The 222,432-nt window shown below is 43.2% G+C and overlaps 5 protein-coding genes and 1 non-coding gene across 9 annotated transcripts; 3 read left to right on the forward strand and 3 right to left on the reverse strand.

The window, feature by feature from the left end:
- The first annotated feature begins 1,242 nt into the window (after nt 1–1,242).
- rnf122 (ring finger protein 122) lies at nt 1,243–32,187 on the forward strand. 3 transcript variants are annotated; one of them, XM_072266380.1, is made up of 6 exons: nt 1,243–1,536; nt 5,257–5,413; nt 13,157–13,202; nt 16,284–16,325; nt 17,116–17,198; nt 30,838–32,187. In XM_072266380.1, the coding sequence occupies exons 1-6, from the start codon at nt 1,512–1,514 to the stop codon at nt 30,950–30,952; spliced, it is 468 nt and encodes a 155-aa protein (XP_072122481.1). In that variant the 5' UTR covers nt 1,243–1,511; the 3' UTR covers nt 30,953–32,187. The 3 variants fall into 3 exon arrangements, with proteins under 3 accessions (XP_072122481.1, XP_072122480.1, XP_072122482.1); XM_072266379.1 differs by lacking the exon at nt 1,243–1,536 and adding an exon at nt 1,632–1,820; XM_072266381.1 differs by lacking the exons at nt 1,243–1,536; nt 13,157–13,202; nt 16,284–16,325 and adding an exon at nt 1,632–1,820 and having other exon boundaries at nt 30,838–30,931.
- Nucleotides 32,188–40,001: 7,814 nt separating this feature from the next.
- Nucleotides 40,002–40,103, forward strand: LOC140202391 (small nucleolar RNA U13). The gene has a single exon (XR_011887106.1). It is a non-coding gene; the product is annotated as a small nucleolar RNA U13 (small nucleolar RNA).
- A 7,754-nt stretch (nt 40,104–47,857) lies between these two features.
- On the forward strand, nt 47,858–63,890 carry mak16 (MAK16 homolog (S. cerevisiae)). Its single transcript, XM_072266385.1, has 10 exons — nt 47,858–47,965; nt 52,751–52,800; nt 55,851–55,960; nt 56,394–56,458; nt 58,491–58,642; nt 59,126–59,180; nt 60,416–60,490; nt 61,624–61,722; nt 62,783–62,848; nt 63,447–63,890. The coding sequence occupies exons 1-10, from the start codon at nt 47,951–47,953 to the stop codon at nt 63,639–63,641; spliced, it is 882 nt and encodes a 293-aa protein (XP_072122486.1). The 5' UTR covers nt 47,858–47,950; the 3' UTR covers nt 63,642–63,890.
- A 4,028-nt stretch (nt 63,891–67,918) lies between these two features.
- Nucleotides 67,919–80,649, reverse strand: tti2 (TELO2 interacting protein 2). 2 transcript variants are annotated; one of them, XM_072266383.1, is made up of 8 exons: nt 80,547–80,649; nt 74,742–75,468; nt 74,250–74,436; nt 73,547–73,639; nt 71,495–71,676; nt 69,105–69,248; nt 68,849–69,011; nt 67,919–68,051 (listed from the first exon to the last, which is right to left on the reverse strand). In XM_072266383.1, the coding sequence occupies exons 2-8, from the start codon at nt 75,425–75,427 to the stop codon at nt 67,971–67,973; spliced, it is 1,536 nt and encodes a 511-aa protein (XP_072122484.1). In that variant the 5' UTR covers nt 75,428–75,468; nt 80,547–80,649; the 3' UTR covers nt 67,919–67,970. The 2 variants fall into 2 exon arrangements, with proteins under 2 accessions (XP_072122484.1, XP_072122483.1); XM_072266382.1 differs by lacking the exon at nt 80,547–80,649 and adding an exon at nt 79,536–80,495.
- A 17,837-nt stretch (nt 80,650–98,486) lies between these two features.
- LOC140202065 (synaptic vesicular amine transporter-like) lies at nt 98,487–151,404 on the reverse strand. Its single transcript, XM_072266924.1, has 16 exons — nt 151,278–151,404; nt 149,028–149,146; nt 148,801–148,958; nt 141,917–141,975; nt 141,342–141,425; nt 138,927–139,019; nt 137,536–137,625; nt 135,305–135,348; nt 124,094–124,154; nt 122,243–122,338; nt 122,042–122,120; nt 120,277–120,328; nt 120,109–120,172; nt 119,464–119,583; nt 118,443–118,576; nt 98,487–98,639 (listed from the first exon to the last, which is right to left on the reverse strand). Exons 1-16 carry the CDS (start codon nt 151,402–151,404, stop codon nt 98,487–98,489), a joined length of 1,533 nt encoding a protein of 510 aa, XP_072123025.1.
- Nucleotides 151,405–151,436: 32 nt separating this feature from the next.
- On the reverse strand, nt 151,437–196,818 carry LOC140202066 (synaptic vesicular amine transporter-like). Its single transcript, XM_072266925.1, has 14 exons — nt 196,758–196,818; nt 194,285–194,630; nt 187,197–187,255; nt 186,622–186,705; nt 184,211–184,303; nt 182,824–182,913; nt 180,588–180,631; nt 168,527–168,587; nt 166,673–166,768; nt 166,472–166,550; nt 164,686–164,758; nt 158,450–158,520; nt 158,278–158,362; nt 151,437–151,499 (listed from the first exon to the last, which is right to left on the reverse strand). The coding sequence occupies exons 1-14, from the start codon at nt 196,816–196,818 to the stop codon at nt 151,437–151,439; spliced, it is 1,305 nt and encodes a 434-aa protein (XP_072123026.1).
- Between the last annotated feature and the right edge of the window lie 25,614 nt (nt 196,819–222,432).

A 222,432-nucleotide genomic window follows, 5' to 3' on the forward strand; every position in this document is an offset into this window, starting at 1 on the left:
ACAGGCCCTTCGGCCCACAATGTTATGCCGACCATGTAACCTACTCTAGAAACTGCCCAGAATTTCCCTACTGCAGAGCCCCGTATTTTTCTAAGCTCCATGTACCAGTCTGTCTCTCAAAGACCCTATTGTATCCGTCTCTACCATCTTCACGGGCAGTGCATTCCACACATCTACCACTCTCTGTGTGAAAATCCTACCCCAGACGTCTCCTCTGTACCTACTTCCAAGCACCTTAAAACTATGCCCTGTCGTGTTAGCCATTTCAGCTCTGGGAAAAAGCCTCTGACTATCCACACGATCAATGCCTCTCATCATCTTATACACCTCTATCAGGTCACCTCTCATCCTCCGTCACTCCAAGGAGAAAAGGCCGAGTTCACTCAACCTATTCTCATAAGGTACACCGTCCAATCCAGGCAACATCCTTGTAAATCTCCATCCTGGTAAAGCTGCAACTTTGAACTTAATGCTTTGCTTAATGCAGGCAAGTAAGCCACGTGCCTTCTTTACCACTCTGTCAAACATTTTTCTTCACTCCTTTACCTTCCCCACCCACCCAGCTTCACCCGCCTAGTCCTCCTTCCCCCCCTCCCCTCCCCCGCCTTTTTATTCTGGCGCCTTCCCCCTTCCTCTCCAGTCCCGATGAAGGGGCTCGGTCCAAAAACGTCGACCGTTGATCGATTTTTATAGATGCCGCCTGGTCCTCCAGCACTCTATGCGGGTTTGATCTGTTGGAAGATTCTCCGCAGCAGCAGCCCCGGATGAAGGATCTCGACCCGAATCGTCGACTGCCCGACCCGCCGGGTACCTCCCGCAGACATGAGGAGATCTGCAGATGCCGGATCACCCCTCGCTCCAGATTGCAGATCCCGCGCCGCCCACTTCGCTGGACCGGCTGGAGCTTTCCAGCCCGTTTCTTTCGCCGCTCGAGCCGAAATTAGGTGCGGATCCCGAAGCGACGGGACGGGGCTAGGAACTGCGGACACGCTACCCGTGTGCGCGTACCTGAGACTGGATGAAGCACGGGCGGCGCCGAACATGCAAGCCCGCGGAGTGAAAGCTTTCAGCTCGCCTTCTGCCACAAACTGTTCCCCATAAACAAACACGAGCTTTCTTGTGCGGCCTGACAGCGTCTTACATTCATTTTTTTCGCTAATCCACCCGTTTACAACCGCCTCGGCTGTTTGCAAACACCCTCCGGGGGGCCGTGCTGACAGCCAGGGGGTGGAAGGGGGCGTGGAGGGCGAGAACGGACGGCGCCTCCTGCTCAGCTCTGCGGCACACAGGCACACTTGGCCTTGGGTTGAAGAGGAAGAGGAAGAGGGTTCAGCTCCTCGAGCTTTTATTTTGAGCGGCTGTTCGGGATAGACGGCGGGATTCCCTGGGGCTTTATCCCTGTCGGTGTAACGCAGGAGTCCTGGCGCTGTTCTCGGGAGGGACGGACCCCGGAGCGTGCACAGTTCCCCTATCACCAGTCCCGTGGGTGAGCTCAGTACCCAGCACTATTGATGCACCCGTTCCAGTGGTGTAACGGTGAGGCCAGTTAATTCTCCCTATTGTCTCGCTGGTCTGGGCGGCTCGTTTCGTTGCATCTTTGTGTGTGTGTGTGTGTGTGTGTGAGAGGGAGGGATGAAGGCCAGATCTGCGAACAATGGGGACTGATGTCCCTCGCATGGCTCGGTGGCGAGCCGGCTGGCTTTGTCCCCGCCGCCGCACCGCAGGCTGGATGCGCCCCCCCCCCCCCGCCTCACATAGTCAGCGGCCGCGGCGTCGCAGGGAGTGCCGTCGACCCGGTTCTGGAGCGGGAGAGCACCGAGGTTTGAAGCCTTGCGATAACGAGAAGGGTCGGGCAGTGCCGGGGGTGGTGGTGGGGGAGGGGGGGTTCAGTGCGGGGAAGTAGGAGGGGTCGGGGTGTAGGGGGTTGCGTGGAGGCGGCTGGAAGGTGGCGGAGCAGAGGGGGGTCAGTGCTCTAAGACAGCAGAGCGGCAGAGATTAGTCGACAATACTTGTAAGGAGTGGTGCGTTCTGCCCTTGCTTAATGATAAACTATCTGTGTAAACATACATTATAGCTAGTGTGTGAGCGGCCTATCAACAGGAAAGGTGCAGTACAGCCCAGAAGTAAATTCAGACTCCAGCTGAGCACCGGTCTAAGTCCCATTGTACTGACAATATCACTCCTTTTGCAATGAAGAAATAGATGCGCATAGATTCATCCTGATAGATAAGGGGTTTCTGGCCCAACAAGTCGCAGTGCTTAGACCCGATGCAGTTCTTCTACCCCTTTCAGTCTGTCTTTATCAAATCCCTTTCCCTCACAAAAATATCAAGGCTCCCAGTAAACGTCTCTGCACGATCTTCTCGAGCCACTCCATTTAACGGGGAGGTCCACACCGCCATCACTGGGTAGCGAGATCCGCCCTGAAATGTTGGTTTGTCCTGTTGTAAGTGACCACTTTACCTCGATGCCCCTTTGTTTCGGAGACGGCTCTTCACAATTGGTTTCTACCGCGATTGAAGCAAATTCCTTGGATTTCCAGCGGCTGCACATTTGTATGTCTACGGCGATTGAAGTACCTCTCGAGAGATTGGTCACATTTTCTTGCTGAGACCCCCCTCCTCCCCGGTAGCTGCACTCACTTAAATCCAGTAACGCAGTAAACTTGGAAATCTTCTCTCCGTGATCGATTTGTGGCAAGGGCGCCACAACAAATAAGGTAGCGCGGTGTGATAGAATCGGGGAAATCAGCCGGACAGAATCAATCTGGCCATCGAGCCGTGCCCACGTTGGTCACATTCCTGCTCCGTGCCTATAGATTACAGTATATCGAATGCTGACCCTAGCGGATCAGATGCGACAAAGAGTCTGCCCGCACCAATCTTGCTGGCAGACTTGCAGGTCCCAAACGCTTCGGCTGAAAGTATTTTTCTTCATCTCTCCTTCAAGCCTTACCTTGGTCTTGACCAACACACTCAGGAAGAACCCAGCAGTTCAGGAAGTATCTACGGCAGGAAATGGACAGTAGGTCTTTCTCCTTGGGTTATGACTTCCTCTTCTGCTCATTAAAGCCCCAGAATTCTATCAACCTTGATTACACCTCCTCTTAGATTCTTTTGAACTATCTCCAGCCTTGCCATACCTGAGCTCTGGTAATATACTTGTTCTCCTAATCCATCTCCAGCTTTAAAATTGTACCAGTTGTGGCCTAATGAGTGGTTTTTTACATTTTCTGCATGAACTTCCGTCTTTTACTTTTTGCACTTTCTTTCCCACCTCGTCTACCTGCCCTGCTACAAATAGGGATTACATTCATCATGGTACTCCAGCCAAATATCACTGCAGAGTTTAATACCTTTAGGTTAAGATCATCTGTTCCTCTAGAAAATCCTTATTCTGTATATACTTTGTGATTTTGTTAATATTTCAGTATTTACAAATTTCTCTGTTCACCTACAGAGTTTTTGCCTTCCACTTTTTTTACTATATTGATATACAGTATATGCATCTGTTTAAAATATGATTATATAATAAAATCTTTTAAGCATCTGTTTGGCAACTCAGGTTATGTTTCAAAGAATTGTGGAACAATTGTCCGATTTATAAGCTACGATGAGTTTTATTTGTCACACGTGCATCAAAAGATACAGTGAAATACTTTATTCTCGCCAAACAATTGATACTAGAGCGTACAATCGCCACTGTGAAATTTGATTCTGCGCTTTGCGCTCCCTGGGGTACAAATCGATAGTAAATAGTAAAAATTTAAATTATAAATCATAAATAAAAAACAGAGAAGGGAAAGTAAGGTAGTGCAAAAAAACCGAGATGCAGGTCTGGATATTTGGAAGGTACGGCCCAGATCCGGGTCAGGATCCGTTCAGCAGTCTTATCACAGTTGGAAAGAAGCTGTTCCCAAATCTGGCCGTTCGAATCTTCAATCTCCTGAGCCTTCTCCCGGAGGGAAATACCTCATTTGTGTCAACGGCCAACACAGGGGGTGTGCTGAGGGCAGCCCGCAAGAGTCATACATATATATATATATAAAATACGTAGTGCAAAAGTGGGAAGAGAAAAAAAGTGAGGTTGTTTTCTTGGGGTCAATGTCCATTCAGGAATCGGATGGCAGAGCGGAAGAAGCTGTTCCTGAATCACTGAGTGTGTGTCTTCAGGCTTCTGTACCTCCTTCCTCACAGTAACAATGAGAAGAGAGCATGACCTGGGTGATGGGGATCCTTAATGATGGATGCCACCTTTCTGAGGCATCACTACTTGAAGATGTCTTGGATACTACGGTGGCTAGTGCCCTTGATGGCATGATGGAGATGACTAAGTTTACAACTCTCTGCAGCTTATTTTGATCTTGTGCAGTAGCCCCCTCTCCCCCGAATACCAGACGGTGATGAACCTGTTAAAATGCTCTCCAAGGTACATCTCCAGAAATTTGCGAGGGTCTTTAGTGACATACCATGTCTCCTCAAACTCCTAATAGAGCCACTGTCTTGCCTTGTTTGAAGCTGCATTGATATACTGGGCCCAGGATAGATCCACAGAGATATTAACACCCAGGAACTTGAAATTGCTCACTCCCTCCACTTCTGATCCCTCTCTGAAGACTGGTGTGTGTTCCCTCACTTTACCCTTTCTGAAATCCACAACTTACTGACGTTGAGTGCAGGGTTGTTGTTGTTGCTGCAACATCACTCAACTAGCTGATATATCGCTCTCTCGTCACCATCTGAGATTCTACCAACAATAATGTGATCACTTGGCCAATTCCCAATGACATTGGATGTTCTGATCAAAGAGCTGATGATCAATAAATGATTATCAGCTCTTCCTCTTTTAAAGTTCCTGGATAACTACAACGAAGGCCTAAGCTCATACTGTCATGAATCGGTTCTACTCTCCAACCTTGTACAAGCTGTAATGAGGCTGTGGGTCATTCATATTGCTATGTTGTTATGAAATCGCCACATTTCTGGCATGGTCTCTTTTGCAAGAGTGGAATAAGAACCGTTATTCTGTATTGAAAAACAAAATTGGTGAAGGCACCTGGCCATGATTCTTCCTGTAGTGGAATAGCTTTTAACTAAATACTCCTAGGCACAGGCATGAGTGATGCTTTTGGGATCAGCATAGTGGCAGAGTAAATTTGCAATGGGATATCAGTTAGAAATAGGAGAGGGCAGTGAAAGCCTTCTTACACTTGTGCTGTGTTAGCCATTAACGTCTTTGCTTTCTCCCACTTTCTAGGATGTTTCTGTGGTTTGAGGTTGATCTACTCGAATAAGTCGTGCACAATGCCTCCGATAACCTTCCAGGATCTTCCGTTAAATATCTACATGGTGATATTTGGCACCGGGATCTTTGTCTTTGTGCTGAGCCTGATATTCTGCTGTTATTTTATCAGGTAATCCGTAGTCAGCTTGTCAGTGGGTGTTTGCCCGATCTTCCTGTATCATGTGTTTCTGTGCTAATGATTAGATTAGATTAGATTAGATTCAACTGTAATGTCATTGTGCCGATTACAGATACAAAGCCAATGAAATGCGGTTAACATCTGACCAGAGATGCAAAGAATAGTGTTATTTACAAAATAACTGCGTATAAAAAGTAAGTGCTAAAGCACACAAATATAGAAGTACTGAGACAGTACAATATGGATGCAATATTGCTTAGCGCTGTGATATGAGGTTCAGCAGGGTCACAGCCTCAGGGAAGAAGCTCTTCCTGTGCCTGCTGGATGGGAGGAGAGTAAAAAGTCCATGGTTAGGGTGAGATGCATCCTTGATAATGCTTTTCACCCTGCCCAGGCAGCATTCACGGTAGATGATGAAAGCGTGCTGTGTTTGTGCTGTCACCATTACACTGTACCATAGTTACACTCAGTAGTGTACCATAGACTGGTCTCTGACTAGCACCGGTGTCTGTTAGCCACCGGTCAGGAAGGCCAAATTGGAAAGTGCTATAAGATGCGTCGTGCACACTGTTCACACTATCTTGCAGGAATCACCGCTGGCTGGTTTAGAACCCAGGTTCCCGTGGTGAGAAGCCAGTGTCCTGCCGCTAGCTTGCACGTTGCTTCCATTTGCTCGCTCTGCAGGAGTCCACGGTGTCCCTGAGCACCGTCCGTGGGAGCCCGTCATGGCTCCGACTGCGTCTGCAAGAGTCGCTCCGACCCCATGAGGTTCCTTGATAGGCAGACAAGGCAGAAATACTCAGCACTTGGATGCTTCAAAGGGCTGTATTGACAGTGCTGCTGACCTGCTGGATGTTGTGAGGAACTTGGAGGAGACGTTACACTCAAGCCATGATTCAAATTGCTTCCCTTTCAAGGCCTTTCCTTGCTCCTCTCTCTGGTATTATCTGTGCATGCTCCTAAAGGCAGGCTACTCTCACTGTTTCACAAAGTGGCATTTCCGACTCCATGTAGTCAAACAACAATGCAGGTGATATTTATATCCAGCAGGCAGCTAAAGCAGAAATGCTGAGCAGGATGGACAGGAAACCAGCATTGTGTTTATAAGAGTTGTGCTGACAAGCTGCTGTTCACTGGCTTAAGGCTGTGTGAAACCTGGAGGAGGTGGCATGCCCGTGGAAATGATGGGGGCGGGTGGAAGCGTCACCTTTGAACTTGAACTTTGTATCACTCCTGTTCGTGACTTCAGTGATCCGAAAGCATAGTGCTTGTCCTGGGACTGAGTGGCATTGCTAAAGGATTAAATAGTTTCTTCCGTCGGTTAAATCGGGGAAGACAGGATGATAATGCTTCAGAAGTGGAAAGAGGTTGCATTCTAGCTTCTGTAGTGGGACTTAAATCCCGGCAGTCACAGGCCAAAGGGTCTGTTCCCGTGCTGTACTGTTCTATGTTACAGTCGCAAAAAAAGGTAATTTCACTAAATTATAATATATTACCCATGGCCAGGAGCCAGCAATCTTGCCCCCCAACTCCCGTCAGAACTTGTGGATTCAAGATTCATTCCAGAGATCCAATCCTAAATTTAAGAACAGCACAGGCGCTTTGGACAATGATGTGCCAACTTTTTAATCTACTCTAAGTTCAATCTAACCCCTCTCTCCTTCATAGCCCTCCATATTTCTCTATCGTCCATGTGTCTGTCTAAGAGTCCCTTAAGTGCCCCTGGTGTGTCCGCCTTTACCACTGCCCCTGGCAGGGCGTTCCATGCACTCTTTGTGTAAAGAACGTACCTCTGACATCCCCCCCTACACTTTCGACCAATCACCTCAAAATTATGCCCCCTGGTATTAGCCATTTCCACCCTGGGAAAAAGTCTCTGGCTCTTGCCCTTTGTACTCCTCTATCAAGTCTCCTCTCATCCTCCTTTGCTCCAAAGAGAAAAGGCCCAGCTCAATTTTGACCTATAAGATAAGCCCCGTAGCCAGGCAGTATCCTGGTAAATCTCCTCCTCACTCTCTATAAAACTCCTACATTCTTCCTATAATGAGATCACCAGAACTGAATGCAATATTCCAAGTGTTAAGCCAATACTCCAATGCAGTACCGGCATAAGGATTGGAACGACTTCAAAGAAATATCCTGGGTGTTTGGGCTAATAATTATCCCTCAACAGACAAAATTATCATCAACTTCTGGGCCGCTCATCTGATTGTCTTCCTGGGCAGTTTGCTGTAGTGCACATTAACTGCTGTGTTTCCAATGTTACAACAGTGATTATGCTTCAAAGAAGTGCTCAATCGACTGTTCATTTTGGAGAGTCACATGTTTCTGGACATTGCCATAACTTGTTTACTTTTATCCAGAGTTAGAATTTTATGGGACTTAATTTGCTTTGAAAAAAAACAGATAGAAAAATCACACACTTGCCCCGTGATATCTTGCTATGCAGAAACTTCCCCTTTTAATGTGCAGGTTTTACTCTCGAAGTTTCCATAGTTGTAGGGTACCAAGCCTTTAGCACTGGTTACTGCAGAAAACCAGGCATGTAGAGGAAATAACCATAACCATATAACTATAATCTGATGTGTTTTCATAAAGAAGTGATTTCCTGTCGTACTTTTAGTTCCTCAAAGAGGACCACAAACTTATTGTTGGGTTTGGAGGCTTGCGTGCCTCAATGACCCGGAGAACAGTGTTGGATGGAGTCAGGGCCTTGTGCTTTGGCTCTTGGTAGGGTCACCCATGCCAAACAGGTCAAAATGTAGAGGCCAGACTAAGAGTGGTCCACTGGTTCTCCAGGTTTGGGGGTTTGGCTCAGGGTGAACAACCCTGACTGGTCAAAAAAAAATTGTTAGGGAAACATCTGAGTGTGATGGTTGTCCTGAGTCTCCACACGGGACTTGTGTGTCTGACAGTAGTGAAAAACGAGAGGCAGCTACTGACACGATGAAGGAAGCCCTGAACACAGCCAAAGATGGAGGACCTTCATTGTTGCCCTAAACGCCAGCGGCTTAACAGGCCGGAAGTAAGTAAGTGGGTGTTTAGTTAGTAATCACAGACTGGTAGCCACCAAAAGAACGAAGAACATTTTTATTTGTATGGTTGATAAAGATGGAATTCCCATCAGGTAATGTGTTGGAAATAGTCCAAAGTAGTGTTTAGAAATGTGGATAACTGAAGAGAGAAAATGGAAGAAGGTGGGGAGTTTATTCGAGAGAGGTGATTTGAATAGTCTCCATCCACAGGGCACTGAATACTGAGTAGAACTGCTCACATCAGCATAGTGCCTTTAATTTAGTGACATTTCTTGGCTGCTACACAGAACGCATGCAAAATTTGATACAAATCCAGATCAGGAAATATTGGGCAGATAGTCAGAGTCCCGGGCAAACAGCAGCAGCAAACTCTTCAGCAGGGAATTGTGTAGAGCTTGGGCAGCTGATGGCTCAGTAGCCAGCAACTGAGTGATCAAGCTGGTGATGTTTTAAGAGGCTAGAGTTGGGGGAACAAAAATCCTCCGAGGCTTGTAGAGATGAAGGAAGTTACAGAAAGGGAGAGGTTTGACTTGATTTTTTTTCTGACTTTTCTGAAGGTTGAGATTTGGTCCTGGCATCCATGTCAAATTAGTTAGACCCTGTGTGTATGTGTGTGTGTGTGTGTGTGTGTGTGTGTGTGTTTGTGTGTGTAAGATCGGAACAGAAGAGGGCACAGGCACTGATCAGTGAGTGTGTTCCGGGTCGGACATCAGGGTCAACAAGGATTCGTAGAATCTCACAAGTTGCACTGTGCTGCCATTTCTGCTACAGCTTGGGTACACATGGCTAAGTGCCTGAGAACACGGGGAAATCAGAGCAAGAGTAGACCGCCAGACCCATGAAATCCCATCAATATAATCATGGTCAGTCTTCCCTTCTGTGCCAGTTCCCTGTAACCCACAATTCCTAGATCTTCTAAATATTTATCTATCTCCACCGTAGTCACCCGGCCTCCGTCAGTCTTGGGGGCAGAGAATTCCAGAGACACAGAAGGTAGGAGAAATACCTACGCATCTCTTTTTGAAGCCAGCCCCTTATTTTTAGCGATAAAGCTGCCATTACCTGACTCTTGCATAAACAGTCGTTTCCAATCTCTTCTCTACCCAGATCATTGTGTTTCCGGTGTCTCGCCTGGGAACATGATGTGCAGGCTTGTCAAGGAAGTCAACTTCCTGACACAAACAATTGGACCAGAGGCAGCAGACTGCTATCAAATATTCAAGGCTATTTTTGGCTCCCTTTGGCAGGAGGCTGTAAAGGGTTTATTTAGCACTTGAACAAAAGTAAATTGAAGCCTGCAAAATAAATAGAAATAGTGTTTGTAAGTGCATGGATAAAACAACAACATCTTTACACACTCGTGGACCAAGTGTAAGTTGGTAACAGTGGAGAGCGGAGATGCTGGTGATGGGGGTTGTCTGGATTTTTCATTTGATAGTGGTAGAGTGGCGATGTGCAGTTTGCCTCCAAAATCTAAGAAGCATTGCCTGTGCCACAGTCTAACGTTTATAGCGACTGCGAGGATTGCAGGATTTCGGGTCAAATTACTCACAAGGGTGGGGGTAGCTAGAGGATGGAGACCGCCTTCCAGAAGGTGGTTGAAGTGTAACAACAGGCAAAGCAGTAAGTGCAAAGGGAAGTCGTTGGGGCTAGGAGGCAAAAGCGGAGGCACGGAACTAATTTGAAACTCCTTTAGATCAAATAGCTTTTATGCGTACTTTATGATTCAGTGGGGTTGGCAAGCACACGGAGCATGGTGGGGAGAGTGCGCCAATACATTTGACCAGCCAGCGCCGAAGTGTGTTCCATAGGCTCACTGTTGTGGAGGGTCCCACAAGCTCTTTGACCCACTCCCGTCAGGAAGGAGGTACAGGAGTTTCAACACAGCCAGACTGGGTAACAACTTCTTACCGGAGACGAATGTATACCTTGCCACCACTGAGGTCTCGTCACCGTAGTAGCGAGCTGTCTACTGTGTATCTGCGCTGTGTGCTGTTTGCATTTTGAATGATATTTTATTAACTTACTTGTGGTAATGGTAATGTTTCGTTTTATGTGCTGTGTGTGATGTGTTTTGTGGACGCACTGTGGTGTAGAGGGACGTTGTTTCATTTGGCTGTATATAAGATGACAATAAACTTGACCTTTATGTGCTGCACCCTGTCACGTCGACTCCATCAGTCAGTGTTTAAATTGTGTGTCAGCACGAATGAAAAACAGAACGCTGCCAACGAGGGTGTTTCCTCTTACTGCTCCCTGCCTAGTGCACTCAGACATGTCTCCCCAAGAGCGGCTACTCTTCTTCCTGAAAGTAACAGACACAAGATGCTGGAGGAACCCAGCAGGCCAGGCAGCGTCTGTGGAAAAGAGTAAACAGCAAACGCTTCGGTCTGAGACCCTTCATCGGTCCTGGAGAAAGGATGAGAAGTTAAGGCAAGAAGGTGGTGGGGGGAGGGCAGGAAGACGTACAAGGTGGTAGGTGATAGGTGCAGCAGGGAAGGGGAGGGTGCTAAAGAGCTGGGAAGCTGATAGGTGAAAGAGATAGAGGGCTGGAGGTGGGGTTGGAATCTGATTGGAGAGGGTAGAAGAACACGGGCGAAAGAGGGGGGGGAACACCAGATGGGGATGATGGGCAGGTAAAGAGGTGAGGGAGAGAAACGGGAATGGGAATGGAGAAAGGGGGAGGGTGGAATCACCGGAAGTTCGAGAAATCAATGTTCATGCCATCAGGTTGGAGGCTACCCAGACGGAAGATAAGCTGCTCCTCCAACCCAAGAGTGGCCTCATCGCGGCAGTGGAGGAGGCCGTGGACTGAATCTCGTCCTTCTTTCTGAAAGAGTTTGGAGCCTCTGTTCTCGTTCTATCAAAGTGACTTCAAGCTCGCAGTTTGCCACATTGAGTGCTTTCTGTTTTTATGCCGAACCCCTCATTGTTGGTGCTTTTGTAAAACACCAGTTATATTCTAATTTGCACTTGGCACTTCTGACCACCAAAATTCTTCTCCCAGTTTCCCAAGTCCTGCTCGCCCATCCTCACTAACCTCATAGGCTCCCCAGTACCAGAACCACCTTTTTCAAAACATCGATGGTTCTGTTCCTCCCAGTCTGTGACTTTCACCCACACTCTCACCTCAGATAGTCCATTTAACTAACTGGCTTCTTGTCCATCACCCTCACCGTCCACACTTTCAGCAGTCTGGTTACACATCGTGCAGTTCAATTCTTCGTTCTGTCTGCCTCTTTACGTTTTAAACTCACCTACCTGATCAAGCCTTTGCTCCTTCCACACCATTTAACGTTTCCTGTATGTTAAAGACATTCTGTAAATGCTTCTGCTTGTTTTCACTCCTGCAGGCTGTCGGACCTGCTTTCATTTCTGGGGAGGATCAAAATGTGAGGATTAGTGTTGGGCACCACGGAGCTCAGTAACTGTGTCGGCCAATTGTAACGCTGAGTGAGAAATGACTGCACAAGGAATTAGATTCTCTGTGAGGTTTTCAAAATATAAATGGAAAGGAACATTTCTCGATGAAGGGAGCTGCACACTGAATTCTGGAGAAACTCAGTGCGTCAGGCAGCATCTGTGGAAGGAAATGAACAGTTGACGTTTCAGCTCGTCCCACCATGTCATCTGTCCATTTTGTCTCCACAGATGCTGCCTAACCTGCTGGCTTCCTCCAGCATTTTGTGTGCTGCTTCACATTTCCAGCCTCTGCAGTTTCTCTTGTGTCTCTGGATGAAGTGATTGTGTTATCTTCTGGGTTGAGGTAATGAGTCATTGAAGTACTTCATCGCAGTGTGAGAAAGAGGCCAATCTGAAACATAATACACCCTTGAGTGCCTGAATCCCCACAGCTATCCTGCCCTGGTAAAGTCATTAACCCTTTAGCTGCTTACACAGAATGCTGGAGGACCTCGGCAGGCCAGGCAGCATCTATGGGAAAGAGTAAAACAGTCGACGTTTTGGGCCGAGACTCTTCATCAGGACTGGAAAAAACAAAGATGAGAAGTCTGAGCAAGAAGGTGGGGGGAGGGGAGGAAGAAGTACAAGGCGGTAGGTGATGGGTGGAACTGGGGGAGGGAGGGGGTAAAGTAAAGAGCTGGGAAGTTGAAAGAGTTAAAGGGATGGGGAAGGAGTGTTCTGATAGAAGAGGATAGAAGGCCATGGAAGAAGGGGAAGGGGGAGGAGCACCAGAGGGAGGTGATGGGCAAGTTAGGAGATGAGCTGAGAGAAGGAAACGGGAATGGGAACGGTGAAAGAGGGAATTACCGGAAGTTTTATTTATGCAGTGCTTTGGCACAACTTTCTTGACTACATCCTACAATGATCCCTGACTGGTATCCTTTCACACTCACTCTTTCCCTACCCCAGACAGTGCATACCTATCCCTGGCCTCCCACGGCACTACCTACACATCAGGATTTGTAGCTCTGCCAAACAGAAGTTGCTTTTTCAAGCTGCTGTGCGTCTCTTTAAGGTGCAACTTTCCACCCTGACCAAGTGGGTGTATTTCTGATGGTTGAAAATTTGGAATGCACCGTGCAGGACACAGAATTCTGTGGTTCTACCCTAGAGCTGTACCTGCTTTTGAATGTCGCTTGCACACAGAAATGCCTTCACTCAAACTGTACAACTGGATTGGTTTAAAATGGGTGATTCCAGCTTTTTGTCACCTAACCATCTGCCTGTTCCCTTTCAGTAAACTCCGTCATCAGGCGCAGAATGAGAGATATGGATACAAAGAGGTAAAGTGAATAGGTGCAGACTCCAGTCTGTAACCAAATTTACTGATCACACTGCTGTTTTACTATGCCAAGCCTTGGGTCCAGTTGGGATGCTCAGTGTACAGCACTACCTGAAGGATGTCTACCCTGGAGTGAAGATTCAAGGAAATGTGGATAATGCTCTCCCACAGAATCCATTCCCTTAAAACGACCCTCTTCTGTTTTCCCATCACTGGCAAATGGTGAAACCTAACCCCTCCCCCCCAACCTTTGTAAACATTCTCCAGGGAAGGCCAGAGAGAAAGACTGATTGGCAAGAGCCAATTAGAACAAAACTGTACCAATGGCGTTTGTTTTTGGTCACAGGGAGTAGTTACAGTGTCTGGCACACTAGGTGAGTGGTAGCTTGTAGATGCAGAGTGAACACACAGCAGTACATCACTGGGACAGCCTCTTTGGCCCACAATGTTGTGCTGAACCAAATAAAATAATCATCAAATGCCCAACTAAACTAATCCTTTATGCCTACACAATGTCCGCATCCTTCCAATGTCCTCCTATTCATGTGCCTATCTGACTGTCTCTTCAAAGTCCCAAATGTATCTGCCTCTACCACCACCCCAGGCAGCACAATCCAGATACCCACCACTCCCTTGAGTGTAAAAAAAAATCAACCTGCCTCTCTCATCTCCTTTGAGGCTACCCCATCTCGCCTTAAACGCATGCCCTCTGGTATTAGATATTCTAACCCTGGAAAAAAAAGATACTCTCTGTCTACTCTGTCTGTGCCTCTCATAACCTTGTAAACCTGTATCAGATCTCCCCTTAGCCTCAACCACTCCAGAGAAAATAACCCAAGTTTGTCCAACTTCTCCTTATAGCGCATGCTCTCTAATCCTGGCAGCATCCTGGTAACCTCTTCTGCACGCTCTCCAAAGCCTCAATATATTCCTATGATGGTTGGCTCGAACAGTTCACAATACTCCAGTTGCGGCCTAACTAGAGTTTTGTAAAGCTGCAGTATAATTTCTTAAGTTTTGAATTCAGTGCCTCAACTAGCAAAGGCAAGTATGCAATATGCCTTCAACCACCCTATCAACCTGTGTAGACACTTTCAATGAGCTATGAACTTGAACCCCAAGATCCCTTTGCTCATCAACACTTTTAAGGGTCTTGCCCATAACAGTGCACTGTCTCTTTACATTTGCCCTACCAAGGTGCAAAACTTCACATTTGGCTGAGTTAAACTCCATCTGCCATTTCTCTGTCCATATCAATATCCCATTGTATTCCTGTTCATCCATCTGTGCTATCCACAACACCACCAATCTTCACATCATATGCAAACTTACCCACCTATCTACGTTTTCATTCAGGTCTTTTACATACATCACAAACCGCAGGAGTCCTATACAGATCCCTGTGGAACAGCAGTAATCACAGACATCCACCTAGAGTAAGTCCTTTCGATCACTACCCTCTTGTCTTCCATGGGTAAGACAAGTTTGAAACCAAGTGGCCAATTCACTATTGATCCCATGCACCCTAATCTGGATGAGCCTCCCATGAGGGACTTTGTCAGATGCTTTACTAAAATCTATGTAGACAACATTCACAGCTCTACCTTCATCACCCGCATCACTTTGTCAAAAAAAAAACTCAGTTAACAAGGTGTGACTTGCCCTACACAAAGCCATGCTGGCTCTCCATAATCTACAGTGCTACACTAGGTGATTGGCAGATTGAAGTTACAGAATCTGTTGTAATGCTTTTCTCTAGTCCACTTCTATACTCTACCTTGATTTCCTTTATCAATTCCTTACTCTTCCTTTCCTTAGTTACAAAATGCTCTCAGTCCTTAGGCCCGCTGATGTTTCTGGCATGTTATAAACCTGTTCCTTAGATTTCATTCTTTCTTTTTAAATCTTTTTATTAATTTTTCAAAATTATAAACTTAATAACAAAGTTGGTACAAAGAGTTTGGAAAAATGTTCATCAGCATGTATAAAATGAATTTTAAGTAACATAGAAATAAAAGACTTCCAAACTCATAATGAGATTAAACATTAACAAAGAAATAAAAAGAAGAAAAAAAATATATAAACAAAAAAAACCCCAAAAGAAAAAGAGAAAAAACCCCCCCAAAAAAAGGCAAAACAGGGCTAGACCAACAACTTGTATCAGACATGATCCATAATGTCGCTAACTCCGCTCCTCGCATCATATAATTTTAGAAAAAAGATTCGGAAAGGTCAGATTACATCATATGAAAATGTTGCATAAAAGGTTTCCAGGTATCTTCAAATTTAACCGAAGGGTCAAAAATATCACTTCTAATTTTTTCTAAATTTAAACTTAATATGGTTTGAGAAAACCATTGGAATGTGGTTGGAGGATTATTTTCCTTCCAGTTCAACAAAATAGATCTTCTCGCCATTAAAGTAACAAAAGCTATCATTCGAGAGGCTGAAAGAAGATAAAGATCTATGTTCTACCATTGGCAATCCAAAGATTGCCGTAATAGGATGGGGTTTTAAATCAAAACATGGAACTGTTGAAATAATATCAAAAATGTCTTTCCAATATTTTTCCAAAAGAGGACAGGACCAAAACATATGAGTTAAAGGACCCACCTCAGAGTGACATGAATCACATGTAGGGTTTATATGGGAATAAAAACGAGCTAGTTTATCTTTGGACATATGAGCTCTGTGTACTACTTTAAATTATATTAAGGTATGTTTAGCACATATAGAAGAAGTACTAACTAATTGAAAAATTTTATCCCATTTCTCTGTAGGTAGAGATTTCATTCTATCTTTAATTTCTTTTTCAACCACAGATGAGATACTTTTTTTTCCCCCTGCCTTAATTTATAACCTTGTGGCTGGGAATGTGGGGAGTCCTACAGACTTGTACTTGGGAAGATTCATGTATCCATATACTGCAACAGTATCGATACCTGTGGTGTGATGACACTGCCCATACATCTACAGCTTGTCACCAGATAACTAAATGTCTGCATACTGGTATCATGGGATGTGTGTGGATATCTATTACCTGCTCTCTGAGATGCCATTCTGACTTACTTTCTCTCTCCAGGTTATAACAAGGGGAGATGCAAAAAAGCTAAATTTACATGGGGTAAGTCATTATCAATGTTATTGTAAGGCGAGGAAATTTGGGTCAACTTTCTGCAATAGAATCACAAAAGAGAACGCTGGTGGTCTCAGTATTTATTTACTTATTTACCATAAGATATAGGAGTATTTACCATAAGATATAGGAGCAGAATTAGGCCATTTGGCCCATCGAGTGTGCAATCATTTCAGCATGACTGTCCCGTTTTTCCTTTCAGCCCCCATCTCCTGCCTTCTCCCTGTATCCCTTCAGGAATCTATCATCCTGTGCCTTAAATATACCTAATGACTTGGCCTCCACAGCCTCCTGTAGCAACAAGTTCCACAGGTTCACCAGTCAAGAAATTCCTCCTCATCTCTGTTTTAAAAGGACGCCCCTCTATTCTGAGGCTGTGCCCTCTGGTCTTTAACTTCCCCACCATAGGAAACATCCTCTCCACATCCACTCTACCGGGGCCTTTCACCATTTGATAGGTTTCAATGGGATCGCCCCTCATTCTTCAGAATTTATATGTTTTTTATTTACCCGGTTTGTCTTCTTTTGCACATTGGTTCATTGTCAGTCAGTATGTGTAGTTTTTCATTGATTCTGTATAATTTCTCTGTTCTACTTTGAGTTCCTGCAAGAAAATGAATTTCAAGATAGTATACTGTCTGGTAACATACATGTATTTCAAAAATAAATTTACTTTGAACTTTGATGTTAGGTGGAACCTCACTGAAGAATTGAGTTCGAGTTTGCACAAGGAGGAATGAATGTTGCATAAGAATTTCTGTTTTTGTTTCTTCCGCAGCACACATGTGCCGTTTGCTTGGAGGATTTCAAGATTAAAGAAGAACTGGGGGTGTTACCATGTCAACATGCTTTCCACAGGAAGTGAGTCATCATTACATCAAACTGCTATACTATGCCCCAGAGCTGGCTTGTGGTCAGCTTCGAAGCCTTGTGTCTGCACCGAGTCTGCTACTACCGAAAACAGCTATTCTCCTACTTGCAAGAATGCGAAAGTGTGACATTGGTTTTCTGCGAGTCAGTGTCTCCATTAGCAGTTACCATGATTAAGAGTTAGCCAGTCCAGTAAGCAGAAGTTTGTACAGACAGCTGATTGGTGAGGTATGGAAATACCTTGGTCAGGAAGGGCTAGATTGTAGTTATGGCATCTGGCACACTAGGTATGGGGGAGGGTGGGAGTGTAGGACCAGAGAGGACAGCCTCAGAACAGGGGAACGTATCTTTAGAACAGAGAGGAAGAATTACTGTGCCACGAACAAGACCTTGTATTCCGTCTGGGTGGCCTCCAATCTGATGGTATGAACAGTGATTCCTCAGACTTCTAGTAATGCCCCCCACTTCTCTATTCCCCACCCCTTTTCCCTCTCTCACCTTATCTCCTTGCCTGCCCATCGCCTCCCTCTGGTGCTTCTCCCGTCTTTTCTTTCTTCCATGGCCTTCTGTCCTCTCCTTTCAGATTCCCCCTTCTCCAGCCCTGTATCTCTTTCACCAATCAGCTTCCCCCTTCTCCAGCCCCATATCTCTTTCACCAATCAACTTCCTCCTTCTCCATCCCTGTATCTCTTTCACCAATCAGCTTCCCCCTTCTCCATCCCTGTATCTCTTTCACCAATCAGCTTCCCCCTTCTCCAGCCCTGTATCTCTTTCACCAATCAACTTCCTCCTTCTCCATCCCTGTATCTCTTTCACCAATCAACTTCCCCCTTCTCCGGCCCTGTATCTCTTTCACCAATCAACTTCCCCCTTCTCCATCCCTGTATCTCTTTCACCAATCAACTTCCCCCTTCTCCATTCCCATATCTCTTTCACCAATCAACTTCCCAGCTCTTTACTTCACTCCTCCCCCCACCCAGTTTCACCTATCATCTTGTGTTTCTCCCTCCCCTTCTCCCCTGCCCTCTAACTCTGACTCATCTTCTTTCCCCCAGTCCTGCCGAAGGGTCTCAGCCTACGACGTCGACTGTACTTTTTTCCACAGATGCTGCCTGGCCTGCTGAGTTCTCCCAGCATTTTGTGTGTGTTACACGAATTACAGCATCTTTAGTCAGAGGGTGCTGGATCTGTGGAGTTCATTAGGGTTTTTATTTCTGCAGTCTCCCCATTCTGTCCTCAATGACGTGCTGTGTATTGCCTCCATGTATGTTGCTGTGTTCTGAACATACAACATACAACAGTAGAGCACAGAAATGGGGCCTTTGGCCCACAGTCTTGTGCTGAACTGATTAAACTGGTGATTGTGTGCCTAACCAAACTAGTCCCTTCTGCCTGCACAGCGTTCCCCCACAGCCCTCCATCATCTGCACATCCAAATGGTGCCGCTTATTATTGGAGAATTGCACACGGTATACAACCTGAGATACTTGTCTTTGCAGACACCCATGAAAAACTGAAGAACCCCAAAAGAACGATTGGCAGAAAAACATTAGAACCCCCAAAGTCCCCTTCCCCCCGCCTGCCCGTTTCAACAAAAGAGTGTCAGGACCCAGTGCCTATCTAAGAGGCTTCTACAAAGACCTCCATTGTAATTGCCTCCAGTACCACCCCTGATAGCACAGTCCAGGCACCCACCACTCTGTGAATAAAATCTTGCCCTGTGCATCTCTGTCAAACTTAAATGAATTAGACATTTTGACTCGTAAGAAAAAGATGCTGGCTCTCTACTTATGCACCTCTTATAATCTTATAAACTTTCCTCAAGCTCTGCTCATCAAGAGAAGACAATCCAAGTTTGCCTTAACTTTCCTCGTTGCACATGCCCTGCAATCCAACAGCATCCTGGTAAATCTCGACACGCGCTGCAAAGTCTTTGCATTCTCCCTGACTGCAATACTCCACAACTAGAGTCTGAGAAACCTGCAACTTGACTCTTGAACTCAGTTCCATGCCTAATGAAGGCAAACATGCCATTTGCTCTCTTTACCACCCCATCAACTTGTACAGCCACTTTCAGGAAGCTGTGGAGTTCGAGTACTCTTCCGTTATATTTGATCTCCCAAAGCAATACTTCACTTTTGGCCAAATTAAACTTCCTTGGGCATTTCTCCACCCATATCTACCACTGATCTATATCCTGCTGTATCCCTTCTACACCATCCACAACACGACCAATCAGTACATCATCTACTAACTTACTAACCCATTGGAATTTTGTCTTGGTCAAACATATATATTTATATACAGCAGAGGGCCCAGAATAGATCCCTGTGGAATACCACTTGTCACAGACCTTCAACTGGAATATGTCCCATCGACCTAAACAACTTTGAGGCATGCCACACAACGCTGACCATGAAATCTACCCCCTCCCGGGTGAGCAGAAGTATTCTGCAGAAAGTCGAGCTCTGTAAGGCAGCTGGGCTGGACAGCGACTGGGGCCAAGTACTCGGGGGGTGTGCGTACCAGCTCACTAACAACTTCAGCACTTCACTCATCCAGGCTGCTGTCCCCACATGTTTCAAATCAGCCACCAACGTCCCTGCTCCAAAGAACTCTACTTGTTCGGAACTAAGTGACCACCACCCAGTAGCGTTGACACCAATCATCATGAAGTGCTTTGAATGGCTCAAATCAAAATCTCTATTCCTGCCACACTGAACGCTCACCAATAAGCTTACCGATAGAATCGTTCTGCGACAGATGTCATGCACCTGGCCCTGACACACCCAAAAAACAAGAACACACGTCAGAATGCTGCTTCTGGGTTTCGGTTTGGCATTCAACACCATTGTCTGACAGTCCTTGGTGAACAAGCTCCTACGCCTCGGTCTAAGTACACTGTCGTGCAACTGGGTGTTTGACTTCCTAACCAACAGAATGCACAATCACTCTTCCCTCCCCAATGTCCTCAATACGGGTGCCCTGCCCCCAAGGGCTGTGGGCTGAGCCTATTGCTGCACACTCTGCTCACATATGACCACATGAGTAACTGCATTGTCAAGTTCGCTGATGACATGACAGTGGTGGGGCTCATCACCAACAACAACGAGACAGCCTACGGAGAGGAGGTGGAAGAGCCTGAGGTCAGATGCCAGGCAAATAACTTCTTCCTTAATGTCAGCTAGATAAAGGAGATAGTTATGGACTTCAGGAGAATTTGCATCACTCACTCTCCTCTCTACGTTAGTGCCACAGCAGTGGCAAATGCAAACAGTTTCAATCTCCTGGGGTTGCAGATCACATGCAATCTCCCTTTGGTCCTAGAGTACATCTTGCCCAGAAAGCTCACCAACACTTCTACTTTCAGAGGAGGGTGAAGAGAGCTGGACTTTGCACATCCATACTCACATCATTCTACAGATGTGCAGTAGAGAGCATCCAAACAAGCTGCATCACTGTGTGGTACGGAAACTGCACTGTGTCATACAAGAAGGCTCTACAACAGGTAGTCAAAACTGCCCAAAACATCACTTGCACTAGCCTACCCATCATCAAAGACATACAAACAAAAAGGTGCCGGAAAAGGGCCAGTAACATCATGAAGGATCCCACACACCCTGCTCATGGACTGTTTGTCCCACTCCCATCAGGGAAGAGGCTATGTGGCAAACCATCAAACTCAAAAACAGTTACTTTCCCCAAGCAGTAAGTCTGATCAACAATGTTCCCTCTAATTTGTAATGGCCAGTGTGCGCAAAAATCTTGTACTGTACAATTTTTTGCCCAGTGACAACAACATGTGTGCACTGAATTTTATATATAGAGGTACTCATTATAACAGCTCGCAAAACACTGCCAATAAGAACTTCGATCTCCTCTGGGTTTGATTGTTTTCGCTCTCATTCATCTGCACTCTTGGATAATGAAGGATTTTCTTGTTGGGGTTTTTGCTCACCGTCCATATGTGATTTGCTTGCTAAATGACGCTTTAAGAAGTTAAGTTTCCAAATACCCCTCCACCTCTTCCCACTTGCAAGTTCTCTAGCAACTTTTGCATCGTGACAATACACGCTGGTAACACCAGTTTCTGTATTGTACAGAAATAGTTCTTATAGCTGCACATTCTTGGCCTCATGAACTTTTGGTGTAGCAGTTTCTACTGTTTCATTAAGCCATTCTGCTTTAAATGAACTAGCAGCTCCTTTGCACTTCATGCCCTGTGCTTCTTTGGAATTTGACATAGTGAATCAATAAAAACTATTAAAAAAAACCAGTTCTAAAATCTGCGGGCAAATCATCACAAACTCCACATTGTCAACACTGTCTGCATCAGAAACCAGAAAAGGAAATGTGATTGTGTATAATTGTGAAATATACTTTACATGCCCATTAACAGTTGTTCCCAATTAACTCATTCTGGTCCCTGCCCAATACTCTCATAATTTGCCCTACTTCAATCTGATACTCTCCTCCAATGTCTATAGCTAATGTAAATCATAAGGAGTTCTGACCACGCTTCCCCACTGAAAGGTCAGTTGCCTGGCTGGGCTTGTTATGCAGCAGCGTATCCAGTACAGCCCCTCCTCTTGTTGGACTATCTACACATTGTTTTGAGAAACCTTACCGGATGCAGCTAACAAATTCTGCCCCATCTAAACCTCTTGTACTAGGAGGTCCCAGTCTATATCAGGCAAGTTGAAGTCACCCACAACAACAACCTTGATTGCTTTACACTTTTCCCCAATCTACCTGCATATCTGTTCCTCAGCGTCCTGGTGGCTATTGGGAGGTCTCTGGTACAATGCCATCAGAGTGATTACACCCTTCTTATTTTTGAGTTCTACCATGCACACTCAGTGGACAAGTCCTCCATTATGTCCCCTCTGTGTACAGCTGTGATATTCTCCCTGGTCAATAGTACAACTTCTTGCTCTCCAGTTTACCTCCCTCTACATCCTTTCTAAAACATTGAAAACCTGAAACATTAAAGCGTCCAATCCTAAACACAAGAGATTCTGCAGATCCTGGAATTCCTGAGCAATACACGCAAAGTGCTGGAGGAGCTCAGCAGGTCAGGCAGCACCTGTGGAAATGAATAAACAGTCAACCTTTCAGCCCAACCACCTTCTGAAAAGGGAGAGGCCAGAATAAGTAGGTGGAGGGAGGGGAAGGAGGACAAGCTGGAGGGTGATGGGTGAAGCCAGGTGGGTGGGGGAGGGGAGATTTAAGTGAGAAGCCGGACCTACGCTCTGTCCGCCAGAAAAAACAGGATCTCCCAGTGGCCACCCATTTTAATTCCACTTCCCGTTCCGACATGTCAGTCCATGGCCTCCTCTACTGTTTGATGAGGCCACACTCAGGTTGCAGGAGTAACACCTTATATTCCATCTGGGTAGCCTCCAACCTGATGGCATGAACATCGACTTCTCAAACTTCTGTTAATGCCTCCCTTTCCCCTCTCTCACCTTATCTCCTTCCCTGCCCATGACCTCCCTCTGGTGCTCCTCCCTTTTTCTTTCATCCATGGCCTTCTGTCCTCTCCTATCAGAATCTCCCTTCTCCCGCCCTGTATCTCTTCCACCAATCGGCTTCCCAGCTCTTTACTTCACCCCTCCCTCTCTCAGTGTTTCACCTTTCACCTTGTGTTTCTTCCTCCCCCCCCCCACCTTCTAACTCAGACTCCTCATCTTTTCCCTCCAGTCCTGATGGAGGGTCTTGGCCCGAAACGTCCATAGACGCTGCCTGGCCTGCTGAGTTCCTCCAGCATTTTGTGTGTGTTGCTCGGATTTCCAGCGTCTGCAGATTTTCTCTTGCTTGTGAGAAGCTGGCAGGTGATAAGTGGAAAAGGGAAAAGGTAAAGGCCTGCAGGGGAACAAGTCTAGGAGAGGAGAGTAGGCCACGGGAGAAAGGGAAGGAGGAGGGGCACCAGGGGGGAGGTGATAGGCAGCCGAGGAGAAAAGAAGTGGTAAGAGAGGGGAACTGAAGAAGAGGGGAAGAGAAGGGATAAAATTATCCCGTTTCTCTCAATCATGTCTTTGCAGTGGCCACATTATAGATCCAGTACTGATCCACGCTCTTAACTTCATCACCCTTACCTGTTACACTTGTAGCTTTAAAAAAAATACTTCAACCCACCTGTATCATTTTAGTGCTTTATTCCTACCTGTTCCTCCTTACAGACCTTCTTGTCATGACATCTACCTTCCTTTCCATCCCATTGTTTTCTGTCCCGGCACTGAGGTTCCCATCCACCTGTAAACTAGTTTGCCAAGATCACGAGTGGACCCCCTGCTCCTCCTCCAGTTAAGGTGCAATCTGTCCCCCTTGTGCACGTTATCCCTGCCCCAGGAGAGTTTGCAACGATCCAAGAATCTGAAGCCCTGTCTTCTGCGGTAATTCCTTAGCCATGCAGTCATCTGTTCTGTCTTTTTATTCCTGCCCTGACTAGTACTGGGAGAAATCTATCCTCACCCCCTATACATACTGTACAGGGTCCCTTACCTGTTTCAACTGATGTGGTTGGTGCCCCACGGTCTCACTCTCCCCTTTGTGAATGTTCTGTGACCAGTCCAAAGCATCCTCAACCCAGGAGGCAACAGACCACTGTTTTACAGCCATATGATCTCGTGTCTGTCCCCATAACAATCGAGTGTCCTGTCACTCCTGGTGTGCCTGGCGTTAACCTTCCCTGCTGAGCCCCGGAGCCAATCAGAATTTCCACTGACCTGGCTGCTGCTACTTTAACCCCTTCCAGGAGTATCCAAAAGGGTACACTTGTTGCTGAGGAGTACGGCTGTAGGAGAATCTTGCAGTGTCTGCCCGTTCACGCCACCTTTCCTGGTGGTCGCCAACTCTCTGCTGCCTGCGCCTTAGCTCCTCGCTGAGGTACATCCACGATGCTCTCGGCATTCCAGATGATCCTAAGAACACCCAGCTCTGGCTCCGGTTCCCTCACACGGCCGGATGGGACCTGCAGCTGGGTGCACCTCCTGCAGGTGAGGTCACCAGGGACGCTGGCTGTCTCCCTGATCTCCCGCGTCCTGCAGAAGGAGACCGCCTCTTCTCCAGCTGCTATCCCAGCCACTCCAGTAGGGAGAGTGCTTCCAACGTCACCTGTACTTGCTGTTCAGCCTCCCCTCACCGAAGCCTCAGCACTTGTACTCAGTTGCGGCGCTTACATCTCAAACACAACCGTTCTCCAAAATGGCCGCTCTACCAGAGCTTGCTTCTCTTTTATAACCTTTAAAACGCTCATGGTTTCTCTCCTCTGCTGCTCAGGCTGCTGGGACTGGGACTCAAGTCCTTTTACCTAAAGACCAGCATTCATAAGACCACAAGTCATGGAGGAAAATTAGGGCATTCAGCCCATCAAGTCCGGTCCATCATTCGATCGTGACTAATTTATTTTCTCTCTCACCTTCATTCTCCTGCCTTCTCCCCATAACCTTTGACACCCTCACTAATCGAGAACTTGTCAATCTCCGCTTTAAATGGACTCAACTGACTTAGTCTCCACAGCCGTTGTGGCAATGAATTCCATAGAATCATCACCCTCTGGCTAAAGAAATTCCTCCTCATTTCCATTCTAAATGGACATCCCTCTATTCTGAGGCTGTGCCTTCTGGTCCTAGACTCCCCCACTTTAGGAGACATCCTCCCCACATCCTCTCTACCTAGGCCTTCCAATATTCGATAGGTTTCAATGAGATCTCCCTTCATTCTTTAAACTCCAGAGACTGCAGCCATCAAGTGCACCTCATAAGTTAAACTTGTCATTCTCGTAAACATCCTGTAGATCCTCTCCAACACCAGCGCATTCTTTCTTAGATGAAACTGCTCACAGTACTTATAAAGCTTCAGCATTAAATCCTTACTTTTACACTCTTGTCCTTGAAATAAATGCTCAAATTCCATTTGCCTTCCATACCACTGACTCAGCATGCAAGTTAGCCTTTAGGGAATTCTGCGCAGAATCTCCCAAGCCCCTTTGTAAATCTGATTTTTGAACTTTCTCCATTTAGAAAATAGTCGACGCCTTTATTCCTTCTATCAAAGTGCATAACCGTACATCCCATTCCATCTGTTACTTCTTTGCCCACTTTCCCAGTATGTCCTTCCATAGACTCCCTGCCCTTCCATCTATCGTTGTATCATACATGAGTTTGGCCAGAAAGCCATCAATTCCACCATCCAAATCATTCACGTCTAACGTGAAAACACACGGTCCCAACACCGAGCCCTGCAGAAAACCACCAGTCACTGGCAAACAACCAGAAAAGGACTCCTTTATTCCTACAACACACGCACACACACACAAAATGCTGGAGGAACTCTGTAGGCCAGGCAGCATCTATGGAAAAGAGTAAACAGTCAAGGTTTCTGGCTGAGACCCTTCATCAGGAATGTTAACCCTTTATTCCTACGCATTGGCTCCTGCTAATCAGCCAATTTTCTATCCATGTTTGTATATTTACTGTAACACCCTGGGCTTTAATTTTGTTTAGCAGCCACATGTGCGGCACCTTGGCAAAGGCCTTCTGAAAATACAAGTAAATATCATTCACTAACTCTCCTTTGTCTATCCTGCCTGTTATTTTCTCAAAGAATTGCAACAGATCTGTCAGGCAAGATTTTCCTTAAGGAAACTATGCTGACTTTGGCCTGCTTTATTTATCATGTGCCTCCAAGTACCCCGAAACCTCATACATAATAATGGTCTCCAACATCTTCCCAGCCTCTGAAGTTAAGCTAACTAACCTATGATTTCCTTTCTTCTGCCTCCCTCCCTTTTCAAAGAGTGGAATGACATTTGGGATTTTCCAGTCCCCCGGAATCATTCCAGAATCTAGTAATTCTTGAAAGGTAACTACCAATAGCAGGCTGCAGTCCTTGCAACAGGTCATTCGCTGGTGAGGCAGTGTGAGGTTTAAAAAGAGATTGGGGCCTTTTGAAACTTATTGGTGGGGTTCAGGTCATCCATTGGTAAGGCAGTATGAGGTTTAAAAGCATCTCAGGACCTATCAGAATTTTTCAGCAGGCTGAAGCCATCGCGATCTTTTAGGCATCCACCAAGGTCAATAAAAAGAAGTGAGGTATAACCAGAGCGGACATTGTTGGAGTGGGTAGTGTTAGAGTGGCCAGGCTTTGTCTCAACAGGCTTGGGTGAGAACAGGCACAGGCTTGAACTTAAGCTTGAGAAGTTAGAAGTATAACAAGTGTAGGCAGGGTATTTCTGGCGGTGGGATGCTCTTCCTGTGAGATGTGGGATTTCAGGATGCCTAACGGTCTCCCTGGTGAGTACACCCAACTTCAGCTCCTGATTGACAAGGTGAAGGAGCTGGAGCTGGATGTGCCCAGGTCCATCCAAGTGGTTAAAAACCTCAGACTTTTATTAAGGGGGTCACACTTAGAGTGCAGGCTTCAGACAATAGATGGGTGACCACCAGGAGAAGTAAAGGGAGTAAGTTGTCAGTGCAGGGTTCCCCTGTGTCCTTTCCTCTCAGCAACAAGTATACACCTTTAGATACTGCTGGGGATGATGACCTGTCAGGGCACAGGGGCAGAGCCAGGCCAGTGGAGTTGTGGCTGGCTCCGAGGCTCAGCAGGGAAGGGTAAAGGCAGATAGAATGATAGCGATACGAGACTTGATAATTTGGGGGAAGGACAGCATATTCTGTGGTCGCAGAAGAGAAGCTAGGATGGTGTATTACCTCTCGGGTGCTAGAGTCCAGGATGTCTCAGAGTAGCTGCTGAAGGTTTTCAAGAAGCAGGGTGAGCACATAGAGTGCAAACAAGGGTCTCGGCCCAAAATGTCAACTACCTCTTCCTAGAGATGCTGCCTGGCCTGCTGCATTCACCAGCAACTTTGATGTGTGTTGCTTAAGCACATAGAAGTTGTGGTGCACATAGGTCGAAAGCGGGAGGAGGTCCTGCGCAGTGAGTATAGGGAGTTAGGGAAGAGGCTGAAGAGCAGAATGTCTAAGGTAGTCATCTCTGGGTTACTCCCAGTACCACATGCTAGTCAGGACAGGAATAGGATGATAGTACAGATGAACAAGTGGCTGAGGAAGTAGTGCAAGGTATCAGATTTCTGGATCATTGAGATCTCTTCTGGGGAAGGTATGACAGGTTCAAATAGGACAGTTTATTCCTGAAACTGACAGGGACCAACATCCTTATGGGTAGGTTTGCTAGAGCTTTGGGTTGGGTTTAAACTAATTTGGTGGGATGGGGAAGTGGGAACCAGAGTGAAAGGGCTGAGGATGGGGCAGTTGGTGAACAAGTCAATGCATTGTGTAGTGAGACTGTGAGGAAGGACAGGTAGATGATAGGGCAACATTGCAGTCAGTGGGATGAGTTGAAGTGTAACGGGGGGAAAGATCAAAAAGGTTGATGAATACAGGAGTGAAGGTGTTGTGTTTGAATGCACACAGTACATGGAATAAGGAACTGATCTTGTTGCCCAGGTAGAGATTGTCAGCTACGATGCTGTGAGCCTCACTGAGTTGTGGCTGCAAGAAGATCATATTGGGAGCTAAACATCCAAGGATACACCTTGTATCAAAAGGACGGGCGGGTAGGCAGAGGGGGTAGGGTGGCTCAGTTGATTAAAAAATGAAATCAAGTCCTTGGAAAGAGGAAGGTGTAGCTGTGTTGTGGGTAGAGCTAAGAAACTACAACTGCAAAAAGACCCTGATGGGAGTTATATACAGGCCTCCAAATAGTAGCCAGCATGTGGGATACAAATTACAATGGGACATAGAAAAGGCATGTAAAATGGCAATGTTATATTGGTCATGGGGGATTTCAATGTGCAGATAGATAGGGAAAATCAGGTTGGTGCTGGATTCCAAGAGAGGGAATTTGTAGAATGCCTATGAGAACAGTTCGTGGTTGAGCTCGCTAAGGGAGAGGCAATTCTGGATTGTGTGTTGTAGAACCAGATTTGATTAGGGATCTTAAGGTAAAGGAACCCTTAGGAGGCAGTGATCATAATATGATAGATTTCACCCTGCAGCTTGAAAGGGAGGAGATAAAGTCAGATGCATCAGGCATGAGGTTGCTCCAGGAAGACAAGATGAGGGAGAATCCTAAGGGCTTCTGGAGATATAGTAAAAGCAAAAAAAAAAACAAGGGACAAAATTTGTCCTCTGAAAGAGCACAGTGGCCATCTATGCGTGGAGCCAAGAGGGATGGAGAAGATTTTAAATGGATTTTTTGTATCTGTGTTTACTTGGGAGATGGACACAGGGTCAATTGAAGTGAGGCAAAGCAGCAGCAAGTTTATGGACCATTTATGGATTACAGAGGAGGAAGGGTGGAAGACTATCATGGCTTGCAGAGGGATCTGGACCTGCCGGAAAAGTGGGCTGAAAAATGTCAGATGGAATTTAATGCAGACAAATGTGAGAGTTGCACTTTGAGAGGACAAACGGGGATAGGACTTACTCAGTGCAGTAGAACAGAGGGATCTGGGAATAGAAGTCCATGGTTCTTTGAAAGTGGTGTCACAGGTAGATGGAGTCCTAAAGAGAGCTTTTGGCACATTGGCCTTCATCAATCAATATATTGAGTTCAGGAATTGGGATGTTATGTTAAAATTGTATAAAATGTTGTTAGAGTATTGTGTCAACACACACAAAATGTTGGAGGAACTCAACAGGCCTGGAAGCATCTATGGGAAAGAGTACATTCAACGTTTCAGGCTGAGATCCTTCATAAACCGAGGTTGGATGATATTAGAACTAAAGGTCATGGATTAAGGGTGAAAGGTGAATGTCTAATGGGGACATGTGGAGAAACCTCTTCATTCAGAGGATGGTGAAGGTGTGGAAAGAGCTGCCAGTGGAAGAGGTGCATGAAGGTTTGATTTCAACACTTAAGAGAAATTTGGATAAGTACATGGATGAAGGGCTATGATCTGGGTGTGCAGGTTGATGGGCTAGGCAGATTAATAGTTGGGCACAGACTAGATGGGCTGAAGGGCCTGTTTCTGTGCTGTAGGGCTGTATGACAGTATGACTCTATAACCATGGGGTCTGACATACTGCTGGTGTCTTCCACAGTGAAGACTGATGCAAAATACTCATTAAGTTTGTCAGCACTGGAAGTCAGGGTTGAACCTGGTCACAAGAGCTGTGAGGTAGTCGTCTATTGTGGTGTTCCGCAGGGACCTCTCCTCCTTGTGATTTTTATAAATGACCTGGATGAAGAAATAGAAGGGTTGGTTAGTAAGTTTGCTAATGACACAAATGTTGGGGGTGTAGTGGATAGTCTGGAGGGGTGTCAGAGGTTACAGCGGGACATCGACAGGGTGCAGAACTGGGCTGAGAAGTGGCAGATGGAGTTCAACCCAGATAAGTGTGAAGTGGTTCATTTCAGTAGGTCAAATTTGAAGGCAGAATATAATATTAATGGTATTGACACTGTGGAGGATCTGAGAGATCTTGGGGTCCATGTCCATATGACACTCAAAGTTGCTGCACAGGTTGACAGTGTTGCTAAGAAGACATATGATGTGTTGGCATTCATCCACTGTGGGATTGAGTTCAAGAGCTGTGAGGTAATGTTACAGCTATATAAAACCTTAGTTAGATCCCACTTGGAGTACTGTGTTCAGTTCTGGTCACCTCACTACAGGAAGGATGTGGATTCTATAAAGAGAATGCGGAGGAGATTTACAAGGATGTTGCCTGGATTGGAGGGCATGCCTTATGAGAATAGATTGAGTGAGCTTGGAGCGACGGAGGATAAGAGGTGACCTGATAGAGGTGTATAAGATGATGAGAGGTATTGATCGTGTGGATAGTCAGAGGCTTTTCCCCAGGGCTGAAATGGCTAACATGATGGGGCATAGTTTTAAGGTGCTTGGAAGTAGGTACAGAGGAGATATCAGGGGTAAGATTTTCTCGCAGAGAGTGGTGGGTGCGGAGAATGGGCAGCCAGCGACGGTGATGGAGGCAGATACAATAGGGACTTTTAAGAGACTCTTAAACAGAGGGCTATGCTGTAGGGAAATTCTAGGCAGTTTCTAGAGTAGGTTATATGATTGGCACAACATTGTGGGCCAAAGGGCCTGTAATGTGCTGTAGATTTCTGTGTTCTATGTTGTGCCATCCTCGGGCTTTAGACTTGAAATCTTAATTCTGCTTGTCTCTGTATGACTACAACCTGATTTTCAGAGCATGCCTAGATTTTAACAAAAATTTTCAGCATCTGCATGGTATTTTGTTTATGCTCTGCCCGCATACGACTGCACGGGGATCCCGGCTTAACTCCGCCACAGTCTGTAGGGAGTTTGTACACCTCCCCTACTGGAACGTTTCCTCCCACATTCCAAAGTCGTATGGGTTAGAGTTATTAACTTGTGGGCTTGCTGCCGAACGCGTGGCGACACTTGCGTGCTGTCTCCAGCACATCCCTGGACTGTGTTGGCCGTTGACACAAGTGGCGCTTTCCATGGTTTTGATATATACGTGTGAGAGATAAAGCCAAATTTTATCTTTACTTCATAGTATACAACAGCACGGTATTAAATCATGGTGTTCACACGGTTATACGCGACTGAACTTGGTTTGCAATATACGCTGCTTGTTCTTGGTTTCTGATGACCTGTGACCTTCTGCAGGTGCTTGGTGAAGTGGCTGGAGATCCGGTGCGTCTGTCCAATGTGCAACAAACCAATTTCCGGGGCGCCGGAGCAGCAGCAAGCGATCGGCACTCTCCTGGACGAGCTTGTGTGATCGAGTGCTCCAACTGGAATGGACACTGGAACATTCGGGAATCGAGAGAGCTTTCTGATTCTTTTTTGTTACTTGACTTTTGGTTGGAGCGTTGGGAGTGCGGAAGGATCTAACCCACAGTGTGTACCACAGTACTTGGGATAGAATGATGCCAAGCAACAGAGTAATTGGGAAATCTCCAAAAAAAAACACAAAACTTCTGCTGAGGAACCAAACTCATTCAGCCGGTCAGTTTCTGACCAAGCTGCTTAATTATGACCACCAGGGAACCTCGTGGTGAGTTACTGATCTACACGTGCCAAAGGGCCTCAGCTCAGATTCCTGCACCGCGCCGGCTCTGTTGATCGCAGCTGATGCAGTAGTCAGAGGAGCTGTGACCAGGCGACTAACAACACCCTAGGCAGAGAGAGAAACCCCAGCCCCATTCTGATCACTGCTCACGTTGCTCCCAGAGGTGTGTGTGTGTGTGTGTGTCTGCATTCATACAGACAGATTGGCCTACTGGGCAAGACACATGTGGGAACAAACTGACTGAGATCAAAGTGGTGCTCCATAGGCGAGGAACAGGGTTGTACCTCATGTCCATGACCTCTGCCCTACGCCCAGCGCGGAGATCTGATGGTGCTTCCTGCATGTTGCTGTACGCGCTGTCGAGCATCTCATGCCCATACATTCATGTCACAGGGAGCAGAGATCACACTGTTAACCCCGTCCACCTTCGCTTCGACCCATGCAAGTGGAACGAGCGGCAGTGTGTACAGCTATTGGCCATAACAGACGAGAGTGAAATGAGTTCACTGTCATTTATCCAAGATTTTCGTTCTTTCATCATCGGCACCGTTGATGAGTTGGAATGTTAATTGTAGAAATGCATGTGTAAACATTACTAAACAATTAGCCATCCGCCACCTGAAGGAGGCTTCTCTCCCGAGCAGGTTCAAATATCTCTTTCGGGCACAAAGTGAAAGGTGTGAATCAGAGCGATTGTGGAATCAGTTTCAGGTTGTCACACAGAGCTCAGTAGTGAGGGTCATTGATAGACTAGAGCGGAGCTCGCCCTGCGGTTATCTGCCGTGCGGGCTCTCCCGTAACTGTGCTGGACATTACGTGTCTTTTTGTAACTTACTGGCACGACTGTTTTGTACATATTTTAAATAAGTGCTTACAATCTTTTCCTTTTATGAAGGATTTTCTTTCATTGTAAAATAATTTAATAAATACTTGCTTCCAGTGTACCTTAATGCTGTGAGTGTATTTGGAAATGGGGTTACAAAGTGCGTCCTTACTTGTGTGCAGTGCCCACATCACGTGTAAAGATATTTATATCCAAAAGTGCTTTGGAGTATTCCGAAAGCAAAGTGAAAGAGACTGTGTCTTTCATTAATATCAAAGCTACTAGAATACCAAGTATAGCTTGAACATTGTAATAGGACATAGGACCAGAAGTAGACCATTCGGCCCATTGAGCCTGCTCTATCATTCCATCACAGCTGCAGTACGCAGAACAATCTGCTACGGAGGGGGAGAATGTTGCCCAGATTTTCTGTGTTTTGGATGTGGACTTGGACTGTGGATTTTTTTTTCAGTCTTATGTTTTTTCTGTATTCTGTGTTGTTTGTCCGATCTTCCTAGTTTTTTTTGTGTGTTGGGTGGAGGCATTTAGGGGTTGATGGTCATGCTGCCTTTCTTTTCTTTCCTGGTTTCATGGCTGTCTGGAGAAGAAGAATTTCAGAGTTGTATACTTTGATAATAAATTAACCTCTGAACCTTTGAACAAGATTATGGTGAGGCAATTTTATTCTTTTGTTTTCAGGATCTGGGTGTCAACAGCTTGGCCAGTGTTTACTCTGTGACCCCGTCCCCTCCTCCCATTGACACTATGGTGGTCACGAGCCATAGCTTTGAACCACTGCTGAATGCCAAGTGCAAAGATACAACCACAGTGCTGTTGGGTGGGAGCGGGTGAGCATTTACACCCAAAAACAATAAAAAACCAGTGATTACGTTGCCAAGTCAGTCGGGATGGTGTGCAGCTTGGAGAGAAACTGCAAGAGTTGGTGTCCCTGCATTTCTACTGCCTTTGTTCTTGCTGGTAGAGGTGGTGGGTTTAGGGGCAACTATTGGAGTAGCCTAGACAAGCAACTGGTGCATTCTGTAAATGGTACAGGTTGTGTCGGTAGCACACAGCTTCTGCAGGGAATGTTGCCAGCAATGGATGCGGTAGTCATTAAATGAGCTGCTCCAGGGTAATGTCAAGCTTCTCAAAAGTTGGAGGAGTTGGTGAGTAGGGAGTAATACTGACTTGTGCCTTGGAGACTTGTGGCTGTCAGAAGATGGTGGAAAGGCTTGGGCCTCTGAAGGCGTGTCGCTCACCTCAAGATTCTCTGCTTCTGATCTGCTCTGGTGTTGGGTTAGGCTTGTCCTGTGGAATTTCTTATCAGGTGACCAGCTGACACTGCCCACCACCCAGGATGTTGATAGTGAGGGATTTAATGTCGGTAAAGGCACTGGGTGTCAAGGATAAGTGGTCAGACTGTCTCTCTTTAGAGATGGAGAGTGTCTGGCACAAATACCTAGATCTTGCTGCATGCAGCTGGTGTGCAGAGTTGGGACTGGAATCGAACAGGGTGCAGTCATGAGCTAACAGCCCCATTTCTGAACTTACAGCAGAAAGGTCTTTATGAAGCAGGTGAAAACTAGTTGGGCTGAGGATCTTTCCTGGAGGACTTATGCCGCAATGTCCTGAAAGAGGGATAACTGACCTCCAGCAGCCATAACCATTCTTTATGTGAGATATAACTCCACCATTTGGGGTGTTTTTCCTTTGACGCCCATTGACTTCCAATTTTACCAACAGTCCTTCCATAATTTCAATGGACCACTCTGCAGTTCAGTTCTTTGGTCTATATTTCAAAGTTCAACATTCAAAGTAAATTCAGTATCAAAGTATGTATTTCACCATATGCAACCTTGAGACTTGTTTTCTTGCAGGCATTTGCAGGAAAAAAATGAATACAATAGATTTTCATGAAAAACTATACATGCACCGATTAAAAATGACCAAACAACCAATGTGCAAAAGGAAAACTGAAAATTAAAAAAAAAATACTGAAAGTTTTAAAGAGTCCATGAAAGTGAGTCTGTAGGTCATGGGATCAGCTCAGAGTAGTGGTGATAGAAGTTATCCACTCTGGTTCGGGAGCCTGATGGTTGCAGGGTAATTGTTCCTGAACCTATGTGACCCGAGGTTCCTCTGTCCTCTACGTCGTTCCCTTTGATAGCAGTGAGAAGAGAGCACTGCCTGGATGGCAAGGGTCTTTAATGGTGGATGCTACTTTCTTGTGGCAGAGCTCCATGTAAGTTACTCAATGGTGGGCAAGTTTTTTGTCTGTGATGAATGTACTGTACCTACCACTTTCTGTAGTCTTTTTTCCATTCCTGGGCATTGACATTTCCATACCAGGCTATGATGCAACCAGTTAGGATACTCTCCACAGTGCAGTTATAGAAGTTCCTCTAAGTTTTTGGTGACATGCCAAATCTTTGCAAATTTCTAACAAATTAGTGGTGACGCTTAAATGCTGGTCCCAGGACAGGTGCTCTGGTATGTTATCATCAAGGAATTTAAAGCTACAAAGACTGTAATAAGATCTGGAGCTTCGTGCTCCTGGCAAAACCCAAACTGGCCATGGGTAAGAGATTATTGGAGAATATTTGATAGCACTGTTGAAGGCATTTAGATTTGTTTTACTGATGTTTGCGAACCTTCTGACTGGGTGGTAATTAGCCATATTGGCCGTGTCCTTCTCTATGTAATAGGCCATATCTGGGCAATTTTCCATATTGTGTAGATGCCAGTGTTGTAACTACTAGAGCTGCCTGACCAGATGTGCAGCTAGTTCTGGAGCCCAGGTCTTTTGAGCTACAGCTGAGATGCCACCAGGTCCTGCAGCCTTTGTGTATCCAGTGCCCTCAGCCAATTCTGGAAACCATGTGGAGTGAATCAAGTTCGCTAAAGACTGGCTTCAGAGGTGATGAAGATCTCAGGAGGAAGCCAAGGTGGGTCACCCATTTGTCAGAACACGACAGGAGGTGCTTTAGGGCCGACTTTACAATTCCTGTGCTGGGCTCCTACTCTTGTAGGTTGAATGATTGTCTACCTCCTTCTGTTCCTAGAAGCAATACAAATGTAGAGTCTTGATATGATCTGTTGGTTTTGAGATATTTAACACTGTTGATTGCACATTTTTTATCTGGTTTTTAGCTTGCATGGAGCCCCGTGTTGCAGCTCTGCTTGGCCCGCATCTCATTGTTTTTCACATGTGTCTATTTCTGGTCTTGCCATGACCTTCTGTAACCCTCAATGAACCAAGGTTGGTTGTTTGGGAGAGTGAGGTTGCAGAGTACAGTAGTACACATTTCCACTCTTTCTGCTGGTCCACAGCACCTTGCAGGTGCCTAGTTTTGAGCTGATCACACATAGCCGTGCACCGCTTCGGAGGGTGTGAAGATGGAGCTTCATCTGCATGGGAACTACTTCTACCAATGTTATCTTTGACAAATAGAACATAGAACGGTAGAGAACGGGAACAGTTTAAATACTAATTTAAACTGGACAGCTGCCTGCACATGGTCTACATCCCTCCATTCCCTGCATGTCTGTTTGACAGCTTCTAAAATGTACCTGATGTCACCATTTCACCTAGTAGTGTGTCCTGGGCACTTAAATCTTGATGTGCACATCTCCTTTAAACTTGCCCCCCTCTCATCATAAAGTGATCCCTCCTAGTTTTTGACAAATCCACCCTGGGAAAAAGACTCCGTCTATTTCTCTAATAGAGTCATAGAGAAGTAAAACACAGAAACAGGCCCTTCAGCCCATCCAGTTCATTTTGGATCATTTAAACTGTACACTCCCCTCGACCTGCACTGGGACCATAGCCCTCCACACCCTTACCACCCATGTACCTATCCAAACTTATCTTACAATTTGAAATCAAACTGGCATGCACCACTTGTGCTGGCAGCTCGTTCCACACTCTCATGACCCTCTGAGTGAAGAAGTTTCCCTCATGTTCCCCTTAAACTTTTCATCTTTCACCCTTAACCCATGACTTCTGGTTGTAGTCCCACCCAACCTCAGTGGAAAAAAGCCTGCTTGCATTTACCCTATCTATACCCCTCATAATTTTGTACACCTCCATCAAGTCTCCTCTCAATCTTCTACATTCCAAGGAATAAAGTCCTAACCTATTCAATCTTTCCTTATAGCTCAGGTCCTCTACATCCAGACCCAGCAATATCCTTGTAAGTTTTCTTTGTACTCTTTCAACCTTGTTTACATATATGTCTTTGAGATATAAGACCATAAGATTTAGCAGCAGAATTGGGCCATTTGGCCCATTGAGTCTGCTCTGCCATTTCATTATGGCCTACCATTTTCCCTCTCAGTCCCAACCTCTTGCCTTCTCCCCGTATCTCTTCATGCTCTGACCATTAGAAGGTAAGAGATCAAGAATCTACCAACCTCTGCCTTAAATATACCCAATGACTTGGCCTCCACAGCAATGAATTCCACAGATTCACCACTCTCTGGCTAAAGAAGTTCCTTATCTCCTTTCTAAAAGAATACCCCTCAATTCCTCTGGTCTTAGACTCTCCCACCTTAGGAAACATCATCTCTACATCTTCTCTATCAACATTTCATAGGTTTCAATGAGGTCACCCTCATTCTCCTGAATTCCAGTGAGTACGGGCCCAGAGCCATCAAGTGCTCTTCATATGACAAGCCTTTCAATCCCAGAATTATTTTTGTGAAATTGCTTTGAACTCTTTCCAATGTCAGCACATTCTTTTTTAGATAAGGGGCCCAAAACTGCTCACAGTGCTGCAAGTGAGGTCTCACCAGTGCTTTATAAAGTTTCAACATTACATCCTTGCTTTTATATTCTAGTCCTCTTGAAATGAATGCTAACATTGCATTTGCCTTCCTCACCACCGACTCAACCTGAAAATTAACATTTAGGGAATCCTGTACAAGGACTCCCAAGTCCCTTTTTGCTCCTCAGATTTTTGAATTTTCTCTCCACTTAGAAAACAGTCAACCTTTTTATTTCTTCTACCAAAGTGCATGACCATACACTTCCCGACACCTGCCACTTCTTTGCCCATTTTTCTAATTTGTCTAAGTCCTTTTGTAGCCTCTCTGCTTCCTTAAAACTACCTGCCCCTCCACCTATCTTTGTATCGTCCACAAACTTGGCCACAAAGCCATCAATTCCTTCATCCAAGGCATTGACATATAAGGTAAAAAGAAGCAGTCCCAACACAGACCCCTGCGGAACACCACTAGTCACCGGCAGCCAATCAGGAAAGGCTCCTTTTATTCCCATTCTTTGCCTCCTGCCAATCAGCCACTACTTTACCATGCTAGTATCTTTCCTGTAATACCATGGGCTTTTAACTTGTTAAGCGGCCTCATGTGTGGCACATTGTCAAAGGCCTTCTGAAAATCCAAGCACAAAACTTCCACCGATTTTCCTTTGTCTCTCCTGCTGGTTAAGGTGACTTATCTACCTTCAGACCTTTCAGTTTCCCAAGAACCTTCTCTCTAGTAATGTTAACTTCACACACTTCATGACCTCTGACACCTGGAACTTCCACCATGCTGCTAGTGTTTTCCACAGTAAAGACTGATGCAAATACTTATTTGTTTGTCTGCCATTTCCTTGCCCCCATTACTACCTGTCCAGCATAATTTTCTAGTGGTCCGATATCCACTCTTGCCTCTCTTTTACACTTTATTAATCTGAAGAAACTTTTGGTATCTTCTTTAATATAATTGGCTAACTTACCTTCATATTCCACCTTTTCCTTCTTTATGACTTTTTTGTTGCCTTCTGTTGTTTTTTAAAAGCTTCCCACTAATCTTTGCTCTATTATATGCTCTCTCTTTAGCTTTTATGTTGGCTTTGACTTCTCTTTTTAGTCATGGTTGTGTCATCTTTCCTTTAGAATACTTCTTCCTCTTTGTGATGTATATATCCTGTGCCTTCTGAGTTGCTTCTTGAAATACCCGTCATTGTTGCTCTGCCAGTGTTCTTTTCCGATCAATTTTGGCCATCTCCTCTCTCATACCTCTGTAATTCCCTTTACTCCACTGTAATACTGATAAATCTGACTTTAACTTCTCCCTCTCAAATTGTAGGGTGAGTTCTATTATATTATGATCACCTGTCCCTAAGAGTTCCTTGACCTTAAGCTCGCTAATCAATTCCGATTCATTGCACAACACCCAATCCAGAATAGCTGATCCCTTAGTGGGTTCAACCGTGAACTTTCCTAAAAAGCCATCTCACAGGCTCTCTAGAAATTCCCCACTCTTGGGATCCAGGACCAACCGGATTGTCCCAATGTACCTGCGTATTCAGATATGGGATGAACCCAGACCACCAGAGGGGAACCACATTGTCACAGGGGACTGTTCAAACTCCACTCTGCTGCTGAGTGATTTCAGCATCTCCTCTTCTTAACTTCCAGAATACCACTAGCTGAAAGCCAATATTCTCACCTACTCATGCCCATTCCCTCCACAGTCTGTCAAACATCCACCTCTTCAAACCCAGGGCTGGTGTAATGCTTCCAATCTGTTCAAATTTGGCGGCCAAAGGGCTCTAATCCCCTTATTTAAGATGATCTTTTAAAAATATATGTTGTCTCCCCTCTTCTCCCTTCTAATATTAACACTGTCTTCTTCTTTAGGCTTTTAATGGCAGTTGGTGCATTACTGTCACCATCTGGACTGGAGTGTGGTGTGGAGAATTGAGAAATAAAACCCCGACTACATCCTTTCCAAATGAAAGCTAAATTACCCCAATGTCCTATAACTTGTAAATACTGAAAGATAATACCAGGAATTAAATTTAAGTCATTCCCATAACTTAATAAAGATTTTAAATGAAAACTATCAACCCCCAAAATTGTAATGAGATTATATATGCTTCACACTGTAATAATATATGTTCATCCATTTCACACAACCTACCTGACATGACCCAGAACATTTTCCAACAAGATACAAGGAATAATTAAGCATAGTATGCCCAATTCTAAGTCGTGTCAATATAATTCCTTGCCTTCTTGTTTTACCCCCTTCTTTTATAAACCCAACATGTTTATGTATTCAGTAAAGGTGTCTCCCCTTATGCCCACAAATCTTGCCATAACCTCCAAGTTCTTAAGCCTACTAACCGCTTAGCTTCTGATTTGCGAAGTGCAAGGTCTATGTTCACTGTTGAACTTTGAACAGCTTTTTTTTTAAAGCTAAACAATCATTCCGCTCACTCTCCGCAACACCTCTGTGTGCAGGAACCCGCAAGAAGAGACACGTAACCCAATACTTTGAATGTGAAATAATGTCTGATGAGCTTCCAGCAGTAAATCTGACCGACCGCTAGCATGACCTGGTTTAAGACAAATCAAAACTGAAAAGGAATCTGAACAAATTACAACTTTGCAAGGATAAATTTTCCTCGACCCACTGTAAGCCGAAACGATGCAACCAATTCTGAAAAATGGTTAGCGAAACGTTTCTTTTATTGTTAACCAGTAGTTCAGGCACAAAAACAGCCACGCCAACGTTCCCACTACACCCATCTGTAAAAATGGTTAACATGTCATAATAAAATTTCTTTAATATACCGATGGATCAACAGAGGCTAATTAACTTTGTCTGATTACAGGCGCTATGTAAACGCCACTGCTATGTTTTGAATTGCCTGGCATCTGTTGCGTAGTGTTCGTACTCCTCCGTAAGACGCTTGTCATTGGACCACTCGATATAGCGCAAGCTTATATTTGCATACTTAACAACTGACTTTCCTTCACTCGAGCTACAAAGAATAGAAGCAGCCAGAACAGCGCCCGCATTGCCTATGGAAATTAATAATTTACGAAAATACACGTCCTCACGGTTGAAACTGTTCGTGTCCCCCTAATCGTAAACGGGTTCGTGTCCGAGCACGTTCCATCTCCGCAGGCGTTGTCGCTGATCCTTCTGGTTCAGAAAAATGATGAATGGGATCTTCATGCGCATGCGTGAGCTGTGCCGCCCAAAATACTTGTTACGCGTTGGCACATTACCCTTCTGACTTCAAACTGCTCCAGAGGGACTCGCATTGGAAATTTAATTAGTTATTTCCGAGCGCTGTCCAGCGGTCTCGGTTTATGTTTATCTTTTGTTACTGTTCTCAGAAATTGAGGAAAATTCCAGCTCAATACAATCTTCGGCGCACGATGCTGTGCCGAACATGTACTTTAGAAATTAACTCGGCTTACCCATAAGCCCTCTTATTTTTCTATTTTTATTTCTACATATCCTGCTACAGTTTTAGCCTTAAGTTTCGCATTAAGCGGTTGTGTATCGTACTGAACTTTGGTAGTTGCTACTGCTTGCTGTAGATGGCTCTCGTTTTATTGCAAGGAGGATACGTACCTAAGTTTTAAGGTCAGATTCAGTTTTTGATATTCAGTAACACACAAAAAAAAAATGCTGGAGACCAGACAGCTTCTCTGGAAATGAATAACAACACACATAAAAGTTGCTGGTGAACGCAGCAGGCCAGGCAGCATCTATAGGAAGAGGTACAGTCGACGTTTCGGGCCGAGACCCTTTGTGACCCTGCCTGGCCTGCTGCGTTCACCAGCAACTATTTTTATGTGTGTTGCTTGAAATTCCAACATCTGCAGATTTCCTCGTGTATGGAAATGAATAGACAGTTTCCGGCCCTTCGAGACCCTACTTCAGGATTTAGAAGGAAGCTGAAAGATGCCAGAATAAAGAGGTGGGGAAGGGGCGGGGGAGAAAGAGGCTAGTTGGAAGGTGATATGTGAAGCCAGGTGGGTGGGAAGGGCCGGGGAGGAAGGAATCTAATAGGGGAGGAGAGTGGACCGCGGGAGAAAGGGAGAGAGGAGGGAACCCAGGGGGTGATGATGGGCAGGTTTGAAAAGGTAAGAGTACAAAGTGGGGAAGAGAAGAAGGGAATGTTTGACTGGAAATAGAAATCGGTATTCATGCCATCAGGTTGGAGGCTACCCAGATGGAATATATGATCTTGATCCTCCGCCCTAAGGGTAGCTTCACCGTGGCGCAAAACATAGAAAATAGATGCAGGAGTAGGCCATTCGGCCCTTCGAGCCTGCACCACCATTCAGTACGATCATGGCTGATCATCCAACTCAGAACCCTGCACCTGCCTTCTCTCCATACCCTCTGATCCCTTTAGCCACAAGGGCCATATCTAACTCCCTCTTAAATATAGCTAATGAACTGGCCTCAACTGTTTCCTGTGGCAGAGAATTCCACAGATTCACCACTCTCTGTGTGAAGAAGTTTTTCCTAATCTCGGTCCTAAAAGGCTTTCCCTTTATCCTTAAACTGTGACCCCTCGTTTTGGACTTCCCCAACATCGGGAACAATCTTCCTGCATTTAGCCTGTCCAATCCCTTTAGAACTTTATATGTTTCAATAAGATCCCCCCTTCAATCTTCTAAATTGCAGCGATTACAAGCCTAGTCGATCCAGTCTTTCATCATATGACAGTCCTGCCATCCCAGGAATCAATCTGGTGAACCTTCCTTGTAACCCCTCTATGGCAAGAATGTCTTTCCTCGGATTAGGGGACCAAAACTGCAAAAGGAGGTCATGGACTGGCATGTCAGAGCGGGAACGGGAATCGGAATTCAAATGGTTGAACATCGGAAAATTCTTCTCTTGCCGATGGCGCAGAGGAGCTCAACAAAGCGATCCCCCCGCCCCCCGATTTACGACGGGTCTCACCACTGTAGAAGAGACCGCATTGAGAACACTGGATACAATAGACAGCTCAAGCAGATTTGCGGGTGAAGTGTTGCCTCATGGCGGATAGACTGATCGGGGCCCCCAGTGGAGGTGAGGGAGGAGCTGAACAGGCAGGGGTAGCACTTTGGCTGCTCGCAGGCATGCGTGCCAAGAGGGAGATTAGTGAGGGGGACAAATGGGCAAGGAATTCACGGAGGGGCGATCCCTGCAGGACGCAGGGGTAAAGATGTGTCTGGGTGTAGGATCCCTGAGGCCACAGCAGAAGATGCAAAGGATCATGTGTTGGATGCAGAGGCTCATGGGGTGGTAGGTGAGGACAAAAGGAACTCTATCCCTGCTCAGGCGGTGAGAGCAGATGTCCAGGAAAAGGAGGAGATGCGTGTGAGGGCAGCATCAATGGTGGAGGAAGGGTAGCTCCATTCTTTCTTTTCTCTGATGCCCTGGACGAGAAAGCCTCATCCTGGGAACTAATGTGGTGAAGACGAAGGAGCTGAGAAAACGGAATAGCATTTTTACAGGAGTCGGAGTGGAAAGAGGTATCGTCAAGACAACTGTGGGAATTGATAGAGACGTCAGTAGACAGTTTGTCTCCGGAGATGGAGACAGAGAGATCGAGAAAGGGGAAGGAGATGTCAGAAACGAATCAAGTGAATTTAAGGGCAGGGTGGAAGTTGGAGGAAAATGAAACAGCAACAATGCAGTCAACAATGTAGCGCAGGAAAAGTTGGACAGCGTTACTGGGGAAGGCTTGGAACATAGACCGTTCTACATAGCCAACAAAAAGGCAGGCGTAGCTGGGGCCATAGGTTAGGATGAAGAAATCTGTCCCTTTCAAGACGGTGAGAAGATGGTCTAGGAAATGGAGGAGTTGCGGGTGAGGGCAGCATCCTTGCGTCTGGAGAAAGTGGGCGGAGCCCAAGAAGAAATTGTTGAGGGTGAGGACCAGTTCTGCCAGACGGAGGAGGGTGGTAGTGGAGGGGGAACTGGTTGGTTCCTTTGGTTGAGAAAGAAGCGGGGAGCTTTAAGGGGGATAGAAGTGTACAGGAATTGGACATCCATAGTGAAGATGAAGCGGTCAGGGCCAGGGAATTGAAAGTTACTGAGGAGACTGAGAGCTTGAGAACTGTCGTGGATGTAGGTGGGAAGGGGGATAGAATGGAGTCGAGGAATGGAGACCCCAGTTCTGTGGGGCAGGAGAAGGCAGAGACAAGTCAGGTTTGTGGATCTTGGGTAGGAGGTAGAAGCGAGCATTGCGGGGTAAGGGTGCTATGAGTTTGGTGGCAGTGGATGGGATTTCACCAGATCTTTATATCCCTTTCCTCAGTCAATTACCATGCCCACCAAATCCCCCAAACTCACTGAAAGGAAAAGTGATCTTTATCGGTGTCCTGGAGTTGTCATCAGTGGTCAGGGTTAACTCCACAAAGAGAGAGGCCGCGCTCTTTGAGAACTAGCCCGACCGATCGAGTGACACCCCCCACCCTCACCGCCAGATCTGATCACCTAAAGGTGCTGAGGAGTTGAGGTTGTTTTGGTCCCTCTCTGCGCCTGTGGTCCGTTGGGTGGCACCTTGGCGTTCCTTTAGCATTTATTAAATGGCAAGGTGCCGTTTCTTTTCGTGAGCCCGAGTGGCTAGCTTGACGCTCGACGCCCAATTCAGCATGGATGGGAAGCGTGCAATGAGCCGGCCAGCCGTGCGGGGGGCATCCGCACTGGACTTCGAGGAAGGGCTGAGGTGGGCAACAAGAATGAGCTGAAATGGACCGGAAAGGCAAAATGGAATTTGGGACTGTGGGGAGGGCTCTCCTTCTCAGTGATTGGGGAAGAAGCTGGCCATTAGGTGTGAGGTGCTCTCGGGGCTCCTGCTCGTCTGGGGATCCAAGATGAAGTGAGTCATGGTGCATGCTTCCTTGGACAACAGCGGCAGAAATGAACCTAGTGTGGCCCTCACCCTGATGATCACCCTTGCTACATCAGGTTGTGTGTGGACCCACCATGTGTCAAAGTTCAACCCATCCCTGGTGTTGCGAAGGATGGGTCTGGTCTCGTTGTTGCACAGCATCCCAGTCAGCTGGACATTACTACATTCCTGTCCTTCGTGATCACGTACTTCCAGCCCAGCCCTTTTGACCACAAATCCTGCAGACAGCGCGACAGACGGACTTGACAGATGCCGGAGGGTGATTCCCTGAGTGGACTGTCTGACCGGGCCCTCCCGGTGCGATCCTTCCTGCTTGTCCAGACCAACAGCCCCAGCTTGTGCTGCCCGTGCAATGGCTGTAGTAAGTACGACACGGCTGCCCACTTCTTTGCGGATGGCGGGTTTGCAAAGTAGGTGTGGGGAATGGTGCGAGGTCCTATGTCATGGCACATCATCAGCTCGGTGAAAGATGGCTTGAGTCCGCCTGAAAATTCTGGGAGTCCTGCCGCGGTGGAAGAACGCTACATACTGGCACATTCCAGGCTGTCGGAGGACGTGCTGAGGGATGCACTGAAGCTCGGGGCAGCCTCCGCAAGGGCTCGGTGGGGAAGGACCCTGGTACGGGGTTCTTCCACTACCGGACTAGGAGGGGCCAGGTTGGTGAGGAGGCCCCTCCATTATCGTAGGAGAGTACCACCTCGGGGGGGGGGGGAGTGGGGCACTTGAGTGGCGGCAGTGTGACTGGTTAACAACAGTGTAAGTGAACATTAACGGGGGATATTCCGCCGATGCTGGAAATTCGAGCAACGCACACGAAGTGCTGGAGGAGCTCAGCCGGCCAGGCAGCATCCGGGGAAATGGAGAACAGTCGATGCTTCAGCGGGACTGGAGTGAAAAAGGTGAGGAGTCAGAGTACGAAGGTGGGGAGAGGGGAGGAAGATGTACGAGGTGGTAGGTGATGGGTGAAGTAAAGAGCTGGGAGGTTGATTTGTGAAAGAGAGAGAGGGGGAAATCTGATAGGAGAGGACAGAAGGCCATGGAAGAAAGAAAAAGGGGAGGAGCACCAGAGGGAGGTGATGGGCAGGTACGGAGATAAGGTGAGAGAGGGAAAAGGGGATGGGGAATGGAGAAGGGGGGGCACAACCGGAAGTTCATGACATCAGGTTGGAGGCTACCCGGATGGAAAAATGTGTTGCTCCTCCAACCTGTCTGTGGCCTCATTGCGCAGTAGAGGAGGCCATGGATGGACATGTCGGAATGGGAATGGGAATGGGAAGTGGAATTAAAATGGGTGGCCACTGGGAGATCCCGCTTGTTCTGGTGGGTGCCCAGCGAAGCGGTCTCCCAATCTACAGGTCTCACCGATATACAGGAGGCCGCACCAGGTGCAAATGTTGACCCCAACAGACTCATAGGTGAAGGTTCACCTCACCTCCAGCATTTTGCGTGTGTTAATTCAACATTAAACACATTGCCTACAAATGTAAGAATGAAAGGGTGTGGCAGTTTATTCTTGTATTTTTAAAATTACAAATAAAGTTTAATTTGAATTAAAAAAAAGCTTCCCAAACATTGACAACTCGTAGGCCCAAGTTTCACTTGGTTAGCTACACTGGGCAGGCCTCAGTGCTCATACACAGAACAGACTCCCAAAGCAAACGCTCTGTTCCTAACTCTGTCATGGGAACAGACACAAAGTGCTGGAGGAACTCAGCAGGTCAGGCAGCATCTATGGAGAGGATTGAACAGACGATGTTTTGGGCTGAGGCCCTTCATCAAGGAAGGGGTCAGAAGCCAGAATAAGAAGGTGTGGGGGGGGGGGGGTTTGCTGGGAGTGGGAGGAGCACATGCTGACAGGTGAAAGGTGAAAGGGCAAGGGCACCCATTTCAATTGGGCTTCTGATTTCCACACCGGCGTGGTCTCACCTGCTGCCCCAATGGGACCAAACTCAGGTTGGAGGAGTAACACCTCATATTCTGCCTGAACATTGACTTTTCAAATATCTGTAATCATTTCCTTCTGTCTTTCCCCCTCCCCCCCCCACCCTTCTTTTCTTTTTCCATTCTCTGTTCAGGTTACCTTCTCATCCCTCCTCTTTTCCTCCCCTGCCCATCGCCTCCTTCCCTTTAATCCCTTCCACTGTCCTCTCCTATCAGATTCCTCCTTCTTCAGTCCTTTACCTCTTGCACCTATCACATCCCAGCTTCTTACATCATCCCGTCCCTTCCCAACTTCCCCCTCACCTGTCACCTGCCAGCTTGTACTCCTCCCACCTCCCTGATCGTGTGGATGGCCAGAGGCTTTTCCCCAGGTCTGAAATGGCCAACACGCGGAGACACAGTTTTGAGGTGCTTGCAAATAGGTACAAGGGGGATGTCAGAGGTAAGTTTTTCCACACAGAGAGTGGTGGGTGCGTGGAATGCTCTGCTGGTGACAGTGGTGGAGGTGGATACAATAGGGTCTTTTAAGACCCTCATAGATAGGTACCTGGAGCTTAGAAAAATAGAGGGCTACGCGCTAGGGAAATTCTAGGCAGTCTCTAGAGTAGGTTACACAGTTGGCACAACATTGTGGGCCGAAGGGCCAGTAATGTGCTGTAAATTTCTATGTTCTCCCCATATCGTCTTATTCTGGCTTCTGCTCTCTTCCTTTCTACTTCTGATGAAGGGTCTCAGCTCAGTTTAGCAACTCCATAGTTGCTGCCTGACCTATTGAGTTCCTATCAGCATCTTCTGCAGCCTCTCACATGCTTCTGTCATGGGAACACCACACACACACACACACACACACACACAGAGAAAAAATCAAGGATGTGCTCAAAGGCTTCTTAGAGAAATGCAGCATTTCCATTGGCTCCTTGGATCCTTCAGTACAGGAGGAGTCACAGTGGAGAACGTTTGCAATGTGATTGCAGCCTTGAAGCTCACTGGATCTCATTGCAGTTCATTGAATTGTAGGTGTGAGACAAATGCTGGTGTCTGCAGACAATGTGATTTCCTTCTGCATGCTCTTGCTGCCCTTTGCATGTTAAATTGTAAAACGTATTCTTGCCAAAGTATCCGGTTACAACAGCAGAACTTGTGGCACAGGAAATTTGCAAAGCAAAGAGTGAAAATAAAGGGATTCTGAAAGAGTTGAGATGGCGGTGTTTATTACAGTTAAATTCATACTACACATCCCTATGTCACTCAAGCTTGTGGTTACGTTAACGCAAGTCAATAAAACTGAAAATACTAAGCAAGTCAGCCAGCATCTGAATAGTCAAAGTCGATTTTATTGTCATCAGCACAAGTACATGTATATTCAGGTGTAATGAAAAAGTTATTGAAGCAGCAACATAGGCTGCTTTTCAGATAAGCAGCATTTAATGAGGTTTAGCAGCCCTACTATTTCCATAGTTGGCCAGTGTTGAATTTTCTAGCATTTCCAACACCCACAGAACTGAGTTATAAAACTGCTGTGCGTGACCAAAACTACTTTTAACACACATATAAATGCGCAACTATTAAATAATTAGACATTAATCACAAAAAACAAATATAAATTGATAGGAACGGTGGGGAGACCAGCCAGAGCTACTTACAATCTAATGGGCTTTTTGGGGTAATTTAGCTTTCATTTGAGAAAAGAAGTTGTAGTGGATATTCCCCCAATTCTCTGCACCACACCCACACCCCAATGCAGTTGATGGTGGTAATGTATTGGGTGTCGGACTGCCTACTGCCATTAAAAGTTAAAAGAAAAAGAAAAGACCAGACAGAAACAACAGGAATTCTGCAGATGCTGGAAATTCAAGCAACACACATCAAAGTTGCTGGTGAACACAGCAGGCCAGGCAGCATCTCTAGGAAGAGGTACAGTCGACGTTTCAGGCCGAGACCCTTCGTCAGGACTAACGGAAGGAAGAGTGAGTAAGGGATTTGAAAGTTGGAGGGGGAGATCCAAAAGACCAGACAGAGTTTGTGGAAAGAGGCACTAGAATGTTAAATCCATGAGCCTCCTGATTTGGTTTCAGGTTTCCGACATCTTCAGGAAAGTTTCAGCCCCCCTCCCCCCGCCACCGTGCCGACTGCAGCGCCACCCAGCGGCCAGCGGTCTGGATTACGCACGTGTGACGCACTGGCGGCGCCTGGCTCTCGCGAGGGTCTGAGCGTGCGGAAGATGGCGGCCGTCTGAGACAACGTGTGTGAGCGCCCCCGGGCCCGGTGACGAGAAACGATGCAGCACGACGATGTGAGTGACCGGCGGGTGGGAGGAAAGGAGCTCGGCAAGCCGGGGTCAGGACAGTATGTGGTCGGGGAGTGGGGGAGAGAGGGTTGGGTGAGAGTGAAGGGGTGTAGACGGAGGGACCCGGGATCTCGGATGCCCAGCCCCGGCCATCGTTGGATTGTAATAAAACCAGCAGCTGGGAGGATCTCAGCAGGTTCTGTGTAGTGGGGAAGAAACAGACTGTGTTTCATGTCGTAACCGTTCATTAGATCGAGTAGAGCCACAGCCTCTCACCACCAGAGACCCAGGTTCCTCGGGTGCTGGCTGTGTGGATTGGCACGTTTTCCCTGTGAGTGACCTTGAGGGTTACAGCACAGAAGAACATCTAATAAGTTAGGGGTGTTTACAGTGGAGATGCTGGCAGTGTTGGTTGCGTTGCAATGGGTGCAGAAAGCCAGACAAGCCAAAGCATTGATATGTTCAGATTCATCCTCAGTTCTAGCAAGTTTAAGGTCTTTTCACACGAACAGTCGGCAAGATGTACTTTATGAAGTCCTTCAGTTAGTTACTAGAATTGCAAATCAGGGAGGTCAGGTAAAATTTCTATGGGTTCCAGCACATGTAGGGGTGAAGGGGAATGAGAGGGTGGATGAGTTGGCAAAGCGGGTGTTAAAGAAAGAAAATGTGGAAATGCACATTAGTATCAGTAAAGCAGAGGTTAAGTGTGTAATCTGGGAAAAAGTCAACCGAATGTGCCAAGAAAGATGGGACAGGGAGGGGAAAGGGAGGCATTTATATCAAATACAAAAGAGTGTTGCAGTTAGTAGGGTAGGTAATGGAAACAGAAGAGAGGAAATTGTGTGGACTAGGTTAAGGCTGGGGCATTAAACAAAACATTGAAAATGATAGGGAAACACCAGACAGGATTGTGTGAGGAATGTCAGGAAGAGAAGTCAGTAGAACATGTAATTCTGAGTTGCAGGAAGTATGGGATACAGAGAGAGATGATGATAAATAAATTAAGGGAGTTGGGGATGCGGGAATTCACATTAAAAGGGTTGCTGGGCATGGGTGAGAGAGCACAAGTCCGGGTATTTTTAGCGTTTTTAAGGGGTACAGGGGTTTTTTATAGAATATGACGAATAAACAGGAATAGGATACTAGGATGGTCAAAGATGGGAGGGTGAAGTGTAGGTTTGTATATATATGTGTGTGATTGGGTGAAGGGATTTAGAATGTATGTCTAGTGCACATTCTGGAGCAGAGGGTGGCGGTAATGCACCATTAAGCTGGATGCCAACCGCCGTAAAACAAGATACAGACAGACAGGAACATGCCCTTCGGCCCACGTTGCCAATTTGATCTGCACAAGGTTTATATCCCTCCATCTCTGCCTGTTCAACATTGGTTTCGTGTCTGTTTCCACCAGCTCCCTTAGTAGCACGTTCCAGGCACCCTCAGACCTTAAAGCTAATCCCTTTAGTGTTTAACATTTCCATTCTAGGAGAACGATTTATCTACCCTCTCTGTGCCTTTAATATAATACTAAGTTGTCCCAGTCTCTGGCACTCCAGACAAACCATCTAAGGCCAACCACCACTTAATCATTTTTATTACTCTTCAGAGAAGCAGCGTGGAATAGCCCCCTTCGAGCCGCACAGCCCAGCAAACCCGGACCAACCCGATCTTAACCCTACCTAATCACGGAACAATTTACAATGACAACTTAGCCTACCCGGTCCATCTTTGGACTCGGAGAAAACCCACGCATTCCACGGGGTATTGAACTCCGACGCCCCCCCCCCGCCCGCTGTAATAGCATCGCGCTAACCGCTTTACTACAGTGACGTCCTTACAAATAATCCTCTCCATTTCAGCCCACCTCTTCTACAGCACCCTACGCCCCCAGCCTTTCCACATACGCTGCCTGACCTGTTGAGTAATTACTGTACTGTTTCTCTCTCCACAAACGCTGCCTGACCTGTTGAGTATTTACTGTGCTGTGTTTCTCTCTCCACAAACGTTGCCTGACCTGTTGAGTATATACTGTACTGGTGGGTTTTTAAATAAAATTCAGAGTTTCGGCTGTAGTTTTTTTTTCCTATTCTTTTCGATCATTAAGAGAGAGTATATGTACACTGGACACAGGGCAAGATCATGAGTACTGTGATGAAATGCATGGCCATTCGCTTTGTCTATTGTCCATAAGTCCATGTGTACTTTACGTGGACAATGCTTGTGTTTGCACACATTCAGAGAGCTAGTTCCATTATCATTCACCTCTTAATACAGGGGTTAATGGTAGGGGTTGGGTCCATGGCACAAAAAAGGTTGGAAATTCTTGTGTTCAGGGAAGCTCATAGGTCTGACACTCAGCATCTGAAAAGCGAGGATCCCATTGTACGCTGCTGTCCTCCAATAGTAAAGGTTCACAGAGAAACACTGGGTCTCTTTGCAAACCTTGTGGTCCTCTCACGGAATGTGAATCTCCACTTGCACAGCTTTTGGCCGTTGAGTATGAATGCCTCAGACTGATCATACACCCTGCAGCAGTGATCCTTGCTTCTGGGTCTTGAAGACCCTCCAGCAGATAGCTCAAAGCACTGGAGAGGTACCACCAACAATGTTTTTGCAAAATCCGTTAGAAGGATAACGGGACCATTGTCAAATGTCCTCTCTTAAAGCATTGTACCCAGGACTGAGTTTCCAGTTCGTGGGCTAAATTGGTCCCATGCTTAATGAGGGATTTTAGAAACAGCTATTCTTTTCCAAACTCTGCCACAGGGAGAGATTAGTCAGTCGACAGAAACATTTACGAGAATTTTCTCAAGATCTTGGAAAAATTGTAAAATCCCACTGACCAACAGGGATGGAAAAAGAGCATTTAGGGTGGCTCTAAGAACCTTTGGGTACACGGAAATCCAGTATTAAACTTAGAAGAAGCAGAGCACTGCCTGACAAACTGCTCGTCCACCTGTCTTAGCAAGCACCCGTTTGCCCCATCTGTGCTACAAGTCCCACATTGGCCTCGTTGGTCTGCACAGAACGGGAGTGGAAACAAATTATGCTCGATCCTGAGGGACTGTCTGAGAAGAAGACAACAATCTTGTACCCCTTATGTTGTGGCTGCACATGGTGTCAAACCGTATGAGGCCATGTATCATGCTGCACAAGTTCTGACAGAGCTGGATCACCTAGTTAATGTACACTCCACCCCACCGATCACTACCAATGTATTTTAACCCTCTATGATGGCATGCCGAGGCCGTGATAGATCAGCACAAACATTTGAATCCAACTAAAATGTTAATGCGTATGTTAACTGTTTAACCAATAGGATTTCAAACATTTTTTTTTTAATTTTATTTTTATTTGGATAAGGAATTCACAAGTATCATGTACTTTTTTCACATGTATAACCTTTTCCATTTTTTTATATGTATAAAACTATAATTATTTATACATTCTTAAGTACACTTTGAGATGATATAAAAAGAAATTAGACACTTAAATAGATAATTATGTACAGTGGAAATTCTAATCTATTAGGCTAAGTAATGGCATTAATTGTTAAGAAAAATAGTAATAAAGTGGATTAGTAGTAGTTTCCACATAGCTCTTCTGGATCATTTCTTCTGGTCCAAAATGTTGTATGTAAGCCTATGTAACAACCATTGTAGGTGTTTATATCCTAACTTGTTCATACTTGCTCCTGCCCCCAAACATAATTATCCAATCCCTATGTACTCATTTACTTAATTTTATCATTTTTTATCCCTTACCCAAATCTTTTCCTTTACTTGTATTAATTCTCTATTTTCCAAAAAAAAAACAAAAACAGTAAACATTTAGACTAGGGGTGCTTACGTTAGCAATATTACTGTGTTGATGTGAAGAACAGTATAAATCATTAGGAGAGTCATCTAAAGTCTGCTCGCATTGGGGTTATATATTCAATCCATTTATTCCAGATTTGATAAAATTTTTCTTTTTGAATTCTCAGGGAGTAAGTCAACTTTTCCATTTTAAATATTTCCAAGATAATTTCGTGCCAATCTTCTAATGTCGGTGGTATTGGATTTAGCCACTTTCTAGTGATTGATTTCTTACTTGCCGCTAAAAGGGCCTGCAGCAACTTTATATCTTCCTTCTGTTCAAGAAACAATACATGCCCCAAATAGAGCGTCTCAAAGTTCAGAGGTATCTTGGTCCTAAATACCTTAACTAATGTTCTATGAATACCTTCCCAATATAAACTTTTTAGGGCAATCCCAGAAAATATGGAAGTGATTTGCCTCCTTGGAGCCGCACCTTCTCCAACACGTCACGTTTGTATCTTTATATTTTTCCTGATATGGGGTCTTGAAGTATCTTATATTTTTCCAACAATGTTTCAAACACAGTCTTAAAGTAATAATGCCCCCCAGATCATCTCAATCCTACATTCAAGAAGGCACAAATATTCAGGATATCACCTGATATAACTACAGTAATTTATCCACTGAGTTTTTGTTTTAATGAACACACACGAAGTGCTGGAGGAACTCAGCAGACCAGACAGCATCTAGGAAAAGCCCGAAATGTCGACTGTACTCTTTTCCTAGAAGCTGCCAGGCCTGCTGAGTTCCTCCAGCATTTTGCGTGCGTTGCTTGGATTTCCAGCATCTGCAGATTTTCCCTTGTTTGTGTTTTAAGTGATGGTTGCTGTTTGGTATTTTATGTTTATTTTATATTTATTTCTATGTTTATTTTGTTTGTGAGAGCTGAAGATGAAGTGAAATGGGTTATAAACAGGTCTCTCTTTTCCAGGTGATTTGGGATGTTATTGGAAACAGACAGTTTTGTTCCTACAAAGTCAGGTAAGTAGGGAAATCCAGAAAAAAATGAACAATTGTGGCATAAAAGTGACGGTAGTGTCAATTCCCAGCCGCTGAGCAGGAATTGGCCACCGTTCTTTGATAGATGGAATTAATATTGATTTAGCAGTAGTCCTGCATCTTTACTGTGCCCACAGTCCAAGCATTTTGGTCAGGGAATAAAGGCAAAATAGAGGACAGGTGCTATAAGGAGAGTTTGGGCCAACGTGTTGTTTTCTGTGGAGCAGCAGATGCTGAGGGGAGACCTGATGGAAGTTTATAAGATGATGAGAGACAAAGGAGAGCCACCTAAGATCTTTTTCCCAGGATTGAAATGTCTTAATACTAGAGAGCATGTATTTAAAGCACTGGGTGTCAGTTGAAAGGAGATGCATGGGCCACATTTCTTTTACACAAGGAGTGGTGGCCACCTGGGGAATGTGCTGCTCGGAGTTGTAATGGAGGCAGATATAAAAGTGCAGAGAATGAAGTGGCTTGGACATTGTGTGGACAGAAGAGATTAGTTTAGTTAGGCATTTAATCACTAGTTTAATTAGTTTGACACAGCGTTGTGAGCCAAAGGGCCTTTTGTTGTACTGCACAGTTCTGTGTTTTAACAGTAGCTTATCTCTACTAACTTTTGTTCATTATACTGTAGATAGATACTTAGTGATCCCAGAGGAAATTACAGTGTCACAGTAGCATTACAAGTGCACAGATATACAAATATTAGAAGTAAGAAAAAATAAAAAGTAAGTTACCTCAAATAGTCTAACAGGAGGAGTCATCACTTCCCCGGCTATAGATGACTCATAGAGCCTAATGGCCGAGGGTAAGAATGACCTCATATAGTGCTCTTTGGAGTCGAGCACTCTGTCTATTACTAAAAGTGCTCCTCTGTTCAGCCAGAGTGACAGGCAGAGGGTGAGAAACGTTGTCTAGAATTGTGAGGATCTTCCGGGGGTCCTTTGTTCTATCACAGCCTCCAGTGTCTCCAGTTATAACAGAGCCAGCCTTTCTAATCAGTTTATTGAGCCTGTTGACACATAGTTTCAAGCCCCTCATCTACTCTTAATCTCTTAATTGATGTAATTGTTGATCAGATCAGTTATTGTGGGGAAGTACTCAGTAAACCATGGCATGTCCTCAATAAAACAAAGCCAGGTGGAATTAGATCTGGTAGAAGGGATAATTTCAGTTTGATGTGTCCAAAGTGATTGTAGGAGGAAGCAGTCAGATTTAGTCCCAAATCGTAGCTTTTTCGTCTCTAATGCTGTGCATTCTTTGTCCTCAATTACCTGTTCAGATCACATCCCACCACATTTTTAGGTTCTAGATTCAGATAACTGAGTGAAAAGATTTCTTCTTGTCTTTCCAAGTCGTATCCCATTGAATCTGTAATCACTATTATATCAGTTTCCCAGCAGTAAAACCTTTATTAGAACTCCATATCTTAAAACTTCTATGAAGTATCAATAATAGGAGCAGGAATAGTCCGGTCAGCACCATTAAGTAAGGTTATGGCCAGTCAAATCTTGGTCTCAACATCACTTTCCTGCCAGTCCTGATGAAGGGTCTTGGCCTGACATGTTAGCTGTTTACTCTTTTTCCATAGATGCTGCCCGGCCTTCTAAGTTCCTTCAGCATTTAGTGCGTGTTGCTCTGATTTCCAGCACCTGCAGATTTTCTCTTGTTTGTGATTTGACCATTTTCCTGCTCTCCTTTGTTTAAATGCCTGTGACTCTTTGCTTTGAATTGATCCAATGACTCAACCTCCACAGCTTTCAGAAAAGAAAAAATTCCAAAAATTCATGATGGACAAGCCCTTGATCTGAAGGTATTGATAACCCCACTGGTGAAAGCGCTTTCTCAGCGTCCACCCAGTCACTCCTTTTCATGGTCTTGTTCCCAAAAGGCTACCCTTCTTTCTTCTGCAGTCCATTATGTGTAGACTCAAACTGCTCTACTGTGCACCATCTCCAATGTTATTCCGTCAATATGGAGATGATAATTGCCCACAGTACTTCAGTTGCGACCTCACTGGTGTTTTGTAAAGTTTCATGAAAGACTCTCCATCTTTGTACTCCTTGCAATAAAGGAGTGCTCCGTTAACTTATCATTTGCTGTAATAAGTTAATGGAATATTTTTGTGTTTCAGGCTCCTGGACTTTCAAACTTATTTTGTATCACAGTGCTATTTAAATAAAAGTTGCTTTCATTCTTCCTTTCTATATTAACCTCATATTATATTCCATCCAACAATGTCTTAACCTGCTTACATCTCCCTGTGTCGTCACAACTTGCCAACCCTCTCATCTTTGTGTCATTGGCAAATTTGACTGCAGCAGATCTATATCCGTTAGGTGTTGTAACTAGGTCAAGCCTTAGGACCGATCCCTATGGCATTCCATGTAAATGATCACTGAGCTGTAAAGGTCCCGGTTAACTCACCATTTTCTGTTAGGCAGTTTCAAATTTCCATGCTCCAGGAGTAGTCCAAACTTTTTCAACATCTGCTCATGTTTACAGCGTCTTTCTCAATTTCCTGAACAGTGAGCAGAGTTGTGAACAGTTACTGCAGCTCTGTCTTAACAAGTGAATCACTGTGTTTTACCACATGTTCATGCTTTCATGTTCTTTGTCACATAAAATAACATTTCTGTGTATCTATTCTATCATTTGAATTTGCCTGTATATAAAGTGAGATGTCTCCTTTTAAGTACGTTGTGAAAGTTATTTATTAACTCTGACTCCTCATTTCTTTTTCTCCGGTCCTGCTGAAGGGTCTCGCCCCAAAACATTGATTGTACTCTTTTCCATGGATGTGGCTTGGCCTACTGAGTTCATTCAGCATCTTGTGTGTGTTGCTTGGATTTCCAGCATCTGCAGATGTCCTCTTGTTTGTTATTTATTATGTACTCCCTTTCCATAGTCCAGAGTGCCTCACTTCCTGTTTATCTACATTGAACTCAATTGCCACGTTTTGCCTCATTCATAAAAGCAAAAGTTAAGCACTTTGTAGTTCCTTCTAACTTTACTTACTTTGTTTGCAGAGCCAAAACTCAGAGTTTCTGTCGCAATGAGTACAATATCACGGGTCTGTGTAATCGTGCATCCTGCCCACTGGCCAATAGTCAGTATGCAACTATCAAGGAAGAGAAAGGTAAGACACCTGACCCCTTGACCAAACTTCTCTTTTCTGTAGTGCAAATCCTCAGCTTCATTTCCGTCACTGTACTTCAGATGTGAACACTTGCATTGATATGATTGATAAGGGATAAAGAGCTCAAAACTATTGATGAACAGCAGCATGAGCTAGTAATGTAATTATCGATAAATCTAGTCAAATTGTAACTTGAACAATTTTGTGTAATGGCACAACGTAAAGAAGCTGCTGTATCCTATACCAAGAGAAACTTGGTGCAGTTGGTATTTCTGTGTGGGTTTACCTATCGTCTTGTCCATTTCTGAATTCCGATTGTGAATTTTTCCTCCTGCTGGGGTTGTGGTCCATCTCCTTTCGTCGGGATTAATGTGAGGTGTGAATGTGTCTGCACTTTGGTCACAGGTTAAACCTGATGTTTTCTGTCCTTTAGGTCAATGTTTCCTGTACATGAAGACAATAGAGCGAGCAGCCTTTCCAGCTCGGATGTGGGAGCGGGTGAGAATCGATTGCAAGATAATCTTCTTCACCTTTGAATATTTAGTGCTGGTTCCTTCTATCCCATTAGGTTATCTGTGTGTGAAATGCATTGTGATGTAAAATTAATCCTGGCTTGTTTCATCTGGTCAGAACACTTGTTGCTCACTGTCCTGACCCTGACAAATCCTTAACACCCTGATGCTTGTGTTATAAAGAGCATAGATGGGGGTGGCGTGGTTAGTAAATACCTCTGGTGGATGAGGTACACACACATGGAGAATATTACATGTATGACGTGAAAACCAGCAACTTAACTGTAAGTAAGGCACTCTGCACATGGTGCAGTTACTGCTGGAGGCTAGAAAATTGGTATAATTAGAATTGGTTTATTCTTGTCATGTGTATCAAAGTACAATGAAAAGCCTTTCTTGCAAACTGTTCATAGAAATTAAATCATTACACAATGCATTGAGATAGTACAAAGTGAAAACAATAACAAGGCAGAGCGAAGTGTAACAGAGAAAGTGCAGTGCAGAGGGGCAGAGGTTAGCAGGTTATTATCCAGGATCGCTCGTATTTAGCGGCATTCATCTTCCCGTCAATCTTGACCAGTTATCCAGTCCCTGTTGCTGAAAAGCCTCACTATATCATGCTACTTCCACGATACTTTACAGTAGGGATGATGTTACTTGACTGATGCGCAGTCTTAGATTTACGCCGCTCATGCTGCTTAGTGTCGAGGCCAAAAAGTTCCTCTTTAGTTTCATCCGACCACAAGACTTTCTTCCACATCTTTACACTCTCTTCTAAGTGACACTTTGCAAAGTCCAGGTACGGGAGGCAGCCATTCTTCTCCATCTCTGTCGTAGGTTAAATGTTTGGATGTATGCCGTTGAGATGGTTATGGAACTGTGGGAGTGCCTGGAGTCCATGAGGCCACACTGCGAAGTGCCATCGACGTACCTGAAGAAGCATTTGGGGCGTAAGGGTGATGAACTCAGAGCCCTCTCCCCAAAGTCCTCCATGTGAAAATTAGCAATAGCCGACGACAAGGGCAACCCTATGGCCACTTGGTCTGTTTGTTCATAGTAGTTCCCCTTACAGAGGAAGGGTGTGTTCAAAAAGGTCAATGGTACTCTTATTAAACCTTGACTGCAGGAGGACCAAGCTGTCCTAGTGGGAACTCTCATGAACAGGGACAGTACATCTCAACTGACTATCATGTCCTCTGGTTACTGTTTTTTTACAAAGTCGGTCGAGTTCATGTTGTGATGCTCACGCCCCTGACAAAAGGAGACAGCATGGTCATTAAATGCTTAGCGAGCTAATAAGTCAGAGAATCCATTGCACTGACCTCAGGGAGAAACATCCTTGTCTATCTTAGGAAACCCGTTAAGTTTTGCTGGTATTAGCACCATATGCAAGTGTCTTGAATATCGCTGCCGGCAGTCCAGATTTCGATACCTGCACCTGGCTGCAAGCCCAAGAAGAGTTTATTCTCAGAAATGTTGACATCCAGGAACTTAAAAACTGCTCACCCTTTCCACTTCTGATCCCTCGATGAGGACTGGTGTGTGTTCCCTCGACTTCCCCTTCCTGAAGTCCTCAATCAATTCCCTGTTCTTACTGACAATGAGTGCAGGGTTGTTGTTGCGACACCACTCAACCAGATGATCTGCCTGACTGCTGTACACCACCTTGTCACCAACAATAGTTGTGTCATTGGCGAATTTATAGATGGCATCTGAGCTGTGCCTGGCCACACAATTGTGGTTGTGTAGAGGTTGGAGCAGTGGGCTAGGCACACATCCTCGAGGTGCGGCAGTGTTGATTGTCTGCAAAGAGGAGAGGAGATGCCATTTCTGATCCGCATAGACTGTGTTCTCCTGGTGAGGAAGTCAAGAATCCGGTTACAGAGAGAGAGACGGAAGCTGGAGGCTGTTGATTAGAACTGAGGGATGATTCTGTTGGAAGCTGAGCTGTAGTCAATAAACAGCAGCCCTTTGTCTTACGGACAAGATTAACCGGTTCCTTGCTGAATATTTTGTAGGTGAAGCTGAGTAAAAATTATGAGAAGGCCCTGGAGCAGATCGATGAGCACCTCATCTACTGGCCCCGCTTCATCAGGCACAAGTGCAAGCAGCGTTTCACCAAGATCACCCAATACTTGATCCGCATCCGCAAGCTGACTCTCAAGAGGCAGTAAGTAACTTTTTAATCAAGTCTGGTGTCTGGTTCATCAGAATTCGAGCTGTGGTTCTGGGTGTGGGTCGAATGTGGGCAGGGGTGAAAGAATCATCAATGGAGTCCATTGAAGATCAGAGATGGGAACTTGGATCTACAATGTCAGGCTGTTTGAGCTTGCTGCCACATTTTGTCACCTTGTGAAGAACTTGACGTTGTAACTATTTAGCCCACGTTGGATTCTGCTTACTAGAGCTAATTCTAATCTAAGTACAACCAAACTGTTTGTGCAGCTGATGTCTAAAGGTTAAGATACCTCCAGTGATGTAAACCCAGAATACTTTCAAAATTACTGCAGAAGTGCTACTGTTTGAGTGACCCTGGAGGGGTTCACACTGTGGTGAGTGGCTGGTGTTGCACTATGCAGTTCACTGAAGGATGGGGTAGGATCTGTTAATAGGAAGCTTCTCTTCACCTAACTGTAGACTTTTGTTTCTTAAGGAGGAAGTTGGTACCTTTAAGCAAGAAAGTTGAACGCCGAGAGAAGCGAAGAGAGGTAATAATACTTGTGTACTGGATGAATATAGTGTCGTATCTTTGTCTGTTAATGCCTGACAGCTTGGTCTTCAATCTCCGTCTAATGTAAAACTAATGCCGCTGGTATGGCACAGCAAGAGAAGGATTTGTTGGTCGGGTTGACTATCGATGTTGCATCCCAGCTGTCTACATGATATCAAGCCAGGGCAGTAAGATACGGAGAACAAGCTGTTGCCCATCTAGCAGGCTCCCCCTCTCCACGCAGCTGATGTATCCGAAGGAACAGCAAGGACCGATATAGTTTGGCACCATCAACGTTGCAGGAGTTACCAGTCAGTGTTGAACTCAACGTAGGACTGCATTAGGGACTTTTCCCTAGGGGTCTACTCCCAAAGCCTTTCCCGTGAACAGGTATAGCTGCAAGACGGAGGTTTGAGATCTGAGTTTTCTAACTCGATGAGCTGCTAATTACGACTGATGAGCCCCATCTGCCCAGAACAGCTGGCTTTAAGGTGCCAGTAACCCACCTTTGCCCCTTCTCCTGTCAGTAGAAACGGTTCCATCGGGTTTAGTATCTAAGCTACATTGTGAAGGTCAGGAGCTGGGCTTGGTTGCCAGAGGCTATTTGAGACTCCCATTGGGAGTATTTAATAGGTCGTGGGAACTTGTCCCCACTATCATCCCCGACGGCAACAACCTTAAGGAGCCAAAGTATGTTTGTTGTTATATTGCGGGCACAGCATGATGTAGAATTTTACATCAAATCAACCACGTCATCAAATTAATCGCATGCCCTTTCCCCTTGATTATTCTTCATAGCCTTGATTTAAAAAAAGTTAAAGTTTCCAGTTCTTTACCAAACTTTTTTTTCTGACTGTTTCTACCAACTTAAGGCACCCAAATCATAACACAGATTATCTTCTGCACTCAACCCTATAAACTCTGGTCTTAAACCTGTGTCCTGATCATTTCTGTACCTGCCACTGCAATTGGGCTCTCCTAATTTACTCTTGTGAAAATCATTCATTGCATTTCCCCTTAGATTTCTATCCTTTAAGGAGAACAGTCTCCAGATCCTCTGTCCTGTGATGTCCTGTTTTCTTCTGTGGCTTCGCCAATGCCTCGACATCCACCCGTGGTTTGGATTGAGTCAGGGTGCTTGGCTTTCTCAGTTATCATTGCACATTGTTGATTGTGGTGGCTGGTTGCTTTGCTAGAGGTTGAAGTGTAATAAGTCTGATTGGTTTCTTGCAGGAAAAAGCTCTGATTGCAGCTCAACTAGACAATGCCATTGAGAAGGAACTACTAGAGCGACTGAAGCAGGGGACGGTGAGTGGCTCCTCTTAAGCTCTTGGTTTTTAAATTCCAACGAGATAATTGTCCTTTTACCTAGAGTAGGAACATGATAGGATGCTTATACCTTGTGATGGAATATTAGGGAAATGTATTGATTGATCTGCTGGTTTCTTTCTCATTCCCTCAGTGTACCACAATTTGTATAGTCATAGTCATGGTTTATAGATCCCGAGGGAAATTGGTTTGCGTTACAGTTGCACCATAAATAATTAAATAGTAATATGTAAGTTATGCCAGGAAGTAAGTCCAGGACCAGCCTATTGGCTCAGGGTGTCTGACCCTCCAAGGGAGGAGTTGTAAAGTTTGATGGCCACAGGCAGGAATGACTTCCTATGACGCTCAGTGTTGCATCTCAGTGGAATGAGTCTCTGGCTGAATGTACTCCTGTGCCCAACCAATCCATTGTGTAGTGGGTGGGAGACATTGTCCAAGATGGCATGCAACTTGGACAGCATCCTCTTTTCAGACACCACCGTCAAATAGTCCAGTTTCATCCCCACAACATCACTGGCCTTATGAATGAGTTTGTTGTTTCTGTTGGTGTCTGCTACCCTCAGCCTTCTACCCCAGCACACAACAACAAACATGATCGCTCTGGCCACCACAGACTTGTAGAACATCCTCAGCATCGTCCGGCAGATGTTAAAGGACCTCAGTCTCCTCAGGAAATAGAGGCCGCTCTGACCCTTCTTGTAGACAGCCTCAGTGTTCTTTGACCAGTCCAGTTTATTGTCAATTCGTATCCCCAGATATTTGTAATCCTCCACCATGTCCACACTGATCCCCTGGATGGAATCAGGGGTCACCGGTGCCTTAGCCCTCCTCAGGTCTACTACCAGCTCCTTAGTCTTTTTCACATTAAGCTGCAGATAATTCTGCTCACACCATGTGACAAAGTTTCCTACCATAGCCCTGTACTCAGCCTCATCTCCCTTGCTGAGGAGGGGTAGGAGGGGAGAGTCGAATATGTGTTGGTTGGGGGCCGACAACAGATGAATCATGTGGGGGATGGGCAGGGGCCATGAGGGAAAAGAAATTCTGGGGATCCACATGTGAAGTTTTCTCTCCCCATTTGATAAGTTGCTAATGCTTTTTTCTCTCATTAGTATGAAGACATCTACAATTTTCCTGTTCATGCTTTTGATAAAGCATTGGAGAAACAAGATGCAGAAAGTGAGACTGATTCTTCGGAGGAAGATGATGAAGTAAGTATGGAGTTAGTTGACTAGAGTACAACCTCCTCCATTCTAGTGTCTAATCCTGTCGACTTGGATAGAGTTGCTCTGATGATATCTGTTATAGTACAGGGTTAATGCCAGGATTCTTGGTATTGTGGAGAAACAGAGGGACCTTGGGGTGCAAGTCCACAGGTCCCTCAAAGTTACTGTGCAAGTTATTAGGGTGCTTAAAAAGGCGTATGGGGTGTTGGCCTTTGTAAGTCGGAGCATTGAGCTGAAAAGCTGTGAGGCAAAACTCTTGTTAAACCTCATGATTGAAAGGACGTGGAAACTTTAAGGAGGGTACAGAGGAGACTTACCAGGATGCTTCCTGGATTAGAGTACAGGTCTTATGAGGAAAGCTTGAGCGAGCTAGGGCTTTTCTCTTTGGAGCTAAGAAGGATGAGAGGCGACTTGATAGAGGCGTGTAAGATTATGAGAGGCATACAGTAGGTAGAGTGGACAGCTAGTGTTTCTTTTTCCCAGTGCTTTAACTCTTTAACTTTTTCTTTTCTGCTAAAGTATTGTCTGGGTAAGTAAGTACCCTACTCTTGGATGCATCAGCGGCATCTTAAGTATAGGTCCATTATCAACTTTGATTCAAGAGAAACCAGTGAAAGTCTTCGGTGAACAACTCTAACAGGGAACATCGGGGCAAAGGGTATCAATGTAGAGAGTGGGTAAGAGATGCGGCACACATCTGGAGGGAGGTTGGCAGGCCGAGTCTGCAGGGAGAACTGAGGGAACTGCTCTTGCTGGTGTCAGTATCTGAACAGTCACCTTCATGAAGTCTGAACATAAACTGTACTTCGCACAGAAAAATTTATATCAGCATTTGGTAAGGGGGGCTGCAACATTTTGCACTTAATGGTAGTTGATGTGAATTAGATACACGTAGGATGTAGATTTACCTGCATTTTGCAGCTGTTACTTCCTGTGGCTGGAGGATGTATCCAGAGCTTTAAAAAGTCACTCGTCCAGATCAGGAATTGGAGGGTTTTGTGGAACTACTGACAATATTCAGCCTTCTTTTCTCTCTCCTGTGCAGGACGTTGGCCGGGTGGAATATGTGGAGGATGACCAACTGGACGAGAGTGACCTGAGTGACTTTGAGGTAATGATCTAGTGGTGATCTTGGGTGGAACTGAATTTTGTGGTGTGGGTACGAATGGAATGCCCATTCTTTCTGAATTAATTCCCCGGTATCCCAAATGAGATGCAGTTGTCTAGTTTAATTTACCACTAAGTGCAACATAACAATTTCTACCCCTCAGTGTTTTATTGATCAGATTTATTTTGACATAAAATATATTGGCAGGAAGTAATAAAGTGCAGGATGCACTCTGCACCATTCCAGAGCAGTTCATAATTAGCTAAGTTGTTCTCCCTTCAACGTTAACTAAATATTTAACTTTGCCTGCATCCTACATATGATTCCCACCTGATGGGTCCTATTGACAAGTGGATGAATCGGCAGGATGATCCACTGTTATATGCTTCAGTAGCCTTGTGTTTTGTTGATACGTATGAAGGAGCTGGAGAGATCTGCTTATGAAAGTGTATCCCAACATGAGGCAGCACCTTTGAAATAAAAGTAAAACAGTTAAGGTCTGGACCACTTCGGGTCTGGGGCTTGGTTGAGTATTGAGTGCAGAACATGGTAGTGCTGCTAATGGCTGGTGTAACTGAAGCTGGTCTTTCGTGCATTACAGGCCATGGACAAACTAGAGGACAGCGAAGATGAGGAGAGATCGGAGCAATCCAGTGATGAGCAGGAAATGGAGGTAGAAACCTCCAAATCGAAGGGCAAGACACCGGTGAAAGGTCCTGTCCGAAAAAAGCGGCCATTTGTAGAAATTGAATACGAGCAGGAGACAGAACCAGCAGTCAAAGACAGGAGTACGTGACAACCTCATCAGAAGCACTGGTCTTGCTTCTAGTGAAATGTGGACGCTAAGTACAATGTACAGATATTTTAAAGCAAAGTATACTGGATGGCCTCCTCATTACTGCAACGTTATTGCTGCTTCAACAGGCCTTGGCTAAGGAAAGCTGGAACTATTTTAAGTCTCCTTGCAATGTGACTCGGATTGGTTTTTGTTTTGTCATTTGTATAAAATTATGAATAAAATGTGAGTGAACTACGTAACTAGAAAGATTTGTGTCGGTCTTCACGGTGGAGGACACGTCTAATATGCCAAAGAAGGATGTTATGGACGAAATGGGAGGTGAGGACCTCAATAAAATCACTTTCACTAAGAGATAGTGATGTGCAAACTAGAGGGCCTGAGGGTAGATAAGTCCCCTGGTCCTGATAGAATGCATCCCAAGGTGCTGAGGGAATAATTGGAGGTTATAGCAGACGTGTTGGTAATCATTTATCAAAACTCTCTAGACTCTGGGCAGGACCCAGTGGATTGGAAGACAGCAAATGTCATGCCAATTTTTAAAAAAGGATGTAGGCAAAAGACTGGCAACTATAGGCCAGTTAACTTAACATCTGTAGTCAGGAAAATGCCTGAAGCTGTCATTAAGGAAGAAATAGCCAAACGTTTAGAAAGGAGTGGTTCCATTAGACATGCAGCATGAATTTAGAAAAGGGCAGGTCCTGTTTGACAAACTTACTGGAGTTCTTTGAGGACATAATGAGTGCAGTGGATAGAGGGGAACAGGTAGATGTCGTATACTTGGATTTCCAGAAGGCGTTTGATAAGGTCACACAAGAGACTTATAAATAAGATACGGATGCATGGAGTCGGAGGAAGTGTATTGGCATGGATAATGGATTGGTTAACCAATAGAAGGTGGAGAGTTGGTATAAATGGGTGTTTTTCTGCTTGGCAGTCAGTGGTGAGTGGGGTGCTGCAGAGGTTGGTGCTGAGCCCGCAGTTGTTTACCATTTACATTGATGATTTGGAACAGGGGATTGAGTGTAGCGTTGCAAAATCTGCTGATGACATTAAATCGAGTGGAAAAGCAAATTGTGCAGAGGATGTGGAGAGTCTGCGGAGGGATATAGATAGGTCAAGTGAGTGGGCCAAGGTCTGACACATGGAATACAATGTTGGTAAATGCCAGATGATGTACTTTGGAAGGAATAATAGAAGAGCAGATTATTATTTAAATGGTGAAAGATTGCAGCATGCTGTTGTGCAGAGGGACTTGGGAGTGCTTGTTCATGAATCGCAAAAAGTTGGCTTGCAGGTACAACAGGTTATTAAGAAGGCAAACGGAATGTTAGCCTTCATTGTTAGAGGGATTGAATTCAAGAGCAGGGAGGTCATGCTGCAACTAAACGGGGTACTGGTGAGGCCGCACCTGGAGTACTGTGTGTAGTTCTGGTCTCCATACTTGAGGAAGGATATACTGGCTTTGGAGGCAGTGCAGAGGAGGTTCACCAGGTTGATTCCTGGGATGAAGGGGTTAACCTATGAGGAGAGATTGAGTCGCCTTGGACAACAGTCTCTGGAGTTCAGAAGATTGAGAGGGGATCTTATAGAAACATACAAAATTTTGAAAAAGATAGATAAGATAGAAGTAGGAAAGTTGTTTCCATTGGTAGGTGAGACTAGAACTAGGGGACATTGCCTCAAGATTCAGGGGAGAAGATTTAGGATGGAGGTGAGGAGAAACTGTTTTTCCCAGAGAGTGGTGAATCTGTGGAATTCTCTGCCCAGGGAAGCAGTTGAGGCTTCTTCACTAAATATATTTAAGAAACAGTTAGATAGGTTTTTACATAGTAGGGGAATTAAGGGTTATGGGGAAAAGGCAGGTAGATGGAGCTGAGTTTACAGACAGATCAGCAAGGATCTTGCCGAATGGCCAGGCAGGCTTGATGGACCAGATGGCCTACTCCTGCTCCTATTTCTTATGTTCTTATTTTCCACTAATTGTAATACAGTTTCCAGACTACAATTATCAGTAATTGACAGTATTTATCACACACTTATCTTGGTGTACTCAACTGATAGCTAGTGTCAGCAGCTACGATGACAGGTAGGTTTGGCTGGTATTTAACTGCATAGTTAAGTGGATGTTTAGAGAGTTCCTTCAGTCCTTGTTGACCTTTAGAAAAAAGATTCCCCACTGTCGCACAGCCTCAAGTTGATTCCCTTCTGTGTGTTTATCTTAGGAACTTTTCTTTCTTAGTTTTCAGAATCTGGGTATCTGGGTACAGAGAAGATTTACTAGAATGTTGCCTGGGTTTCATCACTTAAGTTACAGAGAAAGGTTGAACAAGTTGGGTCTTTATTTTTTGGAGCGTAGAAGGTTGAGGGGGTACTTGACAGAGGTATTTAAAATTATGAGGGGGATAGATAGAGTTGACATGGATAGGCTTTTTCCATTGAGAGTGGGGGAGATTCAAACAAGAGGACATGAGTTGAGTTAAAGGGCAAAAGTTTAGGGGTAACATGAGAGGGAACTTCTTTACTCAGAGTGGTAGCTGTGTGGAACGAGCTTCCAGCAGAAGTGGTTGAGGCAGGTTTTATGTCATTTAAAGTTAAATTGGATAGCTATATAGACAGGAAAGGAATGGAAGGTTGTGGGCTGAGTGCAGGTCGGTGGGACGAGATAAGAGTAAGAGTTCAGCACAGACTAGAATGGCCGAGATGGCCTGTTTCCGTCCTGTAATTGTTATATGGTTGTTAGCAAGATCAGTATTTATTGTGCAACCCTGTTTGCCTGGGCGAAGGCTGTGGTGAAGCCTGAGACTGCTGCAGTGCTGTTAGTAAGGGAGTTGGAACTGCATTCATCACAGCGAGTATTCCGTCACATTCCTCACTCATAGTTAATGGCAAGGTGTTCAGATGGTAGAGATAGCTGAGTTACCTGCTGCAGTAAACTGACCAGTCGAGCTTTTGCACCAGATGTTGATGATATGGACCATGGCAATTAAATTGATGTTTAAGAAGTTTGGATAGTTACCACATTTGCATGTGCACAGTAAGTGTTGTGTTGGAACATTCCCTCTGACTATCCTGCCAATGCTCTCAGAATAGCATTCATATCTACATATAGACTTGGATATTGGAAACTGTGAGGCTGTTTCCCCCAGAGTTACCATGCTCAGGAGTGCTTGTGCATGAATTGCAAAAGTTTGGTTTGCAGGTGCAGCAGGCTATCAAGAAGGCAAATGGAACATTGGCTTTCATTGATAGAGGGATTGAACTTAAGAGCAGGGAGGTTATGCTGCAACTGTACAGGGCACTGGTGAGGCTGCATCTGGGGTACTGTGTACAGTTCTGGTCTCCTTACTTGAGGAAGGATATATTGACTTTGGAGGTGCACTAGGTTGATTCCAGAGATGTGGGGGTTAGACGGAGGAGAGATTTGAGGCGTCTGGAACTGTATTTGCTAGAATTCAGAAGGATGAAGAGATCTTATAGAAACATATAAAATTATGAAAGGATTAGATAAGATAGAGGCAGGAAAGTTGTTTCCACATGTAGGTTAGACTAAAAATGGGGGACATAGCCTGAAGCTTTTGGGGGGGGGGGGGTGGGGAGAAGTAAATTTAGGATGGAGATGAGGAAGAACTGCTTTTCCCAAAGAGTGGTGCATCTGTGGAATTTTTTGCCCAATGAAGCAGTGGAGTCTACCTTAAGTCAATATATTTCGGGCAAGGTGGGATAGATTTTTGAATAGTAGGGGAATTAAGGGTTATGAGTAGGTGGAAACGAGTCCATGGTCAGATTAAGCATGATCTTATTGAATGGTGGAGATGGCCTACTCCCACTGCTATTTCTTAAGCTCTTATGTAGTGCAATTACATCGGGAGGTAGGAAACTTTTTCAGTATTCAGCATCCATGTTAAGTTCCATGAATTAACAATGCTTTCCAAGCACAGGGCCTAAAGAGACTGTCTTATGGTTCCACCAATATTCACACTGGAGTTTCTCAGCAGTCTGGCTTGTTTTGTCTGCCTGAAAGCCACAGCCCTCAGAATGCCGAGATCACGGCACTCCTGTTCTGTTTGCTCTACCCTTTTGTTGGTTATGCCCAATTAAGTTCTGGAATGACTTGCCAAAGCTTTTACCTGTTTGACCAAGCCCAGTATTCACCTGTTTTAGTATCCGAGTGTGGAAGTTTTTGTACGCTAGCCTGTTATGTCATTTGAGAATGAGTGCCGACACTGAGGCAGAAGTGAGTATTTCCAGTATTTAAATGAGTTGGACAATGACCACAAAGTTTTGCCTGTTTATTACAGTCCTGTACAGATACATTTGCAACAATTGTTACATGTCTTGCTGAACCCGCTGCAGACACTCCAGCACGGTCACATTTTCACAATTCTGCCGCACTCCTTCCAGGAGAACCTGAAGAGCACAAACGAGAGAAAGGACCATTATCCCTGCGGCACTGGCTCAGGTACAGGTTGCCTGGTAAAATCAAGTAGCATCTTAGCTATCCTTTGGAGTGTAAGAACTCTGATCTAAGCTTTCTTGAAACCTGCTTTGAATATGGTGGGGGAACTGACAGCTCTAGCACAGTTTCCATTGGCCTCTGGAAACTAAGGAATGCAGAGTTTTGTTAGTAATTGTTATAAAGACACGTCAGCAAACTAGATCCCTGGCTCTGAAACCAATGCAGTTATTTCAATTTTAAAGTATTTTGCTAAGAATGCAGTAATTATCTTTGAATAAAAATATATTTGGTAAAAAAATTTCATTTATGAGAAGTGGTTTTATTAGTGTTGTAATTAAAAAAAAACTGCATTTGTGATGTCATGAACTTCTTTTACATTCACTTGAGGGGGCTGATGGACATTATTTAAAGATTTCTGAACACCACCTCATTATTCCTTTTTCTTGTACTATTTTGTAATTTGCCTTTGTACGGTACTGCTACAAAATACACTTCACCAAGTTCTGATTCTGAAAGACAGCACTAGCCCCGGGTATTCTGCTGCGGTATCTAACTTAATTTTGGTGCCCAGACTTAGAGTAGATCTTGAACTGCAACTTTCTGAATCAGACAGAATGGTCCAACTGAGGCACAGATGAGTGTAGAAGGGATAACAGTAAATGTTTTGAAGCATTAGTTCAGGAAATTTTAGTTAAGACTCCACCCTGCCACCTCCCAAGTGCTGGGTGATCAGTGGGCACAACCTTACCGTCACTTTGCGTTCACAACAGCGATTGAGCAGAATCAAGCATTGGGTGGCATCGTGTAACAGTTCCTCCCTCACCCGCGGTGGAGTTGGGCTCTGATCAGTTGCCACGTCATATATGAATTTAAGTAAGGATTTAAGCAAAACCTCCAGCCTCATGGACATCCTGTTGAATATCAAAAAAAAAGGAAAGATTGGTAACAACTAACAGTCTTGAATCTACCCTAATGTTGTGGATTCTCCTTAGTTATAGTGGTACCTGGGCCAAGCCTGTTGGATCATGCTCTGGAATGCCTGCAGAACACAGAGCCTCGCTGTTTCCTCAGGTCCATCATACACCTCCAGATATCCAAGAATCACCCTTTGTAACCGTTTCAAGTGCCGAACAACCAGAATACCGAGCCTGGCAACAAAAGCAAATCAGGGTTTAGTGATGCATATCCTGTTGGTCTCACTAACAGAGTGATGGAGATAGCAAGAGGTGTCTGCATTCCATATGCACACAGCCCTTTTCATACAGCAATTTGCTGTCTCGTGATCCATGTATTCACAAGATTGGCTCCAGATTACTCATTTTTCTAAAAATAAAATATCTGTATAAAAGTACACAATGAAAAACCAATCATTGTATAAAAATGTGATCGGTTTCCAGACCTCTTCTGTCAAGTGGCAATTTCAAACAGGGTTGCTGCTTTTAACTTTCAATTAAGTTTGCTTAGTTAGCATTTCCTTTTAGAGAATTTAAACATTGCTTATTAGTGCATGGTAATGATTTTAAAACTACAACACATTTGTTTCTTTAGGTTATATTAGGAGAAAAGAGATTCCTAGTGGTATCTGTGATTTTTGTAATGAGGAATTTCAAGGAGTTATTGGTTTTCCCCGGTCTCTCCTGAGTTATTTGGAACAGTTTTTGTAGTGGCCGTTTTGTTGAGGGATGAGCCCAGCTTTCTAGTTTCTCCACTTACCAGCAAAGCCTGCATTTTGCAATAAGATCACCAGGTAATAAGTGTTGTATTAAGCCTCTGATGTCCACAGGTCAGAATCATCTGTGAAGCTTCTGGTAATCAGGATTTGGGGTGGAGACAGGGAGGTTTCCATATGGATGTGAACTCCATAGGGTCTGCAACCCAAACAATGTTCCCTCTCGCATGCACACATCTTCTGCTGCTAGCGCACAAAGGAATTTAAACTGCGCACAAAAGGCTGTCACCCTCTGGTACATTAAGTATATTTCACAACTGTAAACAGTCACATTTCCCTTTCCGGTTTCGGATGCGGACGGTGTCGACAACACAGCCTTTGTGATGATTTCTCTGCAGATTTTAGAACTGGCTTATTTATACTGATTGGATGAAGAAATCATTGATTCACTATGTTGAATTCCAAGAAACCAAAGGGCACGAAATGCAAAAGAACTAGTTTGTATAATAGCCACCTCCAACGGGATCCCACCACTAAGCACATCTTTCCCTCCCCCCCTCTCTCTGCATTCCACAGGGATCGCTCCCTACGCAACTCCCTTGTCCATTTGTCCCCCCCAACCCTCCCCACTGATCTCCCTCCTGGCACTTATCCATGTAAGCGGAACAAGTGCTACGCATGCCCTTACACTTCCTCCCTTACCACCATTCAGGGCCCCAGACAGTCCTTCCAGGTGAGGCAACACTTCACCTGTGAGTCGGCTGGGGTGATATACTGCGTCCGGTGCTCCCACTGTGGCCTTTTATATATTGGCGAGACCCGACGCAGACTGGGAGATCGTTTCGCTGAACACCTACGCTCTGGCAGGAACATCCTGCCAGAGAAAGCAGGATCTCCCAGTGGCCACACATTTTAATTCCACGTCCCATTCCCATTCTGACATGTCTATCCACGGCCTCCTCTACTGTAAAGATGAAGCCACACTCAGGTTGGAGGAACAACACCTTATATTCCGTCTGGGTAGCCTCCAACCTGATGGCATGAACATCGACTTCTCTAACTTCCGCTAATGCCCCACCTCCCCCTCGTACCCCATCTGTTACTTATTTTTATACACACATTCTTTCTCTCACTCTCCTTTTTCTCCCTCTGTCCCTCTGAATATACCCCTTGCCCATCCTCTGGGTTCCCCCCCCACTTGTCTTTCTCCCTGGAACTCCTGTCCCATGATCGTCTCGTATCCCCTTTGCCAATCACCTGTCCAGCTCTTGGCTCTATCCCTCCCCCTCCAACTTTCAAATCCTTTACTCACTCTTCCTTCAGTTAGTCCTGACGAAGGGTCTCGGCCTGAAACGTCGACTGCACCTCTTCCTGGAGATGCTGCCTGGCCTGCTGTGTTCACCAGCAACTTTTATGTGTGTTGCAGTTCATATAATACATTACTTGTTACATAAACCTGTTAGGGTGTATTCTCCAGTTACCTTATAAGTAGCCTTAATTGTATAACTGGATTTCTTTTAAACAATGAACAGCAAACTGGACTTGGTAGTTTATTATCCTTAGAACAGCTTCAGGTTTGCTTCCATTTAAAGATTCAGTGCGCACATCTTGTAGTCACTAGGTAAAGAAATCGCAGAGCACAAGGTTTTTGCGCACACTGGTCATTACAAATTGGAGGGAACATTGAACCCAAACGCTAATTTTGACAATAAACAACAGTCTGACCTTTCAATGAAGACAGGCAGGTGCTTGGCATATACTCTTCGAAGAGGGATCTTGTCTTCAACCTCCATATGGGTAAGTATCAGGCAGAATACTTTGTCATAGTGATTTGCCCTCTGTTGTCCTCGGGTGACGTGTGGTTTCTCTATGACTGGGAGAAGGTCGAGTAAACAGGATAGCACAGTCTAAAACAGAGAAGGAATTAGTTACAGTTCGCCTCATATTCTCTGGGTGGGGGTGAAGGGGGTAGAATTGTCGAGGTTGATGTACAAGCTCCAATGAAAAACAAGGAAACGCTGGAAGGCTCAGCAATGATGACTGCGAGAAGCAGAATTAAGGTTCCAGGTTGTTACGTTCTCATGCAGGAGGTCTGATTTTAGACAAGAGGTGGGGAATATGTTGTTCAAACGCATTGCATACAGGAAGGTCAGTATCAGATTTGGGTTTATTTTAGAAGCCATCAGCTAGCTACAGTCTACTCCTGGCAACTGAGCTGTTAGTTCATTCTCAGTGACCCTGCCATTTATCAAGACAACTGCCTATTTACCTGCAATTCATTTTCTTCCATCACCCCTTAGAAAAAAAAACCTTATCTGTCCAAAATGATAAGCTTTTTGAGATTGTGACCACTGGTTCTAAACCCTGCTGAGTTCCGCAAGAGTCTGATCTCCCAATTTGTCAAGCGTGCACTCCTGGGACCCATTTTGGCGAATCTTTGTTGCAAAGACAGAAGGTATATCCTCAACGGAAGAACATATTTGAAGTGCATTTTCACCAAGGCTGTATACAAGTTCAGCAATTACCAGGTCTGGCAGGAGAAAATGGTGGAGACAGGATCACCTTCACTGATAGTTCCCAACATTAGGAAAACAGCATCCATCATCAAGGACTCCCACCATCCAGGCCATGCTCTCTTCTCGCTGCTGCCATCAGGAAGGAGGTACAGGAGCCTCAGGACCCACACCACCAGGCTCAGGAACAATTATTACCCCTCAACCATCAGGCTTATCTATACTTCACTCATCTATAACCTTCGGACTCACCTTCAGGCACTCACCTCATGTTCTCTATATATTACTTAATTTTTTTTCTCTTTTTGGCTTTTGCACAGTAGGGTCTGTCTTGTTTTTTTTTCATTGATTCTATCGTGCTTCCTTGTATTTACTGAGTATGCCCGCAAGAAAATGAATCTTGTACATAGTGACATTATACGTACTTCAATAATAAATTTACTTTGAATATGATTGCCTGATGAGATACTCACATTAATGAGCAGATGTACCTAAAAGAGTGGCAACTGAGTGGACTGCTATAACAGGTAAGACTCCACTTTCAGTCGCTCTGCCTAACAAAGACTGTAGGTAAGTACGCAGGCACAATGAGGGGTGAAGTGATACAGGAGACAGTGGTACTGCCCCAAGCTCCAGTGACACAGTCAGTCCTGATCAGTGTGTGAGCTTGCCCTGTGATTGCATGTGTTTCCTGCTATGTCCCAAAGACCTGCTAGCTGGTAGGGGTAAATTACCACTGTGTGGTAGAATAGGGCAGACTTGATGAGCAGTTTTGAAAGATACGAGACAGGTTTAAAAAAAAAGTGGGAGTAATAGATTGATTGGATTGTTCTGAGAGCTAGCATTGACTTGATGGGCAAAACGGCCTTCAAAATCGCTTTTGTATCTGGATATTAGAGGAGTTTGCAATTCATGAGGCTACCATGTCAATGTGAGGGTGATGCCACAATTAACGCTCAGGGACCTGGAATCGATCCTGACACTGCTGTCCTAAGTGGCGCTTGCGTGTTCTCCTTGTGACCTCCTGCGTTTCCCCCTGGATGGTCTACTTCCTCCCACATTAGGTTAATCAGTCACTGCAAATTACTCCCGAGTGCAACTAAGTGGCAAGGGAGAAAATCGGGAGATGATAGACAGAAGAGGGAGGATGGACTACAGGGTCTGATGCGATCATTTTTCTTGGGAGGTATGACAGACCAGGTTGAACGAATGTCCTATTCAGGCCATTACAAGGGGGATAGTGTTCAGAAGGGACTTTATTCACCTGAATGAGAGAGGCTTCGGGAGTGTACAGGTGAGTGAAGAGAGCATGGTACACCACCTGCGCTCGGTTATACTGCAAGAGCTCTGCAGCAGGCTGAAAGAGAACACAAAAACTGTTAGGTGCACAGGCACACTTTCAAAATAGAATGAAATACGAGCAAGAAAGCTACAGGGCCCAACAACGTCCATTGTAATCCACCGTCCCTCTCTCTCCAGTAGTAATTCATGATTACTGTCCATTGGAACAACTAGCTACCCTTATCCAACCAAGTGTAAGCCAACTGCATTTCTCATTTAATGTCAGGCAGCAAGTAGGTGATTTGAGTATCAATGTTGAAGTAAGAGACAATCCTCCAGTTAGGTTTAAAATAACACATTTGTGAAGCATTTTAATACAATCCAATGCTCCACATCCAATTGCAGTCACTGCACTGCAGATAAAGAGTTTGCAGAAGGTCCCACAAACTGTGAATACGAACCCTGGCAGGAGTACGAGTAGAACTCTGCTGTATGAATCATTACCAGATTCGTTCGCAGAACACAGGCTGACAGGAGCTTCAGTTTAATACCTGGAAGACAGTGTGGCACTTGATACTGCCATGTCTCACCTTCTACAGAATTTCTTTTCTCTCAGACTCCTCTGCAACGTCCCCCACCCCTTCCCGCAACTCCCATTCGAGCCCCAGTCTCTGGCCTCCACGTACCACATTGTCAATGACGTGCTGGAGACACCTCACACCCAGAATCTTATTCTCTGTCCTGTAGTCATCTGAGAAGAGGAGGGATGGGGGCAGCACTGTGTCCAGGTGCTCAGCCAGCCAAGGCCTCCTCACCCTCTGCAGCAGCCACCGAAATACGTGTTTTGTGGCTGGATTCAACTTCCAGGTGTTTCTGTAGAAATTTGCACACACACACAAAACAGTTACTAGCACTCCCGTTTAAAAAAAATGAAAAAAGCAAAGAAGAGTGCAGTGACATGACACACCCGTAGGTGAGATCCAGCAGCTGAGGAAGAGGGGTGTGTGCAGTTCCTGCCAGCAGTACAAGCTCTGGCAATAATGCCAAGGAGATACAACACTGAATCTCTCACCTCGCCGGCAACTACCTGTAGGTGGGTGAATTACCTACCAGCTGAGAGGAGATACAGTTTATCAGAGACCGCTGACCACTCGATGATGTATGTAAAATGGACTCACTTGCTCATTTGTGGCTTCATCAGATGTAGCACAGCTCCCAGAGCTCCCCCGCCTTCCTCCTGCGACCCACACAGGAGCTCCACAAGAGTCTTGCAGCTGGATGCCTGCACTGTGGCGGCCAGCAGCTCATCTGCAGCCAGCCGAGACGCTGCGTTGGTCCATGGCATCTCTTGGCAGTGTGTGGCGCAGAAAATGACCAGGTGTGGGGAGATGCCATTCAAAACAGAGCTGGGTGGAACTCCAGCAGAGCTGGATGTCGCTTGCATCGGCCTTACTGACAGTTTACTGAGGAGAATCTGAAATACCTCCGCCACGCTGTGGGCCCTCCCAGGTACTGTGGAATAGGCACTGTCAGGCAGCTCCCCAACGTCGGACTCACATTGCGGCAATGCTGAGTACTGGGTCAAAACCACAGCCAGGTCCACGTACATTTGAACAATACTCACAGTTTCACTTTGACAATAATTGTTGAGAAGCCAGAGAGGATCAGCATGTAAAAGCAAATCCTTTACATTATCCACAACTAATCCTTTATCACCCCTTAGATTTTCAGTTGACAAGTCCTCCAGAATCTTTTTTAGAACCTCCCCAATAGGGACTTTCATAATTTGGTAATATTCCTCTTGTTCGGTCCTGTTTTTGCCTGCAAGTTGCAGTTTCTGGATGATTTCTGAAGGATCTTCCATGATATCTTCTTTTGAGTTGGAATCAGAAACTCATATTTAATCTGGGGAAAAGAAAACATTCTGTTTTCGTGGCCAAAGCAAGTAGAGGACACAGTACTGTACAAGGATATAATTATATCAATGTCTCAATTTATCAGCTGAACAACTCTGCAAAATGTAGCGGTTTATCAAAGTGTTTACAGACACTATTTTAGATGAATAGATCACTGAAAAACAAATAGAGCTAGGAGACCATTTGGCCCCTGCTCCACTTTTGGATAGGTTCATGACTCATCTTCTACCTTGAGAATACCTTTCTGTATAACCCATATCCTTTAGAAATCCTTAATATTTAAACACCTGTCTCCAATATACTAAGTGAAAAAGCCACAACAGCCCTTTTGTGTATCGAATTATAACAGGCCTTTTGAATAGCAAATTGTCTGAAGGGAGATAAGTCATGTGGACCAGATGGGGTAAGAGATCATAAGACATAGGAGCAGAATTAGGCCATTCAGCCCATTGAGTCTGTTCTACCAGTGCCAATCCCGGATCCCACTCAACCCCATACACCTGCCTTCTCACCATATCCTTTGATGCCCTGACTGATCAGGAAACTATCAACTTCTGCCTTAAATATATGCACGGACTTGGCCTCCACTGCAGTCTGTGGTACAGCATTCCACAGATTCACTACTCTCTGGCTAAAACAAAACCCTCCTTACCTCTGGTCTAAAGGGACGCCCCTCAATTTTGAGGCTCTACCCTCTAGTTTAGGATATCCCCATCATAGGAAACATCCTCTCCACATCCACACCATCTAGTCCTTATAACATTCGGTAGGTTTCAATGAGATCCCCCTGCATTCTTTTATAGACCAAGAGTTCTGAATGAGGTAGTTCAATGTGGAGGCATTAGTAGTGATCATTCAAGAATCACTAGATTCTGGAATGGTTCCAGAGGACTGGAAAATTTCAAATGCTCCATTCCTTAAGAAGGGAGGGAGGCAAAAAACAGGAAATTATAGGCCAATTAACCTGACTTTAATGGTTGGCAAAATTTTTGAGATCATGATTTAGGATGAGGTTTTGGAGTACTTGGAGGCACACAATACAATAGGCTGAAGCTGGCAATGGTTTCCTTAAGAGGAAACATTGCCTCACAAATCTATTGGAATTCTTTGAGGAAATAGCAGGCAGGATAGACAAAGGAGAGTCAATAGATGCTATTTACTTGTATTTTCAGGAGGTAAGACTGCTAAGAGACCCTGATGTTACAGGAAAGATACCAGCATGGACAGACTGGCTGACTGAACGATGCAAGTGAGGAAATAATGGGAGCCTTTTCTGGTTGGCTACTGGTGACTAGTGGAGTTTCACAGGGGTCAGTGTTGGATCCACTTCATATTATATGTTAATGATTTAGATGATGGAATTGATGGCTTTGTGGCCAAGTCTGAGGAAGATACAAAGACAGGTGGAAGGGAAGGTAGTGCTGAGGAAGCAGGGAGTCTGCAGAAGGATTTAGACAGATTAGGCGAATGGGCAAAGAAGTGGCAGATGTACGTAAATGTTTGGTCATGCATTTTGCAAGGAATAAAGACATAGCATATTTTCTAAACTGGAGCAAATTCAAAAATTGGAGCTACAAAGGGGCTTGACAGTCCTTGTAAAGGATTCCCTAAAGGTTAACTTGCAGGTTGAGCCATTAGTAAGGAAGGCAAATGCAATGTTAGCATTCATTTCAAGAGGACAAGAACATTAAAGCAAGAATGTAATGCTGAGGCTTTATAAGGCACTGGTCAGACGACACTTGGAGTACTCTGAGCAGTTTTGCCTCCCATATCCAAGGAAGGATGTGCTGACATTGGAAAGAGCCCAGCAGAGGTTTACAAGAATGATCCCAGAAATGAAAGGGTTAACATTTATTGCCTCTGGGCCTGTACTTGCTGGAGTTCAGAAGAATGAAGGGGAAACCTCATTGAAATGTACTGAATACTCAAAGGTCGAAATAGAGTGTATGTTTTCATTAGTGGGCGAGTCTATGACCAGAAGGCACCACCTCAGAATAGGACATCCCTTTAGAATAGAGAGGAGAAGGAATTTCTTTAGCCAGAGGGTGGTGAATCTGTGGGATTCATCATCACAGATGGCTGTGGAGGCTCATAGCATCTTGATTAACAAGGGAGTCAAAGGTTACAGGGAATCATATAAAACTACTGCGCAGAATCAGGCCCCTTGACCTGCACCAGACCATAGCCCTCCATGCCCCTCCCATCCACCAAGCTATCCAATTTCTCTTAAAAGTTGAAATGAAATTGCATCCACCACTGGCGCTGGCAGCTTGTTCCACGCTCATCCAACCTCAGTGGGAAAGCCTGCTTGCATTTACCCTATCGATACCACTCATAATTTTGTATACCTCTGTCAACTACAAACTTGTTCCTCTAAATCCAGGGGACTGTTAGTTGTCTGTAGTACAGCCCCATTAACTTGGTCATACCTTCCTTCTTCCTCAGTTCCACCCACAAAGCCTCACTAGATGAGTTCTCCAGTGTGTTCTGACTGAGCACTGCTGTGGCTTTTTTTTAAACTAGTAATGCCACCCCTCCCCATTTAATCACACTTGCTCTATCATGTCTAAAATAATGGAACCCTGGAGTTGTCCCTCCTTCAACCAAGTCTCACTAATGGCTATGTCATAGTTCCAAGTGCTGATCCATGCCCTGAGCTCATTTACCTTTTCTACACTTCTTGCATTGAAATATAAGTAACTCAGGACATTAGTCCCCACAAGCAGCACTAGCAAACTTTCCTGCTAGGATATTAGTCATTTGCAAACCATCTCTTCTGTACAGAGCCTAGCTCCCCTGGAACAGAGCTTAATGATCCAAAAATCATTTGCAAACCATCTCTTCTGTACAGAGCCTAGCTCCCCTGGAACAGAGCTTAATGATCCAAAAATCTGACACCCTCCCTCCTGTACCAACTCCTTAGCCATGTGTTAAACTGTGTGATCTTCCAAGTTCTGGTTTCACTGGCACCTGGCACGGGTAGCAATCCTGAGATCACACCCCTGTCCTTTAACTCAGCACCTAACTCCCTGAACTCACTTTGCTGAACCTCGTCACTCTTCCAATGAATGTCATCGGTACCTATATGGACCATGACCTCTGGCTGCTCACCATCCCACTTTAGAATGCTGAGGACACCGTCCAGATATCTTGTTCTCGTCCACAGAACCGCCTCTCTGTTCCCCTAACTAACAAATCCCCGATCACCACAGCTCACCGCTTCCCCCACCCCTCCCTTCTAAGCCACTCAGTGCCAGAGACCTGACTGCTGTGTCTTTCCTCTGCTAAGACATCCTCAACAGTACCCAAAGTGGTATACTGTACCTGTTGTTGAGGGGGATGGCCACAGGGGTACTCTGCACCTTGGGTGTAACTACCTCTCTAGAGAAGGCAGGAGAATTGGGTTGAGAGGGAAAATGTATCAGCCAAGATTAAAAGGTGCAGCAAACTCGATGGGCTGAATTCTGCTCCTATGTCACATGGAATTTCAAAGATTCACCATCCTGTGTGAAGAAATTTGTTCTCACCACTGTACAGAATGGTCTTAAAAAAGCCAGTTTAAAGTTTTTTTTTAAAAACATAAGTTGTCTTGATTTATTTAAATCAACATAGAGTTTAGAAAAATAAAATGTAGAATGTTCATATCTCAGCACTTTTACTTAAAATGCCATTGTGGCAAGTGACGCTGATAAGCCAATCTACAAATGTCACATTACATGAAAATTAATACATTAAACACACTTTCCGTATGTTGATAATCTACATTTTCTGATATATTATTTGACCAGACTGTATGGTGAGATCTCCAGAACTGCAGACAAGGAACTTGATGCATTTAGAAAATATCTCTCCCAATGCATCTCCTGTTTTTCATCCTCCATACCGTTTTAAGGTACTGTTGTGTTAAATTAAACACATCCTGGATATATTCAATAAAACAGAACACATTGGGAATAGTCTGTGGAGTGTTAGCCCTCATTAGTCAGGGGGATTGAGTTAGAGAACTGCAAGGTTCTGGTCAGACCACAATTAGAGTATCTGTTCAATTCTGCTTACCTCATTTCTAAAGAGAAATGCTCGAGCTTTTCTCTTAACAACATCGTCATAAATCTCCTCTGAATCCTCATCACTGGAAGCAGGTGGAAGGTTTAGCAACAGTGCTGAGTGTATTCACCAGGTTGCTGCCTGGATTACAGACCATCATGTAGGAGGAAAGGTTGAGCGAGCTAGGGCTTTTCTCTTTGGGGTGAAGGATGAGGAGAGGCGACTTGATAGGGGTGCATAAGATGATGAGGAGCACGGACAGAGGTAACAGCCCTTCACCCCCACCCCCCCAGGCAACAATTGCCAATACCAGAGGACATCCGTTTACGATGAGTGGAGGAAAGTTTAGGGGAGATGTCAGAGGTATATATCTTTATACACAGAGAGTAGTGGGTGCCTGGAATACACTGCCACAGCGCTGGTGGAGGCTGATAGAATAGGGACATTTATATATTTAGATGCAAGGAAAATAAGTGTTATGGTCTGAGCATAGAGTAGGTTGAGATTGGTCGGTACAACATCGTGGACCGAAGTGCCCACACTGTGCTGGATTTGTTTTCTGTTCAATGAATGCACGAACTCCAGTTATCGTCCCTGGAGAGACACTGAACCATCTGTCCGTTCTGGACGCGGGTGCACGGCGATGCCATCTTCTCCGGTTCTCTCTCTGTGGATCTTTATCGGACCGTGCATTGCCTGCAGCCGTTCACTGGCCCCCTTCCCGCTGCGAGACAGGGGGGTTGCCGTGGGCCACCGCGGGAACAGGCCGCCTTCCCCCGCATCCCCGGCCCGTCAGAGCCTCTCGTTGGGAAGAGCCGGATCCGGGGGTGGGCGAGGGGGCGGCAGCCCGGTGTCCCGCTCCGGGACCCGACCTCTGCACCGCACCCCCCCCACCCCCCACGCCCCCGCCCCCGCCCCCCGGGATTGAGGAGGCGCCGATCCGGCCTGAGGCCGCTGACGAACGCCCGGCCCCGGAATTCTCGGGCGGAGGCCCTCCCGCCCCCGACGTAAACAACCTCTCACCTCCTCCCCCGCGGCGCGGAGTGTACTTCCGGTCAGAACACGGCTCCAACGGAAATGCCGGCCTGCTCCGACGCCAGCCGGATGTGGAGTAAAACCCCGCCAACGCGCTCCGTGTCACCGCCTCTCAGGCGTCCGGGCACATTTGACGCAGAATTTTAGTTCCGGACCTGAACCGGTGAGGTGCGGGTCCGACCTGACTGGCGCCGTGGCTCAGGTGACGTAGATTAAAGCCGCGTGTAAATAGTTGTGCATGTGGAGCTCTGTATCTGCAGATACTCGTGTGCAGGCAATCAAAATTCAAAGTAAATTCATTATTGAAATATATATACAACCCTGAGATTCATTTTCCTGCGGGCATACTCAATAAATCCATAGAATAATAACCATAACAGAATCACTACACCAACCTGGGCATTCAACCAGTGTGTGCAGAAGACTACAAACTGCGCAAATACAAAAAAACCCAGTAATAATAAATAAGCAATAGATATCGAGAACATGAGATGACGGGTCCTTGAAACAGGTTATGGGAACATTTCAGTGGTGGGGCGAGTGAAGTTGAATGAAGTTACCCCCTTTGGTTTAACAATCTAATGGTTGAGAGGTAATAACAGTTCCTGAACCTGGTGTGGTGAGTCCTGAGGCTTCTACACCTTCTTCCTGATGACAGCAGTGAGAAGGGAGCATGTCCTGGGTGGTGGTGGGTCCCTGATGATGGTGGCTGCTTTCCTGTGACAGTACTTTGTGTAGATGGGCTCAATGGTTGGGAGGGCTTTACCCACGATGGACTGGGCCGTATTCACTACTTTTTGGAGGATTTTCCACTGAAGGACATTGGTGTTTCCACAGCAGACTGTGATGCAGCCAGTCAATATACTCTCCACCACACATCTACAGAAGTTCGTCAAAGTTTTAGATGGCACGCTGAATCTTCACAAACTCCTACGTCAAGGTGTTGCTGTGCTCTCTTCATAACCACACTTATGTGCTGGGCCCAGGACAAGTCTTTGAAATTATAACACCGAGGAATTTATAGTTGCTGACCCTCTCCACCTCTGATCTCCCAATGAGGACTGGCCCATGGACCTCTGGTTTCCTCCTCCTGAACTCAATGATCATCTCCTTGGTCTTGCTGATGCTGAATGAGTAGCTGTCGTTATGACACCACTCAGCCAGATTTACAATCCCTCTCTGATACGCTGATTCATCACCACCTTTGATTCGGCCTACAGCAGTGATGTCCGTAACAAACTTAGATATAGCATTGGATCTGTGCTTACCCTAACAGTCATAGGTATAAAGTGAGTAGATCAGGGGACTGAGCACACGGCCTTGTGGTGCACCTGTGCTGATGGAGATCGTGGAGGAGATGTTGTTGCCAATCCAAACTGACTGGGGTCAGCAAGTGAAGAAATCCAGGATCCAATTGAACAAGGAGGTAGTGAGGCCCAGGTCTTGAAGCTTATTGATTAGTTTTGAGGAGATGATGGTATTGAATGCCGAGCTGTAGTCAATAAAGAGCATCCTGATGTATGCATCTTTGCTGTCCAGTTTTTCCAGGGTTGAGTGAAGACCTGTTGTTCCAGTCGGCAAATTGGTGTGGATCCAAGTCGCTTCTCAGGCAGGGGTTGATGTTTCATCACCAACCTCTCAAAACACTTCATCAGTGTGGGTGTCAGTGCAGCTGGGCGATAGTCTTTGAGGCAGGTTAGCATGTTTTTCTTAGGCAACGATATAACTGAAGCCTGCTTAAAGCAGGTGGGTACCTCAGACTGTGAAATGAGCAGTTAAAGATATTGGTGAGCACTCTAGCCAGTTGATCACACAGGTCTTTGGTGGTCAGCCGGGTACCCCATCTGGGCTGGATGCTTTCCGTGGGTTCACCCTCCTGAAGGCTGCTCTCACGTCAGCCTCAGAGACTGAAATCACAGGGTCACTGGGGCTGTGCGAGTTCGAGATGGTTTCTCCACGTTTTGACGGTCAAAGCGAGCATAGAAGGCATTGAGCTCACGTGGAAGCACCTATGTTGCTTGGTTTCACTTTGTAAAGGGAGACAGCATTCAAGCCCTTGCACAATGAAATCCTTCATTGATTCATGTTTACTTTACTTTATTGTCGCCAAACAATTGATACTAGAGCATACAATCATCATAGTGATACTTGACTATGCGCTTCGCGCTCCCTGGATTACAAATCGATAGTAAATATTAAAAATTTAAATTATAAGTCATAAATAGAAATAGAAAAGGGAAAGTAAGGTAGTGCAAAAAAACGAGAGGCAGGTCCGGATATTTGGAGGGTGTGACCCAGATCCAGGTCAGGATCCGTTCAGCAGTCTTATCACAGTTGGAAAGAAGCTGTTCCCAAATCTGGCCATATGAGTCTTCAAGCTCCTGAGCCTTCTCCCGGAGGGAAGAGGGATGAAAAGTCTGTTGGCTGGGTGGGTCGTGTCCTTGATTATCCTGGCAGCACTGCTCCGACAGCGTGCTCTGTAAAGTGAGTCCACGGACAGAAGATTGGTTTTTGTGATGTGCTGCGCCGTGTTCACGATCTTCTGCAGCTTCTTCCGGTCTTGGACATGACAAATTTCATACCAGGTTGTGATGCATCCTAGAAGAATGCTTTCTATGGTGCAGTTATAAAAATTAGTGAGGGTTTTAGGGGACAGGCCAAATCTCTTTAGTTTTCTCAGGAAGTAAAGGCACTGGTGGGCCTCCTTGGCAGTGGACTCTACTTGGTTGGACCAGGTCAGGTCATTTGTGATATTGACCCCGAGGAACTTAAAGCTTTTGACCTGTTCCACTTGCGCACAACCAATGTAAATTGGGTCGTGCGGTCCGCTACTCCTTCTGAAGTCAACAACCAATTCCTTCGTCTTGCTGACGTTGAGGGATAGGTTATTGTCTTTGCACCATGCCACCAGGTTCTTAATTTCCTCTCTGTACTCAAACTCATCATTACCCAAGATATGGCCTACAATTGTGGTGTCATCAGCAAACTTATATATTGAGTTTGATGGAAACTTGGCTACACAATCATGGGTGTACAGTGAGTACATCAGGGGGCTGAGTACGCAGCCTTGTGGGGCACTGGTGCTCAGAGTGATTGTAGAGGAGAGCTTGTCCCCTATTTTTACAGCCTGGAGTTTAGTCCAGAATTGTCACTTTGCCCGTGAGAAGGCTTTCTGGAGATCGTACCTGGACCTCTTGTAACTTTCTTGGTCAGTAGACTTGAATGCCTCTGATCTGGCTGTCAGTAGATCAGTACAGGATTTTAGTACTTGGCCAGTTACCCCATCTGGGCCAGATGCTTTTCACGAATTCACCCTCCTGAAGGCTGCTTTGCACACCTCTGTATATAAACAAATCCGATTTATTTATATTTATTGTGTTCATTATGCTTATTGCTTTTTTCATGCTGCTTTGGATCTGGAGTAACAACCTCCTTTACACTTGATGAAAACACTTGATTACTGGTGAATAACAATAAACAATCCTGAGTCACTGAGAGGCGAATCTGATCAAGTTATTTAAAATGTACAGAAAATTCCCTTTGTTGATGAGTAACTAGAACTTTAAAATTCGACATGGTCCCTTAGTAGTTCTGTCGGAGAAGCAGTTTCTCAAACGCTTATTCAAAGTTTCATTTGTTATTAAAGTATACAACTCTGAAGAAGCGACTTATAGATGGAGATTTAATTCAATATTATTAAAACGTCTATTTGTGATCTTATGAAAAAACAGATCCTTTTTTTTGATACAAACTCATTCCGTTGATGATAAATTTGTATTATGGGATGCGATGAAAGCATATTTGAGGGGTCAGATAATAAGCTATATGTCTAAAATTAAGAAGGGATATAGATCAATTGGAAAAAGAGCTTACAAAATTAGAAAAAGAATCTCAAAGACATATGATAGAAGAAAAACGAAGAGAACTTGTCAATAAGAAGTTACAATATAATATGCTTCAGACATATCGAACAGAAAAAGCAATCATGAGAAATAAGCAAAGGTATTATGAGTTAGGTGAGAGATCACACAAAATTCTTGCTTGGCAGTTGAAAACAGAACAAGCTTCCAAAACGATAAATGCAATTAGAACAAGTGCAAATAAAATTACGTATAAACCTTTAGAAATTAATGAAACTTCCAAAAGTTTCTATTCTGAATTATATCAATCGGAATCACAAAACAATGTTAATGAGATAGAAAGATTTTTATCACAAATAACTCTTCCAAAATTGAATTTGGAAGAACAGAAGGGATTAGATATGCTTTTTACATTAAAAGAGGTTGAAAAAGCTTTAGGATCACATCAAAGTAATAAATCTCCAGGAGAGGATGGTTTTCCCCCTGAATTTTATAAAAAATTTAAAGATTTATTAATTTCTCCTTTTATGGAGTTAATACGTCAAGTGGAAAAAACACATAAACTTCCAGAATCTTTCTCGAAAGCGATTGTAGTAGTATTGCCAAAAAAAGATAGAGATCCTTTAAAACCAGCATCACATAGGCCTATTTCTTTGTTGAGCACGGATTATAAAATAATAGCAAAAATTTTATCTAGTAGATTATCTAAATATTTGCCAAAATTAATACATATGGATCAAACAGGATTTATTAAAAATAGACAATATGCAGATAATGTAACTCAGTTACTCAGTATAATTCATTTGGCACACAAAAGGGAGGAAATGAGTATGGTAGTAGCCTTGGATGCAGGAAAAGCATTTCATAGATTGGAATGGGATTTTTTATTTAAAGTATTAGAAAAATATGGGTTAGGAGTACCTTTTATAAACTGGATTAAAACTTTAAACACTAATCCTAACGCTAAAGTAGTGACAAATAGTCAAATTTCAACACCATTCCAGTTAGAAAGGTCAACTAGACAAGGTTGCCCATTATCAACTACTTTATTTGTATTGGCGATAGAACCATTAGCAGAACTAATTAGAATTGATTCAGATATTAAGGGTTTTAGAGTTAATCAGGAGGAATATAAAATTAATCTTTTTGCTGATGATGTTTTAATTTACTTAACAAACCCACTGTATTCTACGAAAACTATCTTCTAGATTGGATGAATATGGAAAAGTATCAGGGTATAAAATAAATTGGGATAAAAGTGAAATCTTACCTCTTACTAAAGGGGACTATAGTTAATGTCGATTAGCAACCCAATTTAAATGGCCAATAAATGGTACAAAGTATTTAGGTATAAGACTTGATAATGATATAAAGAATTTATATAAACTTAATTATTTATCACTATTGAAAAAAATTCAGGAAGATCTTGACAAATGGATGATATTACCAATAACATTAGTGAGTAGAGTCAATGCTGTAAAAATGAATATATTTCCTAGAATACAGTATTTATTTCAAACACTATCAATACAACTGCCACAGAAATTTTTTCAAGAGTTAAATAAATGTGTGAGGATATTTCTTTGGAAAGGTAAGGTGTCAAGAATATCACTGGAAAAATTGACATGGAAATTTGAGTTAGGAGGGTCACAACTTCCAAATTTTAAGAATTATTATAAAGCAAATCAACTTAGATTTATTGCATCTTTTTTTGAAGAAAGAAAATCGGCATGGATTAGAATAGAATTAGATAAGATAGGAGAAAATACACCCAAAGATTTTATATATAAATAGGAATCTAAGTGTCTACAGAAAAGGAAAGAATCTCCTATATTAAAACATTTGATTGATCTATGGAATAAGATAAATGTTGATGATGAAATAAAGAAATCTTTATTAGTAAGGAGACCTTTGTTCCAAAACAGACTTATTCCTTTTACAATGGATAATCAACTTTTATATAATTGGTACCAAAAAGAGATTAGATCTATAGGAGACTGTTATGAACGAGGTATATTGATGTCATTTGAACAATTAAAGAATAAATATAAAATATCAAATAACACTTTCTTTTGTTACCTTCAATTAAGGGCTTATTTAAGAGACAAACTGGGTCAAACAATGTTTTTGCCGAAACCTAATGAAATTGAAATTTTAATTCAAAAAGGAAAAATTAAAAAAATTATTTCTTTTATGTATAATTTGATTCAAAAACAGACATTTAAACAAGGAACTCACAAGTCAAGACAAAAATGGGAAACGGATTTGGGTATTAATATTGATGAAACAAATTGGTCAAGACTATGTCTTGACAGTATGACAAATACAATAAATGTTCGACTTAGATTAGTACAATATAATTTTTTACACCAATTATATATTACACCGCAAAAAATAAATAGATTAAATTCAAACTTATCTGATCAATGCTTTCGGTGTAATCAAGAAATTGGTACTTTTTTACATTCTACTTAGTCCTGTTCCAAAATTCAACCTTTTTGGATACATTTAAGAGTTTTATTGGAAAAAATTACTGGAACTCAACTTCCACATAACCCTATATTACTTTTATTAGGTGATATTGAAGGGATAAAACCGAAACTTAAATTGAATAATTACCAGAAAGTATTTATAAAAATTGCATTGGCAGTAGTCAAGAAGGCTATAGCAGTTACTTGGAAATCGGATTCGTATTTAAGTATGGATCATTGGAATAATGAAAATTTTAGTTGTATTCCACTCGAAAAAATTACTTATAATTTAAGAGATAAATATGATACATTTTTGAATATTTGGTGCCCTTATTTACAAAAGAGAGGTTGGCATATTTAGGTGCTCTGATGATAAAGATGTTGATCCTTTGGGGAAAGTAACAAATAAATATATTAAATCTATTTTGAATCCCATGGAGCATGTGGAGACCTTCCAATATCCAGGCAATCTTTCTTTCTTTCTTTTAGGTAGGGGTATATATTGGGGGGGAGGGGTTAAGGGGAGGGGGTGGGTAGATATTGTTATTACATGTAATCAGTGTGAAAGCTTAATAAAAATTATATATGAAAAAAAATTATACAACTCTGAAATTCTTCTTCTCCAGATAGCCATGAAACCAAGAAAGAAGAGAATGGCAGCATGACCATCAACCCCAAAATCCCTCCTCCCTGCACAAAAACCCGGAACAGGCACTACAACCCCTAAATCCCCCTATTCCGCACAAAAAGATCGAGCAAAAAACACAGAATGCTAAAAAAACTATAAGATCAAAAAAAAGTCTATAGTCCCAAGTCCACATCCAAAACGCAGAAAACCTGGGCAACATTCTCCAGGCACAGTGGCAGGCTCTCTCATTTCTGTTAGCGCAGCAGGGACATCCTCAGTGATCAAAAGGCAGGTAGCCGGTTCTCAGTTTCTGCATTCCCCTCGATGTTTCAATCTCCCTCGTTGTTATAATAGAAGCTTTTATTGGTGAAATGGAGTCAAACCTTAGCTTGTGCCCTGTCCCATAGCCTGCACACCGCGAGGTTTTCACACGCTGCCTCAGATTCCCAGAATCCTCTCAGAGACTGCTGAACGCCGGCACACCCAAATGATGCCCAAGCAGCAAATCACAAGCTCCAGCAGTTCCAGAATCACATCCAAGACGGAAAGCAAACGTAAAAGACATAAAAGAAGTGAAATATCTGGTTTCGAGATCCATCCAGAAGATGTCGACCGAAGGAACGTTGTACGCAGGTGCCATCTTGACCGAAACTCTTGCACATCCTTTTTTCAGTCAAAGGTCAATGCAAATCTGAAATTTTCACCTCCAAAGGCCGAGTCATAACTTGGATTGATCTATGTTAGCCCATGGCATTACAGGAAAAGTACTAACATGGATAGAAGACTGGCTGACTGGCAGGAGGAGAGGAGTGGGAATCAAAGGGGCCGTTTCTGTTTGGCTGCCGGTTGACTAGTGAAGTTCCACAGGGGGTTGGTGTTGGGACCGCTTCTTTGTCCATTGTATGTCAATGATCTGGAAGATGGAAGTGAAGGCTTTGTGGTTCAGTTTGAGGATGATACGAAGATAGGTGGAGGGTGAGGCAGTATTGAGGAAGCAGGGAGTCTGCAGAAGGACGTGGGCAGATTAGGAGAATGGGCAGAGAAGTCCCAGATGAAACATAGAGTAGGAAAGTGTATGGTCATGCACTTTGGTCGAAGGAATAAAGGCGTAGATTATTTGGGAGTTCTTGTGGAAGATTCCCTGAAGGTTGAGTCGGTGGTAAGGAAGGCAAATACAATGCAAACGTTTATTTTAAGAGGACTAGAATATAAAAGCTGTCCAAGGCATTGGCCAGACCACTCTTGGGGAATTGTGCGCAGTTTTGGGTCTCTTGTCTGAGAAAGGATGTGCTGGGATTGAAGAGGATCCAGAGGAGGTTCACGAGAATAATCCTGGGAATGAAAGGGTTAACATATGAGGAGCATTTGATGGCACTGGGTCTGTACTCGCTGGAGCTTAGAAGAATGAGGAGGGGGGAATGTCATTGGAACCCATCTAATATTGGAAGACTTAGTTAGAGTAGACATGGAGGGGATGCTTCCAGTAGTGGGGGAGTCTAGGATCAGCGGGCACTCGGGATAGAAGGATGAGGAGGAATTTTTTTAGCCAGAGGGTGGTGCCACTATGGAATTCATTGCCACAGACAGCTGTGGAGGCAAAACCATCGGGTATACTTAGAGTGGAGTTTGACATGTTGTTGATTAGTCAGGGCATCAAAGATTATGGGGAGAAGGCAGCGGAATGGGGTTGAGAGGGTTAATACATCAGCCATGATGGAATGGCCTGAGCAGACTCGATGGGCTGAATGGCCTAATTCTGCTCCTGTGCCGTACGGTCTGATGGTCTATGTTAGGGAAGGTGTCAAATGGAACCAAGAGGGAGAACACAGAGATGAGAAAGGTCTCATTGGATGGTGGAGCTGATTAGATCTGTTACAAAATTTACTCTAAAACAAGGTGGATTCAGTTTGGTTGCCAGCTTCTGTCAGAAAGGAAAGAAGTTTGTTTAGATATATCCTTTTCCTCTCTTTCCCTGTAGCACCAGTTGGGACTGACTCATTTTCAGTGTATAGATCCTGGGCACACTCAGACACCTCACTCGCTTCATCTGGCTGTTACCGAGACAGGAATGTCACTTACAGTCAAGACTCGTGCTCTGAACCTAAGTGTTCACCACTATGCTCACCACTAGATGGCAGTGTCTGCCAACTGTTTAACCAACCATCTCTTCTGCTTAGTAGATCCTCAGAATCGGAATCAAGTATATCTCTGGCATATGTTGTGAAATTTGTTGTTTTGTGGCAGCAGTTCATTGAAGTACATCATAAAAATAACTCGATCAAACAAGAAATATTAATAAATTAAATAACAGTGCAAAAAGAGAGCGAGAAAAAAATAGTGAGGTAGTGTACATGGGTTTCATTGTCCATTCAGAAATCTGATGGCATTGGGGAAGAAGCTGTTCCTAAATCATTGAGTGTGTGTCTTTAGGCTCCTGTTCCTCCTCTTTGATGTAACAATGAGAAAGGGGCATGTCCTGGGTGATGGGCATCTTTAAAGGTGGATGCGGCCTTTGTGAGGCATCGTTCCTCGAAGGTGTCCTCGGTGCTGGAGCTGCTTTGAGAGAATCATTTTGTCACAAGCACAGAACTTGTTACCGGAACCCCCTGCACAAGCATTTCCTTTCCTCCTGTATCTCAGCAAAGTGGAGTGGTACAATTAGCAGCACCTCTACTTCACAGTTCCAGAGACCTTCTACGCACTTGCATCTCCTCCCATGTTCCAAACATGTATGGGGTGGTTGTTTAATTCCAAACACCCATGGGTTGGTCGATTGGCGGGTGGGCGATATGTTAGTTTTTGTGTGAGGGAGGGTTTGGGGATGTTTTTGGGGTCTAACGTTCTTGTTGGTGTTTTTGTGTGAGAGGGAGGGGTTGGGATTTGATGTTATTGTTGCTGTTTTTTTCCCTCTGTGAGGGAGGGGGAGTTTTTCCAGGGTTTGTGAGTTTTGATGTATTTTCTTCCTACAACCATAGTTTTTCTGTATTTCATGGCTATCTGGAGAAGACAAGTATCAGAGCTGATTGTACATGCATACTTTGACAATAAAATGAACCTTTAACCTTGTAATTGGCCACAGTAACTTCTCTCGTGAATGTGGAAGAATGGTACAATCTGGGACTATGGGTGGCTAGGCACAGCTCAAGTACCATCTTTAAATTTACTGATGATACAACCATTGTCGGTAGAATCTCAGGTGGTGACGAGAGGGTGTACAGGAGTGAGATATGCCAACTAGTGGAGTGGTGCCGCAGCAACAAACTGGCACTCAACGTCAGTAAGATGAAAGAGCTGATTGTGGACTTCAGGAAGGGTAAGATGAAGGAACACATACCAATCCTCATAGAGGGATCAGAAGTGGAGAGAGTGAGCAGCTTCAAGTCCCTGGGTGTCAAGGTCTCTGAGGATCTAACCTGGTCCCACCATATCAATGTAGTTATAAAGAAGGCAAGACAGCGGCTATACTTTGTTAAGAGTTTGAAGAGATTTGGCATGTCAACAAATACACTTAAAAACTTCTATAGTTGTACTGTGGAGAGCATTCTGACAGGCTGCATCACTGTCTGGTATGGAGGGGCTACTGCACAGGACTGAAAGAAGCTGCAGAAGGTTGTAAATCTAGTCAGCTCCATCTTGGGTACTAGCCTACAAAGTACCCAGAACATCTTCAGGGAGCGGTGTCTCAGAAAGGCAGTGTCCATTATTTAGGACCCCCAGCACCCAGGGCATGTCCTTTTCTCACTGTTACCATCAGGTAGGAGGTACAGAAGCCTGAAGGCACACACTCAGCGATTCAGGAACAGTTTCTTCCCCTCTGCCATCCGATTCCTAAATGGACATTGAACCCTTGGACACTACCTCACTTTTTAAAATATATATTATTTCTATTTTTTCTGTACGGTTTTTAATCTATTCAATATACATATACTATAATTGATCTACTTATTTATTATTATTTTATTTTTTAAATATATAGTATTTCTGTTTTTGCACATTTAAAAAATCTATTCAATATATATAATTGATTTACTTGTTTATTTATTATTATTAATTAATTTATTATTATTATTTTCCTCTCTGCTTGATTACATATTGCATTGAACTGCTGCTGCTGAGTTAACAGATTTCACGTCACATGCCGGTGATAACAAACCTGATTCTGGGGAGAATAAATTTGGATTAGTGTTGGATTAGATCATCAGGTTGAAGAATCTGTTTCCGAGCCATCTGCTCCATGATTCTTAAAGCATGCTTGCTGACAGAACTAAGAGCCTAGATACAGTTTTAAGATTCTAGATATTCCTTCAGTTTGGATTAAACTGGTACTCCATGGACAACAAATTCAACATCTCAAATCATTGCTTGAGGTGCTTGATAAGCTTCAAGGAAGCTTCACCCTCGCTGTGAGGTGACTCGTGGCCCCCATCCACAGAACACCAGCAATGAAAGATAATACCGGGGAATGGTGAAACTTGGAACAAAGTATGGGATGGTGAGGAAACAAAGGGAAATAAGGGTGAGAACAATTAAACTCACACTCATTATCGAGGCTACATCTGCTGATGAACAGGAAGCCTCAAATCCCCAATTGTGTACTGCGTATTCCATTTATTTATTGAGATTCATCACGGAACAGGCCCCTCTGGCCCTTTGAACCGTGCCGGCCAGAAACCCCCTGATTTAACCCTTGCCTAATCACAGGACAGCTTACAATGACCAGTTAGCCTTCCAACCGGTACATGGTTAGACTGTGGGAGGAAACCGGAGCACCCGGAGGAAACCCATACAGCCACGGGGAGAACGTACAAACTCCTCAGAGGCAGCGGTGGGAATTGAATCCGGGGTCACTGGTACCGTAAGGCGCCATGCTAGCCGCGAGGCTACCCTGCCTCCCGTTAAGGGTGTGTCTCAGTGCTCACACCAAGTCCTGGATTTGAGTACGGAAGTTTACACCGAAAGCTCCCGTCTCGCTGAGCAACACCCTTCTGAGAGAGTATGTCCAATTGTCGGGGCGAACGATGAGTTTTTATTGTACTGCAGACCATGGTCTCTCTCGGGTGGTTTGCTATTGCTTGCCTGGTGGTGGACAGTGTTGTTGCTTTTTTGCTGAATTAAGTGGGGGAGGGAGAGGGTCGTTGCTTGTGCGTGGGAAGGGGAAGTAGCGGGAGCTTTGGGCTTCTAATATTTTTGCTGTCACTCATTCTTCGGGGCAGCCTCCTGTTTTCGTGGATGTCTGTGAAGAGCAAGAATTTCAGGTTGTACTGGATAGTGGGTAGTGGCTCCATATGTCACTACTACAGGGCGTGACGACCCTGCCCTACACAAGTCCCGGGTTCAGCTGGCTCCGGCTGACAGTACCTGGTATGGGCCCCTATCCAGGGTTAAGGATCCCACTGCCTTGTGAATATCTTCGGGAGAAGAGAAGGCTAAGGAGTATCACGTCACCTCCTGGCAGCTCCTGCAGCCAAGCTGATGCCAAATGTACCGCTTCGCATTCCTTTGGACCACATCCACGAGGCCGAGAGGGGGATCTTGATGTCTGGGCAGCCCAGGATCTCCATATTCATTGCCCAGGTCTGCACCCCGGAGAACCGGGCGCATCCATTGTCTACTTAGACAGATGGAGCCATTAACTTAACTGACATTGTATACATTCTCTGACAATAAATGGAACCATTGAACTGTTGGAAGTACATTTTGGAGGGGTGCACTATCCAAAGGTGCTTTCTTTTGTCTGAGGCCATATTTGCTCACTTAGATCCCACCGAGCCCTTTTGAAGCGCAGTGATGTTATTTTCTTTGGTGTCTTGACAAAGCTTATCCTTTGAAAGGTCATCTTGTCCTGACCTCTTTGCTGTTTATGAAACATGACCCTACACAAATTGTGTGTTATGTTTCCTACGGTCCAAAAGCATAGAGACCGGGCAAATATTTAACTGGCCATGTGGTGGGTCCTGAAGTCACGAAAGCTGATGTACATTTTTCCCACTGTTGTCGATGACTTTAAGCTGCTGAAGTCTAACCAAACCTGCATCGACGCATGGAAAACTGCAGGGATTCAGTGGGACAGGCAGCATCCATGGAGGGGAATGAACAATTGATATTTTTGGCCAAACTCCTTCATTTGGAATGAACCTTCATCTGGATGGCAACAACACGTTGTGTAGTATCACAGCCATGTCTGATTAAGTATCTGGAAATGTCATAATTGCAGATTATCCACAAAGCCCAGTGTACACAGCGTAACCAGCGATGGAGAAGTGTTCCTTATCACTGCTTCAACCAGACGCCAGTGACGCAGGCGAGCATTAAATCCAGGCAGATGAAACGTCAGTCCAGCTGTACACCTTTCATTACTCACACAAACATCCTCCTCCCTTTCAATATTTGTTCACCTGCTGCCCAGGAAGCTATCTGTGCATTCAGTGACAGGCAACAAAGGGGTTCTTTAATATTTTTGAAAGGAGCGTGTGAATATACCGTGATTAGTAAACTCTCAGACTTAGTTCCAGATTCTGCAGCCAGTGGAACCAGTCTCTGGAAGGACCTCCTGGAGGGCTCATCCACTGAGGCAATACAGGTAGGGCTCAGGAACAAGTAAGAAGCAACCTCTGTGATGGGACTATGCGATCGGCCTCCCAATAGGTAGCAGGAGATAGAGGAGCAGATAGGGAAGTTCAAAATACATTTATTATCCAAGTATGTATACTAAATACAGCCTTGAGATTCGTCTCCTTACAGGCAGCCACAAAGCAAAGAAACCCAAAAGAACCCATTAAAAAAAAAGAAACACCCAATGCGCAGAGAGAAAAAGAAACAAATTGTGCAAACAGTAACATTCAGAACTGAAGTTTACGACGGCGAATCCACGCACAAACATGAAGCCACGGCCTCGGTTCAGCGCAGAGCCGAGTAAACGTCACGGAGTGGTGAGCCGAACCTCGCCTCCTGTCCCAACACCACGAACTTTTCAATCTAGCTGGTTGCTTAAATTGTCCAAACATTGGGTCCTTCCTGTTGTGTATTTAATATTTCAGTACTGTTTGAGTAATCTTGTATTTATTTATATATTGTTAGATTGAGCATTCTTTTTTGTTTAAATCATTCATTATGGGTTATATGTAAGAATATGTTAATTGCATGCGTCATCATGTGATAAGTGTGCACCTTGCTCGAAGTAAACTTGAAGTTGCACCCGTATTTTTGGACTCTCTGCATCTTCATTTGAATTAATTTAATGCTTTGAAGTTACAAAACGGAACATTGGCGATGAGGTATTTTTAAAGTGAACCTGACATGGCTACCGGCCTGTTGATGTGGAGTGAGATGTTTGAACTAAAAAAAACTTAGCAAGGAACGGTAGAACAGAGCAGCACCTGCTCTTCTGAAGGGAAGACACGATCAAGGTTTTTTTTTCCAAAAGCCAGAAAACAGAAGAATTCACCAGCTTATAAGGAGTGAGTACCTGATGATAATAATCATTAAAATATCAGAAATGGCTGGCTACATTGGAAATATTGATGAGTTTGATTAGACAGCGGGTAATTAACTCATGTATACTGAGCTATTGGAGCAGTATTTTGAAGCAAATGAAATAACCAATGAGAAGCGAATGCCAATTTTGCTGAGTTCATTCGGTTTAAAGGCACACAGTTTGCTTCAAAATTTAACTGCTCCAACTAAACCAGCAGAAACGAGCTTTGCTGCTATTGTAAAAGTGATGCAGGAACATTTAGAACCCATGCCATAGTTGATTGCAGAATGCTTTAGGTTTCATAAGGGGAATCAAAAAGAAGGGGAACCCATTTCAGCATACATGCCTGAATTGAAGAGATTGTCCAAGCGCTGTCAGTTCAGTAATGGGCTTAAAGATCATTTATTTATGGAATCTTAAATGAAAGCATTCAAAAATGGCTCCTAAATGAAGCACAACTTACGTTCAAAAGAGCAGCTGAAATTGCTGTTTCACTGGAAACTACAGACAGCGATGAAATTGAGTTGCAGTCAGGAATGAAAATGAACGTGAACAAAATTGCATTGTCTAAACAGAAACTGGCCTGGCCAAACACATTGTTTTACCGTTGTGTCTCACATATACAAAGAAATGCAGATTTAAAGGCAAAACTTGCAGAAAAAGCACCAAAGTAGGACACTTCAAGAATATGTTGGGCAGACGAAAATAAATGGACTGCTCAAGAAAGAGAAAAAGCAGGTTGCAGTTTCAAAAAGAGCACTAATCTGCACATTGATAATGAAAAATCAGATAACAATGAGAGCGACACAGGACTGACTAGCCTTGAGATTGACAGTGTGAAAGTTAGCAATAGACAAAAAATGTGGCTTACGCCAGAAGTGAACAACAAATTAATTAAAATGGAATCAGACACTAACTCAGCAGTTTCAGTCATTCCACAAAACGAGTTTGAACGGCATTTCAAAGATACTGAACTGTAGCCTGCAGATATCCAACTGAGAACTTATACTAGAGAAAAGGTAACTCCTATGGGAATGACATCTGGGACAGTGAAATATAACAAGCCACATTGGGTTTGTATGTGGTAAAATCAGTAGGAGCAGCATTGTGGGGACATGAGTAGCAGAGACAATTCCAACTTTTTGGAGCTCCATCCACTATTTGCATGCCACATCCCCTGCAATGAAACCATACGAAAGCAAACTAAGAAAGGTGCTGGATGATGCCACAAGTATCTCCACATCCAGCACCATGGACTGTTGCCTGACAGAGGACAAACAGGTGCTGATGCCAACCTCTGTGACTCCAGATGGAAAGAATATTGGACCAAAAAAAAGACCATGCTGCTCCCAGGAAGTATGCAGGTGTCGGAAGCAGTGGTCCGACTACAACAGTTCCTGTAGGTGATGTATCTGATAAAGTTTCTGGTATGTTAATCAGGCAGTTATTTGTGTAATGTGACTTGGTCTGAAGCTGGAAGAGAGTTCAAGGAGCTTCAGGAAAGTTGCAAGCATTCAGCATTTGTGAGTCTAAAGAACCAGAATCTGCTATGTGTGCATTAAAATTATTACATGAACTTCATGTGGAAGACAGAAAGCTGCTTGTAAAAGTAGATGCAAGAACCAAATCCTAGCTGGATGAATGGAAGGCAAAAAGCAAAGGAGTCAGTGGAGATATGAAAACAGAGGATTCATCAGATGATGTTATGGATGAGGAAACGAAGAGGAGAGATCAGATTGTAAAGAGAGCAATAGAAGAATTAATAAGAGAATACTCCAGTGAAGTAAATGCACCTTCCCACAATCAAGACACACATCCTGGAAGAAAGAGGAAGGCAGAGATGGAGAGAAGGAATGTGAGAAAGAAAAAGAAAGGAATCAAAATAGATCCAGAGAGAGAAAAGGAGAAGAAAGATGTCCCAAGCTGTCCTGTAGTCTTAGAGTCAACTTCTACAATCACCGCAGAGGAGACTCCAGAACCTGAGGTTGTTTCACTGCTACGTCTCACCTGTCAAGCAGAGGGATCCCCCTTGTCAGGAAGGACATTAGCCCACAAGAGTAAGAAAGCCTCCACAGCGATGAAATCTTTTGGCCTGAATGGGACATTTTAAAATTTACTGTGCTGTGGATGTCTGTATTGTAGTTGTATTATATAGTACACTGTGTATATAATTGAGATGCATCCTCAATTGAGTTAGAGTTTATAGCCAAGCAGGGAAGAGTGTTGCATATTTAACATTTCAATAATATTTGAGTAATCTTGTATATATATTATTTGAGTAAGCATTCTTGTTCATGTAACGCACTGTAAGATTTCACTGCTAATGTAATGGCCTCTCTGTAATGTTTCATGCCAACGTAATAGTTTCGCAGTAACAGCGGTATTTGGGTTATGACTAGAGATAACGGGGACTTTGGAATGTGTGCTGGCCAATGAGGGGAGATGTTTTTCTTTCTTGTTTGCCTGAGCAAAGATTTCGTGGGCTTTTGGTTCGGCAGAGGATGGAGAGAGAAGATGCCAGAATGGGGAAGTTGTAGTCTGCAGGACAGAGCGGACTTGGAAACAGTTGGAAGTCGATGACCTGGGGGCAAATCGATGGAGAACGAACAGACAGGAAAACCGTGAGCTCCAATGTTGCACATTGGACTGTTTCATGAGAATGGGTCCTTTTTCTTTTTTGTTTCTTTACCAACCCTATAATCAAATTAAGAATTATAAAGCTCAATTGTTTATTTGCATATTGCGTACTGTTTGTTATTTCATGGTACTGATTTGTAACAGGGGAACACAACAAACAGCATCCTCCCAAACAAGATTTCTCAAGTTCGGCTGGGCCGGAGGCCGTCTCCCCCTAGATTAAGCCGCTAGTGGAACCTGAGGGTTACAATTGTTGGGGTATTGTTTGGGATTGATTTCGTTGGATGCTGTGTGATTGCCCTGAGCATTGAACCAGTGGGTTGTGTGTTTAAATCTGCGCTGGTATGGACATTGCCGGGGTGGAGTGGTGGTGTGCCTCCGTTGGGTTAACGGTAACGAGTGCGTGTGTGCTGAGTGGGTTGGATACTCATACCCCGGGTGAATGGTTAATTTGATTTTTGAGTACTGTTAAAGTTCAGACTAGTGCTGACATAACGGCAGTGGAACTGTCTGCTTCTATCGGGGCCATGGCCTATCCATACTGTCAGAGTGGAGGGCAGTGTAGCAGAGCGAGCGCAGTCACAAGTCAGGTTTCCTGTAGCTGGGGGGGGGGGGGGGCGGAGATTTCAAAGACAGGGTTCTATCGTTTCTGAGGAGTGAGGGGAATTAGTCCCCCTTCCCCCAGGGGAGAGTGAGAATTCTGAGTTAGTATTCGCCCTTACCTCTCTGGCGAATAAATGGAAAAACGTCCAGGTTCAAGGTCTCAGCTGTGGCAGGCTCCGCCTGTTCTCCGGAATAATGCCCACCCCTAAAGGGGAGGAGGAGTATGAGACTTGGGCGGAGCGGACCTCTCAGTTGTTAGATGAGTGGCAGTGCTCTGATGAGGTAAGGTGACAGGGATTGGTTGAAAGTTGGAATGGGCGGGCCGCTGACGTACTGAGAGCCGTCAGGTTGCGGTTTCCCGTAGCGACAGCTGTCAATTACATGCAAGCACTGGACAATGCTTTTGGCCTGACAGGAAACCCAATGGAGCACATGGCAGGGTTTCAGAACATGCGTCAGGTTGTGGTATCCCCTAGCAACTATGAGTGATTACAGGCAATCAGGGTGGCAGTGATTGTCAGGAACACTACGAAAAAGGAGGTCACCTTCAAGTGGGGGTGCCCCTGGCGCACCTGTTCCCGGTGACGGTAGTGTCTAGTATCCCTGTGAGACAAGCCGGGGAGAAACTATTGGAAAAATGGGGCAAGTTGACCGCTGCGTCATTCAACTTCGGGGACTCCCCAGTTTCTGCGGGTTGGAAGAGGAGGTTGGTAGAGAAGATGTTGAAGCTGGAAGGTGTCTTTTCCACTGACGAGTTTGATGTGGGTTGTTCCAAGAGCACTCATCACACTATCCAGGTGACCGAGGACACCCTGTTTAGAGAGAGGTTGCGGAGACTGGCCCCTGCAGAGGTGGAAGACGTTTGGCAGCATTTGTGTAATTTGAAGGAAACTAGAATCATCACAGAGTCCTGAAGCCCCTATGCGTCTCTAATAGTAGTGGCCCAAAAGAAGAATGGGAAGGTACGGATGTGTGTGGACTATAGGACTCTGAACAGGTGCACCATCCCTGACCAGTATACGGTCCCGAGGATTGAAGACACGCTGGCCTGCCTGAGTGGTGCAAAGTGATTCAGTGTGTTGGATTTGAGGAGTAGATATTACCAGATCCCCATGAGTGAGGCCAACAAAGGGAAAATGGCAATCCCCTGTGATTTTTCCAGTTTGGAAGGATGCCCCAGGGCATATTGGGAGCCCCTTCAACCTTCCAGTGGGTCACGGAGAACACGGTGGGGGATTTGAACTTGCTTGAGGTGTTGGTGTATTTGGATGACTTCATAGTGTTTGGATCCACCTTGGAAGAACATGAAGCAAGGATGCTGAAGGTGCTGGGCTGCCTGAAAGCTGAAGGGTTAAAACTTTCCCTGGAGAAGTGCCAGTTCTGCAAGACATCTGTTAGCTACGTTGGGCATATAGTCTCATGTGATGGAGTAGCTACAGATCTGGCTAAGATAGAGGCGGTTGCCACTTGGCCAAGACCCCAGACTGTGAGTGCCCTGCACTCGTTCCTTGGGTTCTGTGGTTACTATCGGAGGTTCGTGGAGGGCTATGCAAAAGTGAGTCACCCGTTCAATCAGCTTCTGTGCGGTTACCCTCCATTGGGGGAGAAAAGGAGAGGGGAAAAAAAGGACAGGAGGGTGGAGAGTATCATAGCCTGTTGGAGCCCTTTGGACCGAGGTGGGATACAAAATGTGAGGAGGCCTTTCAGTCGCTGAAGGAGCTGCTGACCCAGGTGCCTGTGCTGGCTTTTGCAGATCCCTGATTGCCGTATGTACTGCATACGGATGCCAGCCGAGAGGGTTTGGGGGCGTCCTGTATCAGGATCAGGGCTCCGGGTTGAGACCTGTTGCATTTGTCGGCCAGAGTCTTTTGCCCTCCGAGAAAAACTATCCCACACACAAGTTGGAATTTCTGGCATTGAAATGGGTGTTGGCGGATAAGTTAAGTGACTACTTCTATGGGGCGGGCAACAACCCCCTAACTTATATCCTGACCTCAGCGAAAATGGATGCCACAGGCCATTGGTGGTTGGCGGCATTGTCTGCCTATGATTTCAGCCTGAAATACCAGCCGGGAAGCTGGAACATTGATGCTGATGCTTTGTCCCGATGGGTGCATGAAGGACTGGTCAGGGATGAAGAGTTGGAGAGCGTTCCTGCCCCGGCGGTGAAGGCCATGTGTCAGTTTGCCATCACCATGAGGGCAGAGGGAAAGCAGGATCAGGATCGAGTGGTAGATCAATTGGGAGCTTCTGATGACGCCATTCCCCAAGTTTACTGTAACCTGACTGCGCTGAAGACAAATCAGCTGCCGGAATTGAGTTCTGGGGAGGTGGCAGCTGCTCAGCAAGTTGACCCAGTCATCGGTACCGTTTGGTTAGTGGTCGAAAAAGGAGACATGGCTCAGGCAGAGAAGACAAAACGTGCCGTGGTGCCCCCATTACTGAGAGAATGGCCCCAGTTGGAGTCGCGGAACCAGATCTTGTACTGGGTCATGTCACCCCCGGACCGACCTCGGCGTTGCCAGCTGATTCTGCCCAAGAAGTTTTGGAGTATTGTGTTAAAGTCACTTCATGATGATTCTGGAAATTTGGGGGTTGAAAAGACCTATGGATTTCTCAGAGACCGGTTTTACTGGCCCCAAGTGAAGTCAGAGGTCGAACATTACTGCAAGTTGTGCATTTGATGCGTATGGCGGAAGATGTTGCCTATGTAGGCAGCTCCGTTGTCCCTCTTGCAGAGTGCAGAGCCCCTGGACCTGGTGTGTATAGATTTCCTGTCAATAGAACCCAATGCCAGCAACACGGCGAATGTCTTAGTCATCATGGACCACTACACCAGATATGCTCAGGCTTTCCCTGTCAAGGACCAGAGGGCATTCACAGTGGCTAAAGTGTTATGGGAGAAGTATTTCATCTATTATGGCCTTCCCAGGCGGATACATAGTGATCAGGGACGGGATTTCGAGAGCAGACTCATCCATGAATTACTGGGCATGCTTGGAGTCGAGAAGTCGAGGACCACGCCCTATCATCCGCAGGGTGGTCCCCAGCCAGAGAGGTTTAATCAGACCTTGCTAGACATGCAGAGGACCCTGGAAATCAGCAAGAAGAGCAAGTGGAGTCAACATATTGGACATCTGGTTCACTGTTACAACTGTACCTGAAATTAAGCTACCAGATACTCACCATGCTACTTGCAAGGTTGCCCATTGACCTTTGTTTTGGGACTGACAAGGGTGATTTACTACTGAAGACTTATCTGAAGTATGTGTCTGATATGAGGAGAGAGCTGAAAGGGGCTTATGAATTAGCTGAGGTTGCGGCTGCCAAGCAGAATCAAGGAAATAAGAGGAGGTATGTTCAAAAGGTGAGGTTCTCCCAACTCCTGCCAGGAGACCGAGTCCTCATAAGGAATTTGAGGCTACCTGGGAAGCATAAGTCGGTTGACCGCTGGGCAGCCACACCCTGTGTGGTGGAGAGTCAGGTGCCAAACCTACCAGCTTTCCGGGTGAAACCAAAGGATGGGAATGGGCCTGTCAAGATTCTCCATCGGAACCAACTGCTGCCCCTGGGACAAGAGGTACAGGTTGACCCAAAGGCCGACTTGGAGCCTACACCTAGTAAGAGGACTCTGCGGAAACGCGGGGTGGCTGCAGGACCCACAGCAGGAGAGATTAAGCAGGCCCCCACCCCTGAGAGGGATACTGATTTGGAGGATGAGGACCTGGATGTGTGGTATACAGTGGCATGCAAAGGTTTGGGCACCCCTGGTCAAAATTTCTGTTACTGTGAATAGCTAATCGAGTAAAAGATGAACTGATTTCCAAAAGGCATAAAGTTAAAGGTGACACATTACTTTAAAATTTTAAGCAAGAAAACTTTTTTATTTCCATCTTTTACAGGTTCAAAATAACAAAAAAGGAAAAGGGTCCGAAGCAAAAGGTTGGGCACCCTGCATGGCAGTACTTAGTAACACCCCCTTTGGCAAGTATCACAGCTTGTAAATGCTTTTTGTAGCCAGCTAAGAGTCTTTCAATTCTTGTTTGGGGGATTTTTGCCCGTTCTTCCTTGCAAAAGGCTTCTAGTTCTGTGAGATTCTTGGGCTGTCTTGCATGCACTGCTCTTTTGAGGTCGATCCACAGATTCTCGATGATGTTTAGGTCAGGGGACTGTGAGGGCCATGGCAAAACCTTCAGCTTGCACCTCAAGGTAGTCCATTGTGGATTTTGAGGTGTGTTTAGGTTCATTATCCTGTTGTAGAAGCCATCCTCTTTTCTTTCTTTTCTAACCTTTTTATTAATTTTCAAAATTATAAACATAACAACAATATTAATGAACAGAGATTGCGATTACATTATTAATAATTGACATTATTAATAATTGGCATTGGTAATAATACAGATGTATAAAGTTTCCCAAACTCTAAATATAATTAAACATGGTAGAGGGATAAATGAGAAAAAATCTAACCTCCCCCTCACCCCCAAATTAGAGAAGCCATCCTCTTTTCATCTTTGGCTTTTTCACAGACGATGTGATGTTTGCTTCCAGAATTTGCTGGTATTTAATTGAATTCATTCTTCCCTCTACCAGTGAATTGTTTCCCGTGCCACTGGCTGCAACACAAGCCCAAAGCATGATCGATCCACCCCCGTGCTTAACAGTTGGAGAGGTGTTCTTTTCATGAAATTCTGCACCCTTTTTTCTCCAAACTTACTTCTGCTCACTGCGGCCAAAAAGTTCTATTTTAACTTCATCAGTCCACAGGATCTAAACAATGCATCAGGCTTGTTTAGATGTTCCTTTGAACCTTTTGAATAGAACTTTTTGGCTGCAATGAGTAAAGGTATGTTTGGAGAAAAAAGGGTGCAGAATTTCATGAAAAGAACACCTCTCCAACTGTTAAGCACTGGGGTGGATCGATCATGCTTGGGGCTTGTGTTGCAGCCAATGGCATGGGGAACATTTCACTGGTAGAGGGAAGAATGAATTCAATTAAGTACCACCAAATTCTGGAAGCAAACATCACACCGTCTGTTTTTTTTTTAAAAAAAAGCTGAAGATGAAAAGAGGATGGCTTCTACAATAGGATAATGAACCTAAACACACCTCAAAATCCACAATGGACTACCTCAAGAGGCACAAGCTGAAGGTTTTGCCATGGCCCTCACAGTCCCCTGACCTAAACATCATGGAGAGTCTGTGGATAGACCTCAAAAGAGCAGTGCATGCAAGACACCCCAAGAATCTCACAGAACTAGAAGCCTTTTGCAAGGAAGAATGGGCGAAAGTCCCCTAAACAGGAATTGAAAGAGTCTTAGCTGGCTACAGAAAGTGTTTACAAACTGTGATACTTGAGCAAGACACTTAACCACACATTGCTCTAGTGTCTGTGCGTGGAGTGGCGCCCCATACAGACTTCCAATCTGCACCTTGTAAGGCATGAAAAGCCCGGCACAGACCTCTCATGGTCTGAGTCAACATTCCCTCCCTCCCTCCCTTCCCTCCCGCTCCCAAGTCTACTCTGTTCTATGGAGACAGTGCAGCTTTATTCCCCAGTCCATCATTCCCGGTGCTATTCTGATAGTATTCTCTTGTGCCTCTCTGACCAAGTCCCTAAACTGTGTTGAGGTTACGACTTCAGCTGGGGCTTAACTAGGTTTTACTGAAGAGCAGTACATTCTGCAGAGATTTGGGGTACAATGCCCGCTTTCCTCTGGGCTTGCTTTCAATATTTGTGTTGCTCTTAACCTTGTGCAGGGCTTGTGCTGCATATAGTGGAAGGTAGGGTGGGGGAGAAGGACAAACTTGTTGATTTTTTTTTAGTAACCCCTCCAACTTATAACTGTTCGAGAACTCCCGGTTCCGGGCTCTGGCCTCTTGCCCCATTCCGTTGTCTGCCTCACCATTCACATGGCTTCACCCTTCGTGGCTCAAATTAATTCCTCCCCTTGCCTTTTCATTCTTCAGGTCACTCCCTAAGACTCTCTCTTCGACCAGGCTGGTCCTTCCTTTGCTAGATGCCTGTATTCTTTGTTTATAATTTCAGTAAAGATGCAAGCTATCCTTTGAAGTTAATTTCAGGGCAATCTCTGAGGATGGATAACACAGACCCACTCCTTGTGCCCATGTTGCCATAAGACTGAGAAGAAAGATGTATTTCTTTCTTGATATACACTCAGTGGCCACTTTGTTAGGTAGCTCTAGTACTTAATACAATGACCACTGGGTGTATGCTTGTGGCTTTCTGTTGTTATAGCCCATCCACTTCAAGATTTGATGTGTTGTGTGCTCAGAGATGCTGTTCTGCACACCACTGCTGTAATGTGTGGTTATCTGAGTTATGGTCACCTTCCTGTCAGCTTGAACCAGTCTGACCTTTCTCCTCTGACCTCTGTCATTAACAAAGCTGTTTCGCCCACAGAATTGCCATTTTCTTTCTCTTTGTTGTTTTTGCACAATTCCCTATAAACTCTAGTGAGAGCTATGTGTGAAAATCCCAGGAGATCAGCAGTTTCTGAGATACTCAAACCACCCCATCTGGCACCAGCAATTATTCCTTGGTCAAACCCTGATATTTGGTCTGAACAACAACTGGACCTCTTGACCATGTCTGCCTGCTTTTATATGTTGAGTTGCTGCCACATGTTTGGCTGATGAGATATTTGCTTTAACAAGCCGGTGTCCCGGAGTACCTAATAAAGTGGCCACTGAGCGTACGGCAGACCCATGTAATCTGAGAAGATGCTCCTGTGAAATAAGGACATTGGAAAGAGGCACCACAGGTTACAATAAATAAAAGGAAGACTTGTATTCCTATAGCACCTCTATCTTCCTCTCTGACATTACCAAGCATATTTTTGCAGAGCACATGTGCTGTGCCCTCAGCAGCCACTGCGAGCTCCCAGTTTTGTACCATTTCAACTCCCCTTCCCATTCTCACACTAACTTGTCTGCCCTGGGCCTTTTCCACTACCAAGCTGAGGCCAAATGCAAACTAGAGTTACCACACCTCATCTTTCTGTCTGGGTCACCTACGACCAGGTATGAACATTGAATCTTCCAATTACAGGTAACTTACAAAGGAAATCATTTCTCCCTTTTTCCAGTTCCCTCCCTGCTCTGCCTGGTCCCATCTGCCTATCACCCACACATATTCTTCGCCCGCTGGATCTCCTAACTTCTCCCTCATCTGGCTCCACCTGCCTGCTATCTCTCCATTATCTGGCTCCACTCCTTACTTACTTAACAGATTCCAGTATTTGTAGCCCCTTGTATCAGCTTCATCTGCTCATCATTCCTCTCCCCACCGAATTCCACCTGTCACCTGCTAGCTATCCTCATCTCCTCTTCTGGTTACCTCTTCAAAGAACTCTATAAGATTCATCAAACACAACTTCAAGCTGACTCTTCCTAATCAGACTCTGCTATCCAAATGCTGGTAGACCCTGCCCCACAGAACTCCCTCCGGTACCTTTCCCCACTACTGATATCAGGCTGACCAGCCTGGAGTTCCCTAGCTTGTCCCAAACAACAAAACAACATGAGCAAACTTCACCAGTGTCTAACAATAAAGTAAATATTCTCGCAAGGCTTCTGCATTTTCTTCTCCAAGTATGTACTCAGTTAAGCCCTGGGGATTTATCCACCTTAATGCTCTGTAAGAGCTGCAAATACGACCTCCCTGATAGTGTGAGGGAGGGAGGGAGGGAGGGAACGTTGACTCAGACCATGAGAGGCCTGCGTCGGGCATTTTCATGCCTTACAAGGCACAGGTTGGAAGTCTGTGTGGGGTGCCACTCCTCACACAGACACTAGAGCAACGTGTGGTTAAGTACCTTGCTCAAGGATACAAACACGCTGCCACAGCTGAGGCTCAAACTAGCGACCTTCAGATCACTAGACGAACGCCTTAACCACTTGGCCACGTGCCCAACTGATAGTGTGAATGTTCTCCAAAACATCTCCACTTGTTTCCCTTATCTATTGCACAACAATGATTTTCTCTACAGTAAATAGGAGAAATATTCATTAAGTTTTCACCCATCTCCTGCATCTCAAGATATAGGCAGCCATGTTAATCTCTAAGGTCACTAACCTTCTCCCTTAATCTTAATATAGCTATAGAACCTCTTGGGATTTTCTTTAACCTTCCCTGCAGATCCATCTCACATCCGCTCTTTACCCTTTTGATTTCCCTCCTAAGTGTATTCTTAATTGTTTTATAGTCATTAAGGGATTCATTCATCCTCGACCTCCTATGCTTCCTTTAATTTCTTGACTAGAGCCTCAACATTTCTCATCACGTAGAGCTCCCTAAACTTGCCAGGGTTATCCTTCACCCTAACAGGAACATGTGGCTCCTGGGCATTTGATATCACAGTCTTAAAAAGCCTCCCACTTGCCATTCAATCCTTTCTCTTCTAACAGACTCACCCAATTGATCTCTGCTAGATTTTGCCCGATTCCCTCAAAATTAGTGCTGCTCCAGTTTAGGACCCTAACCTGTGGACCTTTTGCATCAACAGCTTAAGACTAACAGAATTATGGTCACTAGAGCCAAATGCTCCCTGACTGCCACTTCGGGTATTTGGCCTGCTTCATTCTCCAAGGCGAGGTCCAGTATCGCACACCTGAGTAGGGCACTCAAGAAACTTTCCTGGACACATTTCACAAATGTCACCCTGTCCAATCCCTTAACAATTTGGGATTTCCCCAGTCAAAACCGGGGAAATTAAAATCATGCACTAATACAGGCCTGTTATTTCTCTACACAACTGCTCCTCAAATTCTCAATAACTATTGGGGGGGGGTGTATAATAAAGGCATACTGGAGCGACCCTCCCTTTCTTGACTGTAAGTTTGACCCATGTGACCTCACTGGACAACCCACCAAGGATGTTATCTCTATGCACTACAATTACCTTCTCTCTTATTAAAACGGCTATGCCCCCTTCTCACCTCTGCTATCTGTCTCTCGAAATGTTGAGCAGTGAAATGGTCTCAGGTACCTGAATGGCCTGCTCCTGTTGCATTATTCCTCCCTTCCGAATGGGGTCTGTTCAGGGCACAGTTCCAGCACCCACATGCATCTGAAGTAATCAGGGTTCAAGGACTACCTTAGCAATCCCTTCTTTGGCTTCAGGTGAGGCTGATTAGTAATGGATTTCTCAGAACTGGATGTCAGAATGTGGGCGATGTTCTGACTTAAATGGCCATAATTTTTGCAGGTCCTCCTATTCCAGTACTGGAACAGGCAGCCTCACCCTCCCTGGGCTGTCTTTCACTTGGGTCAGTCACATGCTGTTGTTGGTGATGTTTATCATCAGCCCATTGGCGCACCCTTGGGAAGGGGCCTTTCATTGTTTTCTTGGAGTAGATTGTTGTCCATAGAGTCATGGAAGAATAGAGCACAGAAACAGGCCCTTTGGCCCATCTACCGAGTGCCAAACCACTTAAACTGCCTAATGCTGTCTACCTGCACCCAGTCCGTAGCCACCCATACCACTCCCACCAGTGCACCTACCAAACTTCTCTTAATCGTTGAAATAGAAATTGCATCCATCACATGTGCTGGCAGCTCGTTCCACACTCTCATCACCCTCTGAGTGAAGAAGTTTCCCCTCATGTTCCCCTCAAATGTTGCACCTTTCACCCTTAACACATGACCTCTAGTGGTAGTCTCACCCAACTCAGTCGAAAAAGCCTGCTTGCATTTACCCTATCGACACCCCTTCATAATTTTGTACATCTCTATCAAATCTCCCCTCAATCTTCTGCATTCTAGGGAATAAAGTTCTAACCTATTCAAGCTTTCTTTATAACTCAGGTCCTCCTGTCCTGGCACTATCCTTGTAAGTTTGTAAATTTTCTTTGTACTCTTTCAATCTTATCTACATCCAGAAGCAGATGGCGCCAGCAAACAACACTAGCTGGGGTGACATCCTCAAGACAGGCCATGAAGCAACACCTTTCACTTCTTTTACATCTTTTTATTTCAGATGTGGTTCTACTACTGTGTTGAACCTGGTATCTACATTCTGGCACTGTGTTTTCGAGCCGATCGGGTAATCTGGTGCTTCGCTGCTTCCTTAGCGACAGGAGAGGTACTAGAGAATTGGAGGATAGCCAATGTCCTTTCACTGTTTGAAAAGGCTCTAAAGAGAAGCCAGTAAATTATAGGCTGGATAGTCTGACATCAGTTGTGGGAAAGTTATTGGAAGGTATTCTGAGGGATTAGATACATAAGTAGACATGGACTGATGAAGGATAGTCAACATGGCTTTGTGCGTGGTAGGTCATGTCTAACCAATCTTATAGAGTTTTTTGAGGAAGTTTCCAGGAAAATGGATGAAGGCAAGGCAGTGGATGTTGTCTACATGGACTTTACCAAGGCATTTAACAAGGTCCAGCATGGGAAGCTAGTCAAGAAGGTCCAGATGCTCGCCATTCAGGATGAGATAGTAAATCGGATTAGACATTGGCGTTGTGGGAGAAGCCAGAGAGTGGTAGTAGAGGATTGCCTCTCTGACTGGAGGTCTGTGACTAGTGGAGTGCCGTAGGGATTGGTGCTGGGTCCATTGTTGTTTGTCTTCTATATCAACGATCTGGGTGATAATTTGGTTAATTGGATCAGCAAATTTGCAGTTCATACCAACATTGGGGGTGTAGTGGCCATCATGGCTTGCAGAGGGATCTGATTTAGCTGGAAAAATGGGCTGAACAATGGCAGATGAAATTTAATGCAGACAAGTGCCAGGTTTTGCACTTCAGTTGGGCCAACCAGGGTAGGTCCTACACAGTGAGCAGTAGGGCACTGAGGAGTGTGGTAGAACAAAGGGATCTGGGAATACAGGTACATAATTTGTTGAAAGTGGTGTCACAGGTAGATAGTGTCATAAAGAAAGCTTTTGGCACATTGGCCTTCATAAATCAATGCATTGAGTACAGAATATGGGACGTTATGTTGAAGTTGTATAAGACGTTGGTGAGGTCTAATTTGGAGTATTGTGTGCAGTTTTAGTCACCTATATACTGGACAAATGTAAACAAGGTTGAAAGAGTGCAGAGAAAATTTACAAGGATGTTGCCGGGTCTAGAGGACTTGAGTTATAAGGAAAGATTGAATTGGTTAGGACTATATTCTTTCAAATGTAGAAGATGGGAAGGGATTTTGACAGAGGTATACAAAATGATGAGGGGTATAGATAGGGTAAATGCAAGCAGGCTTTTTCATCTGAGGTTGGGTGGGACTACAACCAGAGGTCATGGGTTAAGGGTGAAAGGTGAGAAGTTTAAGGGGAACACTCAGTGGGAGTGGGTCATGAGAGTGTGGGAGTGGGTCATGACATTTCAGAGAAGTTTGGATAAGTACATGGATCGTAGGGATATGGAAGGTTATGGTCTCGGTGCAGGTTGATGGGGTTTTTTTGGCAGTTTAAATGGTTTTGTCATGGACTAGATGGGCCAAAGGGCCTGCTTCTGTGCTGTATTTCTTTAAGAAAGGATTACACAAGGCTGTGTGCAAAGCGTGTGGCATGAAGGCCAGGAATCTTGGAGTCGGGGCGTGTGCCCTTGATCGACTCCATCTCTCGCCAATCTCGCCTATTAAAGCACCGAAGGCTGTTGCAGAGGCAAGCGAGTGTTCAGCGTCATCTACCAGCCTCTCACTCACTCACTGCTGCAGGAGGTAGGTGGTCTGCATATGATGGTCTCTCCCTCCCTCTGGCTTGCTCTCCCGAGGGAAGTTCCTTGATCTCTCTCTCTCTCTCTCTGTCACTCGATGCTGTTGGAGGATGGGGTTGGAGCAAGGTTTAATTGACACAGTTTGTAGATTGGACTTTAACTCCCCATTATGTTGTGTTCTCTTTTCTGGTCGTTCTTCTTTTTGTTGCTATTTTTGGGCAATTTTTTTGAATCGGGGTGGCCTGTTGATAACGAACACTGAGCTGAAACGAAATATGCCTTTGGATTTTGTGTTTTATTTTCTGGTTTGTTGTTTAAGCAATTGTTTTTTTTTTGCACGTGGTGGAGGGGTTCGATGTTTTTTTTTGAACAGCTTCAACGGTTCTTTGTTTTGTGGCTGTCTGTGGAGAAGACAAATCTCAGGGTTGTATACTGCATTCATTCTTTGATAAAAACTCTACTTTGAATCCTTCCCTGTAGGAAGATGACTGAAACTGTATAGAGTCCCCCAAATTAGACCTCACCAATGCTTTACACAACTTCAACATAACATGCCAATTTTTGTGCTCAGTACTTGCCAAAAGCTTTCTTTATGACCCTATCCACCTGTGAAGCCACTTTCAATGAATTATGGACCTGTATTCCCAGATTCTTTCATTCTACCACATTCCTCAGTGCCCTACCGTTCACTGTGTAAGACCTACTCTGGTTGGTCCTCCCAAAGTGCAACACCTCGCACTGTCTGTGTTAAATTCCATCCGCTATTTTTCTCCCATTTTTCCAGCTGGTCCAGATCTCATGACAAGCTTTGATAGTCTTCCTCACTGCCCATTACAACCCCTATTTAGGTATCATCCACAAATTTGCTGATCCATTTAACCACATTATCATCCAGATCATTGATATAGAAGACAAACAACAATGGATCTAGCACCGATCCCTGCAGCACTCCACTAGTCACAGACCTGCAGTCAGAGAGGCAATCCTCTACTACCACTCTCTGGCTTCTCCCACAACGCCAACGTCTAATCCAATTTACTACCTCATCTTCAATACCAAGCAACTGAAACCGTCTTGAACAACCTCCCATGCAAGACCTTGTCAAGTGCCTTGCTAAAGTCCATGTAGACAACATCCACTGCCTTGCCTTCATCAACTTTCCTAGTAACATCCTCGAAAAACTCTGTAAGATTGGTAAGACATGTCCTACCACACACTAAGCCATGCTATCTTTAATCAATCCCTATCTATCCAAGTATACATATATTTGGTCCCTTAGGATACCTTCCAATAACTTTCCCATTTCTGATGTCAAGTTCTAATTTCCTGATTTATTCTTAGAGCCTTTCTTAAACGGCTGAACAACATTAGCTGTCCTCCAACCCTCTGGTATCTCACCAGTCACTAAGGATGATTTAAATATCTCTGCCAGGGATGCTGCATTTTCTGCACCTGCCTCCCACAGGGTCTGGGGGAACACCTTGTTAGGCCCTGGGGAGTTGTCCACCCTGATTTGTCTCAAGAAAGTAAACACCTTCTCCTCTGTAATCTGTATAGGGTCCACGACCTTGCTGCTGCTTTGCCTCACTCTGTTTCCGTCGTCTCTGTCTCCCGAGTAAATACAGATGAAAAAATCTTCAAGATCTCCATGCATGGATTACCATTCTGATCTTCCAGAGGACCAATTTTATCCCTTGCAATCCTTTTGCTCTTAACATATCTGCAGAATCTCTTAGGATTGTCCTTCACCTTGTCTGCTAGGGAAACCTCATACCTTCTTTTAGTCCTCCTGATTTCTTTATTATGTGTTCTTTTGCATTTCTTATCCTCCAAAAGTAGCTAATTTGTTCCTACCTGCCTCTACCTGCTATGCATCTCCTTTCTTTTTCTTAACTAGGGCCTTAATATCTCTTAAAAACCAAAGTTTTCTAAACCTGTCATCCTTGCCTTTTATTCCAACAGGCACATACAAGCTTTGTACTGTCAAAATTTCACCTTTGAAGGCCTCCCACTTACCAAGTACACCATTGCCAGAAAACAGCTTGTCCCAATCCACTCTTGCCAGATCCTTTCTCCAATTTAGAATTTTAACCTAAGAACCAGTCCTATCTTGTTCCATAATCACCTTGAAACTAATGGCATTATGATCATTATATGCAAAGTGCTGTCCTGCACAAACTTCTGTCACTTGCTCTGACTCATTCCCTAATAAGTGATCAAATATCACACTCTCTCTTATTGGGACTACTACGTACTGATTAAGGAAACTTTCCTAATCATATTTGACAAACTCCATCCCATCTAGTGCTTTTACAATATGGGAGTCCCAGTCAATATGTGGAAGGCTGAAGTCACCAACTATCACAACCTTATGTTTCTTGCAACAGTCTGCAATCTCTTTACAAATTTGTTCTCCTAAATCCCAAGGACTATTGGGTGGTCTGTATTATAGCCCCATTAATGTGGTCATACCTTTCTTATTCCTCAGTTCCACCCACTGGATGAGTTATCCAGTCATTCCTGACTGAGCACTGCCAAAACATTCCCTGACTGTCTTGCTACTGTCAAAAACAACAGGACCCTGGAATACTGAGCTGCCAGTCATACCCCTCCTGCAACCAAATCTCACTAATGGCCACAATATCACAATTCCATGTGTTGATTCATGCCCTGAGCTCATCTGCCTTTCCTACAGTACTTCCTGCATTGAAACATACACAGCTCAGACCATTAGCACACCATGCTCAACCTTTTGCTTCCTGACTTTGTATGAGGTCTTAACAACATCTGTGTCCACAACCTCTCTACTGTCTGTCTGGCACTCTGGTTCCCACCTCCCCCCACAACTCTAATTTAAGCCAGCCCTCCATGCAGTACTAGTAAACTTTCCTGCTAGGATATTAGTCCCCCTCCAGTTCAGGTGCAAACCTTCTCTTCTGTACAGGTCCCACCTTCCCTGGAAGAGAGCCCAATGATCCAAAAATCTGACACCCTCTCTCTTACACCAACTCCATTGTCACGTGTTAAGCTGTACGATCTTCCTAGTTCTAACCTCTTTTGGCATGAGTAGCAATCCTGAGATCATAACCCTAGAGGTCCGGTCCTTTAACTTAGCACCTAACTCCCAGAACTCACTTAGTAGAATCTCATCCTCTTCCTACCCATGTCATTGGTACCTACATGGACCACAACCTCTGGCTGCTCACCTTCCCATTTAAGAAAGCTGAGGACTTGATGTGAGACCCTGGCACCCAGGGGGCAACATACCAGTTGAGGGTATTAGTCTTCAGACTATTGTAAGGAGCTATTTGAGGTGCTTTGTTGGCAGTCAGACTGCTGTAGCCTTTAAGGAGTATGCTTTCCCTGCAGACATCTGGGTTTCATTGAGGGCTAACATAGGAAGTCAGACAGCAATAGGCAACACACACAAAATGCTGGAAGAACTCAGCAGGCCAAGCAGGATCTAGCAAAAGCGTACAGTTGATGTTTCAGGCTGAAACCCTTTGGCAAACTTTATTGGTCTCAGGAAGTGTGAGGTCATGTGTTTTGGAAAGTAAAAACAGAGTCGGACTATACTATGAATGGTGGGGCACTAGGTAGTGTATGGGAACAGAGGGAGCTAGGAGTAACAGTGTTGGTTGGTTGGCACCCATCTGTCTCGAAGGTCAGTGGGTGATGATGATCCTCACAAGCCTGGGTGGAAGGTATGGAGACCCTGAGATGCCCAATCATCAAGATCCCCCTATTGGCCTCACCAGTGTAGTCCAAAGGAAAGCTTATGAAGCAATATAATTGGCACCAGCTTGACTGTAGGAGTTCCTGGAAAGATGTTCAGTGACGCCCAGCTGCCTTAGGGCCTCCACTCCGGATTTGCTGTCTGGGTTTACTCCCATAGCCTTTGTCTCTCCCAAGGCAGTGGGGCTATTTACCCATAGCTGGGGATCTGGTTCACGAGCACCAGGGCCTGTTCACACACCAGTAGGCCTGTGTGCTACATGTGTAAGGGTCAGACCTCCTCCCCGTCCTTTGTAGTTCAGCCTGAGTCTGAACAGATTTCAGTTTCTGTGTGTCACCAGCGAGGGGGCACTACGTGAGGCTTGCTGTTGGAAAGGATATGTACTGGCAGGGAGAGACTTACACAGTCAGCTCTGCTTTTTGAGAGACTACTAGCCAGCGGTGGAAGCTGAAAGTGAGAGTGACCAGCACTGCTCACTACATTACCACACTAGACATGTGACAACAACCCTTTTGACAAGTGTATAGTTTGTGAAATAGGCACCACACAGTGCTGAAAAAGGCACTCAGCATGCTGACTTTTGCAGTTGATCCTGGAGCCTTCCTGAAGATTCAAAGATGTGTCTCTTGCAAGTGTCGGTTTGTGAAAGGAAGTTCTATAGAATTTTAATGAAGGTGTACCTGTATAAACCAAAACCTTTCTTTGCCTTCCTTAATGATGTTCAGTTTGACCAGTTCCAGAAGCTCAGTGAATTCCTTTCATTCAATGATTATGAATGTGGGATTGGCACAGCTGCAAAAATATGCCCTTATCAGTTGTTATTTCTTGCCAAGTTTTCCTTTAAACTTTTTTGTGCACAATTCTAATTCCTTTCAAATATTGTTCCCCTGGGTGCAAGGGGATAAACACAAGTTATCTTTTCTGTATTTTATTTCACAGACAGAGTCTAGTTTCCAGGAGCCCCTGGAGAAGTCAAAGATAAATAACCCTGCTCCGTTTTTAACACGTGTGCTTATTGGCAAGGCAGATGGATCTCGATCAGCTACATTAATTCTTAATCAAAGACCTTAAGTTTAACCAATGGATAAACTCACTGGAGAAGTCCCAAATCTAATTATCTAAGTGGTATGTAATATCAATGCTGAGTCTCAAAACATATCTTGTGAAATGACACAGTAAAGAGTGGGTGAACCTAGTTGTGTAATTTAAAATCCAACAGTATAAAGGAGGGAAGTCAGTAACTGACGGGTATTGATGTCACGATCTCCCATTTGGGAATCAGATGCAATGTTTATTTATGCAGCAGTTAAATCCAGAAAAGTTTCGATCACAATGTCTCACACACCACACTGAAGGCCACCCTGGATCATAACTAAAGAGATGTAGCCGCTAATTTGTGCTCTTCACACTTTCGTACTGCAAATCCATAGAAACAATTTCAAAGGTAGAGTGCAGAGTCTAGGTTTTCAGTGCCACCAATGGTGAGGTACCTCTTCCCTCATTCCACCTGAGAGAGAGGGAAAGTGGTGGGGGAGATAGAGCGGTGTAGGGAGGGGAGAAGATGGGTGGGGAGGGTGGAGATGGGTGTGGGGGGGAGATGGAGAGGAAGAAAGATAGATAGACAGTGTGATGTTATGTTCTTGGGGGATTGTCCAGTGAGCCAATATGAGTAGAATTTAGGAACAAGAAGTGGAGGGTCACTCTAGTTGGGCTTTATTTTAGACACCCCCACCTTCCCAATAGTCAGTGTGAACTTGAGGAGCAGGTGTTTAGAGACTGTTATTGACTGGTCCACCCAGAGTTTTAGGGGCTTGAATGGGGAGGAATTTGTGAAACGTGCCCCTCCTCTTTGTGATTTTTAGAAATGAGTTGGATGAAGAAGTAGAAGGGTGGGTTCATAAGTTTGCTGATGCCGCATATGTTGGGGGTGTTGTGGATAGTCTGGAGGAGGGTCAGAGGTTACCGTGGGACATCAATAAGATGCAGAACTGGGCTGAGAGTTGGCAGATGGAGTTCAGTCCAGATAATTGTAAAGTGGTTCATTTTGGTTGGTCAAATTTGAAGACAGAATATAGTATTAATGGTAAAAGTCTTCGTAGTGTGGAGGATCAGAGAGATCTTGGAGTCCATGTCCATAGGACACTCATAGCTACTGCACAGGTTGACGGTGTTGTTAAGAAGGCATATGGTGTGTTAGCATTCATCAACCATGGGATTGAGTTCAAGAGCCGAGAGGTAATGTTACAGCTATACAAGACTTTAGTTAGACCCCACTTGGAGTACTGTGTTCAGTTCTGGTCCCCTCATTACAGGAAGGATGTGGGCAATATAGAAAGGGTGCAGAGAAGATTTACAAGGAAATTGCCTGGATTGGAAAGCATGCCTTATGAGAATAGGTTGAGTGAATTTGGCCTTTTCTCCTTGGAGCGACGGAGGATGAGAGGTGACCTGATAGAGGTGTACAAGATGACGAGAGGCATTGATCATGTGGATAGCCAGAGGCTTTTTGCCAGGGCTGAAATAATTAACATAAGTGTGTGTATTTGGAAGTAGGTACCGAGGGGATGTCAGAGGTAAGTTTTTCTCACAGAGTGGTGGGTGTGTGGAATGCACTGCCAGCGACGGTGGTGGAGGCAGGTACAATAGGGTCTTTTAAGAGACTCTTAGATAGGTACATGGAGCTTAGAAAAATAGAGGGCTATGTGGTAGGGAAATTCTAGACAGTTTCTAGAGTAGGGTACATGGTCGGGACAACATAGTGGGCTGAAAGGCCTGTAATGTGCTATAGATTTCTACATTCTAGTCCTATGAAAGATTTCTGACAACATATAAAGGTGGTGCAACACTGGGCTTTTTCTTAGGAAGTAAGGCAGGGCAAGTAATGGAAGTGGTAGTCAGGCAGCATTTTGTCTCTAGTGACCATAATTTTAGTAGTCTTAAAAAAGTACTGGAAAAGGATGGGACAGGTCCACAGGTTTGGGCCGTAAACTGGAGCAGGTTTAATTTCATCGTTACCGATGAACCAAAATGGGTGCCACAGAGGCGTAGCAGGTAGCGCAATGACATTACAGCTCAAGACGTCGGAGTTCAGAGTTCAATTACGATGCCATCTGTATGTCCTCCCCATGGAATGCCTAGGTTTTCTCAGGGTGCTGCGGTTCCCTCCCACAGTCCAAAGGTGTACCGGTTAGTGGGCTAATTGGTCATTGTAAATTGTCTCGTGATTAGGCTCCGGTTAAATTGGGGGTTACTGGGTGGCGTGGCTTGAAGGGCTGGAAGGTCCTCTTCTGTACTATATCTCTAAGTAAAAAGAAATAAAGAACTTCAGAAAAACTCCTCTGCAAGAAGAGTTTTCAGATTATGGAAGTCACTACCACAGGAATTGGTTAAGGTGAAAAGTATAAGGCCTTTTATGAAATCTGGATGAACAAATGAAGGGGTAATGAGTGGAAGGACGAGTTGATGGGGTCGGATGAAGAGGTCTGGGGGAGGTTAAAGCTACAACCTATTAGTGCAAAGGACCAACGTGCACAATTTCATTAGACTGTTTCACTATCACTATCTTTTCAAGTAAAATGGTTATCTGTGAAGCCACATTGTGGTCTATCATAGACATTGGTCACATGAACAGATCCCTGGCACGGTTTAATTGGCACCCATGGCAGAAGAAGGTTACAGCCTTGGTCTGACCATCAGTGTGTCACCACAGTTCTGGATTTATCCTGTGCTCCCCATTCCTTTATTGCTGGCTTCTGTCCTCAGGATTTCTTGCCCAAACCTCTCAGAAGTATAAAAATTGACATTTGCTGCATCATCGTGGTTCAAAATAATCTATAAATAAAGCAAAAGGATTAGCTTTTAAGTTTGTCCAACATTAGCACAAAAATACTTGACACCTCTTCACCCAATAGTTTGATGACATAATTAATCCCATTTCAAATAAATTAGTAACACTCTATTCAAAAAAAAAAAGCAAAGGGAGGCTCTTTTGGCAGTAATACACCAATGTCCCACACACACAGCAATTCAATGACTACAATCCCCTGGATTCACTCCACAGCAATAATGATATTTCTACCCAGATTTCCCCAAGTGTTTCACAGACAATTAAATTCTTTCAGAATGTAACGTAACGAATGCAACAAGTCCTAGGAAGGGTAATGGGCCAGCTCGACAGTGGGCTACAAATTCTATTCTGCTGCTCAGCATGTTACGTGGTTGCATTTGACCAGTTACTTCTTAATGTGGTGACACAGCACCTTCAGAATGTGCTCTGGCTCCTTCTACACGTGAACATAGTTACCCTGCAGGTGACAGAATTAGCATGTACCGCGTGTTTTGCCAATATTTGTTTGGAATTCTTCTGCAAACATGTCCTGCACAAGCCGGAATATCTAGTTCCCATCATTATAGAGGCTCATTCATTTCTAGTCTGCTGCTAAGGAGTCCAAAGCATTTACCATTTCCCTTTACTGAGAGACAGATCCACTCTACCTCACCTCACTGCAGAGCTCAGAGCACAATGCCTCCTTCTCCACAAACCTTCTCCCTCTTCACTAAAACTTGACTTCATCAATAGCTTCTTTGCTCATTCCTCACTTGATTCCTTCTTCAAGTTCTCTCTCCCTTACCACTCCTAACTACCCCTCCCCAGGGTTATCCTTCAAGGATTACCCTGCCCCTCACCGTAAGCTAAATACACCTACTGACATAAAATGTGCAAGAACTGTGCTATGTGGATGATACATTGGGCCTCTTCCTTTCCAGCAATATTTAAATATACCTCTTACCATTTTCTCCTCATTGACTGGTGGCTTCCTCAGGATGATACAGAGTGGAGAATAGGATATGTTGATGACTCCGATGATGAGCATTAGCCATTTGATTCCAATTGCTTTGACTACAGCACCTCCAATTGAAGGCCCTGGTTAGTAGACAAAAAGTTATTAATCCTTGGGATGCAATAGTAACAGTCTTCAAGTGAAATTATTCAACAACACCTGTCCTCCAAAGACAATAAATATCAAGGAGTTCTTGTGTTTGAATGGGGATGTTTCTTTAATATTATGAATTCTAGAAAGCTGAAAGATCCCACAGAAGAGACTCTTAGTTAAGGTAGTCTCATAATATGTTGGGAGTTCTAGGGTTTAGACCCAAAGACGAGGCAATTGCTACATATTCCCAAGTAGGATTGCTTGCAGCTTGGAGTTTGCCTGGACCTGCTCATGTTCTTCTTGGAGGTACTTTATAAATTGTTGTGTGATTTATGACTACCATGGTATCTCCTTGGAGAAGGAGTAAATGTACTGAAGTGAGTAGTACTCGTAATTGAGAAATGCAGTTTTTAATTGAAAACATGTTAAAATTACAAACAAAACATTCCTCTTATGCTGGTTTGGCAGGTGGACACTTAAGCAGTCCTTGTGTTGGGTTAGCAAGCATGCCTCGGATATGTGCTACAATTTCAATTGACATCCAAGGCAATACCTCCATTTCAGCCTGAAGTATAAGCAACGTTCCAAGAGGTCAAGGAACAAGTAAAGAGTAACTCCATTGGTCGGGAAAGGGAAACCACAGGAGTGAAGTTTGGGGTGGTGAGGAGGCACGGGGAAACATTTCGGAGAAGTTAACATCATACAGATGTTGATAGCAAGAGTTTATAGACCAAACCAGCTCTTTGAAAAGAGTGAGGACTTGTTTGCAATCCAAGGGAGTAACTTAAATATCTTCATCTTTAACCAACACAGTTGTGATTGGATAAATGGCTTCCTTCTGAGCTGTACTCCCAAGGAAATATAGATTTTTACTCACCAATAGCAAATCCCACACAGAGTGCCACATCAGCGATGGCAAAAATGCTTCCATACACTGAGACATGTCGAATATCCACCAGGTGGCCCATTATGGGAATCATCGAAGAATCGATCATCCCTGCTCATATCAAAAGGTTCTCTCAGAATTAAGGAAACAGAAATATTTTCCAAATCCTAGATCTGATCTGAAGACAGCCCTCTTTGGTTTCACAGTAATGGAAAACCCGTTCAATGGTAAATACAAAGCGGAGGACTTTTGCCTCATAAAACAAACAGCCTTAACCCAACCCTTGTGGGTGGGATGGTGTCAGCCCTTCATCCATGCTCCTCTGTAGACAGTTATTGTTCAGGAGAGGCTTGGAATAGTTTCAACTCTGCACTTCGTACATATCATTGTTGACAGTTGAGCTAGACTGTGCTAGGAATCACATTGAATTAATTTGCTGGACATGTGCTAGGTTTGCTTTTTGAGAAATGTGTCTTTTTTTTACATCTTTCCTTTACAACACAAGCTGAAACCATAATAGTATTAGTTCACCTTGGAGCCACAAATCATGCCACATACTGGGGTTTGGAGAATAACTGACCCTGCCTCTCATCTGATCCTGGTTACAAATGTATTCATAACTTTTGTTCTACTGACCTATCGAGAAGCCTACTCCGGACCCAGGTGCTATCAGCTCAAAAATGTTCGTGGCAAACGGGATCTAGGACACAGAAAGTACTTGTGTTAGTATCAAGGAAAGGAAGCGCCCAGTTAAGAGTTTAAATTTGCATGAAGTATTAAAACTAAATGAAACGAGGATCTTACTAAGATCATGCTGATCCCCAAAATCACCATTCCAGTCAGGGAGCACAACCACCTTTGCATACAGAGAGAAGAATGTAAAGACATATTTACATAAATATCAGCTCATAACAGAAAATATACTATCATTGTCTGAGAATGCAAAATCCGTTCTTGATTGGTCTGCAACCTTCATACATGTATTAATTACATAAAACCATCAGTTTGTATGCCAGTTTAGAAAAAAATCACTGGGATGGTTTTGAATTGAATTAATTGTATATTTGTGTCTGAGACTTCACCAAGACCTATGTGGACGAGTGTGTCCCTTCGAAAACATAGCGCACATGTCGATACGGAAAGCTGTGGCTGAACCAGGAGATTCGTAGTCTGCTGATCTGTGGCATTCAAGACTGATGATCTGGAACTATGCAAATTTCCGGGCACACCCTACAGAAAGCTATTTGAAGAGCGAGAAAACAATTCCAATTGAAGTTCGACGTGGATTCAGGTACACGTCAGCTCTGGTAAGATTTACAGGTCTTTGCTTCCTACCAGATGAAACCCAACATCATAAGTGGCTTGAATTCCTGAAGAAGGGTCTCAGCCTGAAACGTCAACTGCTGCTCTGTTTAACCTGTCCCTCCTTGATTTCTTTCCTGCCTCTCTGTTTTACCCACACCTCTCCATTTTCACTCATTGTTTGTTGTTCCTTTTCACACCTTGTGGCACGTTTTGCCGTTTCTTTAGCATTCTTGTCTTTTTCTAATATGAGGCTGAGTTGCTAGCTCAACACTCAACCCAGCATGGGTGGAAGGCGCGCCAGGAGTGAGCTGGATTCCAACATGGGACCACTCTCCTCGAAGTCCAGTGTGGATACCACGACACCACCAACCAGCATTTCACTCATGTTTGTATAATTTTAACAGCAATTAATGAGGGTACTAGCCTACAAAGTACCCAGGACATCTTTAGGGAGCAGTGTCTCAGAAAGGCAGTGTCCACTATTAAGGACCTCCAGCACCCAGGGCATGCCCTATTCTCACTGTTACCAACAGTTAGGAGGTACAGAAGGCTGAAGACACACACTCAGCGATTCAGGAACAGTTTCTTCCCCTCTGCCATCGGATTCCTAAATGGACATTGAACCCTTGGACACTACCTCACTTTTTAAATATATATTATTTCTATTTTTTGCACGATTTTTAATCCATTCAATATACATATACTATAATTGATCCACGTTTTTATTATTATTTTATTTTGTTTTTTTTTCTTCTATATTATGTATTGTATTGAACTGCTGCTACTAAGCTAACAAACTTGATGACACATGCCGGTGAAAATAAACCTGATTCTGAAATGACAGCTTCAGGTACCACATGCAAAAGTGATCTATCAGTGCACACTAGATTCTAGTGAAATGTAGGAGTAATGCCTTAAAGCAAGCTTGTCCACCTTTCATAGTTCTGTTGGTGATTTGGCAAAATTATCAAGAAGTGACTTAATTTTACATAATGTCGTTCCAGCTTCAGGATGGCTCAATGTGCATCACAAGTATTCAAATACTTGTAGAAGTCCATTCATTTGTAGTCAGGGGTTCCCAACCTGGAGTCCTCAGTAGGGTAAGGTCCATGGCATAAATAAAGTTGGGAATCGTTGCTTGTAGTGAATCTGGCATCTTAATTATAGTAGTTATATTTGGCATTGGACAAGTTATTGCTTGCTAACTACTATAGTGTAAAAGAATGCCTCCCCCAGTTGGAGAGACTTCTCATGTTGTTCCTACCTGCCCATTTTGTTGGCAAGAACTCCAAAGAGATTAGTGCCCAGCATGTAGGCAATGGTGGTTGGTAGGAAGACCAGACCTGTCAGGAGTAACAAACCTGGGTTAATCTAGACAAGAAAGATGGAGGAAACTGACTGTGCAACTCCAATTGATATGTTACCAAGTCTGCTTTCAGAACAAATATTGTTAACAATCTCATACCCAGATGCAGCTTGGGTGAACACATGGTCTTCATCATCCAGATCGGCAGTGCCTGTTCCATCATAGCAATGGCCATGTTCGAGAAACACAAGGATCCTCGAGAGAAGAAAGCACCATCTTAAACATGAATTTATGCAACTAATTTGGGCTGAAATTATACAAATGCAGAACATTGTAGAAACTAGACTAGTCCCTTCACCTTCTCCTAATATGGGTGCAACAGTTTGTGTGAAAGTGTTTCAGCGCTCATAAACCTGTATTGATTTCGTTCATAGAACCCAAAGAATGGCAGGAATAGTCAACTTTTGAGGAAGTGCTGAACTTCAAAGGATTTTAAACCCCAGATAAAGTGATTTATTTTACCTCTGTGGTATTGTGAGTGAGAATATATTTATGTCCAGCCCCATAGGTCTTCAATCTAACTCTCTGAAAAATATTCATTCTCTTATTTTGCATCTTTTTAAAAATTCATTCTTGGCATTGCTGTCTGAACAGGTGTTTGTTGCTCATCCGTGATCTGCGGTTGCCCTGATATTGGTGGGTTTTCTATCGTGACTTGCTGTTTGTACAAATTAGTGCCTTCCTGGGTCACTATGGAAGATGGTAATTAACAGTGACCCTCATTGGTGTGGGATCATATAGGGGTCAGAATGGGTTTATTATGATTAGTTTCCTTCCTTAAAGAATGCAATTGCACCAAGTGGGGTTTATAACAATTCAGCAGCTCTTTGGTTTCTGGATTACTTAGTGCAGTGGCATTCTACTCCTTAGGCAGGCCCTCAGGATTGAGAATAATATCATTATGTGCCGTGTCATATGACATCATCATTATGCACCGTGTCATATGACATAGGTGATCATAGTCTGCATAACCATGATTGTTCTTGGCAAATTTTTCTACAGAAGTAGTTTGCCATTGCCTTCTTCTGGGTAGTGACTTTGCAAGACAGGTGACCCCAGCCAACATCAATACCCTTCAGAGATTGTCTGTCTGGCGTCAGTCGTTGCATAACCAGGACTTGCGATATGCACCAGCTGCTCATATGACCATCCGCCACCTGCACCCATAGCTTTATGTGATCCTGATTGGTGGGCTAGGCAGGTGCTACTCCTTGCTCAAGGGTGACCTGCAGGCTAGCGGAGGGAAGGAGCACCTTACACACATCTCCACCCTGCCAGCCAGTGTTGTACCTTCATAATGAGTTTTGTGTGTTCTGAGAAAGCTAACAAGGTAGTGTGGGCTCCACAGAAGGAGCCGACATGGAAGTTGGGGTGTGTAGTTTTTGTGGTTGTTTGCTCCTTTCATAGTTGTGCAGGGTCTCTGCAAGCTCTTGATGCAAGACTATACAGTTCTCATTCCCACCCCCAATGCTCTGTACCCCATCTTGAGCAGTCATGGGTCAGAGATTCCCAGGAGTTAGTGGTATTGTTACATTTCTTCAGAGAGTCTTTGAGAATTTCCTTGAATCTTTTCCTCTATCTACCTGGTAATTTCTTCCTCCAACAGAACTTGGAACAGAGCAAGTCATCATTGCACTGTCATACCCTTTATTTTTGTTATTTTAAACACTACAGTCTCTGAAAGCTCCATGTACAATGTGTAGGTCTGGTCTGACACACAGGTATAAACAAACGTGCTTCCTTCCGTATGCAAGGACCCTGCTGTTGTTTTTTCAGATTAACATTTGTAACTGAACAGATGTAGCAACACAGTACCTTGGAAACTAGGCTTCCTGTAAATTGATAACCACCCAACAGATGGAAAACTGTAGTATACATTAAAAAAAATCTGATGAAGTTGTAAATGAATCACAGTTGTCTGGTGCATGCACAAAGAAGAGATTGGCTTACCAGCAGCGATCAGAATGTAGGGGTCTCTTAGCAGTGTCAGGAGTGATGAGCCTTTCTGATTCTGTAACCACAGGACAGGAATATCAGTGAGAAAAGCTGCAATGTAAAACTCCAAGACACAAAACAGAGTGACAATTAGCAGCAATGTTCTGTTTATTTTTTTTACAGCTGCACGGACCAACCATTGCTCTGAGCAGGAGACACTTACATGGCCTGAAAACTGCACAGGACTTTAAATGTTTTTTTTTGTAATATGCATACTATGAATATTTAGAATGAAAATCTAAAAAATCCCATACTTTTGATTTTGTTTATAAATTGAAAGGGTTGTTTTGGTTGCGTAATTTGGTAACTGCATCTACGCAAATTCTCTGGTTAAGATGTTGTTTTAAGTAACAATTTTTTTTACCTTTTTCTAACAATTTTTAAATTAAAAATTCTTATTAGATTATGATTTTTTTTAATTACCGAAAGAGTCAAAGTATAGAATTCCTCACATCAAACAAACACAAACCACAACTCACAACACAAGTAAACTACGTTAGGCAGTCAAATCCACTCATGGGCACAATGGCTAAAATAACATGCTTTGACGAGATGCTGTCGGCATTCAGCGGGCCAATGATTTATTAACAGTGAGCTACCAATTTCCATTCTGTGTTTATTGTTACAATATGTAACAGTGCTGTAACTTGAAACACTGACAATGTAAATACATTGAAGCTCTGAAATGTTTCAAAGCAGAGGTTGTGGTACATTTATTATTTGAAGGATGCCTCAAAACTAACCTGTATAGCATGTACTCTATTCCCTGCACACTTCTCCCATTCCTCTTTCTGAAATCTCTCCCACAGTAAGCTCAAAGAAAATTCCTCCAATTCTAGTTTATTGTGGATTTCTGATTTTCTTCATGTTCCAATTGGTAGATGCCCCATCATCTGTTCAGCTCTGAAATTATGTCACTAAACTGCTGTACAACTCCACTGCTCTCACACTCCTTAATAACCACCTCACTTATCATTCTTGTCAAGAGATTTGAAATCTCTTACTAGCTCTTCTTCCAGTTAGTCCTGACGAAGGGTCTCGGCCTGAAACGTCAACTGTACCTCTTCCTACAGATGCTGCCTGGCCTGCTGCGTTCACCAGCAACTTTGATGTGTGTTGCTTGAGTTTCCAGCATCTGCAGAATTCCTCGTGTTATCATTCTTTTGGTTTCTAGATTAGTGCATGATGGCATTGGACAGAAACTTAATGAGAGGGCGGCATATCCTGGAAGATGACGGTCCTTCATAATGGACAACGCCCCGTTGAGGCATTTCCTTTTGAATACATCTTTGATGGTGGTTGAAGATTTATCACATTTGGATGAAAATTAGGTGAACCTGATAAGTAAGTTTGTGGATATCACTGAAAATGGTGGTGTGGTGCACAGTGAAGCCTAAAACAGGATCTAAATCAATGGGGAAAGTTGACAAAGCAATGGAAGGTGGAAATCAGAGTCATAGGGTCAAAGAGAAGTACAGCAGAGAAACATTCCCCTTCAGCCATCTCGTCCATGCCAAACCATTTAAACTGCCTACTCCCATTGACCTGCACTGGGACCATAGCCCTCCATACCCCTACTATCCATGTACCTATCCAAACTTCTCTTAAACAGTGAACATGAGCTTGCATACACCACTTATGTTGACAGCTCATTCCACACTCTCAAGACCCTCTGAGTGAAGAAGTGTCCCTCATGTTCCCCTTAATCATTTCACCTTTCACCCTTAACCCATGACATCTGGTTGGAGTCTGACCCAACCTCAGTGGAAAAAGCCTGCTTGTATTTACCCTATTTATACCCCTCATAATTTTGTACAGCTCTATCAAATCTCCTCTCAATCTTCTACATTCCAAGGAATAAAGTCCTAAACTATTAAATCTTTCATTATGACTCATGTCCTACAGTCCTGGCAACATCCTTTAATTTTTTCTCTGCACTCTTTCAATCTTATTTTCATCTTTCCTGTAGGTAGGTGACCAAAACTGCACACAATACTCCAAATTAGGCATCACCAATGTCTTATACAACTTCAACATAACATCCCATCTCCTGTACTCAATACATTGATTTACGAAGGCTAATGTGCCAAAAGCTTTCATTACAACCTTATCAACCTGTGAAGCCACTTCCAATGAATTATGGATCTGTATTCCCAGATCCCCTTGTTCTACAGCACTCTCCAGTGCCTTTACATTCACTGTGTAAAATCTACTCTGGCTGGTCCTCCCAAAGTGCAACAGCTCACATTTGTCTGCATTAAATTCCATCTGCCATTTTTCAGCCCATTTTTCCAGCAGGTCCAGATTCCACTGCAAGCTCTGAAGGTCTTTCTAGTTAACCACATTATCATCCAGATCATTGATATAGATGACAAACATCAACAAACCCAGCAGTGATCCCTGCAGCAGACCACTAGTCACAGGCCTCCAGTTAGAGAGGCAACTATCTACAACCACTCTCTGGCTTCTCCCACAAAGCCAATGTCTAATCTAATTTACTACATCTTGAATACAGAGCAACAGCAGCCTTTTGACCCACTTCCCAGACAGAAACTTGTCAAGTGCCTTGCTAAAGTCCATGTAGACAACATCCCCTGCCTTGCCTTCATCAACTTTTCTGGGAACTTCCTTGAAAGTCTACAAGATTGGTTAGACATGACCTACCAAACAAGAAGCCAAAGCTGTCTATCTCTAATCAGACCATGTCAATCCACATACTCATATATCCAGTCCTTTAGAACACCTACCAATAACATTCCCACTACTGATGTCAGGTGAACTGGCGTATAATTTCCTGGTGTATTTTTAGAACCATTTTTAAACAGTGGAACAACGTTGACTATCCTCCAATCCTCCGGTATCTCTCCTGTTGCTAAGGATGATTTAACTATCTCTGCTAGGCCTCCTGCAATTTCTGCACTTGCCTCCCGCATGGTCTGAGGGAACACCGTATTTACCCTAATCTTCCTTAAAACAGCAAACACCTCCTCTTCTGTAATCTGTACAGGCTGCATGAAGTTGATGCTGCTTTGCCTCACTTCTGTAGACTGTGTCCATCTCCTGAGTAAATACAGATGCAAAAAATTAAGACCCCCCCATCTCTTTTGTCTCCATACATAGATTACCACTTTGATCTTCCAGAGTACCAATTTTGTCCCTTGCAATCCTTCTGCTCTTAACATACCTGTAGAATCATTTATGATTCTCCTTCACCTTGTCTGCTAGAGCAACCTCATGCCTTCTTTTAGCTTTCCTAATTTCTTTCTTAAATGTTCTCTTACATTTCCTATCCTTCAAACTACTCGCCTAAACCTGCTATGCACCTTGGCAAGCACATACACACTTTGCGCTCTCAAAATTTCACTTTTGAAGGCTTTCCCACTCACTAAATACACCTTTGCCAGAAAACAGCCTGTCCCAATCCACACTTGCCAGATCTTAAACCAGGGAAGGGCATGTACTGTGAATGACAGTGTCACAACCACGGATTCCGCAGCACAGCAGATACAGCAATTGTGCTCGTGAATATGCACGTGTTAGCTAATTATTATTTCATTGTGATAGTATTTAACTCCATTCATTCCGTTGTAGTATTTGTCGAGACTTGGACACAGCAACGCTTCACTGCCTGCTTGCATTCCGCCTTGCCTGAGAAATTGGACTGTCGAGTCAACTGACTCTGAAGACTAGCGGTATTCGTTTAATTCTTAGTTGTTCTTTTCAGCCGTAGTGTAGGCTTCATTTTCCATTTGAGAGTTTTAATTAACGGCCCTGTTTGGCCTAGCATTTATTGTTTATTTCCCCTTTAACACTGTTCGCATTAAAGTCTGTGATCTATCGACCGGCTTCAGTGTTTCTCATTCCGCACTTGGGCCATATCCGAACCTGGTGACAGACAGGGCCCTGGGAGTGTTGTATGACAGAGAACTAGGTGTACAAGTACATAGTTTCCAGAAAGCAGTGACAAATAGTACTGTGCAAAAGTCTTGGACACATATACAGTGCCTATAAAAGTTATTCACCACCCCCCCCAGAAGTTTTCATGTTTTATTGTTTTACAACATTGAATCACAGTGTATTTAATTTTGCTTTTTTAACACTGATCAACAAAAAAAGACTTTTGTGTCAAAGTGAATACTTTTTATAGGCACTGTATATAGCTAGGGTGCCTCAGACTTTTGCATGGTACTGTATTTATCAAGTAGGGAGCAAGTTTCTAAATTTGGCAGGAACAACGGATGTAGGGAATGGGGAGGGTGGAGGGGTGTGGGACAGGTGGCAGAGAAGGAGTGCCAGGAATGGGGGTGGCACAGGTCCAGACATCCAGCCCTGAGAGACAAGACAAGGTTATTTGATTCCAAACATTTGGGTTATTGATTATTACAGAATGTCTCTCTGGTGCTTCCCAATCCCTCCTCTCTCCTTTCCCCCTTTTCCCTGTCTACTTCCCACTCTCAGTCCACAATAGAGACCCACATCTCCATATCCGAATCAGGATTTTCATCACTCATGTCTCATGGACTTTGGTTTTTGTTTGCAGCAGGCACACAGTGCAAAAAATAAAATTACTAAAGTACTGTGCAAATGTCTTGGGCACCCTAGCTACATATATGTGCCCAAGACTAATGCACAGTGGATAGACAGGGTGGTGAAGGAGGATATGACATACTTGACATCGCCAGATGTACAACATTTGGGAAGTCGTGTTACAACTGCACAGAACATTGATGAGACCGCACCTGAAATATTGTGCAGTTATGATCTCCACGCTCTCGGAGGGATGTAACCATGCTTGAGAGGCTGCAGTCAAGAAGCACAATGATGTCGCTGGGACTGGTGGGCTTGAGTTATAAGGACTGACTGGATAGGCTGGGACTGTTTTCCCTGGAGAGAGGGAGGCTGGGGACGTGTGACTTATAAAGGTTTATAAAACAATGTGGAGATTAGATAAAATGGATTACCACAGTTTTTATTCCAGGATAGCAGAATCTAAAACCAGAAGCCACAGGTTTAAAGTAAGGGGAAAGGTTTAAAGGTTCCTGACTGTAGTGTAGTTAATATTTTTGCAATATTTGAATAATATTGTAAATAGATTGTATGATTCAGCAATCTTTGTTTGTTTACATAATTCATTACAGGTTAAATGTAAGAAGTATGTAAATGGCATACGTCGTTACGCCACCATGTCAGATGTGCATGCCTCGTTAAGGAAAAAAGTAGTAAAACAGAACGCGGGCTGCCATGCTTTTCTTTCATTTAGGTTGTGGAGTTACAAAACATAACAGTGGCCATGAGGAAATTGTAAAACAAACCTGAGATGACTACCTACCTGATTGAGCACAGCAAAACAATCAAATTTTAAAAAAAGCATAGCACAAGTTTTTCCGAACGGGAATAGAGATGTTTGAGTTTAAAAAAAAGGCAAATCACTAGATAAAATTCACGGGTTCATAAACACTGAGTATCAGGTGATAATAATAATAATACATATATAAAAAGCAGAAATGGCGGCTACATCGGAAAGATAGATGTATTCCATTGCACACAGATAACTGGGTGTTGTATACTGAATAAATTGAGCAGTATTTTACAATAAATGGAATAGTCTATGTGAAAGGAATGCCAGTTTTGCTGAGTGCCTTTGATTGAAGGGCAGACAGTTTGCTTAGAACTTTGACTGCTCCAAGTAAATCAGCCAAAATGAGCTTTGCTGATATCGTGAATGTAATGCAGGAACATTTAGAACCAAGGCCACTGTTGACTGCAGTATACTTTATGTTTCAAGAGTGGAATCAAAAGGCAGGGGAGTCCATTTAAGCTCACATGGCTGAATTGAAGAAATAGTCTGGGCTTATTGATGCACCAGAGATTGTTTAGTTTGTGGAAACTTACAAGAAAGCATTCAACAATGGCTCCTAATGGAAGCCCAGCTTATAATCAAAAGAGCAGCTGAAATTACTGTATCAATGGAAACTGCAGCCAGAGACACAATTGAGGAATGAAAGTGAGCGTGAACAAAATTGCAACATTGAAACAGAAACCTACCTGGCCAAACAAATTGTGTTGCTGTTGTGGCAGGGGTTCCCATATACCAGACCAATGCAGATTTAAAGGCAAAACTTCCAGAAAAGGTTACAAGCTAGGACATTTACTAAAAGCAGGTTGGACAGACAAAAATACACCACAGAGCAAAGAGAAAAAGATAAAAAGTCAAGTTGTAGTTTCAGAAAGAGCGCTAATCTGTATGCTGTTAATGAAAATTCTGATAATGGGGAGAGTGACACAGAACTGAGTAGCCTTGAGATTTATATTGTGAAAATTAACAGGAAACAAAGGACTATGGCTTACACCAGAAGTGAACAGTAAATTAATCAAAGTGGAATTGGACACTGACTCAGCAGCTTCAGTCATTCCACAACATGAGTTTGAATGTCATTTCAAAGATACTGAACTGAAGCCAGTAGGTATCCAACTAAAATCTTATACTGGAGAAAAATAACTCCTGTGGGAATTACATTTTTAACAGTGAACTACAACTACGAGAAGAGACCTATGTGAGGATGGTTATAACCCAAGTGCTGGAGCGTCTGAGACTAGAATCAAGACATAATATGAGATTGAAATGAAGACAGGGTTCTAACGCTGGATGAGAATCCAAAGTTGAGCTAATGATTAAGCAGTGAAACTCAGTTCAGGTGCTCTGAAATATTAAAATCCCGGCGCCTAAACTTGGCCGCCAATTGGTGGGGGGGGGGTCTAAATTTTTAAAGGAACCTTGCCAACTATCCATATTCCGGAGAGTTAGAGCAGCTAAATCTTGGAGGCTGGCTTGGGCGAGTGTGTGTCATAACAACAACGACCATCAAGTCACTTTGGGCTTGGACGTGATAAAAAAACAGGGGGACCAGCATTGTGGGGCTGTCAATGGCTGAGACAAAGGCAACTTGATTACTTTGGTTCTGTCTTCACTAAGGAGGACATAAATAATCTTCTGGAAATAGTAGGGGACAGAGGGTCCAGTGAGATGGAGGAACTGAGGGAAATACATATTAGTAGGGAAGTGGTGTTAGGTAAATTGAAGGGATTAAAGGCAGATAAATCCCCGGGGCCAGATGGTCTGCATCCCAGAGTGCTTAAGGAAGTAGCCCAAGAAATAGTGGATGCATTAGTGATAATTTTTCAAAACTCTTTAGATTCTGGACTAGTTCCTGAGGATTGGAGGGTGGCTAATGTAACCCCACTTTTTAAAAAAGGAGAGAGAGAGAAACCAGGGAATTATAGACCGGTAAGCCTGACATCGGTGGTGGGGAAACTGCTAGAGTCAGTTATCAAAGATGTGATAACAGCACATTTGGAAAGCAGTGAGATCATCGGACAAAGTCAGCATGGATTTGTGAAAGGAAAATCATGTCTGACGAATCTCATAGAATTTTTTGAGGATGTAACTAGTAGAGTGGATAGGGGAGAACCAGTGGATGTGGATGTGCTAGATGCAGGAAGATTGTTCCCAATGATGGGGAAGTCCAGAATGAGGGGTCACGGTTTGAGGATAAAGGGGAAGCCTTTTAGGACCGAGATTAGGAAAAACTTCTTTGCACAGACAGTGGTGAATCTGTGGAATTCTCTGCCACAGGAAACAGTTGAGGCCAGTTCATTGGCTATATTTAAGAGGGAGTTAGATATGGCCCTTGTGGCTAAAGGGATCGGGGGTATGGGGGGAAGGCTGGTGCAGGGTTCTGAGTTGGATGATCAGCCATGATCATACTGAATTGCGGTGCAGGCTCGAAGGGCCGAATGGCCTACTCCTGCAACTATTTTCTATGTTTTTTTCTATCCATCCACCATTTTCATGCAATAAAGTCAACTGAAAGCAAATTAAGGCAGTGTTCAAGGATGACATTGGAAAATTCGAACATGTCAAGGGTAAAATAGTGTAAAATTAAAATGCCACACCGAAGTTTTACAAGGCCTGCATGGTTCTTATACCATCTGTGATAAAGTAGCCAGTGAGCTAGTTTGCATGGAGCCTGAAGGGATTCTTTCCAAGTTTGCATGGAGCCCATGGGCAACGGCAGTGTTCCCAGTAGCCAAGAAGAATGGGTTTGTCAGGATCTGTGGTGATTTTAAGGTCACCACCAACTCAGTACTGAAAGTAGATCAAAGCCTTCTGCCAGGATAGAGGTTATCTTTGCATATCTTTTTGGAGAAGCATCTGCAGAAAACAATTACCAGGTGCTCAAGACTGCCTAAGCACTCAGTGTTACCTGGGTGACATCAATGCGTCAGTGGAGATGACAAGAAACATCTAAAAAAATCTCAAAACAGCGTTAAAAAGATCAGAGGTTCAGAGCACAATGCAACAAGGGTAAATTCTCTAAACCAAGCATCTCTTACAGTGGTCACACCATTGACACGCAAGTTTTACACAAGCGTGATGAGAATATTCAGCAGTGGTGGATGCCCCAAGGCCAAAGGATGTATCACAGCTGTGGTCTTTTTTTAGGATTTCTCAATTACTAAACAGGTTCCTGCTAAACCTATACTCCAGCCCTTGAATTCATTACTCCCGGCAGGGAAACAAAACAGTGTGAGATGGCTTTTCGAAAGGCAAACAAAATGGTGATGGCATCTACACATTATGATCCACATCGGCCAGTGAAGCTTGCCTGTGATGCCTCACCTTATGGTATAGGTGCAGTTATGTCACGTTATGAGTGACGGTAGCAAACACCACATAGAATTTGCAGCACATTCTCTTACCGCTGCAGAGAAAAAAATTGCATAGGTTGACAGAGTGGCCTTGAGTCTGGTTTGGGGAGTAAAACGTTTCGCCCAGTACCTGTTTGGGGGAGAGTTTACCCTCATTACTGATCATCAACCACTAGTGTCCATTTCCAATCCACAGAAGGGTGCAGCAGCACAAATACATTTATGGGCTCTGTTTCTTGGAGGACACAATTACAAGATTGAATTCTAGAAGAGAACTAATCATAGAAATGCTGATGGATTATTCTGTATACCCTCGGAAAAGGAAATACCTGAAACATTTTCAAATCAGGACTCTCCTCTTGAAGCATTTTCCCTAATGCAAGTTGAATGCCTGCCTAAAGGGAAACCTGAAAAGACCCCATCGTGTCTCAGGTCTACACGGCCACCCAAAATAGCTGGAACGTGCAACAGAAATCCCATTTCCCCCATTTTTACTGGTGTCGGGATGAACTTGCCCTTGACAGAGGTTGCCTTATGAGGGGATTTTCACCGGGATCAATAAAGTATGACTATGATTGAGAGTTTTTGTACCACCCACGCTGAAAGCTGAAGTGTTGGAAAAGTGACATGCCAGTCATCTAGGCATGGTCAAAATTAAAACATTGGTGCAAAGCTTTGTCTGGTGGCCTGGGGATAGCTCACAGATCACGTAGCCTGCTATGCACTGTTTAGGATACCAGCATGCCCAAAAGGTGCCAATGACAGCACCTCTCCACCCTTGGGAATGGCCTGCATTGCCCTGGCAGAGGAGTCCTGGGCACAAATTTCTTGGTAGTGGATACAGCTGCAAAGTGGCCAGAAGTGTTCCCAATAGCCTCCACTACAGCCTCACATACTGTTATGTGTTGAGAAGTCTCTTCTTAAGGACTGGTGTTCCAGAACCTTTAGTCACTGACAATGGACCACAGTTTGGTGCGGAACGGTTTCAGTCATTCCTGAAAATGAATGAAATAAGGCACATTATATCTGCACCGTACCACCCAGCTACAAATAACTTGCTGGAAAGGTTTGTCCAGATTCTGAATAACGCACTGTGAGAAATGCCGGCAGAACACACTACGTTCACTAACACTGAATCAGAAGTTCGCCAACTTCCTCCTTGCAGCACACTCCACAACCAACAACTCACCAGCCATGTTGTTCCTGGGTCGCCCCTGTGCTCACGCTTGGATCCTCTCAAACCCAAGCTCAGAAGGAGCATGCAGGACAAACAGCTGAGACTAATTGGGGGCTCCTCAAACAGGGAGGTTCTATATATCACTCCTGGAAAAGCAGTCCTGGCGACAGACTACAGAGGTGATCAAATGTCAGTACTCAGAAAGATTAAGGACACAACTGGACCACTCTCCACACAGAGGGGATTGAGTCCCATGTCATCTGGAGACGAAACATCGATCGGCTGAGACAAACAAAGTCAATTGTTAGGGATAAAAAAGGCGTCCAAAGCTGTTAGAACCACTTCCTGCAGTTGCAGATTCGACTCCTACAACCACCACGGAGGAGACTTCAGAACCTGAAACTGATTCACAGCCACAAGTCTCACCTGCTGAGCAGAGTGGCCCCCTTGTCAGCAAAGTCGTTATTCCATTTAATCCTCCATAGCGGGATCAAATCTTTAGGCCTTGAACGGCCAATTTAAAATTTGCTATGCTGTGGATGTCCATATAGTAATTGTATTATATAGCATGCTGAGTATAATACATAGTATACACATACACACACATATATACATATATATAATAACTAGAGAGCAATATGTTTCATTTTTGTTTTGAGATACATTCTATTTTGAACTGGAGTTTATAGCTAAGCAGGGAGGAATGTTGTGTAATTAATATTTCAGCAATATTGAGTAATATTGTAAATATATTGTTTGATTAAGTGATCTTTGTTTACATTATTTATTACAGGTTATATATAAAAGTACGTGAATGGCCTACGTCACTACGGCACCAGTCACATATGCGCGCCTCACCAAGTTAAAAGGAAGTAAAACAGATTACACACGTTTCCCCGGGTTCCCGTACTTTTCTTTCAATTAGTTTTTGGAGTTACAAAACATAACACTGAAGAGCAACTTATTCCCTCAGAGGCTGGTGGGTTTATTGAATGAGTCGCCAAAGTGCTGGGGTGGTACAATAACAACATTTAAAGGACACGGATAGGAAAGATTTAAAGAGATAGGGACCAAATGCAACCTCAGGAAGGCACCATGGTTAACATGGACGCGATGGGCTGAAGGGCCTGTCTCCACACTATAATATTGCCAGAGCAGGCTATACGAATCACCTTTGGACATTTTTCCAGTCCAGGTCGATACTCAAGTGCAAGTTGTTGCAAGTGATTCAGTGGAAGTATAGATTGCTGATGAGGTAGAAAAAAAGACTGGTTACTTACCTCAGGTACAGGCATGGTGGGCTGAAGAACGCAGAGCTGGAGAACTAAGTACATTGTCACAGAATTCAGGAAGTCAATTTTAAAGCAAATTAGCAGTTTCATCAAGTTACCACACAAAGCATGTTATTTAACTGAGTTGTTAGTTAAAATGAATTATTTGTGATAAACTCTTAAACTACAATCATTTCTAAGTACAATGAATATGCCTTTATCTCTTCTGATTATTTTCCTTGAATTTAATTTTGTAAATCTGATATTGTATATTGGATATGAGCTGAAGGCAGTCTGCACGGTATCATTTCCATGTCCCTCTGAATAGACATGTTGCACCAAAGTGTCTGAATTCGTGCTGTATATAATGTTTGTGTACAGTCACCTTTCAATTCACAGAGTACAACCAACTTGCTAAAGCAAAATGCAGCTCACATACAGTGGTCCGACAACAGACTGGCCAATTTGGAAGTAATATTTTACTTCTTCCTTTATATTATCTGGAAGATTGTGTTGCCATTTGCGAGATTTGTTTTGTTTGTGTGAAACTGGGGGTTGACGTTTTTCTTTGAATAGCTTCCATGGTTATTCTCATGGCTATCTGGAGAAGACGAATCTCAGAGTTGGATACTGAAGATAGAAAATAGAAATCTACAGCACATGACAGGCCCTTTGGCCCATAATGTTGCACCGAACATGTAACCTACTCTAGCAACTGCCTAGAATTTCCCTACTGCATAGCCCTCTATTTTTCTAAGCTCCATGTCCCTATCTAAGAGTCCCTTAATAGACCCTATTGTATCCGCCTCTACCACCGTCACTGGCAGTGCATTCCACACGCCCACCACTCTCTGTAAAAAAAAAAAACTTACCTCAGACATCCCCAAAGCTTACATACTTCGATAATAAATGTATCTTTGGACCTTTCTGAATCCTTTATATTACTCCTTCAGGACAAGAGGAGCTGACATGCTGTCAGTCCTCTGTCCCTGACTAGTGCGGACCTGACAGTTCTGGCAGCTATTTTTTCCCCAACAGAGAAAGGGGCTGAACTCTGTACATGGCACTGCCTGATTTCATTGCTCAGGTGGAAGCCCAGAGTTGACCCTGACTAGTTGTGTGACAACCAGCTTCCCATAGAATTTCCCCTGGGAGTGACCAGCGTAGGAGATTATTCTTCAGAGTCAGAACCAAGATCCTCTGAATGCACCTATCCAATTGTATCAATTCCTCCGTAAGTTCTCATACTTACAAACTCCTTACAGGCAGTAGTGGGAATCAACCCGGATTCAATTCCTGCCCTGCCTGTAAGGAGTTTGAATGTTCTCCCTGTGACTGCGTGGGTTTCCTCTGGCTGCTCCGGTTTCCTCCCACAGTCCAAAGATGTACCGGTTGGGAGCTTAATTGTCCTGCGATTAGGCTAGGGCTAAACTGGGGGTTGCTGGGCAGTGTGGCTCGAAGGCCGGAAGGGGCTGTTCTGTGTTGTATCTCAATAAATAAACAAATACTGTATTTATGTAATTGGCAAAACCTTACACGTGGAAAAGCTGTCTGTGAATGGATCCAGTTCTTCTTTTGTTTGTATGTGGAGCTTGGAAAAATAGAGGTTACTTCTAAGTAAGTACATGTTCGGCACAGCATTGTGGGCCGAAGGGCCTGTATTGTGCTGTAGGGTTTCTATGTTTCTAGTGCAAGTGAAGTGGGAACAGCAACACTAATTATATTTTACTCAACCTGTTTTGAAGAGGTAGAGAATAGAAGAATACGGACCATATGCAGATAGGTGGGATGAGTTACGTTGGCATCAGGATCAGTGCAGACATAATGGGCCAAATGGTCTATTCCTGTACTGTACTGTTGTATGTCCTATGTTCTGTGTACTATTTATATTTTCAGAGGTGCACAAAGTCAAATGCAGTACAACGGAGATAACTAACATGGCAGGCTCTGTGTTTAACTTGAAATTGCCTACAGAATCCCAGCTGACCAGCTGAAAAGTAGAATTTTGGAATGGGATTGTGAAGAACCCCCATCAGATGTAGAAACTGGTTCAAATTCTGGTCCAGGCTAGGCCAGAGCTACCTCCCACAAGGACAATGCAGGGAGGAGTGAAGGAAATAGGTCACAGGGCAGGTGACAGCCACCTATCAGGTGGTGCGGAACACTTAGTAGGAGCCATTTTGTCCACTAAACTTTCTCATAAATCATGATCCTCTAGAATTTAACAAAATTATACTGACCTCCATTGAGTAGAGTCAAAGCAGCCAAAGCCAAGAAAGGAGATGATCTTCCTACGAATTCATACATCACACTCCCAAAAGGTGCTCCAACTGCAAACAATGAAATAACCGGTTAATCCACATACAGATGGGAAAACAGCTCTAGGCATGACAGCATTAAAACACTTCATCACTTTATTCTGTTTGTACCCTTATTGTGTGACAAGAGACCTGGATGTGGATGATTCAGATCCTAGTGCTGGAGGATCATGACATAGCATGAGACTGAAACATGAACTGAACCTTGAACAAGTCACCAGATGATAACCCACATTGACCTTATGATGGAGCACTGAACCTCTGTTCAGGTGCTCCTTAAATACTGAAAACATGGTGCCAAAACATGGCAGCCAATTAGCGGGACAGTCCTGATTTCTTAAAGGGGCCATGCCAGCTAGCCATGCTCTGGAGATTTAAGAACATCGAAATTCTGGAAGCTGCCGCGGTTCGGTGCGCATTGTAACATATCGGTGGCTCTACAAATTAGTTTGGAAAATGTATGAGTGTCATGCAGGCTGGCAGCCTCATGGTGACCCTTCTGTGCTTCTCTTTCTGTTCTATAGAGTCTGAATCAGAATCAGATTTATTATCACCAGCATGCGACGGGAAACAATTGCACCATGTGGGGAAACCCACCCTCCTCCTTCATACTTCTCTCCATATTTCTCACCCTCTCTTTTTATCCTTCTTTCCCGTGCCCCTCTCCATCCTTTTCTTGATCTTCCTCTTAACCTCTCCCTTCTTACTTGTCATTTCTCCTCCCTCCTCATTTTCCCTCCTCCCTTTCTGTCTCCACTTCCTTTCCCTGTGCTTCCTTCTTCTTCAATAGCTTTCCATCCTTCCTCCTCTTTCCCTTCCCTTTCCTTTCTCTCCAAATCTGCACTCCCCCTTTCTCTGCCACAGGAAACAGTTGAGGCCAGTTCATTGGCTATATTTAAGAGGGAGTTAGATATGGCCCTTGTGCATAGAGGGATCGGGGGTATGGAGAGAAGGCAGGTACAGGGTTCTGAGCTGGATGATCAGCCATGATCGTACTGAATGGTGGTGCAGGCTCAAAGGGCCGAATGGCCTACTCCTGCACCTATTTTCGATGTTTCCACTTCTCCCCTTTTCCTTGTCCATCCTCCTACACCTCTCTCCCCCTCCATTGCTCTCACCCCACCTTCTCCCCTCTCCCCTTCCTCTTCCTAACTCCTCCTTCCTTATTCCACAGCCAGTGTCCGTCCCTCTTGAAGTGGTGCCTCTTTATTGTGCAGCCCTACAAGGAAGCACATCATAATATTTGGTCCTTTTAGCTCCTAGAAATGCAACTGTGTACAATTGAATCCAGCTCCAAAATGTAAATTACTTACTGAGTACTCCCAATGCCACACCTCCCAGTGCTATCCCCATGGCTTTGCCTCTTTCATTGTCATCAGTATAAATACTGGCCAACATTCCCAGACCTACAAGGAAAGAAACCACCAGTTACACAACTTTAATCCTCTAAGAGAGGCAGTGGAATGACTCCTGATGGGACAGCATTCTCAGTCTGCCTGTCCACGCTAAAGTTTCAGTGAATCACCACTGGCCCATTACACTTCAAAGCTTTGATTATTTGGAACCATTGACCAAATCTTGCTGGCTGAAGTGGGCCAGGTTGGGGTGGACAGAACCATTTGGTTTTGTTCATTGTTTGAATATTTTTACGTCACATTTAATTCATGCAAAATTGGGTAGATGAGAGGTATATAATGATGGAACGAGGTTCAAGGTAAATTTATTATCAAAGTACATATATGTCACTGCATACAACCCTGAGATTTATTTCTTGCAGGCATACTTAATAAATCAAAGAAACACAATGGAATCAATGAAAGACCACACCCAACAGGTGGGACGAATGACCAATCTGCAAAAGACAACAAACTGTGCAAATACAAAATAAAACAATAACAATAAATAAGCAATGAATATTAAGAACATGAGATGATGAGTCCTTGAACGCAAGTCCATTGATCGTGGGAACATTTCAGTGATGGGGTGAGTGAAGTTATCCCCTTGGTTCAAGAGCCTGATGGTTGAGGGGTGATAACCGTTCCTGAACCTGGTGCTGTGAAGATAACCTGACTAGTTTGAACTCTAATCTTCATAAAGATTAGACCAAAGGGTAGTGGTGATGATAGTTCACCTCCCCGGAAGTGGCTGTGCAAGTAGATAGAATGGTAAAGAATGCATGTAACATTGCTAGGGGCGTAAAGTATACTATAAGAGTCAGGAAGTCATGAAGCAGTTGTATAAAACTTTGGCAAGGCTGCACTTGGAGCCCCATGATAAGAAGCATGTAGAGCCTTTGGAGAGGGAAGGTATAATGAGAGGTTGGACAAACTTGCATTCTTTTCACTAGAGTGTCAACGAAGTTTTTAAAATTGTAAGAAGCATAGATAGGGTAGACAACAATCATCTTTTCACCAGGGTAGAGACATTGAATACTGGAGGGCATCACTTTAATGTGAGGGGGTGAATGTTTAAACAGGACGTGTGGGGCAAGTTTCTTATTTTACACTCAGAACGTGGTAGGTGATTTGAATGTGGCTGTCAGGGGGTGGTAATGGAAGTGGATACAATGCTGGCAGTCAAAGGGTTTGAGACAGACCCATGGATAAGGATAGAATGGTGGGATATGGATTACATACAGGCAGAATGGATTAATTTGACCTCATGCTCAGCACAGATGTGGGCTGACATGTCTGTCTGTGTGCTGAACTGTTCTATTTTCTAACACCATTCCTTTACATTTGTCAACCCTACTTCCTCCCCACCCCATCAAACGTTTTTCCAGTCAATTTCACTGATCCTCTGCTCCATGGACAACAATCCCCTAGATTGCCTCTGGAAAAACCTGGTGTCAATGACATCTGATCTTTGTGTCCCACCAAATTCTGGACCTGACACCTCAAATTATTCCAACCCTGATGTAACTGTTGGCTCAGCTTGTAGCCCGCTTTTACTGTTTCATGATTACTCTTCCCTTTCAGAAACTCTTTACTCAATAACCAACCCCCACGTCTACCTTTTGTCACAACCACGGATTCGGCAATTGCGCTTGTGAATATGCACGTGTCAGCCAATTATTATTTCATTGTGATAGTATTTAACAATTACAATGTTTAAGAGACATTTAGACATGCTTGTGGATAGGAAAGGTTTAGAGGGGTTTGGGCCAAATGCAGGTAAATGGAACTAGATCAAATAGACATTTTGATTGGCATGGGTGAGTTGGGTTGAAGGGCTTTTTCTCCCCCTGTTACATAATTCTAAACAATTATTTTTAGCTCCGGTTATAATCCTAACTACTACATTGTCTTTAGAATCCCAACCAACCCTATTTCCAAGAATGTGAGATTTCGTTTACAAACGACACATTTCTTATCTTTCATACTAAAGCTCAAACTTTCAAAACTGCTTCTACATCTGAGACCATGTGTTGTTGACATTCTTGGTTCGGTGAACACTTCAAAGTAGCTTCCTTCTATTCTACATTATTTTGATTCCAAGGTCACCAAACTGAAATGTGATAATTTCTTTTGACTGCCTGCCACTTTTGTTTTTGTAAGACCTTGAAAATTGTTACACCTGTGAGTCATTTCTTCTCTGTACAATCTTCAGTCTTTAAAGCACAGGCTCTGAATTAATTATCCAGTTACTTTCCTCTGCTGCTTCTCTCCTCCAACTGGCGTCTTGCACTTACCCCTTCATCTCGAGTTCATCTACGTTGAGAAAAGTACCTGCAACAGAGGAACACGACGAGCCGATCCCTTGAAGGGCTCGAGCAAAGAATAGCAGGCTGTAGGTGTTCGAGAAAGCGTACACTGCCGAGAAAACATGGAATTTTCATGTATTAAGAATGAGAATATGAAGGAGCTTTTAAACTGTAACTTATCCCCCACATCACAGTTCATTTTTACAGCAAGGAGAACATGAACTCAACAGTGGCAAAAACTAACATTGTTATGTCCCCTGCCAGACTCTCCCACTTCTATCGGCCCCACCCTGCCTTATTTCTGTCACTGAGTTGTCCTCTCATGGTCATCCGTTGACATCAGTACTGAGCAGCTCTGACAACCCTTGGAAATGATACCTTGGAGAATGTCATTATCTTGTCCCCTGCCCGATTTTCCATTCATCCCACAAGTTATTAATTTGTTTAAAGCATCCTCCTTAATCTCAAGATCCTACTGTGTACTCTCCTGTACAACATTATTTGAAACGCTCTCTGAAAGTGAGTGTCGAGTACAGACCACATCTTCACCACCCCACAATATCCCATGCCTAACAGTTACTGAGGTAAGAGGCTACTCACTTATTGTTGACACGAACAATATCACAAGGCCAGTGAACATTGGAGTATGATATCCAATTCTGAAAGAAAGGAAATTAGTTTATTCAGAGAATTATCAGAATCTCAGTATCAAGGAGAACCCACATTGTTACCTCTGTTGAAGACCTTTGTTGCCGTTATGAGTACAAATTTTGAAATATCATATCTTGTATAAGACCATGAGACATAAAAGCAGAATTAGGCCATTTGTCCCATCGAGTCTGCTCCACCATTCAATCGTGGCTGATTTGTTTTTGCCGTCAACCTCATTCTCCTGCCTGCTCAAATGAAGGTAACACCTTTATATATTCCATCAGCTTTGCGACTACAAGGAAGGTCAGATATTCGGACTCTGCAGGAATGTGAGTAAAAGCATTTTACATGAAGTCAGAAGAGCTATGAGAAACAAACATAAGACCTGTTCCCGTACTGTACAAATCCATAACTCCTGCTATCTTGACTGAGTAAATTGGTCAGTTTGTTTGATGCAGAGGCCTTTTAAAATTTCTGATTCTATAATGAATTTGCTTCAGGGTTTGGAGGTGCACCAGCACGATTTGTAAAGCAGAAGGAAGGGAATTTCAACCCTTAATTCAGCTTTTCACCGAAATCATCTGGACAGAAGTCATGTTGTGAACTACCTGGAGCAGCTTGTTGATTTGCTGAGTCATTTTTAGAATTTTCCATCAACTGAGGAATGGTCAAGGAAAGAGTGACATAACTTGCAATCTTCAGCAAAAAGCCCTGGGCTGTATTTGCATTATGAATTTATTCTTTAGCACTATCTACCTATACGTTATATAATATGTACAGTGGCATGCAAAAGTTTGGGCACCCTTGGTCAAAATTTCTGTTACTGTGAATAGCTAAGCGAGTAAAGGATGACCTGATTTCCAAAAGGCATAACGTTAAAGATGACACATTTCTTTAATATTTTAAGCAGATTACTTTTTTATTTCCATCTTTTACAGTTTCAAAATAACAAAAAAGGAAAAGGGCCCGAAGCAAAAGTTTGGGCACCCTGCATGGTCAGTACTTAGTAACACCCCCTTTGGCAAGTATCACAACTTGTAAGCGCTTTCTGTAAGAGTCTTTCAATTCTTGTTTGGGGGATTTTCGCCCATTCTTCCTTGCAAAAGGCTTCTAGTTCTGTGAGATTCTTGGGCCGTCTTGCATGCACTGCTCTTTTGAGGTCTATCCACAGATTCTCGATGATGTTTCGGTCAGGGGACTGTGAGGGTCATGGCAAAACTTTTAGCTTGCGCCTCTTGAGGTCGTCCATTGTGGATTTTGAGGTGAGTTTAGGTTCATTATCCTGTTGTAGAAGCCATGCTCTTTTCATCTTCAGCTTTTTTACAGACGGTGTGAAGTCTGCTTCCAGAATTTGCTGGTATTTAATTGAATTCATTCTTTCCTCTACCAGTGAAATGTTCCCCGTGCCACTGGCTGCAACACAAGCCCAAAGCATGATCGATCCACCCCAGTGCTTAACAGTTGGAGAGGTGTTTTTTCATGAAATTCTGCACCCTTTTTTCTCCAAACATACCTTTGTTCATTGCGGCCATAAAGTTCTATTTTAACTTCCTCAGTCCACAGGACTTGTTTCCAAAATGCACCAGGCTTGTTTAGATGTTCCTTTGCAAACTTCTGACGCTGAATTTTGTGGTGAGGACGCAGGAAAGGTTTTCTTCTGATGACTCTTCCATGAAGGTCATATTTGTGCAGGTGTCGCTGCACAGTAGAATAGTGCACCACCACTCCAGAGTCTGCTAAACCTTCCTGAAGGTCTTTTGCAGTCTAACGGGGGTTTTGATTTGCCTTTCTAGCAATCCTACGAGTAGTTCTTTCTGAAAGTTTTTTTGGTTTTCCAGACCTCAACTTGACCTCCACCGTTTCTGTTAACTGCCTTTTCTTAATTACATTATGAACTAAGGTCTGAGGCCTTGGTAAAAGTTATCTGAAAGCTCAAATCTCTTGGAGTGCCCAAACCTTTGCATGGTGCTCCTTTCCTTTTTTCCACTCTAAAATTGTACAAAACAAAAATAATACACTAATCTTGCTTAAAATGTTGAAAAGAATGTTTCATCTTTAACTTTATGACTTTTGGAGATCAGTTCATCTTCTACCCACTTAACTATTCACAGTAATGGAAATTTTGACCGGGGTGCTCAAACTTTTACATGCCACTGTATATACACACACACACATATATATGTGTGTGTGTGTCTGTGTGTGTGTGTGTGTGTGTGTGTGTGTGTGTGTGTGTGTGTACATATATATATATATATGTATGTATCTAACTTGAAGTGATTTCTAATATCTGCTGTGTACAGCTGTCACAAAACAACAAATTTTACCACTTATTCAATGACAATAAGTTATTAATTGATTCCAATCTGATATAATTTTTGTACAAGAGACACATGCCAGGTTGTGTGATAACAATCGATTTTTTAAATTTTGGAAGGACCCTCAGATTCACGCAAACTCTCAAAGTAAGATTAGGGGTGTTTCCATTTTTATTGATTCCAATATTCCCTTTAATCAGGAGGATATTATATTTGATATTAATGGTAGATTTTTGATTGTTAAAGGAACAATTTACAAGAAGAAAACGGTTTTGGTTAATATATATGGACCAAATACTGATGATCCTTCATTTTTTAAAGATATTTTTGCTCTACTACCTGATTTAAATGAATATATGTTATTAACGGGTGGAGATTTTAATATTTGCTTAAATCTCTTGTTAGATAAATCATCATCTAGACATCAACTCCCTAATCATTCTGCATCACTAACTAATTCCTTTTTAATTGATTATGGTTTAATTGAAGTCTGGAGACATATGTATCCTACTGATAGAGAATATTCCTTTTTTTTCCCCACATGTTCATAATAAATATTTGAGAATCGACTATTTTATAGCTGACCTGCGACTTTTACTTAATGTTCAGAAATGTGAATATGATGCAATTGTTATTTCTGATCATGCTCCTTTAAATTTAATATTTGATTTGAAAGATGTTGTTCCTACAAGACCACCTTGGTGTTTTCCAGAACATTTGTTACAAAGTTCAGATTTTGTTCAGTTTATTGAAACTCAGATAAAAGAGCTTTTTCTCTTTAATAATACAGGAAATATCTCAAAGTTAGTAATTTGGGATACATTAAAAGCTTATTTACATGGTCAGATTATTTCTTATTTAGCTAAATTGAAGAAACAGACAAAAATAGGAGTAGATAAAATTGCTAAACAAATTAAAGAATTAGATAATTTCAATGCAATCTTTCCAAACGTCGAATTGTTTAAAAGAAGAGAGGAACAGTCACAATATAATTTATTATTAAATTATCCTATTGAAGGATATTTGCTTAAATTAAAAAGTCAGTTTTATAATTTTGGGGATAAAACTAATAGGCTATTAGTTTCCCAATTAAGGGCTGTTACAGCTAAAAGACAAATTTTAAAGATTCGTAAAGATAATGGAGATATAGTAAGTAATTATGATGATATTAATAATATCTTTCAGGATTTTTATTTTGACCTTTATAAATCTCAGTTTCCAGCAGATCCCTCTAAAATGAAAGCTTTTTTATATAAGGTTAAATTTCCTCAAATTACTGCTGAAGATCGACAGACCCTTGACGCTCCAATTGTTGAGCATGAAATTCAGAAAGCTATATGGTCAATGCAATCAGTTAAAGCTCCTGGACTCGATGGTTATTTGGTAGGATTTTACAAAAAATTTGAAAAAAATACTTTCTCCATACCTTTTGGAAATATTTCATGAATCTTTTGAGAAAGGTAATTTACTCTCTTCTTTTAATGAAGCTTCTGTTTCTTTAATCCTTAAGAAAGATAAAGATCCTACTGAATGCTCATCTTATAGACCTATTTCGCTATTAAATGTGGATGCTAAAGTTCTTTCCAAGATAATGGCTAACGGTTTGGAAAACATTTTATCTAAAATTATCTCTATGGATCAAACAGGCTTTATTAGAGGCCGTTATTCTTTTTCTAATGTTCGGAGATTGATTAATATTATATATTCACCATTACCCAAAACACCCCAATGTGTTATTTCTCTGGATGCAGAAGAGGCATTTGATAGAGTTGAATGGACTTATTTGTTTAATGTATTACAGAGAATTGGCTTTGGTAATAATTTTAATAAGTGGATTCAAATGATCGATAAGAACCCTATCGCTACCATCATTACTAATAATCTGAGGTCTCCTTTTTTTTTACTTTCACGAGGTACTCGACAAGGGTGTCCATTAAGTCCTTTATTACTTAATCTCGCATTGCAGCCTTTGGCTATAACAATTCGCGAAGCTAAAAATATTCATGGTATTTCTGTAAATTTCTCTTTATGCAGATGATCTTCTGGTTTATATCTTGAACCCTGAAGAATCTACTCCTAATCTTTTGGAATTATTGAATGATTTTGGAAAATTTTCAGGATATAAACTTAATTTAAATAAAAGTGAATTGTTCCCTTTAAATGTTCCTGTTTTTATATATCAGGACATTCCATTTAGAATTGTGAATTCTTTTAAATACTTGGGTATTATCATTACAAAAAAAAGATCTTTATAAGGTTAATGTAGTTCCTTTATTGGACTCTATGAAACAATTATTTTCTAGATGGAATCCTCTTACACTTTCTTTAATAGGTCATATTCATGCCATGAAAATGATGATTTTACCTACATTTTTATATATTTTTCAAAATATACCTATCTTTCTAACCAAAAATTTTTTGATCAAATTGATTCTACTATTTTGTCCTTTATTTGGAATAATAAAAAACCAAGAGTTAATAAGTTTCATACACAAAAATCTAAAAAAGAAGGTGGACCCGTGCTGCCTAATTTAAGATTGTATTATTGGGCTGTTAGTATTCGACAATGATCTTTTTGGTTATATTGGCTCGATAAGAACCAAAAACCAGCCTGCATTGATTTAGAATTTAAAGCTATTAATCAACTTTATTTAACTTCACTATTAGGAGCTCCATTACCTTTACAACTTGCTAAAATTTCCAATTTCAATTTCTACCCTGTTATTAAACAGTCCTTACGGATTTGGTTTCAGTTTCGCAACTCTTTGAATTTCAAACAATTTAAATTGTCTAGTCCTGTATTTTGAAATTTGCTATTTAAACCTTCAATTACTGATCCCATCTTTCTTTTATGGAGAAATAAGGGGATTTGTTCTTTTGCAGATTTATGTAGTGATGGTCGATTGATGTCTTTTGAAGAGTTAATTAGTAAATATTCTCTCTCACACACACATTTCTTGCAATATTTACAGGTTAGACATTTTTTACAAAAATATGTTTCTACGTTTCCATATATGCAAGAATATATAGTTGGACACTATTTTGAATATGAATCCCTTAGTGAGAGGCTCCATTGGTAGAATTTATAATTTATTTTTACTACCAAAAAAACCCTCTCACTAAAGATTAAACAAGATTGGGAGAGAGAACTAAATATGATTTTTGTTAATGAAGACTGGTTGCGAGTTCTGAAAATGGTTAATTCTTCTTTGATATGTGCCAATCATTGTTTACTTCAGTTTAAAATTGTTCACCACTATTATTTAATAAAGGAGAGGCTTTCCAAAATATTCCCTAATATAGATAATTATTGTGATAGGTACAAAAATGAAGTAGCTACTTTGTCACATATGTTTTGGCCATGTCCCTCGTTGAAATCTTTTGGGAAATCTTTACTTTCTACAATCTCTAAAGCTTTGAAAATTAATTTACAACCTAATACATTGACTGTTCTATTTGGAATAGTTTCGCATCATATTCAGGGTATTTCATTTTCAAACCAACATGTAATTGCATCCGTTACATTGTTGGCAAGAAGAGGCTATTTTACTGAAGTGGAAAGATACCCCCGCTCCTACACTAACTCAATGGTTTTCCCAAGTAATGTTATTTCTTAGTTTAGAAAAAATTAGAAGTAGAACTTTTGATCCCCGATTTGATTTTGAGAGAAGGTGGGGCTCTTTTGCCAAATATTATCATTTAATTTGAATCAATTTACATGGGTCCTTCCAATGTTATGTTATATAAATGTGATTTGGCAGTTGTTGTTTTCTTTTTCTTCTTTTATATATACACGTAAATGATTGTAAGATGTATTGCTCCGGGAGTTGGTTCCTAATGGTTTTTTTCTTCTCCTCTTTTTTTCGTTTTATAGTTAGTGGTTTTTTTTTTTAGTTCGCTGGGGTTCTCTTTTTTCCTTCTTTTTCTTTTATAAAAATTTTTTTTCATTAGCATATATAAGGTTTTTTCTTCAGCTTTATTAATTATATATATACTAATTTGTTGAATTTCTGTATTTTATAGCTGTAGATTATATATTAATAAAGATTTAAATATGAAATGAATATATATGTATGTATCTAACTTGAAATGATTTGTTATATCTGCGCTGTACAGCTGTCACAAAGCAACAAATTTTACGACTTATTCAATGACAATAAATTTGATTCTGATTCAGAGAACCCAAGCACAGGTACAACTTAACACACTGTGAATTCTTTGTGGGGCAATTGTACGCCAGCCTCGCCCACACAGGCAAGGACAGATTTCTTCCAGTCAGGACTGGCTACTTATTGTGGCAAGTGAGAAGTGAGGCCAAGTGGATGATTCAAACACATTATATGCCATTTTTTGACTGTAACTGATAACCTTGCTGTGTGGGACACTGAGATCTTAAGCCCAGTTTTGAGGATCAATAGAACAACATACAGGGACACCAGATCATCGTAAAGCACGATAGTGTTTTTGGAGATTGGTGCTCAAACACTCTGCAGTCGGTTCAGATGTTTTTGTGTTTACCTGTTAGTCAGTACCCCCACAAACGGATTTACCAGGAGCTGTACAATGGCCTTGGAAGCAAATAACAATCCAATGTGAACATTTTCCTCCGCAAGAAACGACTCATCCCTGTCGCACTGGGCTGCTTCAGTGGTCGGCTTTGAGTCAAGAGTGGCTCCCTGTGTAGTGTTCCCCAATTCCAAACCTTCATTCTCAATCTTGGCTGCTGTAGTGCTCTTCCCAAGCACAAGATCCGTCTCATTGGAGTGGGGAAAGAGAGGGGCTGCTGTAGGAGGCAGCTCCAGTGGTGTTGAAGTATTAAGTTTGGCTTGATGCTTTTCATACAAATAACTGGGGATAATGGGCACTGAAAGAGAAACAGTTCAGTCCTGTAAAGACACATTAAACATTCCTGTCGCTACAGAATTACAAGTCATACAGTCTTAACTTTTTCCTTTTGAAACAATTGTGGGTATGATTGTGAGACACCTCTAGGTCATGAAAGCTGTCACCTACGTGCAGGACTCATTTTTGATATTACATGAGAAAGTTTTTCAGCATTCTGAAACTTTGGAATACAACTTTAACCAAATGGCTTTTTGCAATAATTATGGGATGCCTTTTGGAGGCAATTTTCACTGGAGATATCTAAAAATGTTGTTGCATTATAGACATAAGAGGGGAAAATGACTAAATACCATAAATTTCTCTTCATAAGATTGCCTATAGCTCCGGGTTTGGGAGGTTGTAGACTTTAACTAAAATTTCCCTCAAGCTCTCTTTCTGAGTAAAGTTGTGGTGATGATCTGATTCCGACACAAGCTAAGCCAAGGAATTTCCTTGGAGAACGTGTAAAGATCATTCAAGATTAGCATGGCTATATGTGTGTGGAACTAAAGGAAATGGGGCCGGGTTTCTAATGAATATTACTCTTCAGTTGTTACTGTGGAGAAAATGATTGAAAGTAAGGAAAAGGGGTGAAATACGTGGTAGTGAATTGGACCGCAGCTGGGGTAGCAGAGAGGAGGTAATGAAGGCCTTAAACTGTATTCAATCCCAGGGATTGAGCTGATGCACTCTTGTGGGAGGCTAGAGTGGGAAGTGCACAGGCCCTGCTACAGGCTTTTCCTTCATCTTTAGGCAAGGGTGAGGTTCTGGATGACCAGAGAATGGCAAATGTGGTGTGACGTTTAAAAAGAAGCAGGCCAATGAGTTTGACATCAGTGTTGGGTACATTGCCGCTGGGGATTCTAAAGAACAGGATCTACCAGCACTTGGAGAGTCAGAGTCTGACTCAGGACAGTCACCATGGCTTTGTGCATGGGGAGTCATGTCTGACAAATCTCCTGGAGGTTTTCAAGGAGACGAACAAGAAGGTAGAAGATAGTGGATGTTGTCTATATGAACTTTAATGACTTATTTGACACGATCCTTCATGGCAGGCTAGAAGGTTAGATCACATGGGATCCAGGGGAAGATAGCAGATTGGATTCATAATTGGCTCAGCATTGTTTCTTGGACAAAAACCATAAAACTTTTAAAAAGCTGTTACTAATTTTCAAAAATCCAAACCATTTAATCCTCACCGTGGAACTGGAACTGTCCATTGAGTCCTTTGCTTTTTGATCTAGCTTTACAACCCCTTGCCATTGCTTTTTGAGAATCTAATGATATCTGTGGTATTTTAAGGGGAGGTATCACCACAAAATCTAGCAGATTAGATTCATCATTGGCTCAGCGTTGTTCCTTGGACAAAAACCATAACATTTTTAAAAAGCTCTCAATTATTCACAGGTGTTAAGACGTTACTTTTGTGTCCCTAGTAGGTTTGTGAATGTCGGAGTTACGATTTATAGGTTTAGTGGTGATGTGAATAAAAAGGAAGGTTCTCTACAGCTATGGAGATTTATATACTATACATATACAGTGTGTATATATGAAGACGAGTCCTGGGCCCAGCACATTGATACAGTTATAAGGAAAGTACACCAGCATCTTTACTTTCTCAGGCGGTTCTGCTTGTCACCGAATACTCTAATAAACCTCTGTTGAAAGTATCCTGGTTGCATCATGGTCTGGTTTGCAATCTGATTGTGCAGGAACACAAGAAGCTGCAGAGAGTAGTGGATCTGGCCAATCACACGCACATTATTCCTGACTATCAGAACTATCTACACGAGGCTCTGCTTTTTGAAGACAACATCTATCATCAAAGAAACCATTCGGACCAAGCTGTCTTTTTGCAACTACTGTAGGGCAGGATTTACAGAATCCTGAATTCCCACCCCACCAGGTCAAGATTGGCTATTTTCCTTCAACCATTTGGTCCTTGAACCAACCGGCAGACTTGTGAGTATGACAATAAACTCACCAGTGACTTACACTTGACCACTCAGTGCTGGAGAACCTCAGGCCCACTTCATTATTTCTCCTCCGGCTGAACACAAAATATGAGGTTGTATTTGACATTCCCCAGATAAAATCAAACTAGAACTTACCAACAACAGTTAGCAGAGTATGGTCCAGAAAGAGGGCTATATAAACAATAACCAGCACCATTATTCTGGATTGCCTTGCCTTCTCGAGCCATTTCCATGTTCTCAGCTCTTTCAACCATGTCACCATATTGGTCCAGGACAGGAGATTTGATCACCACTTTAGAAAACCTGGAACGTGTCAAAATGTTGCTCATCTGATACTGGCAGCAGCAGCCCCTGCACCTAAGTAGCAACATTAAGTACAACAGGAGAGTGATAATTATGAAATATAGAATATTAGGGTCCATTTGCAATCAAAAAGGAGATCTGTTGATGCTGGAACTCTGAAATAAAGCCCAAACCAATCTAATGGAAAAGAGTAAACAGCTGACATTTCAGGCCAAGACCCTTTATCAGGACTGGAGAAAAGAGATGAAAAGTCAGAGTAAGAAGGTCAGGGGGGGTGGGGGTAGTTACTCTGCCTTCTCATCTTTTCTTTTCTCCAGTCCCGATGAAGGGTCTCAGCCTGAAACATTGACTGTTTACTCTTTTCCATAGAGACTGCCTGGCCTGCTGAGCTCCTCCAGCATCTTGTGTGTGCATCTGCAGGTTTTCTTTTGTTTGTGAAATGCAGTTACTGGAATGGCTGAGGCAGACAGTGAAGAAGGTTGTGAAAGGACAGAGAAGTGCATAGGTCAGCTGGAAAGTTAGGCAAGGCAGTGGCATTTGGAACTTAAGTGTGAGTAGTTGGGGACATCAAATACTATTTGGACACCTACAGTAAATGGTGGTGACCTCAGGAATCGTAATGTACAGACAGACCTTGAGGTGCAAGTTTATAGATCCCTAAAAGTGGTGACACAAGGGATAGGGTAGTGAAGGAAGCATTTGGTATTTTTGCCTTCATAGACCAAGGCATTGAATATAAGAGTTGGGTTATCACGTCGCCGCTGTAGAAAACATTGGTTAGACTGTGCTGAGGGTATTGAGTACAGTTCTGGTCACCACACTACAGGAAGGGTGAGGTAGCAATTTTAAGAGTGTAGAAGAGATTCACCTGGATGTTGCTTGGAGTGGGGAGCTTACAAGGACGGATTGGATAGGCTGGGTTATTTCTCACAGGAACATGGGTGTTTCCTGATTGTGCTGAAAACACTGCTCTGCTGTTGTTGATGGTCAAGGTGCCTCCCGGCTGGTTGGTTTTCAATGATCAGATCTGTCAGTTAATTACATTTAGTGTGACGGTGGTGCTGCGCACAGCCCATGGTCTTAACATGGGCTGTGTGCTCATCTTTCCCACCCATGCAGTTGTAGATCGATAAACTAGTACAGTTGACGTCAGGAGTATTTCTCTCTCATTTTGCTCTCCATCTGTTGCTTTGTCGAAAAAGCCAACCTTAGTGATGGGCTACGTCGTGTATCCAACATGTTGTATCCTTGATACTGCTAATGCTTCCCCCAAGTGTGGTTCAACATGGAGGAGCAGTAAGTTAAAGGAAGAAAATACTGTATATAGTAAATAGGAAGTGATTTTCTTGTCCATGTTTGATGTGATGCCATGAAAGTGCATCAGGTCTGAGGTGCATGCTGGATACTGCCTCTCAGCTGTTTACACTGTCTCCATCTCTGGTGGGTCTGTCCAGCTGGTGGAGCTGGATGTGATGACACATTAGTCGTAAGGTATGGTGTTGTAGGGATGACTGGGTCAGGTTATCACTTGATTAGTTTATAGAACAGTTTTTTCTAATCTAGCATTTGTAGCTGGCTTGTGAGGAGGACTTTAACGCCACCTGAGCTTGGTGACAAGCTTCTAAGGTCCAATTTAATGTCAGAGAAATGTATACAATATACATCCTGAAATGCTTTTCTTTCACAAAACATTGATATAATTATAATGTAATTATATCTTCAGACTCTTGCTGAAGAATCCGTGGTATAAAATGCTCAGGATTTAAGGACGTTTACCTTTTGGATGGGCATTAGAACTTCCTGGAAATCGGTTTCACTTGTTCTGTGTGATGTTGTGGAACAGACGTGGCTAAAGCAAGGGATAAACTGGAAATGAGAATAAAAGGGTAGCAGCCTGAGGAAATAGAATACTGAAATATTGGCAAACATGAAACATCCTCACTAAGGAGAATTACATTCTTGGAGTAAATGATTATCACCTCTTATAGAGTTGCAATCTAAAACAGAGGCTAAGATAGTGATAGAATATTATTACACAGGGCTACTGAAGTTCGGCTCATTGTGCCATAAAAGAGCTATTTGTTTTCCAGTCTTTCTCCAAATCCCTAATTTTTCTTTCCAACTATATGAACTAATTCTTTTCAAAAGTTATTTTAGAATCTTCCTCTATCACTCTTTCTGTATGTATTTTCCCGACTCACCAGCTCCACTCTGTGCAGTGCTCCCAAGGTTTGCAGGATGATGTCAGCTCCAGTTATGGTCTCTACTATTTCAACAGCAGATGGGTATGAAAAGATCGGTAAAGGGCTGTGTCTTTATGAGTAGATTACAATTAAGGATTCCAAACAAACATAGTCGAGAAGACCAATCTTCACTGAGTCATTGCAAGAGGAAGTTAGTCAGGTGTAGGCTGTCTTTTTGGCAGAACAAGGGAAATTTAATGTTGACATAATTACCTTGCACAACAAGATTAACCTGTGTTCAATCTTATTTACCTTATAACTTCTGATCTTCCACTAATTATTTGCAGACTAGAGCTTCCAAAACAGAGAATTTTTGATAACTTACTGTATATTCTTCTTTTCAATTCAGACAGTTATGCTGATGCTTTCTGCGAGAATAAGTGGGGGGAGGGTTGATCTCACTTGCTGCTATTTGTGTGCAGAAGGGGGCAGGAGGTTTTGGGGTTCTTGTGTCTTTTTTGTCATTCTTTCTTTGGGGAGCTTTTTCTTCTATTTCGAGGAAGTCTGCGGAGCGTAAAAATTTCAGGTTGTATATTGTATATGTTCTCTGATATTAAATGGAACTGTTGAATTATTGAATTAGATTTGATTTAGTATGAATTGTGGAATAAAGGAGATAACAACACAGTTGATCATGGATGTGTGATGGTAATGTAATGCCTGCTTCATATTTTTACTGTTATGCTGTATGTATTTCATTTTGGCAGTTTGGTAAGAACAGCTTGTTTGGGTTATTCTTGAAGGTAAGAGATGAGGAGAAATGTGTGCCATCCAATTAGGATGGTCAAATTAAGGGGAGGTTTCTCTGGTGAGGGACACTAAGGTTGGGCTTGGGGCTTTTGTTCGTTGGGAGATGAAGAGAAGATGCTGGGGAGAGCCGGTCGTGTGATGCGATCTGGCAGGAGGCCCATTTGTTTGAGAAGGATTGCGAGCGGCGTTCTGAAGGTGGTGAGGGCATTCATAGTGACCGAGGGTCCAGCTCGTGAGTGACAGTGAAGTTCAAGATGAGCTCCAACTTCAGCACATTTGACTGTTAATTAGAATGGGCCCTTTTCTTTTTGTTATTCTTTACTAACCCTTTAGTTAAATGAAGATTCATAAATATAATTCTTTTAATCGTATGCAGTGTGCTGTCTGTTATTGCGTGGCACTAGTTTGTAACAGGGTAGCGGATTACACAGCATCCACACAAACCAAGGTTTGGGGTGGGATTGCACTGTCTCAATCTCACGAGTTTGGCAGGACTTGACAGTGTCTTTCTTATACTCACGCAGCCAAGAAAAGAAGGCTGTTTCAGTAATGTACACAAGGCAGGTGGAAATTTTGATGGAATAAAATGCTACCTACCAGGATATTACAAATGCCCAGACCATTTTTACTCTTAAACTTTATTCATTTAGAGTTACAGCACGGTTATGGGCCCTTCTGGCCGATTATGCTCATGTCCAATTAACCCACTAACCAGTACATCCTTGGAATGTGGGCGGAAACATAAGCACCCGGAGTAAACCCACGTGGTCACAAGGAGAACATACAAGCCCCTTACTGACAGTGGTGGGAACTAAACCCAGGTCGCTGTAATAGCGTTATGTTAACCACTATTCTACCATGCTGCCTCAATAGAATTAGACCAAAAGGTACGACAATTTTCCTCTACATACAGACTACTTTCTAATCTTTAAAAGCTGAAAAGAGATATTGTGGCGTTTCTATCAGTAGCTCTTGGTTACTGTGAGTAGTAATTCCATTCACTAATATGGAAGTGGCTGCTCTGCCTGCTCGGTGTCAGACTGCCACTATCTCGGTCAGAACAGAAATCTGAATGAGTGCGAGGTATTGCACCTTGGAAGGTCGAGTGTAAGAGGAAAATATACAGCTAACAGCAGGGCTCTTAACAGCACTGATGTACAGAAGGATCCTGGGGTCCAAGTCCATGGCTCAGTTAAAGTGGCCATGCAAATTGAATGGTAGAGAAGGCATATGACATTCTTACCTTCATTGGTCGGGGCATTGAATCTAAAAGTAATGAAGTCACAGCTACAGGATTAGCACTGTAACACTGGAAATATTGTCTACAATTCTGGTTGCCCTATTAAGATTCAAGATTAAAGATTGCCTAATGTTATTCACAGTACACAAGCGTAAAGGCGAATTAAAATACTTGTTATAGGTAAGATTTGGAACAGGTTTTGGAACAAGAGATTTTACTAGGATGCTACGGGAGAAGTTGGACAAACTTGGGTTATTTTCTCTGGAGCTTGGGCTGAGGGAAGGCCCAATCAAAGTTTACAAGATTGTGAGAGGCATGGAATCTTTGTCCCCAGAATATAGAAATATCAAGTACTGGATGGCATGCATTACAAGTGAAGGGGGAAAAGTTAAATCAGATGTGCAGAGCAAGTTTTTTTTAAACACAGAGAGTGGTGTATGCCTGGAATGGGCTCGGGGAGAGTGGCGGAAGTGACAGAAGCAGATATGATAGTAGACTTTAAGAGGCTGTTAGATAGATACATGAACAGACAGGGAATGGCGGAGGGATATGTATCACGTGCAGGCAGAATAGATTTGGCATCATGTTGGTGCAGACATTGTGGGCTGAAGGGCCTGTTCCTTTACTGAACTGTTTTAACAAAGACAAAAATGCTGGAAGAACTCATTGAGTCAAGCAGCATCTGTGGAACGAGAAAAACAGTCAACATTTGAGGAAACAACAGGAATTCTGCAGATGCTGGAAATTCAAGCAACACACATCAAAGTTGCTGGCGAACGCAGCAGGCCAGGCAGCATCTCTAGAGATTCTGCCTGGCCTGCAACATTTGGGGCAATGGTACTTCCTCCTTCAAAATCTGCTCATCACCCACACCTTCTTCCTTCTAGTTCCCTACATCATTCACGGACAAAGGGACAAAAGGATCTGGGAATACAGGACCATAATTCGTTGAAAGTGGCTTCAAGGTACAAAGGATCATAAAGAAAGCTTTTGACACATTGGCCTTCATAAATCAAAGTATTGAGGACATAAGATGGGATGTTACGTTGAAGTTGTATAAGATGTTGGTGAGGTCTAATTTGGAGTATTGTGTACAGTTTTGGCCACCTAGCTACAGGAAAGATATAAATAAAGTTGAAAGAGTACAGAGAAAATTTACAAGGATGTTGCCAGGTCTGGAGGACCTGAGTTATAAGGAAAGATTGAATGGCTTAGGACTGTATTCTTTAGAACAAAGAAAATTGGAAGGAGATTTGATAGAGTTGTACAAAATTGCAGAGGTGAAGACGGATCAAGAAAGGGGAGGGAGGTGTCAGAAATGGACAAAGTGAATTTAAGGGAGAGTGAATGTTGCAGGTAAAATTGAAATTGACAAGTTCAGCAAGGGTGCAGGAAGCAGCACCAATGCAGTCATCAGTGTATTAGAGGAAGAGTTGGGGGGCATTACCTGCAAAGGCTTAAAACATGAACCATTACAAGCAGCCAACGAAAAGGCAGGCATAGCTGGGGTTCTTGCAGGTTCCCGTGACTGCCCTGAGCTTGGAGAAGGTAGGGGGAGAACCGAAGGAGAAGTTGAGGATGAGGACTAGTTTTACCAGGTGGAGAAGAGTGGTAGTGGAGGGGAACTGGTTGATTCTTTTATTGAGAAAGTACTGGAGAGCTTTAAGGCCTTCTTAATGGGGGAATAGAAACAGCGGATAGACTAGACATCTGTGTGTAAATGAGGTGGTCAGGGCCAGGGAATTGACATGTACTGAGGAGATGCAGCGCACGAGAAATGTTTGATGTAGGTATGAAGGGACTAAGCCAAGGGGAATAGAATGGAGTTGAGGTATGAGGACACAAGTTCAGTGGGCAGGAGTAGGTCAAGACAATGGCCCTACTAGGACAGTCAGGTTTGCAGATCTTGAATAGATAGAAAGAAGCAAGCAAGTGGGGTAAGGGAATTGAGTTTTATGGCAGTGGATGGGAGTTCTCCAGAGTTGGAGGTCAGTAATGGTGTTAGAGACAGTTTTCTCCTAGTCCAGAGTTGTGCCCTGTTCAAGGACCAAGTATGAGTTGGTGTCTGAGAGTTGCCACCTGGCCTCAACAAAGGTAGAGTTCAGTCTGGCACCCTACAACAGCACTCCCTGAGGGCCGTCTCAGTCTCACGGGTTTGGCGGGACCGGAGTGTGTATTCCCTAGACTTACGCAGCCAAGGAAACCAGCGGGGTTTCATTGTGGGGTATCTTCCCGGATCGATTTCATTCGATGCTGTGTAATTGCCCTGAGCATTGTGTTTAAGCGTGTGTTAAACTATTGTCCGGTAAAGTGATTACGACACGTGGTTACGGACACTGGAGAGGTTGAGCTGTGGTGCGAATCCACGGGGATATCGGTAATGAATGCGTGTTTACTGAGTGGGGCAGACATTCGTAGCCCCAATACATTGTTAATTCAGACTAAAATGTACTGTTAAAGCTTTAGGAACAGTTACGATCACGGAGCGGAGGTCTGACAAAATGCTGGCAAATACTTTGTTTTAGATCAGACTAGCACTGACACGATGACAGTGGATCTACCTGGTACTATTGGGAGGGGGTGCGTGGACTGACCTTACTTTCTGGGAGGAGGGGAGTGTCGGCGAGTGTGCCGAGTTTCCCGTAGCTGATGACGGAGACTTTACAGACAAGTTGTCCTCGTTTCTGCGGAGGGAGGAGAAGAAATGGTTTGCTTTGGAAAGTTTAATGAGTTCTCCAGCGATACCATTCTGAGTTGGTATTGGCCCTTACCTCCCTGGCGAATAGATAGTCAAGTGCACAGGCAGGCGCTCCCAGTTATCGTCCTCTGAGGATATTCGTTTCTGCGGAGGGAGGAGAAGAAATGGTTTGCTTTGGAAAGTTTAATGAGTTCTCCAGCGATACCATTCTGAGTTGGTATTGGCCCTTACCTCCCTGGCGAATAGATAGTCAAGTGCACAGGCGGGCGCTCCTAGTTATCGTCGTCTGAGGATATTCTGGCGAATAACACCCACGCCCGGAGAAGTAGGAGACTTGGGAGGAGCTGAATGAGTGGGAGAGCTCTGATGACGTGTTGAAGACAGCGATTGGTTGAAAGTTTGACTGGGTGGGCTGCTGACAGAGTGAGATTTGGAAAGGTACTTCTGCGGGCTACGTGCAAGAGCTAGAAAATGTTTTTGGCTGGACAGGAAGCCCAATGGAGCTTTTGATGGGGTTTCGGGAACATGTTTCAGAAGGGGGAGAAGCTTTCCACCTACATTTTTTGGCTAGAGAGGCAGCTGAGTTGCTTGCGGCTTAGAGGATTGGGGGGGGGGGGCGCATTCAAACGGCTGAGGTGAATCAGTAAAGAATGGACCAAGTGGTAAAAGGCACATGGTCACAGGACATGATCGCTTGGGTCTCGGAAGACGCGCCCCTCCCTCATTTGTCGAGCTGATCAGAGAAGTAAGAGAGGGGGAGAATGCGATGGAGGCATGGGAGGCCTCTGTCAGCGGGGTACTGTCTCCGGTAGTAGTTCCCTTGGCTGATAGCCATCCCGGGGAGTGGTAAAGGAGCTCGTGGCAGAGTTTAAGGCTGAGATATCCAAGTTGTTATTGGCGGGTGCGGCCACCCTGCGTGACAAATCTGACAGGGAGTCGGACTCCTCGAGGGAATGGACTAAGCAGAAAGTTGCCAGTGAACAGGGTCTTACGAGAAGGGGAGCGACTGGTATTGCCTGCTATAACTGTGGGGAAGAGGGACACTTCAGGCGGGAGTGTGGAGGCCAGGAAAGCGTTTGGAGAGTGAGCCCCTGGCTACCTAAGCAGAGAGAGACGTCCGGAAACTTAGAAGGGGCCCAGTGAGGGAACGCCCTGGCGTCTCCGGGGGGAGCACGTTCCCAGCAATATATCAGGGAACAAACTAAAGCCAAACTCCAGCGTATTGCTACAGATTGAAGGTATTTATGCCAGAGCCTTACTTGACACTGGCTCTCAGGTTACTCTGTTGTACCGTTCGTTTTACAACCGGTATTTGACGCATTCACCATTGACGCCACTCAGTGCGCTAGAGATCTGGGGTCTTAGTACGGATAACTATCCGTACGATTGTTATTTGTCATTGAAGCTGGAGTTTTCAGAGGCAGGTGTGGGCGTGGCTGAGGTCCTTGATACATTTGTGTTGGTTTGTCTGGACCCGGTTGAGAAAGGCGAAGCTTCAGTTCTTGTGAGGACAAAATACTCCCAATTGTGAGGAGGCTAGTGGGAGCCTGCAAGGAGGATATTGGAGAGAGCTTTCTGAAAACGTTGTCCGTTCACCCTGTGTTCCAACTGCTTTTGAGGAAGTATGTTTTCGTGTTGTGTGCCTGACACTGATGAGAGCTGGGTCTTTGGTTTGGCGGGAGATGAAGGGTGAAGACGCTGGAGAGAACCGGTTGTAGGAATCGACCTGGTGGGGGACTGTGATTCGATGGAGCAAAGTGTCGGGGTCCACTGACGATGGGTGATTATGTATGACCTTCGAAAGAGTTGAGCTCCAACTTGTGCACATCTAACTGTTTAATTGTAGTGGGCCTCTCTTGTGCTTGTTTTACTAACCCTTTAGTTAAGATTCATAAATATAATTCCTTCAATCGTATGCAGTGTGCTGTGTGTTATTTCTTGACACCGAGTTGTAACAAGGTAGCAGATTACACAGCATCCACACATGCTGGGGTTTGGGTTGGGAGCGCCGTCTCAATCTCACGGGTTTGGCGGGACCGGAGTGTATATTCCCTAGATTTACGCAGCCAAGGAAACCAGGTGGTTTTGGGTGAAAGATGAGAAGTTTAAGGAGGCCATGAGGGTCGAGAGAGTGTGGAAGAGCTGCCAGCACACGTGGTGCAGGTGAGCCCAATTTCAGCAGTTTGGATAGGCATTTGGAGGACGATGGTCATGGTGCAGGTCGATGGGAGTAGGCAGTTTAAATGGTTTTGGCATGGACTAGATGGGCTGAAGGGCCTGTTTCTGTGCTGTGACTTCATGATCTGCCTATCACCCACACCTTTCTCCTTTTATTCTCTGGTCTACCACCCTGTCCCGCCAAGAATTAATAGTCTCTCCTTACATCCTCTTTCAGTAATTTCACATGACGTTATATCTTAAAATTGCAAATATCTCAAGATAAACTATGTGAGGTACCTTCTTACTGTCTGAAACTCTAGTTTTCAGTTATTCTCTCTTGGTACATTGTAACATTGTTCTTTGACCAAATCCTCTGTCTGGTTTTCTGTAATCCTGTAAATCCCATTCCCATCCCTTCCTTTGACTGGATAGGCTAGGAACGTACCCATTGGAGATACAGGAGAGACTGCTGATGCTGGAAATCTGAAGCAACAGAAACAAAATGCTGGAGGAACTCAGCAGGGCAGGCAGCATCTGCGGAGGGAAATGAACAGGCTGAGATCCTCCATCCGATCTGGAAAGGAAGAGGGCAGAAGCCTGAATAAAAAGGTGGGGGGAAGGGGAGAGGAACAAGCTGGCAGGTGACAGGTGAATACAAGTGAGAAGGGAAAGGTAGGTAGGGAGGGAAGGGTGAGGAATGGGAATGATGTGAGAAGCTGGGAGGTAATAGGTGGAAGGGACAGAGGGTTGAAGAAAGAATCTGACAGGAGAGGACATAGACCATGGAATAAAGGGAAGAAAGGGAAAGGTGTGGGTGATGGGCAGGGTGTGAAGGTGGGGGAGGGAAAGAGGGGGTAATGGGATCAAAGGATAAGAGAAAAAGGAGGAGGGAGGAGAATGGAGGGGTGTGGCCACTGGACGTTATGGAAATCAATGCTATCATTGTCAGGCTGGAGACTACAAAGACTAAATATGAGGTGTTACTTCGTTAATCCATGCCTGGGTTCAACATGGCAGTAGAGGCTGCCGTGGATAGCCATGTCAGTGTGGGAATAGAAACTGGAATTAAAATGGTTGGTCACCGGAAGATCCTGCCTGTTGCAGCAGACAGATTCAAAGAAGCAATCCCCCCCCTCATCTGCATTGGGTCTCACTGATTTAGAGGAGGCGACACCGCAAGCACCAGATACAATAAATGACACCGAAGGATTGACATGTGAGGTGCTGTCTCACCTGGGAGGGCTCTGAATGGTGTTGAGGGAGGAGGGGAAGGATCAGATGGATTTAACGCTTTGCACAGTTGCAAGATAAGTGTGTGGAAAGTGATCACTGGGGAGGGACGAGTGGGCGGGGAAGTTGCAGAGAATACGGTGCTAGAAAGTGTGTTGGATACGGATGCTCGTAGGTTTGTAGGTGAGGACAAGGGAAACCCTACCTCTGTTACATCGGGGAGGGGGTGGTGGAATGGGGTGAGAGCAGATGTGTGCAGAAATGGAGGAGATATGGGTGAAGACTCCATTGATGGTAGTGGAGAGGAAACCTTGTTTACTGAAAAAAGATGACGTCCTTGCTGGGATGCTATTCCCTTCTTGCAGTATCTCTGTCTCCGCTGTATCAGTCCTCAGAATGAGGCTTTCTATTCCAGGACATCCCTTCCCCTCCTCCTCTTGCCATCTTCTTTTCCAGTGCTGTTAAAGGGTCTCGTCCTGAAACATTGACTGTTCATCCCCCACCACTGGAGCTGCTGAGTTCCTCCATCCTTTTGTGTGTGATGTACCCACTGGAGTTTAGAGGAGTCAGAGAACCATGACTGAAATATATAAGATCATGACTGGGAAAGGGGAGACATTTCCCAACGAAACAATCTAAAACAAGGAGCCTTAGTGGCAAACTTTGGAATCTTCAGCAGATCAGGATAAAGCAAACTCTTCAGCATGTGCAGCAGAGCCGAGCAAGAACAATGACAATGAGCTAAAAGTATTTAATTCTAACTAGATGAAAATGACTTCAAAACCTCACTATTTAATTTCCTATTCACTTTGCTCACCTGGATCTCTTAGTGAAATCTGTTTTCCCAGATATATCTTCTCTTTTTGTACCTGGTACTCATCTTACTGACTTACCACAGAGTCTATCCTTAACCATACTCAAACTTTGCAGGTTGCAGTCTTCCCATTGTCACCTACTGTTCTGGTCATTGCTTTCAGAGCCGATAGGTTGCAGCTTGTGTTGTGCGTTCCAGAAGCTCCCAGCTGCTTGCCTACTAACATACCAGTATGGAGCTGGGGTAGCCACTTTGCCATGTGATCCTGACTTATCTGGTGGTAACTTCAACTTTGCATTTCCACTTACCCCCCCCCCATTAATGTTTTGGCCCTTGCCTGTCAATAATAAACCTCCCTCTGCCTTAGAAATAGTCAAAGGCTCTGCTTCCACTTTCATTGGAAGAAGAGTTCCAAAGATTAAAGACCCTTGAAGAGAAACATTTTTACTTCACTTAAGAAGTGTGAATGCTTATTAATTTAAATACTGACTCCAATTTCCAGATTCTCTCACTTCTATACACCCAGCCCGTCAAGATTCCTCACGCTCCATCAAGTCACCTTTCCCTTGCTTGAATTCCAGCAGATAGAAGCCTAGCCTGTACAATCTTACTCATAAGGCAACTCATCCATAACAAATATTCTACAAAACATTTTCTGAACTGCTTCCAGTACATTAACATCTCTTAAATAAGGAGACAAGTATAGTCGACAGCACTTAAAAACTGGTTTCACTAGGGCCCCATATAACTGAAATGTAACCTACCTAAATTCAAATTTAATTCATCCAACTTTCCTCATTACTTGCTGTCCGTACAAACTAATCTTCTGTGAATAACGCACCAGGACACTGCCTGGATTGTACATGTGGTGTTCTCGTGCAGTGTGTTGAAACTCTGACTAAACTCCCAGTTAAACCGGAGCCAATGAAGACAGAGTCGTAGTAAGGTTAACCATTTACCGTGCACTCTTCCACATTAACATTGTATGGTGAAAACTGTTGATTAAAACAATACAAACATATGCAGTGTCTGATTCATTCTGGAGACCAGGCGTGCTCTCTTCTTTCAGCGAGTGTCTCCAGCCGCCCCGAGTAGTGGGCGAGGGGGTCACGTCAAACCGCCATCAGGCTCGAACCGACCCCGCGTTTGAAATTGAAAAGCCGGCACGCTTCCTTAACAGAAACTGCGTTAATATTTTTACTTCAAATACATTCTTATGAACTTACGGCGCTGCTTCTATAATGTTTCTTTGTGGGTAGACTCGGAGCTCTTCACGATCACGCACGGCACCCACCTTCACACCTTCCCGAACCAAGACGCGGCGAAACCGGAGCTGACGTCATCGCACGCCGCGATATCCCATAGACAATTTACCTTTGTTATACTCCAGCTTACTTCTTCTTCTTTGAGTTTTTACGGCAGTTGGCATCCACACTCTTGCATTACTGCCATCTTCAGGATTTATTGTCCCTCATTGTCCATTCACTTTAAAGCCGTCTTTCCAGTGCCGTCGCCCTTAAATAACTAAACAACCATTTCCTCCCCTGATCACTCTCCCCACATTCCAATAAACCTTTAACACTGTTCTCTACCAGTCCTATTCTACGTAAAAGTTGTAACATTTGTTGCCTTTCCTGTGCAAATTTCCTGCATGAAATAAGGATATGCTCTACTGTTTCAGTCTCCTGACATAGATCGCAAAAACCTGTTGGATGTTTATTTATGATGGCCAGAGTGCCATTAAGGTTGCTGTGCCCGATTCTCAGTCTACTTATAATTACTTGCTCCTTCCGCTTTACTCCCCTACTTCTTCCCATATCTACTCTGTTCTGAATTGAATGTAAATGTCTTCCTTTTATTGCTCTATCCCAGTGTTGCTGCCACTGTTGATTTATCCTTCTCCACACTATGCTCTTCCCCTCTGATTTTGATAGTTTAATATTGACCTCTACAGATCCTTTTTTGACTGCTGCTTTTGCCAGCCTATCTGCTGTCTCATTTCCCATAATACCCGAATGTGCTGGAACCCGCATGAATGCGATATTTTTGCCTTGTCTAGCCAGTCTTGAATTTGCAAACAGGATTTCATAAAGCAGATCTAAAACTAAATGAAACGAGGATCTGACTAAGATCATACTGATCCCCAAAATCAGCATTCCAGTCAGGGAGCACAACCACCTTTGCATACAGAGAGAAGAATGTAAAGACATATTTACATAAACATCAGCTCATAACAGAAAATATACTATCATTGTCTAAGAATGCAAAATCCGTTCTTGATTGGTCTGCAACCTTCATACATGTATTAATTACATAAAACCATCAGTTTGTATGCCAGTTTAGAAAAAAATCACTGGGATGGTTTTGAATTGAATTAATTGTATATTTGTGTCTGAGACTTCACCAAGACCTATGTGGACGAGTGTGTCCCTTCGAAAACATAGCGCACATGTCGATACGAAAAGCTGTGGCTGAACCAGGAGATTCGTAGTCTGCTGAACTGTGGCATTCAAGACTGATGATCTGGAACTATGCAAATTTCCGGGCACACCCTACAGAAAGCTATTTGAAGAGCGAGAAAACAATTCCAATTGAAGTTCGACGTGGATTCAGGTACACGTCAGCTCTGGTAAGATTTACAGGTCTTTGCTTCCCACCAGATGAAACCCAACATCATAAATGGCTTGAATTCCTGAAGAAGGGTCTCAGCCTGAAACGTCAACTGCTGCTCTGTTTAACCTGTCCCTCCTTGATTTCTTTCCTGCCTCTCTGTTTTACCCACACCTCTCCATTTTCACTCATTGTTTGTTGTTCCTTTTCACACCTTGTGGCACGTTTTGCCATTTCTTTAGCATTCTTGTCTTTTTTTAATATGAGGCTGAGTTGCTAGCTCAACACTCAACCCAGCATGGGTGGAAGGCGAGCCAGGAGTGAGCTGGATTCGAACATGGGACCACTCTCCTCGAAGTCCAGTGTGGATACCACGACACCACCAACCAGCATTTCACTCATGTTTGTATAATTTTAACAGCAATTAATGGGGGTACTAGCCTACAAAGTACCCAGGACATCTTTAGGGAGCAGTGTCTCAGAAAGGCAGTGTCCACTATTAAGGACCTCCAGCACCCAGGGCATGCCCTATTCTCACTGTTACCAACAGTTAGGAGGTACAGAAGGCTGAAGACACACACTCAGCGATTCAGGAACAGTTTCTTCCCCTCTGCCATCGGATTCCTAAATGGACATTGAACCCTTGGACACTACCTCACTTTTTAAATATATATTATTTCTATTTTTTGCACGATTTTTAATCCATTCAATATTCATATACTATAATTGATCCACATTTTTATTATTATTTTATTTTGTTTTTTTTTCTTCTATATTATGTATTGTATTGAACTGCTGCTACTAAGCTAACAAACTTGATGACACATGCCGGTGAAAATAAACCTGATTCTGAAATGACAGCTTCAGGTACCACATGCAAAAGTGATCTATCAGTGCACACTAGATTCTAGTGAAATGTAGGAGTAATGCCTTAAAGCAAGCTTGTCCACCTTTCATAGTTCTGTTGGTGATTTGGCAAAATTATCAAGAAGTGACTTAATTTTACATAATGTCATTCCAGCTTCAGGATGGCTCAATGTGCATCACAAGTATTCAAATACTTGTAGAAGTCCATTCATTTGTAGTCAGGGGTTCCCAACCCGGAGTCCTCAGTAGGGTAAGGTCCATGGCATAAATAAAGTTGGGAATCGTTGCTTGTAGTGAATCTGGCATCTTAAATATAGTAGTTATATTTGGCATTGGACAAGTTATTGCTTGCTAGCTACTATAGTGTAAAAGAATGCCTCCCCCAGTTGGAGAGACTTCTCATGTTGTTCCTACCTGCCCATTTTGTTGGCAAGAACTCCGAAGAGATTAGTGCCCAGCATGTAGGCAATGGTGGTTGGTAGGAAGACCAGACCTGTGAGGAGTAGCAAACCTGGGTTAATCTAGACAAGAAAGATGGAGGAAACTGACTGTGCAACTCCAATTGATATGTTACCAAGTCTGCTTTCAGAACAAATATTGTTAACAATCTCATACCCAGATGCAGCTTGGGTGAACACATGGTCTTCATCATCCAGATCGGCAGTGCCTGTTCCATCATAGCAATGGCCATGTTCGAGAAACACAAGGATCCTCGAGAGAAGAAAGCACCATCTTAAACATGAATTTATGCAACTAATTTGGGCTGAAATTATACAAATACAGAACATTGTAGAAACTAGACTAGTCCCTTCACCTTCTCCTAATATGGGTGCAACAGTTTGTGTGAAAGTGTTTCAGCGCTCATAAACCTGTATTGATTTCGTTCATAGAATCCAAAGAATGGCAGGAATAGTCAACTTTTGAGGAAGTGCTGAACTTCAAAGGATTTTAAACCCCAGATAAAGTGATTTACTTTACCTCTGTGGTATTGTGAGTGAGAATATATTAATGTCCAGCCCCATAGGTCTTCAATCTAACTCTCTGAAAAATATTCATTCTCTTATTTTGCATCTTTTTAAAAATTCATTCTTGGCATTGCTGTCTGAACAGGTGTTTGTTGCTCATCCGTGATCTGCGGTTGCCCTGATATTGGTGGGTTTTCTATCGTGACTTGCTGTTTGTACAAATTAGTGCCTTCCTGGGTCACTATGGAAGATGGTAATTAACAGTAACCCTCATTGGTGTGGGATCATATAGGGGTCAGAATGGGTTAAGTATGATTAGTTTCCTTCCTTAAAGGATGCAATTGCACCAAGTGGGGTTTATAACAATTCAGCAGCTCTTTGGTTTCTGGATTACTTAGTGCAGTGGCATTCTACTCCTTAGGCAGGCCCTCAGGATTGAGAATAATATCATCATTATGTGCCGTGTCATATGACATCATCATTATGCACCGTGTCATATGACATAGGTGATCATAGTCTGCATAACCATGATTGTTCTTGGCAAATTTTTCTGCAGAAGTGGTTTGCCATTGCCTTCTTCTGGGCAGTGACTTTGCAAGACAGGTGACCCCAGCCAACATCAATACCCTTCAGAGATTGTCTGTCTGGCGTCAGTCGTTGCATAACCAGGACTTGCGATATGCACCAGCTGCTCATATGACCATCCGCCACCTGCACCCATAGCTTTATGTGATCCTGATTGGTGGGCTAGGCAGGTGCTACTCCTTGCTCAAGGGTGACCTGCAGGCTAGCGGAGGGAAGGAGCACCTTACACACATCTCCACCCTGCCAGCCAGTGTTGTACCTTCATAATGAGTTTTGTGTGTTCTGAGAAAGCTAACAAGGTAGTGTGGGCTCCACAGAAGGAGCCGACATGGAAGTTGGGGTGTGTAGTTTTTGTGGTTGTTTGCTCCTTTCATAGTTGTGCAGGGTCTCTGCAAGCTCTTGATGCAAGACTATACAGTTCTCATTCCCACCCCCAATGCTCTGTACCCCATCTTGAGCAGTCATGGGTCAGAGATTCCCAGGAGTTAGTGGTATTGTTATATTTCTTCAGAGAGTCGTTGAGAATTTCCTTGAATCTTTTCCTCTATCTACCTGGTAATTTCTTCCTCCAACAGAACTTGGAACAGAGCAAGTCATCATTGCACTGTCATACCCTTTATTTTTGTTATTTTAAACACTACAGTCTCTGAAAGCTCCATGTACAATGTGTAGGTCTGGTCTGACACACAGGTATAAACAAACGTGCTTCCTTCCGTATGCAAGGACCCTGCTGTTGTTTTTTCAGATTAACATTTGTAACTGAACGGATGTAGCAACACAGTACCTTGGAAACTAGGCTTCCTGTAAATTGATAACCACCCAACAGATGGAAAACTGTAGTATACATTAAAAAAAATCCGATGAAGTTGTAAATGAATCACAGTTGTCTGGTGCATGCACAAAGAAGAGATTGGCTTACCAGCAGCAATCAGAATGTAGGGGTCTCTTAGCAGTGTCAGGAGTGATGAGCCTTTCTGATTCTGTAACCATAGGACAGGAATATCAGTGAGAAAAGCTGCAATGTAAAACTCCAAGACACAAAACAGAGTGACAATTAGTAGCAATGTTCTGTTTATTTCTTTTACAGCTGCACGGACCAACCATTGCTCTGAGCAGGAGACACTTACATGGCCTGAAAACTGCACAGGACTTTAAATGTTTTTTTTTGTAATATGCATACTATGAATATTTAGAATGAAAATCTAAAAAATCCCATACTTTTGATTTTGTTTATTAATTGAAAAGGTTGTTTTGGTTGCGTAATTTGTTAACTGCATCTACGCAAATTCTCTGGTTAGGATGTTGTTTTAAGTAACAATTTTTTTACCTTTTTCTAACAATTTTTAAATTAAAAACTCTTATTAGATTATGATTTTTTTTTAATTACCGAAAGAGTCAAAGTATAGAATTCCTCACATCAAACAAACACAAACCACAACTCACAACACAAGTAAACTACGTTAGGCAGTCAAATCCACTCACGGGCACAATGGCTAAAATAACACGCTTTGACGAGATGGTGTCGGCATTCAGCGGGCCAATGATTTATTAACAGTGAGCTACCAATTTCCATTCTGTGTTTATTGTTACAATATGTAACAGTGCTGTAACTTGAAACACTGACAATGTAAATACATTGAAGCTCTGAAATGTTTCAAAGCAGAGGTTGTGGTACATTTATTATTTGAAGGATGCCTCAAAACTAACCTGTATAGCATGTACTCTATTCCCTGCACACCTCTCCCATTCCTCTTTCTGAAATCTCTCCCACAGTAAGCTCAAAGAAAATTCCTCCAATTCTAGTTTATTGTGGATTTCTGATTTTCTTCATGTTCCAATTGGTAGATGCCCCATCATCTGTTCAGCTCTGAAATTATGTCACTAAACTGCTGTACAACTCCACTGCTCTCACACTCCTTAATAACCACCTCACATCATTCTTGTCAAGAGATTTGAAATCTCTTACTAGCTCTTCTTCCAGTTAGTCCTGACGAAGGGTCTCGGCCTGAAACGTCAACTGTACCTCTTCCTACAGATGCTGCCTGGCCTGCTGCGTTCACCAGCAACTTTGATGTGTGTTGCTTGAGTTTCCAGCATCTGCAGAATTCCTCGTGTTATCATTCTTTTGGTTTCTAGATTAGTGCATGATGGCATTGGACAGAAACTTAATGAGAGGGCGGCATATCCTGGAAGATGACGGTCCTTCATAATGGACAACGCCCCGTTGAGGCATTTCCTTTTGAATACATCTTTGATGGTGGTTGAAGATTTATCACATTTGGATGAAAATTAGGTGAACCTGATAAGTAAGTTTGTGGATACCACTGAAAATGGTGGTGCGGTGCACAATGAAGCCTACAACAGGATCGAAATCAATGGGGAAAGTTGACAAAGCAATGGAAGGTGGAAATCAGAGTCATAGAGTCAAAGAGAAGTACAGCAGAGAAACATTCCCCTTCAGCCATCTCGTCCATGCCAAACCATTTAAACTGCCTACTCCCATTGACCTGCACTGGGACCATAGCCCTCCATACCCCTACTATCCATTTACCTATCCAAACTTCTCTTAAACAGTGAACATGAGCTTGCATACACCACTTATGTTGACAGCTCATTCCACACTCTCAAGACCCTCTGAGTGAAGAAGTGTCCCTCATGTTCCCCTTAATCATTTCACCTTTCACCCTTAACCCATGACGTCTGGTTGGAGTCTGACCCAACCTCAGTGGAAAAAGCCTGCTTGTATTTACCCTATTTATACCCCTCATAATTTTGTACAGCTCTATCAAATCTCCTCTCAATCTTCTACATTCCAAGGAATAAAGTCCTAAACTATTAAATCTTTCATTATGACTCATGTCCTACAGTCCTGGCAACATCCTTTAATTTTTTCTCTGCACTCTTTCAATCTTATTTTCATCTTTCCTGTAGGTAGGTGACCAAAACTGCACACAATACTCCAAATTAGGCATCACCAATGTCTTATACAACTTCAACATAACATCCCATCTCCTGTACTCAATACATTGATTTACGAAGGCTAATGTGCCAAAAGCTTTCATTACAACCTTATCAACCTGTGAAGCCACTTCCAATGAATTATGGATCTGTATTCCCAGATCCCCTTGTTCTACAGCACTCTCCAGTGCCTTTACATTCACTGTGTAAAATCTACTCTGGCTGGTCCTCCCAAAGTGCAACAGCTCACATTTGTCTGCATTAAATTCCACCTGCCATTTTTCAGCCCATTTTTCCAGCAGGTCCAGATTCCACTGCAAGCTCTGAAGGTCTTTCTAGTTAACCACATTATCATCCAGATCATTGATATAGATGACAAACATCAACAAACCCAGCAGTGATCCCTGCAGCAGACCACTAGTCACAGGCCTCCAGTTAGAGAGGCAACTATCTACAACCACTCTCTGGCTTCTCCCACAAAGCCAATGTCTAATCTAATTTACTACATCTTGAATACAGAGCAACAGCAGCCTTTTGACCCACTTCCCAGACAGAAACTTGTCAAGTGCCTTGCTAAAGTCCATGTAGACAACATCCCCTGCCTTGCCTTCATCAACTTTTCTGGGAACTTCCTTGAAAGTCTACAAGATTGGTTAGACATGACCTACCAAACAAGAAGCCAAAGCTGTCTATCTCTAATCAGACCATGTCAATCCACATACTCATATATCCAGTCCTTTAGAACACCTACCAATAACATTCCCACTACTGATGTCAGGTGAACTGGCGTATAATTTCCTGGTGTATTTTTAGAACCATTTTTAAACAGTGGAACAACGTTGACTATCCTCCAATCCTCCGGTATCTCTCCTGTTGCTAAGGATGATTTAACTATCTCTGCTAGGCCTCCTGCAATTTCTGCACTTGCCTCCCGCATGGTCTGAGGGAACACCGTAATTACCCTAATCTTCCTTAAAACAGCAAACACCTCCTCTTCTGTAATCTGTACAGGCTGCATGAAGTTGATGCTGCTTTGCCTCACTTCTGTAGACTGTGTCCATCTCCTGAGTAAATACAGATGCAAAAAATTAAGACCCCCCCATCTCTTTTGTCTCCATACATAGATTACCACTTTGATCTTCCAGAGTACCAATTTTGTCCCTTGCAATCCTTTTGCTCTTAAAATACCTGTAGAATCATTTATGATTCTCCTTCACCTTGTCTGCTAGAGCAACCTCATGTCTTCTTTTAGCTTTCCTAATTTCTTTCTTAAATGTTCTCTTACATTTCCTATCCTTCAAACTACTCGCCTAAACCTGCTATGCACCTTGGCAAGCACATACACACTTTGCGCTCTCAAAATTTCACTTTTGAAGGCTTTCCCACTTACTAAATACACCTTTGCCAGAAAACAGCCTGTCCCAATCCACACTTGCCAGATCCTAAACCAGGGAAGGGCATGTACTGTGAATGACAGTGTCACAACCACGGATTCGGCAGCACAGCAGATACAGCAATTGTGCTCGTGAATATGCACGTGTTAGCTAATTATTATTTCATTGTGATAGTATTTAACTCCATTCATTCCGTTCTAGTATTTGTCGAGACTTGGACACAGCAACGCTTCGCTGCCTGCTTGAATTCCGCCTTGCCTGAGAAATTGGACTGTCGAGTCAACTGACTCTGAAGACTAGCGGTATTCGTTTAATTCTTAGTTGTTCTTTTCAGCCGCAGTGTAGGCTTCATTTTCCATTTGAGAGTTTTAGCTAACGGCCCTGTTTGGCCTAGCATTTATTGTTTATTTCCCCTTTAACACTGTTCGCATTAAAGTCTGTGATCTATCGACCGGCTTCAGTGTTTCTCATTCCGCACTTGGGCCATATCCCAACCTGGTGACAGACAGGGCCCTGGGAGTGTTGTATGACAGAGAACTAGGTGTACAAGTACATAGTTTCCAGAAAGCAGTGACAAATAGTACTGTGCAAAAGTCTTGGACACATATACAGTGCCTATAAAAGTTATTCACCACCCCCCCCAGAAGTTTTCATGTTTTATTGTTTTACAACATTGAATCACAGCGTATTTAATTTTGCTTTTTTAACACTGATCAACAAAAAAAGACTTTTGTGTCAAAGTGAATACTTTTTATAGGCACTGTATATAGCTAGGGTGCCTCAGACTTTTGCATGGTACTGTATTTATCAAGTAGGGAGCAAGTTTCTAAATTTGGCAGGAACAACGGATGTAGGGAATGGGGAGGGTGGAGGGGTGTGGGACAGGTGGCAGAGAAGGAGTGCCAGGAATGGGGGTGGCACAGGTCCAGACATCCAGCCCTGAGAGACAAGACAAGGTTATTTGATTCCAAACATTTGGGTTATTGATTATTACAGAATGTCTCTCTGGTGCTTCCCAATCCCTCCTCTCTCCTTTCCCCCTTTTCCCTGTCTACTTCCCACTCTCAGTCCACAATAGAGACCCACATCTCCATATCCGAATCAGGATTTTCATCACTCATGTCTCATGGACTTTGGTTTTTGTTTGCAGCAGGCCCACAGTGCAAAAAATAAAATTACTAAAGTACTGTGCAAATGTCTTGGGCACCCTAGCTACATATATGTGCCCAAGACTAATGCACAGTGGATAGACAGGGTGGTGAAGGAGGATATGACATACTTGACATCGCCAGATGTACAACATTTGGGAAGTCGTGTTACAACTGCACAGAACATTGATGAGACCGCACCTGAAATATTGTGCAGTTATGATCTCCACGCTCTTGGAGGGATGTAACCATGCTTGAGAGGCTGCAGTCAAGAAGCACAATGATGTCGCTGGGACTGGTGGGCTTGAGTTATAAGGACTGACTGGATAGGCTGGGACTGTTTTCCCTGGAGAGAGGGAGGCTGGGGACGTGTGACTTATAAAGGTTTATAAAACAATGTGGAGATTAGATAAAATGGATTACCACAGTTTTTATTCCAGGATAGCAGAATCTAAAACCAGAAGCCACAGGTTTAAAGTAAGGGGAAAGGTTTAAAGGTTCCTGACTGTAGTGTAGTTAATATTTTTGCAATATTTGAATAATATTGTAAATAGATTGTATGATTCAGCAATCTTTGTTTGTTTACATAATTCATTACAGGTTAAATGTAAGAAGTATGTAAATGGCATACGTCGTTACGCCACCATGTCAGATGTGCATGCCTCGTTAAGGAAAAAAGTAGTAAAACAGAACGCGGGCTGCCATGCTTTTCTTTCATTTAGGTTGTGGAGTTACAAAACATAACAGTGGCAATGAGGAAATTGTAAAACAAACCTGAGATGACTACCTACCTGATTGAGCACAGCAAAACAATCAAATTTTAAAAAAAGCATAGCACAAGTTTTTCCGAACGGGAACAGAGATGTTTGAGTTTAAAAAAAAGGCAAATCACTAGATAAAATTCACGGGTTCATAAACACTGAGTATCAGGTGATAATAATAATAATACATATATAAAAAGCAGAAATGGCGGCTACATCGGAAAGATAGATGTATTCCATTGCACACAGATAACTGGGTGTTGTATACTGAATAAATTGAGCAGTATTTTACAATAAATGGAATAGTCTATGTGAAAGGAATGCCAGTTTTGCTGAGTGCCTTTGATTGAAGAGCAGACAGTTTGCTTAGAACTTTGACTGCTCCAAGTAAATCAGCCAAAATGAGCTTTGCTGATATCGTGAATGTAATGCAGGAACATTTAGAACCAAGGCCACTGTTGACTGCAGTATACTTTACGTTTCAAGAGTGGAATCAAAAGGCAGGGGAGTCCATTTAAGCTCACATGGCTGAATTGAAGAAATAGTCTGGGCTTATTGATGCACCAGAGATTGTTTAGTTTGTGGAAACTTACAAGAAAGCATTCAACAATGGCTCCTAATGGAAGCCCAGCTTATAATCAAAAGAGCAGCTGAAATTACTATATCAATGGAAACTGCAGCCAGAGACACAATTGAGGAATGAAAGTGAGCGTGAACAAAATTGCAACATTGAAACAGAAACCTACCTGGCCAAACAAATTGTGTTGCTGTTGTGGCAGGGGTTCCCATATACCAGACCAATGCAGATTTAAAGGCAAAACTTCCAGAAAAGGTTACAAGCTAGGACATTTACTAAAAGCAGGTTGGACAGACAAAAATAAATAGACCACAGAGCAAAGAGAAAAAGATAAAAAGTCAAGTTGTAGTTTCAGAAAGAGCGCTAATCTGTATGCTGTTAATGAAAATTCTGATAATGGGGAGAGTGACACAGAACTGAGTAGCCTTGAGATTTATATTGTGAAAATTAACAGGAAACAAAGGAATATGGCTTACACCAGAAGTGAACAGTAAATTAATCAAAATGGAATTGGACACTGACTCAGCAGCTTCAGTCATTCCACAACATGAGTTTGAATGTCATTTCAAAGATACTGAACTGAAGCCAGTAGGTATCCAACTAAAATCTTATACTGGAGAAAAATAACTCCTGTGGGAATTACATTTTTAACAGTGAACTACAACTACGAGAAGAGACCTATGTGAGGATGGTTATAACCCAAGTGCTGGAGCGTCTGAGACTAGAATCAAGACATAATATGAGATTGAAATGAAGACAGGGTTCTAACGCTGGATGAGAATCCAAAGTTGAGCTAATGATTAAGCAGTGAAACTCAGTTCAGGTGCTCTGAAATATTAAAATCCCGGCACCTAAACTTGGCCGCCAATTGGAGGGGGGTGGGGGTCTAAATTTTTAAAGGAACCTTGCCAACTATCCATATTCCGGAGAGTTAGAGCAGCTAAATCCTGGAGGCTGGCTTGGGCGAGTGTGTGTCATAACAACAACGACCATCAAGTCACTTTGGGCTTGGACGTGATAAAAAACAGGGGGACCAGCATTGTGGGGCTGTCAATGGCTGAGACAAAGGCAACTTGATTACTTTGGTTCTGTCTTCACTAAGGAGGACATAAATAATCTTCTGGAAATAGTAGGGGACAGAGGGTCCAGTGAGATGGAGGAACTGAGGGAAATACATATTAGTAGGGAAGTGGTGTTAGGTAAATTGAAGGGATTAAAGGCAGATAAATCCCCGGGGCCAGATGGTCTGCATCCCAGAGTGCTTAAGGAAGTAGCCCAAGAAATAGTGGATGCATTAGTGATAATTTTTCAAAACTCTTTAGATTCTGGACTAGTTCCTGAGGATTGGAGGGTGGCTAATGTAACCCCACTTTTTAAAAAAGGAGAGAGAGAGAGAAACCAGGGAATTATAGACCGGTAAGCCTGACATCGGTGGTGGGGAAACCGCTAGAGTCAGTTATCAAAGATGTGATAACAGCACATTTGGAAAGCGGTGAGATCATCGGACAAAGTCAGCATGGATTTGTGAAAGGAAAATCATGTCTGACGAATCTCATAGAATTTTTTGAGGATGTAACTAGTAGAGTGGATAGGGGAGAACCAGTGGATGTGGTATATTTGGATTTTCAAAAGGCTTTTGACAAGGTCCCACACAGGAGATTAGTGTGCAAACTTAAAGCACACGGTATTGGGGGCAAGGTATTGATGTGGATAGAGAATAGGTTGGCAGACAGGAAGCAAAGAGTGGGAATAAACGGGACCTTTTCAGAATGGCAGGCAGTGACTAGTGGGGTACCGCAAGGCTCAGTGCTGGGACCCCAGTTGTTTACAATATATATTAATGACTTGGATGAGGGAATTAAATGCAGCATCTCCAAGTTTGTGGATGACACGAAGCTGGGCAGCAGTGTTAGCTGTGAGGAGGATGCTAAGAGGATGCAGGGTGACTTGGATAGGTTAGGTGAGTGGGCAAATTCATGGCAGATGCAATTTAATGTGGATAAATGTGAGGTTATCCACTTTGGTGGCAAAAAGAGGAAAACAGATTATTATCTGAATGGTGGCCGATTAGGAAAAGGGGAGGTGCAACGAGACCTGGGTGTCATTATACACCCCAGTCATTGAAAGTGGGCATGCAGGTACAGCAGGCGGTGAAAAAGGCGAATGGCATGCTGGCATTCATAGCAAGAGGATTCGAGTACAGGAGCAGGGAGGTACTATTGCAGTTGTACAAGGCCTTGGTGAGACCACAGCTGGAGTATTGTGTGCAGTTTTGGTCCCCTAATCTGAGGAAAGACATCCTTGCCATAGAGGGAGTACAAAGAAGGTTCACCAGATTGATTCCTGGGATGGCAGAACTTTCATATGATGAAAGACTGGATCAACTGGGCTTATACTTGTTGGAATTTAGAAGATTGAGGGGGGATCTTATTGAAACATATAAAATCCTAAAGGGATTGGACAGGCTAGATGCAGGAAGATTGTTCCCAATGATGGGGAAGTCCAGAACGAGGGGTCACGGTTTGAGGATAAAGGGGAAGCCTTTTAGGACCGAGATTAGGAAAAACTTCTTTGCACAGAGAGTGGTGAATCTGTGGAATTCTCTGCCACAGGAAACAGTTGAGGCCAGTTCATTGGCTATATTTAAGAGGGAGTTAGATATGGCCCTTGTGGCTAAAGGGATCAGGGGGTATGGGGGGAAGACTGGTGCAGGGTTCTGAGTTGGATGATCAGCCATGATCATACTGAATTGCGGTGCGGCTCGAAGGGCCGAATGGCCTACTCCTGCAACTATTTTCTATGTTTTTTTCTATCCATCCACCATTTTCATGCAATAAAGTCAACTGAAAGCAAATTAAGGCAGTGTTCAAGGATGGCATTGGAAATTTCGAACATGTCAAGGGTAAAATAGTGTACAATTAAAATGCCACACCGAAGTTTTACAAGGCCTGCATGGTTCTTATACCATCTGTGATAAAGTAGCCAGTGAGCTAGTTTGCATGGAGCCTGAAGGGATTCTTTCCAAGTTTGCATGGAGCCCATGGCCAACGGCAGTGTTCCCAGTAGCCAAGAAGAATGGGTTTGTCAGGATCTGTGGTGATTTTAAGGTCACCACCAACTCAGTACTGAAAGTAGATCAAAGCCTTCTGCCAGGATAGAGGTTATCTTTGCATATCTTTTTGGAGAAGCATCTGCAGAAAACAATGACCAGGTGCTCAAGACTGCCTAAGCACTCAGTGTTACCTGGGTGACATCAATGCGTCAGTGGAGATGACAAGAAACATCTAAAAAAATCTCAAAACAGCGTTAAAAAGATCAGAGGTTCAGAGCACAATGCAACAAGGGTAAATTCTTTAAACCAAGCATCACTTACAGTGGTCACACCATTGACACGCAAGTTTTACACAAGCGTGATGAGAATATTCAGCAGTGGTGGATGCCCCAAGGCCAAAGGATGTATCACAGCTGTGGTCTTTTTTTAGGATTTCTCAATTACTAAACAGGTTCCTGCTAAACCTATACTCCAGCCCTTGAATTCATTACTCCCGGCAGGGAAACAAAACAGTGTGAGATGGCTTTTCGAAAGGCAAACAAAATGGTGATGGCATCTACACATTATGATCCACATCGGCCAGTGAAGCTTGCCTGTGATGCCTCACCTTATGGTATAGGTGCAGTTATGTCACGTTATGAGTGACGGTAGCAAACACCACATAGAATTTGCAGCACATTCTCTTACCGCTGCAGAGAAAAAATTTGCATAGGTTGACAGAGTGGCCTTGAGTCTGGTTTGGGGAGTAAAACGTTTCACCCAGTACCTGTTTGGGGGAGAGTTTACCCTCATTACTGATCATCAACCACTAGTGTCCATTTCCAATCCACAGAAGGGTGCAGCAGCACAAATACATTTATGGGCTCTGTTTCTTGGAGGACACAATTACAAGATTGAATTCTAGAAGAGAACTAATCATAGAAATGCTGATGGATTATTCTGTATACCCTCGGAAAAGGAAATACCTGAAACATTTTCAAATCAGGACTCTCCTCTTGAAGCATTTTCCCTAATGCAAGTTGAATGCCTGCCTAAAGGGAAACCTGAAAAGACCCCATCGTGTCTCAGGTCTACACGGCCACCCAAGATAGCTGGAACGTGCAACAGAAATCCCATTTCCCCCATTTTTACTGGTGTCGGGATGAACTTGCCCTTGACAGAGGTTGCCTTATGAGGGGATTTTCACCGGGATCAATAAAGTATGACTATGATTGAGAGTTTTTGTACCACCCACGCTGAAAGCTGAAGTGTTGGAAAAGTGACATGCCAGTCATCTAGGCATGGTCAAAATTAAAACATTGGTGCAAAGCTTTGTCTGGTGGCCTGGGGATAGCTCACAGATCACGTAGCCTGCTATGCACTGTTTAGGATACCAGCATGCCCAAAAGGTGCCAATGACAGCACCTCTCCACCCTTGGGAATGGCCTGCATTGCCCTGGCAGAGGAGTCCTGGGCACAAATTTCTTGGTAGTGGATACAGCTGCAAAGTGGCCAGAAGTGTTCCCAATAGCCTCCACTACAGCCTCACACACTGTTATGTGTTGAGAAGTCTCTTCTTAAGGACTGGTGTTCCAGAACCTTTAGTCACTGACAATGGACCACAGTTTCGTGCGGAACGGTTTCAGTCATTCCTGAAAATGAATGAAATAAGGCACATTATATCTGCACCGTACCACCCAGCTACAAATAACTTGCTGGAAAGGTTTGTCCAGATTCTGAATAACGCACTGTGAGAAATGCCGGCAGAACACACTACATTCACTAACACTGAATCAGAAGTTCGCCAACTTCCTCCTTGCAGCACACTCCACAACCAACAACTCACCAGCCATGTTGTTCCTGGGTCGCCCCTGTGCTCACGCTTGGATCCTCTCAAACCCAAGCTCAGGAGCATGCAGGACAAACAGCTGAGACTAATTGGGGGCTCCTCAAACAGGGAGGTTCTATATATCACTCCTGGAAAAGCAGTCCTGGCGACAGACTACAGAGGTGATCAAATGTCAGTACTCAGAAAGATTAAGGACACAACTGGACCACTCTCCACACAGAGGGGATTGAGTCCCATGTCATCTGGAGACGAAACATCAATCGGCTGAGACAAACAAAGTCAATTGTTAGGGATAAAAAAGGCGTCCAAAGCTGTTAGAACCACTTCCTGCAGTTGCAGATTCGACTCCTACAACCACCACGGAGGAGACTTCAGAACCTGAAACTGATTCACAGCCACAAGTCTCACCTGCTGAGCAGAGTGGCCCCCTTGTCAGCAAAGACGTTATTCCATTTAATCCTCCATAGCGGGATCAAATCTTTAGGCCTTGAAGGGCCAATTTAAAATTTGCTATGCTGTGGATGTCCATATAGTAATTGTATTATATAGCATGCTGAGTATAATACATAGTATACACATACACACACATATATACATATATATAATAACTAGAGAGCAATATGTTACATTTTTGTTTTGAGATACATTCTATTTTGAACTGGAGTTTATAGCTAAGCAGGGAGGAATGTTGTGTAATTAATATTTCAGCAATATTGAGTAATATTGTAAATATATTGTTTGATTAAGTGATCTTTGTTTACATTATTTATTACAGGTTATATATAAAAGTACATGAATGGCCTACGTCACTACGGCACCAGTCACATATGCGCGCCTCACCAAGTTAAAAGAAAGTAAAACAGATTACACACGTTTCCCCGGGTTCCCGCACTTTTCTTTCAATTAGTTTTTGGAGTTACAAAACATAACACTGAAGAGCAACTTATTCCCTCAGAGGCTGGTGGGTTTATTGAATGAGTCGCCAAAGTGCTGGAGTGGTACAAAAACAACATTTAAAGGACACGGATAGGAAAGATTTAAAGAGATAGGGACCAAATGCAACCTCAGGAAGGCACCATGGTTAACATGGACGCGATGGGCTGAAGGGCCTGTCTCCGCACTATAATATTGCCAGAGCAGGCTATACGAATCACCTTTGGACATTTTTCCAGTCCAGGTCGATACTCAAGTGCAAGTTGTTGCAAGTGATTCAGTGGAAGTATAGATTGCTGATGAGGTAGGAAAAAAGACTGGTTACTTACCTCAGGTACAGGCATGGTGGGCTGAAGAATGCAGAGCTGGAGAACTAAGTACATTGTCACAGAATTCAGGAAGTCAATTTTAAAGCAAATTAACAGTTTCATCAGGTTACCACACAAAGCATGTTATTTAACTGAGTTGTTAGTTAAAATGAATTATTTGTGATAAACTCTTAAATTACAATCATTTCTAAGTACAATGAATATGCCTTTATCTCTTCTGATTATTTTCCTTGAATTTAATTTTGTAAATCTGATATTGTATATTGGATATGAGCTGAAGGCAGTCTGCACGGTATCATTTCCATGTCCCTCTGAATAGACATGTTGCACCAAAGTGTCTGAATTCGTGCTGTATATAATGTTTGTGTACAGTCACCTTTCAATTCACAGAGTACAACCAACTTGCTAAAGCAAAATGCAGCTCACATACAGTGGTCCGACAACAGACTGGCCAATTTGGAAGTAATATTTTACTTCTTCCTTTATATTATCTGGAAGATTGTGTTGCCATTTGCGAGATTTGTTTTGTTTGTGTGAAACTGGGGGTTGACGTTTTTCTTTGAATAGCTTCCATGGTTATTCTCATGGCTATCTGGAGAAGACGAATCTCAGAGTTGCATACTGAGGATAGAAAATAGAAATCTACAGCACATGACAGGCCCTTTGGCCCACAATGTTGCACCGAACATGTAACCTACTCTAGCAACTGCCTAGAATTTCCCTACTGCATAGCCCTCTATTTTTCTAAGCTCCATGTCCCTATCTAAGAGTCCCTTAAAAGACCCTATTGTATCCGCCTCTACCACCATCACTGGCAGTGCATTCCACACGCCCACTACTCTCTGTAAAAAAAAAAAAAAAAAAACTTACCTCAGACATCCCCAAAGCTTACATACTTTGATAATAAATGTATCTTTGGACCTTTCTGAATCCTTTATATTACTCCTTCAGGACAAGAGGAGCTGACATGCTGTCAGTCCTCTGTCCCTGACTAGTGCGGACCTGACAGTTCTGACGGCTATTTTTTCCCCAACAGAGAAAGGGGCTGAACTCTGTACATGGCACTGCCTGATTTCATTGCTCAGGTGGAAGCCCAGAGTTGACCCTGACTAGTTGTGTGACAACCAGCTTCCCATAGAATTCCCCCTGGGAGTGACCAGCGTAGGAGATTATTCTTCAGAGTCAGAACCAAGATCCTCTGAATGCACCTATCCAATTGTATCAATTCCTCTGTAAGTTCTCATACTTACAAACTCCTTACAGGCAGTAGTGGGAATCAACCCGGATTCAATTCCTGCCCTGCCTGTAAGGAGTTTGAATGTTCTCCCTGTGACTGTGTGGGTTTCCTCTGGCTGCTCCGGTTTCCTCCCACAGTCCAAAGATGTACCGGTTGGGAGCTTAATTGTCCTGCGATTAGGCTAGGGCTAAACTGGGGGTTGCTGGGCGGTGTGGCTCGAAGGCCGGAAGGGGTTTCTGTGTTGTATCTCAATAAATAAACAAATACTGTATTTATGTAATTGGCAAAACCTTACACGTGGAAAAGCTGTCTGTGAATGGATCCAGTTCTTGTTTTGTTTGTATGTGGAGCTTGGAAAAATAGAGGTTACTTCTAAGTAAGTACATGTTCGGCACAGCATTGTGGGCCGAAGGGCCTGTATTGTGCTGTAGGGTTTCTATGTTTCTAGTGCAAGTGAAGTGGGAACAGCAACACTAATTATATTTTACTCAACCTGTTTTGAAGAGGTAGAGAATAGAAGAATACGGACCATGTGCAGATAGGTGGGATGAGTTACGTTGGCATCAGGATCAGTGCAGACATAATGGGCCAAATGGTCTATTCCTGTACTGTACTGTTGTATGTCCTATGTTCTGTGTACTATTTATATTTTCAGAGGTGCACAAAGTCAAATGCAGTACAACGGAGATAACTAACATGGCAGGCTCTGTGTTTAACTTGAAATTGCCTGCAGAATCCCAGCTGACCAGCTGAAAAGTAGAATTTTGGAATGGGATTGTGAAGAACCCCCATCAGATGTAGAAACTGGTTCAAATTCTGGTCCAGGCTAGGCCAGAGCTACCTCCCACAAGGACAATGCAGGGAGGAGTGAAGGAAATAGGTGACAGGGCAGGTGACAGCCACCTATCAGGTGGTGCGGAACACTTAGTAGGAGCCATTTTGTCCACTAAACTTTCTCATAAATCATGATCCTCTAGAATTTAACAAAATTATACTGACCTCCATTGAGTAGAGTCAAAGCAGCCAAAGTCAAGAAAGGAGATGATCTTCCTACGAATTCATACATCACACTCCCAAAAGGTGCTCCAACTGCAAACAATGAAATAACCGGTTAATCCACATACAGATGGGAAAACAGCTCTAGGCATGAGAGCATTAAAACACTTCATCACTTTATTCTGTTTGTACCCTTATTGTGTGACAAGAGACCTGGATGTGGATCATTCAGATCCTAGTGCTGGAGGATCATGACACAGCATGAGACTGAAACATGAACTGAACCTTGAACAAGTCACCAGATGATAACCCACATTGACCTTATGATGGAGCACTGAACCTCTGTTCAGGTGCTCCTTCAATACTGAAAACATGGTGCCAAAACATGGCAGCCAATTAGCGGGACAGTCCTGATTTCTTAAAGGGGCCACGCCAGCTAGCCATGCTCTGGAGATTTAAGAACATCGAAATTCTGGAAGCTGGCGTGGTTCGGTGCGCATTGTAACATATCGGTGGCTCTACAAATTAGTTTGGAAAATGTATGAGTGTCATGCAGGCTGGCAGCCTCATGGTGACCCTTCTGTGCTTCTCTTTCTGTTCTATAGAGTCTGAATCAGAATCAGGTTTATTATCACCAGCATGCGACGGGAAATAATTGCACCATGTGGGGAAACCCACCCTCCTCCTTCATACTTCTCTCCATATTTCTCACCCTCTCTTTTTATCCTTCTTTCCCGTGCCCCTCTCCATTCTTTTCTTGATCTTCCTCTTAACCTCTCCCTTCTTGTCATTTCTCCTCCCTCCTCATTTTCCCTCCTCCCTTTCTCTCTCCACTTCCTTTCCCTGTGCTTCCTTCATCTTCAATAGCTTTCCATCCTTCCTCCCCTTTCCCTTCCCTTCCCTTTCTCTCCAAATCTGCACTCCCTCTTTCTCTGCCACAGGAAACAGTTGAGGCCAGTTCATTGGCTATATTTAAGAGGGAGTTAGATATGGCCCTTGTGCATAGAGGGATCGGGGGTATGGAGAGAAGGCAGGTACAGGGTTCTGAGCTGGATGATCAGCCATGATCGTACTGAATGGTGGTGCAGGCTCAAAGGGCCGAATGGCCTACTCCTGCACCTATTTTCTATGTTTCTACTTCTCCCCTTTTCCTTGTCCATCCTCCTACACCTCTCTCCCCCTCCATTGCTCTCACGCCACCTTCTCCCCTCTCCCCTTCCTCTTCCTAACTCCTCCTTCCTTATTCCACAGCCAGTGTCCGTCCCTCTTGAAGTGGTGCCTCTTTATTGTGCAGCCCTACAAGGAAGCACATCATAATATTTGGTCCTTTTAGCTCCTAGAAATGCAACTGTGTACAATTGAATCCAGCTCCAAGATGTAAATTACTTACTGAGTACTCCCAATGCCACACCTCCCAGTGCTATCCCCATGGCTTTGCCTCTTTCATTGTCATCAGTATAAATACTGGCCAACATTCCCAGACCTACAAAGGAAGAAGCCACCAGTTACACAACTTTAATCCTCTAAGAGAGGCAGTGGAATGACTCCTGATGGGACAGCATTCTCAGTCTGCCTGTCCACGCTAAAGTTTCAGTGAATCACCACTGGCCCATTACACTTCAAAGCTTTGATTATTTGGAACCATTGACCAAATCTTGCTGGCTGAAGTGGGCCAGGTTGGGTTGGACAGAACCATTTGGTTTTGTTCACTGTTTGAATATCTTTACGTCACATTTAATTCATGCAAAATTGGGCAGATGAGAGGTATATAATGATGGAACGAGTTTCAAGGTAAATTTATTATCAAAGTACATATATGTCACTGCATACAACCCTGAGATTTATTTCTTGCAGGCATACTTAATAAATCAAAGAAACACAATGGAATCAATGAAAGACCACACCCAACAGGTGGGACGAATGACCAATCTGCAAAAGACAACAAACTGTGCAAATACAAAATAAAACAATAACAATAAATAAGCAATGAATATTAAGAACATGAGATGATGAGTCCTTGAACGCAAGTCCATTGATTGTGGGAACATTTCAGTGATGGGGTGAGTGAAGTTATCCCCTTGGTTCAAGAGCCTGATGGTTGAGGGGTGATAACCGTTCCTAAACCTGGTGCTGTGAAGATAACCTGACTAATTTGAACTCTAATCTTCATAAAGATTAGACCAAAGGGTAGTGGTGATGATAGTTCACCTCCCCGGAAGTGGCTGTGCAAGTAGATAGAATGGTAAAGAATGCATGTAACATTGCTAGGGGCGTAAAGTATACTATAAGAGTCAGGAAGTCATGAAGCAGTTGTATAAAACTTTGGCAAGGCTGCACTTGGAGCCCCATGATAAGAAGCATGTAGAGCCTTTGGAGAGGGAAGGTATAATGAGAGGTTGGACAAACTTGCATTCTTTTCACTAGAGTGTCAATGAAGTTTTTAAAATTGTAAGAAGCATAGATAGGGTAGACAACAATCATCTTTTCACCAGGGTAGAGACATTGAATACTGGAGGGCATCACTTTAATGTGAGGGGGTGAATGTTTAAACAGGACGTGTGGGGCAAGTTTCTTATTTTACACTCAGAACGTGGTAGGTGATTTGAATGTGGCTGTCAGGGGGTGGTAATGGAAGTGGATACAATGCTGGCAGTCAAAGGGTTTGAGACAGACCCATGGATAAGGATAGAATGGTGGGATATGGATTACATACAGGCAGAATGGATTAATTTGACCTCATGCTCAGCACAGATGTGGGCTGACATGTCTGTCTGTGTGCTGAACTGTTCTATGTTCTAACACCATTCCTTTACATTTGTCAACCCTACTTCCTCCCCACCCCATCAAACATTTTTCCAGTCAATTTCACTGATCCTCTGCTCCATGGACAACAATCCCCTAGATTGCCTCTGGAAAAACCTGGTGTCAATGACATCTGATCTTTGTGTCCCACCAAATTCTGGACCTGACACCTCAAATTATTCCAACCCTGATGTAACTGTTGGCTCAGCTTGTAGCCCGCTTTTACTGTTTCATGATTACTCTTCCCTTTCAGAAACTCTTTACTCAATAACCAACCCCCACGTCTACCTTTTGTCACAACCACGGATTCGGCAATTGCGCTTGTGAATATGCACGTGTCAGCCAATTATTATTTCATTGTGATAGTATTTAACAATTACAATGTTTAAGAGACATTTAGACATGCTTGTGGATAGGAAAGGTTTAGAGGGGTTTGGGCCAAATGCAGGTAAATGGAACTAGATCAAATAGACATTTTGATTGGCATGGGTGAGTTGGGTTGAAGGGCTTTTTCTCCCCCTGTTACATAATTCTAAACAATTACTTTTAGCTCCGGTTATAATCCTAACTACTACATTGTCTTTAGAATCCCAACCAACCCTATTTCCAAGAATGTGAGATTTCGTTTACAAACGACACATTTCTTATCTTTCATACTAAAGCTCAAACTTTCAAAACTGCTTCTACATCTGAGACCATGTGTTGTTGACATTCTTGGTTCGGTGAACACTTCAAAGTAGCTTCCTTCTATTCTACATTATTTTGATTCCAAGGTCACCAAACTGAAATGTGATAATTTCTTTTGACTGCCTGCCACTTTTGTTTTTGTAAGACCTTGAAAATTGTTACACCTGTGAGTCATTTCTTCTCTGTACAATCTTCAGTCTTTAAAGCACAGGCTCTGAATTATCCAGTTACTTCCCTCTGCTGCTTCTCTCCTCCAACTGGCGTCTTGCACTTACCCCTTCATCTCGAGTTCATCTATGTTGAGAAAAGTACCTGCAACAGAGGAACACGACGAGCCGATCCCTTGAAGGGCTCGAGCAAAGAATAGCAGGCTGTAGGTGTTCGAGAAAGCGTACACTGCCGAGAAAACAAGGAATTTTCATGTATTAAGAATGAGAATATGAAGGAGCTTTTAAACTGTAACTTATCCCCCACATCACAGTTCATTTTTACAGCAAGGAGAACATGAACTCAACAGTGGCAAAATCTAACATTGTTATGTCCCCTGCCAGACTCTCCCACTTCTATCGGCCCCACCCTGCCTTATTTCTGTCACTGAGTTGTCCTCTCATGGTCATCCGTTGACATCAGTACTGAGCAGCTCTGACAACCCTTGGAAATGATACCTTGGAGAATGTCATTATCTTGTCCCCTGCCCGATTTTCCATTCATCCCACAAGTTATTAATTTGTTTAAAGCATCCTCCTTAATCTCAAGATCCTACTGTGTACTCTCCTGTACAACATTATTTGAAACGCTCTCTGAAAGTGAGTGTCGAGTACAGACCACATCTTCACCACCCCACAATATCCCATGCCTAACAGTTACTGAGGTAAGAGGCTACTCACTTATTGTTGACACGAACAATATCACAAGGCCAGTGAACATTGGAGTATGATATCCAATTCTGAAAGAAAGGAAATTAGTTTATTCAGAGAATTATCAGAATCTCAGTATCAAGGAGAACCCACATTGTTACCTCTGTTGAAGACCTTTGTTGCCGTTATGAGTACAAATTTTGAAATATCATATCTTGTATAAGACCATGAGACATAAAAGCAGAATTAGGCCATTTGTCCCATCGAGTCTGCTCCACCATTCAATCGTGGCTGATTTGCTTTTGCCGTCAACCTCATTCTCCTGCCTGCTCAAATGAAGGTAACACCTTTATATATTCCATCAGCTTTGCGACTACAAGGAAGGTCAGATATTCGGACTCTGCAGGAATGTGAGTAAAAGCATTTTACATGAAGTCAGAAGAGCTATGAGAAACAAACATAAGACCTGTTCCCGTACTGTACAAATCCATAACTCCTGCTATCTTGACTGAGTAAATTGGTCAGTTTGTTTGATGCAGAGTCCTTTTAAAATTTCTGATTCTAAAATGAATATGCTTCAGGGTTTGGAGGTGCACCAGCACGATTTGTAAAGCAGAAGGAAGGGAATTTCAACCCTTAATTCAGCTTTTCACCGAAATCATCTGGACAGAAGTCATGTTGTGAACTACCTGGAGCAGCTTGTAGATTTGCTGAGTCATTTTTAGAATTTTCCATCAACTGAGGAATGGTCAAGGAAAGAGTGACATAACTTGCAATCTTCAGCAAAAAGCCCTGGGCTGTATTTGCATTATGAATTTATTCTTTAGCACTATCTACCTATACGTTATATAATATGTACAGTGGCATGCAAAAGTTTGGGCACCCTTGGTCAAAATTTCTGTTACTGTGAATAGCTAAGCGAGTAAAGGATGACCTGATTTCCAAAAGGCATAACGTTAAAGATGACACATTTCTTTAATATTTTAAGCAGATTACTTTTTTATTTCCATCTTTTACAGTTTCAAAATAACAAAAAAGGAAAAGGGCCCGAAGCAAAAGTTTGGGCACCCTGCATGGTCAGTACTTAGTAACACCCCCTTTGGCAAGTATCACAACTTGTAAGCGCTTTCTGTAAGAGTCTTTCAATTCTTGTTTGGGGGATTTTCGCCCATTCTTCCTTGCAAAAGGCTTCTAGTTCTGTGAGATTCTTGGGCCGTCTTGCATGCACTGCTCTTTTGAGGTCTATCCACAGATTCTCGATGATGTTTCGGTCAGGGGACTGTGAGGGTCATGGCAAAACTTTTAGCTTGCGCCTCTTGAGGTCGTCCATTGTGGATTTTGAGGTGAGTTTAGGTTCATTATCCTGTTGTAGAAGCCATCCTCTTTTCATCTTCAGCTTTTTTACAGACGGTGTGAAGTCTGCTTCCAGAATTTGCTGGTATTTAATTGAATTCATTCTTTCCTCTACCAGTGAAATGTTCCCCGTGCCACTGGCTGCAACACAAGCCCAAAGCATGATCGATCCACCCCAGTGCTTAACAGTTGGAGAGGTGTTTTTTCATGAAATTCTGCACCCTTTTTTCTCCAAACATACCTTTGTTCATTGCGGCCATAAAGTTCTATTTTAACTTCCTCAGTCCACAGGACTTGTTTCCAAAATGCACCAGGCTTGTTTAGATGTTCCTTTGCAAACTTCTGACGCTGAATTTTGTGGTGAGGATGCAGGAAAGGTTTTCTTCTGATGACTCTTCCATGAAGGTCATATTTGTGCAGGTGTCGCTGCACAGTAGAATAGTGCACCACCACTCCAGAGTCTGCTAAACCTTCCTGAAGGTCTTTTGCAGTCTAACGGGGGTTTTGATTTGCCTTTCTAGCAATCCTACGAGTAGTTCTTTCTGAAAGTTTTTTTGGTTTTCCAGACCTCAACTTGACCTCCACCGTTTCTGTTAACTGCCTTTTCTTAATTACATTATGAACTAAGGAAACGGCTACCTGAAAACACTTTGCTATCTTCTTATAGCCTTCCCCTACTTTGTGGGCATCATTTATTTTAATTTTCAGAGTGCTAGGCAGCTGCTTAGAGGAGCCCATGTCTGCTGATTGTTGGGACAAAGTTTGAGAAGTCAGGGTATTTATAAAGCTTTGAAATTTGCATCACCTGGCCTTTCCTAATGAAGTTTGTGAACAAGCCATAGCCCTAACAAGGTCTGAGGCCTTGGTAAAAGTTATCTGAAAGCTCAAATCTCTTGGAGTGCCCAAACTTTTGCATGGTGCTCCTTTCCTTTTTTCCACTCTAAAATTGTACAAAACAAAAATAATACACTAATCTTGCTTAAAATGTTGAAAAGAATGTTTCATCTTTAACTTTATGACTTTTGGAGATCAGTTCATCTTCTACCCACTTAACTATTCACAGTAATGGAAATTTTGACCGGGGTGCTCAAACTTTTACATGCCACTGTATATACACACACACACATATATATATATATATATATATATGTGTGTGTGTGTGTGTGTGTGTGTGTGTGTGTACATATATATATATATGTATGTATCTAACTTGAAGTGATTTCTAATATCTGCTGTGTACAGCTGTCACAAAACAACAAATTTTACCACTTATTCAATGACAATAAGTTATTAATTGATTCCAATCTGATATAATTTTTGTACAAGAGACACATGCCAGGTTGTGTGATAACAATCGATTTTTTAAATTTTGGAAGGACCCTCAGATTCACGCAAACTCTCAAAGTAAGATTAGGGGTGTTTCCATTTTTATTGATTCCAATATTCCCTTTAATCAGGAGGATATTATATTTGATATTAATGGTAGATTTTTGATTGTTAAAGGAACAATTTACAAGAAGAAAACGGTTTTGGTTAATATATATGGACCAAATACTGATGATCCTTCATTTTTTAAAGATATTTTTGCTCTATTACCTGATTTAAATGAATATATGTTATTAATGGGTGGAGATTTTAATATTTGCTTAAATCTCTTGTTAGATAAATCATCATCTAGACATCAACTCCCTAATCATTCTGCATCACTAATTAATTCCTTTTTAATTGATTATGGTTTAATTGAAGTCTGGAGACATATGCATCCTACTGATAGAGAATATTCCTTTTTTTCCCCACATGTTCATAATAAATATTTGAGAATCGACTATTTTATAGCTGACCTGCGACTTTTACTTAATGTTCAGAAATGTGAATATGATGCAATTGTTATTTCTGATCATGCTCCTTTAAATTTAATATTTGATTTGAAAGATGTTCCTACAAGACCACCTTGGTGTTTTCCAGAACATTTGTTACAAAGTTCAGATTTTGTTCAGTTTATTGAAACTCAGATAAAAGAGCTTTTTCTCTTTAATAATACAGGAAATATCTCAAAGTTAGTAATTTGGGATACATTAAAAGCTTATTTACATGGTCAGATTATTTCTTATTTAGCTAAATTGAAGAAACAGACAAAAATAGGAGTAGATAAAATTGCTAAACAAATTAAAGAATTAGATAATTTCAATGCAATCTTTCCAAACGTCGAATTGTTTAAAAGAAGAGAGGAACAGTCACAATATAATTTATTATTAAATTATCCTATTGAAGGATATTTGCTTAAATTAAAAAGTCAGTTTTATAATTTTGGGGATAAAACTAATAGGCTATTAGTTTCCCAATTAAGGGCTGTTACAGCTAAAAGACAAATTTTAAAGATTCGTAAAGATAATGGAGATATAGTAAGTAATTATGATGATATTAATAATATCTTTCAGGATTTTTATTTTGACCTTTATAAATCTCAGTTTCCAGCAGATCCCTCTAAAATGAAAGCTTTTTTATATAAGGTTAAATTTCCTCAAATTACTGCTGAAGATCGACAGACCCTTGACGCTCCAATTGTTGAGCATGAAATTCAGAAAGCTATATGGTCAATGCAATCAGGTAAAGCTCCTGGACTCGATGGTTATTTGGTAGGATTTTACAAAAAATTTGAAAAAAATACTTTCTCCATACCTTTTGGAAATATTTTATGAATCTTTTGAGAAAGGTAATTTACCCCCTTCTTTTAATGAAGCTTCTGTTTCTTTAATCCTTAAGAAAGATAAAGATCCTACTGAATGCTCATCTTATAGACCTATTTCGCTATTAAATGTGGATGTTAAAGTTCTTTCCAAGATAATGGCTAACGGTTTGGAAAACATTTTATCTAAAATTATCTCTATGGATCAAACAGGCTTTATTAGAGGCCGTTATTCTTTTTCTAATGTTCGGAGATTGATTAATATTATATATTCACCATTACCCAAAACACCCCAATGTGTTATTTCTCTGGATGCAGAAGAGGCATTTGATAGAGTTGAATGGACTTATTTGTTTAATGTATTACAGAGAATTGGCTTTGGTAATAATTTTAATAAGTGGATTCAAATGATCTATAAGAACCCTATCACTACCATCATTACTAATAATCTGAGGTCTCCTTTTTTTTTTACTTTCACGAGGTACTCGACAAGGGTGTCCATTAAGTCCTTTATTACTTAATCTCGCATTGCAGCCTTTGGCTATAACAATTCGCGAAGCTAAAAATATTCATGGTATTTCTGTAAATTTCTCTTTATGCAGATGATCTTCTGGTTTATATCTTGAACCCCGAAGAATCTACTCCTAATCTTTTGGAATTATTGAATGATTTTGGAAAATTTTCAGGATATAAACTTAATTTAAATAAAAGTGAATTGTTCCCTTTAAATGTTCCTGTTTTTATATATCAGGACATTCCATTTAGAATTGTGAATTCTTTTAAATATTTGGGTATTATCATTACAAAAAAAAGATCTTTATAAGGTTAATGTAGTTCCTTTATTGGACTCTATGAAACAATTATTTTCTAGATGGAATCCTCTTACACTTTCTTTAATAGGTCATATTCATGCCATGAAAATGATGATTTTACCTACATTTTTATATGTTTTTCAAAATATACCTATCTTTCTAACCAAAAATTTTTTGATCAAATTGATTCTACTATTTTGTCCTTTATTTGGAATAATAAAAAACCAAGAGTTAATAAGTTTCATACACAAAAATCTAAAAAAGAAGGTGGACTCGTGCTGCCTAATTTAAGATTGTATTATTGGGCTGTTAGTATTCGACAATGATCTTTTTGGTTATATTGGCTCGATAAGAACCAAAAACCAGCCTGCATTGATTTAGAATTTAAAGCTATTAATCAACTTTATTTAACTTCACTATTAGGAGCTCCATTACCTTTACAACTTGCTAAAATTTCCAATTTCAATTTCTACCCTGTTATTAAACAGTCCTTACGGATTTGGTTTCAGTTTCGCAACTCTTTGAATTTCAAACAATTTAAATTGTCTAGTCCTGTATTTTGAAATTTGCTATTTAAACCTTCAATTACTGATCCCATCTTTCTTTTATGGAGAAATAAGGGGATTTGTTCTTTTGCAGATTTATGTAGTGATGGTCGATTGATGTCTTTTGAAGAGTTAATTAGTAAATATTCTCTCTCACACACACATTTCTTGCAATATTTACAGGTTAGACATTTTTTACAAAAATATGTTTCTACGTTTCCATATATGCAAGAATATATAGTTGGACACTATTTTGAATATGAATCCCTTGGTGAGAGGCTCCATTGGTAGAATTTATAATTTATTTTTACTACCAAAAAAACCCTCTCACTAAAGATTAAACAAGATTGGGAGAGAGAACTAAATATGACTTTTGTTAATGAAGACTGGTTGCGAGTTCTGAAAATGGTTAATTCTTCTTTGATATGTGCCAATCATTGTTTAATTCAGTTTAAAATTGTTCACCACTATTATTTAATAAAGGAGAGGCTTTCCAAAATATTCCCTAATATAGATAATTATTGTGATAGGTACAAAAATGAAGTAGCTACTTTGTCACATATGTTTTGGCCATGTCCCTCGTTGAAATCTTTTGGGAAATCTTTACTTTCTACAATCTCTAAAGCTTTGAAAATTAATTTACAACCTAATACATTGACTGTTCTATTTGGAATAGTTTCGCATCATATTCAGGGTATTTCATTTTCAAACCAACATGTAATTGCATCCGTTACATTGTTGGCAAGAAGAGGCTATTTTACTGAAGTGGAAGGATACCTCTGCTCCTACACTAACTCAATGGTTTTCCCAAGTAATGTTATTTCTTAGTTTAGAAAAAATTAGAAGTAGAACTTTTGATCCCCGATTTGATTTTGAGAGAAGGTGAGGCTCTTTTGCCAAATATTATCATTTAATTTGAATCAATTTACATGGGTCCTTCCAATTTTATGTTATATAAATGTGATTTGGCAGTTGTTGTTTTCTTTTTCTTCTTTTATATATACACATAAATGATTGTAAGATGTATTGCTCCGGGAGTTGGTTCCTAATGGTTTTTTTCTTCTCTTTTTTCCATTTTATAGTTAGTGGGTTTTTTTTAGTTCGCTGGGGTTCTCTTTTTTCCTTCTTTTTCTTTTATAAAAATTTTTTCATTAGCATATATAAGGTTTTTCCTTCAGCTTTATTAATTATATATATACTAATTTGTTGAATTTCTGTATTTTATAGCTGTAGATTATATATTAATAAAGATTTAAATATGAAATGAATATATATGTATGTATCTAACTTGAAATGATTTGTTATATCTGTGCTGTACAGCTGTCACAAAGCAACAAATTTTACGACTTATTCAATGACAATAAATTTGATTCTGATTCAGAGAACCCAAGCACAGGTACAACTTAACACACTGTGAATTCTTTGTTGGGCAATTGTACGCCAGCCTCGCCCACACAGGCAAGGACAGATTTCTTCCAGTCAGGACTGGCTACTTATTGTGGCAAGTGAGAAGTGAGGCCAAGTGGATGATTCAAACACATTATATGCCACTTTTTGACTGTAACTGATAACCTTGCTGTGTGGGACACTGAGATCTTAAGCCCAGTTTTGAGGATCAATAGAACAACATACAGGGACACCAGATCATCGTAAAGCACGATAGTGTTTTTGGAGATTGGTGCTCAAACACTCTGCAGTCGGTTCAGATGTTTTTGTGTTTACCTGTTAGTCAGTACCCCCACAAACGGATTTACCAGGAGCTGTACAATGGCCTTGGAAGCAAATAACAATCCAATGTGAACATTTTCCTCCGCAAGAAACGACTCATCCCTGTTGCACTGGGCTGCTTCAGTGGTCGGCTTTGAGTCAAGAGTGGCTCCCTGTGTAGTGTTCCCCAATTCCAAACCTTCATTCTCAATCTTGGCTGCTGTAGTGCTCTTCCCAAGCACAAGATCCGTCTCATTGGAGTGGGGAAAGAGAGGGGCTGCTGTAGGAGGCAGCTCCAGTGGTGTTGAAGTATTAAGTTTGGCTTGATGCTTTTCATACAAATAACTGGGGATAATGGGCACTGAAAGAGAAACAGTTCAGTCCTGTAAAGACACATTAAACATTCCTGTCGCTACAGAATTACAAGTCATACAGTCTTAACTTTTTCCTTTTGAAACAATTGTGGGTATGATTGTGAGACACCTCTAGGTCATGAAAGCTGTCACCTACGTGCAGGACTCATTTTTGATATTACATGAGAAAGTTTTTCAGCATTCTGAAACTTTGGAATACAACTTTAACCAAATGGCTTTTTGCAATAATTATGGGATGCCTTTTGGAGGCAATTTTCACTGGAGATATCTAAAAATGTTGTTGCATTATAGACATAAGAGGGGAAAATGACTAAATACCATAAATTTCTCTTCATAAGATTGCCTATAGCTCCAGGTTTGGGAGGTTGTAGACTTTAACCAAAATTTCCCTCAAGCTCTCTTTCTGAGTAAAGTTGTGGTGATGATCAGATTCCGATACAAGCTAAGCCAAGGAATTTCCTTGGAGAACGTGTAAAGATCATTCAAGATTAGCATGGCTATATGTGTGTGGAACTAAAGGAAATGGGGCCGGGTTTCTAATGAATATTACTCTTCAGTTGTTACTGTGGAGAAAATGATTGAAAGTAAGGAAAAGGGGTGAAATACGTGGTAGTGAATTGGACCGCAGCTGGGGTAGCAGAGAGGAGGTAATGAAGGCCTTAAACTGTATTCAATCCCAGGGATTGAGCTGATGCACTCTTGTGGGAGGCTAGAGTGGGAAGTGCACAGGCCCTGGTACAGGCTTTTCCTTCATCTTTAGGCAAGGGTGAGGTTCTGGATGACCAGAGAATGGCAAATGTGGTGTGACGTTTAAAAAGAAGCAGGCCAATGAGTCTGACATCAGTGTTGGGTACATTGCCGCTGGGGATTCTAAAGAACAGGATCTACCAGCACTTGGAGAGTCAGAGTCTGACTCAGGACAGTCACCATGGCTTTGTGCATGGGGTGTCATGTCTGACAAATCTCTTGGAGGTTTTCAAGGAGACGAATAAGAAGGTAGAAGATAGTGGATGTTGTCTATATGAACTATAATGACTTATTTGACACGATCCTTCATGGCAGGCTAGAAGGTTAGATCACATGGGATCCAGGGGAAGATAGCAGATTGGATTCATAATTGGCTCAGCATTGTTTCTTGGACAAAAACCATAAAACTTTTAAAAAGCTCTTACTAATTTTCAAAAATCCAAACCATTTAAACCTCACCGTGGAACTGGAACTGTCCATTGAGTCCTTTGCTTTTTGATCTAGCTTTACAACCCCTTGCCATTGCTTTTCGAGAATCTAATGATATCTGTGGTATTTTAAGGGGAGGTATCACCACAAAATCTAGCAGATTGGACTCATCATTGGCTCAGCGTTGTTCCTTGGACAAAAACCATAACATTTTTAAAAAGCTCTCAATTATTCACAGGTGTTAAGACGTTACTCTTGTGTCCCTAGTAGGTTTGTGAATGTCGGAGTTACGATTTATAGGTTTAGTGGTGATGTGAATAAAAAGGAAGGTTCTCTACAGCTATGGAGATTTATATACTATACATATACAGTGTGTATATATGAAGACGAGTCCTGGGCCCAGCACATTGATACAGTTATAAGGAAAGTACACCAGCATCTTTACTTTCTCAGGCGGTTCTGCTTGTCACCGAATACTCTAATAAACCTCTGTTGAAAGTATCCTGGTTGCATCATGGTCTGGTTTGCAATTTGATTGTGCAGGAACACAAGAAGCTGCAGAGAGTAGTGGATCTGGCCAATCACATGCACATTATTCCTGACTATCAGAACTATCTACACGAGGCTCTCCTTTTTGAAGACAACATCTATCATCAAAGAAACCATTCGGACCAAGCTGTCTTTTTGCAACTACTGTAGGGCAGGATTTACAGAATCCTGAATTCCCACCCCACCAGGTCAAGATTGGCTATTTTCCTTCAATCATTTGGTCCTTGAACCAACCGGCAGACTTGTGACTATGACAATAAACTCACCAGTGACTTACACTTGACCACTCAGTGCTGGAGAACCTCAGGCCCACTTCATTATTTCTCCTCCGGCTGAACATAAAATATGAGGTTGTATTTGACATTCCCCAGATAAAAGCAAGAACTTACCAACAACAGTTAGCAGAGTATGGTCCAGAAAGAGGACTATATAAACAATAACCAGCACCATTATTCTGGATTGCCTTGCCTTCTCGAGCCATTTCCATGTTCTCAACTCTTCCAACCATGTCACCATATTGGTCCAGGACAGGAGATTTGATCACCTCTTTAGAAAACCTGGAACGTGTCAAAATGTTGCTCATCTGATACTGGTAGCAGCAGCCCCTGCACCTAAGTAGCAACATTAAGTACAACAGGATAGTGATAATTATGAAGTATAGAATATTAGGGTCCATTTGCAATCAAAAAGGAGATCTGTTGATGCTGGAACTCTGAAATAAAGCCCAAACCAATCTAATGGAAAAGAGTAAACAGCTGACATTTCAGGCCAAGACCCTTTATCAGGACTGGAGAAAAGAGATGAAAAGTCAGAGTAAGAAGGTCAGGGGGGGTGGGGGTAGTTACTCTGCCTTCTCATCTTTTCTTTTCTCCAGTCCCGATGAAGGGTCTCAGCCTGAAACATTGACTGTTTACTCTTTTCCATAGAGACTGCCTGGCCTGCTGAGCTCCTCCAGCATCTTGTGTGTGCATCTGCAGGTTTTCTTTTGTTTGTGAAATGCAGTTACTGGAATGGCTGAGGCAGACAGTGAAGAAGGTTGTGAAAGGACAGAGAAGTGCATAGGTCAGCTGGAAAGTTAGGCAAGGCAGTGGCATTTGGAACTTAAGTGTGAGTAGTTGGGGACATCAAATACTATTTGGACACCTACAGTAAATGGTGGTGACCTCAGGAATCGTAATGTACAGACAGATCTTGAGATGCAAGTTTATAGATCCCTGAAAGTGGTGACACAAGGGATAGGGTAGTGAAGGAAGCATTTGGTATTTTTGCCTTCATAGACCAAGGCATTGAATATATGAGTTGGGTTATCACGTCGCCGCTGTAGAAAACATTGGTTAGACTGTGCTGAGGGTATTGAGTACAGTTCTGGTCACCACACTACAGGAAGGGTGAGGTAGCAATTTTAAGAGTGTAGAAGAGATTCACCTGGATGTTGCTTGGAGTGGGGAGCTTACAAGGACGGATTGGATAGGCTGGGTTATTTCTCACAGGAACATGGGTGTTTCCTGATTGTGCTGAAAACACTGCTCTGCTGTTGTTGATGGTCAAGGTGCCTCCCGGCTGGTTGGTTTTCAATGATCAGATCTGTCAGTTAATTACATTTAGTGTGACGGTGGTGCTGCGCACAGCCCATGGTCTTAACATGGGCTGTGTGCTCATCTTTCCCACCCATGCAGTTGTAGATCGATAAACTAGTACAGTTGACGTCAGGAGTATTTCTCTCTCATTTTGCTCTCCATCTGTTGCTTTGTCGAAAAAGCCAACCTTAGTGATGGGCTACGTCGTGTATCCAACATGTTGTATCCTTGATACTGCTAATGCTTCCCCCAAGTGTGGTTCAACATGGAGGAGCAGTAAGTTAAAGGAAGAAAATACTGTATATAGTAAATAGGAAGTGATTTTCTTGTCCATGTTTGATGTGATGCCATGAAAGTGCATCAGGTCTGAGGTGCATGCTGGATACTGCCTCTCAGCTGTTTACACTGTCTCCATCTCTGGTGGGTCTGTCCAGCTGGTGGAGCTGGATGTGATGACACATTAGTCGTAAGGTATGGTGTTGTAGGGATGACTGGGTCAGGTTATCACTTGATTAGTTTATAGAACGGTTTTTTCTAATCTAGCATTTGTAGCTGGCTTGTGAGGAGGACTTTAACGCCACCTGAGCTTGGTGACAAGCTTCTAAGGTCCGATTTAATGTCAGAGAAATGTATACAATATACATCCTGAAATGCTTTTCTTTCACAAAACATTGATATAATTATAATGTAATTATATCTTCAGACTCTTGCTGAAGAATCCGTGGTATAAAATGCTCAGGATTTAAGGACGTTTACCTTTTGGATGGGCATTAGAACTTCCTGGAAATCGGTTTCACTTGTTCTGTGTGATGTTGTGGAACAGACGTGGCTAAAGCAAGGGATAAACTGGAAATGAGAATAAAAGGGTAGCAGCCTGAGGAAATAGAATACTGAAATATTGGCAAACATGAAACATCCTCACTAAGGAGAATTACATTCTTGGAGTAAATGATTATCACCTCTTATAGAGTTGCAATCTAAAACAGAGGCTAAGATAGTGATAGAATATTATTACACAGGGCTACTGAAGTTCGGCTCATTGTGCCATAAAAGAGCTATTTGTTTTCCAGTCTTTCTCCAAATCCCTAATTTTTCTTTCCAACTATATGAACTAATTCTTTTCAAAAGTTATTTTAGAATCTTCCTCTATCACTCTTTCTGAATGTATTTTCCCGACTCACCAGCTCCACTCTGTGCAGTGCTCCCAAGGTTTGCAGGATGATGTCAGCTCCAGTTATGGTCTCTACTATTTCAACAGCAGATGGGTATGAAAAGATCGGTAAAGGGCTGTGTCTTTATGAGTAGATTACAATTAAGGATTCCAAACAAACATAGTCGAGAAGACCAATCTTCACTGAGTCATTGCAAGAGGAAGTTAGTCAGGTGTAGGCTGTCCTTTTGGCAGAACAAGGGAAATTTAATGTTGACATAATTACCTTGCACAACAAGATTAACCTGTGTTCAATCTTATTTACCTTATAACTTCTGATCTTCCACTAATTATTTGCAGACTAGAGCTTCCAAAACAGAGAACTTTTGATAACTTACTGTATATTCTTCTTTTCAATTCAGACAGTTATGCTGATGCTTTCTGCGAGAATAAGTGGGGGGAGGGTTGATCTCACTTGCTGCTATTTGTGTGCGGGAGGGGGCAGGAGGTTTTGGGGTTCTTGTGTCTTTTTTGTCATTCTTTCTTTGGGGGGCTTTTTCTTCTATTTCGAGGAAGTCTGCGGAGCGTAAAAATTTCAGGTTGTATATTGTATATGTTCTCTGATATTAAATGGAACTGTTGAATTATTGAATTAGATTTGATTTAGTATGTATTGTGGAATAAAGGAGATAACAACACAGTTGATCATGGATGTGTGATGGTAATGTAATGCCTGCTTCATATTTTTACTGTTATGCTGTATGTATTTCATTTTGGCAGTTTGGTAAGAACAGCTTGTTTGGGTTATTCTTGAAGGTAAGAGATGAGGAGAAATGTGTGCCATCCAATTAGGATGGTCAAATTAAGGGGAGGTTTCTCTGGTGAGGGACACTAAGGTTGGGCTTGGGGCTTTTGTTCGTTGGGAGATGAAGAGAAGATGCTGGGGAGAGCCGGTCGTGTGATGCGATCTGGCAGGAGGCCCATTTGTTTGAGAAGGATTGCGAGCGGCGTTCTGAAGGTGGTGAGGGCATTCATAGTGACCGAGGGTCCAGCTCGTGAGTGACAGTGAAGTTCAAGATGAGCTCCAACTTCAGCACATTTGACTGTTAATTAGAATGGGCCCTTTTCTTTTTGTTATTCTTTACTAACCCTTTAGTTAAATGAAGATTCATAAATATAATTCTTTTAATCGTATGCAGTGTGCTGTCTGTTATTGCGTGGCACTAATTTGTAACAGGGTAGCGGATTACACAGCATCCACACAAACCAAGGTTTGGGGTGGGATTGCACTGTCTCAATCTCACGAGTTTGGCAGGACTTGACAGTGTCTTTCTTATACTCACGCAGCCAAGAAAAGAAGGCTGTTTCAGTAATGTACACAAGGCAGGTGGAAATTTTGATGGAATAAAATGCTACCTACCAGGATATTACAAATGCCCAGACCATTTTTATTTTTAAACTTTATTCATTTAGAGTTACAGCACGGTTATGGGCCCTTCTGGCCGATTATGCTCATGTCCAATTAACCCACTAACCAGTACATCCTTGGAATGTGGGAGGAAACATAAGCACCCGGAGTAAACCCACGTGGTCACAAGGAGAACATACAAGCCCCTTACTGACAGCGGTGGGAACTAAACCCAGGTCGCTGTAATAGCGTTATGTTAACCACTATTCTACCATGCTGCCTCAATAGAATTAGACCAAAAGGTATGACAATTTTCCTCTACATACAGACTACCTTGTAATCTTTAAAAGCTGAAAAGAGATATTGTGGTGTTTCTATCAGTAGCTCTTGGCTACTGTGAGTAGTAATTCCATTCACTAATATGGAAGTGGCTGCTCTGCCTGCTCGGTGTCAGACTGCCACTATCTCGGTCAGAACAGAAATCTGAGTGAGTGCGAGGTATTGCACCTCGGAAGGTCTAGTGTAAGAGGAAAATATACAGCTAACAGCAGGGCTCTTAACAGCACTGATGTACAGAAGGATCCTGGGGTCCAAGTCCATGGCTCAGTTAAAGTGGCCATGCAAATTGAATGGTAGAGAAGGCATATGACATTCTTACCTTCATTGGTAGGGGCATTGAATCTAAAAGTAATGAAGTCGCAGCTACAGGATTAGCACTGTAAGACTGGAAATATTGTCTACAAATCTGGTTGCCCTATTAAGATTCAAGATTAAAGATTGCCTAATGTTATTCACAGTACACAAGCGTAAAGGCGAATTAAAATACTTGTTATAGGAAAGATTTGGAACAGGTTTTGGAACAAGAGATTTTACTAGGATGCTACGGGAGAGGTTGGACAAACTTGGGTTATTTTCTCTGAAGCTTGGGCTGAGGGAAGGTCCAATCAAAGTTTACAAGATTGTGAGAAGCATGGAATCTTTGTCCCCAGAATATAGAAATATCAAGTACTAGATGGCATGCATTACAAGTGAAGGGGGAAAAGTTAAATCAGATGTGCAGAGCAAGTTTTTTTTAACACAGAGAGTGGTGTATGCCTGGAATGGGCTCGGGGAGAGTGGCGGAAGTGACAGAAGCAGATATGGTAGTAGACTTTAAGAGGCTGTTAGATAGATACATGAACAGACAGGGAATGGCAGAGGGATATGTATCACGTGCAGGCAGAATAGATTTGGCATCATGTTGGTGCAGACATTGTGGGCTGAAGGGCCTGTTCCTTTACTGAACTGTTTTAACAAAGACAAAAATGCTGGAAGAACTCATTGAGTCAAGCAGCATCTGTGGAACGAGAAAAACAGTCAACATTTGAGGAAACAACAGGAATTCTGCAGATGCTGGAAATTCAAGCAACACACATCAAAGTTGCCTGCAACATTTGGGGCAATGGTACTTCCTCCTTCAAAATCTGCTCATCACCCACACCTTCTTCCTTCTAGTTCTCTACATCATTCACGGACAAAGGGACAAAAGGATCTGGGAATACAGGTCCATAATTCGTTGAAAGTGGCTTCAAGGTACAAAGGATCATAAAGAAAGCTTTTGACACATTGGCCTTCATAAATCAAAGTATTGAGGACATAAGATGGGATGTTACGTTGAAGTTGTATAAGATGTTGGTGAGGTCTAATTTGGAGTATTGTGTACAGTTTTGGCCACCTAGCTACAGGAAAGATATAAATAAGGTTGAAAGAGTACAGAGAAAATTTACAAGGATGTTGCCAGGTCTGGAGGACCTGAGTTATAAGGAAAGATTGAATGGGTTAGGACTGTATTCTTTAGAACAAAGAAAATTGGAAGGAGATTTGATAGAGTTGTACAAAATTGCAGAGATGAAGACAGATCAAGAAAGGGGAGGGAGGTGTCAGAAATGGACAAAGTGAATTTAAGGGAGAGTGAATGTTGCAGGTAAAATTGAAATTGACAAGTTCAGCAAGGGTGCAGGAAGCAGCACCAATGCAGTCATCAGTGTATTACAGGAAGAGTTGGGGGGCATTACCTGCAAAGGCTTAAAACATGAACCATTACAAGCAGCCAACGAAAAGGCAGGCATAGCTGGGGTTCTTGCAGGTGCCCGTGACTGCCCTGAACTTGGAGAAGGTAGGGGGAGAAGCGAAGGAGAAATTGAGGATGAGGACTAGTTTTACCAGGTGGAGAAGAGTGGTAGTGGAGGGGAACTGGTTGATTCTTTTATTGAGAAAGTACTGGCGAGCTTTAAGGCCTTCTTAATGGGGGAATAGAAACAGTGGATAGACTAGACATCTGTGTGTAAATGAGGTGGTCAGGGCCAGGGAATTGACATGTACTGAGGAGATGCAGCGCACGAGAAATGTTTGATGTAGGTATGAAGGGACTGAGCCAAGGGGAATAGAATGGATTGAGGTATGAGGACACAAGTTCAGTGGGCAGGAGTAGGTCAAGACAATGGCCCTACTAGGACAGTCAGGTTTGCAGATCTTGAATAGATAGAAAGAAGCAAGCAAGTGGGGTAAGGGAATTGAGTTTTATGGCAGTGGATGGGAGTTCTCCAGAGTTGGAGGTCAGTAATGGTGTTAGAGACAGTTTTCTCCTAGTCCAGAGTTGTGCCCTGTTCAAGGACCAAGTATGAGTTGGTGTCTGAGAGTTGCCACCTGGCCTCAACAAAGGTAGAGTTCAGTCTGGCACCCTACAACAGCACTCCCTGAGGGCCGTCTCAGTCTCACGGGTTTGGCGGGACCGGAGTGTGTATTCCCTAGACTTACGCAGCCAAGGAAACCAGCGGGGTTTCATTGTGGGGTATCTTCCCGGATCGATTTCATTCGATGCTGTGTAATTGCCCTGAGCATTGTGTTTAAGCGTGTGTTAAACTATTGTCCGGTAAAGTGATTACGACACGTGGTTACGGACACTGGAGAGGTTGAGCTGTGGTGCGAATCCACGGGGATATCGGTAATGAATGCGTGTTTACTGAGTGGGGCAGACATTCGTAGCCCCAATACATTGTTAATTCAGACTAAAATGTACTGTTAAAGCTTTAGGAACAGTTACGATCACGGAGCGGAGGTCTGACAAAATGCTGGCAAATACTTTGTTTTAGATCAGACTAGCACTGACACGATGACAGTGGATCTGCCTGGTACTATTGGGAGGGGGTGCGTGGACTGACCTTACTTTCTGGGAGGAGGGGAGTGTCGGCGAGTGTCTCGAGTTTCCCGTAGCTGGGGACGGAGACTTTACAGACAAGTTGTCCTCGTTTCTGCGGAGGGAGGAGAAGAAATGGTTTGCTTTGGAAAGTTTAATGAGTTCTCCAGCGATACCATTCTGAGTTGGTATTGGCCCTTACCTCCCTGGCGAATAGATAGTCAAGTGCACAGGCAGGCGCTCCCAGTTATCGTCCTCTGAGGATATTCTGGCGAATAACACCCACGCCCGGAGAAGTAGGAGACTTGGGAGCAGCTGAATGAGTGGGAGAGCTCTGATGACGTGTTGAAGACAGCGATTAGTTGAAAGTTTGAGTGGGTGGGCTGCTGACACAGTGAGATTTGTAATGGTACTTCTGCGGGCTACGTGCAAGGGCTAGAAAATGTTTTTGGCTGGACAGGAAGCCCAATGGAGCTTTTGATGGGGTTTCGGGAACATGTTTCAGAAGGGGGAGAAGCTTTCCACCTACATTTTTTGGCTAGAGAGGCAGCTGAGTTGCTTGCGGCTTAGAGGATGGGGGGGGGGGTGGGGTCATTCAAACGGCTGAAGTGAATCAGTAAAGAATGGACCAAGTGGTAAAAGGCACATGGTCACAGGACATGATCGCTTGGGTCTCGGAAGACGCGCCCCTCCCTCATTTCTCGATCTGATCAGAGAAGTAAGAGAGAGGGAGAATGCGATGGAGGCATGGGAGGCCTCTGTCAGCGGGGTACTGTCTCCGGTAGTAGTTCCCTTGGCTGATAGCCATCCCGGGGAGTGGTAAAGGAGCTCGTGGCAGAGTTTAAGGCTGAGATATCCAAGTTGTTATTGGCGGGTGCGGCCACCCTGCGTGACAAATCTGACAGGGAGTCGGACTCCTCGAGGGAATGGACTAAGCAGAAAGTTGCCAGTGAACAGGGTCTTACGAGAAGGGGAGCGACTGGTATTGCCTGCTATAACTGTGGGGAAGAGGGACACTTCAGGCGGGAGTGTGGAGGCCAGGAATGCGTTTGGAGAGTGAGCCCCTGGCTACCTAAGCAGAGAGAGACGTCCGGAAACTTAGAAGGGGCCCAGTGAGGGAACGCCCTGGCGTCTCCGGGGGGAGCACGTTCCCAGCAATATATCAGGGAACAAACTAAAGCCAAACTCCAGCGTATTGCTACAGATTGAAGGTATTTATGCCAGAGCCTTACTTGACACTGGCTCTCAGGTTACTCTGTTGTACCGTTCGTTTTACAACCGGTATTTGACGCATTCACCATTGACGCCACTCAGTGCGCTAGAGATCTGGGGTCTTAGTACGGATAACTATCCGTACGATTGTTATTTGTCATTGAAGCTGGAGTTTTCAGAGGCAGGTGTGGGCGTGGCTGAGGTCCTTGATACATTTGTGTTGGTTTGTCTGGACCCGGTTGAGAAGGGCGAAGCTTCAGTTCTTGTGAGGACAAAATACTCCCAATTGTGAGGAGGCTAGTGGGAGCCTGCAAGGAGAATATTGGAGAGAGCTTTCTGAAAACGTTGTCCGTTCACCCTGTGTTCCAACTGCTTTTGAGGAAGTGTGTTTTCGTGTTGTGTGCCTGACACTGATGAGAGCTGGGTCTTTGGTTTGGCGGGAGATGAAGGGTGAAGACGCTGGAGAGAACCGGTTGTAGGAATCGACCTGGTGGGGGACTGTGATTCGATGGAGCAAAGTGTCGGGGTCCACTGACGATGGGTGATTATGTATGACCTTCGAAAGAGTTGAGCTCCAACTTGTGCACATCTAACTGTTTAATTGTAGTGGGCCTCTCTTGTGTTTGTTTTACTAACCCTTTAGTTAAGATTAATAAATATAATTCCTTCAATCGTATGCAGTGTGCTGTGTGTTATTTCTTGACACCGAGTTGTAACAAGGTAGCAGATTACACAGCATCCACACATGCTGGGGTTTGGGTTGGGAGCGCCGTCTCAATCTCACCGGTTTGGCGGGACCGGAGTGTATATTCCCTAGATTTACGCAGCCAAGGAAACCAGGTGGTTTTGGGTGAAAGATGAGAAGTTTAAGGAGGCCATGAGGGTCGAGAGAGTGTGGAAGAGCTGCCAGCACACGTGGTGCAGGTGAGCCCAATTTCAGCAGTTTGGATAGGCATTTGGAGGACGATGGTCATGGTGCAGGTCGATGGGAGTAGGCAGTTTAAATGGTTTTGGCATGGACTAGATGGGCTGAAGGGCCTGTTTCTGTGCTGTGACTTCATGATCTGCCTATCACCCACACCTTTCTCCTTTTATTCTCTGGTCTACCACCCTCTCCCGCCAAGAATTAATAGTCTCTCCTTACATCCTCTTTCAGTAATTTCACATGACGTTATATCTTAAAATTGCAAATATCTCAAGATAAACTATGTGAGGTACCTTCTTACTGTCTGCAACTCTAGTTTTCAGTTATTCTCTCTTGGTACATTGTAACATTGTTCTTTGACCAAATCCTCTGTCTGGTTTTCTGTAATCCTGTAAATCCCATTCCCATCCCTTCCTTTGACTGGATAGGCTAGGAACGTACCCATTGGAGATACAGGAGAGACTGCTGATGCTGGAAATCTGAAGCAACAGAAACAAAATGCTGGAGGAACTCAGCTGGGCAGGCAGCATCTGCGGAGGGAAATGAACAGGCTGAGATCCTCCATCCGATCTGGAAAGGAAGAGGGCAGAAGCCTGAATAAAAAGGTGGGGGGAAGGGGAGAGGAACAAGCTGGCAGGTGACAGGTGAATACAAGTGAGAAGGGGAAGGTAGGTAGGGAGGGAAGGGTGAGGAATGGGAATGATGTGAGAAGCTGGGAGGTAATAGGTGGAAGGGACAGAGGGTTGAAGAAAGAATCTGACAGGAGAGGACATAGACCATGGAATAAAGGGACGAAAGGGAAAGGTGTGGGTGATGGGCAGGGTGTGAAGGTGGGGGAGGGAAAGAGAGGGGGTAATGGGATCAAAGGATAAGAGAAAACAAAGGAGGGGGAGGAGAATGGAGGGGTGTGGCCACTGGACGTTATGGAAATCAATGCTATCATTGTCAGGCTGGAGACTACAAAGACTAAATATGAGGTGTTACTTCGTTAATCCATGCCTGGGTTCAACATGGCAGTAGAGGCTGCCGTGGATAGCCATGTCAGTGTGGGAATAGAAAGTGGAATTAAAATGGTTGGTCACCGGAAGATCCTGCCTGTTGCAGCAGACAGATTCAAAGAAGCAATCCCCCCCTCATCTGCATTGGGTCTCACTGATTTAGAGGAGGCTACACCGCAAGCACCAGATACAATAAACGACACCGAAGGATTGACATGTGAGGTGCTGTCTCACCTGGGAGGGCTCTGAATGGTGTTGAGGGAGGAGGGGAAGGATCAGATGGATTTAACGCTTTGCACAGTTGCAATATAAGTGTGTGGAAAGTGATCACTGGGGAGGGACGAGTGGGCGGGGAAGTTGCAGAGAATACGGTGCTAGAAAGTGTGTTGGATACGGATGCTCGTAGGTTTGTAGGTGAGGACAAGGGAAACCCTACCTCTGTTACATCGGGGAGGGGGTGGTGGAATGGGGTGAGAGCAGATGTGTGCAGAAATGGAGGAGATATGGGTGAAGACTCCATTGATGGTAGTGGAGAGGAAACCTTGTTTACTGAAAAAAGATGACGTCCTTGCTGGGATGCTATTCCCTTCTTGCAGTATCTCTGTCTCCGCTGTATCAGTCCTCAGAATGAGGCTTTCTATTCCAGGACATCCCTTCCCCTCCTCCTCTTGCCATCTTCTTTTCCAGTGCTGTTAAAGGGTCTCGTCCTGAAACATTGACTGTTCATCCCCCACCACTGGAGCTGCTGAGTTCCTCCATCCTTTTGTGTGTGATGTACCCACTGGAGTTTAGAGGAGTCAGAGAACCATGACTGAAATATATAAGATCATGACTGGGGAAGGGGAGACATTTCCTAACGAAACAATCTAAAACAAGGAGCCTTAGTGGCAAACTTTGGAATCTTGGAATCTTCAGCAGATCAGGATAAAGCAAACTCTTCAGCATGTGCAGCAGAGCCGAGCAAGAACAATGACAATGAGCTAAAAGTATTTAATTCTAACTAGATGAAAATGACTTCAAAACCTCACTATTTAATTTCCTATTCACTTTGCTCACCCGGATCTCTTAGTGAAATCTGTTTTCCCAGATATATCTTCTCTTTTTGTACCTGGTACTCATCTTACTGACTTACCACAGAGTCTATCCTTAACCATACTCAAACTTTGCAGGTTGCAGTCTTCCCATTGTCACCTACTGTTCTGGTCATTGCTTTCAGAGCCGATAGGTTGCAGCTTGTGTTGTGCGTTCCAGAAGCTCCCAGCTGCTTGCCTACTAACATACCAGTATGGAGCTGGGGTAGCCACTTTGCCATGTAATCCTGACTTATCTGGTGGTAACTTCAACTTTGCATTTCCACTTACCCCCCCCCCATTAATGTTTTGGCCCTTGCCTGTCAATAATAAACCTCCCTCTGCCTTAGAAATAGTCAAAGGCTCTGCTTCCACTTTCATTGGAAGAAGAGTTCCAAAGATTAAAGACCCTTGAAGAGAAACATTTTTACTTCTCTTAAGAAGTGTGAATGCTTATTTTTTTAAATACTGACTCCAATTTCCAGATTCTCTCACTTCTGTACACCCAGCCCGTCAAGATTCCTCACGCTCCATCAAGTCACCTTTCCCTTGCTTGAATTCCAGCAGATAGAAGCCTAGCCTGTACAATCTTACTGATAAGGCAACTCATCCATAACAAATATTCTACAAAACATTTTCTGAACTGCTTCCAGTATATTAACATCTCTTAAATAAGGAGACAAGTATAGTCGACAGCACTTAAAAACTGGTTTCACTAGGGCCCCATATAACTGAAATGTAACCTACCTAAATTCAAATTTAATTCATCCAACTTTCCTCATTACTTGCTGTCCGTACAAACTAATCTTCTGTGAATAACGCACCAGGACACTGCCTGGATTGTACATGTGGTGTTCTCGTGCAGTGTGTTGAAACTCTGACTAAACTCCCAGTTAAACCGGAGCCAATGAAGACAGAGTCGTAGTAAGGTTAACCATTTACCGTGCACTCTTCCACATTAACATTGTATGGTGAAAACTGTTGATTAAAACAATACAAACATATGCAGCGTCTGATTCATTCTGGAGACCAGGCGTGCTCTCTTCTTTTAGCGAGTGTCTCCAGCCGCCCCGAGTAGTGGGCGAGGGGGTCACGTCAAACCGCCATCAGGCTTGAGCCGACCCCGCGTTTGAAATTGAAAAGCCGGCACGCTTCCTTAACAGAAACTGCGTTAATATTTTTACTTCAAATACATTCTTATGAACTTACGGCGCTGCTTCTATAATGTTTCTTTGTGGGTAGACTCGGAGCTCTTCACGATCACGCACGGCACCCACCTTCACACCTTCCCGAACCAAGACGCGGCGAAACCGGAGCTGACGTCATCGCACGCCGCGATATTCCATAGACAATTTACCTTTGTTATACTCCAGCTTACTTCTTCTTCTTTGAGTTTTTACGGCAGTTGGCATCCACACTCTTGCATTACTGCCATCTTCAGGATTTATTGTCCCTCATTGTCCATTCACTTTAAAGCCGTCTTTCCAGTCCCGTCGCCCTTAAATAACTAAACAACCATTTCCTCCCCTGATCACTCTCCCCACATTCCAATAAACCTTTAACACTGTTCTCTACCAGTCCTATTCTACGTAAAAGTTGTAACATTTGTTGCCTTTCCTGTGCAAATTTCCTGCATGAAATAAGGATATGCTCTACTGTTTCAGTCTCCTGACATAGATCGCAAAAACCTGTTGGATGTTTATTTATGATGGCCAGAGTGCCATTAAGGTTGCTGTGCCCGATTCTCAGTCTACTTATAATTACTTGCTCCTTCCGCTTTACTCCCCTACTTCTTCCCATATCTACTCTGTTATGAATTGAATGTAAATGTCTTCCTTTTATTGCTCTATCCCAGTGTTGCTGCCACTGTTGATTTATCCTTCTCCACACTATGCTCTTCCCCTCTGATTTTGATAGTTTAATATTGACCTCTACAGATCCTTTTTTGACTGCTGCTTTTGCCAGCCTATCTGCTGTCTCATTTCCCATAATACCCGAATGTGCTGGAACCCGCATGAATGCGATATTTTTGCCTTGTCTAGCCAGTCTTGAATTTGCAAACAGGATTTCATAAAGCAGATCCTGGTGACCTCTAGCTGTACCCGCCTTAATGCTTGCAAGTGCCGACACAGAATCGCTACATATCACAAAATTATTACAATCAACCTGCTCACTCCATTCTAGTGCTAACAATATGGCAAACATTTCAACTGCATATACACACAAGCAATCAGGTGTTCTCTTGCTAATTTCCACTCGATAACTTAGTACAACAATTGCAGATCCTGTTGCACCTGTTTCTGGATCGTTTGATCCATCAGTAAAAATCTGTACGCCTTTGTAGTTACATTCCCTATAACTATGATATTCACTGAGTCTATGATATTCAGCAGTCTTATTACTGTGCTTAATCTTAAGCAATTCCAAATCTACAGAGGGATTTTCTAATACCCAGAAAGGTCTGACAGGCCACACCACACTTGGACAAAACTCTTTATCGTATACACCCATATCTTTTGCTGTTTGCTCTCCTGTCCAGCCAAAACTTTCTTTTTGTGACCTTTCCTTCTCCCAGCATGTCTGCAACACCCTTTTTGTAGGATGGCTATCACCGCACCCCCTTAAATTAATCCAGTAACTGGCCTCCAGCTGTTTACGCCGCAGCCCCAATGGCATTTCATTTGTCTCAACTTGGAGTGCACACACTGGGCAAGTTCTAACCACTCCCAAGCACACCCTTAGAGCCTGAGCTTGCACGATATCCAGCTCTGCCAGCACAGATTTTGCGGCTGACCCGTATACAATACTTCCGTAGTCTAACCTTGATCTTATTAATGCTACATAAATATTATTCAGTGATGCAAAATCAGCACCCCATTCCAATCCAGCAAGACACCTCATGACATTTATCATATTTTTACATTTACTAACTACGTATCTAATATGTTCTCTCCATGTTAATCTCAGGTCAAAGTGCACTCCCAAAAACCGAAAACTTTCAACTCTCTCCAGGTTACTTCCACACAGATTCAAATTAAGTCCCCTGAACTTTTTCCTTGTAAAGAACATGGCTTTCGTCTTCTCCACTGAAAATTTAACACCCCACTTTGTCCCCCACTCTTCAACTTGATTAATTCCATCTTGCACTTCCGTAACTATATGTTCAATATTTCTCCCTCTTTTCCACAAAGCCCCGTCATCTGCAAACAATGACCTCTCCACGTCCGTTGGAATATTTACGAATATATCATTTATCAAAATGGAGAATAAAGTTGGACTCACTACACTCCCCTGAGGCATCCTGTTTTCTACAACATACTGGCTTGATAGCTCTGATCCTATCCTCACCTGAATAGTTCTCCCATTTAAAAAGTCCTTAACCCAACTGAACATTGCCCCTCCAATTCCCATTAAATGTAGCTTGATTAGGAGCCCCTCTTGTATTCCTTCCCCTCCCCCACCCCTTATTCTGGTTGCTTCCCCTTTCCTTTTCTGATCAAGCATCTCAGCCTGAAATGTCAACTGTTTATTTGCCTCCATAGACGCTGCCCAACTTGCTGAGTTCCTCCAGCATTTTCGTGTGTACGCAAGACTTCCGGCATCCGCAGAATCTTGTGTTTTTAAAAGAAAGGATGGTGCTTTCATATCTTCAATTTATCTTTTAGAAGCTTGGGCCTTCTGACACTATTCTTAATCTCCCACTATTTTAAAAAAAAATTTTGTCCAAATTAGTGTTCTGACATTTTTCACATTCTAGTTTTCCATTCCTTTGCTATATATCCCCTAAAGTCTCTCTGTATCCTCATTAGAGCCCACACTGCCACCTAGCTTTGTGTCATTAGAAAACTTGGATGTATTACACTCAGTCTCTTGTGAACATCTGGATCTCAAAGACTGATGTTTGTAACATCCTACTTGCTACTTCTAAGCAGAGGATGACCTACCTGTTTTGTGTCCATTAACTAATCTTCAACCATATATTAGCCCTCACATGTAAAATCATCTGCATTTAGTTTAATCTCATTTGTGGTATCTTTTATTGAGGTCCATCTAAACATGTTGTCTTGTATTGATTCTGATTTGCTGCTTCAGTTTTTTTAAAACACTCTACCTTCCAGTTTCTGAGAACCAGTCAGAATCTATAATGTTTTGGAAAACGGCAAGTGAGTGTATCTATTATCTCCCTAGCCAACCCATTCAGAGCTATAGCATACAGGTTATCAGATCCTAACAAATTGTAATCTTTCAGTCTAATTATTTTCTCTAATTTTTAGGCTAATTTATCAAAGCTCATTTACTGTGCCCCTGCAGTACTCCATGATAGGCAGATTTTCTGTCTCCTTTCATACAGAGATGCTCAGATTTTAAAATCTCTGCCATTTCCTTTTTCTCTGGGCTGCATGGAACTTGTATTAGATAAGATTTTTCATGTGTTCAGCTACAGAAGTCCATGGTCTGTTTTCATTCCCCACTATCTGCGTTTGAATGCCTTTTCCCTCCGAGGTCTGAAAATTCCCTAAAGCTAGAGCTCACTTATTTGGCAATATTGTGCCTTTTCCTGTTCATTTTATACTGACACATTGGTGTCAAGAAAACAACCTCTTCCTCAATGTCGCAAAAACAAAGGAGCTGGTTGTGGACTACAGGAGGAATGGAGACAGGCTCACCCCTATTGACATCAATGGATCTGGGGTTGAGAGGGTGAACAGCTTTAAGTTCCTTGGCATAAACATCACTGAAGATCTCACATGGTCTATACATACCGGCTGTGTGGTGAAAACAACTGCGCCTCTTTCATCTCAGATGGTTAAAGAGGTTTGGTATGGGCCCCCAAATCCTAAGAACCTTTTATAGGGCACAGTTGAGAACATCCTGACTGGCTGTACCACTGCCTGGTATGGGAACTGTAGTTCCCTCAATGCAGAGAGTGGTGCAGACAGCCTAGCGCATCTGCAGATGTGAACTATTCAAGACATTTATAAAGACAGGTGTGTGTATTTTTTTTAAAAAAAAAGGGGGACCTGAAGGATCACTGGGGACCTGAGTCACCCCAACCACAAACTGTTCCAGCTGCTCCCATCCGGGAAATGGTACCACAACACAAAGCCAGGACCAACAGGCTCTGGGACAGCTTCTTCCACCAGGCCGTCAGACTGATTAATTCACTCCAATACAATTGTTTTTCTATGTTATGTTGACTGTCCTGTTGTACATACTACTTATTATATTTGACTATAATTGCACATTTAGATGGGGATGTAACATAATGATTTTTACTCCTCATGTATATGAAGGATGTAAGTAATAGTCAATTCAATTCAATTTTAAAGTTCTCTTTATAGTCACAGTGGGTAACTTTTTAATTATCAAGTCATTTTTGTATTTTAATTAAGTTTCTCATTCCACCTTAGACAATTTATTGCTTGTGCCTTTATTCTGATCTTAAGATTCTAATTTCTGACTGAACTAATGCATCATAAGGCCATTACTACCAGTCAGCTGCCCTTTCTCATTGCACAATACTACATGTATCTGATTCTCTCGTTAATACTTAGTGTGCTGATCTAGAAAATGATTCCGTATCTGCTCCATGAATTCCTGATTTGTTTATGTAGACTAAGCACTTCATTGATTATTGTTACTTTATAAAATGAACCTCTAATTTCCCAATGACACCTAATTACCACACTGTTTTGGGGAATTGCGTGCAGCAATGTTTCTCTTTCGTAGCCCCAGGCAGAATTATTCTATTTGACTTTGGGTTATAATTTTTCCCCACATATTAAGTTTATCCCATTATTATTGGATTCATCAGCTGCATGGAGAACACATGCTTGCTCTCCATATTGTACTGCCCTGGCTTGCATATCAACTTTGAGGCAGACAGCTAAAATGCAATATCCATGGTCAATCCTGGCCTATATATTTGGGCCATTGGCTTCCTTTTCTCAATTGCCTTTGTCTTTATGTTAACTATCCTGGAGTATTGAATTGGTCAATTTGATAATGTATCTCTAATGGCTGTTTAGATTGCAGCTTTTATTTTTATTTGTGCCGTTAATTTACTACTATTTGCTACGTTAAAGTCTAGAAAAGTGAGGTGATTCAATTGTGTATGATTCGGACGTGTCTTGACAGTATGGATGTGCAGCAAATGCTTTCTTGTGGGGGACTTTGCAATTAGGGGTTACCTTTACAAGACAACAATCAAGTGATTCTTAGAACTCTTCCTGCGGGAGTGATGGAAGCAATGTCATTGAATATACTTGAGGTCTTCACTTCTGCTGGTGAAGCTGGATTACAAGCTTTGGAGTCATTCTGGCTGTTCAACAGCACTCATCCTGCTTAAGGACCCTTACTCCTACTCTGTCCAAGAATGAATTTAATCCTATAAAATACCATCCACTTTAGAGATGTTCAGAAAGATTCATTGTATGACATGAAGCCACATTATTTTGTCTATTTGTCCTGTTTCCATTTGTACTTGAGCAGTTTTGTCTTGAAGCAAGATGAAATTAGAGTAGCAAGTAGAATTCCAAAGTTTGTAACCCAAGAACATGAGCAAAATTGGACTTTAGCATTGTTTGAATTGTTTAGACTATTTTGGGGTATACACCTGGACAATTCTAGATGCAGTCCAACAGCTGCTGGCTATTTCTTAATGCTATATCAGCTAATGGGTTTTTTTTGTGTAGATGTTTTTGGAATTTGTGAAGTGTTGTGTGTTCCAACCTGTCGTGTCAATCACAGTTGCACGTGAAAGAAGAGAACACGAGTTACTCAAATATTTCCATTATGTAGTGATGAAAATTGATAACTACACAGCTCCTATGTGTACTCTACATGATCTACCTAAGATAAAATAATCCAAGTAACAGAAGTGGAATAGTTGGCCATTTGTCACATTGCGGTAGTCGGTGCCTGTTCTGATTGTCTGCAATTACCATAAGTGTGAAGTAAATTCTTCCTCTAACTTGTTTCTGCTAAAGGAGTTGTCTCTTCCTTTGGAACAGAGTGGTTTAAGTGCTGTAGTACATTGTAGAACCTGTGTAGGCCTAAGTTTGTCCAAGTTTCTACTTTTCAACCTGCCTAGCTTATTTTTTAGCATCTGAACCTACACTATCTTTACCTTTGCTTCAGAGATCAGCTCTCTACTGTGATACTGATTTTTAAAATCTCCTAACCTAGTTCTGTAAATTTGTAATTTTTGTGGTTCATCTGGTCCTGCTGGTCCATTGAAGTCTTCAGAAAATAATTGCTTTTCTCTGAATTGTGTACTTGGAGATTACTTGACTAAAAGTGTATATGTGAAAATGTTTCAAAAAATTTCACTGTACAATAACTTTTGGGCACAAAGTGTGAGTGCTGGATCTTTGTGTGGTCATATGAAGTGTGCAAATTCAGGAGTGATATGATAGGTACTTATCTATGCAGTCTCCTGATATGAGAGCCTGCACTGAATGTAGATTGTAAGGTGGTGGGTAGCCCACCAAAACTGAATGTAGTAGGGGGCTCCCTAAAAAGGAAATGCTCTTGGAGGGGGAGGGGTGAAACACTGGGTATTTCAGAAAAAAGTGAGGAGTTCCTAAAAGCAGTTTTGAATAAGCACCATCTTGCATTTATTACAGGAGAAGCCCTTGGGTTGTATTTGATTACAAAAATCTGCCTTGCACAAAATCTGCATGTTTTAAAGCATCTTTCAAGCTAGTAATAAGCAAGGTTTCATTAATGATTGGTTACAGTGCATATTCTATCAGTTTATCTAAACGTATTATTAGGATGATAAAAGAATTGTAAGAAGTATGCGGTATGGGTATCTATAGAAAATGGGTATTTCTCCCTTGTACAGAAATTTGGCTTGTGGGCTGTAGTTAGGAGTGGAACCTTTATGTAACTTGGGGACTGCCGATATGCAAATGAGTCTGCATTAGATTTTGTTAGTAGTTGAGTGCAGCTCTACACTTGTATTCCAGCATTAGAGCTATGATTTTACATCTTGCACATACATTTATTTCTTGTTACATGCTGTGTATGACTCGAGAAATTGGGGATCATACAGTATTTTGTAATTTAATTTTTTCTTTTCAGTCTCTGTGCTTAAAACAATGAGTGGCTCTCGATTTTATATTCAGCTCTCGAAATCTTACCAAGATGCTCTCATGGCACTTGGCATACTTTGGAAGATCTGGTGATGTGGAATAGACATGATCTCAGAAGTCTGTTCTGCTTTCATAGAATCAACATCAAAGTGAGATTATTCATCTTTAAGCCTTTCGTGCTTTAATCAGAATTTAAAGTTTTAAATTGCTATTTTCTGATTAGTTTCCTGGATGTTCTGGTTCTAATTTCTAGACCTTGCTTCCATTCTCAAAAGCAGTAAAAGCTTCTGTCGGTCCTTACCAGGTTTCCTAAGCAAATCAGAAATTTCTGGATATTAGCAAACTTCAAGGACTGTAGCCTTTCTTTGTCTCCAGATTTTGTAGATTCCATAATTTGTAGCCCCATTTCACCAGATGAAAAGTAGAAAACTGCCGGATCAAACTGAAGAAAAATCTAATTAAATTCCAGTTATTAAGAATGAGAGTGATAGATGAATTTGTGAGGTTCATTCTCAGCTTAATGCTGAATCTTTGATTCTTCTATCTAGTTCACTGCAAGTCCTTGGCCTTTTTAATCTATGATGTGACTGCCACCTGTTACTTGCCATGTGTTACTCTGAACTTTTGGTTCTAACTTTACACCATTTCCAAAGTACCTTTTACTTGGAAACCCTTCACATTGTCATAGAAATCCATTTGTTACAATCTTGCCCATTCACTTAATCCATTAATATCTGGTGGCTCAGTATGTCCAGTAATACTTTCTACCCTGCTATCTTAGTGTATTTTGCTGGTCTTGGATACACTCATCAGCTGGGGAATTAATAAACAATGAGGCTGTTACACCAGCATGACTCAGCTTCTGTAAGTCTAGATAATACCCATGGTCAATGAATAAGGTACTGAAGGAACATAGTGGATCAAGCAGCATCTGTGGAGGAAAATGGACAGTCAGCATTACAGTTTAAAACCCTGCATCCAGTCCGGATTGAAGAGCAGTGATACAAAATGTTTACTATCTGTTTCCATCTGCAGATTCTGTCTGACCCACAGAGTTCCCACCTGCTCCAAATTCTAGCATCTGCAGTGTTTCCATGGGCAATAGCTTTCCAACTACCACTTAATAGTCATCTTTTCAAATGCTTGTGCTCAAGCACAATCTAACATCACAAATCCATGCAGGCTCAACTCAGCTGAAAGTGTCCAAAGTCACTCAAGTGGCCAAAGTGGTCTACAGACCCAGACCTCTTTCCTCTTCAATAGCTAAGTAACTAGTGCAATTTTCCATTTCAATGGAATTGATTCCAAGTTGATGGACATTGCCAATATCTTTATTGTTTAAATGTTCTTGCCTTTTTTATTAAGCTTAGGGTGGAAATTATTTTGTTCTTTGCAGATACTTTGGGAAATTTGTATCTCTAGCACATTGTACATACAGTGAGATGTTTGAGATGCTGCCATGTGCCCAGAAATCAAGATAAGCAGTTACTAAGTTGGTCTACCATGCCTCATGATTATTAATTAGCACCTCTTGGGACCCAAATTTTTTGCCCCATTAATGTGCCAGATCCCACTGTACTGTCTTAATAGCTGTTGACCAGCATCTGGCTTAAGAATCTGGAGAGATGAAATGCCCTCCCTTGTAAAGAGCCAGTTATTTTTCAGTAAGATCATGGCTGCTCTTCCAAGTCCAGCAAGTATTGTTATCTGCACATGGTGTTAGTCTAAATGGTCAGCCTTGACTTGTCATAGCTTAACCAAATTCTCTTTTTTGAACGAATGGCATGAGTGTTCTTCTTTTGGTGGGTGTGGGGGGGTGGGGGGTGGATATTTGTCCCTGCTCTAAACTCTATGATCTAGTCATTGAATGCTGGGAGCAATTATCATTATCACTTGTTTTATTACAGTCTGTTCCTGACATCAATAAACTAAATGCATGTTATGACTTAATTTTTGACCTGCAAACCTCTTTTGATGAAGGGTCTTGGCCCGAAACGTTGACTGTACCCTTTTCAGTAAATGCTGCCTGGCCTACTGAGTTCCTCCAGCATTTTCTGCATGTTGCTTAGATTTCTGCATCTGCAGATTTTTGTTTGTGATTGAATTTCTCTTACTTGATTTTGCATTTGTCACTTGATCGACTAGCCACTTAAGGCCCTTTCCATGTGGGTGTAATCATGGTTTTGTTAAGTATTTTGTTTATGAAAGCCACCTTGTCTATCTACAGAAAACACCTCCAAAAAAAGGGGAGGAACATAGCTTTGCTGTAGTAGCATGCAGTGCTGAGTTTGCACCTCTTGAATGTTTCCTTGTCCAAACCATCCATATTGAAAATGGTGCTTTTATTGATTTGTGGTTGTGTTAGCCATGACGTACTGCTTTAATGCACCGTCTGCCCCATGCTCTTAAATGGCATTTGGAAGGTAATGCTGCTCATGATCTATCTTAAGCCAGTTAATCACTGTTCTGGCCTGAGGTGCATTAACAAGCAGTAACGGGGTTAAGTGCGACTGTAGTTGCACTTCAGTAGCAGCCCATCAAGAAATACAGTGGACTTGGGGAAGGAGAGGGATAGAAACAAATCTCTTTTTGGAGTAAATAGCTATCAGGAAATTCATAGTGTTAGGCCCGCTTGGCAGTTAATCTGCAGCTAAGGCAATTGCATCAAAAAAAACCACAAGATTGTCAATGCTCGTCAAAACCTAGCTCTAATTTTTTTTTTTCTTTCGCTTTTGGAGGTGGACAAGGGCATCATCAAGGTCTTGGGTTCAGTGTTATCCTAGTCGAGTGAAAAAATCATTTGAGTTGCCAAATTCTATAATTTGGAGAAATACTGACTTTTCATTAGTTTCAAAATATGGGTCCAGGAAATCTCTTTCCCGCCCCCCCCCCCCAATCCCCTCCCACCGTTGGCCAATTGCTCGGTGTAGCAAGCAATAGTGCCTGTGAAGCATAGTACAAATCAGAGTAACAGCTTCCTTTGGGCTTTTTCACTTAGTGTGGTTCCTGTTAGCAGTTTAGTTTTGAACATAGCAATATGGCGTGCTAAGTATGCCTGACTTTATTTTCTTAGTGGACTAGGAAACACCTTCCCTGGAAGAGAGCCCAATGATCCAAAAATCTGACACCCTCTCTCTTACACCAACTCCATTGTCATGTGTTAAGCTGTACGATCTTCCTAGTTCTAACCTCTTTTGGCATGAGTAGCAATCCTGAGATCATAACCCTAGAGGTCCGGTCCTTTAACTTAGCACCTAACTCCCAGAACTCACTTAGTAGAATCTCATCCTCTTCCTACCCATGTCATTGGTACCTACATGGACCACAACCTCTGGCTGCTCACCTTCCCATTTAAGAAAGCTGAGGACTTGATGTGAGACCCTGGCACCCAGGGGGCAACATACCAGTTGAGGGTATTAGTCTTCAGACCATTGTAAGGAGCTATTTGAGGTGCTTTGTTGGCAGTCAGACTGCTGTAGCCTTTAAGGAGTATGCTTTCCCTGCAGACATCTGGGTTTCATTGAGGGCTAACATAGGAAGTCAAACAGCAATAGGCAACACACACAAAATGCTGGAAGAACTCAGCAGGCCAAGCAGGATCTAGCAAAAGCGTACAGTTGATGTTTCAGGCTGAAACCCTTTGGCAAACTTTATTGGTCTCAGGAAGTGTGAGGTCATGTGTTTTGGAAAGTAAAAACAGAGTCGGACTATACTATGAATGGTGGGGCACTAGGTAGTGTATGGGAACAGAGGGAGCTAGGAGTAACAGTGTTGGTTGGTTGGCACCCATCTGTCTCGAAGGTCAGTGGGTGATGATGATCCTCACAAGCCTGGGTGGAAGGTATGGAGACCCTGAGATGCCCAATCATCAAGATCCCCCTATTGGCCTCACCAGTGTAGTCCAAAGGAAAGCTTATGAAGCAATATAATTGGCACCAGCTTGACTGTAGGAGTTCCTGGAAAGATGTTCAGTGACGCCCAGCTGCCTTAGGGCCTCCACTCCGGATTTGCTGTCTGGGTTTACTCCCATAGCCTTTGTCTCTCCCAAGGCAGTGGGGCTATTTACCCATAGCTGGGGATCTGGTTCACGAGCACCAGGGCCTGTTCACACACCAGTAGGCCTGTGTGCTACATGTGTAAGGGTCAGACCTCCTCCCCGTCCTCTGTAGTTCAGCCTGAGTCTGAACAGATTTCAGTTTCTGTGTGTCACCAGCGAGGGGGCACTACGTGAGGCTTGCTGTTGGAAAGGATATGTACTGGCAGGGAGAGACTTACACAGTCAGCTCTGCTTTTTGAGAGACTACTAGCCAGCGGTGGAAGCTGAAAGTGAGAGTGACCAGCACTGCTCACTACATTACCACACTAGACATGTGACAACAACCCTTTTGACGAGTGTATAGTTTGTGAAATAGGCACCACACAGTGCTGAAAAAGGCACTCAGCATGCTGACTTTTGCAGTTGATCCTGGAGCCTTCCTGAAGATTCAAAGATGTGTCTCTTGCAAGTGTCGGTTTGTGAAAGGAAGTTCTATAGAATTTTAATGAAGGTGTACCTGTATAAACCAAAACCTTTATTTGCCTTCCTTAATGATGTTCAGTTTGACCAGTTCCAGAAGCTCAGTGAATTCCTTTCATTCAATGATTATGAATGTGGGATTGGCACAGCTGCAAAAATATGCCCTTATCAGTTGTTATTTCTTGCCAAGTTTTCCTTTAAACTTTTTTGTGCACAATTCTAATTCCTTTCAAATATTGTTCCCCTGGGTGCAAGGGGATAAACACAAGTTATCTTTTCTGTATTTTATTTCACAGACAGAGTCTAGTTTCCAGGAGCCCCTGGAGAAGTCAAAGATAAATAACCCTACTCCGTTTTTAACACGTGTGCTTATTGGCAAGGCAGATGGATCTCGATCAGCTACATTAATTCTTAATCAAAGACCTTAAGTTTAACCAATGGATAAACTCACTGGAGAAGTCCCAAATCTAATTATCTAAGTGGTATGTAATATCAATGCTGAGTCTCAAAACATATCTTGTGAAATGACACAGTAAAGAGTGGGTGAACCTAGTTGTGTAATTTAAAATCCAACAGTATAAAGGAGGGAAGTCAGTAACTGACGGGTATTGATGTCACGATCTCCCATTTGGGAATCAGATGCAATGTTTATTTATGCAGCAGTTAAATCCAGAAAAGTTTCGATCACAATGTCTCACACACCACACTGAAGGCCACCCTGGATCATAACTAAAGAGATGTAGCCGCTAATTTGTGCTCTTCACACTTTCGTACTGCAAATCCATAGAAACAATTTCAAAGGTAGAGTGCAGAGTCTAGGTTTTCAGTGCCACCAATGGTGAGGTACCTCTTCCCTCATTCCACCTGAGAGAGAGGGAAAGTGGTGGGGGAGATAGAGCGGTGTAGGGAGGGGAGAAGATGGGTGGGGAGGGTGGAGATGGGTGTGGGGGGGAGATGGAGAGGAAGAAAGATAGATAGACAGTGTGATGTTATGTTCTTGGGGGATTGTCCAGTGAGCCAATATGAGTAGAATTTAGGAACAAGAAGTGGAGGGTCACTCTAGTTGGGCTTTATTTTAGACACCCCCACCTTCCCAATAGTCAGTGTGAACTTGAGGAGCAGGTGTTTAGAGACTGTTATTGACTGGTCCACCCAGAGTTTTAGGGGCTTGAATGGGGAGGAATTTGTGAAACGTGCCCCTCCTCTTTGTGATTTTTAGAAATGAGTTGGATGAAGAAGTAGAAGGGTGGGTTCATAAGTTTGCTGATGCCGCATATGTTGGGGGTGTTGTGGATAGTCTGGAGGAGGGTCAGAGGTTACCGTGGGACATCAATAAGATGCAGAACTGGGCTGAGAGTTGGCAGATGGAGTTCAGTCCAGATAATTGTAAAGTGGTTCATTTTGGTTGGTCAAATTTGAAGACAGAATATAGTATTAATGGTAAAAGTCTTCGTAGTGTGGAGGATCAGAGAGATCTTGGAGTCCATGTCCATAGGACACTCATAGCTACTGCGCAGGTTGACGGTGTTGTTAAGAAGGCATATGGTGTGTTAGCATTCATCAACCATGGGATTGAGTTCAAGAGCCGAGAGGTAATGTTACAGCTATACAAGACCTTAGTTAGACCCCACTTGGAGTACTGTGTTCAGTTCTGATCCCCTCATTACAGGAAGGATGTGGGCAATATAGAAAGGGTGCAGAGAAGATTTACAAGGAAATTGCCTGGATTGGAAAGCATGCCTTATGAGAATAGGTTGAGTGAATTTGGCCTTTTCTCCTTGGAGCGACGGAGGATGAGAGGTGACCTGATAGAGGTGTACAAGATGACGAGAGGCATTGATCATGTGGATAGCCAGAGGCTTTTTGCCAGGGCTGAAATAATTAACATAAGTGTGTGTATTTGGAAGTCGGTACCGAGGGGATGTCAGAGGTAA

The sequence above is a fragment of the Mobula birostris genome, chromosome 8 (assembly GCF_030028105.1).
Source record: "Mobula birostris isolate sMobBir1 chromosome 8, sMobBir1.hap1, whole genome shotgun sequence".
Lineage (NCBI taxonomy): Eukaryota > Metazoa > Chordata > Chondrichthyes > Myliobatiformes > Myliobatidae > Mobula > Mobula birostris.

What these genes read in the sequence shown, in the direction of transcription:
- LOC140202066 (XM_072266925.1), bottom strand. Translation starts at nt 196,818, where the DNA reads ATGGTGCTGGTTATTGTTTATATAGTCCTCTTTCTGGACCATACTCTG. An exon ending in TACTCTGCTAACTGTTGTTG is followed by an intron (nt 194,631 to 196,757) that starts GTAAGTTCTTGC and finishes TTTCTCTTTCAG; the next exon opens with TGCCCATTATCCCCAGTTAT. An exon ending in CTTGCCAACAAAATGGGCAG is followed by an intron (nt 164,759 to 166,471) that starts GTAGGAACAACA and finishes CTGTATGCAAAG; the next exon opens with GTGGTTGTGCTCCCTGACTG.
- tti2 (XM_072266383.1), bottom strand. Translation starts at nt 75,427, where the DNA reads ATGGAAGATCCTTCAGAAATCATCCAGAAACTGCAACTTGCAGGCAAA. An exon ending in CTGCCTGTCTTCATTGAAAG is followed by an intron (nt 69,249 to 71,494) that starts GTCAGACTGTTG and finishes TTTTGTTGCCAG; the next exon opens with GCTCGGTATTCTGGTTGTTC. An exon ending in GTTGTGAACGCAAAGTGACG is followed by an intron (nt 68,052 to 68,848) that starts GTAAGGTTGTGC and finishes TGTGCTCTTCAG; the next exon opens with GTTCTCCTGGAAGGAGTGCG.
- rnf122 (XM_072266379.1), top strand. Translation starts at nt 1,655, where the DNA reads ATGGGGACTGATGTCCCTCGCATGGCTCGGTGGCGAGCCGGCTGGCTT. An exon ending in AGAGATATGGATACAAAGAG is followed by an intron (nt 13,203 to 16,283) that starts GTAAAGTGAATA and finishes TTCTCTCTCCAG; the next exon opens with GTTATAACAAGGGGAGATGC. An exon ending in CAACATGCTTTCCACAGGAA is followed by an intron (nt 17,199 to 30,837) that starts GTGAGTCATCAT and finishes GACCTTCTGCAG; the next exon opens with GTGCTTGGTGAAGTGGCTGG.
- LOC140202065 (XM_072266924.1), bottom strand. Translation starts at nt 151,404, where the DNA reads ATGGTGACATGGTTGAAAGAGCTGAGAACATGGAAATGGCTCGAGAAG. An exon ending in TGGGGATCAGCATGATCTTA is followed by an intron (nt 120,173 to 120,276) that starts GTAAGATCCTCG and finishes TCTGTGTCCTAG; the next exon opens with ATCCCGTTTGCCACGAACAT. An exon ending in CGGAGTAGGCTTCTCGATAG is followed by an intron (nt 119,584 to 120,108) that starts GTCAGTAGAACA and finishes TGATATGAGCAG; the next exon opens with GGATGATCGATTCTTCGATG.
- mak16 (XM_072266385.1), top strand. An exon ending in CAGCTCGGATGTGGGAGCGG is followed by an intron (nt 56,459 to 58,490) that starts GTGAGAATCGAT and finishes AATATTTTGTAG; the next exon opens with GTGAAGCTGAGTAAAAATTA. An exon ending in GCCGAGAGAAGCGAAGAGAG is followed by an intron (nt 59,181 to 60,415) that starts GTAATAATACTT and finishes GGTTTCTTGCAG; the next exon opens with GAAAAAGCTCTGATTGCAGC.